Raw genomic sequence first — 288,358 nt, forward strand, 5'->3', positions numbered from 1 at the left:
GTTGGCTAACCAACCTGTGTTCAAACTACACCTCCGCTTTGGACTTGAAACTTGGAAGAGTGACAAAGGTCATGCCGGCAGGTAATGGCTGGTGCGTAATGATCGGAGGTGTGTCAACTTGGGTGATCCACGTGCGCCCACGGGTGATATTTCAGCTGCTGGTGAAATGGTGCATCATAATTGTGGTTATTTGGTGGAAACCAGACCAGGGTCCAGTACTGTCACTGGTGTACTTTCACTTTCAGTTGTTACAGAGTACAGGAGGATCTGGTTCAAAAGGCTCCTCCTTCTGTTTGGAGGCTGTAAATAGCTCCGACATGGCGCTTATTTCACTACAGGCCGGCAACAAGCATTTTAAATATTATGTTACCAAGTGACGTGAAGTTAACCATATGGACTGTACTTTTTTGACTGGGTAATATAACCCCTTGATATTGTAAAAGAAGGCACCATCTTTCCTCGCAATAAACAGATCAATCAACTAATTTAGAGTAAAAGCTATAGTTAGAGTCAGGAGGAATTAGAGTCAAAGGCAATGTCTCACAAAAACCCCCCCTCACAAATTCACATCAGTGTTGGGGAAGTGACCTTTCTTTTTAAATGTGTTGTTACTTCACTTGTCCTGTGTATTTTCCCAGAAATCGAATTTAGAACTAGAATAAAAGATGTTCAGATATAAACAATGAAAAGGTTTTCCTTTATTCACAAACCCTTTTTAAAATAAATAAATAAAAGGGTTTATTAATCTGACAAAAAATGTTACAAAAAAACCCTGGCTTTTGTATTATCTGACCACAACTAAAAGAGTGAAGAAGAAAATAGTGTAATGTTTAAAAAAAAGCCTCTGTGTAATGTGTACTGTTTGTGTACGAATAACATTACACAAAGCTTGACGGTCAGGATGAAAAAAACGGGGTGGGGGCAGTCAAAGGGTGTTCAATTACAATGGTAAAATAATAATAATAATAAACATGGTTTATGGCTCAATTTATAGTTTGTAGTTTCTGTAGTTTAACTACACAAAAATGGCAATAAAGTTATTTAACTACTTGAATCACTTCACAAATATAAATGCAGTTGAACTACCAACAAGCTACTGAAAAATAAAGCCAAACTACTCAGTCAATCACTACTCCCCAACACAAATATATATATATATATATATATATATATATATATATATATATATATATATATATATATATATATATGAATTTTCATGTTATTTAGTTAGGTCTGTCACGATAATAACAACTGTATGATATATGAACATGACCGTGATCATTTTCGCTGATCTTGATATTTTTTGTTTACATGCGGGCTTGTTTACTTAATATCACCATCACTTAGGCCAGCATGGTGCCAGACAAACAGCAGGTTTTACTGATTAAGATCAGACCTGGGTGCAGTGCCTAAGCCAAATGAACAGGAATAAAACATACTGAGACACGTTTTACTGTAATTTCTGCTCTGTTTTGAGAATATTTCAATATTTTGGTATGATTTTGACGAGTGACATTAAGAATTAAAAGTTAATTTCCCTTTGGAAGGGTATACTTGTATTATAATCGTATTGTATTATCATTATGTCAGTGGCATGAATTGCTCTTAAAATTACAATAATATTGTTTATTGCAATCATTTAAGGGACAATATGTAATCTAACAAAAATAATTATTATGGCCTTTGTTTTTCACAATAAAGGTCTATTAAACGGTTGGGTTCTGTTTCTGTACTGCTGGTAAAGGTGTGGGGAAATGAACAGGAGACACATACACATCAGGCATTTATCTGCTGTTTATTTAATTAACTATATGCTTAGGCTGTTTGTAGCAGTCAGTGACAGCACAGAGTTACTCATACTTCACTCATGTCACATTTGATATGCTACAATACCTCACACATACTGCAAAAAGAGCTCAGACTGATCTTAAGTTAATAAATAAATAATAATAATAATAATATTGTTATTATTATTATCATTATTATGCATTTTGTTCAGTAGTGGAAGAAGTATTCAGACCCCTAAAAGTACAAATAATACAGCTTTGAAATGCTCTATTACAAGAAAAAGTCCTGTATTTAAATTGTGCAGTCAGCAAAGTGGGTGTAATAATACATTGTACTATTTCTGTTTACTCGTCACACAACTGCTTTCAAAGTTTTCACATTTCAGCTTCACATCTGGGTCGTACGGGCAGCCTAAACATGTAAACAATGCCACTGTCCCAGATTTACCACTTTGTGTTAAACATGGTGGTTACTTGTTTCATATGATGTTAGAGCAGAATGTTTAAGTCATTTTGAAATCAGAAATCCAAAATATTTGTCAATTTTCAACATTTATCTGTTTTGTATATTTTGGAAATTGGGTTTCTTTAAAAATAAACAAATGTGAATGTCTCTGCTCGGGAAAAATTATAATAATTATGTTTTACAATTTACTCATATTCTACAAAATATACATTCTTCTTAATTAAAGAAATTAATTAAAATTGTGATATTATTGTGATATTATTATTTATATTTTATCACATTCAAAATAATGCAAGTAAGAGTACAAAGTATCAGTATCAAATTGTACTAAAAGTATCAAAAGTTAAAGTTATTGTTATGCAGAATGGCCCCAGATTGTTTTATATATTCTAAATATATCATTGGATTATTATTATTGATGCATTTATGTAAGCAGCGTTTCCATTTTGTAAAGACAGGGCTCATTTTAACTACTTAATATACTGTGATGAGGTTTGATTTATATAAAATGTCAAATCACTTTAAACTGATTGTTTTTTTTAAATGATAAATCTTGATTTGGCGATTTAGAGCCACCAGTTTAATCTAAGCTGCATGTGTTGGGATCGTGGAAACCCAGAGAACCCACACTGACATGGATTCGAACCTGCAACCCTAAATAAAGCGTATTAATCAAAGATGAAAAAAGTTCTTAGTTGCAGCTCTACCTTCATTCAACACTGCTCAAAATTATCTTCTTTGTATTATGCAATGTGTTGCCAAACCAAACAGAAGGATACACCTTGTCCATTTTACTAGAGGCATGGCACACCTGCCCTTTTTGTTCAAGACAAATTTTAGATTAATTTCTAAAGTGAGACACTTGTGTGACCTCGTTCTGTGGTTCAATGTTGTACAATGCAACTCCAGTGCAGCTAAGAGTTTATAGGTTATGAATTCCGAACAGACACGTCACCTGAACAGAAACACAGTGACATTAGAACACACTGATCTGTTCAGTACACACCTCAAACATGTAGCCATTCATTTAATCAAAGGCTACTTAAAAGCATTGTGTTCAGTCTGCTTCACACCCTTCATATGGCTCACACCTGCTGCACACTGATGACTGTCACTGCAGTGAATCACAAATATCAGAATGATCTTTATATCTTTTGGACTTGGTGACATCACGCTAGGCAGAGCCAGGACCTGGTGGCACTAAAATCTAACAGAGTAAGGACCAGAGATTTTGTTTGAAGTCACAGTCACATTTCTTGGCTACAAAGTCAATCAAACAAATAGAAGGACATGAAAACGACCACAAAGAGTTGCAAAAAAAACAGCAGACACGTAACGGCTATAAACAGTCACAAAACAGGAGATGCAAAGCAACAACAGATGCAAAATGGCCGTTAAAAGTCGCAAAAAATGACTACAAAGAGATGCAAAACGAAAACAGAGAAGGAAAATGATCACAAAGAGTTGCAACAAACATCAACAACCACAAGGAGATGCAAAGCAACAGAGAAGCAAAATTACCACAAAGCCTCAAAACCAACACAAAGAGTTGCAAAAACACAACAGAAAAGATGCAAAATTATCACAAATAGTTGCAAAATGACCATAAAAAGTAGTAAAAATGACTACAAAGAGATGCAAAATGAAAACAGAGAAGGAAAAAGATCAGAAAGAGTTACAAAACCACCAAAAAAGAGATAAGAAACAACTACAAACAGTCACAAAACAGCCACACAAAGCAATAGAGAAGCAAAATTACCAGCCTCAAAAACTAACGCAAAAAGTTGCAAAAAACAAAAACAAAAGAAGAGACTCAAAAGTGACCACAATGAGTTGCCAAACGGAAACAGAGATGCAAAAATGATCACAATGCTTGCAAAACCAGAAAGAGTCACAAAAAATAAAGAGTGATCAAACAGCAATGTAATAGAGAAGCAAATTACCATAACGCCTCAAAACCACCACAAAGAGTTGCCATAACCTTAAAAAAAGGACACAAGATGTAGGGAAAGAGTTGGGAAATCATATCATCAATCATAAAGTTGCAAAAAACAACAAAAGAGACATTAAATTGCCCTAAAACAACCACAAGGACACGCAAAGCAACAGATGCAAAATGACCGTAAAAGCATCAAAACAACTACAGAGAGATGTGAATCAAGACCGATGCAAAATTACCACAAAACTTTAAAAAAATGACCACAGAGGGAAGCAAAACAAATGGCACACAAAACCAGAATAGGGCACAAAGTGTAAAGAGGAAAATCCTGTAAATCTGCCTCAAGACAAATTATTTTAAACTATGAGGAAAAGAACAAAAGCCTTGTTCTGTGTGGTGAAGTGCTGCCAAAGCCGGGAAAATATCAGCAGCATTCAAGTAAATCACATGCTTGTTGTTCAGTGTTCAACATTGCATTCAGTCTTATCTGTGTCTGACCTAAAACTTGAATTGTTTTTTGTTTTTATGATAGTGATAACTACACAATTAAAGTGATAGGCACTTGCATTAAGTAACATAAAAGTGAAATTGATCTTGTTTAGAGCCTGAGCAAGATTGGATTTTTGTGTCCAATAGAGTAAAGTAAAAAATGTACCGATTACTGATATGGTGGCTGATTTAGAGAACTTTTGAGCTGGACTGTGCGCAGATTTTGAAATGATTTTGAAACGAATGTGCAAAGGTGCTCAGAAGGCTGCTTCTTAAACAGATAACTCTACTGAAGAATATTATATAATATTTAAAATATGAAATAAATGTCAGCTCTGTATATTAATTGTACATTAAATAAAGACAAAAAATAAATAGCTATATGACACCATTTCATAATCAGCCAAAATATCATTTTCTGCATTATATAATGTGTAAAAAGTAGCAATAGATACCAATAGATATGCCTTTGATATGTTGACTGATAATATTGGCTCTGATGGACGACACACTAACATTTCTTTGTGTTATTTCTAGAAAGGCTTCCAGTTCCAGTTGACCTGTAACCTGTGCAGAGAGAGCCACAAAACTCAGGTCTGGCTTTGTTTCTTAGTTCTGAGGTAGGCATAAGGTGTGTGACTGGTTTTGTCTAAACTTAAATATTGATTGTCGTACTTCTAAGTGACACAGGAAATGTTTGTATCATCATTAATGTAGCTGGAAAAACACTATCTAGATACAACACAAGTCAGAGAGTCTACATTATTACAATATTAATAACAAAGGATCTGTTTTGTATAGTTCTAGCTAAGTTAAATAGAGTTCTTTCATTGGAGCAGTTTGAAATTTAGTCTTTTTTTCCTTCAAAGAATCATCTTGTATAACTTCACACTCCTCACTCATCCATACAAATATTTGGAACCTGGTCTCACAGGAATCCGTGAAATAGCCATGGATTTGCTTAAGTCAAAATCCGTGGAATAGCCACGGAATCACTCAAATTTCCGTGAAACTGACACGGATTTCGCTACAATGCAAGTTAATGACAGTCATATCCCGTGGCTATTCCATGGATATTTTTTCCTATTGGTTTGTTCCAAGTCACGTGACTTTCAAGGTCCCGGCGGTCAAAACAAAAAACATGGCGGACAGTTCTCTCATTTTTAGTGAAAAAATCAATATTTTGACTTAGTTTCTGCATAAAAATGGATTTTGATCACATTTCTAGCGAGAAATATATGTTTTATTTTCTAAATATTCACTCAGTGAATGTACATAATCACTTTGTATGTTGGAATAGCCACGGGATATGATAGGATATTAACTTGCATTGTAGCGAAATCCGTGTCAGTTTCACGGAAATTTGAGTGATTCCGTGGCTATTCCACGGATTTTGGGTTAAGCAAATCCGTGGCTATTTCACGGATTCCTGTGAGACCAGGTTGAATATAAAATATGGTTTTCTTTCTACATATCAAACACTGCAGACGAAATGGAAACTACAAATAAATGAATATCTATCTGCAGGATTCAACTTGTAGCTCAACAAGGAACCGTAAAATGAACACTTGTCTGCTTTAACAGCCATTTTTGCAAGGAACCTAAACATCAAAAAAAGATGTCCAACATTCTCAAAATGAATATGTATTATAATCAGTGTCTCTTTATTCTCTTAAAGCCTCTTGAGCACGTCTACGTGTGCCGTGCCTCTTACAGGACCTCTACATATTTGCTTGGACAAGCTGAAAAGCGCCATTGAGGTGAGAGAAGGTACTCAATGAAATGCATTTTTGGTCATTTGTTTTATACCACATGTAGAAACCATCATATGTTTTTATATTTACTTAACCATGTAGACTTTTTTCTACTGTGCATCATTTTTACACTTTAATGTAGTGGATAGTTTCTTTGTTTTGTTTGATATTTGAAAACGTTATTCCAAACCATAGTTTATCTTCTTTAATATTTTTTATATTTCATACCCATTTTCAGAACTCTGACGCAATGCTGTATGCTCCATCAGCTGACGATACTAAAGTAAGTTGTAGAAGCAAACGCTAAAATTTTTGGTTCAGAAAAAGATGAAAATATTGTTTCTGCACACCAGAATTAATGATATCCTTAAGGATGAGGTTAGCATTGTACAATATACAATTTTCTTATTGTTAACAAAGGACGAACAAGTTAGTCTGTCAAGCTTGGGGGTACTGCAGACCTCCATTGTTGTCAGAAACTATTAAAAACACACCAGGGAGCCACACGAATGATCCTCTGATCTTTCTTCTAGTGCCACCATGAAGTTGAGAAACTTTGATATGCGCTGTACAATTTGGTACACACATTTACTTTCCCCAAAAGGTTTAATTGTAGTCATTTTTTTGCCACGATCTGGTCTAAATTTTAATCTGAGAACTACTTTGGTTTTTGATCACGTACCCGAAAAACAAATGACATTTCATCAGACTCAGCTGTACTTTGTGTTTACCGCTAATTACCAAATGTTAGCAGGCTACATGAAACACGTTAAACTATGGGCGCTTTAACAACCCAAGTCCGTTTGGTGAGTCAGAATCAGAGGGAAATTGATTCTTTTGGTTTGTTTTGTATTTAGTCTGGACCAAATTTAAAAAGGGGAGGGCTGGAAATATACTTGCAGTTTTATTTCTTATTGGTTGGAAAGTTGGCAGTGGAAAAAACATCTCTCAAAATGCCTGCTCAGGTCACCCACAAGCTGTGTTTTGGTCCATTTTCTGTAATTGGAACCTCGGAACGGTTGTGTTATCCCGCACCAGAGTACGATTGGAGTTTCACAAGTGACCAAACAAACCATAACAAGGATTCAGTAGTGGAATGTATGAATGTATCTAAGTACATTTATCAAGTACTGAACTTAAGTAAAATTTTGAGGAAGGCCAAGATTAAACATAAAAACATGATTAATTTAAAGTGATTAGACTTTAAGAAAATAAAAACCCATAACAGTTTATGAAGTAGTTAAATAAGCCCAGTCTTTCTAAAATGAAATGACATAAATACATCAATATTAATAATCAAATAATATATTGACAATAACATTACAAACTAGAAAATTTCCTCTGGGGAAATTCTGAAAGGGCCACGGGGGCTACTGCCGGTGTGTGTGTGTGTGTGTGTGTGTGTGTGTGTAATTAAAATCACATAAAGTTACCTGTGTGTGTGTGTGTGCACGTGTGTGTTTGAAGCATATGTATGCGTGTGTGTGTGTGTGTGTGTGTATCTGTAACTGTAATCACATCAAAGATCAAAGGCAATCAGATCAAAGCAATCAACAGAATTAACTGACCCCTGTTCCGGCAGAGTGACAGCAGAGGTGGACAGACTAGAATTTCTGGCCTCGAACAAAAAGCCTTTTTGGCAAAACCATAATACCTATCATTGATCCGACTTCACTTTGAGCGTCCTGAGTTCTTCCTGAACGTCTACATATGTTTGTTTTTAAGAAAAGTGAAAAAATAGCTTTGTTAGAGCGATGTAAAAAAACTGTTACATTTCCCTTTTTCAGAAATCTTCCTGCGTTTTTAATATGGGAGCCAATGAGGCTGTTGGTGCGTGTTGGTGGCACATCTGTGTGTCCTACGCCCAAACTATAACTCTGACAGCTTTACCAGAGGATTGTGAGTGAGAAGACAAATTTTCCTACGTTTCTATGTATAAATTATTTCTGTAGAGTGGAATTTGCGGCCTGGAGCGCAGTTTTCAAATTCATTTTTTGACAATTTTTTCTCTCCCTCTACACTCTGGTGATGATGTCACACACTGTGACACGAACATTCCATGCAATTCACACCCATTGTAATCTCAGAATTTCTCCAAAAATGATCATGGTCATTGAACAGGGATTGATAAAAAACTATATGACCTACCGAAACGTAGATTAATACACCGATACACAAGACTTGTGTCTACTGTTTAAAGTTTAAATGGAGTCTCTAGGTGAAATTATGCCGGAGAAGTAGACGTTTAAAAATCTCCAATTAGTGTTCTTTTTCGCTCATTTTTTTCGGCCGTCCCATTCACTTCAATGCAAAAATTGGGGCAGTTTTCCGTCGCGAAAAATTCGTATTCTGTAGAGAAAAGTGATAGCACACCGATCCCGATCAAACCGCACGTTTTGATATATAATTTGTCATGCAACTCTTCAAGTTGTAGGACTAGTAGCGGGACGAAATTGCATCCGGAAGAGGAAGAAGAAAAAATCCACAGTATAACAGTAGTGCTCGGGGCAGCTATTGCTGTATGGGACCAGTGCTTGGTGCGATTTCCCCGTGGCCCTAATAATAATCTGAGTGAGGTCATACTGCATTACGAGTACTTTTACTTTTGACACTTTAAGTTCATTATGATGCTGATACTTTTGTACTTTTACTTAAGTTAGGTTTGAATGCAGGACTTTTACTGGTTGTGGAGTAAATTCAGTGTGGTATCTGTACTTTTACTTAAGTAAGACAGCTGAATATTTTTTCACCACTGCAAGGATTTAACCACCAGTTTGATTAAAACTGACTAAACTTTGGGTTGTGAAAGCACCATAAGATGGTGAACATGGTAAACTTGTCAGCATTTGGCTAAAAGCACCACTTTACCTTTGTCCAGCATCACAGAGGTGCCATCAAGATTGTTTACTCTTAATGTTGTTTAAAAATGAAACTATACATTTGTGACCATTTTCAAGCTTTATGTCTGCAGTAGGAATGAAAGGGCTAAGTTCCACACATGGCAGGGAATTGAGAAAGAACGAAGATATAGACTTTGTTAGGCATCGTTAGTTTACATGGAATTTGTTGATAGGAAGAAAAATAAATAAATACATAAAAATATAGAGGCCATCTCACAAAGGGAGCACTCCAGCTGCAAAGCCAAACTGGGCCAGGGGAGTAAAGAAGGAGGGCCAATGTATGTAACTGTTAATGTAATACATCTGTAACTGCATGTGTCCATACTGAGGCATTTCTCTGTCTTGTAGGTAAACTGTAAAATGATGACGCTCAGATGTTACATGTCGGAGTTGATAATGGTCACTGAAGAAGAAAGGGATGTTATGGATAAAGATAAAGTTATTTGCATCCATGATTACAATGACAGACTGCTTGAAGATAACTCGGCGAGTCCTGTAAGTTGGAGAGTCTATACTTTTTTAAAACTACCTGTCTCCCAGGTAACCACTGACAAAGCTGTTTGTATGTAAACATCAGTTATTAATGGTCATGGGTAAAACTGTATGTAAAAAAAATCTGGGCAAATAAAGTTTTTTTTAAATGTTTTTAAAAAAAAATACTTAATAACTTCTTATATATATTAAATTGTAACTAATTAATTTTATTAATGTTTAAAAATATGTTTTATTGTGTCTCTTTGAATTTTAGGTTGGCTGTCCACCATGTGAAGCATATCCACTTGAAAATAGCCGAGTATTCCTGGACAGACTAGAAAGCCTTTTGCAAAGAATTACTGAACAGCAGAATACTAAAAAACACAAAACGTGATGTGATGTAAATACTGTAAGCTACAAATGCCTTTTTGTATATTTGTAAAGAATTGCAGCTCTGTTTTTTTATTTTGTAAATATTACACTGTAACTATGTCAGCCTGTGACAAAGCATGCCGTCCTGTATTTTGTAATATAAAAGTTTAAATCTTTATGATCACAGCACTGCATCCAGGCCACTGATTATTTTTAACTGTACAGATTAAGTCTCCGTCACTGTGCGTCACAATCTGCCTTTCAGTTGTGCAGTTTTAAGGAAAGTAGCTCTTAGTAGCAGCATGTACTGTACATACAGAATGTATAATATTATTAAGCTAAACACTATTGAATGTAACATCTTTTATACAGTATATGCCTCATGAACTTCAGTACCTTTAGAATACATGCTCCCTCCAGTAAAAAATATCACAACCATGTCATTTTTCTGTTTTTTTTGACAGCGTTATCTATCAAGTGTTTGTTAAAAGGTGCTCTTCAGTGTTTGTGGGTGTTCGGACTGAAAACAGCCCGACATTAAAACAATGCAAGGATCAGACACCAAAACACACACGATTTGTTCAGTTATTGCTGTGGCAATAACAGCATATTCTCTCAACACCATCATGAGCTAAACTGTACAAATATAAAGTCACAAATAAATCTTACCAGGAACGTGCAGTTTGTCACATGATGCAGCATTGGGCAACCAATGATTTAACATACTTGTTTTAACCAAGTGGCCTGAAAAGTGAAGCCAATACAGAAGTGCCTTAAACCTGTATTCTATCTAATGGCCAGCAGGGGGCGACTCCATTTGTTGCAAAAAGAAGACCAATTGTATGAAGATCAATAGGAAAATAGCCCTACTTCTGACTTTATGACCTCTGTGAACAATTTTCTAATGAGTCTATGGCCTTGTTTGTTAGTTTCAAGTCTTATCTAAACAATGGCCTAATTTAGAGTAAAATAGACGATAAATAGGGGGCACTTTAGGGTGGGGCAGTCACTACTAAAGTTAAATAACAATTTGGTTGCCTAAAAATTCCTTGTTAAGCGATCGGTCGGACTCAAAGATACTCAAAGGAGTCGGCTGTTAATTTTGGATAACGATTGCCCCTTGCTAACCAAGCTAGCCTGCTAGCACTATTGTTAGCTTACACATAGTTTCAATCTGGTTTTCGATCTGTTCTGTGCATGTAGAGGTTGCACAATATGACAACTGTCATAAACAAAGATGGCAAACAGGAGGCTTCAAAACAAGAGTCCACAAACTCTTCATTATTATCTTGTCTATGGTTTTAACCACAACACTGATCTATCCTTAACCTAACCAAACTGCTTTCATTTCCAGGGCGTGTCCTGCAGTGCTGTGCGCCCGCAGATAGAGCTGTCTATTCTAAAATTGGTTGGAATGTGGCCTTCCTCAAACCAAGGCTTAGTTAGATTAAGACAAGAATACCAAAATGTTCTTGCATGAGGCTCAACATGCCCTACAAAGGATGTTTTACCTTCTTTTAGCAGGAAAAGCCTATTAATGGATGCTAATGATCCTATTTCATGTCCATGCTTATGCTCCTCTGTTCAACAATGAGCTCCCAGAGATAGAGGGCAGCAGAGCAGGAGCCTGTTTTTAAATAGAAACACTGATATACAGTAGTGTTCAAAATAATAGCAGTCCAATGTGTCTAACCAGATTAATCCAGGTTTTTAGTATATTTTTTATTGCTACAGGGCAAACAAGGTGCCAGTAGGTGCAGTAGATTCTCAGAAAACCAACAAGACCCAGCATTCGTGATATGCACACTCTTAAGGCTGTGCAATTGGGCAATTAGTTGAAAGGGGTGTGTTAAAAGAAATAGCAGTGTCTGCCGTTGACTTTATAAACTCAAAACTATTTTGTACAAACTTTTTTGTTTCCAGGATTTAGCAATCCTGTGAATCACTAAACTAATATTTAGTTGTAAGACCACAGTTTCACATCTGTGTGGCATGGAGTCAACCAACTTGTGGCACCTTTCAGCTGTTATTCCACTCCAAGATTCTCTAACAACATTCCACATTTCATTTACATTTCTTGGTTTTGCTTCGTAAACAGCATTTTTGATGTCACCCCACAAGTTCTCAGTTGGATTAAGGTCAACTCTATAACATCAATGTTGTTGGTTTGGAATCAAGATTTTGCTTGTTTACTAGTGTGTTTGGGGTCATTGTCTTGTTGAAACACCCATTTCAAGGGCCTGTCCTCTTCAGCATAAGGCAACATGACCTCTTCAAGTATTCTGACATATGCAAACTGATCCATGATCCCTGGTATGTGATAAATAGGCCCAACACCATAGTAGGAGAAACATGCCCATATCATGATGCTTCACTGTCTTCACTGTGTACTGTGGCTTGAATTCAGAGTCTGGGGCTCGTCTCACAAACTGTCTGCGGCCCTTGGACCCAAAAAGAACAATTTTACTCTCATCAGTCCACAAAATGTTCCTCCATTTCTCTTTAGGCCAGTTGATGTGTTCTTTGGCAAATTGTAACCTCTTATGCACATGCCTTTTTTTAGCAGAGGGACTTTGCGGGGGATTCTTGTAAATAGATTAGCTTCACACAGACGTCTTCTAACTGTCACAGCACTTCCAGGTAACTCTAGACTGTCTTTGATCATCCTGGAGCTGATCATTGGCTGAGCCTTTGCCATTCTGCTTATTCTTCCATCCATTTTGATGGTTGTTTTCCATTTTCTGCCACGTGTCTCTGGTTTTGCTCTCTATTTTAAAGCATTGGAGATCATTTTAGCTGAACAGCCTATAATTGTTTGGCCCTCTTTATAAGTTTTCCCCTCTCCAATCAACTTTTTAATCAAAGTACGCTGTTCTTCTGAACAATGTCTTGAACGACCCATTTTCCTCAGGCTTTCAAAGTAATGCATGTTCAACAAGTGCTAGCTTCATCCTTAAATATGGGCCACCTGATTCACACCTGTTTTTTCACAAAATGTATGACCTCACTGATTGAATGCCACACTGCTATTTTTTTTAACACACCCCTTTCAACTAATTGCCCAATTGCACAGCCTTAAGAGCTGCATATCATGAATGCTGGGTCTTGTTGGTTTTCTGAGAATCTACTGCACCTACTGGTACCTTGTTTGCCATGTAGCAATAAAAAATATACTAAAAACCTGCATTAATCTGGTTAGTCACATTGGACTGCTATTATTTTTGAACACTACTGTAGATGATGTCATTGAATAACACTGATGATGGAGGTTTACGATTTAGGGGAAGACATTTAGGGTACAACTGCTTGATCGCACACCAGACGGAAATTGAATCTGAAAACAATTTGCTGTAATGAGCGTGAAGACGGTTGTGGAAATCTAAGAAATGTTAATCCATGACAGAGAAACAGCACTTTGGCTCTTTATTCTGCTGGCAGACTGCGTCGTGATGGGTAGAGAAAGTATCAGATTTCAGCTTGAGCTCTGTCTGATTTGTTGAGTAAGGTTTGGATAAGGTTCTGGTTATTTTAAAGGTCTGCGTCCATAGGTGGCAATTAGAAAACTACAGTACTGCCCAGTGGAAAGAGGAGAGCAGATCGATAATCGATGCATTGCATTAAACTGTTGAGCAGTCAGTAATCAATGCAGTAAAGAAAAATACAGCTTCTAGTCTTGGGTTAGGCTCGGGTCTCAAGGTTGGCTGTTTTTTGAAGACGATACCTGGCAGGTGTGGATGTAATTTTGGCAATTTGCACCGATACCTGATCAAGGAATTTTTGCAATTATCATCATTCCAGAGGTCCAGAGGCGAGACTGCAAGAATTATCTGAAAGGTAAAATACTGAAGTAAAACTAGCACCAAATGTGTTAAAATACAGATTAAAAAAACACATAATGCTAACCTTTGATCTGTTTATCTTTATTTATCTTTACCACAAGCATCGAATCAAACAACTCCAGCAGCAGAATCCATCTCACTTCTAACTTTGTTCAGTATTTACCAAACATTACTGTTTTTCTGCAACGTGGCTAAATACACCTCCTTCCTCCTCAAAGCTCTGAAACTCTGCCAGAAGTGATGTACTCGGTGGATTATTGTTGGAGGGAGAATTGTATAAGCATCCTGAGCATTCACATGAAGGGCAGAGGATTGAGCTATGCTTCAGGAATAGTTTGAGTTTTGTGCTTTCTTGACCCTGAATCAACATTGGAATCCAGACTTGCTGCTTTGAATTGAAGTTGACTACATCTGCTGCTGAAGGAGCAAGCAACAAACTTTTCAGGCTGTAAGTATTACATTATAGATTTATTTTTTTAAATATTCGGTTAGATGTGTTTTGGACCTAAGGGTTTGAATTCAACATACAAACTGTGAAAGTTGTTTTATATTTTATCAAGACAAAAAACACAATCATCTTATCTTTTTGAATGCGTCACTTGAAGATATCTTGCAAGTTGATGTTTTTAAACTTCCTGTTTCTGTTTTTATATCAAATTTATGGTTGTCTTTTATCTACATCCACAAATTAAAAATGTATAAATTCCAAAAATAAATTAGAAAATAAAATAGAATTTGTGTTGACGGGTCAGAATAAAGTTGGCTGAGATGGTGTAACACAGATTTGAGAAATCATTTTTACTTTCAGCTTTAACCCTTTATAGGGCACTCCTGAAAAATTGAAAATGTCAACCCTGAAGTGTATTACAAGGATACACAAGACTTTTTGCAAAATGTTTCTTTTTTTTCCCCAAACTTCTCTATGTTGGGTTTTTTTTTCTTTCCTTCATATACAAAAATAAAGAAGGTACATGTTAATTTATGCTTGAAATCAACACGAAAGAACAGAAAAGTCAAATCAATAAAAAAAAAACACAAAAAAAACAAAAAATAAATTACAAAAAAAAAAACCTAGGCGGAGTCAAATCAAATATAAAAAAAAAATAAGGTTTATAAATAAAAAAAGATTTAAATAGTAATAATACAACTCGGAGGATGTCAAGTTTTCCAAAATTTACATTTGTTAATTTTTTATGGGGTTATATTTAGTATAATAGTCCATAAATGGCTGCCATATTGTGTAAAAGGTATCTATCTTACCTCTCAGGGTGAATTTGATTTTTTCTAACTGCAAATGTTTCATTATATCATTCATTAAAGTTTGATAGACTGGAGGATTTTTTTGTTTCCAGTTCAGCAGAATTATTCTTCTCGTTAACAGTGTCACAAAACAAATCACATTCTTCTGGTTGTTTGACAAAGAGAGCTCCATGACAGCTGAGCCAACCCCAAACATCGTAAGAACTGGGTCTGGTTAAATATCTTAACTCAATAGGTGGCGATGCTTGGATAAGTCCAAAACATATAATTATTATTATTATTATTATTATTATATATACTGTTGCTGACATTACTATTATTATTACTATATACTGTATTATACTACTATTATTATTATTATACCGGCCTTATTTATTATTATTATTATTATTATTATTATTACTATTACTATTATTATATATTTATATATTATATATCATATTATTTTATTTATAATTATTGTATTTATTTTTATTTTATATTGTTACTATTTATTATTACATATTATATTATGTATTATATACTGTACTATTATTATTATATACTGTCTAGTCACTATAGCATTGTTGCCATCATATCATCAGTATAATTACCTTCATCTTGCCAACCTACCAACTGATCTGCTTTTTTTAACTTCTTAAGTGTCCTTGTTCTATTCTGTGTTTTTTTTTTCTATTGTTGTTTTTATTTATGCTACCTCACTATTTTATTCTATTGTATTTTATTGTTGAATACCGGACTGCTGTGACAATTGAATTTCCCTTCGGGGATGAATAAAGTAATCAATCAATCAATCAATCAATCAATCAATCAATCAATCAATCAATCAATCAATCAATCAATCAATCAATCAATCAATCAATCAATCAATCAATCAATCAATCAATCAATCTATCTATCTATCTATCTATCTATCTATCTATCTATCTATCTATCTATCTATCTATCTATCTATATATCTATCTATCTATACATCTATACATCTATACATCTATACATCTATCATATATGCTAATGATGCGGGTGCCTCGATCACAGAGTGGGTTTACAGCAGGAACATCCTCGAAAGTTCCAACTTGGATAAATGAAGCCTGTGTAAGACCTTGAAGTGCACCAGTCCATGTCTGATACATACAGATGAAGAGTGCACACGGTCCTGAGCCTTAGTCCATTGGTTTTCTGAGATTTCCACTGCAAGGTCCTCCTGCCAAGCTTCTTTTAAATGTTCAAGTGTGGCTGTGCAGTCCATTTGTGACAGAGTGTTATAAATCTTAGATATAGACCCTTTCTTTGATGGATCCAGTAGGAGCACTGAGTTCATTATGCACTCGGGGGGCTGATCAGGGAAGGACGGGAACTTTTCCTTAACAAAACTTCCAACTTGTAAATACTTGAAGAAGTCTCTACTAAGGATGCCGAATTTTACTTGTAGCTGATGGAATGTTGAAAAGATCTTATCTGTAAACAAATCTTGTATGGATTGTATTCCTTTAAGGTACCATTGATTATATGCATAGTCTGACAGTGAAGGAGTGAATGTATGATTGTTACTCAGTGGAGCGTGTACTGAACATTCTTTCCAGTGAAAGTGTTTTCTTATCTGGGTCCAGATTTTTATTGAATGGGAAACAACTGGGTTTTCAAAATGTTTTTATATTGCAAATCGAGACCAATTGAGTCATTATCATCATTATATTTATCATAGTCTCTTTCTCACAGCAACCCTAAATAGACAATAACACATCATTTGCATCCATCACCACTTTATCCTTTACCTTTAAACTATTTATTATCTTTTTAGACTACTTATTACATATGCGTAATGTCTGAATGTCTTTTTAACCCATTGAAGCCTGGAAAGCGGATACGTCGTTTTGTAGCATTTGTATAAGCTCTCAAATACTTTTTGAATTTCATTTCTATCTGCTACAGAGGCTGAAAACTCTATTATTTAGTAGAAGCGTTGACACTTCTGTTGAATTTCCAGACCTGTTATAGATGTCCGCTCAAGTTACCAAATATGGTTCTTTGCCTGATAAAGGGTTAACAACCATCAAACAAAATGACCCAGGAAGACAAAAGTGTGATATTAAATGTAAACAGTATGCAAAACAAAACACACATCATTATGCAATCAGATATCCACATCAATTCAATCCTTTATTTAACATTAAAATAGACGATTATGAATGTCCAATTTATAACATCATACATCTCAAACATGCATTAAAAGTCCAAGGTATCAACCCTCAGAATAAAAAATCATCAGTATTTAGAATACAAAAATAAATAATGGAATTTGTTATATAGCATTGAGACATAATGGTCCAGTATCCTCGTCCTGTTCTATCGTGCACCGGTACTTTATGTGCTTTCACTGGCCTGTACCTTATAAGAGATATAAACATTTTACGTAAAAAGCTCAAGTGCTAAGCATTGAGAGGACGGGATGGGTGAGGATACAGGATTCAAGACATGCTCTAAAATACTGATATGAATGAAAAAACATCTGCAACAGTCAAAAACAGGACAGGCAAAGTTTGGACCTGAATACATGAAGAGAAAAGGACACTTTCAGATCTGAATCTTGCACAACATGCAAACATGGAATGATGATATAAAAATCTGTCCCCAAGTCATTGTGGGGAGCAGTATTTATGCTACAAAAACCACTGTAGCATATATGTTTATTATCAAATTTGGAAAAGCATATTAACAAAAATAGTTTCAACATGAAGATCGATTAACAAGCGCTGCAATACTGCCACTTCCTTTTGACCTTTTGGACAAACCAGTTTTGACTGTTATGGGAAACATCTATTTTATGAGAGTTTTTTTTACTGCTTTGTAGCACATTCTGGTTTTTCCCTTAATTTTAGTAGATCAAACAGAGTGAAATCCCACACTGTTAGCCATGTAAAAAACACAAGGCAATAATAAAAAAAAGTGCTTTAATTGTTTTGCTTGGCAATCCCAGCTTGGGAGCTGATGAACACATATACGTCGACACACAAAACAGAGCAACCAAAAACAAAAAACCCTCAGAGAAATATACAAATTCAGCACTGTTTTGTTTCCAACATTTTACTTAACGTTTATGCTTGGGTAACACATAATGGCTGGAGCACTGTTCACGTCCTCAAGAGTCGACTTTGCCGTAAGTCCCCTCCGGTGGTCTGTAGCACTTGGGAAAGGCCATCAGTTGCAACATGTTGAAGGCATATTTCCTGCATCTAATATTCTTTTGAACGTTTTCAATCCGACATCCTTCTCTGGTGATCAAATAAACAGGGCGAGGAGGAATGAGGGAAGAAAAGAAAGGAAAACAAAAATGTAAACATGGATGAGTTTTTAAAGCATATTTGTAATGAAAGAAAAAAACAAAACAGGATGACTTTCAAAAGCAGTTTAAAGTTTAAAAATGATACACAATGCAACATGGTCTCACAGAAATCCGTGAAATAGCCACGGATCTGCTTAACTCAAAATTCGTGGAATAGCCACGGAATCGCTCAAATTTCCGTGAAACTGACACGGATTTCGCTACAATGCAAGTTAATGACAGTCATATCCCGTGGCTATTCCAACATAAAAAGTCATTATGTACATTCACTGAGTGAATATTTAAAAAATAAAACATATATTTCTTGCTAGAAATGTGATCAAAATCCATTTTTATGCAGAAATAGAAGTCAAAATATAGATTTTTCACTAAAAATGAGAGAACTGTCCGCCATGTTTTTTGTTCTGACCGATGGGACCTTGAAAGTCACGGGACTTGGAACAAACCAATAGCCACTGGATATGACTGTCATTAACTTGCATTGTAGCGAAATCCGTGTCAGTTTCACGGAAATTTGATTGATTTCGTGGCTATTCCACGGATTTTGAGTTAAGCGAAATCCGTGGCTATTTCACGGATTCCTGTGAAACCAGGTTCCACAATGAGACACTTTTCGCATCATTTTATAGTAGAAACACGGCAAATAACAGTTATGTCGCTGTTACCGGTGTTGCTCTATAATAGATGGTGGAAAAATGACTATGGATCAGCTGTAGGTTACATAATCTCTGCTGGGATTTCATAAGACAGCTGCTCACAACTTCTTATAAACTCCTTGCATATTTCACAACTCCTGCATGGTATGCTGAGGTTCAAAGTTCATTTATTAATTTGATTGAGGGTAAACTCAGTCTGCTGATAAAGACTGATACCAGGGGACTCCAGGGCAACAACTGAAAGGGCTTTGTGATGAGATCTCAAATGTTGGTTATGGTTTATGGCTGCTATAACTGTAACACATTTGCTTAAAACCCAAGGTGTGACATGCAGCTAAGACCTTTAGCACATATTTGATGAAAACTCAATTTTGGGGCAGTCCGTGGCCTAGAGATTAGGAATCGGGCTTGTAACTGGAGAGTCGCTGGTTAGAATCCCGGTACTGACAGGTCTAGGACTGAAGTGCCCTTGAGCAAGGCACCTAATCCCCCTGCACAGCTCCCCGGGCGCAGTAATGTGCTGCCCACTGCTCCTTGCATGGTGTGTTCACTTGTGTGTAAAATAAGGATGGGTTAAATGCAGAGGTTGAATTTCCCCATTGTGGGATTAATAAAGTACTCTTCTTCTTCTTCTTCTGAAACAAGCTTAATTTTAAAAAAATATGCCAATTTTCAATATGCATGTCCTATATTTTATTAATAAGGTCTAAGGCAGTCCAAGGATATAAGTAAACACGAACAACTCTCTCCTAAATACAAAAACCAGAGTGCCATCTTTCTAGCAGAGATAATTGTCACACACAGACAAGTTATGTTGTTAAAATGCGTTTTTTTCTGTCCCATACTCTTACGTGCAACACCTCCACATCTGTTTACATTTCTGGTTTTTTTTGGTTTGTTATTCTCTCTGGACCTCTCTCCTCTCTCCTGCAGCTGTCCCTCAGATGTTGCAAGACTACTGGCTTGACCACAGCTGAGCTAACGTCCCTTAAAAAGTCCTATTTCTTTCAGCCCGGGTTCAATTGAAAGTAAACTTGCATAGTTATCACTAAGCACATTTGACATTTGTTTCTTTGGTTGTTGTTGGTGGACGATAAAGAAATAACCAGTATTTTCAGAGGCCATGGTAAGAGATATTTAATGTTCTACAGTCAGAGGCAATTTTGTAGTTATTAATGTTCTCCTTTAGATTCATAAAGAAATTAATCACACAAATGCCCAAAAACTACCCTTTAGCCAAGAAGCAGCTCATTTCTTCAAGTTTTAGTACCTTAAAGTGCTGCGATACTCCATTTACTCGTGTCTGGTAATGCTTCAGATATATATCAAAGATTATTCTTCCGTTTAAAAGCATAATGTAGTGTGGGGCAAGAGCCAGGCGGGAAGATTTCCAGGAACATAACAGACAAGAAGTGTTGCCCTCCAGATTTCAGACGAGTGTAACAGATGTGACCTTGGAAGGAGGTAAATCTAAATCTGTTCTAGGAAATCTGAGTCTGGGTGGCACTTTATTTATCTGCACCCAGTGGCACTTTATTCTAATGCTTCTTTATACATGCTGTATCCAAAAGTTGCATATAATTATATATAATTATATATTACTTATAATTACCGTAAATCAAGGAATAGTACAAAACTTTTAAACTGTAGAAAACACAGTTTTTTTCATGTAAAATTAAAGGAGAAATACCATAATGTCACAAGGATACAATTACCCTAAAAATAAAGGGACTACTCAGTCTAAATGACAGTTTTTGCTGATATTTACATTTAAATTTACAGTAGAAAACCCACTCACTGTATTAATTTTGGGGAAGTTCTAACAACCACAGCTGCTGGTATTTTACAGTAAATTAATCAGATTTTTTTTTACAGTGTAGATAAATGTGGTGGGTAATTAAATGCAATCCAATATAACATCTTCACCACAACTACGACCTACAAACACCCCCGCTCATCTAACATTGTTCTCAACATATAATTAACATTAACAAGCTCCATAGGTTTGGTTTTTGCTGTGGGGCTGTACTGTTTTTATTGGATTTCAATCCTGTATTAAAGCATTAAAACAGCCCGTAAAAGAGCACGGCGTACCATAAAGGTTTGATTAACCCTCCAGTTACATTCGTTTCTCAGGAACAGCAATACTGTTCAGGGGTCAATTTGACACGGCGCATGTTTAATTATCCAAAAGTTAGAAGAAACATTGTTTTTATTTCATGATTAACTCCATTACTAACAATTTCAACCAATATTTAGTGCAATGGTGTTCTTTACCTCTCAAAGAAATACCTATATATAAAATACAAAGGATTTACATGACATTGATTTAAAAAACATTTTTTTTTTACATTTGTAATTTTTTTCTTTTTAGGAAAAAATACTTTAAAAATGGGTCAATTTTACCCACAACATAACAAGAGGGTTAATGTTTTGTGATGTTTTTGCCAATTTGGATCTCCATCAATACAAAACAGGCTTTCTGTGTGCTTCCAAGAGTCAATTCACTCAAATCATTTATCACAATCACAATGTTTCCGGAGAGAAGTGCTACTAATTAATTATTTAAATATAATGTTTTTAAACTCACCAAAGTGGCATTCACACATAAAACACTTTGGGAAGTGGAAGTCTCAGTGGTGGAGATGTCATAACCTCTGAGTGAAAATGAAACTATTTGCACTGCGAGGTATTACAACAGATAAGGGAGAATTGTGGGGTTTTCTGTAATTTGATTTTGTAATGGCTATTTATGCTAACTGTGCATGGTTACATAAGTTGCCAAAACCAACAGTCAAAGGAGTAAAATGTTTCCTTTCCTCTGCAGCCTGGTCAGTGTCAGAGTAGTCAGAGCATGAGCTGCACAACTATTTATGACTTATTATGACGCAAAAGCATCGAGCATAAGGTCAATGTTCTTAATGTGTAACTGCAGGTGCTAAAAGAGATGTCTATTGTTTAAAGATTCTGATTTCATGATTCATTTTGTTAATAATTACTAACATGGCAAATATGTGTTATCATTTGCTCGTGTTTTATTTATCAGAATTAAAAGAAAAGCTTCACATGTGTCACAAAGGGGTGAATCTAGGTTCACTTTGTCCACTGAGCCACTGTAGGCATGTGAAATTCTGCCAAAAACAGTATAGCTTATTGGTTTCACATAAAGCTTCTCTTTCCAGGAAACACATTAGGCTATCTTGTAATGGACAAAGTATGTTAAAGGATATATCTGTTTCAACATTCTGATTGCATGGTTTATTTTGTTATTAATTACTAACTAACTGTTTTTGTCATTTCGTTAGGTCATGTTGTCAGGTTGACAGATTTGTGATATGATTCGCTCGTGTTTTATTTATCAGAATTTAAAAGGAAAGAAGCTTCATATGTGTCACAAAGGGGTGAATCTGGGTTCACTATGTGCACTGACCCACTGTGGGAAAGTGGAAATCTGCCAAGAGCAACACTCACATGGACACACAGACATATTTAGACTTGAATGATAAAATTGAAGAAAGAAAGACCACCAACGGTCTAAAGATCTGCATAAAGATTATTGTTTGGAGTCAAATAAATTATCTCTGGCTTGTTTTAAACTCCCTCAAAGCACATCCATCAGTAAAATAAATGCCACATGTCTAATCCAGATGTGAACATGTGTACCGTTATGTGCAACTGTTTTACCCGCCTCTGCTAAAGGAACTTGACTCATCAGTTTCACATAAAGCTTCTGTTTCCATGAAACACATTAGCTGTTTGATGCGATGTTAGAAGTATAATGCTGGCATTATACTTCTAACATCAATCAACAAATCACATGAAAAGTCCAGAAATAACAACAAATTGATCAGTCCAAGAAGTTTTGTTTGTGTCTGTAAATGAGTATGAATGCAAAAAAGTAGTGATTACTCCATGCCATGAAGCCCCACTGAAACTTTGAACACATTGCACTGGGATGTGTCATTATTTTGTAACTTATTTTAAATCAATCCCACATTCATTGTCTTGCTGCCTTAAATACTTGAACTCACCAGTGCGCCAAATGTGTATTACTCCGCAGCTGAAAGTAGTCCCTAACAAATGCACTTATTATTCCTGTTTAGGTGACGTTTGTAACGTCCAGCTGTATAAGGGAAACTTTAAAGTGTAAATTATTTTTAAAAGTGTCAACACGAGAAATGAAAAAAAAAAAAATTGAAATCTTGACTTTTATACTCAAGATTTGACTTTGAAACTCTACTTACGAGATAAACTTTGAGGCTTATTGAGGCTGTGAAGTGAGCTGCTCACAGCCAGTTCCCAGCTCCGTGCGTAATTTTATGCGCACAGAGACACAGTAGGCTACCAGTCAAAGGTGGTGCACATTAGGTAGGTTTATGCTGCCTGCAGACACCATGACTCCATGATCACAAATCATGAATATTAAGTAGCCATGTGGTACACTAACAGACCTTATATCTACACTGTTTAGCCCACGTCAGCACCAATGAACAGTCCCATTATGTTTTACAGACATTTGTAGTTAACTAATAAGGTAAAACATTTTGTTCATGTTGCATTTTTCTTAACTTTCATTCCCTTTGTATCGTGCGTCAGGCACTTCTCCCAACAGCCTAATTAAGCCTCAAAGTTGATATCATTGATTGATTGATTGATTTTATTTGACCATTCTTGATATAAAAAATATGAAACAGCAACCTGTGTCATACGTAGTATAAATAGATAAAACATAGTCAGGGATGACACAATAAAGCCCTAAGGCTTATTTCCATTGTGGTCCCTATAAGGCAGGAGACAGGGGCAAGTAGCAGCATATCTTACATAAATCAAACAAGTATCATTCTTACATACATACATAGATACATGCATCAATCATTCATAAGCCACATAAAAACATAAATTACAGTTTCAAATATACACGACAGATACAGATTGCCAACATTCTAAGATTGGTGTTTAAACCATTTTCAAGTTTTGTTTAAAACTGCGTTTGCTTCTGATTGAAAGATTGATTGAAGTGGGCCAGGTAACCTGTTCCAAAGAATAGTTCCAGCATAAAGAAATGACTTTTTACCCATGTTTGTCTTAACTCTAGGTGGTACAAAATCTGTTAAGCTTCCCCTAGTGGAATAGCGGTGAACTTCATTTACTCTATTTAAATAATTTTTCAAATAATTGGGTACACCCCATAGGTCGAGAGATCTCGAGTTTCAAAGTCGAGATTTCAAATTTTTTTTTTCTCATGTGGCTCCTCAAAACACTATTATAGCGATAAACAAATATTAGTAATGTAGACATATAGAGTCATGTTGTCCTGGGCAGAGAATGAAGTCCTGCTCCCACTGTGTGTGTTGTAATCGATGCTTTTCTGTTTTATTGTTTTAGTAGTCGTGGGTCGAGATGTTGTTGAAACTTAAATCAGATCGCCACTTTGGTGCTTCTGTCAGCACTGTTGCATTCTTAGTACTAGTAGGGACAACAACTGCTGCTTTTAGAGGGAAAATATAGATTAATGCCAGGCTTCAACCTTAAAATGAAGATTCAACATTAACTTTATGCATTGATATGCAGTTAGCGCAAGCGTTTGTCTCAGGAAAGTTTGTGTTTGTCAGATATTAAAGACTAACTCGAAGTTAATCAGGAAAGACCTACAGAAAATCAAGACAGAGTAAATATTTGATTGCTGGTTATTTCGCTTAACACCATGTGACTGAAATCAATCTGTCACTGCTGCTCAGGGATTAACATCCCACAGCTCGAGGTCGATAATAAATAACTCGCGCTGATACAATAGAGCCAGTCAAATCCCTCAACCACCGCTCATCAAAGTACAACCAGCAAACACAGAGAAAAAAGGAGTGAGTAGAGATGCCATTGTCAGCAATTTATTGATATTTTGCAAGCAGAAAAACAAGACTTAAAATGAGCCACACAACCAGTAAGTGGGAGCTAACGAGCAGCAGGGCAATGGGGTAAAAGTGTCGTGACGCTGGTTTGTTCTCTGTCACGGCGCCAGCCTCAGGGTCCTCCCACTGCCCAATGTCTCCCTGGGTCAGCCGACTGCGGGGCGCCCATCAGAGTGAGACAGAACGAACAGAGAAAGATCAGAACACTGTGGTGTTAGTACAGTCTAGATGCTGCCTAAGTGGGACTTCTGGCACAGATTGATCACTTGAGAGCGCGTGCAGGCTCGTACCAGAAGGCCCACTTAGACACAGAGCCATTAGCACAGACTTTCCCTCAAAGAACCACAGCCACAGACAAGCAGGCAGTGAAGGACGGAGCAGAAATATGAGAAACAGGCTCACAGAAAAGCGGCAGGATGGGAAGAGGAGGCATGCAGTTTGATGCACATTTAATAATAGAAGTTCTATACAGAATGTGTTTTCATTGCACCTGATCCTGCTACATGTTCATCCAAGTCTAGAGCGGAAGAATCATTGTTTACAGTGGCAGTTTAACAGTTTTTTTTGTGAAATGTGACACTTGATTTCATTTCCCCTTTGGATAGCATTTCATTCACACTTCATGACAGACTTAACTCATGGTCAGCAAGACAGATAATATCATTATCAAAGAGAGGGACTGCTTCCTTTTGAGATAATCAGCAGCTTTTGACAAGTGCAGAAGGTCCATGCAAGAAAGTCATGGCAGTTTGTAGGATCTTTAGCCTGTGTGGACAAGCCTGGGGCTTTAAATTGGTTATAGTCTGGAGTGTTAGAAACAGAACACATAAAGCCAAACCGTCAAGGATAGACTACAAGACAAAATGCACTGATTCTGTGTTTGTTGTGGCATGTACAAAGCAGCAGTTTATGTCAAGAAACATTTCATGATATCAGGGACTGGAAAACACAGCTATGATTAAAATGCTGTTATCATTATGTCACAGTTGGGACAAACAAATGCAGCTACAGTATAACAACTGAGTCAACTGGGCCAGAAACTGTCCTATCAACAACATCAAAAAACTTCCCTATTTTTAAACAAAACAAATTCCCTAAAAAGACAAATATGAGACACAAAAGCTCAGCCTCTGCTCATCTAACATTGTTCTCAACATATAATTAACATTAACAAGCTCCATAGGTTTGGTTTTTGCTGTGGGGCTGTACTGTTTTTATTGGATTTCAATCCTGTATTAAAGCATAAAACAGCCCGTAAAAGAGCACGGCGTACCATAAAGGTTTGATTAACCCTCCTGTTATATTTGTTTCTCAGGAACAGCAATACTGTTCAGGGGTCAATTTGACCCGGCGCATGTTTAGTTATCCAAAAGTGAGAAGAAACATTGTTTTTATTTCATGATTAACTCCATTACTAACAATTTCAACCAATATTTAGTGCAATGGTGTTCTTTACCTCTCAAAGAAATACCTACATATAAAATACAAAGGATTTACATGACATTGATTTTTAAAAAATTGTATTTTACATTTTTAATTTTTTTCTTTTTAGGAAAAAATACTTTATTTATATATGTATATTTATACAATTTTATTCACAACATAACAAGAGGGTTAATGTTTTGTGATGTTTTTGCCAATTTGGATCTCCATCAATACAAAACAGGCTTTCTGTGTGCTTCCAAGAGTCAATTCACTCAAATCATTTATCACAATCACAATGTTTCAGGAGAGAAGTGCTACTTATTAATTATTTAAATATAATGTTTTTAAACATTATGTCACAGTTGGGACAAACAAATGCAGCTACAGTATAACAACTGAGTCAACTGGACCAGAAACTGTCCTATCAACAACATCAAAAAACTTCCCTATTTTTATACAAAACAAATTCCCTAATAAAACAAATATGAGACACAAAAGCTCAGATTCCTTCAACTACAACACAGTGACCTCAAACTCCTGCAGAAGCTGTTACATGTTATCAATGCAAAATGTAACTTTCCACCTGTTCAAAGGTTAAAACTAGAGCAAATAAACATCTTTCTGTTGTCACATTTGTGGACTTGTTTCGCCTCATCAATCCTGTGCAGTATAAGTATCAGGCATAGGTATCAGGTAACAGGAAAGCAAATATATCACCTTCTCAAGTGATGTTGTCAGATTGCCATGCATTGTCAACCAGAGAGGCGTGACCTAACAAACACAGCCGACAGTGCCTTTAATCATGATAAATGCACAAATGCAGATAGATGCAGTTGTTTTTTTTAAAAGCATTAAGCCTAAAGGTTTATCAGTGCCTATATATATCAAAGCCATCTGATTCCTGTGAAACACAGCCAATGTTTAGGTTTGACACAAACAAAACTGCTTGGCAAAAAGATAAAATGTTTGATGTAACGGTCATACTTGTCGCTTGAAATGCGGCCAATTTTAAAGAACTGCGTTAAGAGTTTCCTGTAATCCTTTGAGCTAGCAATTAACTTAGTTATCCTCTACGCCTAAACACGAAATTAATGTTAAATTCTTCTTCTTCTTCAGACGAATCGATCTAATTATAGAGCTTTAATTAGAACAACTGCCTTAATAAATTTAGAAGAAAATAGTCACATGTGTGCTGTTATCAGAGGGGAAAGACAACACCGACGGTCAAAGAGGATTACTTCATTCTGCCTGGAGGAACTAACTGCAGATTATTGGTGTACTGTTGCAGCTAAAAATACTCTAGATCTCCACTGGTCTCTCACCATAATGCATTTATAATAATTCCACTGAGAAATCCCAAAGCACGCACCTTCAGAATGAATATAAAGCTACAAATGCAAATACAGTCGTTTCAGGACGATAATGTGTGACTGTAGGTCAGGGGTGTCAAACTCTGGCCCGCGAGGCAATACCAAATTATTATATTATTATTGTACTATAAAAGCTGACCCGCCGGTATTATACGCCGCTAATACTACAAATCACATAATGCCCTGCTGTTGTTTTGGCGCGTCAATCAGGACAGGACCCAGAAACGCGCTCCTCTGTGACAGTCGTCATAGCAACCTCAAGCTAGAGCTGTCTCTGAGCTACCCCTTCCCAAAAATGGCGAAAAGAAAGGCAGAATTTATTAACCTGTTGAAAAAGTTTATTTTGATATTTAAATCAGAAGGATGCAAATAGAAAAGAGGCATACCATTTGTATTTAATTTTTATTTAATAAATTAATGACATTGATGTGTTTTTTATTTGAAATTTGATTTTGCATGTCTGCACTATTTAGTTATATATTGTATGTTTATAAGCGTTGCTGGTTCCATATTTAATGTAAAAGCAAAACATGTTTGGTAAATATTAAAAGGTTTATTTGTTCAATGTTGGCCCGCGATTTTATTCAAGTTTTAAATTTTGGCCCATTGTGTTTTTGAGTTTGACACCCTTGCTGTAGGTGAACTGAACACCTGTTGGAATGTAACACTTCATGTAGACAGAGATCTACTGTTGCACTGTCAAACCAACCCCCTATTGAAGCTGTACAGCATAAGTTCAGGTTATCCAGATTCACAAAGTGATAATAATAATCAGCTACACACACATATTTGTCTAACAATATCCACGTGTACCCAGGGTTAGTTATTTCAATGCATGGATGCAGAAAACATTCTGTGTTGAGAACTCCACTTTTGGACACAAAACCTGTCCTCTACGTCCCCGGCTTGTGTGTGTGTGTGTGTGTGTGTGTGTGTCTGTCCTGCCATTAACCTGGACCCAGTCTACAAACACATCTGATTGCAACTAGCTCATCACCACTCCAGCTCAACACAAACCTGGCTACAATCAGCCAGACTGTACAGTCATGGAAAAAATTATTAGACCATTGTTTTCTTCAATTTCTTGCTTATTTTAATGCCTGCTAAAGGTACATTTGTTTGGACAAATATAATATACTGTATAGATACTGAAACCCTAATTGCTCCCTATGCTGCGTTCATCGGTGTGTGAATTAATTCCCAATGGTGGCAGGTGGCACCAGTGTGCCCTGGTAGCCTTGGCCACCAGTATGAATGTGTGTGTGAATGGGTGAATGAGCGTAGTGTGTAGTGTAAATCGCTTTGGATAAAAGTGATATATAAGTGCACACCATATAGCTCATAAGAGTTTAATTTAAGAGCTGATATCTAGCCATTTTCCATGGTTTTCTTGAAAATAACCAAAATCTTTATTAGGAAAACCGTGGAAAATGGCTAGATATCAGCTCTGAAATTAAACTCTTATGAGCTATTTTTGTTGTTATCATTATATTTGTATAACAGGCATTAAAATGAACAAGAAATTGAATAAAACAAGGGTGGTCTAATAATTTTTTTCCATGACTGTATATCAACTCAGAGTCCCATCCACTCATCCAGTCCAGCCCTTTAATATAAGCTGGAACATGTGACTAATATTTACTTTCATAAATGAACAACTGTCATTTTTTAGCAGCTTTAAGCCCCGTGTAAAGTTGTTTTTTTTAAGGGGACAACCCTGCTTCAGAGCAGGGCCAGCAAGCCGTAGGCTAAAATTGGGGTTAGCTTACTTTGGAACGCTTTCTTCGCCCCAGGCTGACAGCTCTCTTCAGGCCTTTATACACCTGGGGCGTGACGAATGAATGACACGAGAATGTGAAATGCTCAGTGGCGAATATTTTGTGTCAAAACTAGTCCCAATTGTTACCCTTGCAACGTTTCTTCTATAAAAGGTTTGAATAATGATAATAATAATAATAATAATATATATATATATATATATATATATATATATATATATATATATATATATACACATACAGTACAGGCCAAAAGTTTGGACACACACCTTCTCATTCAATGCGTTTTCTTTATTTTCATGACTATTTACATTGTAGATTCTCACTGAAGGCATCAAAACTATGAATGAACACATATGGAATTATGTACTTAACAAAAAAGTGTGAAATAACTGAAAACATGTCTTGTATTTTAGATTCCTCAAAGTAGCCACCCTTTGCTTACTAGAATATAAGACATGTTTTCAGTTATTTCACACTTTTTTGTTAAGTACGTAATTCCACATGTGCTCATTAATAGTTTTGATGAATCTACAATGTAAATAATCATGAAAATAAAGGAAACGCATTGAATGAGAAGGTGTGTCCAAACTTTTGGCCTGTACTGTATATATATATATATATATATATATATATATATATATATATATATATATATATATATATGTATAAATAAAATTATTATGAATATACTGAGTAAACAGTCACACAGTAATTTCTTTGCCGCCTTTGTCGGGCTTAAAAGGAAGAGAAGTTTACCGCCTTGGTTCAGACTACGGAGCCTCTGTTATTGTTTTATAATCCTTATAACACCACGTGATTGATTGCATTTATTTTCACTGCCAAAGCTTAGAAAAAAATTGTCTTTGTTCCCTGTTTTTTTTTTTTATCCACACATAACCAAAACTATATTGTTATTTATGTATGTACATGTGCCAAGGAAAAACACCCAAATCAAGAAGCATATACGCAAATTAGCTCCTGACATTGAGAAAAAAAATCCTTATTTATTAGCTGTATGATTTAAGATCAGTTCATTTGATGACCAAGCCTATTTTATGATCTGATTAGCTGTAGAATGTGTTGAGTGATTGATCGGTGGACGGCTGTTATTTAAGGCTTTGGTCATGCAACGAACCGCCCTGCTATTCTGCCTGTACGGGTCATTAGCACAGGTATTTCAGATGTGCACTTCACTAATGGTCTCGATAAGGTTCCCAAGTTAGAACTTATCAGATTTAGACAGATGCAGATGAAGATGTTTACCCTGCTGGCACACACAAACATTAAAGGCAGCCGTGTCCCTGAAGCACTGATAGGGGCATGCATGGTTGCCTTTGAATGTGTGAGGGAAGGTGGTGATGGTCGAGGGAGCACATGATAATGTTGATACTGGCACATCGAACGGTGATAAGACGGGAGGAGAAGGTGCACACAAAATGTCTTTGATGTGTGCGGTGGACTCAGCATTTACTCACATTAACACATCTTGTGGGTGCAAGTTATTACTTTGACCAGGTGTTTGTAATAAAATGTCTATTTAAGGATCACAGACTGCAAATAATAAACCTTTGGGCAATATTGGCTAAATGGTCAGTTAAAATCTTTATAACTTGCTCATTGTGCTATCTCGCAATGCTGAAAATGTTGTTTTTACAAGCGAACACGTCGCCATATCCTCACTGACAACCCTGCTGACAGCACAATACAGCGGCAGAGATTTTATCTGACTTATGTTTCTGCATGGCTACATACTCTGTCTTTATGTTATTTGGATGACTGACTTTATAAATGCAGCATGTTTAGGCTTGGTTTGAACAATAACTTGCACCCATGACATTCAAACTATTTTTAATCACTGTCTCACCTCCGCATACAGTCCAGAGCACGGATGAAGAAATCCTTGCTGAGCTGGTGTTCATCCCGTAGGAGGGCACACTGCTCTAATGTGACAGACATGGACGTCCGGTCTTTGGCACTTTTACAGCTGGTAAACCTGATGCCATTTAACCTTCGGCAGATCTGGACAGAAGTGGAGAAAATAAACAATGTTAACATGCACTATTAAAGCAAACTTGTTCCCTTTTTGTGAGGATACTGACTCTTCCAACAATGACTTTAAATCAGATTAAGTTCACAATAAACAACCCAGATACTCCAAAGATTCTTAATGATGCCTTTTTAGACGTGTTAGCTGCATGACAATATTCATTAAAGTGATGGTTGATCAGTTCACCATTCTGGTCAGAACTTAAATGCTTTGGCTGAATTGACACAAAACTTTGTAGAGACATTCATAATCCCCAAATACCTTAAAATTTCAATTTGTTTTATATTTCAGTTTATGACCAAAAACACATTTAAGAAATAACATTCTCATATGCATTTGCGCTGAAAATTATGGAAAAATGCAGGGCACTAAGAGTACCAGGATGCTGCACTTATGGTAGTCAAAGGTTGAGTGTGATAAGCAACACTTTGACAAAAAATGACACTTCTCGAGTTCAATGGTCACCATGTTTGCTACATTGTGGAAGGAGTGGGACCACAAAACTTGAACTAAAACTTGAACTAAAATGTGAAACTAGCGGCCAAGGAAGCTGCAGTGGAGACGGTTGCTCCGGTGTACAGCGCAATAGCAAGTAAAAGTAAAATCCTTTTTTTATTCAGTTTAAATACAATTGTCAAGTCAGCAAACAAGCCTGCTGGAGACAAATGCGGTCAAATTTTTGCCATAAAGCTGTCGAATTTAAACTTGCCATTAAAACAAAGAAGAAGAATTGGTCAAATGTTGTGCACAACAGCCGTGTCTAATTTGAGACAACACTAACTGTGTTGAAATTCATGCACTATGTACATAGTGTACAAAATGTACTACATGGAAGTGTATCTAAAGTATCCATATTGAGACACAGTGCTAGTATTTAATGCATATCAGTCAATGCAAGCAGCTAACACACTAAACTGAGATAAGGAACATAGTAAACATTTTCTTTTTCTTTTCTACTAACATCTGAGCTGCTAGCATGGCTGCAGATTCTTGTTTGAACAGGCTTCTGTGAACCACAAGCAAGCACTGTTAGAATATGCAAGGCAATACATTGGCAGATACTGAACATCAGGTGAAAGGTCAGCGTCTTTACAGTATCGTCTTCCGAAGTCAATCCATCATGGTCAACGACTTTTTGTTCGGCTCCCACTAAAACCCATGAAATATCAATTTGTCAAACACTTAATGCAAGACTGCACGTAAGTGTTTACAGATATCAGTTACCTTTGTTATTCAAGAGAGGGAGTTTATCTATATGGTTCAGTGAAAACTGTCTTCCTTCAAAAGGACATAAAGTTAAAATAAAAAAAAAAAAACACTGCTCACCGTTCCAGCAATCCACAGTATCTCCACATTCTTTCTCTTCTTTGTAACTACATTCTGGCCCAGGGTTTCAAGTAATTTCTTTATGTCAGCCTGTGTCTGGAAACATGGTAGACCTGTTTAAAAAGCACAAAACACACATTGCCAGTAAGAGGTTCGGTTTCTTGCTTTGACATTATGCCACTCAGGGCTGAATGCAGGTTCTGCGGGAATAATTTACTAACAAAAAGGAAAAACCTCTATAAAATAACTTAGTTGTAAATGGTAAATGGACTGCACTTATATAGCGCTTTTATCCAAAGCGCTTTACACTCTTAAAGAAGCAATGAATAAGGCCCAGCAAACTTCAAGCTCTCTCATGCAGGACAATAAGTGCATGAAAGAAACATTGTTGGATATTCAGTGCAGAAATATGAAAGATAATCTAATTGTTGCTGGCATTCAAGAGGACAACAGTGAGAGAATTCATGTCCAAACATCTTAAATTTTCTCCTGAGGTTGTGAAGGACATTGCATTTTCCAGAGTTCATAGACTGGGCAAACCAAGTGAGGGTAAGAACCGGCCAATTATAGTTCGTTTTGAACACTACAAGCAGAAAGAAATGGTCAAGAGTGAGATGGAATATCCAGTGCTGAAAGCACCGTCTCTGCGGTCATCCAGAATTCATAGAACCGTAGTTACATACATAACTCTCGAATATATTCCAAGATGTCTGATGAACTGACAATGTATAAATTGTACTATTGTTGTACATTTCACAAGATAGCCAATATTTATAAAAACAGTTTAAACAATGATTTGCCATTATTGTTTTCTCCTCGTTTTTGTTACTGCATGAAATAATCGCTTTGCTGCAGGAGTGGGACTTGGAATACAAGTCCCACTATTTTTCACAGATTTATAAAGAGGGAGATTTGTCTTTGTTTAGTGAAATGAAACATTTGTGCACTTACATTCTTGTGGCACCTTTTCACTTAATGATTTGTAATAGGCTTCTAGCATCTCAAAGTTCTTCTGGTTTATCCTCTCTTGTAGAGAGATATCTCCAAACCTGAGGGGATAACACAGAGAATAAGCAGAGTTATAGCAAAGCATCACCAAGACGCTCAAGAAAACTTGTTTTAAACTTGCTGTGCTCAGATGAAAAATCCTCAACTGGCAGTGTGCAGGCCACATAAAACCCATCATAGTTTCCAATTCAGCCTCCTCATTAATTAATTAAGAAAATATTGTAATAAATATCACAATAAAAACTGAAGTTTCCCGAAACACCAGGTGTTTCTGCTTCAATCTGCTGTTAATAATGGTAGTTACAGGATGTAACCTTAGTTCAATGAGTACAAGAACTTCAGGGCAAGGAGGAGGGAGTGACACGGGTCCTTGACCCGACATTGGACCAGATAAGTTCATAAACATGCAATGCAGTGATGAGAAAGACATTTCATACACCAGATAAAAAGCCTGTGCTTGATTACATCTGACTAATAAACAGGCTGATAAAAATAACATTCATTTCGGAAGAAAGTAAGCATATTAAACTCCTGTGATAAAACAAGAAAATAGTTGCATTATTTATTCAATAAGCCGTGCATGAGTCTTCATGTGGTATTGATTAGTTTGAGACCACACTGGCCTTGGTTAACATGTAGCACACAGAGAGTGCTCATCCTTAAGTGCAACAGATTGGAGTGAACAAAGACCGTGTGCAGTACCTCTCTGCTATTGTTTGCTGCTCATTGATGCCCACGTTAAACAGCACCGGGAATACTCGCAGAGGCTTGCCCTCCTTGATCTCCTCTGGCAAGGTCTGGAAAACCAGTCGTGGTAATGGCACTTCTACGGTGAAGTGGTCTCTGAATGCAGGGAGAGAAAAAAAAGAAAAGAAACGGAAGGTAAAAGAGATAACGTTATTAATCAAACAGAAATTGAAAACGTTTTGCAATGCTGTAGAATCTGACACCAAAGACAGGCCTGAGCAAGCTGTAAACCAGAGAATGATTGTGTGTATGCACGAGAGAAAGAGAGTGTAAGCGTGTGAGACAGATTGCTTTACAGATTGACATGGAGTGGGGCGGGGCAAGAGGAGTGTACCGTCTTATAACACTTGGCACAATGTGCATGACAAAGTGAAGTGGCTTGACCTTATTGTGGCCAATGTCCTCCAAGTTAACTATTATTTTACAGCAGAAGGAAGTTTTACACACGGCAGTTTTGCCAAATGCCAAACTGCTGTGTGTCAGTTGTGACTCAGAGAATTCCTGAACACATTGTTAAATTCACATGTGGCCTAAAGGTTCACAAAGATTCAAAAGTCTGAGCTACGTCCTCATTACTGGCTGTACAGTACAGCTGCTGGGTGTGTTATCACACAGCATTTTTTTTTCATTTTGTGGGTCACTCTGGGCTTTGTTTGGCCCAGACAGCTCATACCATGAAGCCCTTGGGCACTAAACTTTGCTATAATTTTTGTGCACAAACAAACAAGACAATATGTGAATCCCTGCCCTGCAGTCCGGCTCAAGTCACAGGCTGCACGTAGAAAAAACACAAAGCAGACAGCTATTTTTGATCCTCGTAGATTTGTCAATATCACTTCCAGAGCTTTTACAGCAACTGCTGCTTGTGACTGTTCAAAATCCATTTTTATCTTTTATCTTAGTACACCATGTATGGCACACTATAAACATGAACATTTGTAATAATCAAATCATATAAGTCACGTGAAGTCCACTTGAAGACCTCTGTATACTGATAATGGGCTCAATATTTAATCCGGAACCTTTTGTTGCAAAACATTCAGTTACGGGAATAATAGAAGAGGTTTCTATCTGTGTGAAAGTTCAGACATTTAAAAGAGGTTTCAGAGGTCAGGCCAGTAAACAGATCTTTGTCAAAGAGGAATGGCAACAATTTTGTCCTCATTAAATTAGTTAATGTTACACTGAAACCTTTGTACAGTCAAGTCTGAGCGTACAGTGATAGACTGTGTAGAGGACAATCTACTCTGTCATGTTATTCAGCATTGAACGCTCCTTGATGCAAGTTTTTTTGGAAAGAACTGTGGAAGTGGGTTTTAATCCTTGAGAAAATAGTAATAATGTTTATGTGAACATGACATCGCTCATGTATTCAAATGTTCTTGAGCTGGATTGTTTATTTTCCACAGTAGGAAAGAACCAGAAATAGCACCGTAGTAGCAAACTTGGATGTGTTTACAAGCTACAACCCCTATAATTAGCACATAATTACACATTCCTTTTCATTGAGCCGTTCGTTTACAGTTGTTTTTATTACATTTACCAATTTACATACATTTGAAAACCATTTCAACCTCACAACAAACATTCCTGACCCCCTGCTGTCACTGGGTGATGTTTAACTAGCTGTACTTTATAGAGGAATTGATTAAATGATAAGTGTGTATGTCAAAACGTATAGAATGAAAAACCTCAATACAAGGCATTTAATAAGGCCAAGAAAAACTGAGAAATAAAAACGCATCATGTCAGGCCCAAAATTTATTTAAAAAAAAAATCCAGATGTTTTGCCAAATGCCAAACTGCTGTGTGTCAGTTGTGACTCAGAGAATCCCCGAACACATTATTAAATTCACATGTGGCCCAAAGGTTCGATTGTTCGATTGTTCTGAACTGCAACAATGCAGTTCTTATATAACCAAATTGTCAGATGTGATCCGGTTCATTCTTATGTGACAAGGTCAGCTAATGGTGGTCAGATGATGTTACCATGTCCAAAATCAAATGCCTTAAAGAGAACAGTTATTTATCGTGCTATCAGTTATTGGAATAATTGCCCACTGAATATACGTGAACTGAATAGTAAAGTATCTTTTAATTATTACTTGAGAATGCACTATTTAAATTTGTGAGTAGTGAATTAACATATATACTGTATGAAAGTGAGAATTAATGTAATAAATATGAATGTAATAACTTATTCGGAATGATTTCTGATGATGTATATAATAATGTCTACAATGTTTAATTGTTAAGTGATTTTTGTTTTGTCTTGTGGACCCCAGGAAGACCAGCTCATCCCACTTTTGGTGACAGCTAATGGGGATCTTTTTAACAATGAACAATAAACAATAAACAGTTCAGACTAATTGAACGTGTAAAATCCAAGCAAAGAAAGGAAGCCAAGAGAGAAGAAGATGATGTCTCACCGTCGGCCACACACTAAAGGCTGGAGGTCACTGAGGTCATCTGTCTTGGCCTCTGTGATCTGGAACATGACTCTCTGCAGGTCTGAGATTCCTACCTCCATGTCCTCCAGCATCCCGATCTCCTCACCTTTAACAGTTTGACAAAGAAGAAGATTAGCAGTGATTTAATTGGTTTAATTGGCTGTCAAATCCCTTTTCGGTTTAGTCAAAGTGAGGCTTGGATTTAAAATGTCAGAGCGTTCTATGATGAATATAATTCAGAAACTGCCCTCATTTTATATTCCAGAGGCATTTTTCATCATAAAAAAAGATAAAGGCATTAGCTGTCTTTCAGCTATTAAATTTGCTGACCAATCAATTTCACTTCCTTGAGAGCTGCTCTGTGAGCTTCGGCAAACCAGCATGAATATGAACTTTGATCCTGGAGCTGCAGGTAACGAGACTACGTGCACGTATCTCTTTCAAGGAACTCCCTCTGGTTGATTCTCTAGTCTCTGTACTGATCTGATAAGAATCAATCCATGACACACTGTGGTCAGCCTCTACCTGGAACATGCTGTATAAATATAGAGTTATAAAAGTGTCTGTAACAAAGTGTGAAGCCAAAAAACTGCCATGACTCATCAGCTTGCTACATGTTGTGATTTGTTACGGCCTCACATCACGTTACCCAAGCTCACACACACCAAACCACTCTCTGAGGTTTTCCCTTTCTAGAAAACAAAAATAACAAGTCAACAGCTGTGTTTAGTGAAGGTTTTGAGGTTGCCCATTCTAATTTTACTCTTAGAAATGTACTCACTGTAGGTGCTGAGCAGACTCTCAAACTGGGCCACCAGGCCGACCAGGTGTAGCTGCCTCAGGAAGCCTTGGTCCTGCATTCCTGCATACAGCCTCATGACGAAGCCACAGGCTAAGGCTGCCAGCTGTGGGAAAACACATTCACATATTTAAGCCATGTTTCATAGACTGGATCAAACAGTTAAGCAGCCACAAGTTGTAAAATTAAAAAAACTAAAATAAATAAAATTATAAAGAAATCATTCAGCTGCATGGCCATGCAGAGGAGGACAAACAGCACGTAGGCTGCAGTTGCAGCCTCACAGCTGGATTGAACAACATCCATGTTATAATTCCCTAATGACGAATGTCGTCAGGCATTTGGTAGATATTTGTGTTCAGTAGTCAGTGTCGAAGGCTATATTCCATTATATGTTTTAATTCTTAATTGCCACCTGGCGCCTGAGTTTTGTATTCTCATTTTCATCAGATGATACAGAAAAGGTTGAAATTGGTGCATAAAAATTTACCCAAATGAGGGAAAACAAGTGTTTGATGCTCAACATTTTCCTAAGAGAGCACCCTCATTCTCCCCACTTTATATCCCCCCCCCCAATACTGAAGTAAAACCTAAACCCCTGGTCTAAGCTTTGTATTAAATAAATATATTTTAATACATCATTAAAAGTGTTGTAAAAGTAGTCATTCCAGGTATACATTTGTTTTTATATTTGCAAAAATGGCCTTTAATGAATTTGAGCCTCTCTAGATTCCTCTGCACGCCCCTGCATTTAATAATGTGTGGGAAAAAAGTTTTAATTATGTTTGGACATGCTGTGCAAGAGTTAAGACTTTGTGCAAAGAGAAACACATTGCACTTTGTATCACAACTACCTTACAGTTAACTACATCTCTAGTAAACTGCCTATTTCTTATTTCTTTGATATTTCAGGTGAAAAACTAGGTGTGTTTTTGCATATTTTGCAGGGATAATCCTCCCAAGATCCAGTAAGACAGGTTAATTATAATCTCAGTTTTTATTATTTATTATTATTTATTATTTATTTATTATTTATTTATTTTTATTTTTTATTTAGTATTTATTATCTCAGTGTGGCTACTTACTGCCTGACTGAAGACCACATCTCGCCTCTGTTGCAGGAGAAAACCCTGTGGTATGCTGCAGGCTGCCTCCTGCAGGAGCACAAAGGTCATAGCTCTCTTTGCCTTCTCCACCACCTCCATCACACACTCCTTTAACCTGGTCACCAGAGGACGCAGCTGCTCCCTCCAATCACCTGCAGAGAGAGAGAGAGAGAGATGGGACAAAAGAGGTGTGGACAGAAATGGAATGACAGTTATGATGAGGTTGTAGATTTAAATATGTCTTAACGCTTCAGTGCTCAGCCAGAAACAACACACACAGTTTATCTGTGAAGTGAAACCGGTTGAGCCATTAATGTTTCCTGTAAAATGGGGAGGAATTGCGGGAAAGGAAAACAAAACTACAAACGCAAATTCCAAAGTGATAACCTAAGAACACACCCATATTCAAAAATATAAAACATATAAACATGAAATGATTAACTGATAAACGTAGTAAACTCATAAAATTATAAGCAGATAACCCCAGAATGTTATTACTCTTTGACACAGCAAATATTTGATATGCATGCCAATGCATGATATCACTTTTGTATCCTTGATTCAGTAAATGCTCTTATTTCACTGTAAGTGCTGATGTGTTCTTAAGAGGGACAGTTCCCCCCAATATCAAAAATATGTATTTTTCCTGTAGTGCTATTTTTAAATCTAGATTGTTTTGGTGTGAGTTGCAGAGTGTGGGAGATATTGGCTTCAGAGATGGCCGCCTTATCTCAAATATAATGAATAAATAAAGCATTTTGAAGACGATGTCTCTTTCCAGAGACTGCAGAAGGAAGCATCTATTCCTCGCTCACCTCCCACCACTGAGCCAGCTAACATTAAAGGTCAGCTGAGCAGCACGTCATCTTACACATCATACGCTGTCATGAGAATAATCCTCTTGTCCATGAGTAGACTCTCGCTTTTATCTAAGCGGTGATACAGTGTGTAGTTCAGTAGAATGAAAATAGTGCATGAAAACTGCTCACAACAAGGTCTCTGGGTTATCTTGAGTAACCGGATCGGGATTTCTGTTCTGTTGAGTTTTTCAAATGCACTTTTTTATGCTCTGAGTGCCTTCTAGTTTCGGACAACTTCATGGCCGATATCTCCAACACTCTCACTCACACCAAAACTATTTAGATTAATAAATAAACTCTGAAACAGCAACACTCTACGCTGTGGCACGATGAAAACACACAGTGCCAAAAATCTGCAGCCAAAGGCAACCAGCATGGTTTTCCTTAACAGTTCATTAGTACGCCGGCGAAAGAAAGAAATCATTCTTAAAAAATAGTTTGTTGGGGCGTTCCCGGTGGCACACCTGGTAGATCGCGTACCACAGAGGCCCAGTCCTCGTAAGTGGGCGGCCCGGGTTCGAATCTGGCTCGGAGCCCTTTCCTGCATGTCTTCCCCTCTGTCTCCCCCTTTCACTCTCAATATCTCTCTCTCTCAATAAAGCTACAAAATGCCCCAAAAAATATCTTAAAAAAAAAAAAAATAGTTTGTTGAAGCCTCTGCTGTGATCACTTCAATCTGACGCTATTTCAGTCATGATTCTACACAACATTGCTTCCTAAATGATCACATCACATTGTAATTTGCACCAGGATACATCTCAAGAAGAAAACACCAGTTTGTTGTTGTTTGTTTTGTAGAAAAAGTTAGAGAGGAGGCAATGCTGAACAGAATTAATGAACTCCATTAAAAAAACGTTATTACCAACCAGTTTGATGTGTGTACAGATGTGTGTGTGTGTGTGTGTGTGTGTGTGTGTGTGTGTGTGTGTGTGTGTTGGCTTTTTGTGACAGCCTGGTGTCATTTTTTATGTAATTTAATCAAGGTAAACACAGTGAACAGCCGTGTGTAATGGCACCACGCTGTGGCGCAGCACTTCTCAAATAAAGAGTGTGCAGATTTATCAACATATCTGTCCTGACGCCTTCAGATGAATGCAGGGATTTAATGAACCAAAGAAGAAGGGTTTCATACAATATTAGGCAGGTGTTTACCACAGATACTGTAAGAATCACCCATTCGTTTTTGAAAAACATTTAAAAACACATTTTTTATCATGGCATTTTATGAGGCCCTAATGTTATGTGTCTGTAAGAGTATATTTATGTTCATATGTGCATGGGTATATTTATGTGCCTGCATGTGTGTTTGCATTTACAACCCTGATTACCACAAAAAGTTATAGATTTTATAAATATTTATACACATTTATGTTTATGTATGTTTGTTTTTAAAACCTTGTTTTACAACATATTGATATGTTCTGTGAAGTTGTGTTTCAATAATGGTCTTATTATTTTTAATCTGCCTTCATTTATCTGCTTTCATTGTCTTGTAAAGTACTTTGTAGCATGTTTGGAAGTCTTATATAAATAGATATATTATAAGTATTATTATTATTATTATTATTATTATTATTATTATTATTATTATGTCTAGATCAGGGCAGAGTGCTTTAATCACATTAAAAGTTTTTTTTTTAATGCCGATTTGAATGCATCTCCTGGTTGTATTTTCATCATCATACTATTCATCATTACTTGGTTATTGCTGCAAATTTGGCCCAAGTATTAACTTTTCGGTAACGCTTTTTATTAAGGTCCTTGTAATAACCATTAATTAACAAGTAATAAGGCCCTTGTAAGTCCTTACAAGATGCTTATTAACATTATTGTGTGTTTATAAGCTTATATAAGTGTTAATAATGGCATTACAAACACCCATGACCCACCCATTATGTCTTTGCAATGCCTTTATTAATCTTATTTTGTTTGCTTATTGATATTAAAATATACTTTATTGCTCATCTATTATAAGTTAACTATAAGTTAACTATGCTTTTCACAACTACCGGATCTAAAGCGAGAACAATGCCTTATTACTTGTTAATTAATGGTTATTAAGGACCTTATTATAAAGCGTTACCAACTTTTCTTCTAAATACTTTTTGAAAAACACCTTTATTGTCAACACAACATCTAAAAGTCAATGTCGACCAGAATACTGACACCTCCCTTTCAACTGCCTCATCTGAATGAATCTCACCCCTGTTCACCATGAATGCTGCCCCGGACATCAAAACACCACAAAGATAGAAAAAGCTAATTTCAAGGTAAAGAAAATAAACAGCGTGCTATCTGTTCTGGTCGTTGCGCTACGACACTGTACTGCAGGTCCTCAAAGACACGACAAAATTGCCTCTTTACTTCCTTAATGTGGTGTAATTCCTGTTGAAACAGGATGATGGAGTGGAACATAATGCAGAGAAAGACTCCTCTAAAGTGAAATTCAATGGTTGTGTTCCATTTGACAGTGACGGGGTGCCAACTGCTCAGCTGTGGCAAGGCTGCAGCAACTGTAAAGAAATGTTATAGTTAGCTTTTTTAGTGGACAAAGTTTGTTTATTAGTGTTCTCATGTGTTCTCTCATGATTCAGGTTGATGGGCAGCTAAATGTTTCAGCATCAATCCTATTTGCATATTTTCTCACTTAACACAAACATATCTGGATACATCTGATAATCACATGATATGTAGTTAGATTTTATGTTGATTTTATGATTTTACGATTTTTTGTTTTTATTTGTATACATGCATATTTTATTTTGTGCGGGCAGTACATTTTACATTTTATTTTATTTATTTTTATCCCATTTTTAATTTATTTTATCTTATTGCATCTTACTGTTCTATTGTTTACTACATCTCTTTGTATTGTGTTATCTATCTATTGTTTGTGCAGCACTTTGGAAACCTTGTTTTTGCTAAAATTGTGCTATATAAATAAAGTGGATTGGATTGGATTGGATAGTTAGGGGGATAAATGGAAGAAAATGGATGGATGGGTTTGAGGGACTAAATTAGAGCTTTCAGTGTATGCACAAATTCCTGCAGAAGTACCCTCTAAAGTACAAAAACCCCTGGTTGAGAATGCCAAGTATACCCTATGTACTTCTCGTATATATAAATTGTCTCTAATATAATTCACCTAATCATTTTTTGCAGCTGTGATTAACTCCTGTATTTCCTTTGTTTTTTTCCATTGAGACAATACTGTATCAACAGCACACTCAAAGATGAAACAGATTGAAACAGATTCAGTATGCATACAAACTTATTTGAGAATACTTAATTTGTCACACTACACATTTCCAACCTGCTTAGAAACAGAGTGCAGGAAATGGGACACAGCTATCGTGTTATTTCATGGTGTCATCCATGCACTTCCTTCATCCAAATCAAGTGTCTGATGATCTCCACTGCAGCCAACAGGGGGCAGTGTTGGTCAAGCAATGTGCAAGGCTCGTTTTCCCACCATGCATTTGGTTGAACTTCAACATATTGAAAAGTTCTTGTGGGGAAATCACTGTGGACATGCACATTCATGCACACACACAGAGACACACACTCACAAGCACAGTTGGATGCCACCAATAATGTATAGCACATCAACCTTGCCCTTGCCTTGTCAGAAAAATCATGTCTTATCTCATTCTGCAAATACCGCCTCTGCACAGAGAAGGAGGAAACAGAACTCCAGCTGTCATCTCTTCGCCAGCCCACCTGTCCAAACATCAAAACCCCCACAACGCCTTGTCATCAAAAGCCGGGGCTTCACCGGTCTCGCTAGGAGATAAAGCCTCTCTCATTATTCTGTCCATGTTTGTATTTAGACAGGCAGATGACCACTTGCTCTGAGGCTGTTCAGCGTCTCAATAAAGGTGCTCAGGGTGGGGATGGGGGGATGGAGGTGGGGGGTTGAGCTTCTCTTTCAGACTGAACACCAGGCGAATGGCCTTGTTCTTACCTGCCAGCTCATTAGGACAGACAGACACATGCAGAAACACATGCACACACAGGCAAGAAAATATACAAACGCAGCAACACACACATACACACACACAGAGCCTCTCCTTGTCGCCTGGTCAGGCTAATGCCGCCGCTCTGCGTGCCAGTTGGCAGTCGTAACAGGCTGGGCACTTGTCTGGACACAAGCTTGAGGCAGGATTTCATTGGACGTAAGGGAAGACTGGGCAGCTTGCGGTCAACAGTGAATGGCTCTGCATATCAAATATTCCTTTCATCCACTTCTCTGGCAATGATTTAAGTTTCTCTTTTGCTAATGCTTAAACAACAGGGAGCCTCTAAGTTGGACCGGAATCTTTTCTCACTCAGGCTGCAGTGATATTAATATAATTATTTGGAGGCCAAAAAGCTCTTAACAAGCTAAAATTAGCTGCTGTTTCGTGACAATCTAATGCAAATCACGATACAAGACTGAAAGCACACTGTATGTTGCAAATGATGAAAGTTCAACACAAATTTCCATTAAACTACATGCAAAGTTCCCAATACTACTACATAAGAGGGAAAAAATCCTTGAAGACCAGTTTTCACCAGGAATCAATTACAAATTATATTTTTACTATATATAAAAGTTCACACATTTTCTGTTTTTGTGGTTTTGACTTCAACAGAAAAGTGAGATGAAACAGTTGTGTCGGCATGAGCCTTTTTAAGAACAGCATGCTGTCTGCACATATCAAACAGCTTAATTTAATAGCTTTAATCAACACATACAAAGACACTTTAATACAAATTACAAATTTGGTGACCAATCATGCACAAGCACCTTGTTGTGCCACCTGTTATAGAGACATTTTATTCTGCATAATTTAGACGTGAGCTTCAGAAAGGTGTTTGGATTTCTGTCTGCAGGAGTGTTAAAAGTTATATTATGTAGAAAAGGTCTCCATAGAAAAGGCATGTTAAAATTAAGTATCTTTGGATTCATTATGAGCATTAAGTTGGTTAACACCGCCTCCTCTCTATCTCTCTTGCTCGTTGAGCCGAGGAGGAGGAGGGGCCAACTCAAAGCTGTGTGTTTACAAACAGCATTGCTGCATAGTACACCATAACTTGAAATAAATGCAGGAAGAGTGGTCTAGAAAGTAGAGGGAGGGATGGATGGATGTCTATTATACTAAAATAATACATTCACGTTGACTGATGTTTTTCGATTACTGACCTTCAGCAAACATCAGATAACAAGACTAATAATACAACAGGGTTTCCAGTGATGGTCAGTTATGTGCCAGTGCAAAATTACAGCTTACACATACCCACATTTAATAGATGTTTCACTGATTGATGATTGCGCTTCACAAAAACAGTAATTTACCGGGGTTGTGTGAGGTGATGACATCAGCTAGCTGCTGCTCAGGGACCGGCTCCTGCTTGCTGTTGTCCTCCTCCTGGAGTTTATCCACCATGGCGATTACACAGTTGAGGCATTTGGCCACGTTGGCCCACACCCTGTCCTGAAAGAGCCAAATACACAATCAACAGTCAGATCAGACTCGCTGATTAGATCTTTCTCATTCTGTTTGATCTACGAAAATTGAGGGAAAAACCAGAATGTGCTACAAAAACGGTTAGCAATAAGCAATAAAGAAAAAACTCCCATATGTCTTGAAATAGGTGTTCCCCATAGCAGTCTAAACTGGTTTGTGTCCAAAAGGTCAAAAGGAAATAGCTGTCTGGGTATTCTGAGATTACTCTATAAGCCTTTCAATTGTTTCCAGCTTTCTCTTCATTTTCCTGTACTCCAGCTGTTAACGGACGAATACACGCTTTCACTTTTCTGTGTGTGCATACACATATGACAATCTGAGTGTTTGTGTGTGTGTGTATTTTGGTCTTTCGTGCATCAAAAATATGGTTTGAACATGATATAACCGTGAGGAATATTTTGAGCGATAATTAGGCATTGGTGTGCAGAAAATCATGTCAGACTCCTGCTGTCAGCGAGGCAGATGCCGTCCTCACACGCAAACAAACCAGCAGTCACACACACTTCAGTGAAAAGAGGCAGCATGACTTAAGATTCAGTGACAAGGACACCACAAAATGATCTTCTGCAGTGACGTGGTCATGGTAAAATTCTTTGGGTGAAAACTCTCATTAAAAAAAGAGCAATGTTTCAAATGCAATCACATCTTGCAAGTAAGTGAAACTATTAGGCATAAAAATGTAATCATTACAGTGATAGTAAATCTCCCTATGTGTACACTACCCCGAGGACCAGAACTAAAAATGACAGTTTGTCACATTGTACTTAAAGTAAATAGAATTCTAACAAGCACACAGCTTTGAAAGATGTCTTAATCACTAAGAAAAGGAAGCCACACTCACCCATTCCTCCTCGTCGTACTCTTTATGGTGCGGTATGGAGTCTAGGTGCTTCAGCGGCCCACCGTCTCCTCTAGTCGTGGTTTGTGATCCTTCTACATTATTACACACCGCTGTGCTCTCAGTGATTGACGTGGTCGGGCTGTGGCCTGGAAGTCCCTGGACTGGGCTCTGATTCTGCTCGCTACCCTGGTGGATATGGCCTTGATGCTGGCCTCCCTGCACCGGAGTCTGCTTTTGGTTCTTGGAAACGTATCCGGGCCGGGCGGCATGCAGTGCCAATAGTGCACTTTTGACCAATTCATCCTTTAGTGTGTGGACAAATTGCTCTGTCTGCAGCAAAGAGAGAGAAAGAAGGAGAAATTGGAGAAAAGACAGATACTGAAAGTTATTGTGGGGGAGCAAAAACAAATTAAAATTTAAGCGCTGAAAAAAGCAAAAGAGACAGAGTAAGTGAGAGAAATAGAGAGAGACTGTCACATTGCTGGGGTGAGTGGGTGGATGAAAATACAGGTGGAAGTGAGCTTGGAAGTAGGTAACTATTTACAGAGAAAGTGAAGAAAAACAAGGAACATGAACACTCTCCTTCACCATAAAGTAGCTGCTCTCCATTACCGCAGCACAGCCGGTGAGCAACAAAAACAGCAACAAACAACAAACAATTCAATTACTCCTCCTCCAGCCGGCTTCTCCGAGGAGCCCACCTCCTTTGATCTGAAATTCACCAGCTACTGTAAGATGACGATGATTTCGGAACCAAGGAGCCCCGCGCTCGCTGCCGCCACTGTGTAAGAAATGATAAAGGCTCTCAAGAGTAATTGAGTTAGCACTGCAATAAGCAATTTTATTACCACAGCAAAATGCAGTCTAACAAAACAGAAGCCAAGCCCTCCATGAAAAGAAACCTGCAAGGTCATTATGTACATATATTTGCTGCACAAACACCCTTTTCCTGCACCCTACATCCCCAATGTGGACTGAACAGTGAGCTTATTGAAGCTAGTAGGATTGGAGGAGGTGGCTTAGTCAGCAAAGAAGTAGATAACTGGAAAAGGACCTCAAGCCAGTCTGCGTTGACATCATATGAAAGTGATTCTGAACTATTTTCAGCTTGTTATCCCTTAAAGTTAAGCAACGACTTGTGACCCTGTTTAACCGCCTGCATGACCAGTCAGCAGTTTAACAAAGGAGCCATTTCACTTCTCTGATTGTGTCTATTGCATAATTTATCAATCACTCATCCAACTATGCAGTGTAACTTGAGCAAAATTAACAAAAGAAATATTGTTTTTTCCTTCTCTAATCATATCTTGACTCCCGAATTTTATCTTGGAGCCCTTCGGTGGGTCAAAATACCCTGTGATGGAATTTGCTATCAAAAGGGTTTGTACCGCTTAAGATTGGTTAAAATAAAACTTCAACAAGGATGATATTCTCTCACACTTAGTACTTATCCTTCTGTTGGTGTTTTTTTTCTGTTCTAATGTTCTCCGGCTTTTATCCTGCCTTCAAATGCCTGACTTTTGTGTTCACGATCGGAGTCCACATGAATGACCTGGCCTTCTTGTGATATTCACAACCCAAGAACTGGAAATTTTCTGAATGCTCCAAGTTCACAAGTTTTGATGGTTTGCTGATGTTTTGCCCTCTATTGACTCTTTTAAGTTCAAGCTCAAAGCATACTTTCATTCTCTAGCATTTGAGTGTGAATGATTTCTGACTGGTGACTATTATTTCTTCTTTTTGTCTCTTTGTGCTGTGACTGCTATCTATTTTTATTTTACTTGTGAACTTGAACTACCTGGCCTTGTACACCACTTTGCTGCTTTCAGAAATGTGGGAGATGCTAGTTCATTTTTCAGTGGACGGTAAGTTAATAGCATATCATTTTAGTCTGGATTTTTCTTCATAATTTTACAATATGTCTGGGAAAATATCAATATCCAGTTTCTTGCTCAAGGACACCTCAACATGCAGACAGGAGGAGCCAGGGATCAAACCACCAAACTTGTAATTAAAGGACAGCCGCAGCTTCCCCATTTCAGCTGCAATGTTAATGAAAGTGAAGATTATTTGTGTATCCACCCCATGATTCAGATCCAAAATGGTAAAGGGTTCTTGCTTGGCTCATGCTATACCATTCCACCAAGTTTCATGAAAATCAGGCTAGCAGCTTTTCCATAATCCTGCTGATAAACAAAGAAACCAAAGACACAACTTCCTTGCCAAATGTAACAAAAGACCACATCCAAGGCCATACACTGTCTTTCAATGAAAATGCATCCGCCTTCACTGCAAAAAAGCCAACTTGTATTTTTTGGCCTAAAACAGTGATTTAATTTGGTAAAACTTGGAAATATAAATTACTGACATTTAGGGCAATAATGTAAGTTAGCACAACAAAGGAAGCCAGTTGTCTGCTCAAAAACAAGTTTGTGAGTTGCTCTTACTTATATCTTTAAGTTGGGGTTCAAAACAAGGGACAATAGTTCTGCTAACTCTTATTTCTTTGTTCGGTCATTAGCAAAAGCTAGCGGCTAACTGATGCTAGCGGCTAACGGATGCTAGCGGCGTGTTACTAGCTGCTTGTTACAGCTACAAGAGTAGCCATTAGCGTATCAATGCTAACTCAAAATTGTGGTCACAACATTAGCTGACATTCATAGCGGCGTTACAATCGTGCCAGAGAAATTCAGAGTTGAGCAAACTCAAAAACAAAACTTAAAATATTTAGTTTAATTGTCCAACTTAAAATTTTATCAAAGTTTGTTGCCTCGAAATTTTGAGTTCACCCAACTTTTCTTTTTTTGCAGTGTTGTGATTTAATGAGTTTCTTCCTCAGTCTGTGTTTCACCCTTCCACCAAGTTTCATGCCAATCGACCCAGTAGTTTTCCTGTAATCCTGCTGGCAAACAAACAAACCGAACAGAAAACATAACCTCCTTGCTGGACCGTGGAGGTAATAATGAGGATCCTGTATAGTCAGTTAAGTTTGACATTCACTGTTTAAGATTTGTGTCTCCATTTACTGAGCACCTGACCCATCACACACCCGCTGGCTTCACTCCACTACGACCACCTCCTGCACTCTATGGGTTCATGACCTCTCTCCTTTCTACATATTGGCCGACGCTTAATGAAGATGCTTCACAGCAGTGGAGTGCTCTGTCAAACACTTCCAGTTGATCTCCTCCTTATTAAACTGCAAATCCCAACACTGACTCATTGCTTCTGTTACTTTGACAACTTTTCACAAATCGGACTAATTATAGCATGAACTGAGAAGAAAGCGTTGACTTATTCTAACAGTGTACGCTTCACACTGCTCCTCTTGTGTTGCAGCTACGGTCTGTGTCTTTTCCATTTCAAAACACAACATAACTGCTGGTTCATCTGAGTCTGATATAACTGTTCTGCTCTTGATTTAAAAAAATATAAAAGACTGTTATCCACATAGAATGGGCCATTTGATGGATGTTTGAGTAGAGAAAGCAAATGATGGCTACACTTAAAACACCATTGTATTTAATTCATATCCATTTTAATTGCCTCGCATAGATCCAAATGAGTTCCATTACTGTAAGTCAATGATGTGAGAGCTGAAATCTATGGATAAGACAGCGTGTGTAATTGCCTGAGAAAAAGCACTTCTGCTGGAATACTATTCTGTCATGCACACAGTCGTACACAAACTAGTAAACATCATTTTAAAGATAAAAATGTCCAAATTACAAAAAAAAAAAAAAAAAAGAGCCACGCTTGATTCAGTATCCAAAACACTTAACAGGAACTGGAAATTCAAAATGTAAATTCATATTCAAATTGAACTCTGCTTATCTGACCTCAGTGTTAATTTGCAATCTATGAACCCATGTTTTATTCATTAACTTCCCTGAGATGAGTGAACAAAGCCACACACTGTATTTAAAACAATCTGGATCTTATTTGCACTTCTCAACCACAGGGTCACAGAAGTCATGTATTTGACTATGACAATGCTCATATGGTAACTTTTTTTATAAACTTATTTTCTTATTAATGCAATCCCTGCAGTTTTCTTGCAGATAAACGAGAATTGATTTCATTACAACCAACCGATCACTCAATCATACTCCTGAATATTCAGCCAGTCCTAAGGGTTGTATCCTCAGAGATGAGGATCTACAGCGAAGTGCAGACACATTTTAATGATACACTATGCTGCAGGATCCATATAGATACTGTGTTCAAAGTGAAATATCAGAGGTGCGCTCCTTTGGGCAAAGGAGGAAAGCACTGCAGCGTCATTCTCTTATCAAGGCTAAACCAAAGCAACTTTGCTCCTCCCCGAACAAAAACTATTCCACAGTGTAGCTCTTCCACACCTACCTGTTTTAGAGATCTGAAACGTTCTGAAAATCCCTTGGGATGAATACCGTTGCTCGTCTTTCTTCAAAATATCTGCTGATGTGATCTTGACTGTGCAGAAGTGCAAGTCAGAAAGTGCCTCTACGGACTCCTACTGTGAAAAAAATAAGTTACGTTTGATGTAGGAAAAAAAACAAACTGTAGGAATCTATTCACCCCGAATGGTTTTGAATGGTTTTACCCTGAAGGATGAGCGGATTTTGGCTGAGTTAAAAATAGAGCTTTTTCACTCAATGTAGCTTCACTTGAGAAATGAAGGCAGGCTGAATGAAAGCTGGTCGGATTCCAACAGCACTTGGCAATGAGGACACTTGCTCACTATTGCGTATATGACCTCTATATACCATATAATCTAACATAATCATGCATAGACGATCAAACCACAGCTCTTCCCAGGTAACCGTTACAACGGAGACGTATAACTTGTCCTAGGACACAGCTGGAGGGAGGGGAGATGCGTTGCAATTGCCTTTTCACTGTGATTATCATCAGAGTGAAATTAATATTATCATCATCAACAGAATCATCATCATATATAGAGAAGCAACAGCGCATCTGCCATGTCCAACGTTAATCAGAATGAGCCCATGAAAAGTACTCTGGAGTGAAATATTGCATTAGGCCTCCAGTCAGGTAGTCTGAACCAAGAAGGAACAAGTCAGAGCCAGTAGTTCTTGATAGAAAGGGTTCTGACATCCCCCTGATTTTCTCAGAGGTGTCTCATTGGGAGAGGTGTGACTCACTGTGTTTATTGAAGAAACTTCACACACACTGAAGTAACGCCCTCTCAAACGCATCCACCTTTATTTATATATCTGTAATAAGAAGGGTCAACTATCTGTCTCAGTGTGAGTATGGAGGGTTCTCTGGAGAGTTGATTATTCTCATTATCAATTAGTCCACCAGTTGATTTGTCGATTAATTAAATAATATTAAATTAAATAATAATAAATAAATTATAAATAATAATAATATTATTATTATAAATAATAATAATTATAAATTATAATAATATTAAATTAAATAATAATAAATAAAGAATTAATTAAATAATATCAAATTAATTCAATAATATCAAACGCATCCACCTTTATTTATATATCTGTAATAAGAAGGGTGTCAAATATCTGTCTGAGTGTGAGTATGGAGGGTTCTCTGGAGAGTTGATTATTCTCATTATCAATTAGTCCACCAGTTACTTTGTCGATTAATTAAATAATATTTTGACTATAAAATGTCATAAAATTACGAAAAATGCCCATTTCAATTCCCCACAGAGAAATACCAGAAAGACCAACCATTATGTTCTACATGTACAAGTGCTGAACAATAAAAGCAATGGATACCGCTGGTCCCCGAGATGTTTCCTCGCCCTCAAAATCTCACAAACAGAGACTGGGGGGTCCATGTCAGCCTTCCCTTCATCCAGAGCAAGTACTTTACAAGTACTTTACCACATGCTTTGTGGAAACAAACACTAAATAAAGACAAGCTTCAACACATTTGAAAAGATGGGACCAGGAAATATTTGTAAATGTTACTAAAACAATAAATCGATTGTGAATCAAATTAAACATATATTGTCTTTGTAGTTTTCAATTGAGTAAAGGACCAGCAAATTTAATTATGTTTTATTTATGTTTGAGACTATGTCCATACTTTTTTTCAAATCAGTGGTGTATGTTGTACATTTGATTTCTTGCCAATAATTAATAATTAGAAATAATACATTTGACCAAGCATTATGCTTTAAGAAGTTTAGAGGTATGTAGATCCTCTGGATAGAGGCAGGCTACCTGTGTCTATCTGTTTCCAGTATTTATGCTAAACTAAGCTATAGATATAAGTGATTGATCCTCTTATATATACCTCTCAGCAGGAAAGCACACATTTCTCGGATCATCAAACTATTCCTTTAAGTCTTTTGAGGGAAATTTGGCTAAAAATCTATTCTAGGCTATGTGAAAAACACTGACGAGACCTTTGTGTTCACAGGTGTTTGCATGCGTGAACAAGTGTGAACGAGTCTGTGTGCAAACACAGGTATTTGTGAGTCACGGTGAAATTAGCTGTTTAGTGAAAGATTCGCCCAGATGTGGAGGAGGAAATACTGATATAAAACGTGTTATGTTGTTCATAATTGGAGTCTTTGGGGCTTGAAGTGAGTGATGTCGCTGAACATCAGTTTTTTTCAACACACAGAAACAGTTTCTCACCTCCACAGCCCGAAACCACACACACATACACACACACACACACACACATCCACACACACACAAACACAGCTTGAGATTTTAATCAGAGAGCAGCCCTGCTTGTGCTGACCAGGCCAGGGGTTTACTTGGCCAATGTGTGCGTGTCTAATCAAGGATGAGAGGAAGTGGTGACAGAGCGAATGTACCAATTAAGCGGGCTGATTGGGCTCTATTCCACTGTGGCAAAAACAATCTCTCCCACAACAGATTGCAATCTGACAGCACCAGATGTAATTCATTAATTATACTGATAAAAACGCCTCAACTCCATAAACCTCCATGCTGCTATTCACTTTTGTTAGTTTGGCGTTTTTATGATGAGTTATGGATTTTTCTTGAGGTTGTCTTATTAGTGTGTGCATTTGTGTGAAGCAACTGCTGGATTTAAAGTTTTAAAGTTATTTTGAGAATTTATCAATTTTGCAGTTTTGTTTGCAATGAAACTAGCAGAGTTATATTACCAGGTAGTTTCTCTTGTAGGAAAACTCCTCTGAGAATGTTGCAGTTAATTCAGGTCTATATGTCTACCTGCGTAGTCCTCTGATTGCAACTCTACCGGGAGAACTTTTGGTTATAGGCTTAGAAACAGAACCCCTGGGTAATAATGAAGTTGCTTTTGGATGAGTTTGGGTTTAAATTAAGTTATCGCCAGCGTTAAAGATTAATCTAAAAGGGTTTTCAGGCTGAGGTATTACCTGACAATGTTTGGGGAAATGCCCAAGAATAAAACAGTTGGTTGCAGCAGCTTGAGGCCGAGAGGAATGAAGGGATATTTTAGATGGAAGTGAGGGTGGGTGGAGGGTTTGCGGGCTGCCTCACCTTGTCAGAAAGGTTCTTGAGTGCATCCCTCAGACCAGGGGAAGAGTGCTCCTGGGCGGCCTGGAGGAGTTGGTCCGCTAAGCTTGTGATGAGGGGCTGGAGGAGGCTCATGGTGCTGAGTACCTCCTGAGCTTTGGCTGTGTGCTCTGGGGAGTAGTAGATACACTGGTAGGCAGTACTGAAGCTGTGGAAAAAAAACACATCAGGTTAAATCTGACAGTCGCTGCATGGACCAGTCATATGACATAGTAGATATGCACTGTAAAAAAAAAAACTTGTTTAATTTACGGTAAAATACCGGCAGCTTTGGTTTCCAGAACTTCACTGTAAAAAATACAGTGAGCGTATGTAAATGTAAATATCAGCAAAAACTGTAATTTATACTGAATAATCCCATTACTTTTAGGATAATTGTGTCATCATGGTATTTCTCCATTAATTTTACATCAAAATGTTATATTTTTACACTAAAACTGTGTGTTTTCTACAGTTTATGGCAGTTGAATTTAAAGTTTTATGATATTCTTTGATTTACAGTAATTAAAAGTATTCACTACGGTGATGTACAATGTTTAATTTGACAACCTATTTCTGATGCAATTTGACAGTGTTTTACTGTAATTTCTACAAAGTTGTTTTAACAGTGTGGAAGTAGCCCAAATATTGAGTAAAAAAAAAACTGGCTTGTAATGAGATTGTAGACATACATTACTGGACAGAAAGAAATCACATGTTTGTTTAGGTAAGTGCTGCTGGTTTTCATTGTGTCCACTTGAATTTGCCAGAACTAGCAGAGGAGGAAGAGACAGTACTTGATATCAAAGAAGCTACACTGCAGCTTTTACTGGTCGACCTGCTTCAAGATCAACATTGACACAAAAAAGCCAACATGTGAATTAAAGGGTAACATGCAGGATTATCCTTAAAAGAAACAATGTATAGACTCAGACAATAAAAATCATCATCAACAACACCCATGCCCCTCTAGAAGTGTGTGGTGGCCACAGACAGGATGAAGCTCTGCATTCACACAAAATTCAGCAATGCAGCTGTCAAATATTCAGAAAATAACGTATTATTCCTCTGATTCACGGCTTTGTTCTTTTTGATCCTGCCCCTTCTCTTCATTCACTGTCTAGCTCAGGGGTGTCAAACTCTGGCCCGCGGGCCAAATTTGGCCCGATAATAACTGTACTACAAAAGCTGACCCGCCGGTATTATACGGCGCATTTACCGCTAATACTACAAATCCCACAATGCCCTGCTGTTGTTTTGGCACGTCAATCAGGACAGGACCCAGAAATGCGCTCCTCTGTGACAGTCGTCATAGCAACCTCAAGCTAGAGCTGTCTCCGAGCTACCCATTCCCAAAAATGGCGAAAAGAAAGGCAGAAAACAGGAGCTTTTTGGACAGGTGGGAGGCAGAATATCTGTTTACATATGTAAAAGACAGACCGGTTTGTCTTGTATGTGGAGCCAACGTGGCTATAACTACGGAGTACAACATTAGACGACACTTTGAAACAAAACACCACGACAAGTACAAGGACATGGACATAACTGAAAGGAGCAAGAAAGTAGATTGATTGTTGATGTTTTTTATTTGAAATTTGATTTTGCATGTCTGCACTATTTAGTTATATATTGTATGTTTATAAGCGTTGCTGGTTCCATATTTAATGTTAAAGCAAAACATGTTTGGTATATATTAAAAGGTTTATTTGTTCAATGTTGGCCCGCAATTTATTCAAGTTTTAAATTTTGGCCCATTGTGTATTTGAGTTTGACACCCCTGGTCTAGCTCGTACGATCACGGTTTTGGACCATGCCCAGCATCTCTAACAAGGACTCTTCATGTAAAATAGCATTTTTATCATTTTCATAATTCTATTTATAAAGTGCCTACAAAAATAGCAAACAACTAAAATCAAATAGCAAATAGAATACACTGTCTAAAACAAAAAAAAATTAAACAGTGCTATCAACAGTGCTATCATTTGCTAATCCTTTAACATTAATTCAATTCAAAACTTAAGTAGACTATTTACATTCGTAAATTTTGTTTTTGTTTCCATTTTACACAATGGGAATGGGAATCAGGGTTGTATTTGCAATATTGATTGAATGTATTTTAAAATAGCATTGCTGGTATTGTACAGATTAAATATAATTCAATACATTAGTTTACTTGCCCATGGTTGTTGTGGAGTATGTGATGCACCACACATAGTTGTTGTGTTCACTTAGCTGTAGAAGCTCTAACCTGCACCAACGTAAACCTACATTAAGCCTGAGCACCCTGCTGTGAATAACAAGCACAACCTTTCCTAACAGCTATCAATTGCATCTAATTGTATTTACCTTGCATCACAGGTGTAAATCAGCCACTGACTACAGAGAGAAAATTAAACCCAGGATGGCTCTGGAGCTTGAGGACGTGTAACTGTAAGTATAACTCTTGTTGTAATCCAACAACAGTAGAAAAGAAAACACACCAAGTTTATTTTTTCTCATCCGATCAAAAAGAGTGGTTGATCATCACTTTACAATGTCAAATGGCACGTCTTTGTTTTGAGGTCAAGCAATGACAAACATAGAAGGAGTATGTTTTTATTCTCAATAAACACTGTGTTATGGCACACTAATATTCTGAGCTCATTTCATTATTATGAGTCTACTTCTGCTGCCTGGAAAATGTACAGCAGCAACACTTTCCAGGTACTCGGCCTGAACTGTCAAATTGGACCTGCAGTCCAATGTCAACCCATTTTCGCTTTATGAATAATTAATCCCTTCTTCATTTCTAGGGAGCTATTTAATCTCAGACAAAAACACCTTTTTGTCAGTTCCTAGATTCAGGGCAAATCACTCCAATCAAACATTCTCCTCGGGTAAAGTTCCAGTGACTTTCAATGAGTTTCCGCTGACTTCCTGCCATCAGATGTAGCGTGGAGCGAGGCAGTCATTTGCAACCCTCCCAGCTAGTTTAGAGTCAGCTCTGCAAGCCTCTATGTAGGCCAGACCCCAGAGCCAGATCCTAAGGCATAATTGACATAAGAGAGATACAGAGAGAGGGAGAGCAAGGGAGGAAGGGAGGGGCACATACAAAGGGCTGGCATAATACAGTATTCTCTGCAGCGCTCCTAATATTTTCAGCGAGGGAAAGAGTGCTTCTTTAGAAGTCATCCTGTGTGGAACAGCACTACCTGATTTATCAATAAGTGTGAAAATCTGAAGGCCTTAAGAAATTAGGCATAGTAGGTACAAGCCACTAACTACGTCTTTGACTGGCTAACTTTAAAATCGTGGCCTTGTCATTACGGCTAATGAGCTCCCTGGAGGACTACCACCCACAAGCTCAAGGCTAATCAAAGGAATCACTAAGTGAGAGAGAACGAGAGACACACACAGGGCAAACAGTGGGAAACACTCAGCCACACAGAGCACCACCATGTTCGGTTACCCCCACTTCCACAACCTTACCTTCAAATGCTACGATTTCAGCCACAGAGAAGACCGTAATTGAATAATCTACTGCAACAAAGTAAAGTCTATAAACCCTTTTCATCCCCTGCGAGCTTACATTCGTCTTATTACATTATGCAGAACTAAAGAGGAAAAAAAAAAATCCCGAAGGACTGCAACAATACAGATACTCCAGAAAAGAGGCAAAGTAGAAAGTTGTTGGAAGAGGACAATTGCTTCAGCGACTGAGATTCAATAACAGCTCTGTTGACTCATAAGTACAAATCCAATCCCATTAGGGAGCCTATGCAGGCAATAATGAAAGTTGGGACCTGCCACCTGATGCTAGACAACAGAATTGATCCCCTCTAAGGCTGGCTAAGGCAAGGAACTTTAATTGCCTCATCAGCATTGCTGTTCGCTCAAATGTGTCGAACCAAGATGGCAAACCATGAATAGGTAAAACAGCATAAATCTGAGAATGCAAACTTGATGAAAGGCCAAAGGGGATGTTGCACGTGAGGATTTGATTGTCATTTCATGCCTTGGGGTATGCTTTCCAGCCCTGATGTAATTTGTGTGAGCTGTGTGCCAAGTTTTTAAAACATACTGCCAATAAAACAGAGGGTGGGCATTAAAAATGCACAGTCCTGTAAAAAACACTGCCTTTGTGGAACTTATAATAGTTATCTTCTGTTGAATATGTAGGTGGCGATTGAACCCTAGGGTTATGTATGAATCTATAGTTTGTGGTGTCATTGGAGTGCATGCTATTTTAGAAAATAAACACAACAGCAAAAAATCCTCCCACCTGTCTAGGTCTTACCTAGGCGAGACTTAGCCTGGAGCTGACTCACAGCACACTTGAACTCATAAAAGGCCTCCTTCTTCACAAATCCTTTACTTTATTTTAAAGGAGCTCCCAGAAGAACTTGTTATTTACCGTTTGTTTGATGGTAGACCTATTTCATGTTGCAATCTGGAAAAAAATCTTTTAAGTTAGCTGCTATTTTATCAGACTATTTTCTAGCGTTTTCATATCAATTGTATGCTTTTGCCTTGTAGTATTAAATTATCTGTAAAGATCACAAAGAAAGTGGAAACTCCTTTGAAAATAAAAAGTGTCTGTTTGTACTTGGCGTTTACGTTTGCAGATTCTTAACAGTAACAACAAAGCACACATGATTGTTCATTGATATTCATAGTGTGAATGGGAGCCATTTGTCCAGCAACTATGTAAACTTTCAAGTCTGCATGCTATATATGAATATTTATGTGTTGACTACAGGCCTAAGAGACTCATTAAATTCCATACATGCAGTACAGAACAGTTAAAGTGAACTGGTTTTCTTGTTTTCCCCCCTGAAGAGAGTCTTCAGTATAGAGGTTTGTTGTTTGTGATTTTAAACATAATGATGCACAAGATCAATTTTACTGTGCAACAGTGTGACATCAAGATAAGTGAAACTTTCTTGCATGTTAGAAACCCCCTACATGTATGCAGACTTGCAGGATTTTAAAATTGTATTTCAGTTAAATGATCTCACATAGGAGCTACAAATACTGTAGATGAAATAGGCCTATTTGTGCAGACTGTGCAAAATTGAATTACACAGTCCCCATAAATTATTAATCAGGACTTATATATATTATATTAGATCCTTATAGTGACCAACACACTTACAGCCACCTGCCTGCTTGTCATCAACAATGCACTGCACATGGTGCACCTGAGTTTTGTGATATTTTTGTCACACACAAACTCTATTTATTCATGTTTTTCTGGCCTGCAGACACATTTAATTGCAACAGTCATATCCCAATTTCGGAAGTAATTCCAGGATCCAGAGTAAATTTTCATATTAGATTTTTCTCAGTATTTCTCAACCAGAACAGCCTGTTTGTATGTAAGTAATTTGCTCTTAACTGATTAACTCAGTATAAAGCAATCTGAAAGTGGCAGGTTTGCTTTTCCTCTGAAGTCCTTAATTTGTGTGACCCACTTTGTCAAACTTCAATTACATGTGACAGATCAGCACAGCTTACCAATCTATGCAGTGCAGTGCACAGTGGAGACACATGCAGTAAAGGTTGACCTGTGGCTGTGATGAACAGCATGATGTGCAAGTGTTGAGCAGAATCATGACTGGTCGTATAACTGTGCTGGTTAAATGGTATGACAAGAAAAGCGTGGAAGAAAAAAGCTTGAGACTTTGTTATAAAAAACTCCACTAGTACTGTATTTGTGGCTCACATAAAGTTTCATTACAGTCATTCCTGGTTTAAGGCCAATTGTAGTTCTCTTGAATGGCCACTTGAGGCGGGCTCCAATGGACTCAGATGTTAAAATGCTCAAATTTACTGCAGAAATAAATGTTTTACAGCCTGATAGAAAAAATGGTTTTGTGTCTACAGCTAATTTCCTCTTAGTGACAACCGTATGTGGGATGAATGTTTACATAATTTGCCAGTTTAAATTATATGAAGGCTTATTCATAATTAGGCCCATAGTGATTATATCCCCCTTTATAGAGAATTGGGAGTGGGGGGCAGTGAATGTTTAGGGGGAGATAACAGGTCAATAATAGATGGTGTAAAGCTGAGAACCTGTTTATTTCGAGAGGCAGATCAGCACTGTGCATCAAATCATAAATCTGTATAAAAAAGGATGTATTAATCAATTAATACAGAGATCATCACCTCCTGTGAGAGAATATTAGTTTCCTCTTAGGTGAAGCTCCTCCAGACCTCATCGCATGCTGACCGGACGTCATTGTGAGGAGAGCAATCCTTTTAGAAAGAATTGCTGCCGTACCCCTACTCACTCTGTTATAATGTATGATAATGGATTTTTTTTAATCCCACTTCATTTCCATGTGCACCCTGGGTGTGTCATGCGCCTCCAGCCATGAAAATACAGAAGGTGCGCTGCCACTCCCTCTGCACAAAATGCAAAGTGCACTTGACTGCGCTTCGAACCTACACTTTGACTTATGAAAATATCGCCCTTGGTCTTAAGAAATTAATTTATTTTTTACACAGAAAAACAGCTCTGGATCTCCAGGAAAAAGGACCCGATCATGAGTTCACACATTAGTAGTGCAACGCTCCATCAGGTAAACTTTAAGAGGACACTCCGGTCTACTAACAGATTACTAAAACCAGCAGTGTGTCCAGGATGAACTTCCTCCTTGGTTTTCCTAAATGATCAATGGGAATTTGTTATAACAGTAATGAGAGGGAGAAAACCGCTGGGCCCAGCGGCCTAATTAAGCCAGCATCTCCAGCGCATGGCTAATTAATAGTGGAGGGGAAATTAATGAAGAGCTTGTGGCCTGCTGCTGACAGCCAGCAGGAGTAAAATGCAGCTACGTCAGCAGAGCGCCCTGCAGCACTCCAGGTGACTGCCAAAGCCTCCTTCGTCATTTAGACAGCACGCTGTAATCACGGTTCTTACACCAGGACACCACCACACAGTAAAAATATAGTCTGCTATAGATACTTGCTGAAAGATCTGATCTAAAACCAGCTTCTTTTAACTGCCAAACTCCATCTGTTGTTGAATCATCCACTGGGCACTGATTTCACATCGGTTCTCAGAGTAACATCCAAAGCTTTCCTCAGTTCAGACACAAACTAGAAACCCTGATCTGAAACCAGATATGCCTCAAACATACTGCCAGCACCATCACCCACAGAACCTGGAGATGGCTAACTCCAGAGCAGGCAAAGAACTAACAAGCTGCTGTCCATCAGCATGGAGTCCCAGCCTCTGCCAATGTCCTGTCTCTGAAACACACACACACAGTAATCCTAGGAGGAAGTTATTTTGTTGGACAACATGCTGCTAGTCACATTAAATCTGAACATTGGCCCCCAGAGACTGTGAAATGTAGTTTCAACCACTATCTGTGTCCCAGAAATGTGTCATCCAGCAGTTCAGCTTGACCAGGGGGCCTGGCAAAATGACAGTGCTTCCTTCTGTTACAGTGGACAGAAATCAGAGACACATGTAGAGAGGAGCACTTCTGCATGGCTTCTGCACCAACTAAGTACGGGTGACCTCATAAATAGGAGCCTGTCTGACATTATACAAAAAAAGCGGCATATCTCTCACTTCCATACATGTGCAATAAAAACACAGACATCATCAGTGGAGGTTGTTAAAAATTTGGCAATGTTCAGATCCCATAAAACTTGTCTCCAAAAAGAGTGTGTTGCATCGTTATTCAGATTAGCTGAATAATTCAGAGGAGGCTGTTAATGAAAGATTAGACCACCTCAGCAAATCCACAGCTATGTCTATAGGGTTCAATTAAAAACGGATAAAAATCCAGTGACTTTTAAAACAGCCATTTAAGTGGGACTGCATGCATTAATGAAAGATAAATGCTCTTGCCCTGTGTGTACATGTGCAAGGTTTCTGGAGGAATACTAAGTGTAGTTATTGATTAAACTCTTTCCTGGCCCATCCTGAGAGACAAACTACATTGCATACTCTGGTCATTGCCAAGTTTGGCCATTGCAGGTTTTTAATGGATCTGGGAAGAACCCCCCTTCCTCTCTTCTAGTGTCCAGGGAACAAAGACGGATAGCTCTTTTATTGCCCTCCTGGTAACACCTCTTTCCATCTTCTCTTTGATGAATTAATATCACATTGAATAGCCAAGTCTCACATCTTGCCGATTGTTCCCTTTTTAATCAAATGTGATTACAAAAGGCTGGTTCTGAAAGGAGGGCACACATTGGTAGAAGTATAATAAGAGCCTGCATGTGCACGCACACATGTAGCTTTGCTCTGCTCCGATAGGCTGACTTGCAACGTGCAATTAAGTGACTCTCAACTTGACTTGCACACAAGTACAGCACTTCACTTTCACACAAAACTCAAAGAAATACTCATCAGGTGACCCCATGCTAAATATTTGGTCAGGCTTTTAGTGCATGCATAATAAAAGAAAATTAAAGCATGAAATAATGAATGTTTCTCATTTAAAGTAAACACACACCTCTATTACAATGGCCACTGCAAAATCACACAGAAAACTGAGTTTATTCCTATTTCTGACGATGACTGACAAATGACTGCATTCCAGGTCAAACATGGATAAGGCCCAGAGCAGGCCGTAGTCAGTTAGCCAGGCGGAAAATTGGAAAATTTAAGCTACAGTGAGTCATTAGCTAAGTCAAATATGAAACAAAAAGCTCTGTCTCCCCGGAGAATTCTTTCTGAAGTCTAATCTCTCGTTCAAAGAAAATGATTTCACTTCAGTGGATTCACGAAAATATGCTAACCTTATCATAGTTCATGCTAGCAGATAAAACTGACCATCTTCAGCAAATTCACTTGTGCACTTTAGCGTAAAGAAGTCCTTTCATTATTTTTTATTATCAGCACAGCACCCCCAACTATTTTCCCATCAACTTATCCATTTCATACCCACACCTCAGCCCTTCTCCCTCTTCCATTTCTTCCCCTCTTTCTTGAGCTGCAAACCCTGTAACTAATTGGATCTGGCACGGTCTGTAATGACTTTGCGCTCTATGGGGAGCTTTGGGAAAAATCACCCTTCATTTCTTCTGGCATCACTCAAGTGACCACATACTGAACTCCAGTGACATATACCTCCATCCTGCATCTAAAGGGCAGAGACAGCAAAATTTACAGGATACTGCTGATCTCAGGTTTGAGGAAGTCATACGGATATGTTCCCCCCAAGGTGCACTTTCAGTCATTGTATGTGCGTGTACATTTATCTTTGTATCTGTGTATGTATAACACAATCATAGTATCGTGGTCTCATTTTATCCAGTCAACCTTGAGTGTTTGTGGAGCCAGCGGTTTCAGTCAGTAAAAGAAACACACAAGACATATTTTCCCCATCAAGCAATCGAGCAGAGAGCTGGTACACAGCCACAGACTGAATGCAATCTAACATAAAACTCAATCCGAGAGACTCCTTGTGTGAGACCAAATCAGAAATATGTCTGGTTTGAGCAAAGCCAGTATATCACTCAGAGTTTATTCATATTGTTTCAGGTATAGGACTCACTTCTTGTGAAATATTTAGCAGGAATCATGATTGATTTTGACGCTGCTTATTGTAGACTCATCTGGCAGTCATTGATTATGGATTGCTAATCTCTCTGAATAGATATCCACATATGAGTGCAGAATCTGTAGGCAACAGAAAATTAATTTACTGTTGGAAGTGTTCTAGTTTAACCTGTCACATTTGAGCAGGCTTTGGTTGCATGCAGGTAAACAGTCCACGTGAAGAGGAAAAGAGAGAAATATGTTGGCTGAAATCCAATCTCGAAAACCATCAGCTATCGTCTAATGACTATGTCTAAAGACCCTGGGGTCTAAAGACTTAGCATTTTAAAAATTGTATCTGCATTATATGCAAATATCTGTTTATATGGATTAACTTTTTTGTCATCTGGACATGAAACACATAGAAATAGTATCAATGTTTGTGTATTGTGTGAAGAACCATTCGACTTGTGTGATCAAATGTTGGATATTGAAACTGCATTTGAAAAATTCACAGGAGTTGATCAAATATAACCACAGCAATTAAGAAGCCAAAAACAGAATTTGGTGGGCTGAATATCGTCTCTTAACACCATTCTCACATCTCAAGTTGCTAATTGGACTTCAAACGAATGACCAGCAAGTGGAGGAGAAAGTCTCCGGTTACAGCGGAACCCAAGAAATAATAGCTCAGAGGAATAAATCGTCTCCAGACCGATGGCCGATGGGTTCTGAGATTGATGGATTTCTGTTCAATTGCACTCTACACATCTTGTACTTTTTGTAGTAACAATATTAGCACCAGTCATTACCTCAGATGAGAAATTTCCTCATTCGTTAAATAAAAACTTGGTCCCATCATTTGGTTTTTAATTCAAGTGGTTTTTCAGAGCGAGCTCCAGCTGGCAGCTGGGAAGTTGTAGAAAAATGTGTGGCTCTTCAGTGACAAGTTAACATACAACTTCAGGATGGAGAAAAAAAATGCTTGCCAGGGAAAAGAACCAGCACAGAGGAACTTCTGACTCGACAAACCTTTACATCATCTCTGTTGCCTAAAGTCAAATTGAGCTGTCGGAGGCAGTTCCAGTCTAAATTCAGCATGGCTTGGCTGTAAGTAACTGTATGGGGCTTGGAAAATCAAGTCCATAGGCCAGCGACAAATTTGTCTGCCACTATCAATTATTCCCAAGTTAAATTCTTTTGTCAATAAAAGCCTGTTTGTACCACAGCATGTGTCCCGTATTAAATCACCCATGCCCCCTCTAAACACCATGGATGGTGTTCAGGTTTGCAATGTGTTTTCTTTTCTTTCCTACCTCTTTTTCTCTCCTTCATATCTGCTAAGGAGACGCTGCATGCCACCACATTTGAACCCTTGGAAATGGGCTGCAGGAGCACCAACAGTGACAATGTCATAGAACGCATCTGTAAAGAGAGAAAACAGAGTTGATGGGATTTAAAATACTGACATGTATAATACAGCACCTTTGAAACATTAGCACTGAAGGACCTTGAGTTTAGACAAATGAGATTCAAAAGGAATAAATTACCCCGTCAAAGTGTGCTTTCAATTTAACATTTTTCAACTTCATTTTGAGTCAGAATCTTGCAAAAATATCCTCTAAGCAATACCTCTAATAAGTGTTATATCAACGGTTAGTGATGCCAAATGAGGAGGTGTCAGTATTTATGAATATCTAGTACAGTGCCCGTTCAAAACGTGACTGCTTGGAACAATATTGTTTCTTGCAGCTTTCTCAAGAACTGCTCATGCAAACATCTTCACACTCGACACTGCACTTCCCTGAGCAACACACCTGCTATGACAATGTTGTGCCCCCAGCGATGCCAGAGCAATTCTGTTACATCGTTGATGCTTGAAATGTTGAGCTTGCTACAATGTAAACTCTCTGTTCTCTCTTTCTTCATGCATGTACTGTAGAGAGCGAGTGAGAGCGAGCTGTAGCCAGCACTAGGCCTGGGAATCACCAGGCGCCCCAAAATATGATATAATCATGATATTCAACTCACAATAAGATTTATAACATTTCAAGATGTGATGTCATAAATTGTGATTATCTTTTATCGACTGCATATTATGTCCCCAAAGTTCAACATCTATAATAAGTCAAGAATAAAATAAAGTTTTTTAGCCTGTTCATCTCACTTCGACCATTTGGAAAAAAGAAAAGAAAAGCACTATTTGCACTGTCCGTATGCACTGCCTGATAGCACTTACATCCTAATGGACTCCAACTTAACCCATGGCACTTACTCATGTGTTGTCTTTTGACTTCATCTTTGCTTGTGTTGCATTAACTCTCAAATGTACAGTGTTTTGGATAAAAGCATCTGCCAAATTACATTGTAGAACTGAAGAACCAACACTGTCATAGCAACCTGTTATAAGCATGCACCTGAAATGTTTGGAAACACGCGTGGACTACTGATCAGGTACTTTGAACTGAATCAAATACACTTATACATTACACAGTGTGTGTATATAACACTCTATGAACAAATTTGTCTGTAGATCTCAATAACTTAAACTCAACACTGCACTTGATCATCAGCTACCCACTCACCAAGTGTGAATTTGATTGGATTGAGCAGTTGTCAAGAAAATCAAAGGACAGACATACATACATTCATTTTAATTGTAGTTCCCATTAAAATGTCAACGTTAGATGTTGGAGTTCCTTTTCTAATACACACAATATTTTAAAACCTGCAGATACATCATATTTATGCACAAATAAAAGGCACAGCATTATTCTGCACTCTGCCACTATAGTTCCTTTTAGGTGTACATATTTTAAGTTGATTAATATTGTGTCTATATCACTCTATTACTAGCCATTTTTCCCTGGCCATCTTTTGGTCTTAATGTAGCGTTGGTCCCACGTTGAACCAGAAGGACGGCCAATGTCACAGCGCTTTATTCCAATTTGCACACCGCCGTCACAAGTAAATAAACACTTCACAGACGGCTAGGCGGGCACAGAGGTGCTTACAACAGGCCTTGTTTTGAATGAGTAATGGATGAGGCTGACAATTAAATCAGGGGAAAAAAGGGAGGAGGGAGAAGGGGTGGACTGGGGTTTAATGGGGTGAATATTCTGGTGTGGTTTTTTTGCCAGGTCAGTTAATGAACACCTCCGGAAAAGCAACAGTGCACAGCTCCGACCGTAGGATACCACTGCTTGAAAAATCACTGAAAGCAGAAATTAATGACACAGTGTTGCCACAGAGACGTGAATGACAGCGTGGCCAACAGCCTCCCGTGCCCTAACAACAGCACAATAAACCAATAGTGGTTTGATGTGGGGGGCTTCGCCACTACCCACTGCTTCTTCTGTTAATTATCCTGTGCCTGGCCATGAGACTCCCTGTACGCCACGTTTGGCCCCTGGAGTTTTTGGATGTCCAAGTTCCTTTAATTGGTTCCCCCATAGCAGAAGTACACTGAAATACAATGGCAGGATTCAGAACATCAAGCACAATGACCAATTTTTGCTTGATTTTCCTGGTCTTCCAGTCCCTACCATCCTTTTTCTCAATATACCAACAACAGAACAAGCTGTTTAAGGACTGAGAGGACAGTTGCTCTGTAAAGGAGGCAATTGATTGTGGCAGTAAGGATGAGTGGTTATAATTCATACTTAACCCATTCCACAATCCTGTTTAACAATGACAAAAGATCTTTTCTGACCCAAATGAGTGCTGAACAATGCTTTCAGTTCAGCTTTGCCAAGCTGAGCTTTTTGGCTGGAAAATTTTTTGCACTTGTCATTTTGAAGACAGAAGACAGCCGTTCTCAGCAAAACAAATGGAAACTGTTTTGAGCTCAAAGTGTTTTTTTCCCTGCGATTTCCTTTTCTTGCAAGATGATCAATAGACAAAATGAAAATGAATGGTTCAGTGTAGCTGAGTGGATTGCATAGCCAAACTCAAGGAAATGCATCACTTCAGAAAATCAAATGGAACAATAGAACAATTGACTACAGTTGGAAACTGAGACTCAGCTCCATTACGAAGCCGGTTGCATTATTCCCAGTGCCTGACTGATTGCAAGCATTTATTCCATGTCTTTTTCTTTTTCAAATCGAACAAAATTTGCAATTTAATAGCAATTCACTACCAAACAAGGTTTTTGCAGTAAATGAAAACAAGACGAAAGCCTGATATTCACACTGAATGGCAATTTTGTACTTCTTGTGAATGGTTAGTGGAGGCTTTAATTTCTGCCTCACATAAGACAACCACTGAAGTCAAGTTTAGTCCATTTGAATGCTGCATGTGCATTTTGTGGTGTCGTTAAAGATGCATTTTTTGTGTGCATTTTTTACCATTATTGCTTAAATGACAGGGAACATAGATGGAGAGAGACAAACAGGGTAAATGACGTGCAACAAAGATCAAATGGGGATGTTGCACTTTTGCAATGCGTCTTAACCGCGATGCCACCTGGACACCTCCATATTTTCTTCCTTTAACCCCTTATTATTATTAAGCCCATTTTCTTTAAAGAGGGTTGGGGTAGATCTCACATAAAACTGTTATGCATCATGTAAAGACTGCAAAATCTGATTACTTCATTTGAGATGCAGCTGTGTATCAAGTTGTTCTAGTCATTCAAAGCCTTCTCCTACTTTGCCCCATGTTGTTGGAATAATCTGCGGACTGTGTTTCATTTTACAAACCTATTATCCCTGCGAAAATTTAAAGCAATCTAAACGGTCCATGTAACTGAAAGTTGCACTTGTTTTCCCTGAGTTGGATTCACTACCTTCTTGTATGTATAATGTGTGTATTGCCAATTTTTCTTTTCTGCTGTTTTTCTTATATGTTGCCATGCATTGTCACTGTCATTTTAATCTGTAACTGGCAACCAATCTTGGCCAGGTCTCAGTTGAAAAAAGAGATTTCAATCTCAAGGGACTTCCTGGTAAAATGAAGGTAAAATAACTTTGAACATGATGGAGGTATGATGGCCATTCTCAAACAAGCTTATGTCTCATAAATCTCATAACCAATTTATGCAATTCCAAGACAAGAAATATTCAAATGGAGCATTTAAGAATAGGCGCAAATCATGCATTTCTACTGCATGAGAAAACCTGCATGGTTTAGGCCCAAAACTGCATGAAATAGACTAACTTTGGAGCGTTATTTAGCCCCTTCACAACAAGATGTTGTGTTGGCACCATGATACAAGTATTTTCATTGTAGCCCACTACAGCTTGGCAGGGCCTGCCAGTTGGCTGTCAGATTGTAAAGGGGTTAATATAACAACATTTTTTTTAGAAAGATGTCAGTTAAAAAAAACAGCTTTCTGCCACAGCACTGCCTTTCAATACCATTAACCATTTATTTAGATGTGTTTAAAAAGAAGAGACAGTGATAAAAGACAATAATACACTTGCAATCTAATTAGATTAACGCTATCCTATATTTATCAAAATTAAAATGTATTTAAAGTCTGTAATTGTGTTATCTAAAGTAAGATGCATCATAATTCCCTGCAGATAGTTGTGTTATTACATAATCTACATTACAAACAATACTACTTGCATGTTGATGTCATTCTGTTTCTGTTGCTATAAATATACTCAAACGTTATAAGTATGTCTATGGAAAACAGTCATCGTTCAAAAGAAAAATTATCCAGTATGAGAAATGACAGCCACACAGCATGCACGTCAAACTCACATTTGAATGATTTTCTGCACAATGCATGCCAAGTGATGTCTCTGTTCATGAATCCATAGACAGTTATTGTAACTGACTTTGATGTGAGATGATGTGCAGTATGTCTAAGGTGAGAATAAGGGCAGAGGAGACAGCTTAGGCATTAATGCCTATTCAATAAAACATTGCGTGGACGGAGTTTGATGTATTTTTAAAGGGATTTACTTGATTTGCTTGACGCATATCTTCTTTTTTTAATCAAGGTTTTTGCAGTCAGCTATTTTAAATCAATGCTTTAACCCAGATTTCTTAATTAACGACATGAAGCCGCTGGGAGCTGTGTTATCCTGCAGGTAGTCCAGGTCTTACTGTGGTGAGCAGAGTGGAGTTTACACACACACACGCACGCACATCAGCTAAAGCCCCACTGCCTGGAATCGAGTCAAGGTGTGAATTGGCCCCACTGAGGGTAATTATCAGAGTGTCTATCAATCAATTGACAAACTCCTCTAAGGCTCGTTTTATCTTGATTTCCCCCCTTTTCTGCCTCGACAGTACGAGACAGTTTTAGGGTTGTGTGATGATTTTTACTTATTTTATCTGTCATCCCTGATGTCTTCACTGAAAGAACCACAGTTTATGTCAAGGTTTTGTCTGTCTTCAACTTCCCATCAATCATCAAGTGTACAAGCTGAAATGGAGCCCACGCACAGGTAGAGAGGCAGCAGTTAGTCGCCCTAATATGCTGAGACAGTTCCAGGGCAATAACAGGCTCTGCCAGCCAGCGAGCAGCGGTGGAGGAGACAGGCCAGTCTTTTTTTTCAGGAACAACGCAAAGGGCTTAATTAGTGTTTTGTCTGTCTTTCTCGGGCCAAGTTAATTCTAACCTTTCAACCAGGGTGATGACCTAGAACCGCCCTGTCTGAGCCCTCTGAGTATCTCCGACAGATGGAGAAGTCAGGCATAGAAAAACCACAGTTGGTGACGAGCGCAGAACCTTATAATGACCCTGAATGAATCGATCTGAACCGCAACTGTCGAATCAACAGTGTCAGATAGTGTGGTTATGAGTCAAATGATCATTCTATTCAGGTTATATGGGGAGGCTTAATGTCCAGCCTGTCCTCCTGCCACCATCTTGCTGACGTAATAGTGATTGCCAGCCAAGCGTTTTAAAGTTTAAAAGGGCAGTTTTTACACTGTCCCGTGTGAAAGTTTTACGTTTTTTATGTAAATTGCGGCAGTCACGTGACCCTTGTATCTACTTCATTTCTGGCATTTACGTACATTTATTTACTGTTTAAACTGTCTTTTATAACGCCTTACCAGAAGTTTTTTGCCCTAAACCTAGATCAGTGGTTTTGGAGTGGGAGGATCACGTTATTCCCACCGGTTCCTCTCCCTCCCATCAGCCGCCCCGACCAACCAGAGGGAGGCACGATAGCAACCAGGATCATTGTTTTTCATCATGTTTTTGTGGGAGGCCTGTAAGGAGAACCTCGGGGGACAAGGGAGAACATGCAAACTCCACACAGAAGCCTTGCGGGCGCTGGAGACATGGAGGTGGGGACACGCCTCCAACGCCCACTGCGTCCTGGCGGGAATCGAACCCATGACCCTCTAGCTGTGAGGCGAGGGCGCTACCTGCGCCACCGTGCCCCTCGATAATTTGTGGTATTGACGCACATCCTCCTCTGTCGTTTACGTTGGAGAACTTGTTGAAATATCAGATTTTTCAAAGAAGTGCTTGGTTGTTCACAATAAATCATGCTATATAGTCTATTTTGGCTTCTATTATATAATCTATTTATAATACTATTAATACAAATGTAAAAAAAATAATCCATATGCTTTCACTCGATCTCCTTAGTGTGACTGAATAAAACATCATAGCAGACTGTGAATCTACGGCCTCTGAAAGGCTAAATAACAACAGCATAAGGCTACTGTTTCAAAATCAAAGAATACCTTTGTTTAAATCAGAGCACTCGCATTAGAACATAGCAAGCATATCAAAGCATTTAATACTTTTTGAATTTATGAAAAATTCTCTGTTAAAATCATCAGTGGGAGGCACATACAAACAGCTGGCTCAGACGGTGTCTCTCTTTCTTTTTCTCCCTTTAGTCTCTGGATTGCTACAGTTTAGGGAATGAAATTGGGTCCAAAAGTTATTTTTACAACCACAGAAAGCACTAAACTAAGGGACGTGTTCTCTCTATTGATCTCCTCTGCTCCAGTAGAATACTATGGACAGCAGTGCACCTACACAAACACCCACATACACACAACAAATAGTGCTGTTTATTCTGAACCAACAGCTAATGATAGCCACATGCACCTCAGCCAATCATTTTGTTCTATTTCACATTTTTCTATATATACACATCAACATAAATAATGTGAAAGGCACTTGTATTCGATGAACCTTCAGAGAATTATCACATGAATCTGCAGCTCCATTCAGAGTTTTATAACCAGCTCTTTGTTTAACTATTTGGCCAGATATTTTACTGTTATGGTTCACTCTGAAGCTGTTTAAGTTGGCAGCTGTTGGTAAATAATCTCCAAAAAGCCATTGAACACTACCTGCTCAGCACCAAACAGCAGACAGTAAGTGAACTTAACTAAGGCTACGTTTACACGAGGACAGTCTGAACAGAAGACGCAAAAGTGGCGTTGCGTCTTCACTTTTTATTCCGCATTTAGACGAGCATTTTCAGGAGGAAATCTGCGTGCATACGGTGACGCAAAAGTGTGTGAAATTTGATTGTATGCAGCCAGGCGGCATCACTTAAAGCGATAAGAGCATCTTTGGGCTTGCAGAAGTTTTCACGCCACGTATTTTCATCAGCTACTCCTTCCACAAAATAATCCACCATCACTAGATCTCCCAGGTCTCGTTCACAGCCGTCTGGCTCGCCTCCGACGAATTGCTGCATCCAAAATGTGATAGAGGTAATTACAGATCCTTCTCTGTTCACTAATACTATCTGTACATATCCTGTACATTTGGTGGAAAGACTCCTGTAAGTTTATTAGAGCTGCCAGAGCAGCTTGAAGGTCCGACGCATGGAAATAATCCCACGTTTGTTTATTTTCCTGTACTGGAGCATGTATGTGTTGTAAACACATACGTGACGTGAGCAGATCTGAGCAGAGTTTTGCGTCTTGGCAGTGTAGACGGACACGCTACGGCGGAGCGGATTTAACTTTTCCACTTGGAAGGTGGTTTCAGATTTTTGCGTTTTTAAGCCCCCAAAACGCCGTCACCGTCTAAACGAAAGGCACTTCTGCTAAAGTATTTTGTCGTTTTTACCCGCAAGCGTCCTCGTGTAAACGGGGCCTAAGAGCCAGATATTTCCATGAGAAGTTGGTAGGCACCAAAAACAGAGCTAACAGAGAGTGAACATTAGACACACCTCCACCAGGTGTAAGTGTAAGGTGTATAATAATAGGTCTAACAGAAGTCTATATCAGTAGAGTCGTACCTGTTTTTCTGGGGCATGTCACCCTCATCCTCTGGGTGTGCAAGTTTATCGGGATGAACTCCAGAGACTTCTGGGCTTTGCAGCAGCTTGGCTTGAATGAACGACCTAAAAAAAACAAAAAAACAGAGACACGAGCTTATGTCACATTGTTATGAAATATAACTGAGTTGATGGATGTTTCAAAGATAAAAAAACCCATCCCTATGAAAGCTCCTTGTGTTATAAAAAGCCCATAACGCCTGCTACAGCTGTACTACGATCTGTCCAACATGACAGCACCGTCAGAAATAATGTGCTAAATTTGTACCTCAAGGGGTAAAACAGCTTGTCTTGGGGCAGGTGCAGCTGTTGTACCCTTGACAAGGCTTGGGAACAAACTGTACGTACCTTTTTGGCCCTTGAAAAAGTACACATAGTTAGAAGAGGTTTAATAATTACTCCTTGGGGGTACATTAAAGTTAATTATACCTTGGATGACAGAAATTAAATCATACTGTACCCCTAATTCTAATAGGGACAACTATTGGACCACAAGGTAGCTTTTTGAGGGCCAAAAAGCCACACTCAAAAAAAGCAAACTGGGTGTCTGTTACCTTATCCTTAGTCTAACATGTAGCTTCTACTATATACAATTATGTTTTGTGGTTGAACAATTTTAAAACATGTAGTTTAAGCATAAAATGCAACAATTTTAAATTTACTAGAATAATTTATGTTAAAACAACCCAATTTGATTTGTGTTTTTCTTTTCTAAACTTGACACCAGCTGGGGTTATATAGGGTGAATAAATGAATAATTACTATTATGTTCATTTTCATATGATAAAGGTAATCTTTTAGGCTAAACCACTTCAACCTAGCTTTGTTTTGTTGGCTCATCACAATTAATTAATGTACTGGACCAATTTAAAAAGTAGTTGTAACTACCCCATTCAATTAAATATCTCTTAATGATATCATACAAGTTTAAATGGCCCGATAAAATTACGTTAGTATGTTACAATTACCCTTACAAATCTAGTTGGACTGACCCCTGGTAATAAGTAACAGTAACGCAAATGCATCATGTTGACCCAACATATTTACATTTTGTTCACTCAACAAAATTGTTTCTCGTGAAATTTAAGCATTTTATTTAGGTGGAAATTATTTCCATAATTTTATTACGTTCTGGGAACAAGTTTTTTTTTTAGTGCAATGTCAATGGTACAAAAGCTACCTTAGAGGGTATGGCCCCAGTGACACGTCTCAGTACCCTTAAAGGTACAAATTCAGCACATTATTTCAGCCAGTGTGCTTCAGATGGCTTTTCTTTTTATTACCTTGTTTATGTGCTTACAAAGTGAGGCACACAGACACAGAAACAGATGAGCAAACGTTAGATAATAAATTGGACTGATGTTCAAATGTTGTTTGATTTTCCAATGAAAAGAAAACATTTATGTAATTGAATAACTTAAGATCTATTCAATGAACAAATGAGGAACAAAAGGGACTACATAGCACCAATTTAAAATCCATTTAAATTAGAGCTTGTAGAAGTAGCCGCAGTGCAGATTCAATTTAACATTGTGAGAGTGTGGAGATTTTTTACAACCCATGGTCACAATATTCAAAGTAAAATGCATGAAATCTCATGACTATTTTTATTTGTCCTCAGTGAATGGCGTTTAATAGGCATGTTTTTTTCAGAATAGCCAAAAACAAAGAACAGCACAAACAAAGTTTCAAATTAGTATAGCCTAATTTACCGAACCATTTTCCCCAAAGAAGGCATAATTGAATCACAGATTACACACTATTACAACTATTACAACACTATTTAAACAGTCAACAACAAATTATTCTTTGTTTATCATGGCGTCACAATTAAATTATGTTAACCCTCCATCCAAACCATTCCACTTTTAAATGCCAATGCAAGAACAAATGTCTATGTATAATAGATAGAGAATGTATCAATTAGAGATCAACAAGCATCTTAAAAGTAACTCATTCTCAATCAACTGCTTATAATATCCTCTAATGAGCAGTGTAATCCTTTAAGCACAGGATTTCAAGCCCCTTGCCGCCACCACTTCGCTGAAAATTCCAATAAAATTTTTTTGACTAACGATACTCTTTGTTCGTGGCTTATACTTAAGCTCAAAAACACAATCTGACACTCCATGTTGGCTGCTCATATCTCAAATATGTAAATAGGGTTGATGAGCCTCTTTGAGATGAAGGCAAGACTTTCAAGAACAATCCAGGAACAGAGGCAATTAAGAAATGTTGTGATGTTTACCAGCAGAGGTAAGTCAAAGTGAAGGTGTTCCAAACAGGTGCAGAACACCAAAAAGGGGAACAGAGAATACTCATATCAGCAAAGCTTCTTAATCTAGTTTGGCTTCGAAACCTTTAATTAAATCCTCTTTAAAGACAATTTACTTTGAAATTCCGATTCAAAGAATTAAGCTTAAATTCCAAAACCAGTAAAAAAAATGCTGTTGTGCAAGTTACGTGTTTTCCAGCTATTATTAGGTCACTGAAGACACTGATGGTGCCTCAATATCAGTGATTAATCTGAATTATAACACAACAAATACTGTAAATTAGTGTCATGGCAGTGAGTAAATATGCAAAGACATGTGCTTAAGGAGTTCCATCTGTTCATTTTCATTATAAGTGAACTGCTTAAGGCCTATCGGACATGTTTGACTAGCTACAGTATAACATACTGCACACAACTTTGCACTCTCTGCTGCTCATATAGTTTTATAACACCACAGTGGCAATCTTCACTGTTTTCTTTACTTTATTTTACGATATATATAATTAGCTGTCACATAGATAACTCGTGTTTCCACTGGGGTGACATATTTTCCTTGAATTGTCTGATTTTCTGACATAGACTTTGGCTTATCATGACATCCACAGTTTTTCTTGTTTTATTTTCTCTCCTTGATTAAAACAGCAAATGTGTTAATCACAGCAGAATGTGTCACCTTAATATATCTGGCCGTTACTATTGCAGGCTGTACATCTGGAGCTTATGTTTTGGTCTTTTCTATATTTACTCAACAGATTGTACATTTAGTGGTTAGAAATGCCATCTGTTTACATTTGCACTTTGATAAGTAGCAGCAAATCTGTGATCACCTTAGGAAGAAGATATGATTGATTTTTCGGTGCTTGAAAATAATAAGTTGTATCGCTGTCGGCTCCAGCTGAGTCATAAGTGTTATCCATTTCTGAGGTAACACATTTCAGCTTGAGTGGGTCAGCAGTTCAGTATTATATAAAGTAATGGAATTGCACTGGATTTGTTTTCATGTTGCGCCAACCTGTCAAATGATGGTAAAAATCTGTGGCAGGTAACACATTTTCTGATCTAGATTCTGTGTAAACATATTAAAGTGCCTGTATCACTGAAGCCTTGATTGCAGAGTGGTCTGTTGCCCCAAGAGTAATTAATGAACAGGAAAGAAAAAAGTGAGAACAAAGAAGATTGAGGGCAGATGTCAGATAGAAGAGCTGGATAGTGTGGATATTTAGTCTTTGGTATTTTAGCAGAGGACAACACTCTGCTTCACCTTAATACTTGAAACAGTAGCAGAATTTTTAGTCCTTCACTCAAGCCTGTTTAGTGTTGCTACAGATCTCATGGTGGTGATAGGAGTAAAAGTCAATAGGGTTCATCCTCTGGGGACCATGAATGTCTGTAAATAATGATAAATCCCATCCAATATTTCAGTTCACAGACCAATATTGCCATCTAAAACCACGAGCGTGGCTAATAAAAAATCTTGACCTATACACAGTGGCGGTTCTAGACCAGTTTTACTGTGGGGGCCAAGCAGGGGCCAGTGTTTAATCAGAGGGGCACATTTAAAAATGGCAAAGATTATATTTAAGCATTCAAACCCTTTATTTTAGCTTATTTAAAAATCTAATTTAAGTATATTTGGAAGATCCAAATACACTGATTGAAACAATGAGACTTAGCAACAATAATAACTATTTTTGTACGACAATGACATTTCTAATTTTTGTGCACATTTACTTTCTTTTATTTTGAAAGCTTTTATTGCACAATTAAACTATTATACAATAGACACAGTCTGGGTTCATTTAGTGTACAATGAGATATTGTTTGAACAGAAAATAGGTAAGAATTGTTCTGTTGTTCATCGTTATAAATAGATCATTTTAATTTTTAATTTGACACAGGGGTCACAGCAGGGGCCAAGGGCTTCTTCACAGGGGCAGTGGCCCCTGTAGGCCCCTGTGTAGAACCACCACTGCCTATACACTGTTTGTGCAAGCGTCTTCACCCAAAAATAATACCTCTGGTCTCCTCCGCGTACTTCAACACATTTCTGTGAGCTGTTTCCAAAGACTAGCATTCAAGTCAATGGCTGAGCCACCATCCCTGCTCAGTGGGCTCTCACTGTCTGCCGTAGAGCTCTGGGGACCAAGCTAATCGAGCTAGTGACCGTTGTAGGTTAGATGAATTAGCAATATCAGATTCCCATCTGTTTGCCCAGGTGGGCTGGCTATGTGACAGACAGGCTGTATGCCAGCAATGCTGACCAACATCTGGCCTCTATCTCTTCTTTTAATCTTTTCTGTCGTTTCTTTGCTCCTTTACTTCCCTGTAATCATTTGAATCCTTCAGAAGATGAGTCCACTTATATCCTATGCTTTTACTATCTGCCTGGATGCCTGAGGACACGCTGGGAAGAAGAAAAACAAAATCACAGACTACAGCGACAGAGCTTGTAAGTGAGGTCTGTCAGATCAGTGTAGGTCTGGAGCATGTTAAGGGTTTCATCTTCATAGTGCTGTGGCGCTGAGAACACAGCAGGCTTTTTTAATCAATCCACAGTTAGATATGTTGTAGACATAGAGCAGGATTAGACACACGCTGGGTGTTATGAACTATGTTCCACTCAGCTCAACACTCCCAAGAAACTCCAGGACACAGCTTTGTTATCTCCGTGAAGTTTACTTGAGACATTTGTGAAACAATACAGTAAAATGCTTGTATTATTAAACAAACCTCATAAACAATATCAGTGTAGAAAGCACACTTGGCTAATATAACAGCATAGCATATGATATACACCATAGAACTAACAAAGCTAACTGGGCCTCGCACAAGCTAATCAACATCTTAGCTGTCTCAATCAACAACAAAATTCAAAATGAGTAACGACTCAATGTTACACGCTGAAGAAAACCTACAAACGTTGCTTTAGCAAAGAAAGGAAAGAAAGAAAGGCGAAGAAGGCGAAGCTGACAACTGAGAGGTCACACGTCTGTAGCTGATCACTGCATATGGCAGCCACTACCTCCTGATTCCCAGAATGCACTAGCTCTAGGTTGCTATGGTGACAGAGATAAACAAATAAAGCTCAACAGTCAAAAACAAACTAACATTTTAAATATAATATCAAACTATATTTTCAAGTGGCATGACACTGGGTGAGCAGTGGCATTTGCCTGAGAGAAATGTGAATTGGACAAGTGAGTCATGATGGACGATTTTTTTGTCTTTTAACATTTTAATCATTATTCTAAGTTTTTTTTTTTATCATCACTATTTTTTCATGTTGTCTTTAGTAGAAAATTTCTGTGCACTCCACAGCTGAACATCTTTACCTTGAGGCAACAGACTGCAGAGACTACTGTTCTAATACAGATATTAAAGAGAGAAAGTAAGGTATGAGCCTTAATCTACAATACGTAGCTCTGCACCTTAAGCTGAAGTTATCCCATAAGTGGCGTCTAAGAGTGACTGACAGTTTTGTGCGGAGGAGTGAAGGGAATATTGGAGGTCCAACAAACACCAAGTTAACAGGATTATGTCTTCGCCTTTAATTCGCCAACTGGTAAACAATGAAAGTAGGGATGATTCATTTATGAATGGAATACAGTTATTAGAGTATCTAAAGTGTATGCTGCGGTCAGCTCGTCATTAAAAAATGATCAAATTGAACCTGAACATGGGAACTCTACCTCAACCTCCCAGTGAACTGTTTTCTCTTCATCCTCTACCAGCAGTTTCTCCACCTTTGTTTTTACTTTTTTGTTCTTTTTTTTTTTTTTTTTTAAAGGGTTAGAAATAGCAGAAAAATAAGAAAAACCTACATTTGACTCACAAATTGTCCACAGACCACTGAGGGGGCATTCTGTCTTTTGATGTCTCCCTATAATTTGTGATTGTTATTCAAAGGCCGAGGCATTTCCATGAAATATGACAGAAATTTGTGGCTTTAAGCTTGAAAAATTTGCAGACTTCAGTTCACTCTTTTATGGTGGACATTTTTAAATAACCATCATATACTTTTATGGTATGTATCATATTGTTACATCGCTTAAAAGTGTTGATGTGTGTAAATACATACAGGGGTTGAATTGGGATTTGTGGGGGGTTCCTGTGGTTTCCACATTGCCGCTGGGCCATGTGTCTACACATAGACTACAAAATTTGATTGATAGTTTCTGACCTAGTTTTCGAACCTACCTTGCCATGCACCTTTCACTCTCTGCTGTCAGTGCTGTCTGACTGACTGACTGACTGACAAGAGCACCAAGGTTGCTTCTTCTTCTTCTTTTTTTCTGCTTTATGGTGGGTGGTCATTTTGGCAAAAATATTTTTCAAGGTAATGCACCAAAGTTAGAAATTCCAGTATTGTTACAAAGGCTAGCTGGTGGCATCAGGTATAATGGTGGATTACATTTAAATTTTTTACATTTAGTCATTTAGCAGACGCTTTTATCCAAAGCGACTTACAGGAAGAATAAAAACAAACAATCAAGGTATAGTGCAATAAGAGCTATTAGTGAGTGATGTGTTTTGTTTTTGTTTTGTTTTGTGTCATTAGTTTATTTCTTTTCTTAGAGATCCTCATTTGGGGAATACCAGTTTGCCTTGTATATATGTTTGTCTGTTTACCCTATGTTTTTGTTATTTACTTTGTGAATATATACCTTGAAAAAAAGGTGGGAAAAAAATGCAAGGTACAATATTGTAAAGACAACGAAATGACTCATTTTGTTTGTGAAAGTAAGAAGCCTTGCAATAAAGTATTAAAAAAAAAAAAAGAGCTATTAGTGCATCAATAAGTGCTGGTGACAATTCTTTAAGAAGTAGAATTATTGTGTGGTGCTAGGAGGGAAGATGCTCTCTGAAGAGCTGAAGGTCTTCAGGAGTTATTTAAAGGTAGAGAGGGACGCCCCTGCTCTGGTTGGAACTGGTAGTGTGTTCCACCAGCGGGGAACAAGAAATGCAAAGAGTCTGGATTGTCTTGGACCAACGGGGGGCAGAGCCAGGCGCCGTTCATTGGAAGAGCGCAACGGTCGTGAGGTAGCATATGTCTGAATCAGGGCATTCAGGTAGGTAGGAGCAGTACCGGAGACAACTTTGTAGGCCAGCATTAGAGATTTTAACCCATTGACGCCTAAAACGCCAGTAAAACCTCTGGGCGATTTTAAAATAAGCCCCTAAAACCTGAAGTTTCTCTGGAAATTCAACAGAAGTGTCAACCCTTCTACTAAATAATAGATTTTTCAGCCTCTGTAGCAGATAGAAATGAAATTCAAAAAGTATTTGAGAGCTTATACAAATACTACAAAACGACGTATCCGCTTTCCAGGCTTCAATGGGTTAATTTGATGCGGGCTGCAACAGGTAGCCAGTGGAGCTCAATGAGCAGCGGTGTGACATGTGACCTTTTTGGCTGGTTGTAGACCAGGCGCGCCACATTAATGTCATGTAGACTTAGACTGTCGCTGATCTGCCCGGTAGCTTTAAACTGATCGCCAAAAACAGTAAACCTGCGCTGTGAGTCTGTGCCAGTCTGGAGGAGTTGGGCACCTGTGCAAGCCTGAGCCATTATTGGCGAAAGTATTGAAAACATGAAGATTTAGGTAATAAAAAATGCATGTGTTTGTGTTATACTGCACAAGTTGTGTGATAATTTGAAATGGATGTTTTAATATAGTTTTCTGCTGTTAAACCTGTTGTAAAGCCTCCATTTGCTTTGTTTTTGTCTATTCACTGTGCAGGCATGAAAAAACAACAAGTTGTCTACAAGAATTAATGGTAACACATGGTGAGTTACTGATATACAAATGGTCATTTTAACAGTGAAGTATTCCTTTAAGACCAAGAGAAGTGTAAACATATATACAATGTTGAAAATGTTTAGAAGTTAAGTGTCCCCTGATGACAACGTGATGCTTGTTGACACTTTACATCTACATCTTTTGTGACGAACGGCACTCAATGCTTTTATTTAGCACCAAAATGTCATTCCTCATCTCCCTTTTCTTTGCTCACCCACTGGTCGTCTCAAAACCACCTCCGCATTCTGTCTCTTTGTGTCTCTACTCTTTGCCTTTTTTAATGATATATATATATGTTTTTATCAATAATTAATCTGAAGCAGCTTGCCCACACAACCTGTTCAGCAACGTCTGTTAAGTTTTCGCAGGGCTGGTTCAGAGTGGTGAGTTGGGCAGCGTTTCCTTTGTGTATTGCTGCTTCTACGCCACACAAGAGACTTGTCAGGATCTATAATGACCAATGCCACATTATCCGTTCCCCTCGCCCTCAACTCCCTCCTCAGAGCTCAGGCAGGCGGTGCAGAGGCTTAGCCACTATTATCTCTTATCAGCTGGGCAAAGCAAGAGCAGCACAGACAAATATCTCATTATGGGGATGAGAATAAAAATAATCAGTAGCCATAATGTTCCTATGCCCATAGCACACTAAAATATGCATACGAAGAGATTATGGAGAGGGGAATGAAACAAATCCAGAGTGATTGATCAGCCTATGAGCATTTTAATGTCCATTTTGTTATTACTGTTAAGATTTCCATTCATAATAATTTAATGAGTTTAGTTAAGGATAATGCACGAACATCTGTCGTTTTGTACAATAAAATTTATCAGAGTGCTTCTGTATGTTATTTTATATGCAGTGTGTATTTTTATTTGTTGTTAGAGTTATTTAACAAAACGCAGCAAATAAAACTCCTTAATTTTGGTAAATACATTGACACCACACTGGTATTCTGTGGCATAACAACATGTCCAATGTTTCCTTGTTCAGTGTCAGAGGCAAATAAGAAACAGCCTAATTACTTTCTGTACTCACATTAGAGCTAACTGCATGGATTAATTTAATTATGTAAAAGATTTGGAAAAAGTGTGCAAAAAATATTTGCATACTAAGTAGAACACAGAATATTTGTTAATGAGATGCAAGACTCATGTTTTTGTTTGCACATGGCAGAGATTTGCATCAGTTTTTTATGTGCAATGCAAACGTTTACTTTAACAAAACACAGAGGGGCTCATGGACGCACACATTACAATTGCCCATGATGAAACCTGTGTTGCTATGGAAACTCTTTGACAGCAAGTTCACAAACGGAACAACCTCTCAGTAAGCTTTCCAGCGACTCAAATCACCCAGGATTCATCTTTCATCTCAAACTTGTCCTCTCTTTTTGGACTTAACCTCAAAGGTTAGAGTCTGCTGCTGTGTTTTGAACTATGATCGGGTTTAATAACAGAGTCAACACAGAGACAGGTTGGGTAGATTACAGACATTATACAGCTCACTCCTTTAATGATCCATAATGTCTCTAAATTTAAGGACCGAAAATTACAGTAAGAGTACAGAAATACTTTCTCCGCAAAACTAAGAGCTCTACTTCTACTTTTTCACAGTACAACACTGTGTGCAATGTTGTACTTCAAAGTTTTTCTGTACATTCAAGGACAAACCATGACAAGTGAGAACAGAAAACCTGGAAAATCATATCTGAACAAAGGCAGTCGAGAAAACAAAGAAACCAAGGACACGCGCAAGCTAATTTATAGATTCTATATTTTTTTGTCTGATTGTATGATTTTTAGGTAAAACACCTTTGTACGCACATGCATGAATGCATGTGTGGATATAGATATGAGTGTAAGATTCAGCAGCAGGTGCGGTCATACCAGTAATCTTGTCCAGTTCTGCCAAAGTCTCCTGGTACGAGCTGATGATTCCTCCGTATCGGGTCATCACTTCTTTTCTTAGGTTGTCCCAGTGAGGGGAGAGCTCCCCCAGCTCCCTCAGGTCCTGCACCCTGCAGATAAACACAAATCTATGAGAACCTTTGTGTTTTTAATGGATATTGAACAGATCATCAATGGCACACAAATCTTGACTTCCTTGGCTTTTCCTGCTCAACTTCTTTGTGTTTTAACCAAAGACATTAAACAATCAAATTCAAGAGAAAAAAAGAAGAAATGTCCCAATGCCATCTTTTCCTTCCCATTAAAAATCCCAATACCAGAACTTGCATATCAGCCAATACAGAGTATTGTTAATGATTAGAATAGGTTATTTTTTAACAGCTGTATTTTCCTAACCGCGTATGGATGTGAAATGATTGCTATCACTGTTGTATTCCATGGCTCAAGTAAAAACCTTTGGAAAATACAAGTAAACAAATACATCTGGGAACACATAACAAAAATGGTTAAAGTATAGCCACAGTTTATCGTAAAATATATGTAATTTGGTATACCGGTCTGGCCTTGTGTTTGGCTGGCCTGATATCAAACAGGTTTGAAAATATCTTGCTTCTTTCTCATCTCTGTTAAGAGTTTCACATGCACAGTACCGGTCAGGCAATGTGTATGGATTCTGTAGTAGGTGAAACATTTAGCCAGTCCAGATCCAGTGTTTAGGCTGTATCGGAGGCATTTCTGAAACTAGTATCGGTGTCGGAAAAGTATTGATTACTAGTGAAAATGCGACAAACACTATTGGGTCATATCCATGCTTTCCAAACCGCTTTACTGAAGTTTTCTTGTTAGGGTGTAAACAAAAAAAAAAAAAAAAAGCAATTACCAATCCTGGTAAAAGACAGACACAGGCTTGCACAGACTGCCTCAGACACACACATGCACACACAGTAACGTCCCGAAGCGCCCTGTGCTGAGCCAGATAAACACATTTCTGAACCTCAGGCTAGTAAGCTGGTGCCCACTTATCCCCTCTGCCCTATCAAATTCCTCCCCTGCTCCCGCCATTCGTTTACCATTAAAATAAACCCATCCAGTCTTTACTGGTGTCACTGGAGTGATCCGTTGCCGTTGTCTTTCAGCTAGTTGTGCCTGCAGCCTAAGGCCAACATCATCTGTCCCTCCTAAGGAAATAACAGTGGCCTTGTGTGGAGTATGCACATGTGTGTGTGGGTGTGTGTGTGTGTGGCTGATTTCCTATTAGGAAGTAGAGCCTCTTTCATTGGCTCATTATTAGCATCTGAAAGGCGACATCTGATGGACAGATATCATTCAGAAACCAGCCCCCCAGCATCCATTGAAAAGTAAATTGCAGTGATATTACAGAAATTAGAGGTTCAAGGAGGTTCAGCTCTGTATTCAGGATAACAAACACACGTCATATGCGTTGCTTTTATGATAACAAGCCCAATTTTTGGTGATTATACCTCACATTCTGTGTACTGTATGTCTTAAAATGAGAGGCTGCATGTATAAATTGCCATTGGTTCGACTTGTTTAGACCAGGCATAATTGCTTGAATGCATAATGTAGTAGTTATTTCTTTGTTGTAGTTCAACTACTACAACAAAGCGTGAGGCGATGATAGGCTCTCCAGACTATTTCCTGGCTTCCTCCAGGTAAGTAAGTTATTTTTAGATTACTTTGAAGTACTTCAATACACAGAAGAGTGTGATAGAAATAGTGCCAAAGAGAAAGAGACAGTCAAGGTCATATGTATTTTATGTGTGATCAAACCCACAATATTTTAAAGGGGTGGTTTTCAGCCAAATGACACAAATACAAAAAAACAAACAAAAACAAACATATTTCCTTATATATCTCTAGTGGTATCCAGCTATGCTGTCAAGAGTATACTATTTCTTTGTTAGAATGCAGTTCCAATATAAAACTGTTTACAGCAAGGCATGTGAATTATCCAAACAGTCTGTTTCTAAAGACATCTTGTGGTTGCATTTGTGTAAATGTCTTCTTTTTTTTTTAAAACACTGTTAGCACTGCAGCTGGACTGATATATTGGAAGATATAAGCCTAATGAAGCGGAGCATGCGAGCAAGTTCAGGCAGCCAAACTCCAGTCTGCTACTACATTCACATGACATAGTTTCCTCACTGCATCATATATCAAACGCACCCTTTTAATCATGCCGCTTTAAGCCATCAGTGCTCAGCTCAGTCTTTTGCTGCCTGCCTGCCATCACACAGCTCACCTGAAAGCTACGCGCTTACCTGCTGCTCTTGTTGTTAGAATATCAAAAGCGCCACCTCCACCCCAACATCCACCTGAGGGCTCTAAGTTTATCATCCCTGACAGAGGGTGGTATCATCGGTCCCCACTCCCTGCTTCTCTGAGCTTAATGTTTCCTCGTGGGGAGTGTAGTAAGGAGTAATAAAGGCAATACAGAGTGTCAAATTAGCTTTAAGGTAACTCAGGAACAACATTTCCATTACATAGTTGGCTAGCAGAGCACTGACAGGTTGATATATAACTTTAAAGATGTCCTGCTTTCATGTATGTTCGACACAGCTGAAGAAAAAAAAAATTATATCAGATTTTAAACTCCAAGATATTAATATCAGTATTGGCCAGGCTTTAAGCTTTATACCATAAAGAAATTTCATTCACCATCAAGGGGAGAGGCAGAAATTTCAACAATCATCCACCCTTTCATTTGAAAACACTGCATTTCAAATTGAAACAATCTCTGTCTATAAAAGCATTTCAGTACAGTTTCAGAAATGATCTCCGTCCATATTAACACGCCTGAAAACACATACAGATCATTCGTGTTCACTGGGCATGCATGTGTCGGTGTAAACAGGAAGTAAATTGTCTATTCTCTAAAAACAGGAATGTGTAGGATCAAAAATGTCTTTACTTGGACCAACAACAAGGCAGAACTGTTATTGAAAGTAACACGATTATAAAGTGTTAAAGGTGGCAGAAAACACAAAAGTTGAACTGAACTGATCAGGAAGCAAACATAAGTGTCTCATCATCATCGTTTCCAAAGGCAACCCCAGAGTTTCCAACCTGAAACAAATTACAACCTGGTAAATTATAGTAGACCAAGATTATCTAAAAGATTATACAGTACCACTACAGGCAATTAAGAAAATAGGTTTTGTTTATTATATATATATATATATATATATATATATATATATATATATATATATATAAACTTTATTACAGGCTCTAGACCCAATAGCAAGACATACAACATACAAAAAACAACAGATACATAAACACATCCAAACATACTCTTATTCATGAGAGTTTTAAAAGGCACCCATACCAATGTTTCCACAGATATGATTGTTATCTGACCGAGCTGCACCTGGGACTTATGAGCATCATTATAATACAGTTTTGTGACTCATCAAGTCGAGACATAAATTTAAACATCAGGTTCCTCAAGAGAGCCTGTAAAGTGCTGAGCCCTGAGTCACAAAAGAGCTTACTAGCACTGCTACTCCTGGGCTTTTTCAGCAGTATCCTCAGACAGTCATTGTATGCTACCTGAAGTTAGCGCAGGGTCTCCTTTTTGTAGCTGCCCCATAATGGGGCTGCATACATAGGGGTGCAGTAAGCACGAAACAAGTTTACTTTTACATCATCAGAACAGTAGTGGAATTTCCTGACTAACATGTTTGCTTGGACATACAACATTCTTCTCTGCCTGTACATGTCAGCATCATCTTCCATCTTGTTAGTGATGATGTGCCCAAGATATTTCGTACAGTTAGATACACAAAGGGATTGCCCTGACAGGTAAAACATTGGAAAGTGCAACTTCTGATCTTCCTTGGTCCTACATATCAATACAACACTCTTTTTTGCATTGTACTGTAAGTCAGACTCAACCCCATACTTGGAGCATATATCCAACAGCTTCTGGAACCCAACAGTGCTGGGGGACATAATAACCAAATCGTCTGCGTACATCAGATGGTTTTCCCTATAATTTGAGAAAAATGTCTTATTTAATACACACCCGAGCACAGCATGCAATCAGCCAGCTATATAAACATACAGCTAACATTTGTAAATTACACTCTGGCTAAAGACAACTGAACCAGCTGTAAAACTAATGGTAGATCACATATAAGACATTTTCCTCATCCCTTGCCTCAGTCTGGTTCTAAACAAACCTGCAGCTGGAAACAACCTCTAGGCAGAGAGACACCACATGCTGGGCGACTCTGCCAACACGCTCTGCAGGTGGTTGTAAGTAAGTTATGCTTATGGCATAGGAAGATAGACAGGAGGCTTCCTCACAAAGGAAGTACATTCCAGATTACCATGAGCGAAGGAAGCTTACAATACCACGGGCAGCAGCACGGGATGCATGCGATTTTAGGTTATTCAAGAAAGCACAATTTTTCGCTTCTGGCATATAAATAGTGCCTTATTATAAATGGGATTTTAAAAAAGACCAATGACGAATATACATGTTTATTCAAAAGCTGCTGTGCATTAGTCCCAGAAATTAGTTTTGCATATAAGTAAATGAGAGTAGTTTCAAACTAAACGGTGGGGGGAAAAATAAAAAGATCACAGCTTTTTTGTTGTTGCATGCTAATGGATGTCAGCATTGAGGTAGGTTTCTTGGCTAGTGAAGAATATGTTGTTTTCAGCATACCCACTTGGGTTGAAGTGACCCCTGATACCATAAATGATCCATTTTAACCAATCAAGGGTCAGTGTTCTGGTGTATATGCTGTAGCAAATGTTTCATGGTAATGGATTGTTACAATGCTCTTCAAGAGATTGCAACTATTCACAATTATCTATATACTCTTAGTATGCCTATCATAAACTGTGCATCACGGTGTTAAAGTGGGCAATTGTCATCTGAGATGTCTGATATTTTGTGTTGTGAAGTCTGGAGTGGAGGTCTGGCTGGATTATCCTGGTCTAAGTACTAGGTTAGATAATGAATAAAATAACCTAGAAACATATCTGCTTTATAAATGAGGTGATAAGGCAGTGGGCTGGTGGGTAGAGCGATATGGTATTACCTACTTAATCAGAGGGCTATTGTCTCGAAAGAGTAAAGGTGTGATTGAGGAAAGGCACGATAAGAGCAAGTGTGGGCTGATTAACAATATGGATGTAAAAAAGAGTCACAACCGGTCACAACGTCAATCAGGTCCTAAGGTGTTCTTATCTAACAGCGGGCAATTGAAAAACAAATGCTCCAATTAGCAGTATATACATAAAAATGCATATTCTACAATAGGATGTTGGATGCAAGTTTAAAGTACAAATAATAAGTAGTTAATTGACTCACCCTGTTACAGGCATGGATACTGTACACTGGAAATTATAATTGGTTGAATTTCCTAGTGTTAAGATAATGTATTCATTGTGTTATAGCGTAATACTGTATTAAAAATAACTTGAAATAAACTGCATTTTAAATTATGTTTTTTCTCCTGCATTTCGTTTGTTCTTGACGTATCACAAAAATATTTTCTAATCAAAGTCTAAGGATGAGGTCGGTATGGATGCATGGCTGAAACAGACACAGGACTTTTCCAGCGTGAAACCTAATGAGTGGAGTTATTTACATAAATAAAAATATTAAGTTTAGTTAAATCATGATCTTTTACTTAACTAAACCAAGTAGTTTTGTTGCCTAAACCTAATAAAATTGCGACTGTGTTTCAAAACATTATCAACATGTTTAAAATGTTAATCATGCATATAAAACTCTCATAACATAACTGAGAATGCAGTTTTGTTGTCTGGGTACATACTTTTTTTCAGGAGGCAGGGTTGCATAGCAAGAATTAATATAATATAATAATTATTTCCTTGTTGACAGGTTATTATTCGTTTTATATATCTTTTTTTCAGTTGAAATGTTATATTGTTTGTTGATGATGTTTTGTTACTGTTGGAGTTTCTTGACATTACTCATAAAGTTAATCTAATTATTAATGAATATGTTACTGTTGATTTATCCAAGGGAGACTTAAAATAGTCTTTCTTCTCTCTTTATGGATGGTTGATTTATTAGCCCTTGGATTATTTTTCACACTCACAGGCACAGGGACATACACACAAACACATGGACACACACAGCAGGTTGTTTGTTAAATAAAATGCCTGGCGGAGGTTGCTTGACCAAACCAAAGCTAAGTGTCAACAGTGTGGGAGCTGATTTTTTGTGTCTAAGGCTAAAAAACACTTTTCCAAAACCAAAGTCAATAACTAAAAATATTATTAGAATTAGAATATTGCAGTACATTATGTAGCTAATTTTACTTTTCAAACAGTTACAGGCTGCATTCAACTTGTTCCACTAGATAACGAGATAACAGATACGTGGATAAAAACAGTAAACAATAGAAATAGAAAACAAAAAAGTATCCTACAAGAGAGGAGAAGAAGAGAATGCAGAAATGGAGGGTCATCACTAAAGGATTTGCCTTTTCCACTGCTGCCCCAACCCTCTGGAACTCCCTCCCTACTCATATCCGCAATTCAGACTCACTACACGCCTTCAAAAATCAACTCAAAACCCACCGTTTCAAGATAGCTTACAAGACCTGGTGTGGGGGGTGTGCCATCAGCGTGGATTAAGGAAAAGCCTGGCTTTCTAGGATAAGTCTCGCTAATTTAAGTGAAAGATGCGTTCCATCAAAGTGGCTTGTGCGACTCCACGCTCAGTAACCATGGTAACTTACACCACTGAACTAGCCTGCTCTGGGGCAGGCTAACTGACAAGCTAACTTTAGCTGAGCTGTGTGCCAAATGATCCTTGACGGGCGGAAACAATATCCCAAAAAGTCAGTTCCGCGACGTTTCTGTTCACGCGCGCATCACTTTTGTCATGTCTGTGCGGAAAGTTTAGATTTAGTTTTTAATGTATATCCCAGATGACGTATGTAGAGCGACAGAAATTCAATGAAGCATCGAGCATGAACATAACTGATGTTTACATAGCCAGACTAGCCCATCTCTACTTTGGGACTAAAATGCTCAGTTGTGCTTCTGCAATGTTTTTCTGCAGCATGTTGTGACTCTGGCTGCTCTGTAGTTTCAGCTCACAGTCTACCGGCTGTGTTGGTGTGTGTGTGTCTGTGAGAGAGTGTTGCTTGCTGCTTTGCTTCTCCAGTTCTCGCTTTCTGCAAGATTATTTATTTTTACGCCTTATTCCCCTCTCATGTTATTCAGCCACACACATCCACTGATTTTATGGTCAATAGAATAGCGGCTCCGCTGTCCCCCGGCTCGCTGCGAGATCACCGGCATTACAGCAGTGAGCGGTAGCTGGGCTAGGTAGTAGATTAGGCTTTGGCCAAGTCAAACGTTGTTCTTCTTTTAAAATAAATCTAAACTATTTGAAACGCCGTCTACAGCTAGATCCAAAGAGAGCTTCGCGTCTGCTGCAGCCATGTTGGATCCAAAAGAAAACTACAAAAACTACAAGAACAGGGCTAAGAATCGTCCATAGTTGCCAGACTAGCTGTATCCCAAAGTCAAGGATCCTTCCTTGGTAGGATCCTTCCTTCGGAGTCGGGTCCTCCGGAGGCGAGGCAAGAGTCCTTCCTTTCACTGGTGTAACGCACAAACGGGACGACCTTCGGAGTGTGCAGCTGTGCGTCATTGTGTAATTGGACATCCTGCTTAAATTCAGCGACGCAATTTCAAAATCAGTTCATAACATTATGTGTCTTTGGCATCAGCACTTTGCCACATATTTGTGGAAATGGAAGAAGATGCTTTAAGGTTGAATCTCCACGATTTAGCAAGTAAAAGCCACAAAGTGGATTAAACCTGAATATTTAACTGATCCTGGCTGAATTTGGCCGCTAATTAGTTTCATAAAAGCAGCGGCGCATAATTCACCATGGAAATATGTTCTGTGATTTTTTATTTTTTATTTTACAGTACAGTACAAAAACAGTTTTTGCTGCGTTAGTGGAGCGGCTTTAGCCTCAAGTGAAAGTTGGTGTTAATTGTAACCAGGCTTTCTCAATGAAGCCACGGTTTGTTTAGCCACGTTGATGGAACACCCCCCTGAACTCATAATTCTCTCATCTCTGTTTTGTTTTTGTTTGTTTTTTCTGCATTTTGTGCGCGTCTCAACTTTGTTATGTTAAGCAACTATGAGTACCTTTTAAAAATGCTATAAAAATCAAATGTATTATTATTGTTATAATTATCATTATTATTATTATTAGGAATTTATTTTAACTTAAACATTATACAAGTGTATGAAAATATAAAGATGGGAAAGAAACCCAACTCAAGTAGAACAATGTGTTCAAATTGACTTGGACAGACGACTCGGATAACAGAATACATTTCCCAAAGAGCACAGACCTGTTATGTGGGGCACCTTTATTTCATGGTGCGTTATAGTGCCTGTTCAATTTAATCACAGAGGGCTTTGTGTGTGGGGTCAATAAAAACTGCATGAGAGGACTGAAAAGCAAACCCTTCGTTAACAACACTGCAGGCCCATTCAACAAGCACAGTCATTAATACTGATCCTGGATGTACAGAACAATTGAAGACAGTGAAGCCGGATGTCAGAATGTCACCTATATAATCTTGATACACAATCACAGCACTTATTTATTAACAGGGAAAAGGGGGGTGGGGGGGGGTTACATTAATGAGAAACAAGACAGCTCTTAATGAATGGGGTTTAATCGACACCCACACACTGACACTTTACTACACATGCATTAATTATCTTAACACACACACACACACACAAGAGGAGTCACAGCGTCTTCACTGGAGGAAAGAAGAGAAACCAGCCACCTTTGTGTTCGCAGAGTTAGATTAAAACATGACTGCAGACATCAAAGCGAACAAACAGAAGGAAGAAACATCCAAGATTATCACAGAGTGGTGAAGCAAACTAAGCCACCCACCATCCGCCGCTGCACTCACAACTTTTGCAGCACTAACTGAATCATTAAAAATACAGAGCTAGCACCAGTGTGAGGCTCTGGCTGACAGAATCGGCTAAATGGAGAAGCACCGTGGAGAAAGACGACGTTTAAAGAGGATTATAGGAGAGGTGCTTAACCGACCAAGCTGGAGATACGGTACGCATGCCTGTTAATAAACAAACACAGTATATGGCAGTCATGGTTCGGAGCCTACTGCATGCTCATGAGCTGTATTTTACAGATAAGACATTTAATAAATATTCTATAATTGTCTTCTAAATTTAGTTGTGATTTAAATGATCAGTTTGCAGAGCAGATCATCTTCTATTCAAACAGAAAGAGATGCTGAGAGAGGACGTGTGGGAGCCATGGTCTGGGAATGTGAATTGACTGGTTGGTGGACAGGTAAACTGATGACGAGGCTTGTCGGGTCAATTAGTCAATAATGGCTGTTTCTATAGCCTCTTTCACACATGCACTGCGACCCTGAACTTATCTGGACATGACCAGAACGAACACCTGGTGACAAAGCAAATGCGAAAATCAGTCAGATCAGACATTAACGCCTCGTTTTGTGTCCGTATATAGAATAGAAACTCCACAGAAAGTAACAATAGACTCTTACAGGTGAGGACAATATATCTTAGCCAAGATAACATTACTCAAATTCACAATATGATAAACCAGCTGAACTAGTTTCTTTTTAATTGTACAATCACACAATTTGACGATCAACACAGTCAAGCAGTCAAATTCAAGAACTAAATGAAATGGCCTGTTAGCCGATTGGCTAATACCACAGTAGGGGCATTTAATGCATACAGTCTGTTGATGAAAGGAGTTTCAAACACAATGGAGATCACGTAGGTTCCCATTGGAATGAAAGGACTTCCCATTGACTCGCAATCACACACAGGAAACAAGGTGTAAACTGACTTTACCCTGCCAGCTTCTAAGTACCTCAATCTGTGTAATGTCCATTTAAATCCATATGGAAATAAAGCCAGGCATTGGCTGGAAATTTCAAAGCAAGAGAGTGGATTGTTGATGATGCTTCTTTCATGGCACTGGTGGAAAACCAGAAGAATACAAACATCTGAGGGTGAAAAAAATTGTCCTCTCCACAAAAATGCCCACAAAATTCCTGATTAGAGAGACAACGCAATTCAGTAACTTTAGTCAGCGAGGCCTGACACTGGAATCAACAGACAAAAATTTAAGAAAGAACCAAAGAATCTGATGTTTATGATCCAGTAACAAATCGGCTATGTGACCGTTGTGTTTTTTCACCATTTCCTGCCTCCTGCACGATCTACCCGGGCGTTACCCCTTGCCTAGACTAAAGTGAGTATTTCCATTAGGTGACTAAACTCTGAAACAGGCAATCTACTGTTTTGTGCTACACATGTGAAAGGGCATATCGTATATATTGCTCCAATCGACAGTGCCTGGAGAATCCGATCTTAACATTGTCCAGAGTTCATATGAGTCAATGGCTTATGCGTATCCATTCAGTGGTGCTTATAATTACACCTATGTGCATGTATTTGCATGTAAATGTGTGGTTGAACTCTGCTTGATCCTTTAGATGCACACTGTGATTACAAATCAACCGTAAGCAACTTCATCAAAATCTCTGATTGGACTTTTGTGCCAATTCTCGGAATTAAAGTGAGTACAAAGAAATCATCCGAGTTTGTGCATGCCTTTGTGTGTTATGTATGAGAAGGGGTTGCCAGGGACACCAAGCCAGTTGAGGAATGATCTGCCTTGACAAACACTGGTCGAGCCTAAGGGAAGGGACAACGGGATCTAATTACGGGTGCACACTCAGACGCTGGTGAAGCATCACCTCCCTCTGTCCTTGTCTTAACCTGTCCTCATTCCCACAGAGTATTGACTCGACTGGACAGAGCTGTGTTTTGAGTTCTAGCGTCTCCTGCATTCAAATTTTAGAGTTGAGCTATAACCCATGAAGAAAAACAATTACTTTGGCATATTTTGTTTGGCAGTGGATCGGTTTTAAACAGTGGAAGGAGTAATGGAACAAGGAGGTGCCGCAGTGAGCTGTTAGATAAAGAGTTGCAGACTCCTCAGCAACTTAACCAACTTTATTGTGACCTGCCATTGTGTGGAAAACTGCTGGCGCTGTGCAAAACAGGAAGTCACACCATAATTGCTCACGGCACGAAGGAAGAAAGGCCAATTACTAACTTGACTCCATCAGTTTCTTTAGCTGTGCTGTTCACTCACAAGCTGCTTCTCTGTTGTATCTCTGACAAGATTGCTGCTCCGGGAATGTTTGCTGCCCCCAGAATTCAGGGACCTGTAGTATTAACTAGAGCCAAAACAGACCAATATATTGGTCCATACGTGCTGGATCGGCCTATCAAAGACATATTGTAGCTGGTATTGGCGTATATGTTTTTCTGATGCACGCAAATATGGAAAAATACAAACCCGATACTAAAAAACCAACCACCTTATTGGTAAACTTGGTAAATGGTAATTGGTAAATTTTCCATCTCCAAAAACTAACTGACCAGACTAAAATCTTAAAGGGGACATATAATGCTCATTTTCAGGTTTACACTTGTGTTTTGGGCTTCTATTATACAATTTTTTACATGCTTTATGTTCAAATAGCACATTATTTTTCTCATACTGTCTGTCTTTTAAAGCCCCCCCCCTTGAAAAAGCCCAGTCTGCTCTGATTGGTCAGCATTTACGATTTTACTGGGGAAAGACTGTAACAACAATGCAGCGGTACTTTCTACCAAATATAGTATACAGTCATGGAAACAATTATTAGACCATTGTTTTCTTCCATTTCTTGTTCATTTCAATGCCTGGTACAACTAAAGAGTTTAATTTAACAGCTCTAGCCATGTTGCATGGTTTTCTTGATAATAACCAAAATCAAGAAAACCATGGAAAATGGCTATATATCAGCTCTTTAATTAAACTCTTATGAGCTATTTTTGTTGATATCATTATATTTGTCCAAACAAATGTACCTTTAGTTGGACCAGACATTAAAATGAACAGGAAATTGAAGAAAACAAGGGTGGTATAATAATTTTTTCCATGACTGTAGTTGTGACATCACAATGTTACAGAATTCCTTAGGGCATGTTTAAAGACACAGTTTTTGAATGTGGACTAAACTTTCTGATTCCTTTACAGCACCTAGATCTTCTTTATAATAATTAAAATAAAACATTTTACAATATAAGACCTTAAGTATGACTATGTTTTTTCCCTGATTCAGCACCATTGTGATAGGATGTTGCAGGAGCCTTTCTACAACGCTTCATCAGAGGACTGGGAGGAGGTGTGTCTGAAACAGGCAATGTTTGTCATGTTCTTGATACATGGGCATAGGAGCCTCTTTTGAAGTGTTAAGCAGATCTGAATAATTCACCCCCTCTCCAAATATAGGCGGATCTTTTAAACAATCATTTACATCGTTGAACTGGGTCGGGAACGACGGTCTAGAAGCTGCACACACCTACTGTACACATAAAGAAGTAACCAAGGTTATTATAGTTAACGAAAACTAACAAAATAACGAAAACTAAAATTGAAAAAACATTTTCGTTAACTGAAATAAAAATAAAAACAAGAGTTTTTAAAAAAACGATAACTAATTGAAACTGTATTGTGTGGTTACAAAACTAACTAAAACTAACTGAAATTATCGTGAAAATGTCCTTAGTTTTCGTCTTTGTCAACTTTTTTCATACATAATTCAGTGTTTCTATTTCAACATGCAGGAACACATGGTAAATATGTTTACTGAGACTGGGATGTCTACACTCCAACCCAAATACAAAACACCCGGAACTGTAAGAGTTAATAACCTTATTGGGGCTGAGATGGATAAACCAAAGGAAATGAAGGCACATACCCATTACAAAAAACAAAAACTAACACTAAAACTAATAAAAACTAAACTAAAACTAAGCATTTTCAAAAACTAAAAACTAAACTAAAACTAGCAAACTCACTCTAAAAACTAATTAAAGCTAACTGAATTTGAAAACAAAAATTCACAACGAAATTAAAACTAAAACTAATGAAAAATCCAAAACTATTATAACCTTGGAAGTAACCCATGGTTGGAGTTTTACTTTTAACTTTTAAATGTTCTCCATTGGCTGGTTAGTTGATGCTTTCACAAAAAGGGAAATGAGCTATCTGATGCAATGAGAAAGCTGGCAGTGACATCCACAGTATCAACATTATGTTTTTAGAGTGACTTACCTGCCCATGTCCTCCTGAATATACAGTGAGAGCAGCTGTTTGGGGATGCTAAAAGACAACGTGCACTCCTCCATTTGTTCCCGCACAAGCATCCACTTGCTGTCCATCGTCTGAAATCTGTACACCTTGCATATTGGGTTCTTGAACACTGAAAGAGGGAGACAAAGGGAAGGGAAGGAAGGTATATTGAGCCATCTGACACAGCAGAAAATACACCACATTCTCACCAAAGACAATTCAAACTTTTTACATTTTTCAAAGGAAAAAATCTGAAGATCTGAACCAACGTTGACAGCTGCCCCCCTCAAGGACGCTACAGACAGAAACTCTTCAAAAGTCACATGAGGTATGAAGCACAAATTAAATTCTATAATCAATAACTGTGTCTGCCATAGATAAGGTGTTCATCATCCAAGGCCTCCTCTTTCTCTTTTTCTCCTTCAGTGGCAACACAGCAGACATGAATACAGACTGAAATACTGAGACCTTGTTCTGTTAATCTTTGCCTTATTATGTCTTCCATTTCCATTTTAATTGCTTGTTTATTCTACAACAGTCGGTCAGACGGAGTTAACTTATTCTGAAACTTTCCTTGCTAAACCCACGAACCAGCTCTCCCATTAAAACCTATTCAGATTCAGCCACATCTTTTTCGTTTTTTGCAGAGAGTGGCTAATAGCAGCAATCGAAGACTGGAAACGAAAAACAGCTCTAATGCTCTTATCTGCATGCTGGCAGCAGAGGGCAAGAAAGCTGTCTGCCTTGAACACTGTTTACCACTCCTTTTCGTTTCCAGAGCTGCAGTCATAAAGGAAGTCACTCAATAAGTCGGAGCTGAAGCACCCGGGGTGAGACGTTGACAATCTCGCTCTAGGCAGTCGAACATGTATGGCAGCAGTAAAATGTTTTCGCTTGAATTCAAAAGCGGGTGCCACGCTTCTGCTCCTGCTGACGGCACAGAGAATGTCACCCTACCAAACCCTTCATACTGCACTGTACCCTGATCTGGCCCCACATTGTCCTTTTTTCAAAGTCATCCGTCTGAGTGCCCGAGTCATTAATCCTGGTGGTGCGACGTCATTTGTCCTCGAGTGTTTAAGTTCAGCGATGCCCTTCGATGCAGATGTGTTCAAGAAGGAGCACTACAGTGAGAGTCCTTATGTCGTTAGAGGATGCCATGTTATGATGAAGTGTGCAAAAAAAAAAAATCTAAATTTGGATTAGATTTGCAATGCTCTTCTTGCCTCCGTTTTTTGTGCAATATTAAGTATTTTTTCTTGGTTTAAATTCCAATGAAACATCTGAAACAAACAATGAATTAATCTTGCTAACAAATATTGTCAGTGCAGCCAAAGCCTGGTGTACAGCAGCTTATTCCTCTGTGCCTCAGATTTCCACACATCCATGGGTGACATGTTTATGCATTAATGTGAACATGGGCACTGTAGTTCATTTTGCACCAATCTAATGTAAACAGTTTTGGTGCAAACACTAATCTGCTGTTTTAAAATAGTCATGAAATATTGCATTATTTACTCCAGTTTAAGTGGTGTTTCCTAAAAAGTATAGCATGCATCTGTCTTTGAGAGACAAACTAATGGGTTGTTGATGTGGTAATTTTGTGGGATTTGTTCACAAGACTTTTAAACTAACTAACTTACAGACATATACATTAACCATGATGAACATGGCAGAAATGAGGCACCATTTGACATTTCTCAAAAACATTGTGGCAAAATTATTGACCATCTAAAGACATTTATACAGTATGCAAAAATATTGTGTGGTTAAACTTTAAACCCAGGTATATATAGATAATGAGCTCGTCTTAAGGACAATAACTGCCAAACAGAGTATAGAGAAGCCAATTATTAGTATTTTTCTACGCTGCTGAAGTTGATGTTGAAATTAATTATGATTAAGGATAAGCCTGGTCCTGGAGTCGCCCCGGAAATGATTCATAATTGCGACTAAATAAAATGGGATACTCAGAGATTTTTGGCATGGGGATTAGAGAAAGTGAAATGGATGACAAAAATAAATGGGGAGCAAGGGACACATGGAGAGAAGGGGGTGAAGACACAAACCTTAATCGGAAGAGCGACAGTTGCTGACTTCCACCTCCGTTAGAGAAGCAGATTAACCCCTGAACTCCCCCCGCCACCCCACTAATCTGACCACCAATCAGGCACCTCTGTTTCCCTTCCCGACACCTCTTAAGAAAATGACTTCCCGAGACGTGCTGCGCGTGGGCGCCCCTCTCTCCCTGCACTCTGCATGCTCATTTCGAAAAGGTAATAAAAGTGGAAGACTAAATTGCATTACTCAATCTGGCGGGGTCTGCAGGGAGGGTATTGTTTTGACGGGCTGCAGATGTGCACCTGCAAACGCGGCTGCAGTTCACCAGCTAATCACAGTAGAAACAGTAAGCGACAACGACACCATGACAACAGGCGCGGGGAGCTGCTGGGGAGCTGCTGGGAATCAGGATAAAAGGGAAAATGAATGTGTGGAACAAATGAATGCATGGGATGAAAAAAGGAAACTAGTTCTCCGAGTGTCCTCTGAACAAGGGCTGTGAAGTTTCAACACAGCAGGAGCTGTGACCTCTTCAAGTACAACCCTTCGCCGTCTACATGTCTTTCATTTTCTTTCTACAATTTTCTCCGTCTCTGGCAGCGAGAGAGATAGTTTTCTGTGTTGCTATAAATTAATGTCACACAGCTAGAATGGCATCTTTTCCTTGTCTACTTAATCCTTAAAGAACTGAGAGGGTTTACCTCGTTGTCTCCCACTACTCTTCCAACACTTAAGACTCCTTGTGGAAAAATAAGAAATATTTAATCAAGTAGGATACCCAAGAGATCTTGTTAATGAAAAAAGGGCAGTTCAAGGTCAATTACTAATCAACATTAAGGGACTTGTGGATAAACGAAGATGCTTCGCACAGATCTGCATTAAAATGATACACAAGTGAATAAGTTCCTTTGAGATCTTTACAGGGTGTTTTTGCCATTTCCTTTAAAATAAAGAAATACAATATAAAGGAGTAGGGCAAAAGGGAAATTACAGAAAATTGTATTTTTTTCCTTTCTTTTCTTTGATTTTTACTTCATTCAGCAATGAAGGGTGAAATTACAGGTGTTCAGGGTGCGTATCATACCTGGTCCTGTAAGTGGGTTATTTTCTCTGTCGATGCAGGCATGGGACGCAGACTCACAAACCAAGGGACACTGCAAAGAAAAGAACAGAAGGAGATAAGCTGAGAGGGAATATCAATGTAATAACAATATTTTACTGAGGACCAGAAAGGCTTTGACCATGACTATTCCTTATGAGGTATAATGGAGATAACCACACCCATATGCAGTTATTGCCCATGACCAATAATTCATCTCACAGTTTAGTGGCACTTTTGCTTTGTCAGTATTCAGTTTATTTGATCCAAGTTGGCTAAATAACAACAAAATTCAGTGGTTGACAGATTTCAAACAAATAGGTTATTTAACTGAAATGAAAATGAAACTCTTAAAAATGCACACATTTGTACATTATACATTAATTATGAAAATAACTATGGATACAATGCGTGAATGATTTCATGTGTGAATTAGTATTTTCTTGGCTACGCTACATTTAAAAACTAGACCTATGGAACCAAACAGAGCAAACAGCTGCTCCCCTTTTAGTTCAACATTTTCAAGGATGTTGCACTTCTGCCTTCACTGCAATCAGTCATGTCACAGCAGGTGACAGCTGACGGAAAACACACTGCTGTGACTTCGCTGACTGGGGTTGTGGGTTGGGAATTTATTACCTTCATTGCCGTGTCAGTCTTTATGAACTATCAACTATAAACCAAATACTAGTTTCATCCTGTGGTAGTACATTTCAAATGACTGTGTATTAACATACAGTACAGAGAGCAGCACATCATCAAAGAGACAGAGAAAGAATAGTATTCTGTTTGTAGAGAATAACCACATACAGTACAGGCCAAAAGTTTGGACACACCCATCTCATTCAATGCGTTTTTCTTTATTTTCATGACTATTTACATTGTAGATTCTCACTGAAGGCATCAAAACTATGAATAAACACATATGGAATTATGTACTGAACAAAAAAGTGTGAAATAACTGAAAACATGTCTTGTATTTTAGATTCCTCAAAGTAGCCACCCTTTGCTTACTAGAATATAAGACATGTTTTCAGTTATTTCACACTTTGTTAAGTACATAATTCCACATGTGTTCATTAATAGTTTTGATGAATTTACAATGTCAATAGTCATGAAAATAAAGAAAAAACATTGAATGAGAAGGTGTGTCCAAACTTTTGGCCTGTACTGTATGTAGCCATTGCATTAGCTGCACAAAAGATCCATACAATCACCTTAGGTTAAATGTGAACACCTATGATTATTGACACCAATCTCCCTTTCAGTTTCTGTGTTAATGGGCAGAAAAGTATTTATGATGTAGAGTTGGGTGATATGAAAATATTGTCAAAGTGTTTCGATTGCAATGTTGAAGAACCTGCAGCTGAACGGCGTTATGACAATTTTTACATCATTTGGACGATGCTTTACGTTCTGATCTTGTGGGAGTGAAGCTGGAGCGAACTATATAGGTGCAGTTTTGTTAACTTTAAAAATGATTGGAAGGCATGCTATATTGTGACATATATATTGTTATCAAGGTATGAAATTACAGATACTGGTATATAAGCCCATATTGCCCTGATTAATATGATGTCACAGTGAATTTGACCTTTCACCTTTTGTACAAAGAATGTCATCATTTTATCCTATTAAATATTTGTTTAATTTTATGATTAATTATTTATTAATTCAGGTGTTCTGGCCAAAAACATACATTGTGAAGTCTTAGTGACCTTTATCTTTGACCTCTAAAATTCTGAGTTGAAGAGACTATTTGGACCAAATTTAAATAATTCCCTCTTGGCGTTTCTGAGACATCACGTTCATGAGACTGGGACAGACGGGCAACCCGAGGCATAATGCCTTTGGCACAGCCATCGCCGGTGTTGAGGCATTAAAAAAACACAACAACAGAAAATTGTTTTCTGTGGCCTGAATTTACCTCATCTCACCTTCTACTGATAGGGAACCACATAGTTTTAATATTTCAAACAGAATGTGTTACTGGGTAACAGACCAATTATCTTTAATGTGCTTCTCCCAGTGAACTGAGCAGCAAACTGTGAAATAAAATAGAATATCCACCTTTAAAGCATATACTGCTCTATTTTAGTCTGGGGGGATTTGTTAACCCAAGTTTACAATCTTTTCCCATTGATTAATGAAACACAATAGATGCTAACAACAACAACAACAACAACAACAACAACAACAACAACATCAACAACAACAGTCACTTCTGCATAGACAAACAGTTCATTTACATTGTGGAGATATGTGAATTTGTTTATTTCTATTGTCATTTTCAGCCTTAACTGTAACAGTTAAAGATATGAACATGTCTGTCCTGTCATTTCTTCTGTGCTTATTGTATGTACTGTGCTGCTTTGCTAGTGTCTTTGAAACTGTCATTTTCTTTAGTCTGTAACTAAACAGTTAAATTAGGTCTCCAACGTAACACTGGTGAAAGTGTTCTTATTATTGAGATATGAACGCATTAATCTGGCATTTTAGATTCGAGCCTGACCGATATGGGATTTAAGGCACAAATCGTAGAGCAAATACACTGATACTGATATGCCTTTGTTAGGCCAATATCCGCCGATATTATCTGTCAACCGATATATATGTGTGGCTCTTTTTTAGATTTATGAGATCTGTACAGTCTGAAATATTGACTGTTTGCAGCCCCGTAGTAGTTGTTACAGTGACTGCCAAGCTTTCCATTCTGGCACATGGTACATTTTACAATGATAAAAGTGACACATGTTTTACTCAAATTCTTCCACAGTTTGAAAAATTAACAGTGACAAAAGCAGCTTCTCAATTCTGGCAAACAACATTGTGTTGTTTTATTTTGTGCAAGCTGTCTCTGGCAGGTATTTTTTAGCTGTAGTTAGCTAATTAGGCAAATGTTAGCTTGATGGCATTGACAGTAGTTGTCTCTTATTGCCTGTTCAATGTTTCCAGTTGACTTGTTTTAAAAAGGAGCTTGTTAAGACCCTTGTTAAGGGTCTTAACGTGAACTAGATGGCTATATATATATATATATATATATATATATATATATATATATATATATATATATATATATATATTGTACTATACTGCAAAGATGGTAATGCTTCATGTTTTGGGCCTAAACTCAGCATTTTTTTTTGTTCTTGTATTTAAATCTAGATCCTGTCAGGTAAGACTAAAAACACCGTGGTTTTGTTCACCAAAGTCCAAACAGCATGTTTTCACCTGTACTGTTAATGGAGAAAGGGTTTTAGGAGGGGGGCTAACTTAAGTGTTAGCCAAACGCAATGCTAGACACAACTCCAAACGCAGTAAGTGAATGGTGTGCTATTGACTGTGGAAGTGATATTAAAGGAGTTAGCTGGATATGCTAACGATTGCACTTTATGCTAGAGCAGATAAATGGTCAACCGACTCCTTAAACAAATTATCATGGCTTTACGCTGTATGTTATTGTTACGCCCGTGGTTAATGTAGCAAATAGTTTGTGCTATACAATATGAAACTGCCAAGTTCATGTGGTTTAATACATAGAATCAGACTATACCTTTCTATCTCTACACTGTGCTCTTTCCTAAGACTCAAATATGTCAATGTTACACACCGACGCCTCCGCTGGGCCTTTGATACTGAAAACCTTCACTGCCTCTTGATGAATTAAGTCTGGGACTTCTCATCAAAGCAACACTGACAACTAACAATTTTTTTGCTCGCTGTATGTCAGCTCTGCCCTGTCTGATGAACCATTTAACACAGCTAGACAGCCAAACCTGTCCCCAGAAAAGGACTTTAATGACTCCTCGGAACAATCCATCACCCCTCCTAGCATAGAAACTGATCCTGAATAAAATAGACGCCCAACACAACACCCATCCTCACACCTCCACGGAAACTCTAAAATAAAATGTGTCCACTGAACAAAACAGACAGAAACAATTTGGAAATTTCAGTGACCATACAAGTAAGGTCTTGGATAATGAAAAAGTATTAACAATGATCCAAGGGCCACAGCTGTGAAAGGAGTCCCATTGTAATAGTCGTCAGCGGACAGCATGTGTTCGATGGCTCTTTGATGACTAAAATATGTAAAGAGATCAGATCAAAGGTGACTGGAGTCTCTTTCTTGTTTCAGCTGACTGATTTTGAGGGGTCAGCGGGATATTCATGAGTAGCAGCCACTCAAGCAATGACGGGGAATGATCAAACAAGTGCCTCAGACACACACACACACACACACACACACACACCAGGCAGCAAGATACACACCCCAGGATGGTAAATTGAACAAGAACTTCCCACAAGTGAGTCTTGAGTCTCAAGTGAGCCCTCCCTAATATTTGTCATATCCCTTCACTCTTTTCTCCCCTCATCTTCTGCGAAAAAAAGAGAAAAAAAAAAGTGCTGTGACAACACACACACACACACACACACACACACACACACACACACATACACACACACATACACACACACACACACACACAGGGCAACACATTCATCAAGTCGACATGGGCAGATTGTCAGTGACACTCTGGAGCCTAGCAGGGAACCTCCCTGCACCAGCAACAGGGGCGGGCGGAACCGAAAGTCAGTCAGCCATGTAGAAGCCCTTGGTCAATTATATAAGACAGTGATTCATATATATATATATAAACACACAAACACAAAACACATACCAATACACACACACTCTCACGACAGCGAATCAAAAGCAGGCAAGGACTACACAGCGTCTCGGTGCTGCCTTGCAGAGCTGTGCTGTTGTGAGAGAGGAAAACTGAACGTTCCCACTTTACAGATCAGAAACATCATTAAAGCTCCTTCTTTACTTTTTAATACCCAACTCAGGCTCTACAGCACACACTCACTTGACGAATGTTCAACAAATCTGGCTCCATTAGGAACGTACAGAAAAACTAAGTGAAATCAGAGTACATACAACTTCATTTCTGGTGAGGTGGCAGCCCATTCAGATGACACAATCTTCTTCTAGTCTTTACTGTCTGCAGGAGAACACTCTTTCTTCCTCTTTCTCTCTTATGTGAGTCACTTCGGAGCCGAGTTAAGCGGTATGTATTGTACGAGATTAGGGTGAAGACGGGGGTGGTGGCGGCAAGAAAGCCACATTTAAGAAGCATCTGCCACTTGGTCAGATGAAGGAAGGCTGCAGGACTTGCTGCACAATCCCTCACAAACAGGGTCAAGTGTATGAATGTCAGCATGCTAATTTGGTCAGTCTCCCTTTAATCTTGTCTGTATATGACAGAGAGACAACACAAATGTACTCACAGACGCAGACATTACACGCACACACATTCCCTAAATCCCCATAAGGGTTTACTGAAGTTTATTTAATCTCATTGGAGGACTTGAGCAGTGCCAGTCTAATCCCAGCATTAGCGCTCGGCAGCTGGAGCGTGCAGGCTCCCGCTTTGTGTCTTCCTCCTGCTATTTTACCTTGTGTGATGGTATGTCGGTGGTGATGTGGTCTACGTCGACCTCCTCCATCTCCCCCATCTTCAGACGACTCACCACCACTGTTCCTGCTGTGCATACACCATCAGATGACCTGGAGGGAGACAAGAAGAGAGAGGGAGAAGTGTTAGCCTCTTCATTTAATCTGTTGAATAAAAGTCTGTTCTGTTAAATGATCTTTTCCTCTAGCTACAACCCCTCCACAGGCTTGAAAAATATTAATTCTCCATGTTGGGCTCCCAAAACTCTCCAAATCTAATGAGCTTATTTGGAGCCTCGATCAGGTTATGAAGTTATAAAGCTGGAATCAGGACATGGATGCTTGTACTGCAGCAATTTCTTTTTCTGACAGATTTTGCCAAACGAGTATGCAAGCAGAATAAAGTTGAGGCTGCTCCAGCGGGATGTTGATGCTGCTGAAGGAAGAAACATTTCTTATAACTGTTCAAATGGCTGTCTAATAACCCAGACTCTGCCCTGACAGACACGAAATTGATACTAGAGTTTTCATATCAGGGAGCCCGACCAATCACGTTCCCAATCATGGAGCCATGATTAAGGAGCTGATAGAAAATCTATAGTATTGGCAGCAAGACAGATGCTCTCAAATGAAGAAAAATGGTCCCTGGGCATCGCACAAGCAAGTCTGATCACCTGAGCAGACCCATCCCTAATGTGCTCAGTTCCACTCCAGCTGGAGAAAATATTGGATGTTGTGTGCCAGCCAGTGGTCTTCTGGGGGGAGACAGTGGGATGGAGGTGGGGGGGTGGGGGATGACACACGCCTAACTGAGAAGGAGAAAACAGAAAGAGGGTGATGGAAGCAGCTTTCAAGGCTGATCCATCTATCCATCTTGGACGTGCATGAGGGAGAAAATCTAATTGTGCCCACGGGAAAAGAGAAAAGGAAGAGAAATACAGGAGAGGAAGATTGGGATTCCAAGGAGGGAAATGGAGGGACAAGTGTCTCTGCAGTGGGACACTGGGAGCCTCAGTTAGCGCTTAATGCCTTACAGCAGTCCCCGAGCAGAGAAAATAACATTGCTTGGTTTATAAATCTAATCATTGTCCCTTGCCAGACACCTGTCTCAATGTTTACCCCTCTGCTCATCTTTCTGCCCCCCCCCACCACCATTCCTCATCATCATCTCTCTCTCTTTGTTTCTCTGTGAACAGAGGACTGAAGCACGGTAACAGAAAGTCACCCTGACTTTGAACAAACAGTATGTACTGACGGTAGACCACACATAATCGAGGAAATGGAGATTAACATGCGCCACACTCAGTGATATTCGTCCCTATCCAAACCTTAGGGGTTACAATGGGCCTCTACTCTTTAGATTGCTCTGCCTCTATCCACTAATGAAACTATTCATTTAAACAGACAGCAGAGACTTTGTTACAGTTGCTTTAAGATAATTGATATATGCCTTTGAGAGATGTATTGTGATTGTTTTGATTTGCGGCCAACCATAAACTCAGCACCTGTTCAAATACAATCTTTCAGACATTATTGTCTGTGAGGAAAAGTCCTCTTCGGCAGCTCATTCGAGTGATTTGATTTGGCTCCATTGCAGCATTGCTTATTTTATTTCAAACATTCTGGTAAAATCAAGCACAGAAAAGGGCAGAGACGTCAAGTTCCTGACAGAATGTCTGGTTTGCAGTGACACAAACTTTATTTTTTTGCAAACTAAAGTCTTTTAGCATGCACACTACTGAATCTGAATGAATGTTGAAGGTTCTGAGAAGAGCTGTAGATGAAAAAGAAGCCCTCACCCTCCCACATTCCCTCCTCCTCTACCCATCTCTTTCCGTCTGTTAGAGCTGGCAAAGAAACAAATCTGCAGATTGTACTTTGCCTGCGAGCCCATCTTTAAAAAAAAAAAAAAAAAAAATCTAATTGGCCCAGGATCTCTTTTATGACAACACTTAATCAGACAGCTTTGTTAAAGTGACAAAAATAATGTGCTTAAAATGGGTGCTAAGATTTTGGCACAATTCAAAAAATAATTAGTTATCAGGGAAGTGCCTTAGATTTAACAGTTATTTTCTTTTGAAAGCCTCCCTTGCAATTTACAAACACATTTTCCAGTGTAGGAACATGCAGTGTAATTTGTTTTAAATAACCAATCTGTACCCTGCCGGTCTAAGAGGCTCCTGATGTGTGAACCATAGGCGTTAAGTGCATATACATGGTATGGCAACAGCTCAAATGAGTTTCAATGAATCATCTGTATAAAGTAAAAGCCTTCGACTCTGGAAAAACGACATTCTATCTTTACAGAAAACTTTATAGAAAATTCACAGAAAATAATGCACAAAGGATCTTCAAAATAAACTCCTGATTTAGTTAAGTGATGTTAATAATAAGAATAAAGAATAACAATTTTCACTGATTAAAACTATCAGTTAACCCTCCTGTTATGTTCGTTTCTCAGGAACAGCATAAATTTTAGTGGGTCAATTTGACCCGGGGCATGTTTAATTATCCAAAAGTGTAAGAAACCAAATAATCCCAAAAAACATTGTTCATATTTCATCATTCACTCCATTACTAACCATTTAAATCAATATTTAGTGCAACGGTGTGCTTTCCCTCTCACAGGTCATGGTTCAGTGAGGATAATTCACTCCTTTTTCATAAAAAAAATGCATATTAAAACTTTTTTAATGTACATTGGAAAGACCTACATATACAATACAATAGTTTACATGACATTGATATGTGAAATGATCCATTTTCATTTTATATGTTGATTACACTTATTAGGCCAAGCAGAAGAAGTTTCATCCCCCCAAAAAATACTTTTTAAAATACATTTTTTTAAATATTTAAACTTTGAAATGGGCCAATTTGACCCGCAACATAACAGGAGAGTTAAAAGGTTATAAAAACTTTTATTAAAAAAGAAAAGTGTGTTGCATGTTGCAACTTATTGGGCCGGCTGGTGCTGCTGCAGGAGAGACAGCGAGGGCTGGAGTCGTAGGATGCCGTCAGACAGTGGCGGTTCTACACAGGGGCCAACAGGGGCCACTGCCCCTGTGAAAAACCCCTCGGCCCCTGCTGTGGCCCCTGTGTCAAATTAATAATACATAATAATTAATTTATAACGAAGAATGACTGAACAATTCTTTCCTATTTTTTGTTATTGTACACAAAAAGAACCAATAATGTGTAAATTGTATAATAGTTTAATTGAAAGTAATGTTATTGTTGGTAAGTCTCATTGTTTCAATCAATTAATTTATAACTTCCAAATAAACTTAAGAGATTTTTAAATACGCTAAAATAAGGGTTTTGAATGCTTTAATATCATCTTTACCGTTTTTTTTATGTGCCCCTCTGATAAAACACTGGCCCCTGCTTAGCCCCCACAGGAAAATTAGTCTAAAACCGCCACTGCCGTCAGAGCAGAGCCCTCACTGAGCTAATGGCCCAGAGGTCTGAACAATCTAGTCAGACTGTGCAGTCGCAAGACTCTATGGTTTATTTTAATCTTGTCACAGCCAATGATCGGTCAACGAGGGTCAGCTATCAGTGAGAAATTCAAAATTAGCATCCCACCACATTCCCTCCTTCCCATCACGGTTCAATAAGTTGTCAACCTGTATGTAAGAAACACAAGCTAGAATACTTAATTTGCCCAATAAATAAAGATGGCACAAAAACATGACAAGTGAAGTGAAAGTTTGTCAATTAATATCTGCATGAGTGTATGGGTATTAAAATAATTAAATACGTAAGAAAGTAAAAGATGCAACTCTATGTTACTTTATTTTCATGAATAATAATGAGATGGGTGACCTTTTTTTTTTGCTCCTGCCACCCAAAATGTCAGATACAGATGTGACAGTTAGCCTTGCATGACAATATAGTAGAGATGTGATAGATAATATTAAGTAGTTGTCTTTCCTTATTTTGTTAACACAACATGATGCTTGTTTTTGCTCCACCTGTTTTTGCTCTAAGCAGAGTGAAAGTAGTAAAATAATAATGATGATTATTATGTGCAGGCTGTGGGAAGTTGAGGACGGTCAACAGACAAAGACAGACAACTAGAAGAGTAAAAGGACCCCAAGCAAGTGTCCTCTTTTTTCTGTCTTGAAAGCCTAAAGGAGGGAAGGTTCACACTATGACGCCAAGGGAAGAACAATTGTACTTGTAGTTTTCAAAGGTCTGAATTAAACAGCCTGTGGGCGGGGAAAGTTCATCAAAAACCTTCAAAGCAGCAATACTTATGTGGCCGTCAGGCGGTGTTCTCTGTGGGAAGCCTCACAGAGGAGACACCTGACAGACACAGAAATGAACCAAAACACTGTTGCCTTTCTGCCTCTTAAGGGCTTTTCTCCAAGTGTAGGAAACTAAAAATATACAGCAGGGCCTGTAAAAATCTATTTTGCCTTTTGCTCCTGGATTTTGTTTAGTAAGACTTCAGCACACCTTCAAGCATTTTTTTAATTAAGCAATCGATGCTTTGATTTCTGTGATGTGTTATTCTGATACATGATGTGGGATTCTCTGCGTTTAGGTTGTAAGTAGGGACGGGCGTTTGGAAGAAACCTGCCAACTCGATTATCTATAACATTAACGATTAATTAATCAACCAAGGACTAACAGACTCAAACACAGCTTTTATCCAACTGCAATAACAACCCTCAATACTGGAAAAAAACGATAATATTGCACTGCATTCACATTGATGGCTCAACACACTTGAGATATGTTCTGTACTGTTGTTTGTCTCGACTGTGTGTTCAAGCTGTTTGTTTGTTGTTGTTTTTTCCTGTGCGACTATGCATGTATGTCTGGGTGTGTTTATGTGTTTGTCTAAACTGGGTATTTTGAATTGTACATATTTTTCTTTTTATATTTATATTTTTATAGACTTAAATGTTGCACTTACTGGAGAGCACTTTGAATTTCGTTGTACATGTGACAATGACAAATAAAGACCTATTCTATTCTAATCAATTAATCGCTGCATGCATACATGGGCAAAATAAAAGGTATATATACAGTACTTTGCAAAAGCCTGTTTTGACAATGGACGCTTTTATTTTGAAAGGACAAAAAGAGACATGATCCTGTCAATCGCAAAACTAAATAAACTGAGATTATACTGTAAAGATAAGGTCAAGAAGTTCAATGTTTTATGTTTTAGCCCCCAAAGAGGCATAGTTTTCGCAGTTACCTTGCATATTTGAATGTGTTTTTTGTTTAAATAAGTTTTGGATCAAATTAAACCTAGTAATTCATTCTAGCAAGGTTTATTACAGTAAGCGAGTTTTGCTCAAATAAGACACGTGATGACCATAGAATGATAGTAACTGTTGTTTGTGTTTATCTTATGGTATATAAGACTATTCAGGGAACAACCACGCTGTGACCTTCTCTCTATTCTACCTGCATTGAAGGATATGACTCATCACAGCCAGTCTGTAGTTTTTCAGAGAGTGAGCAACTCTCAATATTTAAAAAGCATTCTCTCACAGTGGTAAGAGAATTTGATTTGCCAGAATCCTTCACAGGCTACAAGAATGCTACAGCCTTGAAATGTAGCAGTGGAAGTGTAGATGGGATTCTTGACCTATATAAAGCTGGACGGCTGGGCTAAATATAGCGCTGGCTAGTTTTCACTGAGGACAGATGTTGGGACACGGGTCTGTAATAATGGAAAACGAATGACATTATCATGTGACTCAGCAGTACTTGCACATTTTGCAACCGGAGGACTGACTCAATCAATAAGAGACTACAGTGGAGGCATTGTTCATAGAGTTTGACAGAATCACCATGGGAGCCTAAACTGAGCACACACTCTCTGGCTTTTCTGGACCACTTGAAGTATATCTCCAAAGAAAGTGCCCTGGTTTCCTTTTGATGAAAGAGTTTTCCACAAAATATATATTCAGTCTGAATCTAAAATTAAGGCAACACAAGCTGTGTATCTTGTATCAAAGTTTCTTAAAAATCTGTCTGGTAGTGAAATTAAGTACACTTTCTTAGCAGCGGTATGCTCGTGAGTTTTTATGCTTACAAGGATCAACAAGAATCATATTTAAAATCATAAACAAGACGATTTTTCCCAGTGAGATCGATTTTTATCAACATGCAAATTTATGCAAAGTAAAAAAATCAGTTTGTCTGCTGCAATACATCTGTAATAGGCAGAATAGGAGTTGTGTCAGGGCAAGATGCATACTTGCACAAGATTTGTGAGTATTAACGCATCCTATTTGTTCCAGTCCCATCACACACACTTATGTATTCTTGCATGACGAGAAGTGTCTTCACACTACATTTACTTTTATGTTGGTGCTTAACCAGTGTCAGAAGCTGTCTTGGATACGCTGTTTTCACAGAAGAAGCAAGGTGGAAAAAACTATCCAGAAAGGATTTCTTTAACCAATCACATCAATCCAGGAAAGTCAGGCAGGGGAGATGATGAGAAAGCTCTTGGTGTAGGAAAAGAACACAGAAAATTCAATGAGAAAATCCCTTTTGCTACATTAATATACAAGCTACTATGGCAGACACATCTTCAAAAATAGAATATTTCTGGATAGTAGAAAAATAAATGTATACTGTAAGCATAGTGCATGCTTCCATTACACTGCAGTTGTGAGCAGAAGCAACTGCGTGTCAAAATCTTTCAATCTCAATGTTAAAAATAAATAACCATTATTGGCACCAGTGATGGAAAAAAGGAGATCTAAAAATGATGGTCTAAATTCAACACCGCAGAACATGTCTGTAGTGTCGGGATGTGGTTTAGGTGAGAATAGGTCAAGAATGTGTTCTCACCTCCACCGCCTTTTGTGTTTACCACAGGCCTACAGAGACCTTTAAAAAAAAAAATCTAACTTAGGAAAAGCTGAGCTGAATTTCATGCTGAGGCTCATGGCTACATAATGTTCCCCAGATCAGTGTTCACGGCGGTATGAGCTGGCTGTGTGCATTGGTGATGCTAATGAGACTGGAAAGGTGGTGCTCCTTCAAAGTATTAAAGCTGCATTGGTTTGTCCCCTGGCAGCTATCGAGGCAACTTATATTATCAATATTGTTTGAATTAAATTTAAAAAAAGATAAACGTTTTAATTTGTGTGAGTATTTCGTAAAAAGCACCAATAATCGACCCAATACCATCAAAACATGGATATAAATAATATAGCCAAAATATTCTGTATATACAGTACCAGTCAAAACTTTGGACACACTCATTGTCATTCAATATTTTTTAAAATATTTTATTATTTTCAACATTGTAGCTTGATATTAGTAATATATTAATACGACCTCAAAACTATGAAAGAACATATATGGAATTAGGTAGTAAAAAATACATTGTATATTTTAGATTTTTCTACGAAGCCACGTCTTGTTTTGATGACAGCTTTGCAAACCTCTGTTATCCATCAGTCAGAATCATGAGTTGCTCACCTGAAATAGTTTTCAATTAACAGGTAATGAGAGTAAGAGAGAATTTGTGGAATTTTTTGTCTCCTGAATTTGTTTGAGACCATCGAATCAAAAGGTGGCTACTTTGAATAATCTAAAATCTAAAACATATTCTGGTTAGAATAAAACTTTTAACTTTGTGTTTATTATTCCGTTTGTGTTCCTTCATAGTTTTGATGTCTGTAATATTAATTTACAATGTAGGAAAAAAAATAAAATAAAGAAAAAACATTGAATGAGATGGTCTGCCCAAACTACATACTACATATATATATACACACACACACACACACACACACACGCATATATATATATATATATATATATATATATATATATATATATATATATATACATATATACATATATACACACATATATACAAATACATATATATATACATACATATACATATATATATATACACACATATATATATATATATATATACACACATATACATATATATATATACACACATATATATATATATATATATACACACATATATATATATATATATATATATATATATATATATATATATATAAAAGCCTTTGATGAACTAATGACTGGCCGAACTTCTGCTGGTTAAAAACTTGTTACGGTCCAATAATAGAGTACAAGTAAAAACACACATACTTTGAGACACAAAGTCCCGTGGTATGTGTTGGTGGGAAAAAGCCAGAACACACACTGATGTGGCATTATAGGCCACGAAGAGCCTTTAACAATAATATTCATGATAGTCGCTGTGTGCCAAATGATTAGGGTTGGATTTAGGCCAGATATGCTGTATGAATTGGATAAGGGAGAGCACTAAGTGTCAATCACAAGTAGAAATGTAATTACAGTCTCTTAATTCCTCACCTCACTTCAACACACACACATATTATCCTTTGACTGCTTTCAATACTTTTCACTGTAACAATGAGAACTGTTGCATGAAGCTCAATGATTCCTTGTACTGATTCCTCTTTGGATATACATTACGGTGTCACTGTTCAGAGGATAAAAAGTTGCTTGTTGAAGATGAAGATGGCTGGCCTTCATTCAGTGTGAAGTCATTGAGAAGCTAAGTGCAGATCAATGAGAATTGAATGAGAGTGGGTGGAATCGGCGTCTGAGTGGGAGAGGGCAGGTGACGCAGTCGCACACAGCGTACTGACTCCCCCGCTGGCGACCATCATCACCACTCACTCAGTGTGTACAACCTTGTCAACACTGAAGTCTGAAGGGAGGGTCAAACTAACTAGCTGCATAGAAGAAAACCCTAAAAATGGTTCTCACACATGCATCAGATTGTGAAAAACTGAAGCGAAAGTCACAGTCTGTTTCAAGTGTAATGACTCAGTTACAGAGAGTGAGGGAGTAGATGCCCCCACAGAGAGCCACTGAGGCTTTGTAATTATTTCTCAACAAACTGTAAAAGAGCAGACAAAAACCTCGTCTCTTTTTATCTCTGTCAAACTGATGGTTTTATTCTGTAATTGCTCCTGAATAGGAAGCCAGCCAACAGTATCTAGACAGCCACTGATTGTGACAAGCATGCACTTACTGGAGGATGGGAGGTAAGTCTTCGTGTTTGTATGAATTGTGCGCTCAATTATGTTGTGTTTTCTCAGGTACGGGGAGTAAACGTCGGCTTGATCGGCTTCAAATTTTTTGGGAAATACTCTTATTTGCTTTCTTGGAGAGAGTTAGATGAGAAGATTGACTTCACTCTTACATGGGTTAGAATAAAGACGGGAAACAGGAGAAACAGCTAGGTTGGCTCCGTCCAAAGGCAACATAATCCACATACCAGCACCTCAAAGCACCTCCGGCTGCCTGTGGTGGGTTCATATTTAGCATAAAGATGTGAGAACCACAGATGTGGCATGTGATTGTTATGTGACTGGTACCTGGAAAGCTGCAACAGGATTGTGTCAGGAAGATCTACAGTATGTCAAGTTCCTGGCAGACCTAACAAACCCCAAGCCATAAGGAATACCTCAGGGGAGGAAGCACTAACAAGCCTCTGACTGTGTTCCCATACAGATTTCACTGGGGGATTGAAAGGGATGCTGCATGCAAACAACACCATGTGTATGTATCTGTGTGTTAAGAAGAAAGGATGTGTGTGTGTGTGTGTGTGTGTGTGTGTGTTCTTGTATTTCCTACATAGTGAGGACCGGAACATGTTTTTAACCAACATAGTGAAGACATTTTTGCAAAGTGAGGACATTTCGGCCGGTCCTCACTTCGTTAAAGGCTTTTTTGAGATTTCAGACTTTGTTTTAAGGGTTAAAGGTTACATCGTAATGATAATTAACTGAAACTGTCTTGTGTGGTTACAAAACTAACTAAAATTATAGTGAAAATGTCCTTAGTTTTTGTCTTTGTCAACAAAGGAAATAAAGACAAAATTTACTGTGACCTCTTTTAATCTCCAACCCAACAAATACGCCATTACAAAAAACTAAAACTAATAAAAACTAAACTAAAGCATTTCAAAAAAATAAAAAAAATAAACTAAAACTAGCACACTCACTCTAAAAACTCATTGAAACTAACTGAATTTGAAAACAAAAATTCACAACAAAATTAAAACTAAAACTAATGAAAAATCCAAAACTATTATAACCTGACAAGGGAATTCACTGTTCCAATGAGGGTCCTCACAAAGATAGAAGTACAAGAATGTGTGTGTGTGTGTGTGTGTGTGTGTGTGTGTGTGTGTGTGTGTGTGTGTGCAGATGAAAACAGAGACTTACTGCTGCTGGTGGTTGTTATAGCAGTAGGGTGCCTCACACCCTCAGAGCAGGACTATTGGTTTTCTAAGGGCTGATTATGATTGTGCCACTGAAATCTCGGCTGCACAACTTTAGTAAAAGCCTTTAACAAAATCTCAGAGCAGCCAATCAGTCCAGACTTTTCCAGAGTATCTGAAAGTGCACTTACAATGTCCTCAAATTAAAGGTACAATATGTAAGAAACAGACAGAAAGAAGCGGTGGTCAAGCGAGCTAGATATTTATTGAAGAGAGGGATTGGTGTTACTGAGAACAAAGTCCTGAATCAAATAAATCAAATTTAAAAAATCAGATTTTCAGTTACAGCCTAACGCACGAGACAGATCTGACATAACTGGATTTTGTGTCATCCTGTCCACCTCGCCCCTCTGATCTGTGTGTTTGACTCACCCACCCTCGGTCAAACTGACACCAATAGCTGCGCACAGTGATGTAACAACCCGTTTGTCCCATGTCATCAAATTCTGCCGCTTTGAATCATACAGACGCTAAAGGGGGCCCTGTGTCTTGGTCTCAGATGCTGAGGAGCGTGACAAAGCGGCAGTATTTGACCACCAGAGAATGGGCAGCACACCCTGCGCGCTATTATTGGCTGAGGGTTACACACCAATGTGGGGCCCAAAGATTCTTTGCTGACACCCATACACCTCCTGCACAGAAAATAAGAATAAAAGAGAAAATACAGGTAGCCACACACTTAAAACTAAAATATTACATATTATGTCTTTAACCCTTTATCGGGCGAAGAACCGTATTTGGTAACTTCAGTGGATATCCAAAATGGGATCCCCATGTCTCTCTGTGAGGCCATAGAATCACATGGTCTGTTTTGACCAATCAGTATGATAATAATATAATAATATTAACTTTATTGACCTTGACCTCAAATGTAAAAATGAAAACTTTTGGAAAAAATCTGCAAGAAACAGTCGTACAAACAGAGTTATTCTTCTGTGACTTGTATGAGGAGAATTTGACTATGACGGGATATTGGGGCCAAGTATGAATAAAAATAAAAATACAAACCCGGGGGTGGGGAGGTAATATTTTGAGAAATAAGTTGCAAATTTACTAGATTAAAGTGGCAAATTTACAAGAAAAAATGTTGCAGATTTATGAGATTTTACAGTGGTGATTCAGCGCAAAAAAGTTGCAGATTACGAGAAAAAAGATACTTTTTTTCTCCTAGATTTGCCACTTTAATCTTGTAAATTTATTTCTCAAAATATTACCCCCCTCCCCCATTCCACAGTGCACATTCTGGCAGTATGTAATATTCTCTAGGGTTGAAATTTGGAATTTGCAAGTATTTCAATGAGTGCCCCATTAAGGGTTAAAGAGAAATAATAAAAAATACATTCTTAGAGAAATCAGTCATAACTTAAGGTCCCCTTTTACAACTTTCAACCACATCACATGATTTTCAACCTTAATCTTAAAGCAGAATGAGTAGGATTTTCCCGAAAAACAATGTACTATATAGATTCAAAGACAAAAATAATTCCTATCAGTCTTCACTTATGACCCACTAGAAGTGTGTGGTTGTGTCTGTATGTGCAGAGACCATGCCCTCTACCTGTGTTTTCAATTTTCATTTTCATTTTGCTATGTCTGGCTGAGACGTTGTGATCAGTGTTGTCTGAGTCGAAGCTCCACTAAATTCTTCTGTTTTGACACCATGCCTATTAGCAAGCTACACTGAGGAGGGGCCAAATTTGAATGCTGTGTTTACAAACCAAAAAGAACAAATCCTAATCATTGCGTCTTTAATCATTGAAAATAAAAAACGAAAAGCTCTACTCCAAGCCAACAGGGACAATAAATAATTTAACAATGGATGAGATCATAACCACAAGAACTCCATCAACTTAATTGGAAGCTCTGGAACAAGCTAATAACTGAACCTTGTGTTGGGATTGTTCTGTTAAACTTATATTTCCCAGTTCAAGGATTAACTTTATTCTTAATATTTCTTTTTTGTCTCTTTGTAGCAGCAAGCAAGCAAGCCAAAAAAAAAAAAGATGCAGTGTGCCATGAGTCAGATTATTATTTTATCCAGGTTCCAGTACAGAGAAAAAGCTCAGCTGGCATTCTTGTTGTTTCTCCTCATCTCTCACTCTCTGCAGAGTTTATAGTCCCTCTCTGACCATTTAATTCAATTCAGTCTTCCCTCAGTTTCTTTGACTTTCTTTGCAGCATAATCGATCTTTACCAATATACGTCTATCTCTGTTTTGGTACAGGATATATGTTAATTCATATTCTTGCAGGATTTGTGGTGTTGCTTAGCGACACAACACTAATTGCGGTCTACCATTTCCTCTGTGTATCGTCTGTGTGTCGTCTCCGTTATTTGATATGTGCTCCTTTCAGACCATCAAGAATAAGAAGCCGATGTCAGTAGAAATGAGTCTGTATAGAGACACAGTGGCATTAAGTCCAGACCACAGCAGAGGACCAAACACTTAATCACTCTTCACTGACTTTGCGAGGAGACAGAATTGACAAAGAGGCACCTTCACGCAATACAAACAACAGAAAAATGCCTAAAAACTGCTGTTTGGTAAGATGCAATACCAACAGGGTAAAGAACCCATAACTTAGTTTGTATAAGCTCCCAAACCGAAGAACAGAGCCTTTAAAAGGACGAAGATGGACACATAATAAGACATTAGACATCAGCAGGAAGAATGGAAAACCTGACAGTATATACTGTAACGAATTTCACTGTAAAATAACAGTTAAATACTGGCAGCAGGGACACCAGTATTTAACTGTTTTTTTACAGTCCATAGTACTATAATTTATTTTAACAGTATATTATCGTATTTTGGATTACAGTATATGACCGTAGGGTAATGGTGGGTGTTGGGGTTATTTTACAGGGCATTTATCGTAATTTATCAAACAGTATAATAAAGTTTAATGCTGTTAAATTACAGTTATCTATTGTTAATTGACCGATTTAACTGTTAATTTACATGTGAGGGATGAATATTTAACAGTATTTTACAATTATCTTAAAATACAGTAGGATTCTGTTGTAAATACACCGCAATTTGTTACAGTGTATGTCTAATGTCCTGTGTGCAGGAAGTGTTTTGTCACTTAGTCAAATATGTCAGTTTTAGGCCAACTATAATTTTGTAAATTCAAATTAAGCATATCGACTTATGTTATAGTGGAATGTAGATCAACTAGAAAGCTATGCAGAATTGGGTTAAAGAGATTTTTTTTAAAGTGAGGCTGTATGAGGTAATTATCCACAGTCAATGTATTCTGTGTAGTAGATGATTGTCTGCACATTACCAGTTTGGAGAACCAGGCTCCATGCAGGGAACAGACTGCAGAGGGGGACCATCACAAAATGGATTTTAACAACCTAAACAAAGTCCCACCCTAAAAATGTTATACCCGTGTATGTGTACGCTATATTAACAATATGTCCACTGATTTTTGTTGCTTTCCACAGCCATTTCATTTGGCACTACTTTTTCTCAACCGTAGAACTTCCATGTTCCTACACATAAGGGCCAGCTGTGTTGGTCCAAATCCAACAGAATCAGCCTGTTCAGCCTCCATCTGTAAAAGTTCTTCTTCTGTATATTCCGGTTCATGAAGATATCCTTTCGTCTCCATATTGAATGACATTTCATTGTCACTGTCATAATCACTTTTTTTTGTCTCTTTACGAAAACTGGCGACTGGATTCTGATGAAAACAGCTAATCAGCGCAAGAAGCATATTATTGCGCCTATGTGTTTGTTTAGGTGGTTAAAAAACGTTTTTGTGACAGGCCCGGTCCACTGTCTATGTTCTGCTTAGAGCGCGTCTGGTTCTCCAAACTGGGAATGCACAGCCCATTGTCTACTGCAGCTAATAGACTGACTGTGGGTAAGTACCTGATACAACCTCACTTAAAAAAATCCCAACTATCCCTTTAAGTGCCTTAACTTGCTTAACTGCCCTCTCTAATTGACACAGAGTGTTAAAATGATCCTTTGACATGCTTAAATCTGATATTTTTAGCTATCTAAAGTCCTTTTTATTAGTGTTTCAGCCCTTGGTTGCATATTGTGGCGTGTTGTGCTCCGTCTCTCTGTGTTTTAATTTTTCTCAGTTTCAACAGTCTTTGGCTCTCTTCCCTACTTTACTGACTTATTTACATATAAATGCTCGACAGTGATATTTCCACAGTCACCATTTCCGTATGTAGAAAGAGAGAAAGAGACGGCAGGACTGTAGAAAATTGTTCACAACACAGAGTATAAAAGAAAAAGCTCTACTGTCTTCAAAGTAACACATAACATAAAAGACTTCAAAAGATGTGCCAAGGACAAGTTGGTACCTGCTAGTTCAAAATGAATAATCATTTCGTTATTAGACTTTGTGTATTTGTGTGTGTGTGGGTGACTGAATACAATCACATGAAACATTTATGTGTACTGAAAAGCTCACAACTAGATCAAATTTGTAAAGAGCTTTACATGTGGGAAATATAGAAAATGTCTCCATCTAATAATATTGTGAATGCTAGAAGAGTCTGTGTGCCAAAAATAGTTTACACAAAAAACTGACCAGCCAGCACGGCCTCCTAAAAATTCCATTCTCTAACTAAACTGTATTGTCAATTATGTTTCAAGGGTAACACATTTTCTACCTTTGTTCTTGACTTCACAGATACGTTTCTAATCAGTTTGCGAGTGGCAGCACATAGAGGACTTTGGGTTGGATGGATGGGTCAAACTAATAGGACTTTCACCCAGCTAAGTGTTATGAAACAATGTGCATGTGAAACCAACATTTAGTCATTCACGTAACAAACCAAACAAATTAATTGCAGCCATTTCACAATGCTAACCACATGTTTAAACTGTAGTTTTGTTAGTTTAGTTTAATTTCACATCCAAATAATATAAAACTCAGAAATGATAACACATAAAAGTACATGTGTGGGTGCAGCAGAAACCTGTAAAGGCTTATATGAAACCCACACCCAAAAAACATTCAAATAAGAAAAATCCAACACAAAAAATTTAACAACAAAAACAAAAATAATCATGAAAACAAATGAAAAACAATCAAATACACATGTTTAAATATATTACAATCTATGTGTAGGGCGTATAAATTGGGTCAAAAGTAAATAGCAAATAGCAGAGTCATCCTGAACATATAAACAAGAACACTTTTAGTTTGAACTAATTGCTTTTGACAGCAGAGCTTTTCGTAGTATCTTTTTGTACACAAACAATGAGACCGAAGAGTCTGGTGAACTAATGTTTGCATTCCATAAGAGAATTCCATGATATTTAATAAAAAACTGACTGTGGGAAGATTTCTACAGAGGGAGATGAAGATTTTCAGCCTGTGTAGTACTATAATTATGTAATTTTGAACAAAATAACATCTAAAACTGTAAGGTAAATCTGTAATCTTATATCTCACTAAAAACAGATGTGCAGATTTGGAGAATATTAATATCGATATGTTACTAATCACAACTTTAACCAGGTGTTTAACACTGCAGCTGTAATCTGACAGAAACCATTTTTCCCTCGTAATTTAAAGTCGTAATGTCATTCTTCAGAGGATTGGACCAGCAGGTGTGTATTACCAGTAAAAGATGAAATAAGCAATCACCATATGGATGTACAGATCCTTGTCACTAGTGGAATGTTTTCTCTGAGGAATGGGCAGGACTAAAGGCCAGGATATTACATTCATAAAGCTAGATTATGCCCTGTACAGTGGCCATTTGAGGACGTTGCCATATGTTCTTCAGTCTCAGCTGTGCTCTGTCCATTCATGTACTCAGGCCGACATGTTCAAGCTGCAGAGCAAGGGGAAATTTAAATAACACTAGGGCTACGTTTACATGATGACGGTCTGAACAGAAGACGCAAAAGTGGCGTTGCGTCTTCACTTTTTATTCCTCGTTTAGACGAGCGTTTTCGGGAGGAAATCTGTTGCATACGGTGACACAAAAGTGTGTGGAATTGGATTGTATGCAGCCAGGCAGCATCACTTAAAGCCATAAGAGCATCTTTGGGCATGTGGATGTTTTCACACCACGTATTTTCATCAGCTTCTCCTTCCACAACGTTATCAACCATCCACTAGATCTTTCAGGTCTCGTCCAAAGCCGTCTGGCTCGCCTCCGACCAATCGGTGCATCCAAAATGTGATAGAGGTAATTACAGATCCTTCTCTGTTCACTAATACTATCTGTACATATCTGTACATTTGGTGGAAAGACTCCTGTAAGTTTATTAGAGCTGCCAGAGCAGCTTGAAGGTCCCACGCATGGAAATAATCCCACGTTTGTTTATTTTCCTGTACTGGAGCATGTATGTGACGTAAACACGTACGTGACGTGAGCAGATCTGAGCAGAGTTTTGTGTCTTGTCAGTGTAGACGGACACGCTACGGCGGAGCGGATTTAACTTTTCCACTTTGGAAGGTGGTTTCAGATTTTTGTGTTTTTAAGCCCCCAAAACGCCGTCATCGTCTAAACGAAAGGCACTTCCGATAAAATACTTTGTCGTTTTTACCCGCAAGGGTCCTCGTGTAAACGGGGCCTGGATAAGAAGTCAGGAGACCACCAACATACATAAAAAAAATCAAACTTGGATATATTTTACTAAGATCAAGGTATGACATGATATTAAACTTTAATGTCATGATTATCCAAACATGATGGTGATTCATGATATTATCCCCATAATCAATGCTTAAAAACTAAAAAAGACCTAAAACATACATCAAATGAGAAGATAGATTTTCTGCATTATAAAACTAATTCTACTTGATTTGAACTGTTAATTAGGGCTGATGTTACTGTGAGAGGAAAAACTGCAATAAAATTCACCAGAACCGCTGTGGAGTAATGGTCTTGGGCTGAAATCAACCAGGCATAGCATAGGAAGAGAATAATCACACTGCACAATGCTAAGATTATAACATTTGGGGCAATTCAAAATAAATCTGGAATTCAATATACGACTGTACATTAGCAAGCTAGACCGCATTTTCATGTCACTCATGAAGATATAAAAGATTATCCCAATAATAGAAATTCATCACAATCAACTTTTTGGGAGAATACGGTCATGCCTTTAATGCAAAAATAATTTCAATTTTACCTTTTTATTTCAGACAGTTAAATGGTGACTGGTGTTCTCAGGCTTCAGCCTCACAAAAGTCATACATTTAAGTCCTATGAAAGCTATTTTTACAGTCAGACACAAACATGACATAAACTGAAGCACAATATGTGCAGACTGAGATCATAACAACCAGGTGAGTCTAAGGCTAAGTCTCCCTAAGGGAGACAGTCACTTTTAAAAAACACAATAAGAAAGGTCAGCCATAACTCCTGCTATGAAAACCAGCCTTTCAAAATCAGGTTATGGCAGGCAGCACACAATTCTCTTCTTCTCCTTTGTGAATGAAAGGGATTTAAGAGCTATGCTGATACAGGTCACTGGTACAGACAAGGCAGTAGTTAGCATTCTGCTCCCTCTCAGGGCGTTAAAAAGACAGCAATGGGGTTCTGCAAAGTTATGTGTCCTACTGAATAATATAACTTTAGAATATTATGAGAATAAAGGAGCATATGTACACTGTAATAATAATAATAGAAATGCTGTGCTTCTTCCTTTCCCGGACACAGAAAGAGAATTGCAAAGAAGCCAAAATTTTTCAGTATTTATCTCTCTCCATCTCTTCCTCTTTTTCTAACGAAAAAAAACAAAAACGTCTAGGCGCATAAATAAGACACAATTCCACGGTGCAGTGAGGCAACAAGATAAATATTTGACCTTCACCTGAAGAATAAATGTCTCAAGTATGGACTTTGCGAAGACACAGTCAGCCTTCATTACAAAAACATGAAGGCTTTTTAATGGAGGATTTAGGCCACACATCAACCAGCCCCTGTGGTGTGTGTGTTTGTGCTGTGTGTGTATGTTCATGTTATGAAATACACATTTATGCACACATACTGACTCCTTTTGCACATGCACACACACTCACTCACACACACCCACACACACACAAACACACACACATTCTTGCACTTCTATCTTTGTGAGGACCTCACTACCAAGGTTATAATAGTTTTGGATTTTTCATTAGTTTTAGTTTTAATTTTGTTGTGAATTTTTTTTTGTTAGTTTTAGTTTTTTTGTAATGGGGTATTTGTTGGGTGGGAGATTAAAAGAGTTCACAGTAAATTTTGCCTTTATTTCCTTTGCCTTATCCATCTTCATTATGTATGAAAAAAGTTGACAAAGATGAAAACGAAGGATAATTATCATCATCATGTAACCTTAACCCTTAAAACAAAGTCTGAAATCTCAAAAAAGCCTTTAACCGGCCTAAATGTCCTCACTCCGTTGGTTAAAAATTCCGGTCCCCACTATGTAGGAATTACAAGAACACACACACACACACACACACTGAGTGACCAGAACCTGAGTGACCGTTTATGTAAATGCAGGTGAGCAGCATGCCCCAGCAGCCTAACTCTTAGTTTATTGCAAATAGTATCAACATTATGAGTCAACATGAGCTTGTTGTTATGCTAATAGAGGACGCATGTCACAGTGGATATGTAGCACGCATGATTGTACAAACAAGTCCAAGGAGCAAGTTATTCTTGTTGAGATGCTCAAAACAGCAATGAGCTGGTGACTCTACAGATTCCCCAAGGTTAGTGGAATCAGACACCAAAACAAATACGGTGACAAAATGAGAATTAACCTTCTGTTAGTGGCAACACAAGTCTTTCAACCCAAACGCAGTTTCACAGAAATGCATTGCAGATGTGTGGAATGAAGCTTGTGCTAAAAATGGGTTTAAATAGATTAATAGATTGGCTACATCTCCTTCTTATTTAAAGTTCCCAACATAAACGTAGAATTAATTTCAAAAGTTCAACAAAAAAGGCGGCATTTAATTAAAACTAGACGTATAAAAACCTTACCTAAGGTGGGTTCACCCACACAGTTGGTATTATGTAGTATCTATATTTTTATCCTCATGCTTCTTTTAAGCATCGTAATGCTTCTCAAGCTTCTTTTCTTATTATTGGTAGGCAGCAATATAATGTCCAACCCCAAAGAGAAAAGACATAAAAAATTAAAATGATCTGCAGATCTAAACTTCACAGGGATGAGATAAATTGATGATTGTGATGTGCAACATCACAGGGAGAGAGCTTGTGTTTATGTACAGGCAGCTGCGTGCACAGTAGGATGTCTGGTTTTCAGATTTTTTTTTAAACTGATGAAATGTGTGCAATGTGTGTGATTTTATATTGTGAGTGTCCTGCAGTTTATACCACCTAATTAATTAGGTTTAGAAGGAAATAAAGAAGCAGCAGCACATCGCTGCACAATGCACCCTGGAAGAAACACAGCCATTAGACTATTTAAAGCCATTATGTGCCTACAAATGGACACTGCATTGCATTATTGAGGTTGATATTAAACAGCAAGGCACACAGGATATTATGCATGACCTCACCTTCTCTGGTGCACATATTAGAGCTGGAGCAAAAGGAAAGATTGCTTTGCTCTCTGTTACATCGTCCCAGCGGGGCACTTGAATGATGGCACACAACAATTTAATCTCAGAGCAAAAATAGAGGATGGCATAAAAAAACAAACAGAAACCTGTGAGATGGGAATTTATACACCTACTCTCTTTTCCCTCTTCCTCCCTCCATTTTGTCCTCATTATCATCCTCTCATCACTTAGACAAGGACTTGGCATGAGCCATGCCCCTAGCATGCCTCAGCTCCACGTCTGGCCAGATTTATTAAATCTCTCTCCCTCATCTTTGGCTCCTAACACATCTCATTTTCCCATCCCTTCGACCTATATGTGTTATGTTGCAAAGAGAGCTATAGGAAGCACCTGATGAATGATTGACCCGGACCAATACATCTTACCTTGTTTAATATGGACGTTAGGTTAACGGCACTATACAATGCTTGGGGTTCACTGTAATTGTAATTAGTCATGGCAGGTAATTAATGCAGCTTGTCAATGTAATATTGCTTTTTTCCTCCCGTTTTGATGCCATGGTGCAGCACTGGCCGAGTTATTTTCATATTCTGCCCATGAGCCCCGATGCCTGGGGGATCTCACAGATTATGCAGAAGAACTGTGCGGAAAAGAAGCATTTTTAGTATTGAAGGAGGAAAAATGAGGAGGCCATATGTGCATTTATTTCAACCCACCTGAGAGCCTTTTCCCCCTCTTTTACATGCATATGTGGCGTGTGTGGTTGTGTGTGTTAGAATTACCATATATACTGCATGCAAAGCAACTCTGTAATATGTGTATGCGTTTGTGTGTGTGTGTGTGTGTGTGTGTGTGCGTGCATGGGCTATCCTTGTGTGGGTGCTTGTGTACATGCAAGGTGGTGTGAGTCTAAACCCATTTCACCTGCATTAAATGCATTTTATTCGATGATTCCTCTCACACACATACACAAGAACTAGCTTCCGAGAGGTCTCTCAATGTGCAAACTACAGATAAAACATTTCCCAGCAGCCATACACTAAAATGCTATGGCCTTAAGTGTCCTTTAGTCTCCTCTAAGTGCTCCAGTACATATGTTGCTCTATTCACTGCTACGTACATGGATAAATGGAACGTATTTATATGTTTAATAATTATCCTCCTCATTTCATTTCAATTCATTTTTCCCAGACAACATATCCCCACGCTTTAAACTGAGCAGCTAATGAAAACACAGTGAAAAATGGTGACATATGTGTGTGTGTGTGTGACCGTCACAAGGGAGGAAAGAAGAATCACTCCACAGAGAAGTGTAATTAGCAAGACCGCTTTGGCACACATGCGGACATATACACACAAAAGTTATTTAATTACTGCTTGGCATTTTTGTGTCATGCCGTTTACATTATGGAGATCATTAACGGAGAATTCTCCTGAAGGATTTCCCAATCAAATGCACATAAATGCTGTTGTTGTGACTGTTGCCATAACCACCACATGCCTAACCCCTTTACCCTAACCTCAACCGAAAAAAAAAAATTACCATGTAGGGACTAGTTAATTATCCCCAAAAAGGGGAGAAGTCCCCATAATGTGACTGAGCATAGACTGTATAAAAGTTATGGACGTTGTGTTTGTTAGGTCACTTTGTTTGAGGACTCCTGTTTGGAAGTCTTGAGTTGGGCACTTTGGACGTCGCCATATTGTTTTTTTTGCAATCAGTGCATGCGTAGAACAAATCAGAAGCCGAAAGGACGCAAATAATCAGGTATACTTAGTGCTGGCTAGCTTGTTTAGCAAGGGGCATTTGTTATTTGTTTTACACTGAATATTAAATGGACCTAAAATGGTAAATGGACCTGCACTTATATATCGATTTTCTAGTCGCTTTGCGACCACTCAAAGCACTCATTCACCAACTACAGACTGCGCTCATTCACCCATTCACACACACATTCAAACTGGTGGCAGAGGCTACCCTAAACGGTCCCACCTGCCACCATTGGGAATTCATTCACACACCGATGAACGCAGCATCGGGAGAAATTTGGGGTTCAGTATCTTGCTCAAGGATACTTCGACATGTAGGCTGCGACGGTCAGGGATCGAACCACCAACCCTTCGGTTGGGGGCCAACCAACTCTACCAACTGAGCTGGTATAGTCAAACCATAAACTGAACAAAACTTTTTCAATGGACTAAAAACCTACAGTTAACTTTAATGAACTGAAAACACACTGAATTGGTCAAAGTTTGAAGACCAAAACACAGTGTGACGTGGTAGCAACCTGTCGATCACCAGGTAGACCTCCCTAATCATACCCTGCTTTATCGTCTGTTAATAAAGTGTTATAATAAAAATAAACATCATGCTGTTTTGAATCATTATTATTCATTATAAAATAATGTTTACTGATGTAATAAATCAAAAGTTGGATGATTTTCTTATTGACTTTAATACAATCTGTCTTCTTTTTGCAACCAGTGAAGTCGCCCCCTGCTGGCCATTAGAAAGAATGCAGGTTTAAGGCACTTCAGCATTGGCTTCACTTTTCAGGCCCGGAGGTTGCTGCTTGATGAAAAGATATTCCCACAATATGACAAATACTTTAAAGGCACTTGGAGAGCTGGACTGTTTTTTAATCCTGTTTTTTTATACATCTGTGGCTCTGACCTGCACCAAAGTTAAAACCATGGAAAATGTATTGTCCCGCGGGATCCCAATCCCAATGCAGTCCTCTATGTCCTATCTTGCAATGTTAATGAAAAGGAAAAATAATCTGTTTAGCAGCCCAATGATTTGGATCTGCTCCAAAATTTAATGGATTCTTCCCTGGCCCGTGTTTCACTCTTCCAAACAGTTTCATATAAATCGGGCCAGAATTTTTCTCTGTAATCCTGATGACAGACAAACAAACACACAAACAACCCACACTGAAAAAATGTCTCCCTTGGCAGAGTTTAGAAGTACACACAAACCCACAAACCCACACACACACACACACACACACACACACACACGCCACTTTTTTTGAGTATAACTGTATCAGATAGTTGATCTTTAGGCTTTTAGGTCAGGTGCAGATAAGAATCAGTCACAGGGGATACAGTGTAAGGGAGAGTGGGCTTTCTCTGGGTAAGTGTGAGAATTGGGACAGGGCGATAGTGAGGGCTCTGGGGTGGTAAAATGGTATTATCATGATAGCAGGCTAAACTGTTACTGGTGGGACAGCAAAGAGAAGCTCTATCCAATGGGAATGGATGAATAAGCCATGAAGCCAGAAAGCAGAGCCACTGGTCTGAGATAATGCAGTCTTGCCTTGGTAAACCTCTGATGCACACACGTGCATGCACGCACACTAACACAAGCATACAAATTCATATCAAAATCAAATCTCAAACTGTGCTGTAGAACTGGGTCATGGAGTGCCTCTCCTACTGAGTGTATAAAGTTTTAGAGATAACAAGAAGAGCAAAAGGGAACTACAGCTTGAGAGACTGAGAGGGCAAGAGAATGAACGCAAAGCTTTCAGCAGGGCTGAAATAGCAATATGAAAACTGGAGAGTGTGTTACTAATTTAGCAATCACATGCTTATACTGCTTATTCTTTATGTGAACCTGTGTACGCCTCTGTATAAACTGTATGCACATTTCACATTGTCCCATTTAGACAACACTATTTTCTTCTGTGGTGGGGTGAAGGAGGCTCACCCCCTTTTTGGAGATAATAATCTTTCCTCCCGTGTGTATACATAACATGCATTATTGAGAGACCTCTGCAGCGCTGACATCCTTCCAGCTCGTGTAGCACAGTGGTTGTGTTGCTCGTCCCGGGTCCCCATTTAAACCATGCTAGATTTAGAAATGTGCGTGCCTGCAAAGCAAGCCAAACTCTACACCGGAGGTGGAAGCAGGTACAGCTCTTCTCAAGTTATTCAGTAAAAAGAAAAATGTCTACAGAGCTTGCACAGAGGCAGGATGAAAACTTGCAAATGTATGCAAATGGTTTCTCGCTCGAGTTTGAAAGAAAATGCAACAAAATCAAGAACAAATGACAATTCATGAATAAACCAAAGATAAACAGCAAGCCATTTAAATCACTTGTTACTTTGCTATCAATGAATATATTCTCAAATACAAATACAACCATTATTCAGAATGAAGCTACAGTAAATAGGACAGATTATGTACTGAATGCATCTATATTTGTGATCAGAAGACAATTAAGAAACCAATTATGATCATGATTAGTTATTGCGTTGTAAATAAACACTTCTGACTTAGTATGGCTGTGTGATAGATCACTCAGGCAAGATATAGGAGCATTTTTGAGGGACAGTAGCTCCTTCATTCTGTGTGAGTAATGGCCACAAGGGAATAAGGCAAGGAGTCCAAGTCTATATAACACACAACCATAGAGAGATTTACTGCAAGCTCTGTGCAGGTACCAGGGCAAAGGCAGCATGCTGCAGCATGTGACGGCACATTGGGTGTAGAAGAGGGTTAACCATGATTACAGATATAAAGACTTTGTATTTATTTATCAAAACACCATCACAGGGCTGAGGTTAAAGAAATGATATAAGGAAATGCTTCGTGAATATTAAGTTAACTGGTTCTTATTTCTATCTTATTACTTAAACGGGGCAGATGCATGTGTATGTATAGGGCTTTATATACTGTATGTGTGTAAATGTTTATATGTTTATGTACATCTGTTTAATGGTGCCTATGTGAGTATGTGTATGAATATGTATATGCATCCAGCCTACGCTGTTGTAGTCTATGTTGTTTATTTTTTTTTGGTTCGAAAAGAAGAATTAATAAAATGAAAAAAAGAAAAAAAAAAATCTAATCATTTTTCTTTTAATTTATCCTAGGTAAGATGATAATGTGTGTTGTAGTGGCAGCCTCACATATTATATCACACCCTCTCAGCTATGCTTTACATTTTAGCAACTTTAAGTTCATTGCTTTGGTTTTGTAACTATATACTGATTCTGTTCATTACCACCGTTTTCATTTTCATTTCAATCTTGTTCCCAGCAGCAAAAAGGTCACAAGGACACAGATACTGTAGCGACGAGCTGGTGAAAAAAGTGGAGCATTTAGTAGCTAAAGACACAAATATTTTTCCCAGGTGTCAGTGGTTCCCACATCAGAGCAAAAAAAAATGAGGCATGGTATGGATTTTGTTCAACAGATACGGATAACTAGTCTGGGTAGTAGTGATCAGAGTGGAGCCAAAGTATTGAGGTCCCACCCATACAACTGCTCAACCAATCATGAGTCAATCACAGATATCCCTCCCCCTTTTTTGTTTAATCAAATAACTACATGAAAAAATAAACACCTGAACATACAACCCTGGTGCCAAGAAACAGATATTGCTCAAAATGCAAACAAAAACAGAATGCATCATATTCAAAATTCAGGGACTATATTTTGAAAAAGAAAAGAAATGTACAGGTGCATCTCAATAAATTAGAATATCATGGAAAAGTCAATTTCCAGTAGTTCAAGTCAAATAGCCCCAACCAAGTATTGAGTGCACATAGATGGACATACTTTTCAGAGGCCAACATTTCCATATTAAACATAGTTTTTTAAAATTGGTCTTTTGTAATATAATTTTTTTTTGAGACACTGCATTTTAGGTCTTCATTAAATGTAAACCAAAATCATTATAATTCAAATAAATAAATTAAGACATGAAATGTTTCAATCTGTGTGTAATAGATCTATATAATGTGCTATTCCACTTCTTAAATTGAATTGAATAACTGATATAAATAAACTTTTCCATGATATTATAATTTATTGAGATGCAGCTGTATCAGATGGGACATTAAATATCTTGTCTCTGCACTATATTCAATTGGATATGCATATAAAATAAACTGGCAAAACATTGTATTTTGTTTTTATACGTTCAGCACAACATTGTGTTTTTAGAGACCGGTATAGAATGCTTAACATGATGCCGCTCTCATGTTACAACCAGTTCACAACCACACTTCTAAAAGTTCTCAGAGACCTACCTAGAGGCAAGAAAACTCTGAGATTGTGTATCTTTAAAGATAAATGAATAAATCTAAAACCGGACCTCAGATGACACAATGACCTTGCTGCTAAATAATTTTGTTTGATCACTTCAGTGTTGAGTATTTATCTTCTCTTCAGACTTTCAATTTTGTTTAAATTCATCCCCATCTTCACTAAGAAATTCAAAGAGACTTCGGCATGTAAATAAGACATTCAACATGCAGCTTTAGTGATTTTGCAGGTGGACTACTGAATTATTATCAGGCCAACCTGAGCTGACTCTGTGTGCTGACCAAACAAAGCATCAATAATTCCCTTTAAATCAGTTTTCTGCTCTTTGATTAATATAAGGTCCAGACTTCAAAGAAACAACTCAATTCTCCAGCTAGCCTGTAGTTTGTGTGTGTGTGTGTGTGTGTGTGTGTGTGTGTGTGTGTTGTATATAGATGTGTGTGTGTGCTGCCTCTGTTTGTATGCCGGGGAGAGTGAGCGCCTTGGTGTTCTTTTTGGTCGTGTGAGAGCTGCAGGAAGGAAAGATTTTCTCATCATTGCTTCAGTGGCTTATGGTGCCAACAAAAGAGACAGATCTTCACAAGCACTCACAAGGGTCCATGAATCCACCACTCCCACTCACTCAACGCGACACTGTCAGAAAAAAAAGTGACCCAAATCAAACCGGTCGTGCCTTACAGGAAACAAAAACAATCCGTGACTAACATGCCAACCAGCCGCACATGAAAGTGAGCGTGAGACCTGAGAGAGGAGCTGAAATGCAGAAAGGATTCATGGGAATAAGGAATGAGCTTTGAGGTGGACAGCCCTGTAGCAGGCTGATTTTTTACTGAAGGGCCAAACTAAAAGCAAAAGTCACATACACACACTGGCGCTGGTCAAATACCAATTTCCTCTCTACATATGCTCAGCAGCAATGTAAATCTAGAGCTTGTGAAGAGTTGAAGTTAGTCAAAGTCATATTGGTTTTGAGATTCACTGAAGGGAATCAATCCTTGACTTGTGCAGATAAAAGAAGTCCCACTTTCCCTCTGCTGAGCGGAGTAAACTCAAATTAACTGTCTTTCTGCAACAACTAACTGGGTGGGGATTAGAACATTGTATTAAGAGAAGGCATCTGTTCCTTAACGGGCAGAATAAATTGCATTCCTGTCCATGTCAGCGCCGCAGCATCGGAGCGGTTTGGCCAGCAGAACTAATTTGAACTGTGAATCACAGGCTCATCTACAGGTCAAACACACCACAATGAATCATACATGCTCATGAAAAGATGCTCATCTTTGACATTTTTTCTCACGAGTGAACCAACAAGTAAACAGCATAACGGATCAACAACAGTTTCCTTAGTGTGTCTGTATGTGTTACGAATGCATCACTGACACTGCAGTGTAACACATTGGAGCTCCGGCGCCGCACCAGCAGCAGCTCTTCAGGCCATGATAATATTGTTTGTTTGTGTAGAGAAGATTTTAAATATGGCACCTGGCATTATTTAGCACAGTACGGGTTTTAAACGATCATGCTTGAATAACCTTGTGTTGTTAAACAGTATCAGATCATTGTACTACAAAGTAATGTGCTTTTGTTATGTTCTTACATGTTTTTTTTATTTTTAATAACCCCTAGGGCAGGGGTCCCCAACCTTTTTTTAAGATTATGACCCTCAAAAACTTGCTCATCACTGGCTGCCTGAAGATGTTGTTTTCCCCATTGTTTTAGTTGAATAATTCACAGGCCTGAAGAGTTCAAATGAACCATTTATTAACAATGAAAAAAGCAAAGAGTGAAGCAAAGTTTGAAAAAAATCAATATGCTTTTTGTGGAAGAAATTGTTTTTTTTTTCTATTTTCCTACAGTCTGTTGTTCCGCAACCTTCCGATTTCTGTGAGATCCCCTTTGGGAAGTTGAGACCCCCACATTGGGAATAACTAAAAGAATGTTACAGAACATGTAGCCTTTAGTATGTGTAGGTGGAGAGAGCTGTAGTAATAGTGATGAAGATAGCATTGTAACCTCTGTTGACATTTAAAAAAAAATCTGTTTCTTCTCCCTGTTATTAAAAAGCATTGTGCAGCAGCGTTGTAAGTATCATGGGAGAACTTCATGTTATCCTCAGGAATAAATAAAATACTACAAAACAACAAAATGAGGCAGAAACACAACAGTAGTGGGACTACAGGCGAGTAAAATGACAGGTCTCTGCTGTTCAGCGGCAAAAGACTAACACCTGCATGAAAGCGTGCATGCAAACACATGACTGTACAAACACACAGAGCAGCTCATACAGTCAATCGTGCGAGATACAATTATACCTAGTGAAATGGAATCACCTACAGGAAATGAAAAGCCCCACGGAAGGGAATAGGAAAAAAGGGAGGGGGAAAAAAGATTGCCAAAGGGGAATATTTTCAGACACAAGAAGGAAAAAAGAGAATTCTGTTTGATACAAACAGAAGAGACCGAGACTATTTATACCTGCACTCTGATGAAATATATGTTAGATTGCAGTGTTGAGTGACACTTAATTGAGAAATACTTTATGAGTCAGCTTAAAATGCAGCAGACCAGTGAACAGCAGCTGAATTAATAGCAACAAGTTCTCCAAATCATTCAACCACATGTTGTTTGTTCCTACCCTCTAATAGAGGGGTGTCAAAGAGATCCATGAAATTGCCATGTGGCCTGCACACCTGACTCAACTCATTCAATCACCTGAACTGCCTTCACAACAAATCAGCTGAGTGAAGGTGATTGAATGAGCTGAGTCAGGTGTGTTCTTGCTTGGCTGGAACAAAAACCTGCAGCCACACCAGATCTATTGGGCTGCGTTCAGACTGCAGGCAAATCTGATTCAAATCGGATTCCTACTCAAATCCGACCTCTAGGGCTGACTGTCCACACTGTTTTTAGCAAGTGTCCAAATCGGATATGGCTCTGTTCAGACTGGGCCACATTATTGACTGATCTGACAGGTTGCCATAGTAACGGCGTCAGACGTCATATAATTGCGACGGCGACAAGAACAACAACAACAAACATGATGGAGGCAGGTCACCTCAGTATATTGGCCTTATCACTGTCCAGTAGAGGTGCAGAACATCTCAGATGCACCAGGGGAGAAACCGGGCGGATGGACGCCCCCGTCGGGTCGGCATGAGTCGGACGCGGCTGCTGGTGGACACCTCGTCTCCGCGCTGCCGGCGCTACGCGTGCCGCGTAGAGTGACGTCACGGACAGTCAAAACCGATCGGAGCGGTTCAGACTTAGACGCATCTGTCCAAATGAGATTTGAAACTACCTCCCGAAGGTGGTTTCGATCCGGTTTGCAAAAATCGGATTTCATGTGATTTATGACTGTTCAGACTTCAAAAGAGCCATCCAGTTCCAATCTGGATGGGATAAAAATCGGATTTTGGCTGGCAGTTTGAACGCAGCCTTGGAGACCCGTGCTCTAGTATGACCCCCGCAGCGTTACTTTAATCAGAGCACATCCTCATACCCAATTGTTTGCCGTAGGTTTAGGCAACATAACTACTTGGTTAAGGAAAAACAACCACATGGTTAGGCTTAGGATAAGAAAGTTTGTCTTAAAATAAATACTGCCAGACATACGCAAGTTAAAATAACAACTTTTGGTTTAAGTGGGGACACACTGGTTTCCTGCTTCAGAGCTGGAAATTTGCTTCAAATCAAATTAAAAATCTAATAGTCTTTATTGTCATTATATAATCAACTATACAACAAAATTAAGAGTGCCACTGCATAAGGTGCATAGTTAAAAGAACCATAACACAAACAAACATGAGTAAAACATTTAAAAATGTTAGAACACTGAGCTGAAAATGAATAAATTACCACTGAAAAGGCTACAAAGTTATTGACTTGAGTTCATTGAACCTTGCACTACTTCCCAGACACGAAATGACTTCACATTCTCACCCAAACCAACACTTTTAGCTCAATTTACAGTGAAAATGCACACAAAGAACCCACAATTTACACACGAAAGGACAGAGTAGTCTCCTCTTTTTCCAAAGTGGCGCTAATAAAAGTAATGATCACAAAACAATTTTCAACCAATGCATGTATCGCACTTGGCATCGTGTTGACAGTCAGTCCTCTCACCAACCCTACCAGCAACACACCATTTCACGCTTGTCAAGCCTTGGTAGCCATTTATTTATAGAACTGAATCATACTTCTTAGCAATCACGTCAAGCACCTCATAAGACGAACACACCATTAATCATTTTCAGGAGCTAGGCTTATCTGTTGTTTGGGACTATGTGTACTCTGGAAGACAAACAGCCCCTATATTTCTGTCTTTGTCTTAACTTTACCTTCTTTTTTTCTTCATACTAAAGCTTGAATGACTAAGAGCAGAGGGCACCTTTATACAGCATATGGCCATGCAGACATTCAAAATGTTTATTTATTTATCACTCTATGATCAGTCTATGACTTAATTTGAATGCCAAAATGATTAAAATGTCCTTGAAAAATAAAATTAAATGTTTCGCCCACCTTTCATCACACACATGCATTCATTTTCCTTTCATTCATTTTTAACACCACTCAGAAATCACACTTGCTCCCTCCTCCATTTACCACAAAAAACACCCAAAAAAAGCAGATCAGAGTAGTGTATTCCCGCACGCTAACACAACATCTCTGATACAAACAACTTTGGCAGCTACTGCAACATTCCTGAAGCTGCTGTTGCAACATCTGTGAGCAGATTTTCTTCCTCCAACTCATCACAGTTTGATGTTTAAGCTGGTCTGTCAGTTCTTGTGTGAAGAAGCATAATCTTTGGACTCCGAAGTCTGAGTTTTATTTAGCCTGGAGGAGCACAGAGAGCGATGAACAGAGTATGACAGAAGCATGCACTTACCTGAGACTCAAGGTCAGTCGTTCATCTTTAGCCCTCAGCAGATCACCTACTGAAAATGTGGCGCTGCCCAGGAAGCTGCTCTGTAGAACCAGACAGAGAAGAAAAGAAAAATAGACCGTTAACACGAGGCAAAGTATTGCAGCTATCAAATAAAATAAAAATAGACAACTGAATACATCTTTCCTTCTCATTGTATTGTGGGTGTGTTAGAAACAGGTAGGTGTCAGACAGTGTCAGAGTTTACTTTGACCCCTGTGATCTAGCCAAAAAAATAAGAGATCTTGTTGATATGTGGTGCAGGAACACACAATCTACTCTCCTTTTCTGTCTCTCTTTCACCCTTTTTCTCCCCTTTTTCACTGTTCTGACAACACATGTTTGCTGCAGGCGTGATGTGAACAGGGGGTGTCAGCAAGCGAGAACTGGGTCATGGGGAGAGAGGTAGGGGACGGGCCCATCAATAACGAAGAGAGATGATCTACATTCGTAGAAAACACACACGCACACACACACCCTCACAGGAATGCCCAGATGCATGCACATACCTCACACACACATACAGAAAAGTCCTGCAAATGTAAGTAACACCATTAACATGCTAGCTTATGCTGCAGGAAGGGAGGGCTAAGACTGCGCCAAGGACATGGGCCGCTCCGAACACAGCTAAAACACAGAGTAGGTAATTAACAACAGGTACAGAGGTGACTCCACATATTACATCATACGGGGGGAGATGTTAATTAAAAATATTCACAGTCTGTTCACACTCTTCTCTCTGAGGTACTGAGATGTTACACTATCATTTATAGACTTTTCATCCACTAATTTCAAGTTTTTTTTTATTTATTTTTACGCTTTAACAATAGTGTCAGCGGCGGTTCTGCGAACACTGAAGTGACAATACAAAACAAGCCAATTTGTGTCTTGCCCCTGTCTGTTGCTTTAGATAGCTGTCAAAGGCTGCACCTCGCCTCTGAAGATGAAAACAGGATTGTGTCTGTTGTTGAAATGCATGCAAATTAGTTTTAGTCATTGTAAGCAAGCACCAGAAAGCTTCCACATACTCGATACATTTTTGCTCTCCTCATACAGAACGGAGTGCAAAATATGCACCGATTTGATGTGTCGGATCAGTATCTGACCCAACAGTCTGGACTCGGGCTGCAGCACAGCAATAATTTTTCATTACTGTTACTTAATTGATCCAAAGTTTTGTCTATAAAATGTCTGAAAATAGCAAACATTTCAATTGTAACTTCCCAGAACTCAACAAGGTGTCTTTAAGAAATATTTCAACCAAAACCAATATAAATTGGATATCATGCTCGCGCCCCAAGGCCCTCTATGAGAAAGAAAACATTATCTATTGAATAGCTCTTTGGAGAGCAGAGTTCATGAATGGCAGCATTTATACAAACCAAATAAAGTAAAAAGAAGTTATAAAACTTTCTAAAAATTTGTGTGCAGCAACATCCCCAGTCTTGTAATAATTGGTAGGCTCATAGAAAATGAAATAACTATTTTTGCTAGGTTATTGCTAAACAAAGCACTGTCTGGATTATTGTTTTCATTTCAGCTTCCGTTGAAGTCTGTATGCACTGATATGCTTTAATTTTTCCTGTAGAAAACTTTATGTGAGACCATAGAGAGCCTAGAGACGTGAGCATAGAGTATAGTTAGCAGAGTATCAGTCCAAACCCAAATATATTCAGCTTGCTATCATACATGACCAAAATTAAAAGGTGAAATCTTATTTGATAAGCTTAAGTCTGAGAAAGTTTAGAACATTTACTTAAATGACTTATTATTATTTGATTGTAAAAATTGTTAACAGTTCACTAACAGCCTATCGAGTAATCGGCTAATCCTTTCAGGTCTAATGATTACGAGACAAATTCACATGAAATACAGTTTGTCATTATACAATTCAGTGACTCTTCAGTATCAGTTACATTTATTAAGTAGCAGAAGGAACCACATTTTACAGTGACACAGCAGTCCCTGACCTCATGTCACCTTACATAAAAATGACTTTAATGACTTCTTTTGAGAGCACTATTGAGATATAAGGAGCAGGGAAAAATGATCAGTCCATCTTGACCTTGAAATACTGTAAAATAAAATAAAAAGCCCCACAGAGGACATATAACAGTGTGATATCACGGAAGACCAGTAGGGTTATATGGCAACTGTGGTAAAGAGGGCATGACTGATGAGAGTAGGCCTGAACACAGCAAAGCTCACAGGTCACATGACTGTTGCATTATAAGGTCATCCCAGGCATGACTCACTGATTTTTGTATTTATGAGATTAGCTACTGTTTCAGAGTGAAAATATTATGAGCTGGTGTTTTGAGTAAGTTAGCCTCACGTGCTCTTTCTTCTATTGTTTGGCTTCACATTCACTCTCTTCCTTCCACTGCCATTTTCTTGGTCTCCCCGCAGTCCCCAGTATCAGAGTTTTAAAAAAAAGGGCATCCTGTCTACTGACCTTTTCTCTCAATCATTTCCTCTGTGAGCATTTTCCTGCTACCCCGCATGAATCCCCATATGCATAAAGCAAAACACTGCCCCGAACACATTCTCCTGCCCTGGCCCACTCACAAGTAGGCAAACACAGAGACTTTGCACGCATGCGTGCACACACAGAAAGAGGAAGAGACCAAAAAACAAGGTCAGTCAACAGTGCTAAGCAAAAAAAACCCAACAATACACAATGTGAAAAGACAGTGAAAGGTTTAAAAAGCAGTTAAGATTTACCAAGAAAGACACACAGCTCAAATTCATCATATTCAGTTTCAGGTTTCTGAAGCATAGTGCCATGTTCTTATTGAATTAAACAGAGCTAGGATCCCCAGTGGGTATTACTTGATATGCACAACGTCACATTTTTCAGCAATGACGTATCATAGCCAATCCCAGTTTGCCCTGATAACCCAGAGCACAAGGCACAGAAGGCCATTATACACCGTGGAGGAACATTATATCCCTATGTAGCCATTACTCGCAAGCCGGTACAGAACGTCTGGTAAATGGTCTTAGAAATCCATTCCTTAGCATCTTTTTATGGCCCCTCACGATGAAGGCTTTAAAAGTAATGAAGCTCTGGAGACCGTCCTCTTACGCGAGATCAAAGTGGCTGTACCACAGAAAATGAGAGAAAGATAGGGGCAAGAGGAGGAGTGGAGTGAGAAAAGAAGACAAATGATGCTCTTCCAGGATCATGGAGGATTGATTATGATGGTCTTGCTCTGGTCCCTTCTCACATGCTCCGGCTCTCTCTTTTTTCTATATATCTTTTTTCGCCTGCTCTTGCTCATTCCTTTGACTGCTTCTATTGGCCATGCCGGTTGCAAGCTTGAAACTTTTGATCTATGGTCTCCTTCACTTGTTATCAAAAAAAACCTCCAGCAAAGACATTTCACACGAGCTCAGAGATAAATATCTAAAATGCTCTTGAGAACACGTACACACACAAAAAAGATCAACGATACACTGAAAAATGAAAGACACTTGTGCAGGAGCATGTAAGAGCTGACATAGTGCACGTCTACAGGCAGTCCAAGCACTTGTCTGAGGACCTGTGAAGACCATAGCCTGTCCATCCCTTGACAGAGGTAAACGGTCCAACTCAAGCTGTAGATCTATTGATTTTCCCCACGCCTTGGGTGACAGAGTGACACACACACATACACACACACTAACTCTCTCTCAATCATTCCCTCTCTCCCTATCAGTCTCTCACACATACACACACTGACTGCAGAGAATACCTGGAGGAGAGGACATTCATTCACATGCTACACCAACAAATGACATTTTATATAAATGGCAGCGGTGACAGTTTTGGCACTCGCTGAATAAAACACATCTGGCAAACATTTATGAATATGAACAGATTTATACCATGGAGGTCAGTAGTGTCTACATGAATACACTGCTCCTTCACTGCAAATAGAGCTCTACAAATTGGCCTAATTAAGTCATTAGAGATGTCATGACATGCCATTTATACTTGCATGCAAATGTGTGCACTCGGGCACAAATTATGACCACAGCGAGTTAAAATTGACACAGAGTGAGAGCACACACACACACACACACACACACACACACACACACACAATCAACACACACACACACACACACACACGGAAGTCCACTTACAGTTATGTTGCATACAATCCTAGCAGCAGCGAACCAGTGAGACAGTGAAAGAAGAGCTATAGAAATGAGGAGAGCCCGACAGAAAGAGAGAGAGAGACTGAAATAAAGAATCGAGAGAGAGGAAAAGAGATGTTATGTCTTCTTTCTTCCTCTTAATGAGCTCCAGGACGGTTTCTTCCTACATGTCTTCCTCCAGACGTCAGTTAGAGTAACTCCATGTGTTATATTCGCTCTCTAAAGGGCAGCAGGCACACTGGCTGATACACACACTGTAAACATGCAAACACGTAAAACATACACACACACATTTGAAACACACACTCTGCAGCCTCCGCTGTGACTGAGAACTGGCTAGAGAGAGCTACTGGCGTTACCGCTGTTGCTGCTGTGGCGGGCTTGACAGTAAGAGAGACCAGCGAGGGAGAGAGAGAGAGCGAAGGGGGAGAGAGAGAGAGAAAGGAGGAGGAGGAGGAGGAGGAGGAGGAGGAGGAGGAGGAGGAGGAGGGAGCCACAAGAGGGGAGGGAGTCGACAAATACAAGAAGCCGAGTTGGAGAGGGGGGAAGAGGGAGGAGGAGGGTGGAACAACACAGAAGAGGAAGAGACGGAAAGGAAGGAAGACAGACAGTTAAGGGGTAGAGAACCCAGATAGCAACACAGAAAAAGGAGTGAGATGTAGAAAAATATATAAGAAAGGAATATATATAAGAGAGAGAGTGAGAGGCAAGACAGAGAGAGAAAAAAAACAGAGAGAGAGAGAGACGGAAAAAGAGAGAGACAGAGAGAGGAAGACAGAGACAGAGTTGTGTGTCACACCTCAGTTGCAGCCTGTGACTCAGACGGCCAACAGGAAAAGAAACACTTGTTATGGCTACTTGAATTAACATGAATTCCGACCACACGGTGCAAGGTATATGTGTAGGAGAGCATGTTTGCGTTCAATACAGACAAACACTTCAAAACACACATTGACATACTTGAGGATCACACAAGAGGGTTGTTGAAACACTCTGTACACATTCAGAGAAACGCAGCTGCCACAGAGAGGAAAAAAAAAATCAAGCCACCCATTTCGAGACATGGAGACAATGACGAACAAACCCACACAGCATCACCAGTGACACCAAGCTTAGGTTTTAACTATCTGGGCTCGAACCTCGGATTAAGCGGGGTTTAATTTACCCATGCTGACACAGGGGGATGAATAATTCTGGCAGAACAAAGGACACACTCTAACACTGGCCCTTATCACCCCGAGCAGGTACACAAGCAAAACACAATGAGGCACGTGCAAATATTTAAGCACACATGCACGCGCACACCCACCCTAGACACTTAACATTTGTAAGAACACACAATCTGTAATGTAGGAATAAGTGAACAAGGGGAGCCAAAAGATACAGGCGAGACCATTTGCAAGAAATGCTACAGAGGAGCGCTAATAAAAGGTGATAAAAGAATAAATTAAGCAAATTAAGTACCTGAAGTGTGGGATAGTGGGATACAAAGTTATTGAATATAGATATTTTCAGTTTAATGTCAAAACTACCATGAAAACTGATTACCTTACTGTCCTTTGACCTTTTTTTGTGTGTGCTTGCAATCTAAAAATCTGCTTGCAATTTGCTTGAATCTCACAAGATCTGAAATTAATGTTGAATAACATGGAAAAACCTGAGATCAAAGCTTGTTCAAAATATGAATCATGCACACTGAAGAAGGGCATTTGTGAATGCCCTACTTTGAAGTTCAAAATGTTTGACATATTTTAGAGCATTCAAACTGTGAGTTCCTGAAAAGCACACTAATAAGAGACTGGATTGGTCTTACATTCATCATGGGAAGCACGAGCTCCCTACCGCGGAGAAAATGTGTGAGGCTCTTGGCTGTAAAAGGGAAAGGAGTACTTCTTAATTCCTACTTTGTAGCATTTCTAAGCCAGCACTCACAGCTAGTTGAACACTATTGCCACTGCATGAGCATACACACATTATCCATGGACCTTATAAAGGCTGTGGATGTGTTAGTGCATGTAAAGATCATAGAACAAATGCCACTGACAGCTGAGATTTTCACACAGCTGGCAACAGGGGATCTTAGACAACCAGTCACCCCCCAAACCCAGACAAGCACAGACAAAAGCAGGCGGCTGTGTTTTCCCCGGGTGAGCTGATGTTCTCATTCTTAGCTGTCTACCCTCGACATTGTCCTCCTATTCTTCCCTGACTCATTCGTTTCATGGTTCTCTACCTTGACCTCATTCCCCTGCTCTTGATCTGTTAAAAAGAGAAAAAAAAAGGAAAGTCTGCAGACAGACGGACATGCAGTCAGACCTGAGCTCACCCCCTTTTTGCCCTTCCCCATCTATTTCTTCAATGCATTACCAATGGCTTACATGAAAGGGACACCCAAACAGCACTGATGTGCTCTCTCTCACAAAGAATTTCACTGCATCGGCTTCAATAGAAGACTATATACTTTTTTTGTTATGAGCCTTAATGTTGCTAGGATAGCAATTTTCAGGTTGATGATAGTATTTTGGTTTCTACAAGAACATGTTTGCAATCTTAAATGAAAACTCTTTAATTTTTTTTTTAATTTCTTATATGCAGCACCCATATTTACCCTTTGTCTGAGTCACACAACCAAAACAACAGAATAGTTTGTTTGTCAGTACCACTCATCACAACCCATATGAGTGTTTTGAGGTTTGCGGTACAGAGTGGAGAGGTGAATCTAAAAATAGTGCACCACGTCATTAGACATACACATACCTGTCATGGTTGTAAATAAAAACATGTTCCATTGAATTTATGCTAACCACTGATCTAGGTTAAAGGCAAAAAACATCCTGGTAAGGCAGTTTAAAAAGTAAATAAAGGTACGTAAATGCTGGAAGTGAAGTAGTTACAAGGGTAACATGACGTGACAGTCACATAATAACGTGATGCATGGAAGTTCCCATTGTTTTTTACATGGGACATGAACCCCCTTCTCTTGAGTGAAAGTCTTGAACGTTTTGTTCAACCCATCCACCACCACTTCCTCCAGCCAAGAGTGCAATTTCTGCCAATTAAACTCCGTCATTCATTCTTAGTAGAGCTGCTAGAGGGCAGCGGAGGACAATCAAGGACATCCAAGGGTCATTTTCGAGGGGAGACCAGTCCGAAAAAGCCCACTCTGCTCTGATTGTTCTGCACTTTCTGGTCTTACGTATCTTTGCTTTGGCCATCTCTACACCACCATCACTGCAGCCAGAGAGGCTAGAGGATTTACTTATATACGGGTGCATCTCAATAGATTAAAATATCATGGAAAAGTCAATTTCCAGTAGTTCAAGTCAAATAGTCCCAACCAAGTATTGAGCGCATATAGATGGACATACTTTTCAGAGGCCAATATTCACATATTAAACATACTTTTTAAATTGGTCTTTTGTAATATTCAAATTTTTTGAGACACTGAATTTTAGGTCTTCATTAAATGTAAGCCATAATCATTATAATTAGAAGAAATTAAATAAATGAAGACATGTTTCATTCTGTGTGTAATGTATCTATATAATGTGTTATTCCCACTTTTAGAATTGAATTACTGACATAAATGAACTTTTCTACGATATTGTAATTTATTGAGATGCACCTGTAGCTGTACTTTTTACAGTAAAAAATCCCCAATGAAAGATTCAAAACTAAAAGCTACACAGTCGAAGATGTTCCAGCAGTATGCCTTGTTTTTGAGGAAAATGTTGCATATTATACCTTTAGAAATGAAGGCTATGTATCTTCTACTTGGACTAATAGCTTATAGTTCCGCTTAAGAGTCTCTATGTAATGGTCTATTGAATATAATCGGTTGATAAGAGATTTTTAATTGTTCCAGTCTGAGTGTGCAGGGAAAGCATTGCAGACTCTATGCTGTGTACTTCCTGTTATGGTACTCATGCTGTGCCCGAGGCGGCGTGTTTGTGCACTCAAAGTAATGTGAGGCAGACTTATCTGAGTGTAATAATACTGATTTCTACTGAGATACAAAATACTTTGAGGTGTTCTTCTAGTGTTTTTGTGCCATTACATGCCTTATTAATCGTCTGTACTATTTTTGTCTGTTTCATGAATAACTTTTGAAATGTATCAAAGACGCCGAACGCACCTACTGCAAAACAAAAAGTGTGACTGGTTGTGCAAACATGAAACTGAAACTGGGAGAGATGAATACCTTCTGGGTCTGAGTTTGATGAAAAAGAAAGTTAAACTTTAATCTGTTTCAACACAAGAAAGATTATTGAGTGTAAAATCGTGGAAGTGGGCTCTTAATTGGCGTAGCTTTCCATGACTTAACTTCTATGCTCACATAATTCAGTGGTAGTTCTTATCTCACTTTGGAGTCAGACAAGTGCAAATTACCATGAGGACACATGGAGGGTTTAAGAAAAATCCATATCTAAAGTATATTATGAAGTGGACTGCAAGGAACAACAACAAGGGATACATTACTGTGCATTATGATTAAAAACTGAATCAATATTTTAATATTATGTTCCAATTGGAGTGGTTTTGTCAGTACTTAATGCATTTAGTAGTTTGATTAGTCGGCTGTTTGAGTAATACAGCTCCCTGTGCTGAAATATGGGCTACAATGACAAACAAAGTCAATCATTATCCCCGCCTATCATGCCATCTTTTTTTTATAGTGTTGCACTGAATATCAAGTCTCCATATTTTGAGGGGCTGGAGACTTTCCACTGAATGAATTTACCAGTCTCTCTAGTGTGCTATTTTTACCACAGTGTATCCGCAGTATGCCAGAGCATGATATTTTCTGGGACTCTGAATGTTGCTTTTTAATCAGATAATGTCACAATTCATGTGCACAGACAACTCAACAAAATCACACATCATCCAAACACTGTGAACTGAATGAGGTAGAGGGAAATTGTAGAAGCAGCTTTCTGTCAGTGGCTGTCATTACACTTTCTGTACTAAAACTAAAGGAAATAAGAAGATATTTTTTCATCTGACTTAGACTTCATAAGCACTCAAAGGAGACTGGACTGAAAAGTAAATACTCACTGAAAGCTGACTGCTGAGAGACAGGGGGAAACTCCTTTTAGCATTCCTTCACCTGCAGTTATGGTACGTGCAAAGAGATCTATAGAGCCATGTAACGTTGCAGAGTGGCAGACAATTTAATATTCCTCTTTCTCACAAAATGGTTTAAGGTTCCTGAGTATCTATGATTCTCTGTCACAGAAAGAGAGGCAAGAAAAACAGTGTTTCAGGCTAAGTGTTCATACCTGCACTCACATACATTCTTCAGCTTGTCAATGCTTGCCCCCAAACTAAAAGCCCTTCCTGCATCTCTATTAGTTTTCTCCTTCCCTCTTTCCCTGCTCTGGCTTACTTAATCACATTTTTGGCTGAGTCCTTTTGGTTCCTGGCCAACAATCAAGAAACAGATGGTTTTTTTTGACAGAAGCCTCAAAGTACTACAACAGGACACCGGACAAAATAGTGTGCTTGAGTGACATTACACAGAATTGCATAGAAATTCAGACAGACGAAGCAGCAGGTAGAAGAAAGAGAAACTGAAGTTGTGGTGAATGCAGCCTGCCCTTGGTACACTGGAAGCACACTACTGATTCCTTCCCCCACACTCTCAGCTTTGGTCCATAAACTTTAACGGCTAACCCCACTGCAGACTAGGTGATAAAAATCAAGGCTCTTTCGCTCACAGTCTGTAAACATGACTTGGTAGCAGGTCCAAAGCCTGTACAGCCCCATTCGAATCCCATCTATTGACTTGACTACTATATTTAAATTGCAGCACCGCAAAAGTTGTTATGATAGAGCTGCATTTTAATAGACCCTTTCCATCTCTGTCAGCATTTGATCCAAATCATAATAGGCTTACAATGTGTGTTTATTATCAGCTACTTATTACCAGCCGCGACAGCACAGAGATGGTACTGTTTTTCTCTTGTGAGTCTGTGTGTATTTTCATTATCAATTATTATCATTAATCACTTCAATCAAAATCATTCATTTAGTATTGGGTCTATAGTGGGTGTGGTGGGTGGGATAAGGCTTTTATGCCTTATCCCACCCACGGTCGGTTAAAAAAGGGGGATAAAATGGAAATTTCAATATATGAACACAATTACTGTGTTCTATATTCACTAAGATTTCTAAATAAAAATAATTAAAAAAAAAAAAGGTTTATTGGGTCTACAAAAAAAGTCTTGAAAAAGTGAAAAATGTTCATCTTAGCTTCTCAAAGTCCAAGGTGATGTCTTTTTAAATGCCTATAGTTTTGACATAATCAGTCCTAAAAAAATAATCCAACAACGTTTAGTTTAATATGATATAAAAACATTGAAAACAGGATATCTATATATTTTAGATGGTGCAAACAGCAATTTCTGCATGAAAAAGTACTCACTAAATGTGAGTACCCTAAACTCACTTGATTATCAAAATAGTTGGTGGTTAATTATCTGATTAACGACAAATTGATTAGTCACGTAATCATTGCAGCACTAGTGACCTTTACGAAATGTGGTATTGGAAAATAGTACCAAAGAGGTAATAAAAACATGCCCGAACACAGATGAATGCATGCTGTCTGTCTCTGTCAAATTCACCCGCTAACCCGTCTCACAGGATCTAATTTTTAATGGTCAGAAAGTTACCAACATACAAGAGATGTAAACCAGAGAACATTCCAGCAAATTACATACAAATGTCAATGCTAATAAAGGTTAAAAGTTGACCCTGTAAGGCTGTTAGGCATGTGGAATAAATTTGACACTGATCAACTATTTTGCCAAACTCACTTCTCTCATGTGTCATGTGTCCCTTTGCACCAAATACACCAATTTTGCATACACTAGTGGGTGTCATCCCACTGGGAGATGGCTTCAACTTGTGAGCTAGTATCAGCTAGACACTGGTGAGAGCTGTGGTCAGAAGCTTCCCCTTCTCTCACTCTGTGGTTTAAGTAGAGAGATACAACGGAACAGCAACGGAAACAAGTTGCACACAGAGGAGAAAGGATGCTTTATCACTTATCACCCACAAAACGTGTCGCTAAGCTCAACATCCTGTTTGTCACATCATCTCTGTTATCTTGGTTGGAGCATTAGTTTGAAGCTTTTGGTGCCTGACATTAGGGCAACATTTCTGAGACAAACAATAGCTGAGTGAAACGTGTAATTTTCTGCACAGCAGACAACATAGCGTTGTGTGAAGTAAGTTCTCTTCCATACCCGTGGATAAATAACAGGGAACGTGCAGGTTGCAATTCCCTGCCCTTATGTAACAGCAAGAAGCTGCTAGCTCACCCCCAGGCCTGTAAGGCTACAGGCTATGCTGGATCCTTTTCTTTACTTGGCTTTCTTCTCTCTCTCTCTCTCTCTCTCTCTCTCTCTCTCTCTCTTGCTCTCTCTCTCTCTCTCTCTCTCTCTGTCTCTCTCTCTCTCTCTCTCTCTCTCTCCGCCTCTCTCTCTCTGTCTCTCTGTCTCTCTCTCGCTCTCTCTGTCACTCTCTCTCTCTCTCTCTCTCTCTCTCTCTCTCTCACACACACACACACACTCTCACACACACAACCAAACACAAACACACGCACAGTAATAGTACTATAATATGCTAGCTCATGCCTGAAGTAGTTGATAGCTCTCTTCTTCAGAGAGCAGGGCTATAGGGGCTGTGAAAGTAAACAGCTCGGATCAAACCAACTCTCAGCTCCCTTTGAAGAGTGGGAGACAATTACGGAGATCAATGGTGCAGCCCAGAGGTGGTTAACAGCCTAGACAGGCAGACAGACAGGGATTGATGTCCCGTAATATCTAGAGAGTCTGCTCCTCAATGACTTCACTGTACAGTCAAATCCTAAGGTGCACTGCATTCTCGCTGAACATATACGTCGAAACCCACTGAGCTCTGCCCCGAGGACACACCCACTGTACCTGGGAGCATTTATACCTCGGAGTCAAACACTGAAGTGTGGATTTTTACTGCAATACATTTTGAGTTAAAGCAGACAGGGGTCAAAGCTCTGTGGGGGTGGAAAGTTCTTCCTGCGATTTTTTTCCAATAGACTGATAGCTCTTTAGCACTAGCCTCATTATGGATGAATACTACATTGCATAAACGTTTATTAGAAAATAATGAGTATTCTGTGTGTTTTATGTGAGGCTGTGTGAATGCTTTGAGCTATCTTTGATATCATCGGTGCAGTGATAAAGACTGAAAAACCACAGTGTGAGTTGTGAGTGTGCATGTCATTCATAGTGCAAGAGGTGAGCCTCAAACTGTAGCTTAAAAGCTCCGGCAGTACACTCACGCTGACTGTGTAGGAGTTTCCGAACCAGCTCTCCTGCCCGCTTCTGCTCCTCTGGGATAACGTAAAGTCCATATAGAACCTGAAATTTTGGATGGCTCACATCACCTTGACTTAGTAAACATCAAAATGCAGGAAACAGTAGGAGAAGTGCAACAGCCGCTAGCTATTTTTGTTCCTCAGCTCACCACAGCCATATTAGTTGCCTAAATGACATATTTGCCAGTTGATGTGGAACAACATCAACAAAAGAGGCGCCTGAACTAAATATACTGCTGATGTGAAAGAAGAATTTGTCCTTGGTGGCTATGATAGCAGATGAATAGATTTTTTGTTGTGGTTGTATACACTCATGAATAGCACATAAGATTCTTCAAAAAAGAGAGAGATAAGATCAAAACAAATATATTTGTAATTTCTGGGGAGGGAAAAATGCCTCTTTGAGATGTTTAAAGGTGTCCCACCCTCTTTGGGTGTGCAGAGACAATGTTGGCTGATTTCTGATTATCATATAATTCCATCTGCGCTAACAGAACGGAACAACAAAGCAGCGACAAGAGCCCTTCTGCCCCACACTCATTTACTCTTCCGTCCTCCTGGGTGAGGAGGAGAGGAGGAGAAAAGCAATGTGTCATTATCTAGATCAACAAAGTTACAAGGCAGACTGGTGCACAAGAGGTGATGCACTTTAATGTTTGCACGCAGCGATGCTCAAACTGAAAATTTACTGTCATAAAATGCTGTATTACATCTGTTTCAATTGACCAACTGTAGGGTTTTAATTGCACCCAGCATGACTATACAGTGCGCTGGCATCCACACACAGGATTACGAATGCTGTTTGCCTGCAGGCTTACACATGCATGTGTAGACACACAAAAAGCTCAAACACTGTACAAGACCCTGGCCTGACTGGCAAGCTCATCAGTGGCTCAGTTAGCCATGGAAAATAGCTGTCCACACACACACACACACACACACACACACACACACACACACACACACACACAGCCAACAAGCATCAGCACTTTCCACCAGTGCCTCTCAAAGGAAACCATTACACTGCAGAAACCCGCGGGAAGCCAGGCAGAAAGGGGATTTTCTCAAGCACTTTTTCTCTCTTCCTCTCTTTTGCAAAAAAAAAAAAACTTACACTAAACTACTTTTCCCTGAGAAAAAAAAAAGATTACAGTCAGCCAAGCGTTTAATTCACCTGTGACCCAGTAATTCATTTGGCTGATAATCTGCTATTGCAGGTGACACTAACAATCACTGATATGATGGGTAGAGAGGCGAGGGAGGGTTAGGAGAGGTATGGGTTGGGCTGATTGGTGGAGGAGATATTTGATTAAATTCTCAAATGAATAATGCATTATGAAATTGATCCAGACAAATCCCACCTTGAGGAGATTGGAGTGGGATTATAGAGGGAAGGGTTTGGGAAAGGTGATGACAAAGAGGAGGTTTTCCTGGGAAGGTGCACTTCAGCATCAAGTGGTTACCTGGTGCTTGATAAGACAATTTGCAATTCCCTATTTAAATGCATGTCAGCTCCATGCAGACAGAACATACTGTGAGTTACATGCACAGTGGTAGAGTATCTGAGATATAGCCCCAATAGTGTACCACAAATGTCCATAACCTTTATTATTGAATGGCCTTGAGAAAAAAACAAGCACAAGCAGTTTCTCTTTCCTCTTGAGTTTTTTCCGTTTGGAAGGCTTTTACAATTAATTACATCCTGATGTATTGCTGACTTTTAGAGAAAGTCAGTTTTTCCTACTGAAAAAACAAAAACAAGTTATAAACAATAAACTATACAAATGTAGTTTTGCCTTTAAAGAAGTAGTTGACATTTTTGGGAATACATTTATTCACTTTCTTGCAGAGAGTTGCATGAGAAGATTGATATCACTCTCTGTGTCTGCAGGGTAAATATGAAGCTGGAGCCAGCAGCCTGTAAGCTTAGCTAGGCCTAGAAAAAACACAGACTGTATAAAAGAAGTGGATGTAGCCACCATGACATCACCCATTGGTTTGTGGTCTACTGTTTTAAAGCCATGAGTCTTGCAGTTTAGCTGTCACCATCTTGGTTTTAGGAGACAACATAGAACACCCTGCTTTATCATCTATTTTACTCTAAGTGGGGCCATAATTCACTAAATGAATAACATGGTGTATTGAAGAAGATTTGAAACTAGCGATTGAGACCATAAACTCATTAAGAAAATGTCTACTGAAGTAATAAATCAAGTAAGGAGCGACTTTTTTTTGCTACCAGTACAGTGTCCCCCAGTTGGCCAGTAGGAAGAATGCAGATTATGACACTTCTTTTTTTATAGCCTATTAGAAAACAGTCTATTTTGCATTGTTTAAGCAGATAATACATAATATTTTGCTATCTTTGGATGGAGCCAGGCTGGTCATTTTTTTTATGTATTTAGTCTGTATGCTAAACTAAGCAAATGGCTGCTGGTTCCAGATTTATACTGAACAGACAAATACCAGATTGGTATCGATCTTCTCATCTACCTCTCGGCAAGGCTGTGACTAAATACATTTCCCGGAATGTTGAAGCATTTTGTCAATTATTTGGTTCTTTGTTCACTCCATCTTTCAACATTTTCTTCATGCTTTTATATTTACTCTACTGTAGACAAATATTGAAAGTACTTTATTATTCACATCCTTCTTTTAAAGTTTTCTTATACCCACGTGTTTGTGAGCATTTCCAAGTCACTCAAGTTTTCTGTTAATGTCTTGCAGTGCTACAAAATGCACCTCTGTAAACACTTAATTCATTGGCCATGAACCAACATCTCCAGTTAGGCTTCCTTGTGATCCATGTGTATAAATAGACTCTTTACTGGTGTACTTGTGTTAACTTGTGGCTTTACCCTGGGAAGAAAGGGCGTCTCCTTATGGCAACAGCACCAGACATCTGCTCAGCAGTTTTTATAAGTAATTAGCTTCTCTGCTTAGATTTACTTGGTTGCTTTTAATGAGCGTGCACTATTCCAACAACTATTTTATCGAATAACTGCTTACACCCTCACAACAAAAACCTAGAGTGCACTTAATTTTCAACAATTGTAAATATTCATTGGCGCAATGAGTCACTTTATTGAAGTGCATGTCAACACAGTGGGGGGAAACAATGTGGGAAAACAAAGTAATTATCTGGTGCCTTCCTAAATACAGTAAACAGGAGTTTGAAGTATTGCAAGCCACTGAAAATTGTATCATGACTGTGAGAAAGCACTTCATAAGCTCAGGCTTCGGAAAGAGCCTGAAATGGTTTTCCAACACTTCACTCCAGCGTGACACGTTACCCTGCTAACAGTCCATGGGGCTTTTCTGATGCCATGTGAGACATGTAGTGTTAACCTGACATGGCAGAGTGGGTGCTCAGTTGTTTAAACTTTCTATTGTCTGGGGCCAGGAACCATTTATTCCCGCCTCAATTGTCATCTGTCTGGCTCCAACACTTTTACAAGTGTGCTAAAGTTAACAGGATTTTCTGTTTAATAAGAAACAGCAGACAGTGCAGTGCTCTCAAAGCTTTGAGGCCAATCTCACCCTATCTGTGCATTACTTCACGTTGAAGAAGCACTTTAATTCATTACTATGTCAAATTTATCTGTCTTATGAAAGACAAATCCCATTCAGGTTTTGGAGGCCTGCCATAAAGTATATATTCTGAATCCATAATATTAAAAGCTGCCACGGTGTCTTTAATGATGAGCTTGATTTGCAGGCTGTGTTCACAAACAAGACAGACTTTACCCCTCTAATATTGGCCTGTCATCCATATTTTCCATGCAACTGGCCCTGGCTAACCCATGAACACGACTTTCCAGTTGCTTTAATGTAGCACTTAAAGCAAAACCCTCATCCAGGGGTGTTTTACTTCTTCCAAAGAGGAAGTTTTACCATTAACCACACAAGGTTGCTCTCTCCTTTCTCGCCTGATGTTTTATGCTCCCACTTTTGCTTGTAATGGGGCATGAAACGCTGAGGCCATTGGCGACATCAATCGGAGCAGTGTTAAAAACAAAATTAGAGGCTCAGTAATCAAGTGAATAATTAGTGAAGGCTGTCAAAGCGCTGAAACTTAAAGTAAGAAACAGAACTTGAAATCAAGGAGAATTTATGAAAGAGGACTTCCAAAAGAAACTGTGATGCCTGATGAGTATGGGGCAGATAACAGGGAGGCACTTCTCGGATTTGAAGAAGCAACTGGAGATTCACAGAAGTGTAATTGTATAATCCATCAAATACACTCTTTGTTGCCTGCCTGGGTGGAATGTGAAATTAAATGCACATAAATGAGCATAATTTATGATCAGTTGGAATGGGTGAGAGCAGCAAAACTTCTGAACTTCTGTGTACAGTATATCATATCGTGATCACTGAGACTGCAGCCCTTTTCCCTGACCAAAGAGAGGGAGTTTCTTCACATCATACCGTAGCTGCATGTTTAAAGACTTTCCCACACACCCACACACACACACACATACACAGATGTCCGCAGGCCACCCATCAAGTTCCCACTGTTATGATTTGCCCCCATCCGGGTGGCTCACTTGCCATCGTCATGATTGACAAATGTCAAAACCTGTCATCGACTATGGAGCTCATTCATCTCTGCTGTGATTGGCAGCAGTCCCACCTCTGCAAGCTCTTCACAAATTATTTCACAAGTGTGTGAAGGTCAGGCAACTCAGCCAGCTTGCTGATGAAGGCCTCGGTAGAATCTGTTATCATGTACACACAGTTGCATCTTTCACTTAAAGCTAAATTTGACTCGCTTATTCCTAGGAATATTTTTGGACTGGAGGAACATATGTCAGACAACGCACCTTTTCATTGTGTCTGCAGCACAAGAACTAGGAATGATTGTAGTTCTTAGAACGCCATTTTAAGGGACTTTTTTAGTTCCTATTTCAAGAGTACCTCCTCTCACAAGCACAAGAGGAACCATAAGGGAACCAAAGTGCATGTTGATTGATCCAGAGACATAAGTGTACCTTCATTGGTCTAATACAGACATGACCGCATCAACACTCGATGCAAAACACAAACAACATAGCATAATTTAAAGAAATGGAAAAAAGAGAAACAGGCTTTACTGACCATATATGAAAGATAACATGATTTGGACTTGAAAGCCGGCTGCCCTACACCACTTCAATATTCTTATTAGCAGTTCAAATGCAAAAAAAAAAAGAAGAAAGAAGAAAAGAAGAAGAGCCCTTGAAGGTATGCAGTTCTTGAAGGAGCTCCCCAGTGGGCAGGTCATCAGAGAGAGTCCCCAGAGCCATTTGGTCTGAAAACCCTTATTGTAAGGTTGAATCCAAATGTCCTGGGTTTCCATTTTGCCGTAATTGCCAGTGAAAATCTGTTGAAGTCTGGTATTTAAATCTCTCTGGACATCATCTCCGATTTCCCTTAGCTGCACGCTTCACTATTCCAAGCGTTACCAAGTCTGTTTAAATATAGTAATTGTTTCGAACATCCATAATAAGTGTTTCATTTTTGTAGTTGGCATTTGGAAAAACTACAGTATCTTGCAAGTACAGTCATAAATTGAAGTTTGGTGAACTCTGCACCCCAAGCAGACGCTCTGGACGTCTGCAGAAAGCTCGGGGTCCCTTGTGCACTGGATGAATCATGGATCAACACTCAAAGACTTCTCTGGAACACGCCTTCAGAGTCCGGGAGTCTCCAAGTGCGGCAAAGTCCAAACATTTGGATTCAGCCTTAGTCTACAGGTGGCTGCTGATTGAATCCCTGAACCCAGCCGGCTGAATCTGCTGGAAAGGTTAAAGAGCAGTGCTTCACCTCTTCCTCATTTTTACCACTGCGGTGCTTTTGGGTATGACCCATAACCCCAAACCTTTAACCCTTAAGTACACCAGTGGAGGCTCTCCGTGGCCAACAGATCTAACTATCAGACTTATGCAACAGGTGTCTGTATGAGGAGGTCGAGTGGGTCGTTCATTAATCGCAGGGTTGTGTTTCGATCCCCATCAGCAACACAGTGAACCCCAAGTTGCTCCCAATGGTCAGTACGGGTGAATGAGTGGCAAATTGAAAAGCACTCTGTCTGGTAAAGTAGTAAAGCACTTTAAAAGTGCAGTCCTTTTACTGTGGCTGGTTACAGGTGTGTAACTCTGAGACAGTAAGTCTCAAGAGTTAGTGGTTCTAAAAGTGGTTCTCAAGGAAAGCACTACTTTCAGTGTGTACCCTTAGTAAATAATAGTCAAAACATGCTTTTGCGTTCAATGATAATTTTCATTAAACAGTATTTTGAATTAAGGAAGGTGTCAAACAATGTTACAAGAAACAACATTGCTCTGAGATTAGAAAGACAATGACATAATTCTTTCTGTGTGTGGTTATACCAATTATAACATGAGTCATACACATTTTGGGCCTGAAAGTATGGAGGTTGGTGTGAATTTGGATAAAAATGTACCATAGCAAGCCAGTAAAACATAATCCATCTTAGATGTGCCAACTGCTAATTTGTTAAGACATTCTTTAATGGTTTAAATTATTTTGTAGTTACTGCACTGTGCCGTTGTAGGGGCTCTTAATATACTTGTATTTTGCAGAAAAGAACGACAACTAATTTAATAAAGCAGGACACACCTATGTATTGATTGGCTTTGTGACATTTTAATATACTGTGTTGACAGAACACTAATTGGACAAGAAAGAATGTGTCCATTAGCATGGCATGCATCCATTACAGCCGTGGACCTGATATTAAAATAGAGGGAAATGGTTTTATAGTGCTCATAGCCAAAGTAAAAGTACCATTAAACTATCTGACATTTTCTGCCTGGCAAGACCGCCAGCGAGCAAAAACAGAGAGAGGACACTAGTTTGGCTAATTTTAGTATTGCGGACTTGAACGGCAGTACTTTTCAGCACTTGTGACATTGGCTGACATTGCCACAGTGATGGTGAGGGAAGCAAAGTGGCCATCAGACAAGAGACAGTCCTTATCTGAGGACTCTTACTCTCGTAGGTTATCACTGCTCGGCTGTCCACCCAATCACTACCAAGACCTTTCTTGGATATCTCTGAGATTGGTTCTTGTAAAAGTGTGTTTTTGTGTTTCTTGGTGTGTGTGTGTGTGTGTGTGTGTGTGTGTGTGTGTGTGTGTTTCCTTCTAGCCCCTCTCTCACTGTCTGCTTGGTTTCCCTGTCCGCTTCCATTTCTCTCCCCCCTCTCTCTTTCTGGCAGTAAACTCGTGCACTTACAGAAAATTCCCACCACACTGACACTCATCCAGCTAAAAGCAAGTGGCTATGCCAAAAATATGTCAAGTCACCGCCTTTTACACATCATGATTATTGACAGGGCAGGATTAACTGAGGCCGGGATTCTCCATACTTCAGCAGTTCATAATTGGAGCGACAATTCACCATGGAACAGTGGCTGCTCAAACTGCCTCCTGAGATGTAGCTAATATCTGCCAGTCAAACAGTTCCCGAAACAGGTAGGTGGCAGATTAAGAGAATGTGCAACAATCACAACAGTACATATGGTATGGAGTGACTGAAAAGCTAACACAATGTCAAATCAGTTTATATCTATACAGGAGTTACATTTATATGGAATTTGAATTCAATTCAAAACAGAAAATTTAAAATATTTCTGTTCAGTCAACGGTAATGATGTCTAACAGAAGGAGACAATAGTAAATCATGTATTTGTGCAGTCTGCCTGAAAAGCATTTTTCTCAAGCAAATTCATCCACAGACTTGTAAGACAACAGTTGGTGATGCAAAAAATTTGAACGTTGGCTTCTGCCAGGATCTTGTCTGTCTAAATATTTTACTTAAAAATATATATATATATAAACTGAGCTAACCGAGCAGTTTCTTGTGGAGTAGGGTGGAAGTGATTGGGATCATTTTTTTATGTGTAAGACATGAGACTTAGAGGCTCAAAAATATTGCTTTCTTAGCTTTGTACAACAAAATGTTACAAATACATACAGTATATATACATTTACTGAATTGTTATTTATTATTAAAATAATAAATCGGCACTGGCAACTTGGTAAAAAATCTTCAAAATGATCAGGAACTACAATTCAAGTGTAAACTTTTATGCACCTACCCTCTCCTCAATTAAGTTGATTCTGTTATATGTTGCAGTGCTACTGATACCTTGAAATGATACTGATACCTTTGTAGATATTACAGGATGAGTAGAATTTTTTGTGTGTAGCGAATGTGAAATACCTTTGTTGTTAGCTCCCTCAGCTCGGTTGTCAACTTGGGTGTCCTCATTGCCACTGATACCCGATCCAGCTACTGAGTTAGTATCTGCCTAAGATCGGGTATCAGTATCGGATTGGTGCATCCCTTATGTCAAGTAATCAAATTCAAAAGTGTCTGTATCAAAGTGTGTAATTTAGCTGTAACTTTAAGTTTTCCTGAATAAGTGAGAAGAGATAAATTGTGTTGTTAATCAGTGAGTAAAATTATATTTTAGTGTCACTTTTCAGGATTTCATCTGTAAGCTCATTGAGCCAACACAGCATATGGTTTACAAATATGGAATTACATTACACTGGGCAAATGTGATGGGTTTTCAGATTAGTACAGGGCTGTGATATCTTGTTACGCATCATATTGAATTTTGTTCAATGTTTGTTCACTGATAATAACAATAATATGCTTCCGGGCTGTAAACAACTGGACTCATCTTGTGAGCCAAAACTTTAACTTCACAGAAACACAGACATTAATTATTCCTCTGACTTCAATGTTTTTAAAAACATAATTCTACAAGTAAAGCTCAAGACATCGCAATGTACAATGCATTGAAAAGCAAGATTTTAATAACTGTCAGATTGTTACAGTGATAACTCAATATAGTCATCATTTATATATGCTGAAAGTCAACTGAGGATGGTCTAATTGAATTTAACAAAACAGCATTGACAAATATTTAATGAAAAATGTTTTGTTTTGTTTTTTACCACCAGGGAAATGTTCTCAAAATCACATTTGAACTGGTATGAGAAGTTCAAGAAAAAGATTCAACAATATCCTAGCCTCCTCTCATACGACCTCTATCCAATTTTCTCAGTGTGTCTCTGTATGTGTGTGTGTGTGTGTGTGTGTGTGTGTGTGTTTATCAGGCTTGTGGCGGCCAGAGGAGAGGAAGAAATGGCCATTATAGTAACACAGTAAAATCCCCTCAGCTTGTGTTTTATTTGATTGAATACATTTTATGGCGGCTTTATGGAAATGACCGGACATGCACCACTTTCCTGTTTTACTCAGATGAGGTCTTTTGTTTGTCACACTACGGTGCGCATCACAGAAACCAATCAAATTTTCTCACTATGGCCCGTAACAGGGATGCAAACTGAAAAGTGCATTACACGTTCATTCCAGATTGTAGTGAGCAAAGGCAGGATAAATGAGGCTGTGATTAGAGAGAAGAGCTCTTCCAGAGGCAGCTGTCCTGTCCCTTTATGCCACCACAACACTCTGTAACAGGTTTGTACTGACAACAGACCACAGGTCTGTCATTAGCAAGGTGTCCTCGAGCCTCTTCACAGAGGCAAGTGAGCACAAACGTAATGCACCAAACACTAACAAATAATCATTTTTTTTCCCTTTTTCATGCTTTTAACTGAGATTTTTTTCTATCTCTTACCTGTCTCAGATGAGTCTTGCTCTGATTGCTGATGAACTTTCAAGATAATGACTGGCTACTGAGATTTAATCCAAGAGCCCTAAATGGCTCATCTGACCACATCTTCAACTCTCATCTCCAAAGCAGGTAAAAGCTTTTTTTCGTACTTGAAAACGCAACTAAAAAAGAAATCTATGTGCTTTTCTCTCGCCTGTATTTAAAACGTAATTATAATTCCCTGCTTTCTACCCTGACAGGCAGAGATGGATTTCTCTCATTCCTCATTTATACAATCTTTGAGACAAGATGCAGCAAATTAGTTAGACTTTGAATCATCTTTGTTTAAGTAATTATGCTCAAAGATTTGGCTAAGCTCATGTAAAATTGAGTGTGAACTGTGAAGTATACCTCTTCTCAGCCAGAGTGAATATTTCTTGATTCAGTGATCAGAATGCGAGCTGAAAGGGAATGTATTGCCCCTGGGAGCCATTCAAAGTGCAGTTGCAGGTAAGACATCAGTGACAAAGTAAGGCTAGCCTGTCATCCTTTGACAACTAGGGCTTGAGGGGGGGATCACTTACACCTGAGAGATATCTAACCCGGTATTACTCCTTCTCACACCTCCACTCCCTCACTTATCGTTCTCTCAGCCCTGTGCGTGTTCTCAAATATTCATGACCATGCAGCCAGTGTCATCTTAGAATATCTAAATGGGAAGCCCAAGGCAGAAGGAAATCATCCTACTATGAAATTCTTCGGTCCTCGACGAATGTTAAAGCAGCCATCTATAAACCTCGCTCCATCAGTTCCCTCCCCCTCAACGTTACGATTTCTCCCTTTCTTATTTCCACTCCAAAACTCTCGTGGTGAATAGACATGGCATATAACGTAAAATGGCAAATTTGCAAAGTCTTTCTTTTAATAAATATTCAGCGCTTGCCATATGTGCTATTTGCTTTCCATTGCAGTGAATCAGCTCGTGGCACAACATCTGCTACGGGAGCTGAAAGTTATATGTAAAACTTTTGACAGCTGATTTGTAAAACACATATACACACACGCAAATACAGCAATTTGCCCCAATGCTCTTTCTCTCTCCCTTTCTCTCTCTTAAAAAAAAAAAAAGCAACATTAAATGACTGAGCCCTGGCTGAGCGATTCCTGATCTGCCACTTAAGCGGCTGGGGGCTGACGCATTGTGCCAGCTCATGTTCAGGGTCATGCCTGTGTCACTTAAAGACTCTCTAATGAGACCCAGACAAGCACACTGTGCCCAGCCGAGCGGAGCCGAAAAATCTAAAAGCCAACCACAGCACGAGAGCACTGGTGTCTGAAGGGAAAAAAGTATTGCTACAACTACATGAGGTCTACTAAGACAAAGGGAAAGTGCTTTGTTCTTCTTCTTTTTGCTACAAAAGGTTGTGATACTTTTTTTTTTTTAATGGCCAGAGAAAGTTTTGATGCAGTTTGTAATTCAAAACTGTGGAGATGAGTGAAGAGTTTGAAAGGCTCAACAGCACCTGTCCTGTAAGGCTGCTGGTTCAGCCTTAAGCTCTCAAAGCCAAGCTTGAGTGAAATGCTGTGTTGTGTATCTGTGATATTCTTGACAGACTGACAGGAGCTACTGAGAAATATCACTCAAAGAAAGACAGGATGGAAGACAGAGAGACATTCAAAATCCCAAATTCTCAAGCAGTTAATAAAATAAACAATTTTATCCAGTACCTGTCGTTATAGTACCCTTAGAGAGCACCTACATAGGAAAACTGCCTGTTTTTTAATATAGCTCTTCTTATAAACTTGAATCTAGGTGGTAAATATTTTACCAGGCATCAGTAAAATATCTTTATATCCAGCCATTAGCTTCCTTGGCCACATTTTTGTTTAGTAAAACCTCTGGTTTCAATGCACTGAAATGCCCCGAGGAAGAAGGCGAGGAATGAATGGGGAGTTTATACGGTGTTCAGTTCACATGGGTGTTGTAAAACATGAATATTCAATACATACCTTAGATTAAACTATTGTTTCTCCCCATTTCAAACAAATTCCATTTGGGATTAGGTTTCACAGCTGAATTCAAATGGATAAATGAATATATAGCAAGATACACAAATTAAGGCCATTCCACAAACATACAAGCAAGTAGTGTGCCATAAAAATTCATATAAAAATAAGTACATATTGTAAAATACTACATAACTTTTGTCTACATTTTTATTTCATTTTATGGCTGATTGCAACCAACTAAATACCCTGAATACTTAAGTTTGTAGAAGTCAAGTAAAGTTTATTTATATAGCACATTTCATACGACAGTTGTGACTCAATGTGCTAAGAACCTAGCCTTGCTAACACCAGACTAATCTCAAATGAGATCTGGTCTGGGAACCAGCCTTTCATTTCTCCGTAGAGGAGGTGTGGTTTACGATCCTCCGGAGCTGTTTATTGGGCGCTTAGAATGTCTATCAAAGCGTCTGTAGGTAGCTCTTAGCCAATCGAATCAGTTATACCAGATGACGTAGTAGAGCAACAGAAATTGATGTTTGTTGTGTGTGTGTCTGTGAGAGAGTGTTGCTTGCTGCGTTGCTTCTCCAGTTCTCGCTTTCTGCAAGATTATTTATTTTCACGCTTTATTCCCCCTCATGTCATTCAGCCACACACATCCACTGATTTTATGGGCAATAAACAAGCTGCTGCGGGTCTCTTGGTGGCTCCGCTGTCCCCCGGCTCGTAGCAAGATCACCGGCGTAACAATAGCGGGGCTAATAGCTACCGCTAACGCCGTAGCGTAGCGCTACCGCCATTAGCACAGCTACCGAAACGCTGGTGATCTCGCTACGAGCCGGGGGACAGCGGAGCCGCCGAGAGACCTTTCGCCTTTCAGCTTTCGCTCTAAACTATTTAAAACACCATCTACAGCTAAAGAGAGTTTTGCGTCTGCTGCAGCCATGTTGGATCCGTAAGAAAACTACAAGCTTCCGTCTGCCGGGTAGTACGCGTCATGGTCTTGCCGTCCCTCCCCGCTCTGTGATTGGATCCCTAAAACAGGGCTAAGAAACGGCCCTGGTTTCCAGACCCCTTGGCAGTTCGAAATGAAATCGAGCGCGCAAGGAAGTCTGGGTATACCCAGGCTACTAAGAACCTATGGTGGCCTTCAGGTGACGTAAAAATGAAAAAGGTCAGTGTTTTGTTTGTTTATTCTGGGCTCCTGTAGAATCATGGCAAACTCTCCCTATACAGGTATTAAGGGCTTGTTCTAAGGTAATGAAAACACATTGATTCTTAGTTACAGGTGATAATACACTAATAAAAACATACTTATGAATATTATTTTCAATTTCTTACAGTAGGTTCACTCAAATCCTTCACACTGGTCACATTAGTGTTACCAATCACTTTCAAAGAACTGGTGAATTGAAACACTTTGTCTGCTGAAACTTGATTCAAGCTCAGCAGCAAACTCAGGGAACATGCTCAAAACCAATTTTTGCAACAGTTTTCTGGCACAGCAAGGTGCAATCTGGAAAAGAAGCTGCAGCAGGATGAATACATTACTAGCTGGACGGATATATTATCAGCAGGTGGAGTTTGTATTAGCCTCATATCAGCTCCCCTCTTTCCTTTTATTACCGGGAAACAGGAGTCCAGCCCCACTTCTCCGAGGAGAACACTGTCTCCAGGAGATGCAGAGTTGCACGGCACACATATACATTGTCCCACATACTAACATATGGTGCACCAAATATGCATGCAAGACCAAATTATATCCCCTTTACAGCAGAATGTATGTCTCAGGATTCAGAATTGCATGCAGTTAGTTTATATGTCAGATCTTGTGCAGTTAGGAAACTAAATATTCTATTGCTATTAAAAATATACATCTTTTACCTGAGCTTTTATTAAGTCATATGGGCATGTTCTGTAGGAAAAATCTGGGCGTTAATGTGACTGCTTGAACTGAAATTTCCCCATAATAATCCAATTGATGGAAATTAAGATATTATTACAATTATGCAGACGAAATAGTGTTTTGAGTTGCTTCAAGGAAAAAAAATTCCCTTGATGTTTGAAGCAGCTCAGGACGCATCTTGAAGATGCTTCCTGTATTCCAGATGATTTTCCTGTATAAACAGATGGGCTAACTAATCTGGTGTTTTTAAAAACACAAAAGCCAATTGTCCTTTTTTGGTACAGCTTGGCGTTATATCTGAAGATTAAAGCATAAATAAAGATAGATGTTTGACGTGTGCATAACTATAACCTCCTTGTTGAATTTGTGTGGAAACAACAAAATATATAATCATCTAGACAGGAGGGGAACAATACAGATTCAGGCTGAAACAAACAACAAATTGCACAATCCACCCATCTTGATTTGTTTCAAGCTATGAAACAACTTAACATTCATTCTGCAAGTGCAAAAAAACTGACAGCAAACAAAAATGACTTTGAAACAGAGTTTGTGCAACTGCTGGTGCAAAATCAGAGGCCTAAATGTGATTTATTTGCATATACTAACCACTGCAATGACGGAGTCCTTACTCATCATAAAGTTCATGAATGTTTCATAGTAAGTGATGCCAAATTAAGATCTTGGCACCCGGGGTTGAGTGGGGTGCTTGATTATGATCATGCCTACACCCACAGTGGAGAGCCTGTTATAAAGTCTGTTTAAAATGTCTGAATCAGAGGGCCCGGCCCATTCAGGATTCTATGCCTGGCTCTCTTTCCTATTCCCACTGATGTGCCGGCTGGTTTTCCCACAGGACTAGCGCCAAAGGACGGGCTGCCATGCTCAGATGCTCATCGAAGGCTGCACACCCTTTTCCTTCAAAACTCAAGGCTAAGGTCTGAGCCTGCTGAAATGAATGATTACTAAGATGGTACCATAATTTACTGCCTGCTATAAATCAGCACATAATTCTTCGCACCTCAGAATGTGTGGGACAAATATAAACATAATGAGATTCTGCTGCAGGTTTCTCGCGGCTTTTCATGTTCATCCTCTGTAAAGTTTAAAGCTTGGCGCTGCACAACCAAAACACATGAAGGATGACTGCTTCACGGATGGCTTTGAACATTTTCTCATTATCATCTCCGTCTCACACAAACGCTAGATTCTCAACATGCGAACATACACCAAACACACAGAAACACAACAACAGTTTACTCACAGATTCCTGGCTCTTGTCCTTTGCATCATACACAGTTAGCTTGACTAGTGTCTCCGGGCTAGCAGGATACTCTGAAGGGAAGGTCACCCCCGTCAGAAACAGCGGGTCTTTGTTCGCCTGTCAGAAAGAGGGACAACACAGAAACAGGGTAAGACACTTTATGTGTGTGTGAATGAGTGGTGGTGTGTACCCTTATATGCACATTTGCACTGCAGCACACATGTTGCAAAAAAAAAAAAAGGCAAGAAGCCGAAGGGATTGAAGGAGGGAGACTTTGGTGGGTAAATGAGCCAACAGCTGGGCTTAGTCGGTCCTCCTCCTCTTTCTTCCTCCTCCCGGCGTTTCTCCCCACTCTCGCCTCCCCTGCTGCCTCTTCTGCGCGCAAAAAGGGAGAAGATAGAGCCCTCCCTGGTGGGTCTACCTGGAGCTCTGGCGTAACTACAGTCTCCCAACTGGGACTGCAGGCTATGAGCAACAAATGTTGACAGGTATGTTGGCAAAGTGGCAGGGTGGCAACAGGATTAATCCAGTATCCACAGCAGCCAGTGTTGGGTTTTTAAACATACCACATAATATTCACTCACAACCTTTCTGTGAATCACAATACCCAGTCATCACCTGTAACTTGCATGCCTTTTGAACTGCAGGGCTGCTTTTTTTCTGTGGCCTGCAGAGACCTTTCACTACACCATAAAAATGTCTTAACGAGGTTGTTACTGGTATTTACTCATTTCAAAGCCTTTCAAATACCACTGCAGTGCCACCAATGTGAAGACTTGTATTTCACTTGTTTCGCCTGTTAAGCTTCACCTTTTGAGATGGATTTTATGCAAGGAGAATCACAAAATAAGGACGGTTTCTCTGCCAGTATCTAGGTTATGTCCATTGTTTCAGGAATGTCCTAAAAAAATATTCATGACAGTGGCTAATTAAGAAATTCTTATTCTAAGAAACCTTTTTTGCTGAGTATGAAACAGTCTCAATGAAATACTGATGCCTCTACATGACCAACAAAAGCAAACAAGAGCATCAGCAAAAATATCGGCTATTTCTGTCATTGTTTCTGTAACAGTAACCGGGTCTGATGCCAATTCAATCCGACGAAAATCATTCAGGTTCACCAACAGCTCTTTCAGCTTGGACCTTAGTAAGGCCTCCGCCTGTTGATGGACCCAGATCTGTCCTTATGCTGCCTTCAACCTGCAGTTGGAGCTCCGCTGGGAACGGATTCTCCCTCGGGCCAGGAGCAAAGCTGCTCCACCTACTTCCTGAGAGTCAACATCACACTGCTGAAGGCCCACGCCGTATTCCTTGGCCCACTGGAGGGAAGAGAGGCACGAAACAACTGGAACTAAGAATGAGCAAGGCAGACGGTCTGGCCCGGCCGTAGTAAAAAAAAGTTTCCTATCGGGAGTCTGGTACTCATGGTTTCTTGTACTTGCTCTACGCAAAAATCTAGTTTTCGATGTTACTTGCCAAGTAACTGCTGCGTCTGCTGGATTTGTAAAGATTTGTTATGATCTTTAGTAGTTAGAGTTTCAGCTGGCTCAGATGGATACCTTAGCATTGTGTACATTGTTTTTGAGCGATGTACACAATATGCTATAAATCTTAATATAAGTGAATTGTAATGCACCGGAAGCTGAGGGGCTTTTCTGGGAAGACTCAAGGATTGTTTAGCCATTTGGTGTTGACTACTTGAACCAATTCAAAGCACTTTGTGTTTACACTGGGGGCTTCCTCTTCCTCTGCTCTGCTCTGATGGGCGTCTCTACAACGCAGCCCTCTGGGACCGTGTGGGGACAGGCTGGGGAGTGGTAATGAGACTGACACAGACAACCTGGCAGACATGAATAAATGTATGGACACACCCTTAAGTTAAAAAACAAAAAGCAAAGACCAAAGAAAGGAAGACTGGTTTAAGTTTAAGGTTTCAGTCAATATTAATTATAATGGTCAATATTTTTGCATATACTGATATTAGTGAAATACTTTTACTAGTGTACAGAGTGATATATTATGTTCCATTGAACTTGTAAAACAAATAGCTAATTGGTATTACCCCATTGTTAGTTATTAGCTGAATTTGCTAGGAATGATTAATTTGGACAGCAAATAAATCAAATGTTTATCTAAAATTATATCTCAAATGTGATTTCTCTCAAAGTCAATAAACAATAATAATGAATATAGTTATACGCACATCACTTAAACCAACTAATTTTCAAATCACAAATGTTATTAAACAGATATTTCTATCCCAGTCAGGTCTGATGTCAGAATGTTTAAAAATGGATAAAACACCCTCTGTTACTCCACTTAAATTCATCTGTAGATGAGAGTCAGTGCACAGGTGTTAGGCTTGCCTGCACAATGGCTGATTGTTGCATTAAAAAGCTGTTTGTTATTCATAGACTAGACAAATACTAAATTAATCTATCAGTATAATGGTAGCCAGGGTCCAAAATTAGCAAAGGCCACCCCTGAAATTAAAGTAGGCAGCCTTGGCAGATCAAATAAATAAGGTCAGCCGCCATTGTTGGGAAGCTGAAATAAGTCTGTTTCACAATAAACTCTCAGTACTACAACTCAGGAATTGATTAGGGTTTTATATTACAGCACCCACTAGTGGCAGGAGCATTTTCACTCTAACTTCAAAGAGAGTCCGCAAGTATCCTACGTGGAGTAGATCGTCCTACAAGAACAAAAATTAAGAGTGCAATGGAATGCTAAAGAAAAAATTCACAAATAAGAAGGTGAGGAGAAAGTGGCTTTTTTATGACAGCAACACCAACACAATGAGTTGCAGGGACAGTTTGTCGACAAATAGGAGCTGCTTGTTTTGTTTTTTGTTCCTTTTAATCATATGCAGTTTAACGGCCTGCCGGTTGAAAAATATTTTGACTGGTGACTTTTTTCTCAGTTTACCAGCCACTGGCAAATAGACTAAAATGCTAATTTTGGACCCTGACTGCAGCTCAGGTAAGACTGACACCAACAAGCCTGGAGTCATTGGCTACAATATGGGGTGTCAGGAGGATTGGGAGCCAAAGCATGAAGCGCCCTAAAAACAGCAGTGTACTTAACACACACACACACAAAGACAGAATTATGTGTTCAACCAAGCGCACACACACACAGAGGGAATACACCTCCTCGCCGCACCACTAACCCCGCTGATCCTTTCCGAAATCTTCCATGCGCTGACAGAGGGGAAATAAAACAAGTGTATCGCTCCTTGTTTCAGTCTCTCTAGACATGGTAATACCAGTCTTGATGCCCGGTGCCATTTTGCAGCCCAGGCATGAAGCTTTGTGGTTTGTGTTACTAACATCCTAAACACACAGTCTGATTCAGCACAGCGGGTTCAGACACAGTGGAACCAGTGCGCCGCTTTGAGCTCAGTGCAAAGCTGGATATATATCGGTACTGTACACTAACAAAAAGACAGACAGACCCATTATATTCAAGAATGTGCAGGTACACACACACACACACACACACACACACATAAGCCCTTACGCCTCCCTCACTGGCACGCTGAATAGGCCTCATTCAGACTTACCAGCATGGTTGGCAGCCTCAGCTGCGGCTGAATCTTCTTAGCGCTACTGATGGGCTGAGATGAGCTAAAGAGTTAAGCCTGTCTCCATTTACACTGAGAAGTAAGCCAGTCTGTCATACAAGTGGTCAACATATGCTATGGGAGACAGCTGCCCCTCTCTTGTCTTTTTGTCCGTTTGGGTTGCAAACCTCAGTGGAATGGCCAATTGAGGCCATTAGAGGGTGTGTATGTGTGTGTGTTTGTGTGCGATTAGGTTGGAGGGGAAGTACGAGTATTCTGGCATGAGTCTCGCTACACTGGAGGTTTTTCTCCCTCCCTTGACCACTCATAATTACACACACACACTAGACTTTTTGGACTCGCTCCAGGCAAGGGGCTCTTCGCTTGACTAGCATGACATCAAAGGCTGTTTCATCCCCTGGCTTGGCGTGACGTCAAATCCCCTGGAGTACCACCACCCCTGGACCCACTGCCCATGTTTTAGGAAAGGGATTTTCCTACAAGATACTAGATAGCATTCTTGTGTCTCCAGCTTCAAATACAATTTGCTGAAGACGTTTGCTATTGCACTTTAAAGAGATTTAGAGGGCTTTAGATTTTCTACTTAAGTTGTCACTGGTCCTTTCTGTTTCAGCAACAGTAGATTAAGATACAGTACCCACATTGAGACATACACTCGCTCTGTGGAGATAAAAAGGGTCTGCTTTTTGTGGAAATATGGCACTGTGCCCCAGTTACATAGCATACAGTGTATTTTTAACATCTACGTATGTTAACGATGTACTATTTGAGAAATCAGAATACAAGAAATTAAAGTACTTTACTGTGTTTGTACTTATAATAATGAAACAAGGCATCAATCAGTGTTGCCAGATTAGAAAAATCAAACCTGCCCAACTGACAAAAAATGTGTCCCTTTTCTTATTTCAATGCATAAACATAAAACATAGTCTTCCCTTACTGCATGTGAACATTAAAGGCACAATGAGTGGGATTTTTCTACAATTTTTTTAAAAATATAAAAATAGATTTATACAAAAATAATCCCTTTCAATCATTACTCACAACCCACTAGAAGTGTGTGATTGCGTATGTAACTGGAGAGTAGCTGCCCTTCACCTCTATTTCCTCTTTCCTTTTTATTTTGCTGTTAGGGAATCAGCCTTTGGGCACTGGGTGTAGAGCCCCTAGCCACAGCGCAAAAGTGTGAGGGCTAGACTATAAAATGTAACAACAAGTAACCAGATAGTAAGAATGCAACAAAGTGGATGCTACAAAAATGGCGGGCACAGCGTAGAAAAAAAACAACTATGGCAAGGCGAGATGCACCGTTGGTGTTGTTGAGCTGGAGAGGAGGAGCCAACTTTACTGTTGTGTTTTCAAACTGTAATGGATAAATCCTACTCATTCTGTCTCTTAGCTTTACCATGTCTTTTTGTTACAAGTCATTACGCACCAAACATACTGAATTCAGTGCTCTGTCAGAAGAAGAGGGTCAAGTCATTAGCCTGACTTTTCCTCAGGGGAAAAACAAATGGTGCAAAATGTAACCTAAATTACTCCGAGCTGCCCAAAACTATTTTTACCCTCCCAGTTGGGCAACACTGGCACCAAAAGACTTCTAGTACTTCTAGAAGGTCTTTTTGTTTGTTTCAACCTTATGATGCCTCTGTCAGTTGTGAATGAATTACTCAGATATTAAGTAAGTAAAGTAAAAGAAATGTAGCCATACCACAATGCACCAAAAGTAAAAGTACTTAATAATCTATAGTAATAATCTATATCTAAGATCTATTACTGTTGGTTCTTGTTTTCTGTAAGGACCAGAGGTTTACGGTCTACAGTCAACTGTCACCATATATTAAAAACCAAAAAATGTTAATTAATATTCATACTGACCTATTTAACCCTTAATAGGTCACTCATTGAAAACAAATTTCAACTCTAAAGAATATTGGAGGATATTACATACAGCCAGAATGTGTAAAGAAACATACGGACCCAGGTGAGGGGGGTAATATTTAGTGAAATTAATTTACGAGATTAAAGTGGCAAATCTACCAGGAAAAAAATGTGCAGATTTATGAGATTTAAAGTGGTGAATCTGCGAGAAAAAAGTAGCTTTTTCCCCCCACTTTTTTCTCGCAGATTTGCCACTTTATATCTAGTTAATTTGAAGCTACCAAATATGGTTCTTCGCCCGATAAAGGGTTAAGCATACTTTATTTGTCACATTTCTAATCTGATCACACTACATACTTTTAACACAGGGTAACACACTGTGTTATGCTTTGGTTCTGTGGCAGTTAAGATATATTTAGAGGCAGTCTCTTCTATAAAATTGACTTTTTCAATAAATAACACCTGGAGAGGTCATTTATTTAAACTACAGAGAAGTAAAGTCCAGATCCAACATGATTAAATGCTATCCTGTTCTTTTTATTTGACCCCTGTCTTGTGATTCATGAGTAAGACTAGAGAGGGCTTTGTAGCAGCTGGCTTGTTCCATCATTTATCTTCTAAATTAAACCCTTATATCATATACCGTGAATTCCTGATCGCACACCTACTACACCAGGCGGATAATGCCGAACCTTTCATATGACCAAGACTCCAATCAGTGTCCAGCAAAGCCGGCCGCAGCTGTCAGGAGCTGGCATCCCGGGAATGTGACAAACAGGAGAAACACAAGTGGCAGTTGAGCAGTCTTCACATTCATTACACACACACAGCGGGGCTCCCCAGCACACACACATGCACATATATACACACACACACAGATCCACCTTTGGCTACACAGGTTAATGAACATCTGCTGCTGTGCATGTTGGAAGGCAATGTATGAATGGAAAACCCTTCTGGTTAACACTGTCCTAACAAGTGACCTCTGTTCTGCCTAACAACACAGTTGCACTTCATTCGAAGAGGATTTCAAAGTCACGCTGCATTTTGTCAATGCTGTGCTGCCTGCAAGTCAAAATAACTAAATATTACCGGTCGGTTTAATCTGATTTCCGTGTGAAGTGTTATAGCAGATATCTTCAGTTATATTACACTATCCGGACTAATAAAATGAATATATGGCAGAGAAAACTCCTCATACTATCTTAAAACAGCTCTTATGAGGCTGCAAACCTCTCTTTTAAAACAGACTTGTAAAATCACACAGAATGCACACATACCCGGTTTTTGTGGAGACGAAAGCAGTCCATATCCTCTGATCCTACTTCAAATCCTGAACATTACAGCCATGAAATCAGAACTCCAGCCGCACTCACAGTGTCTGCAGAGCCGGCTGAGCCAGCATACAGTATCCTACCACATCCTGTGTTTCTACACACACATGCTCAAACACACACACAGTGCTGTTTCCCTGACAGGGCCGAGGGGAAAAAGCAGTTGAAGTGCAGTCTTTGAAAGAGACGATTATGCCCATTTAGCTTTACTGGATTAGGAGGAAAAAATATGCGTCAGGAAACTTTGCCCTCATATGAGGAGAGAAAAAAAATGTGTGTGCGCGTGTGTATATGTGTGTGTAAGTGGGTGTGTCGTAGTGGGACGGGGGGCAGCTGTTGCTTCCCAAAAACACTTGTGTGACTATTGCCTTGGCAACACTACTGTCACACTGGAGGTAATAAAAGAAGCATTTAAAGAGGTTAAAAGACCACAAAAACACTCTCACTGTACGGAACTCCCACGGTTTAAACCCCCCCCCCCCCCCCCCCCCCCCCCCACACACACACACACACACACACACACACACACTGTACATACTGAGAGATGTTACTGACTCACACTTTTATCAGGGCTTGTCAGTAACAAAGTACATCTACTTGAGTACTTTATTTAAGTACATTTTTACAGAGTATCTGTTCTTTATTGAGAACTATGTTTTGTTGTTACATTTAAAAGACAAATATTCTACTTTTGACTACTACATTTTGTGAATGGGAGAAAAAAAACAGTCACAGTAAACTAGTCTTCCTACGCCTATCAGTCAAGTTTTTTTAACAGTGTAATTTTAACATAATGGTACTAATGATGCCTATGTCAGATAAAGATGAAAATTCCTCTGCACCAGAGCAACCATGGCCATATCTGAAATGAAGAAAGATTCCTAACCTTTTAAATGTTTTCACAGTAGAAACTCCGACCCTGACTGACTGAAATTGCTGTCAAGCCTGAGATAGCATGTTAAGGTAGGTAAACCTTGTGAAGTCATCTGTGATTATAGTAGTTGTAGTTTTTTCTTCTATGGTGGATTAAATTACTTTTGACATGCAGGATTTGCCCGCTAGGTTGTCGTATTGGGATCAGAGCATGTGTGAATCCACTGCTGACTAATAATTAGCAAGCAAAAATGCCTATTTACTGATTAAAGCCCATTTCAGAAATATATGTTTTAATTTTGTCAAATAAACGCAGTATTATTAGTAGAGATTGATACCAAAACCCAGTATTAAACAGCCCCAGACCTTTTGTCAATTCAATGTTTCTTAATATTTAATCAATTGATTTAATTATGCGCATTTAGTAAGCTACCCTGCCATTAAAAATAAAGTGTACTTTTGAACACTTTTAAAAGCAATTATTCAAGAACTTTAAGACGAGTCAAAATTTGACTCGAAATCCTTCGCTTGTATTGGAGTAATATTTGTCAAGGAGCATCAACACTTTGACTCAAGTAATGGAGTTGTGGAGCACCACTGACTGACACAGTAAAAAGAAAGTTAACGTTCATTGTCTGTTCAAGGGGAAAGATGAGGGGAAAAAAGTTGAGAAAAAGGAGGGCAGACCGAGAGAACACCATCCAAGACCCAGTGACCCAGAGACACAGTGAAAAAAACAAACATCAAAGGTCGGAGAGAGGCAGAGAGAGGGTGGTGCATGTGTGTGTGTGTGTGTGTGTTTCCTTACCTCCACTATCTCTGTGCAGGCATGAGAGACCAGGTTCTGCTTGTGGGGATCTATGACAGCCACCTGGACCAAAGCATTGGGCTTCCTGTCCCTGCCGGAGGTCACCAGATCATTACAGGCTGCAGAGAACGGGGAGGGAGGGGGGGGGGGGGGGGGGGGGGGGGGGTGATGTAGGGTGATGTAGGGAGGAAGGACAAATCAAGATCAGATGGTGAGATTTTTCTTTATGATAACACACATGAGTGACACAAATCACATGACACTGAGTCACAGACTCAGACAGCAAGTAAACAGGAGAATAACGAGGAGAAAACCGCTAAGTTCAAGGAGCAGGGTTTCCCCCAGTGCTTTATAGGCCTAAAACCGTATTTCAAGACTTGCCAAGATTGTGCCTTTTTGTAAGACTCTATATTTAGGTATTTTGGTACCGCTTTATATTAAGGTCCTTGTAATAACCATTAATTAAAAAGTAATAAGGCCCTTGTAAGTCCGTACAAGAGGCTTATTAACATTATTGTGTGTTTATAAGCTTATATAAGTGTTAATAATGGCATTACAAACACCCATGACCCACCCATTATGTCTTTGCCATGCCTTTATTAATCTTATTTTGTTTGCTTATTGATATTAAAATATACTTTATTGCTCATCTATTATAAGTTAACTATAAGTTAACCATGCTTTTTGCAACTACCGGATCTAAAGCGAGAACAATGCCTTATTACTTGTTAATTAATGGTTATTAAGGACCTTATTATAAAGCGTTACCAGTATTTTTAATAAATGGCTTATAATAACACTTAACAGTCATAATTTCAAAATTCCTGTCAACTTTTAACATTTTTTTTTTTTTTTTTTTACAAAAACCTGGTGGACCGCCGGTGGGCTCCTCTACCACCAGGCTTAGCAAGTTTTCTGGGGGAAACCCTGAGGAGGATTTAAATATATCTCCTGTCAGATTAGAGGTCACGTGCCAAAGCATCACCACAATTGTGTACAATAAAGGGATGCACTGATATATCGTCCTAACATCAGGAATTGGTCGATATTCGCCTTGTTGACCGACATCGTCCAATTGGCAAATAAGATGACATTCACCATTTGGTTGATCTATCTGATGTGTTAAATCAATTTTGCACTGGTTTAATGTTGTGTTGGTTATTCGCAGTCAGACTGAACAAACAGAAACAGTACTTTGAAACAGTTCAGTGTTTTTTAAATAACTTTCTTTGTTTTCATGGGATAAAAGTGGTTATAAATGACAAAAACACTAAAACAATAAAAACAACCAAAATAATCATAGATTCACATTTTTTAAACATCAGTATCTGCCCAGAATGTTACAATCAGTGCCTCCATAGTTAAATCTACCATCTCCACTTCTCTGAGGCCTCTCTTCAAAACTCAATAAAAGTTTAAGGAAATAAATAAAATACATTAACATTGAGATATAAAATTGTTGCCTCGGTAGCTGATTAAATGGCATTAGAATTTCCCTCTGGTAGTGATATATCACTTTTATTAGGGCTTTTTATTTCCGACAACAAAAGCAGCCTGTCACTCAGCCCTGCTGGCTTCCAAGGACAGGAAAGACTTTGCATCCCACAATTCATTTATAGGAAACCAACACTTCCTGGTTACGAATAGAGACTCCACCTAAAAATATAAAACTTGCTGATCCTATGACAGCTGCATCTGACTGTACTAGAACATCCTTGTTGTGTCTTAAAAGTCACATATACAGTAGTAAAGCTGCACTTTTGATGAACAGCTTGAATGAAACTCGCCGAAAGAATAAAAGGTGACACCGTATAAAGAGCGACAAAGTCCGCCAAGTAAGGAGGTCAAGTCCTGGGTCAAACAAACACAGGACTTTGACCCAGGAGACAGCTGTTTGTATCCTGCGTGATACCCAAAGTCTAAGTTTTAAGTCAAGGGAAATTACCTCCAATCATTTTAACCCTATTTAAACCCAAACCAGGATGTTTTCCTGAACATAACCAAGTGCTTTTGGTGCCTAAACCTAGCCAAACTGCAATAATTTCACGTTAACCATGTTTAAAACTGTGACCATCACATTTAACAATGAGGACATGGTCGCCTGCCATTGATAGGAAGCAATAATTCTTCCTGTGGGTCATATCAAAGAGTAAAAACCAATAACCTATGTGGCTGTATGGGTTAGAGGACTTGTTGGATTGATTGTTTATGATCCTTTCACAGGAAAAATGCTCATTTCTGTTTTTCAGATGCAACTCTTCTCTTCACTTCTGCTTCAAATGGAAGCCCTATAAAAACATCCAGCGTGACACCCTGTAAATTACAACAAATGGATCTGAATTTATGTATTAATGAATACTTCTACAAGTAGTATACTACAAATTTGTGTTCAGTAACCTCCTTGGATCCTTTCCAAAAGCAGCATTTTATCTACCCTGCACAATTCTGGCATGTAAACAGCAATTGATCTACTCGCAATGCCTGGTCAGTTTCACGCATTAGTCTGCAAAAAAAATAAAAAAATAAATCTGGATAATATCATTCAGTGGGTGAAATCCCATTAAAAAAACAGCAAGGGCAGAAGATTACTTCTTTGTGTGCAACTCCATCTTCATGGGCTTGATTTTAATGTTTAAGCAACTGAACAGCAACTGGTGATGAAAAGGGCCCTTGTGGGAGGCATTTTAAAAGACTGTGAAGAGGAAGAAAAAAAGTTGCAGAAAGAAATGAAGGGTTATGTACTGTAGCAAGGCATCAAATGAGTTTAGACCTCTCTTTTCTCAGATTTAAAGGTTGTTTACCAGCCTCTTTCTGAAGTTTGGTAAAGAGTTGAGGAAAAACTACACTACAGTTTTTATTTTCCAATGTGCACCTAAGGAAACTGATCATTTCAAATTGCACATTTGTTGCAAGATAGACAGAGCCACATTACGTACACATCATGTCTTCCTTTGTACACACACTTGCAGTGATATTAAACGAAGATTTTAGATCTTAGATAGATAAAAGATAAAAGATATTAAACTTTTCCAAAATCTCTGCTATTCCGATTGTAGTGTCAAGGTGACTGTCCTTGGTTTTGGTTTTTTTAAACAGCAACACAAACAAAGCAAAGATTTTAATGAGCATTTGTCACACACTTGTCTGCAAGATAGCAGATGCATAAAAGAGGACGTTCCCAGCATACAAATTCAAAGCGTTTTGTAATCTGTGACTTAACCATTCCATTTCAACTCGTCTTATGTGAGACTGAACACACTTCATCAAAAACATTGGAGAAATTTTTGGTTGAAGGTTGGCTGATGGTGTAAAATATTCAAAGGGTTCAATTAAAGAGAGTGTTTGTATAGTCATTCATAAAACATATTGACAGCCGTGTGAAACCGTGTTGCATTTTACAGAGATCAAGTATCGAAAAAGAATATCAGAGGAACTGAGACTTTTGTTTTGAAACCGAACAAAAACAAGTCATAAAGCCACCTGAGGGTATGAAATAGACCTTGAAAGTGACTTAGACACTGATAAAACTTCCAATTTATTACATTCAAACATTGTGATATCATTTCTAAAGTAGGCTTTGGCCAGTAGTCTTTTGAATTGACAATCGACCATGGTTTGAATCAAGTGGCAATGCCTATCTACCTGCTAAAGCTTTGATGATCTGCTTTATGTACATATACCCCTGTTTGACCAAGGCAGTTCAAGGGCTGGTTGAGAACCAATTCTTTGAGTTTTGACTAGGGATGGGAATAGTTAATCAATGATTAGATTAGATTAGATTAGATTAGATTCAACTTTATTGTCATGGCGCATGTCACAAGTACAAAGCAACGAAATGCAGATAGCATCTAACTAGAAGTGCATTAAGCAGTAATTGTGAATCATATTGCAATATATACAGGAATTAATTGTATAAAAATGCAGTATACAGTATATAGGTATAGATTATATAATAAATAAAATGAATAATAAATGCAGATTTAACTGTACATTAATGCAAGTATATATATATATATATATATATATACATATACATATATATATATATACATACATATACACACATATATACATACACACACACACACATATACATACATACACACATATATACACACATATATATATAAATATATACATAGTAGTGCAAATGGAGGATACATCATGTTTGATTAATGGTCGTTAAGAATTTGGTCGATCACATGGAATTTTTAATCAATCTGTGTATTTTTTAATTTGATCTATGACTGCGTATCAGTACTCACTGAAATGAAACATGGCTGAGTGTTCAGTTCTGCGGCCATACAGGAATAAGCCAGTGAGCTGAGAATTAAGTTGGATAAAGCTACAGTTTGCAAACTGCAAGTTTTAATCTGTTTTATTCTGCCCATGTATGCAATCAATCGATTAATTGGTCGTTAACGTTACAGATGCTCTAGTTGGCAGGTTTCTTCCAAACGCCCATCCCTAGTTTTGACAGTCAAAGAACCGGCTTTCAGACAGGAAAACTTGCCTTTGGCCGCATTAGACTAAACCACATTTGTTAATTCCTCTAATTTAGTATACTTAAGTATATTCAAAATACAACATCTCATTTTGCGATAATAAATTGAAAATGAAATTGAACAACAAGCTATTACCAACTCTTTCCTCTACATTTTTGAGCTGCCACACTTAGTCTAAGTTTTGTCTGAGAATTGGTTAGAGTCTGGGAGTAAGGAGCACATAGCACAGCAGGGGAGCATAGAGTGAATCATGAAGGGAATAACTTGGTTTAAATGGACTTCAGTGCATGCAGCCATTACCAGGCAAACCCAGAAACAGGTATTACTGATGCTGTTCTGCTACTGATATAAAAGGGAAGTGCTGTTGGAAAAAAATCTATAGTAAAGGTATTGTAGGTTTGTACATTTAATGGATTTATTGCCTGTATAAGCAGTTTTTAAAGAAAAAATAAAAGTACTTAGAGGCAATTTTTCACACTGTAAAGATTATGATCCATTAGATTTGACATCCAGGGTTTTTTTTGTGACGAGACTGAAAAGCCTTGGATAATTTGAATAGTGGCCATGTAATCTGTATGAAGATTCCCCAGGCTATAATACAGCATGACTGCACCTTGTAAGATGTAAAACCACTCAGAGTCCTCAGAAGTTGGATTAAGACGCATTGATCCACATCTCATGTTTTCCCACAAAACCAGAGGAGGTAATGAAAGAGAATAAATGAAACGTGGAAAAGGTTGACGTGATCAGGGATCTCAATTGTGTGTGTGGTAGTATGTGTATATACATGGTACTGCACGTTTAACCACTCAGTGGGGATACTTTAGTGAACCCACTGATAGATTTACTTATTTAGATGTCCCAAGGACCCAAGATCTGCCAGCAGTGTGTGCACACATGTGGATGGAAACACATCAAGTGATGCATTCTGTATGACTACTTTCAAACATGTTATGCACATTTTTAATTTGCACATTAAATGCGCTAAGTGGGAATGCAGTTATTCCGGAAATGTCTTGAATTATCGCAAAAATATTGTTTTTCGGCTTGGCTTAGGTGGAAAAGCTGATGTTTTTTGATAGAGGCAAAATGAGACAATATGCAATGGAAACACATTCACCAAATAAATTATGATTTACATGAATGAATGTGCTGTGTCACATAATGAAACTGGGGCTGGGACACAGAGCCCAGTGCTAATGGGCTAATTATTGTCTCATTTGAGGTCAAAAAAATAATGGAGGATATGGAGGATGAAACAGAAATAACAGAACTTAAATATCCCATTTCCATCCAATTTTGACACTGTAATTGCGGCATCTTCTTGCTTATCTTGATTAAATAACTTTTAATGTCCGCAGTAGCATAACAATAGTGGATGGGAAAAAAATGTTTCAATGTATTATTAATAAAGACCAATTACATTAATCATTAAACACCTAAAAAATAAATCTCTTGTCTGTTCATTCTGTGTAATGTTTTTATTGTTTAGAATTTTTGTTTTATTTCAGTTTATTTGTATTTCCTGTGTTTCCTGTATTTCATATATATATATATATATATATACATATATATATATATATATATATATATATATATATATATATATATATATATATATAACTTCAGTTCCTTTGAGTTCTCCACGTCAGCAGTGTTTGCATTTCTGCTGGAAAACATGTTTATATGGCTGGATCAATACAGATATTCGCATATTGCAGCTGTCAAACTTTGCAATACATTTGGATGGAAATCTGGTAACTGAGCATTGAGTGTGCATTAAGCTGGGCAGACACTGTACGTCACTTCTGCATTCACAATTTAAAGATTGAACATCCAATTATACCCTGGTTGCTTACTCAAATCAAGTTTTTCTCCAAATAATGGAGAATTTAAATTAAATTATTACATATTTATATAACCCATTAGGTAGAAGTTTGTAGCAAGACAAAAGGGAGAATATTGGGTCGGAGGTGCAATATTCAGGCAAGTAAGAAACATGTAAAACACTGTCCCATTAAAAATAATCCTGCTACAGTTTCAATGGATCTTTTGACAGCAGTCATGTGGGAAAAGCTGATCTTCAAACTACTCAAACTGTAAGCCGACCAAAATTTCTCAAATGCCAGAAATCCTTCCAATTGTCCGAGGGCCAAATCGTTGATCATTCGTGCAATAAATCAGGCATCATGACCGCCTTCAAACACAAACAGATTTTCTGGAAATTTAGCTCAATTCTGAAATAAATCAGGGCTGACCAAATAGGGGTTAAAATCAGGCTTTATCCATGTAGTATCTGCCGAGTTTGAAAGACTGACTTAAGGGGAAAAAAGCAAACATGTTTACCAGTGGTAATAGTACGGACGACAGTATGATTTAGAGCCTCTGATTTTCTTAGCAGCTGTTGTTGGGAAAAGGCTACAAGAGAGAGTTGAATATCTTGCAGTGCAGCAGGGCTCGTGCATGTATTATCTCTTAGGGGCTATTCTGATTCCACATTCCCTTTCTCTCTCCAAGATCTTGGTGCCAGGTCTTTTGGACTCACATTAAAGGAGGTCTCACATTTGCTTATGCAGGAGGAAGGCTGAAGCAGAGGAGTTTGTGTGCAGGCATAAACCGAAACTAAGTCATGAAAAAATTACATTCATTGGCACTGATATTTATGCAAAAAAAAAAAAAAGAGTAAATACAAAAAAGCATTTGTGCCGATCGGTGGTCTGTTGTGTCATCACTGTAGCTGCAAAGGTGTTTAAATGTTTACGATGCTGCACTAAACTATTTGCAGAAGACACGAATAATCGCTCAAGGCCACAAAGGTTTCTAAAGAGCTTGATCTTTTTTCTTTCAGTGTGTTTCATCATATTTTCACCTCATCCAATTTGTTGCTTTCACTTTCTCTAAATTACACTGGCTCCCTTTTCCTGATATGATTCTATCATTATTTTCCTTTTTTTTTGACACATAAGACCGACTGTAAGATGGGATACTGCTGGTGACCGTCCCCATCAGTCACTTCAGGGGACATATATTTGACTGGCCTGAGGGATCTCCCCTACCCCGCTGCACAGTTAACCACAGCCAGACTGGTGATTGAAATAGGACTGGGTGCCCATCCATGCATCACTGGACTGGCTCTCTTACAGGGATATGACACTTGGAGTGACCCTCTAAGGTCAGATCCATTATGATGCTGGGTGGGGGCGGCAGGAAAGGGAAATAAAGAGGACGACAGAGGGAAAGGATAAGCAAGTCCCTTAGAGAGGAGTTTTGAGTTTGAGGAAGGAAGCTTGAGTGAGAGGGGAGATAATGAGGGAGTGACATGGAAAGGAAGAAAGAAGAGTATGGTCTATTAAAATGAAATAAATTCAAATAATGGATTCATCGTAGGAGTGCCTTGAAGAACATTTGTAGATTTTTGTCATTTATTAGTGAATTACCTGCCTTAGCTTAGGTAAGAATTAATTCAACAATGATGTAACTTGCAATTTGATTCAAGCGACCCAACTATCAAAGTATACTGACACTGATTCTTAAATTACCATAACAATTGAGCAATTGGAGTAATAATGTTTGCCCATCCTTGGAGGCTTCAATTACTCTGCTGTATTTATTTTGTGTGATTGGACTATGCTGAGCTCTTTCAAGATGAATTTGCTGGAAATGAGTTTAATGCAGTGGGCCTCTGAGACCCCACAATGAATCTAAATTCCATTTAATCGTGAGGGGAGCCCTGGGAATTGCCACAGGAGACGGGAATATATGCTCATCTCCACAAGACGTTTATTCATCACGATAATTATTTCAGCGCTTCAATTAATTTGACAACATTATTTGCATGTGCCGCCATTTGCACACCTGTTTGCCAGTGGGTTTGGGGAAACTGAGAAAATAGGGGCTGTCATGTTGTGATAAATATGCCCTTCACCTGCTGCAAAGCACTGCTCATCACTCGTGTAAATTTCAAAGATATTGACAAGCATGTGATGTACTTTAATATAATGGATGTAATTTGTCGTTTCATGTGCGAATGGGGCCTTAAATTTGAAATGGGTTGTGTATAATTTAAAGGGCATTTGTCAAGCAGACATTCACAGGAAAATTTGCTGCTGTTGCTTCTGGATATGCAAGCAAAAAATACAATTTACGTGCGAAGGTTTTTTTGATGTAATATCGACAATGTAACTCTTCAGCTCAAACACTGTTGAAGAGTATTATAAATCACTTTGGAAACAAACAGATTTTTGAAATTCCACTGTGTCACTGTGTACTAAGACTATTACTTGAAAAAGAACAAAAGACTTCTGCAAGAGTCTTTGTAGAAATGAAAAGTCGGCTTTTGTCTTGACAGTTTTTTTGTTGTTGTTTTTTACAGTGGTAAGGAATCCATGTCCATCATTTTCACTGCCTCTGATAAAAGAACAAAAAACATTTAAAATGAGTTAACCAAGGAAGTTATGAGATATTTAAAATTAAGATATGATTCTGTTAAATTCATGTCTGTGTAGGCATTGGTGCACATATCTTTATATACACTGTCAACAAACTTTCATGAGACATTATTTACTCTGAGTTCCCGACACGGCTGCATCTAATTCTGTGTTTAAAGAGGCTGTATACAAAACTCAGAACATTAATATCGCAGTAAACAACTATATTCTATGCAAGGATATATTTGAGTATTAGTGTCCTGATCAGAGATTGAAGTCTTGCTCCCTGTGTTTCTTTTAATCCAAGCTTCTCTGTTTTTAGTTTACAACAAACAACAATAATTTGTTGTTTTAGCCACTCTGGCCACGCACGGATGTGAGTGCATGTTATTTTTCCGTGTGTGTTCCACTCGCCACCAATCTGCACTACTCTCATACAGCAGGCTGGTCACTAATGAAGCGATAATGAAGCTTTGTGAATCATTTTCTTTATTTTCTGAGCCCACTAGATGGCGCTCTTTGACACACTCAATTACCATTGCTAGAGACTTTTTTTTTAAGCAAGACCGCCATCTAGTAGTGTCAAAAAATAAACAAATTGTTCACGAAGCGTCCTTGTCACTTCACTACTGATCACGCTTTTCAGACCCACACTGTTGGCGGCTGTGGCTCAGTTGGTAGGCCCCCAACCGAAGGGTTGGTGGTTCGATCCCGGACCGTCGCAGCCTAACTGTCGAAGTATCCTTGAGCAAGATACTGAACCCCAAATTGCTCCTGATGCTGCGTTCATCGGTGTGTGAATTAATTCCCAATGGTGGCAGGTGGGACCGTTTAGGGTAGCCTCTGCCACCAGTATGAATGTGTGTGTGAAAGGGTGAATGAGCGCAGTCTGTAGTGTAAAGCGCTTTGAGTGGTCGCAAAGCGACTACAAAAGCGCTATATAAGTGCAGGTCCATTTACCATTTACCATTACTGTTGTCGTAGACGCATAACGCTACCTCAGGTTACACTTACACTGACAAGCTGGTAATTGATAAAACCTCTCTGGACAGAGAGGTTTTATCAATACTTTATCTTGATCTAAGACATCTGAATGGAATATTTTTGCTTTCGAATCTCCACTGAAGCACAAGAGTCAAATTTTAAATTGGTTGGCATTTTAAGTAAAAGAAAGTTGGACAACATTTACATTTCAACAGTGAGCTTGTTTGTTTGAATCTTACATTTTGGGTAGAGAAGATACTTCACATTAGGTTTTTATGACACAGTGTCAAAACAAAAGCAGACACCAACATGGACAAATCTCATTATTTTTGGTGTGAAAAGTAAGTCAGCTGCAGTAGTAAAATAAAGCAACTGATGAGCCTGACTTCTGTCCATAAGCTAGTAGTTTGTTTGCCATTTCATTAACAGGTGATACTATTAAAATGTAATCGATGACTTTGACTGGCTAGTTGACTGCAGCAATCACCAGCATCAGCAATGATGTTGGCCCGGAGGTGATTGTCATCATTAGCACAACAACTGGCGGTTAATTTGACATGCAGATTTATGTGAAATCAGCTAATTTTATATCATTCATCATTTTCAGGAGTAACATTTAAGATTGAAGATATAGTTAAACATGGTGTTTGGTATTTTTCTGTATGTGCTGTGTTGCTTTGATAGCATCTTCAATAAACCAAATCTACACACCAGCATCACCTCACTGCAGGTCAGACTAGTTTTGAGTAATCTTTAGTCTGTGGCTCCCCAGGTCAAATAGTTTGCAAACCTAATATATGTGTATTTCGTGAGATATGACAGGGTTATTTTTTTCCACAGAAACTGATGATGTCATCAGGGTTATCTCAGGTTGGGTTTGAGACTTGAAGTATGAGCTTACAGAGGTGAACAACAACTGGATATACTCTCATCTGATTCATCTAAAATGCATATTTGATGCTGTCATATCTCAGATGGGAATATATCTAGTTGTTCTTCACCTCTGTAAGCTCAACACTGTTAAATTGTATGTACGTGACGCAGGGATATTTAACCTGGATTGTGAACAAACATTGTTTCTATAAGTGCATGTGTTCGTGAATTTTGTTTTCAAGAGGGACTCCTCTTGCACTTTCAAATAATTGGGCAACTCTTAAGACAAACTGATAAAAGCTGAGTGATGATAGTTTGTGACTCAAAAATCTTACATTTCCCCAAGTTCAACTATAGCATCATTTTTACTTACGCCCTTCTTACCTCCTTAATAGTAAAAGTCTTGTATGCAAACTCCACACCTTCAGTTTGTAACACAAACTTTCTGTTAAATACTTCAAGTCTCAAACCCAACCTGGGTTATTTTTCCTCCACAAAAAAAAATTAACGAATGCTTTTTTCAGTCCTAGCAGCACCAACTTGTGACAGTAAATGGAACTTGTGTAAAAACGGTAGACTGCCCCTTTAATCATTACTATGTAGAAGCAGCCTTATCCCTTCATGGCATGTTTATCTACAGGGATGTAATTAAATAGTAATTAGCTCCAAAGTTAATAGAGGAAGTTGGGAACACCACTCCCATACGCTCACAAACACAGGGACATGTGCACACAATTAACAATCAATAATTACTCTTTATCCCCAGTTCCCTGCTGTTGGGATCACTGCATTGGCTTCAAGCATGCAGTATGCAAGTATTCTAACTATATTCAAACTATTACAATTGTTATTAGTAGTATTATTATAGGTATGTTTTGTTATAATTACTTTCACTACTTTTTAAAGTTATCTTGCTTATATACACTGAATAACCCTTCTACAGTGCGTGTTCAACTTGCTCCAAAGCCAAAAAAATCACCCAAACCTTTCAGGTCATATGGCACCAGACGATACTGAGGTTCAACTGAAAGTGAACCTTTCTTTGATTTTTGAGCTCTGAGTTGCTCAAATAACCTTGCTGGGAACTTTGGATTTGCTCTGACTGCTTCTCTCAAAAGCAGTTTTAAAAAATAGGTTGCTTTTTCTCTGTTGCTTTTCAATAGTTATTATTGTATCTATCTGAATAGTTTGTGTGGGCTGTTAGATTTGGGTTCAGATTCTTTCCTGTCTGCCTGTGAAAGGTTCTTTTTTTTCTCAGTCTTTTATATTTTTCACAGTGAGCTTACTCTTACTAATGAAATGTTTAAAGTTTGACTTACCTTTCTCCAGATCTACTTTCCCTTGCTTTTTTGAGTGTATATGTGCGTTTACACAAAGTATAACAAAATGCAGTGTACTTTGAGCACAAAAGTGTGAGCAAGGAGCTGCTGAGTCCTCAGAGAGGCTGGGGGGATCATGACTGACTGTAAGATGAATGCTTGGTTACAACTCCTAATCTTATTAGTGACTTTTGCACCATTTCATTTTTCACACATTTAAACATGTCAGGCATTTAGACATGTAACATTATTTGAGAGCTGAAAATGTAATTCAACTTCAACATTTCTTTTATGGAATATGCGAGCACACATTTAAATAGGGCAATTAAAAGACTGACATAGTATTCCTTTGTGCCAGCTGCCAGCTGTATTTTTCACCATGAAAGAAAATTTACATTCAAATAGTTTTTTTTTTTATTCAAGTGCAAATCCTCAGTATACTGTTATATTTTGGTAAAATAAAATCAACATTTAGAAACCAGCAAACAAGCATTACAATTGCTTTATTTCATGTTTTGCAGGGTGTATTGGCATGGTTGTATCTGCTGTGTGTGCACATACAGTCATGGAAAAAAAATGGTAACACTTTACAATAACCAACTAAATAATGTTTATAGATGGTTTATAAACCAATTATTAACAATTTTCAAAGTGCTATACATATTTAATCTTGAAATGTTTTCAACCAATTTCTTAAAGGTTTATGAATCATTTAAAAATCATTAACATACTTAATATGGTGTTAAAAATGTTAAAATGAGTGCAACTAAAACTATTAATGAACTATTAATTATAATTCAATTGTTTGTTAATGGTAAAATAACTATAAACTTACATTAATATACCATCTATTAGCCATTTATAAATGATGCAGTTAGTTAAACATTAATAAATTATGTATTTACCATTCTAAATGGCCTACATACGGTTTATAAATGATGATTAAACATTAATAAACTATCTGTTTACCATTTATAAATGATGGTTATTGTAAAGTGTTACCAAAAAAATTATTAGACCACCCTTGTTTTCTTAAATGTCTTTCATTTTATTGTCTGGTACAATTAAAGGTTCATCTGATATCTAGCGATTTTCCATGGTTTTCTTGATAATCACCAAAATCATAATCAAGAAAAACATGGAAAATGTCTAAATATCAGCTCTTAAATGAAACTCTTATGAGCTGTTTTTTGATGTTATCATTATATTTGTCCACACAAATGTACCTTTAGTTGTAATAGTCATTAAATGAACAAGAAACTGAAGAAAACAAGGGTGGTGTAATATTCTTTTCCATGACTGCACATACACCCAGTTGCACTTGTGAGAGTGCATGTTTTCATCATAATGGCTCTCCCATTGAGCCCAACACTCTCTATATAAATGAACTCAGATTACATGTCTTTATGGCTCACTGTAATTTTGCCCTCTATGTAATGGCAATGGGACTATAAGGACTGCTCATGAGGCATAAACATGCGGTAGCAGTTTAAACACATTAAAAAACGTTTTAATGGACATACACTGAGCACTGCCCAGCCATGGAGGTCATCAGCATGAGGGAGGATGAGGGAGGGTAATACTACTGAGATGAAATAGAAATTGTAGTCACATTTCTGGGATATATCTGTATTCAGTTATTCTTTGTTTATTGTGAACGCAACAGTGGGAAGCCTTTGTTGCAGTCTCCTCAAAAGATAGAAACAGGGGAGCAAAGACAGCAGTCTTTGATGCTGTCAATCTCTTTTGTCAAAGACCATAGGAATAATATTTGTGTTTAGATTTTCACTTTCAGAAAACTTGACCCGAACCACAATGAATTGTCTAGAAATAGAATTCTAACATCTCAGCGGCATAAAAAATGAATGAGGCCATCTCCATGAAAAGTTGAAAAAAAAGGACCCCCTCGCCATTCTGTCTAATGTTTTCTCTGTGTCTTTTTTTGTGCTGTCCCTTCTAACCATACTCGGGGTGTGTGTGTGTGTGTGTGTGTGTGTGTGTGTGTGTGTGTCAGAATGGAGAAAAGATTAAGGATGTCTGCAGATATGCCACTAATTCTGACTGACTTCTGCATTAGTGTAACTGTCAAAATGTGACTGTTTGTTGGTGTCTGTTTACAACCGTTACATTTGGATTTATTTTAGCCAAGGGGGCTGATGGGCCATAAACCTTTGCTGTGTTTCTGGACCAGAGAAGATGGATTTGACACTACTAGAAGTGTGCAACCATGCAAGCCAGTCTATGTGTCTTTTATCTAATGTGCTTACAAGGATGTCAGGAAAGTGTGGGATATTCTCAAAATGACCCTTGATTCACAGAATAAACAGGACTTACCAAGGCTGAACTCCACCTGAGGCAGCTTGGGTGTTAGAAAAACACCTGAGAGACAGAGAAAGAGAGAGAGATAGAGTGGAGTTGAGATAAAAGCAGAGGGAGTGGGAGATAAAAGTAAACATTAGAACAATAGAAGAAACAAAGAGAGAACACAAGCTGAAAGTAAATCAGAACGTTGACTTTTTTGCACTTTTACTTCTCTGAGATTTTTGAGATGTATTGTTTTTTAACCGGCTGTATCCTGAACAGTCTTGTTCATATACTCGTCTATATACATTGTGTGGATTCCCCTAAAGGGCACACCAGTAATCCACATAGCAGCACAGGATTTGCATGATGTAAACAACAGAGACGGAGACACTCTAGAAGATTACTATATTGTCAATTCTAAGACCCAGCTGAAAAAGTATCAGCAGCTCCATCTTTGATATTATGAAAGGCCCTTAAATAAAGCACGTCACGACAATGGTGAGTATCCTCTACAGTTCATGTGAGAATGCTTCTTGTTAACACGTAGCCTTTATTTCTGAGGAGGTGCAAAAATACTACTTCAAATTGATGCAGGATACATAAGGCAGTTAAAAGTATATATATACATATATACATACATATATACAGTTGAAACCAGAAGTTTACATACACTATATAAAAAGACACATATGCTTTTTTTCTCACTGTCTGACATGAAATCAGAGAATCACTTTTCCTGTTTTAGGTCCGTTAGGATTACCAAAATTATTTCTATTTGCTAAATGCCAGAATAATGAGAGAAGTTCTAAAAAATTTTTTTAGACACTTTTTATTACTTTCTTCAAAGTCAGAAGTTTACATACACTAACATTATTATGCCTTTAAACAATTTGGGAAAGCCCAGATGATGCTGTCATGTCTTTGGAAGCTTCTGATAGGTTCATTGACAACATTTGAGTTAATTCGAGACACACCTGTGGATGTATTTTAAGGCACACCTGAAACACACTGCTTCTTTGTGTAACATCATGGGAAAGTCAAAAGAAATCAACCAAGATATCAGGAAGAGAATTGTGGACTTGCACAAGTCTGCTTCATCCTTGGGTGCAATTTCCAGATGTCTGAAGTTCCACATTCATCTGTTCAAATAATTATAGCCAAGTATGAACACCATGGGAATGTCCAGCCATCATAGCGCTCAGGAAGGAGACGGGCTCTGTGTCCCAGAGATGAACGTGCTTTGGTCCAAAATGTGCATATCAACCCAAGAACAAAAGCAAAAGACCTTGTGAAGAGTGTGTCATTATCCACAGTGAAACAATAACTGTACCGACATGGACTGAAAGCCATTACTCCAAAAGAAACATAAAAAAGCCAGATAACAGTTTGTAAATGCACACAGGGACAACGACCTTAATTTTTGGAGAAATGTCCTGGTCTGACAAAACTGTTATCTGGCTTTTTTATGTTTCTTTTGGAGTAATGGCTTCTTCCTGGCAGAGTGTCCTTTCAGGCCATGTCTCAGGACTCGTTTCACTGTTATATAGTGTATGTAAACTTCTGGTTTCAACTGTATATATACATATATATACATATATATAGACATACAAATATACATATATACATGTGTATATGTATATATGTATATATATATATATATATATATATATATATATACATAACAACAATCCTGTTCTGTTTTCCCTAAACATAATCACGTGGCTTTAATGCCTAAAGTTAAAAGTGCGGCGTGAACACAAAATTTTGTTTTGAAAAATCCACTGTGCACGTAACTAGTGGAAACTGACACCCCATCCAAAACTGACACAAAAGGGTGCCTCCTGTGTCAGCATCAGACGCCTGGGGCTGTGACAAAGCATCAGTATCTGATGAGTTGGGACTGGGAATGTGTTGGGCAGTGATAGGAGCAGGGACCGCAGCAGCCTAAACACACTGCCCCCACTTAAATGAATGGGAGGACTGGCGTTTTTTGCCACAGTGCCTGATTGGGTGTGAATGCAGCCTCAGGGGTTGGAATCTGATTCATTTTCTCCAATGTGGCACTACTGTGGAGACAGCAAACTGTCTCAAAAGATTTGTTTTTGCGCTCATTAAAATAGTTTCGAACATGCTGGGAGCATGACAGGATCCCAAAATGCCACAGTGATAGATGTAACTGTTCATTTTGGATTATGCAAACACATTGCATTCTTTGTGAGTGTCAGAACAAGAGAACCTAGGTTTCCATTGTCCTTGAGGGCTTATGCCATCATGATGAGTAGAGGACTGTCTGCTTGTATCATCTGTCACCAAAGCCGTCTCTAATTCATCACTCTCCCAGTCCGACACACAACCATTCAAATACCAAACAGATGAAACACCTGCATGATGGTGCAACACTTAGACAAGCCCTAAACCACTTAACCGCTTTCCTCTTCCTGGGGTGCTTGGACACAATTGGCCTCTTTAAGGCTCATCAACCTCACTAATGGGCCATGGATACTCGATGCTTACTGATGTATGGGAGCCTCACAACTTTAGGTAATACTCATTTTATATAATGAGGATCATTCGCTAAAAATGATTTACTTGTGTTTTTTAATTACTGCACTCACCACTCTTTTTTTGGCCAGTTTATTTGTAAAGCCTTTCATCAAACTCCAAGGTCTTTGCAGAGAACACATTTACTTGCATCTTACAAAACAACAAAATGATGCAATATTAAGGTAAGACATGATTTCATGTTGGAAAGACATAAAACCTGTCTATCCTAAGATAACACCAGCAACCACTGACCCTCTGTGAACAGAACACCTGCCAAGAAAACATTGAGGGGAACTTGTAGGTGGGCAAATAAAATAGTCAAATCATCTGTATAATCAGCAGGTGTTAAATGGTTGTCCTCCTGGGATCCTCCAATGACAAAGACAGGAAGATTTTTGCACTCTAAGAAAATAAAGTTTCATATCCATAGGAGTTTTTGACTGAACCACAGGTATGCTAATAGATAAGACCTAGAAAATATATGCTTGTGACTGACAATGCCTATGGGTAATGTCACAGTATCGGGGAAAGTTAGTTTCCCTCAACTGTCAGTGAAAGTTCAAAGGTGTTTCCGTACAACATTACAGATTTACTGCACGTCTCCATGCTGTTGTTTCCATCTGGGGAGGATAAATGTGGAGCTGTTCAAGATCACAGCAATGTGGTGGAATATGTTTCGAGTTACGCAGAACACTGAAATGCAGAAGTTGAAATTGGCCTTGAGTTTAGCAAACCAAGTTGTTTTTTAATTATTAAAAATCCCTTTAGGATAATAAATGGCTTTTATCTGTGCTTCTTCCTGCTTCTACACAGTAACTGGCTGATTTTACTTTTACGTGTCATTTCAATAATAATTGTATTGCTTCCATCTCATAAATCTGAAAGCCCCTCCTCTCTCTGTTCCAGCTAAAGGGCCTTCATTTACTAAACACCATGATGCCAATTCCAATGACGAACTGTCTATATCCAGAGAAGCCTTGTTTCAACAGCTTTTTATAAATATCCTCATTCCCATATTTGATAACAGAAACTTCAAATTTTGACATAAGTTAGTTTTGTAATGATTGATATACAACTAGATTTACCGCCTTGCAGGCGTATGCCTCTGCCAGCCAGCCAGGATGAAGTTGAGACTTATGTAGCCATGACAGAAGACAATCCTTTAAATTTCAAATTGTGAAGAATTGGATGCTTTTTGGAACTTAATAAAATCATTTAACTGATTAAAAACAAGCTTCTCTTAAATTTTGCTTAAACATGGCAAGTTTCACACTGGTCTGTAATTACTAATAACTGAGGAATCTAGATTGTTTCTCTTCAGCAGAGGCTTGACTAAAAACCTTACCAAGCATTTCAGCATCAACCAGAACAAATTTCTCCAATGTTTCCTCATATAAAAGCAAAGGATCTTGGGAGTTTTTATTCGAAGACTGGAACTGACCTAGATCCAACCTAATCGTATCTATTTTGTTTGTGAAGTGGACTGCAAATTCTTCACAACTGATGTTTGTAGACAAGGTGCTCAGCTTCATAAAAACAGGATTGGTTAAACGTTCAATGGTTGAAAAAAGGAATTTGGGGTTATTGTAGTTGTCGGATATCAATTTTGAAAAGTGTGCTCGTCTTGTGTGTTTCATTTCCCTGTTATAGATTGACAATTGTTCACGTAATATTTCATAGTTTATCATAAGTTTGTTCTTTCTCCAATTTCTTTCTGCTTTGCGGCAGTTTCTCTTTAGTTGTTTAATTCTCTCATTGTTCCATGGAGGTATTGGTTTGGAGTTTACCTTTCTTAATCTTAGGGGAGCCACCTTGTCAATTGCAAGCCTTAGTTTACTGTTAAAACTTTCTACAATAAAATCACAAGATGAAGGTAAAATATCTGGAGTGGTTTTGCTTAAAACATCAATAAAATTTGCAGCCACTTCAGAGTTAAGATGGCACTTCCTCACAGTTTGCTCTGAAAAGTCCTGCTGAATAAAACCAGTGACAGTAAAAAAGACATAGAAATGGTCAGATATCCCGACATCGACAACAGAGGTCACACTTGCAGAAAGTCCATATGTTATGACAAGATCTAAAGTGTGAGCTCTGTTGTGAGTTGGCTGGTTAATGTATTGGTTAAAATTCATACAATGCAGCATGTTCATAAATTGAAACGTAAAAGAGCAACGTTTGGGTGGCCTGTAAACTGTCATGCATAATATCTGAGGGCAGAAAGATGGAATGATATTCAAAAGTTGTGTCGTCACCAAATGATATGTCTTAATGAGATAATGATTGTGGCAAAATAGACGCTGTACCAGCACCTCTTCTGTTTTTCCTGTATGAATATGTGAAATTGTAGCTGGGTGGAGATGCTTCAATCAATGTTGCTGGTCCATTGGTGCTAAGCCATGTCTCAGTCAAAAACATACAGGTCATTAATTAAAAACGTCTTGTTCTGAAGAGATCTAACATTTAAAAGTGCCATGTTCAAAGACACCGGTGGAGTGGATGTAGGTGACGGGGTAGTGGATGAAGGTTTATGTGTGTGCAGAGATATGAGATTGTGAGAGTTTACACCATGAGTGGGTTAATGATTTTGCCTGGCAGTGATTATGAGCGGGATCGATGTGTAGGGGGAGCTAGTCGTGGAGAGTGTACCTGATTCAAGAGGGGTCACTCAGTCTCGTGAGGAAGTGTATCAACAATACAGTATCATTAAAACATTGTGATGTCACAGTGAAATTACCTTCGACCTTGGATACAAAATTGCATCACTTCGTGGTTTCATTCTACTAGGAATTTTATTTAAATTTTGTCATGATAAAAAAAATGAATTCTTGAGGTCCCAGTGACCTTGACCCTTTGACCTTCAAAATTATGTTAATCAGTGAGCCATGTGGACATTTGTGCAAACTTTGAAGAAGTTCCCTCCAGATGTTCCAGAGATACAAGGTCACGTATTGTTCACATAAGTTCAAGTGTATGTTCTAGTGGATATTTGTGCCACACTACATAATGCCTCCGTCCCTGGATGTCACTGGCATAGAGGTGTAAAAATGATAAGTTAAGAGAGATGGTGTGTTAAAAATCTCACCAACTCTAAAGCTTCCATTTCCCCCCTACAGTACCAAAGAGTAGTTTCAAATTCTGACCACACTAATATGATTACCAACACAGTATACAGCTTGAATTCTTTTACATGTGCTCTTTAAAATGTTTCATTTAAATCCATTCAAAACAAACTGACATAAGGATTGCTAATTATTAACAAGCATTCTCTTGCGTCCTCTTGACAGTCACTTGCCTACTGAGGCTGAGAAAGCCCAATTCATGGCAACTTGTAGTGCATATCTAAATTCAGTGAATTTGTTAGCAAAACTGAAAATAAAAGCTCTATTTGCCATTGTTTCCTCAAGTGTCAGTGAATTTAGCTCGTCTGTTGCTGTCAGGATAGGCTACATTTGAATAAACAGGCTTATGCAAACTTAGAGCAATATCTGTTATGCATACAACTACAGTAGCCATCTAATTAATCAAGTGCACAGAGAGTTTAAGTATGTGGGCAAGTTCACACAAACACACACACAAACTGGGCAATTATGTATGTAAATACACTTTCTGTGTTGCCATCTCATTTTCACATTACTCTCATCATCATCCCATTCCTCAGGGGTCATGTCTCCTCATGTTGTCACCACTAAGGCTTTCTGATGAAACTTTAATAAGCCTGGATGACATGTTGTGTAGTGGCAACAGAGAGCCCTTTAGCTAGGTGGGCTGAGACGTTGCCAGCTGTTGGGTCTCGTCTCTGGAGCCATCATAAGGGACTGTCACTTGAACAGCCCAGCTACTTTAGAGGACTCCATCTGTGCTAGACACCAACTTATCTACAGTGGTAGAAAGCAGTGGTAAAATATCTGCCACTGCAGGACTAATTGAATACAGATAAGAAGTAAAGCTGAGTCTGGGTCTGATATGGTTAGGGGGAAACTGATCATGAGACATACACACATGGTGAAGCAACGAGATATGCTTGATAGTGAAGCAGGCAGAGGATTGGAGTTAAAAGATGTCTGAATTTCAGAGCACAGCTTGCGAGTGTGTCAAGTATTTATAGAAAGATCACACCAGATGCTTTTATTATAAGGCATGCAACACAGGTTGTGTTGAATCTTTTTAAAAACGAATACATGACATGAAATAGTGGAGCTCTGGAAACTGTTGTTCACTCAATATATCAGCACTTATTAAAATCATAGACAAATTATGCTCACACAACCTGCGGACAGAACACCTGTTATGTACTCTGTGACACCATTCTTGTCTTTGAGCAATGAACACACCACATGTCATTAACCTCTTAGTGAGAATCAGGCTGACCAATATAAATACACAAAGTCTAATTACAATAATTATCCATCACACAGGGAAAGGTCAACCACCTGTACTGTCTGTCTCAATTGCATCTCCTTTAGCACGTGAAGCTCACAGGTGATCCGGCGCCAATATGTGAAGAAAAGTGGAACAGGTGTGGTATTTAAAATCGATATCCGCTGGCATTATGAATATGGTAATAAGCACAGCAAGGCGGCAGGCAGGCAGGCAGGCAGGCAAGCAGGCAGGCGGCACATGCAGATGTAACTCCCAGAGGGGCCCAAAGCAAATGAGGTGTGCCCGCCCGCTATAATGCAGTTTCATCTGGCTCTAGAAATAACAGCACAGCCCCACTGTACCTCCAATCTATCACCCCCCTGTCTGCGGGTGGTATCAGTGGGGAAAAAGGCACGCTGAAGGCAGAAGAGAGGGTAATCTATTAGGATGTGAACAGACTAGGTGATTTTTCTGGAATGACAAAGTTAATTAATGTACAGGGACTTAAATTGTCCGTCTTGCAGATGATCATTTAACCCTCTTCCCTTCTCATTGCCCTGTTTCCTCACCCACTGCATCGTGTGATAACCACTCACTGGCTTCTAGAAGATACTCTGCAAGGAGGAATAAAAGTAGGAACTGTGGGGGAGTGTGCACAGATTTCACATGGGATTGCTCCTTATTCCTGACTCCACAAAAAATAATTGTGGAAAAGCTCCAAAATACTGCCTGTCGCTGCTCCGATCCCCATCATGTGCTTCCAGCTCAACTAAGAAAATCAAGCAATCTCCAAAAGGAGCTTTGATAAACCCCCTTGCAGTGGGTACAGCACACATTCTTAATCACTCCTGCTTATCATCTTCATGAATAGATATTACATGTAAGAGCCTGTGCCTAAGAACAAATCCTGTTTATATTTTGAATATGATTTACTTTGGATTTTGAGATGATATTAATAATTCACTTATGTGGCTAGCTCACCATGGGATCTTATATTTCGGAGATAGAACTGGCCGTCTCTCAATAAACCGTTCCACCACAAACACCACAGGCTTGGGCTGGATCACAGTATTATGGTTTTACCAGAGTATTTAGGAAGAAAGCCTAGAGGGACTAGAAAAAAAGTAAAATAACTCTACGCTTGTTTGGCAGCATTTTGGGTTTAATCCTACTGATACAGGTGAGCCAGCCAACACAGAACAAGCTGTTTTGGGGCGATTTTTTGTCACTTTATTTAGCTAATTTAGTGGTTTGCCTCCGAAGAACGAGGGAGCCTCTACAGCGCTATTTAGCTAATCAGCTGGCATCCCCAATGCAGCAGGGGGACACAGCTGGTAAAAACACTATGTACAGGTAGCATATTTTCACGTCACACTTTGGGAAAAATTAATTTTGACCAAGCAAAAGTCGTGTTTTTTGTAACAGTTGAACGATAAACCAAGACAGGTTTGGATGAGTCAGCAATGCAATTCAACAAGTCTTAGTTTGGTGGAAGAGCCAAACTTGAATTTAGAAGGTGTACGGTTGCATTTTTCTTTTTCATAAGGAAAATAGGTGTAACAATATTTCCTTCCATGACAAGAGCTTTGGGAACGTAGCAAACTCAAACTTCAAACTGACACTACAGCTGTGTTGGGGAGGGGTTTAAACACAAATAAAAAGGTTAAAATAAAGAGGTCATCTGTGATCTTAATCCCATGCAAATCTGCCATGCCCATAATTGGACAAGTAAAAATTCCAATGCAAATTGCCCGCTTTATTTCACCAAACACCGGTCATCTGATAATATTAGTCCTGTGTGAAACAGCATCTCGGTTATTCAGCTTGGAAGAGTTGACAAATTTTTGTCATAGTGCTGAGGTTTTTCTTATTTTGTCCAATATTCATATTATTTTCGGGCTGAAGGACATTTTTTCAACAAACCCAGCGACTTGAGCAGGCTGGTTAACCACTAGAAGCTGCCTGCCAGCCTCAAGCTGCTCAGAATTATTTATACACTAGATATAAGTTTCCATACCACAAAGTCATTGATAGATGATAAAATACTTTGACAGTTGTACAGGGCACAACAATAGGGACTGCTCCCGATTGCATAAGGCAAAAATGCTGCATTGGGCTGGTAAAGCTAGCAACTCACCGGCCCAATTAGGCAAGAGGTAGAATTAAACACGTTGTTTTTTTTATCCAGAGCTGATGTTGGGACAGGACGGGGGTGGATTTCTAAATCACAATGTCTCCGGTAATATGTGAATAGGGGAACCTGGTCTCACAGGAATCCGTGAAATAGCCACGGATTCGCTTAACTAAAAATCCGTGGAATAGCCACGGAATAACTCAAATTTCCGTGAAACTGACACGGATTTCGCTACAATGCAAGTTAATGACAGTCATATCCCGTGGCTATTCCATGGATATTTTTTCCTATTGGTTTGTTCCAAGTCATGTGACTTTCAAGGTCCCGGCAGTCAGAACAAAAAACATGGCGGACAGTTCTCTCATTTTTAGTGAAAAAAAATCAATATTTTGACTTAGTTTCTGCATAAAAATGGATTTAGATCACATTTTTAGCGAGATATATATGTTTTATTTTCTAAATATTCACTCAGTGAATGTACATAATCACTTTGTATGTTGGAATAGCCACGGGATATGACTGTCATTAACTTGCATTGTAGCGAAATCCGTGTCAGTTTCACGGAAATTTGAGTGTTTCCGTGGATATTCCATGGATTTTGAGTTAAGCGAATCCGTGGCTATTTCACGGATTTCTGTGAGACCATGTTGGAATAGGGCTATATACGGTTAACCTCAGTGAAATATCAGGAAGGTATGATGGTATGAAAAAGATAACACCAGCAAAGCCTAATTACCCACCAATCTTTCTTTCTTTTCTTTCCCCCCTTGTCTTTACCATCTGCTCTCCTTCTCTCTCTTCTTTCTTCTCTGTTCTGTAGTTTGAATTACCTAAACAACACCTGCACATCCTTTCTGATGATTCAGTCATCACCCAGGCTAACATACCGCTAACACGATTGATGTTTGCACAAACAGGCATCCTATTAGGACAAGTGGTGCTGAATGGGAGAGTGAGTTATCGTCACATTACTGCCCTGGGAGATTGAGAGGGGACAGATGGTTTTGTTGCCAGCGTTTAATGAAGTGTTGTGAATCAGTTGGGTGTGCTGTGGAGGTCTTGACTGTCGCGTCGATGGGAGATGGAGTGTGGAGGGTTAACAAGGCCACGGAGCGGGACATTTTGCTCCACAATAGTTTAGTGATGTCAAGCATTGGGCAATGAAATCTCCATAAATTGCATTGCAGCTTTCAGTGAAAAGTCACATGGTCAAATGCTAATTCTGTTAATAGTTGAAATAATATAATTTTACCTTTTGTGGTGGGGAGTTTGTAAAATGCCAATTCAATCCCGCCTAATAAGTACTGAGCAGCACCCACTTTTCTCTTCTGTCAAGAAGGAGGAGATAAACTATTTCACCTTGCGACTGATAATGCAGGGTTGTCAACTTGTCTTTCGTGCCAAACATGGTAATTATGTGCTTTGCTCTTCCCTTTTGTCTCCCAAGATGCTTGGGGAAAACAAAACAGAGGTACAGTGAGGTGTTTGTCATTACTGTTATACTCCCACACCTGTCAGATGTCATTTTCAAACTGTGACTGTGTGATTTTATAGTAGCGCTTATCAAGGGTTCGCGATCAGGTCATAACTGTTAGAGTATGAGCATGTGTGTCGCTCAACACGCTTGAATCTGTTCAAGTGTGTATTTATGTAAGGATGTACTGATGTGTACATATTTATTTCCTTGTGTGTGTGCGTGTTTACATGTGTGTAATTCTGCTTGTAATCTGGTTCAGTGTGTATCTGTGTGGTTCGAGGCAAAGGAGACAAGGCATCATGAATTGCGCTTTCATTCCTCTTTGTACGCCTCCATTTACTTATCCCCATGGGGAAGATGATGGTGTTGAGCTTGCATGCCAATGCAAATGCTTAGCGGCGCTGCATGCAGTGTCTGTCCTTTTGGTGTGCAAAGGTATTAAACTTGGAGAGCAGGCTTTGTGGCATCACTGATATGGCTAATCTCTTTAGCATTCTCCTGTTGTGATGGGCACTGAGACATCTAGTTTGCCTCTGCCAGTGCTCATTAGTGACAACACATTCAGACTGTATGGAATATGACTGCAGTGAGAAGGCAAAGCACATACACACACACACACACACATGTACACACACACACACAGACAGACACATGCTTGCACCCACAAGCAGACACACGTATGTTCAAACAGACATGAGAATTTGTAGACATGTCAACAAACGGTGTTTTTCTAACTTCAAACTCTGCAGAGCCACAATACAACGTTGCCCCAAAATTAGCCAAGGCAGGCTTCTCTGACATAATCGATCACATTCTGAGACAAACAATTTGTGATTTTAATTCAACCACCAAGCAAGAGCCTAACACTTAATTGGAAACCTGTCTTGAGGCTGCCACCAAGTTTTAAAATGAATTCTGTGGAATAATTTGTAGATGCACTTGACTATTAAGTTATCAACATGACATGGCTCTAAATAATCAGAAGTACTCAACTGGCTGGAGTGCAGGCTCATTTTGATTTTCAAATCATTTTTGGGAATCACCTGGAAGCACTTAATGTTAATGGCATGTATAATTAATGTTCTTTTGTCATAATTGCAACAATGTGACCCTAAGGCACGAGTCCTCCAAAACAATGATGCTCCACTGTATCCAGCCATTCACTGATTATTGATCATCGTGCATTTAAAACAGTTTCCCTCTTTTACTTTCACTGGTACCACCACCCTTCTCTCTCTCTCTCTCTCTCTCTCTCTCTCTCTGTGTGCCTCTCTCTGTGTCTCTCTCTCTCTCTCTCTCTCTCTCTCTCTCTCTCTCTCTCTCTCTCTCTCTCTCTCTCCCTCTCTCTCTCTCCCTCTCTGTATATGTGTTTGACTGAGAGAACCACTGCAAACACAAACAGAGGGAAATTATGCAAAAACTAGGCATCACTGGGAAACACATTTATATAGAAACAGTAGGACACTGCACAGCAGACAGAATCATTTCTAATAAGAGACAAGGTGTTTGAGAGTTTTCCAGTGTGAGGAAGGACAGAGCTAGAGGAGACAGACAGACAACACAGTGCAGTCAGCTCACCGGCAGCGGTCAGTCCTTCAGGGTTGGCACTCAGCTCCTTCATGTCAACCATGCAGTGTCCCAGTTGTTGGGTGCCGTCCTCCATCTGTCCAGCTTGCCCCTCAGTTCTCCCTCCTCCACCTCCTCTCCCACCTCCTCCACGAAACACCACAGTCCAGTCCAGGTCCCCGGCTCACACGCAGCCTGCCAAGCGGAAAAGCTGTCACAAAGATAGCAATCCGCTCGCCTCGCTTTCTTGCTGCCTCACAGCGCGCTCTCTGGCAGCATTAAAGATGCCTTTTGGAAACTAATACGGAAGAGAGGGACCAGCGAGGGACCTGGAGCAGCCGCGGGAGGGAGAGAGGGAGGCAGAGAGAGAGAGAGAGAGAGAGAGAGAGAGAAAGCAGGAGAGAGAGGGGAAGGGAGGAGTGATGAGGGAGTAAGACTCAGAATGAAAGAGAAAGCAGGACAGAATTGATGTTATGTGCGATACACAGCTCTATCCATCAATCTTTGGGCTGTCAGTAGGGCACCTCGACCAGACTGCACAGCGCAACACAGCCAGAAAGACACAACTCTGCCTGTCCCTCTGTCCTTTTCTCTCCTCACTGCGCAGCCAATGCTGCATCCAGACATGGCAGCAGGGGTCCCTATGATTTCTGACATCCGTCTCCCTCCCCCTCTCCAGCCTCCTCTCGCCACTCCACCGCCCCTTCTTTTCCTTTTCTAGCAGAAAAACAATTAACAAGCAACTGACTACAGAGCTCCATACAGTGAAACCAGCCTCATGCAGCATGTGATTTTGGAAGTTACATATGGTCGACATGGAGCGGAGGGAAAGAGGAGAAGAGACGAGAAATAATTCACAGTACGCGTGACAGTTTTTAGTGCAGTGTAATGTAATTGCAGAGCATTATTTAAAATGGCAAGTTCCCTTCAGGATTAAATCAACAGGTTCAACAGAGAAAGTGACAGAGATGATAGATTTTTTTTGTGTTTGTTGAAAAAGTGTATCTGCAGCTCAGTACACAGCTGAGGAAAATTATTGAGGAAAAAAAGGCAACAAAAGAATTTAATTAAATCTGCAATTATTTGTAATGAAGAACAGAATAATGCGGCGCTCTTCCTCTCTTCCTGTGTCTTTATTTGTTTCCATCGCCGCCTCTCCACCCACTCATACTGTGAAGGTTATTGTTAGTTATTTGGCCACCAAGGCCATGATGCTACAGTAAGACCGTATCTAAAATCAATGTTAATTTATACCCCGCTGAATGGAGACGGTGTTGTGGTCTGAACTAAAGCTCAATAAAGACACAGAGGGCAGCAGCCTCAAACTCCTAAAGGAGGTAAACACCTAGAAAATGCATTATGGATCACGCAGCATCAACCTGAACTTTAAACACTGAAATATCTGACTTTTTATTACTCATTATTATATTATTAACGTATTAACAAAAGGTGATGACTTTTGGCTTTTAATCTGTTAAAAACAAAAGGTTAAAAGCATACATTTCCATTCTGCTGTCATATCTGCAGTGGTAATCTTTTGATGAGTTCCCTGTGTATATGAGCAATAAAGTAACTTGAATAGCTGTGACTCATCAACTTATCGGCATGAGCCATGCGAGAATACAAACATTTAATTTCCAAGGAGAGGAATTTTTGAAAGGATTTTCTACGTTGTAAAAAAAAATGTTCTTTCCATTTTAATTGTTTAGTATGTCAATAATAATAAACCAACATTTGTTAGTTTTATTTTCTACATTTTGGGCAGCTGCTGGTCTCCAAAAACCAAGAAAAATTGGCACGGACCTGAAAACCGCATACCGATAGTAGTACAAAGTACAAAGAACCCTTCAAAAATACAGACGCCACCAGAGGTCAGTCTCTACTGGTGGAACACAAAGAGTGTCGGGGAAACGTTACAAGACTCGTAAAAAAGTGAATTCCACTGCCCCCCGTTAGTCCTAATGATAAATGTGAGGCCAGCCAGAGAGGACAAAGCATTTTTGGGGCATTTTTTGTAATTTTATTTTGCAAACTTAATGGTCTACCTTCGAAAATGAGAGGAAGCAGCAGCTCAGGCAGCCAGCACAGCAGAGAGAGACAGCGGGGGAAAACAGCGTGTCGATGCAGCATATTTTCACATCATACTCTGTGAATTAAGGGTTTATTTTGACCAAACCAGAGTTGGTGATTGTTGGAACAGTAGAAAGACTAACCAGGATGGGTTTGTCAGTTTTATTTTCTTTCTTTGAAGTTTCAATGAAGTTGCATTAACAACGCAATTAAGCTAGTTGTTAGTTCGGCTTTCGGGGTGTTCAATGCATATCCGAGTAAAATGTCAGGAGGCTATGATGCTATAAAAAAACTGCCCAATCTTACAACATGGTATTTAGTGAACCAAAGGGGTGTTAAGTCTTTGCAGGCAAAGTAAATGTTGTCATGTATAATTACTTGTATGTTGTCTTGTGTCTGGCCTATGATACACTGTAATAAATTATTCTGTAGTCATTTAATTTTACTTAATATATTTGATAAAATGTATAAAATGTAAATACGTCCTTGATTTTGAGGCAGTTGTTTAAGTAACTTTAATATAAAAATGTTTGCGATAGAATCTACTTATTTTGATCACATTAAATATAATCTTTATGTGTCTGTAATTCTAAATCAGGAGAATTTTGAATGAATCCAACACAATAGAATTAGTCCGTTTTTAATCGACAGGCACTTCCTGTTAAGTTGTTAAGAGTTTTTATTAACTCAACTTGTAACGTAATTAGATTGAATTAATAATAATTTAAACTTTCACTCAATGTAAAATAAAGATGAAAAATTGCCCAAAATAGAACTTTTAAAAAAAGAAAAGGGGTTGTGGAAAATAGATGAATTAATGAATAATTTGTATGCATCATAAACAATTATTACTGACTGCATTGACAAAAGCATCAACAAAAAAGTATTTAAAATATCTATGAAATTTTGCGTACTTAATGATTAAACAGAATGCAAAACCTTTAATAGAGTAGTTGTTGTTCAATGGTACCAAGCCTGCCAGCTGATATTATTTATGTGGGTTTTATTAGGTTATTTAATTTGATATAAACCAACAAGTAAAGCTTTGTTCACCTGTTTACAAATTGAAGTTGTTTTTTCTTTCTTTGATATGTTTTAGACTGTCAGAAACCTCAAACAATATAATCAGCCTTTAAAAAGCAGTACTGGTCAAGCCCTAGATGCAAACCACATGGGGCAAAGAGCCACGTTGAGCTCCTGTGCTTTCTTGAGACGGCTGGTCCGGATTGGGGTTGGTGCCAAAAACCTAAATGAAGATAAATTGGTCCCTGCAGGAGCAATAAGACAGAAGATGAATCCACTTTGCACGAGGAGGTTTCTTCCTCACTTTCTACTACTCTCCCCATCCTTATCCCTTCATCCCTCTAGTGCCACATTCTCCTTGTTTTCCACCCCCTTCACTCCCTAAAACCATCAAGATGAATGTTGTCTTCTTCTGTTTTAATGAAAATGTGGCGGCACACACGAACACAGGAACACAATTGTGCGCGACACACACACACACATGCACACAATCTCTCTCTCTCTCTCACACACACACACACACACACACACACACCACAAGTGCAGCAGAGAGGCAAGCAGGTCTAAGGAGTGATCCATTAACATTCTAATACGTTTCTTTTAAAGGCGACATGTGTTGTCTTATTAAAGCCTGACTGATAGAGGGGGCTGGAGAAAATCAATAGACAATGCACTACAGATGGAGAATAGTACAAGTACACTGAGAGGAAAATAAACATGCCCTTTTTAGCTATTCGGCCTCAAAGCCTGCAGAATAGATCCTCACATTTACCCATTCCAATAGCACTTGAGGCCCATTAGAATTTGTGATACACTACTTCACAGTATTAACTGAAGAGAGCCAATAGCTTGATTCATGGTTCAGTCTGGGGTGCATCTTGCCATCGCCAGCCGAATGGAAGTAAAAGCCGCAGCAAGAGACATCCCATGGTGTAAATACACACCGTGGCCAAAGATGAGCAGGGCAGAAAATTTGCTCGTTTCACTCTGTGGCCTCACTCAAAGCAATGTCTTAAAACCCTGCACATGAAATTATACATATATTGATTTACAAGTGCACTACAACACGGACTAGCAAGCTTGTTTTGTTGTATATTTAACATCCGTTGTGCATTCATGTTTTATTCGCAGTTACAAAAAACAGTGTGCTGTATGTGGCAACCACGAGAACAATAACGATCAACAGCATCAAAGTTTTCACCTTCTAGACAGCTTCCCCTGCTGGGTGCCCTTTCTTTGATTTTAACTTGTTTGTGCCATAAATTTCTGAAACGTCAAGGAAAGAAGCCACTGCACACTTCGGGTGACAGCACAAGCAACAAAACAATGAGAATGTGGTGTGTAAAAACTGTAGACTGAAAAAATCTAAGATTTCAATGATTATAATGTTTAGTAGAGATTTTGGTTTTAATGTGGATACAAATCATTGAATAAAACCAGCAGTGTCAACAAACAGTGTAATGGAGTGCTTCGAGTTGTTTCTACTGGTGAATGGCTGCTAAATAATGAAACAATCCTGCTCTTGCTGATATATTGCACACACATATTATAACACACACATTTAACTGAAGATATAGCCTGTTCAGTAACGATTTTAACCCATTTTAAATAGACTGCAAACGTGAGAGTAACTTGGAGTTCAATGTGTTGCTCTATGGACAGGGGAAGCCGGGGATAGAACCACTAAATATGCAACTACACTGTAATAAATTATTCTGTAGTCATTTCATTTTACTTAATATATTTGATAAAATGTATTAAATATAAATGCGTCCTTTATTTTGAGGCAGTTGTTTAAGTAACTTTAATATAAAAATGTTTGAGATAGAATCTACTTATTTTGATCACATTAAATATAATCTTTATGTGGATGTAATTCTAAATCAAGAGAATTTTGAATGAATCCAACAAAATAGAATTAGTCCGTTTTTAATTGACAGACACTTCCTGTTAAGTTGTTATTAACTTAACTTGTAACGTAGTTGTAAAATACTTGTAAAATAGCTCATATCTAGCCATTTTCAATGGTTTCCTTGATAATAACAAAAATTATTATAAAGAAAACCATGGAAAATGGCTAGATATCTGCTCTTAAATTGAACTCTTATGAGCTATTTTTCGTGCCTACTGGGGGAATCCTGGTTATGGTGAATGGTCAGTGTCCGCAAACTGACTCCTATTTGCACCTACGCATTGTGAATGGGAAATGAGTTACTTGGTGACATGGGACATGAACCAAGCTAACCAAGGAAGGGCAGGGCAAGTAGGTCGTGTACAGTGGGGATGCACAGTTAGTTGCTTTTCCACTGCTTCCTAATATAGTTGCATGACATTATGGAGATGCATGCAGGTGTGAAGATAATGTTGTTGGTATTCTACCAGTTACAAAATAAGCTCATAGGTAGTGAATGACACGAATGCGCTTTGGGATTCAGTTTTTTTTTATGCTATGCTAACAGAGTTAGACTATAGAATATTTGGTTCGTACAGATCGGTGATGCTGTTTTGGCCTTTGGCTGTTTTTGGATCAGTAGGGGAAAAAGTAGGTTAACTCTTAATAGGGCACTCGTTGAAATACTTGCAAATTCCACATTTCAACCCTAGAGAATATTGGAGAATATTACATACTGTCAGAATGTGTAAAAAAAAACATACAGAAGGGGGGAGGGGGTAATATTTTGAGAAAAAAGTTTACGAGATTAAATTGGCAAATCTACGAGAAAAAAATGTGCAAATTTATGGGATTTAAAGTGGTGAAACTGTGAGAAAAAAGTTCCTTTTTTTCTCGCAAATCTGCGACTTTTTTTCGCACTGATTTGCCACTTTAACATAGTAAATTTGCAACTTTTTTATCGAAACCCATGTGGTTCTACAACCAAACAGAGAGACATGGGGACCCCATTTTAATATCCACTAAAGTTACCAAATATAGTTCTTCACCCGATAAAGGGTTAAGACCAAAAATACGGTATATATACATATATCGCAGTGTTTCTGGCCATGCATTATCTGTATTCTGCTGTGTCATCTGGTTCAACGGGACTAACAATCAATGTCTGTCAAGGTCCACATGAATCCTCTTCACATTAAAAATGAACTGACACCCACCTTCCCCCCTCCTCACCCCTTTCCTTTTCAATCCTTTTCCTTTCAGAGAATGTGGAGAGATGAGGTTATTGATTTCTCATCATGTGTTGTCATGTCGGGTTACAACATCCTCTTTTACTGCACCACTACTGACAACCCAGTTGTTGACTTCCAATGTCTTGTAAAAGGGATTTACTTGCTTGTTTGGGGAAGGAACTTTTTGTGTTGAGGGAGGTAGATCTGACAGGCTTCCTTTCAGCATCCCTCACACCAACCCGCTGACCAAAAAGAAAACATTTCTCTTGAAGCAAATGCACTTCAAGGTACTCAAAGTGTCTGCATTCTTATACGGATATGTATTGAGTATTTGTTCACATTTTTTCTAGTGTATCTTAAAGTAATACTCAAAGGCCCTTGAGGTACAGTACATGATAAGAGCTTTTGGTGGCTGTCATCATTTCTCCTGTGCATATTGACCATGAAGGCCTTGTGCACTTCCAGTGTAAGTGATGGGAAATAGATTCACAGCCATTATTCTGTACAAAAACTGCTTCCTAAAATTCCGCTGCAACTAGCATCAAGTTCTAGCAGTCTGAGTTGACTTAATCAAGTACGTACATGCCAAAGACTTGTTTTTTAGCACCAAATTCTCTCTTTGTGTCTCTTCAGACATTGTTCCTTGCTGAGCCGCAGCAAAGAGAAAACAAAGAGAAGCTTTTCTCAACAGGGGGAATAAATACAGCAACCAATAGCTCTTTCATTGTACTGAACATGCAGACATGCCAGTGTTGCTCTTATGGATCTGATGCTTATGTTGCTGCCATCTTTTGTCTCTCCAGTGTAGAAGAAGCTTCAGTGGACGATAAAGTCACATGCTTCATGTATGCAAGGATTTATGCTCAAACGTCTGATTCTGTGGCACTTTGATGTTTTAATTTTCATGAAGATCTGTGCCGTTTGCCAAACTCTTACACTACATAAGCTAGAGAATATAAATCAGCGAGATGAAAAGTTGTTTGCCACTACTTTTTTCAAACAGCAGATGGCACTATCAATTTTTTATTTCACTTGTTCGAAGTATGACGTCACTCACTGTAGCTAAACATGGTGGTTTCACATGAAGGTTTCAGAACTGAGGATGCATCATTTTCAAATGAATGAATGAACCCTTTATTGTCATTGCACAGAGTAACAAGTACAAGTACAACGAAATTGAGCCATCAACCCGTCCAGAATTGGAGTTGTGGTAACATTTTGGCTTCATTATTACTGGAGCAGAGCGGAGAGCCATTTTTGAGCCATGCTGCGTCTAGTGGCATTGTCATCCGCAACATGCCGCCTGTTACGGCCCTAGCCGTATAGTTTGTTGTTGTGCGTGTGTCTGGGTGAGTCTGTGCGCATGCATGCGTGTGTGTGTTTGTTCCCTCCCCTCAGGCTGCTGGTGAAGGACGATTGGGTAACGCTTTATATTAAGGTCCTTGTAATAACCATTAATGAACAAGTAAGTTATTGTGTGTTTATAAGCTTATATAAGTGTTAATAATGGCATTACAAACACCCATGACCCACCCATTATGTCTTTGCCATGCCTTTATTAATCTTATTTTGTTTGCTTATTGATATTAAAATATACTTTATTGCTCATCTATTATAAGTTGACTATAAGTTAACTATGCTTTTTGCAACTACCGGATCTAAAGCGAGAACAATGACCTTATACTACTTGTTAATACTACCCTACCCTACTTGTTAATTAATGGTTATTAAGGACCTTATTATAAAGCGTTACCGACGATTGGAGCTTCCGATGACCACGGGAGCCAATCAGATTCTGCAATAAGTTTGAAAAGACTGGCTGGAGCTGTCAGTCAAGGCGACTGGATTTGATGTGAACCGTCTACCAAACCTTTGTCTGTGCTCGGCTTCGTTGTATTGTATATTGTGATTATTTGTGGTTGTTCTTCTGACTCTGTGCAGCAGTTAAATTGACCCTATAAACTGTATTATTTTATTTTGTTAAACCTTTAGCCTGAAGGGTCCTTTGTTTGTAGATATATCTTGCTATTATTTTATTTCTTATTAAAAACACCTCTGTTTAATCCATTATATCTCTTTCATGTTACCTCCTTTTACCCCTTTAAGAGCCGGTGGACATAACACCGCTGATATGTCCAGTGTAATCAAAGGGCAAGATAAAAATCAGTTTATTATAAATGTACAGACATCACAGCTACTGCCTGAAAATGTTGATATGCTGATATTCCATAAAAATGTAAATTCCAAGCTAGCAACACAAGACAAGCCTTAACATGTCTGTTTAAAGATATTTTCCTTAGTTGTGTATTATTTATTTGATTGGTTTGGGATTTAATTAAAACATTAAATTTAGTTTTTTGTTAAACTTTTTTTTTCCTGTTTTACTCTTACAAAAAAGACATATACATTGCTTTGCATTATACATTACCTCAGAAATTGAAAAATAATTCTTTCATTCAATAAGAATAAGATAAGTATAAAATAAAATCCACTCAGTAGATTTTTGTATGAGAAAATTCATCATTTGCCCTCAGTCTAATTCTTCAATTGTGAGAAAAGGGTATTGTGTCAGTTTCCTGAATTGTTTTTTTCGTGAGTTGAGTTGAGTTTTGACTTTCATCCTTACATTCCTCGTCCAGACTATCACTGTGAAACTCTCTGGAGGAAAGGTTGTACAATGAAACTTTTTCTTTTCTTGCAATAGTCTCTGTGACAAAGAAGAAAGAGAAGGACTCCAGCTATGCTAGTAGTGGCTCTGACACAGTAGAAACTAAATGGCTTTGGGCACTCAATCTCCCCGGGAGGACCAGCAATGTTGAAAGTACAGGATAGATATGGATTAGCTGTTTCTACTATGTTTCTGAATTACTTTGCTGTCAGAGACACACACACCACTGTGCCAACATCCATGTATCAGTCTTACTGAAGCTGCAGGAGTTTTTTCATTACCTGAGGCTGATTCTCTGGATGTTTCTTTACTATCAGGATTGTTCCTCTATAAGTAACATTATGTCCACCAGGAAAGGTCAATACTGATCTAACCCCCAACTGTTACACAACTGTCTGTAAAATTCAGGTGTTCTGGGTGCTTGAATTCCCTATATTCTATCCTCCTATTGACTTATAAGACAACAAAAATGCAATCCATTAACACAGAAAGCCAACAAACAACTGTGAGTTGTGTTGCCTGATTCTCTAATATAACCAGCAAAGTAATGAAGCTCTAAATCACTTGTTGTGTGGGCAGATCCTCTTTAAGACAACGCTATTAGTGATGGGCTGAGATATCAACTGTGAGAAAATATTCAATTTTAACTTTAAATTTAATGGCTTTAGAGCCGAGACACTGGCGAGCCAAGCCAGGCCTAAATTGAACACAAACCACATGTGAGATGCATAATAATGCTTTTAAATGACTCCTCTTTGTTTCCCACTTCACAGGTCTATCTAAGGAGGCAATAACGCTGAGGACGGTTGGCAAGCTGTTGGTGTTAACAACAACATTGCCCTTTACTCTGCCAGCTTCAGACACAGAAATTAGAATGAATTTCAAAAGTGTGCTGTGTTTCAGTAATTACGTTAAATGCCTTGCTTATTGTTGAGCCTATTAATGGCTATGAGAGGACAGGTTGAGAATTACCAGCACTGCTGTCTACACTTTCACACTCTTCAGCCTCAAGTCTTGTTGCTGGACATGTGAAAATAAGTGCAAATTCGACCACATACGTGCAGGCTTCCTCACATTCATACATTCACACACAGCCTCTCAAACACTTGACCTCCATGTCAAATTTCTGCCTCCTCAGGGCAAAAACAGAAGCTTCCTATTAAAGGGTGAATAATGACTGATCTTTAAAGCTGCTGGTTGCGGCCTTTGACTATAAAAGATGGACAAATGGTAAATGGAGAGCACTTATATCACGGTTTTATCCAAATCGCTTTACACTACACACTACGCTCATTCACCCGTTAACACACACATTCATACTGGTGGCCGAGGCTACCAGGGCATTACATCACATTACATTACATTACATGTCATTTAGCAGACGCTTTTGTCCAAAGCGACTTACAATAAGTGCATTCAACCTGAAGGTACTAGACATAGACCACAGGAATCAAGTAAGTACATAACTTTAAGAGTCAATTGTCATCGCTAAAGGAGTGCTATATGTTAAAGAAGAAAAGAAGAGAAAAGAAGAAGAGCGTTTTTTTTTTATATATATAAATGTTAGGTGACCATGACTTAACCGAGGTATTGTTGGAAGAGATAGGTCTTGAGCCTGCGGCATAAGATGTCCAGGCTGTCTGAGGTCCTGATGTCGGTGGGGAGCTCGTTCCACCATTTGGGATCCAGGACAGAGAAAAGTCTGGAGGTGGTTTTGTGTCGAGTTGACCCATGCAGGGTGGGAGTCGCCAGCTGTTTGGCTGATGCAGAGCGGAGAGGACGGGCAGGGGTGTAGAGTTTGACAAGGTCCTGGATGTAAGTAGGACCTGAACCATTGGCAGCGGAGTACGCCAGAGCTAGAGTCTTGAAGCTAATCCGTGCAGCCACCGGTAGCCAGTGGAGGGAGCGGAGGAGGGGTGTTGTGTGTGAAAAAGGGCACACTGGTGCCACCTGCCACCATTGGGAATTCATTCACACACCGATGAATGCAGCTTTGGGAGCTATTTGGGGTTCAGCATCTTGCTCAAGGATACTTCGACACCAGCCTCTCCTCCTCTGTAGTGCAACGGTGGTGGAACGAACTTCCAAACTCCATCCATTCTGCTGAGTCCTTCTCAGGTCGCGTTCAGACTGCAGGCGAATCTGATTCAAATCAGATTCCTACTCAAATCCGATTTTTAGGGCTGACTGTCCACACTGTTTTTAGCAAGTGTCCAAATCAGATATGGCTCTGTTCAGACCGGGCCACATTATTGACTGATCTGACAGGTTGCTGTAGTAACGGCGTCAGATCGTCTGACGTCATATAATTGCGACAGCGACTAGAACAACAACAACAAACATGATGGAGGCAGGTCACCTCAGTATATTAATAGACAGTATATTGGCCTTTTCACTGTCCAGTAGAGGTGCAGAACATCTCAGACGCACCAGGGGAGAAACCGGGCGGATGGACGCCCCCGTCGGGCCGCATGAGTCGGGCGCGGCTGCCGGCGGTCTCTGCACTGTCCGTGCCGCGTAGAGTGACGTCAGGAGTGTTTGGAGCAGTTCAGACTGAGACGCATCTGTGCAAATGCGATTTGAAACTACCTCCCGAAGGTGGTTTCGATCCGGTCTGCGGATTTCATGTGATTTGTGACCGTTCAGACTTCAAAAGAGCCATCCAGTTCCAATCTGGATGGGCTAAAAATCAGATTTTGGCTGGCAGTCTGAACGAGGCCTCAATCTTTAAGAAGACCCTATTCACTCCTGAAGACTACGACAAGTATCACACTGATCGCTCTTGCGACCTATAAAGCACTTGTGTCCTAATGGACTTGAACTTAACCCACGGCACTTACTCTTGCTATGTTGCTTGACTTCATCCTTGCTTGTGTAGTATTGCTCTCATTTGTACGTCGCTTTGGATAAAAGCGTCTGCTAAATGACATTGTAGAATTGTAGAATTGTATAACAACCCACATAATATTATAACTTTGCAAACAATATATACATGTTGTTCTTGTTGTGCCCCTTAGTTACTTATGTAGTTCAGATGGCCAGGGAAAGGATTCAAGACTAAGAATCAAGAGGATTAAATCTTACGAGTAATGTATTTAAATTTCCCATTGGACCTGATGAAGTATAAATCTTATGTTACACAAAATATACACTGCCACCTGGTAATGTGCAGAGTATTAAGTCAGCCACAAACCATAAATCTCACCCCTGCTCCCTGAAATCTCCTGCCCGCTGTCATTCTACAAACCACTGGCTCACACGTCAATCGGCTCGCAGAAGCCACTGTTTGTTCAAACCAACAATCCTTAGTTTGAGGCTTTCAAACAGCCTCTTGGAGCATTCTTCAATAGCCGTGTCGGACTAAAAAGCCAAGCAGATTAAAGGATTGATCCATCAGCAACAGCATATTTCGATGCAGACAAACAGAGATAACAGATTAAAAACAGCTAGAGTCATACCATTGTGTGTCAAAGGACCACGAGACACTGGGACATGTAAGAGCTCTGCGAGAAGGGATCAGCAGAGGGATGAGTTTTATTTGGAAAGGTCAGGCCACCTGCAGGACAGGAAAGGGAGGTGAGGATGAGGGAGGGAAGGAGGATATTGTAGGTAGAAACATGGGTTGGTTCTAGTTCATCGCTGTCATTCTCAATCTGAGGCACAGTGGTGATGCTGCAATGTGAGAGCCTTATACCAGGCCAGCAGGATGTCTTCCAAACATACACAAATAAAAATACACACACAAAAAAAACCACAAGCGTAGTGTCGATGGATTCTATTTTCATTGCATTCCCTTACAAATGTTTAGGAAACGCATGGCACCAATTAACATTGGGACGTGCCAATTCTGAGCTGGTGCCAGCCCGGTGCTGAGGGTAGGGCACAGAGACAGCTGAGAGGAGTAGCCCCCTGATCCCACACTCCTGTCAGCTGTGTATGCCTGCTGTCATTCTCTGACAGCAGGCATACACAGCTCCATGTGTTCCTGTTGTTTGTCTGGCCAATTCGTAGGGTAGGGCATGTCGCTCACTGCAGCTAGCTCACAGAAGCATTACACAATGCAATCCAGATTAGTTAGGCCACTGACGGGTGATTACAGACTGGCAGCGTGTAGGTTTACCCCTGCTAGGCTACATGAGGATAAAACTGTTAATTCATTGTGCAGCAGTCCCTCATTCTGTATGGATGGACTGATCTGTGACTGCTAATGGTAGTGATGGCAGATGGGTTGCTGATGCTCAGCAGTGTTTTGGATCCTCTTGATGGCGGGTGAAAAGAGCACCAACATGCAGACAAACAAACCCAGAAGTATCACTCTGTGATCCAAATGGATTTTGCAGTACATAGTGTGCCTATGTAATTATTAAGCAATCACTTGTTAATTTGGTCTTTAATTTCTGGTTTCTATGGTCAACTAGCCCATTATGATAAAGGAGCTGGAAATGAAAGAAAATAAATTCTACTTATGTACAGTATGAGATGCCTTAATAACCTTAAAGGCCCTTTGCGAATCTGTCCATGATGTGAGTTTGCACTGTTCCTTTTATTCAATTTGTGCTCATAATCTGCGTGTAATTAGTATCTGATTTACCAAGGCCGCAGCTAATTATGCTATCAGTGACTATGACAGCGTTGTGGGATTTGTCCAAAATTAACTACATCAGAAAAATAAATCAAACTGAAGACAGTTATGCAGAAATAGATATACTCATTAAATTAAATAACACAATTTTAAAACATTTGCTACAGTAAGGCTGTAATTAAACTGTAATTGAGAAAATAATTTATGGCAGTCTATAACTTACATAATTAAAATTATTTATAGAATGATTTGTGAAATTAATCCAGTGAGTAATTAAACTTCCAAGGAAATGGAAACGATACGGAATGACCAAGAGATGCAAAATAAAAGATTGCTTCTACACAAATCATTCCGCAGTTAATAAAAACGTTGAAAAACTGTCATCATTCAATTCATCAGAAAGATGAATAATTGCATTCTCCGCTTCATCTATGGTTTTACTTGACTGTCGGTTATTGCATCATTTTTCTTACCATTTTCCTTTTCAAAAGGAACTTTTTATTTGTGAACTAATTCAGAAAGGTAAGGTTAAGTGTTATATGGGTATTCATGGATAAAATGAATACATAAATAAAATGTTTTTAAATGTCAAGGTAAAGCAGTGATTTAGTGAGCAATTGCTTGCTCTTTAATCAACTTCTCAATTGTTTTAGGGTCTACTTTATACTTCTTTGTGTAAGTATGTTTGATAGCTTGCTTAGTAATGCTTTGTGTGAGCTTTATTATTCACTGTCTAACCGTATGAATGCCGTATCCGGGTTTCAGAAATCTGGTGAAACAAGCTGGAGTACTGTATGATGTTAAATGATTCAGGTTGCTGATGATTCCCTTTAATGTGGATACAGTAGGTGCATCCTCAGCAGGAGTGAATTAAAAGTTAGTCAATAAGATAAAAAAGTAAGATAAATTATGTTATGATGGCCTACATGCTGAGATGACAGTGATAATGCGACACTGGTAATGTAGAGGACAAATCTAATTGTAACCACTGTCTTCCATTACTGGTAATCAGATAGAGAAGCGACATCCAGCAGAGTGGTGAATGATGGTGTCTAAGCAATGGGAGGCAAAATGAAAATTGAGCGTTTTTTCGTTCCTCATCGTGTCCGTTAAACATGATTTGATACCATGCGAATTATCGTACCAAAAAGTTAAATTTCAAACAATAAACCCCCCTAGCTTTAAACAGACAAGTGTGGGGGTAAAATACAATTAAAATGTCCAGGATAACATAGATTATTTCCACAATATCGGGTCATTTTTAACATTTCCTGAACTGGACTGGAAAATGTGTCTCTTAAGCGTGGGATCCCTGTCAGTGACATGTGGTCATCTCCGGCTTTTTTTATATGAAAAGTCATCCCTCCCAGCATGCATGACTTTCCATCATATCCAGCAGGAGGGAGAGATGAGAAGATTAGAAGAGGTCTGGGCTGCTGTGCCTCTGCGGGAGATCTGTGATATTGCTCACATATTCAGGCTAGCAGTCAGCCATTACATTTCACACTTAGATGTCAAAGAAATGTTGAAACTTAAGTATAAACACATTAAATTACTGCTTTTTAAGAAGGTGCCCCAATGCCTTGCTTGGGTACTCAAAAGGGCGACCAGGTTCAAAGTGAAGTTTTTCCTTCGATCATCCTCAACTACGTAATTGAAAAAAATATGCTTCCCCAAAGGCACTTTTTATGAGTCTGCAGAGAATAAAATGTAAGAGGAAATTTTCTTTACATAAGATTCTAAAGGCTGAGCAGGAAATGAGTTTGGTTGACTCCCTATGATTTGCATATAACTATGAATTTCTTTAATGGCCATTAAACCTTTCATGCCATTTACCACAGGCTAGAGTGGGCACACAGTAGTTAATCACCATCTCTTTATATCACCCCCAACACCAGAAAGCACAGACAAGGTGTGCTAGTCGAACCTTGGTGATTACTCGCTTACACTGAAGTGTGTCCTCTGCTCAGTTTATTCCTCGTGGGGCAACATGTTCAGCACAGCATATATCTTCACACGTTTTAAACTGCATCTATGCGGCTTCACATTACTCTTAATCAGGTTTAAGGGTAACACAGAGCTTCAGACGCTGGAGCTTAGTAAATGAGGCACTCAGGGTATACGGCCAGGGTGGGTGTGCCATGGTGTTTTTTTTTCTTCCTGAAAAAGTGAATCTAACCCAGGTACCAACATTGTAGCTTGTTCTTCTGCAGAAAATGTAATAAATCATATTCATCTATATGTATATAAACTCAAACATTAGTTCACTATTTTGCAATCTCTTAAGTGTTGTATTTTAACATTGTTTCGTGTTGTGTCTTAATACTGTGACTTTATAGTCAGGTGGCTTAGCGAAAAAAAGGGGACACGCTGGACAAAAGCACCAAATTTTTTCCACATGCTCTCTATCACCATAGGTTTCAATTTTGGTAGGAGCCACTTCATCAAGATTCCAGAACGGATATGGCACCCATATAAAGTCTATGAGAACCAGTATATCTTCCAAGCCACTTAAAATGTCAATCTTGGTGTCAAAAAATACATTTTCTGGGTCAAGGAATCATTTAAAGCTCTTGAGAATATCCCTAGATGATTATTTGATCAAATAGATATGTTCATTTTGGCCATGTATTGATGTAATTTCCAACTCAGTTCCTAAGCAGTCGAAAATATATGAATATAGGTCATATACAGTGCATGTATTCTGAAAAATGGATAACGTGCATACATTTAATTGATGAAGCTTAACTTTAATTATCTATTACATTTGCAACTACAAAGATCTGTGCAATTATTACTAAATATTACTTTTGCTGTTGTTCAGTTCTGCTGTTGTTCTGTGTTGTATTCTGTTTTAAGAGTGTGAAACTTTGTTGTTGCTGTTTGAAAGGCTTGTTTGTTTGTGTTAGATTTATGTTATTTGTTCCTGCCCAGGGACTACAGATGAAATTTAGCTCGTAGCTAATTCTGGTACGGCTGAGAGCCATGCACTGTCCCTGTTAAATAAACGAATGAATAAATAAATAAATAAATCTATGCTGCATAAATGTAGGGTGAGTTTTGGTAGCGGACGATGCTTCCACTCTCGAAGTGAAGCAATTACTTAACACAAAAGAATACTAGTGTGCATGTTGTTTGATTAAATGAGACTAAATGAGTCCCTAACAAAGCTTTAGAACATTGACACTGTACATTAATGCTCTGTAAGCAAAAAAAGTCCCCATTTATAACCCTTTGTGCAAAATTTGGAGAGCATTACAAGTATCCAATTAATTATTTTATACCTTAAAGATGACATTGGTTGCATCTCACATTTATTTTTAAACCCCAAAAATAATTTCGACTGGTAACAAATGTATTATGAACATGGCCTGCTGTGACATTCCCTTTGTGTATAAGGAGATAATTAATTTAACGTTTATGTCTCTGATGTTGCTGTGCACAATGTTGTCTCAGGGTGCAGATGTCTCATTCTTCAAATCTTCTGCTGAGCAGGAAGTGTAGTAATTACGACTACTCTGCTTTACCACTGTCAATTAAGCTTGTACATGAAACAGCTATCATAATGATGCGTCATATTCAGACATAATGACACGCAGTGACTCCTGTGGTCCTGATATGAGCCATAGAGAGACTCAGAAAGATTTTGAAGACAGAAGAGAGACAATCCTTCCTGCAAAGTCATATTCCAGCATGAATATTTTAAAGACACCGTAGTCTTAAAAGTATTTTTGTTTTAAGTTGATGGACATTTTGTGACTTTCTAGTACAGTTTGCAAATACAAAAAATGCAAAATTCAAAAAGGCAGACAAGTGCAAAACTCTTAAAACGATCTCTGAATGAGGCTTGCTGCAGACTACATGATAGGAGATTCAGCTCTTCAGATATGAGAGGACATGGGTTAAAACACAGAATGTTTCAGGTTTCCATCTATGCTCCACATCAAATTGACATTAAATGAGCTGCTCTTCAACACTTACATCTGCTGTAAGTTAAGAAATTACGATTAATAATTGACACTATAATAGCAACTTTTCTCTCTTTAAGACTGTAAAAACCTACATGACCCTTCTCCTTTTGATGGGCTAAGTGGTATAATTAACTCGAGAAGAACATGACAGGGCTCATTTTTTTAAATTTAATTTAAAATGATGTTCTTTAAAAAGAAAAGTGTTCATTTTGAGGCTCAGGATATGAATCATTTAAAAAATTATGTCTTCGTACAGCTATTATTGTACAAAATTATCAAAAAGTTTCTGGTGCACATAAATGCATCAGAAAAGATTGTATTATAAATTACACTGGACTAACAAAAAATGGCATCATAGTCTTACAAATTATCCTCAACACTTTAAATAACCAAATGTGATAAGAAATGCCTTTCTTTTAACTGCCAGTTAATTATACTCAACCGTCTCTGTTTTTTTTGTTTCTTTTTTCTGTTTTATTGGATAAAAAGGAGCAGACAACATTTTCCTGAAACACCTGAAAGAGAGTCAGTTTACATTTATATTCAAAGCTACTGACAGAAGAAGCAAGCACAAATCCCGTGGAACTATTATCGATGTACTTTTGTCAATCCAAAGATATCTAAGCTGATCCTTGAAAATATGACACAATAACATGTAATTAGACACGTTTACTTTCAAACAAGGGCTTGTTAAGTTTGCCATAATGGTTAGTAACTAGTTATTGTAGCAATGCAGAGGTATTGCTTCCTTGGGAAAATATATGTGACACCATACAATGATATTGTGATATATTAAATTTAACCCTTTATCAGGCAAAGAACTATATTTGGTAACTTCAGGTAATATTTCGAGAAAAAAGTTGCAAATTTACTAGATTAAAGTGGCAAATCTACAAGAAAAAAAGTCGCAGATTTATGAGAAAAAAGTGGGGAAAAAGCAACTTTTTTTTTCACAGATTCACCACTTTAAATCTCATAAATCTGCGCATTTTTTTGTCGTAGATTTGCCCCTTTAATCTCTTAACATTTTTTTCAAAATATTATTTTCGTATGTTCTTCTGAAATTTGGAATTTGCAAGTATTTCAATGAGTGCCCTATTAAGGGTTAAAGTGGTGAATCTGGGAGAAAAAAGTTGCTTTTTTTCCCACTTTTTTCTCGTAAATCTGCGACTTTTTTTGCACAGATTTGCCAATTTAAATCTCTTAAATCTGTGACTTTTTTTTCTTGTAGATTTGCCACTTTTATCTAGTAAATTTGCAACTTTTTTCTCAAAATATTACCTGAAGTTACCAAATATAGTTCTTTGCCTGATAAAGGGTTAACAGTGTTAAAGTGTAACTGAATTAATTAATTTTGGGGGGATTTATAGTTTGCATTTCTGCTTGTGGTTGGAACTAAGCCGACATGCAGAAATACATTTCATATTTCGTGGCAAGTTCTCAGCCATGAAAGGAAGCTATTTTCTTTTTAGTCTTGCCTCAGTGTGATGCCTTATTATAACACATCTTATTAATTCCTTGTTGATCTTTAATTGCAGTACAAGAAGTAGGATAGAGCCATGGGCACTGCTTGTAAATGTCAGTGCAGTCCAGGCTCAAAGTTCAACACATTTGAACTTTTGGTAAAGTGCGGCTCGCGCAGTGCACTGCATACAGAAGTGCAGGACTGATGCCAGAGGACAAATAATAGAGGAGGTGCATGCAAATTATGATTGCACACCAGTTGGGTAAATTGGGCTTTGGGGTCATACCAACAGCAATACCACTCACAGATATAAATTGGCGAACATACATTATTCCATATTGTTAAATTTGGTGGCTGAAAGTGAGTCTAGATAAATGAGTTAATTGTTTATATGTACTAATGTAAAAGTTGCATTGTCATTGGTCTCGTTAGACATGTTGTGTTTGTTTAAGCTTCTGTAATTTAGGTAATTAGCTTTGTATTGAATGTGTCATTAGGGGTTTCACAACTTCAATTCTGAATCTTAAATTGATCGAAATGAACTTTCAATTCACCTATGGCTAAGCCCCGCCCCCTCCACTCACTCGGACAAACTGTCAACATTCGGTGACGGGCGCTATGGCAGCTGTGACAGTCGGAGAAATTTCACATGAGGCAATTAATCATGTTTGGAGACAGAAAAATGAAATATCATCTTGAAGTCACCAAAAGGGCCTTCATTAACAGGTTAGAGGTTTTCACTCGTCTTTTCACCCCACTGACACCGCTCACTCTGGTGCTTGTTGTAAACAAACAGAGATCGCTAAGTGAACACCTCCTGCAGCAGCACATACACACTGTACTGCTACAGAGCTAACTGTAGCTAACTGCCGCTAACGAGGACCTCGTTAGCGCTCGTTAAGACGGAGTCGCTGGATTTGTCTCCAGTCATTAATGAGGAGATATTGATTTTGATATTGATAGATTTCTTACGGCACACTTGTGTGCCGCGGAACAGCGGTTGGGAATTACTGCCATAGGGAACCGGGTTACTACTCCCATATTATTGGGCTATACATTGTGTCAGGGTTGCATGTACCCCATGCACACCGTTTAACCATTTTAAACTTAAAATCTCAAGAAAAAACACATAAAAACTTAGTTAGCTATGCGCACTGTGATTGGCTCATCGCGTTTGGAGGTGTGGCTTAGCCATAGGTGAATTTAAATTATAATCAAAAGTAGGATCGAAAAAGATGAGAATTTGACCATATGACCTCAGTGTGGTCCATTCCAGAAAATATGGTACAACACATTGGATAGCATGTTTTTACAGAAGGATTTATGTAAATGACAGTTGTCAGGACATAAAACCAATGATCTGTTAATCTTTCAGTGTCATGGCACGAAAAAACTCAGAAAATGAGTTTCCCATATCTATTATTCACAAATTCTCACTAACATAAGGTGATGGGCTGTCAGTCTGGAGAGAAGCAATCCTACTGTCTTTTTGCCACTCAACCTGAATTTGCATTGAAATGTGTGATGGCTTATTGCCTTTTGAAGAGAATCCTGGTTTCATTAAGGCCCTTCCTTTCAGTCTACAGTGTACCAATTCATTCAGAAGTTGGAAAGCTGCACTGATCGACCGTTCACTTTGATAAATGAGGCCAATATGATTCAATTTTTAATTACAGCAAAGATGAGGGCTGGTGACACAATGTTCTACTGCAGTGAATGGGAAACTGGACATTCAAATGTGGAAAATGTGCCTTTCATTTAATGTATTATAACATAATTGTGTAAATGTATATGAATGCCATTAAAATAACAGACACAGTAGAAAACAGAGGCTTAAAATGACAAATAAGGAAGATTATTTGTCATTTTGACAAACAAAGCACTAAAACAGATTTTAAATAAAATATGTTGCAAATGGTTCAAGTCCCATAATCCCAACACACTGCTGCTGCTGGCTTGGATTGCTGTAAGGAGTCTAATGGTGATGTCTGGAAAACTGCACACTCCACTCTATGATTTAAAACCATACTAAAAGTGGATGCATCAGTATTCACATCACCGCCATCACAGAACAGGGAAACATTTGATCAACGTAGAAGTGGTTTCTGCTCTTTACAAATCTTGTGTCAGCTGTTGTAATTTATACATGCTAATCCTGTTTTATGGAAATTAAACCATATTTCCCAAAGAAACTCAAGTTATTGTGTGTGCATGTGGTTGTTCAAAATATAGAGCGCTGATATTTTATTTTTTTTGCGCTATTTATAGCATTTCTGCATTGACTAAAGACAACGGCACTGATCTACCCAACAAGGGAATTTGCCACATAACAAAAAGTATTCTAACTCATCTAATGCCGAGTTAGCAACCTACAATAGAGTGGCAACATTAGGTAACCTTGCCTGCAGCTATTATTATTAGATTTAAATGACAAAACGATGATGATTGTGACTAAATGTAACATGAAAATATCTCTAAGGCTACATTTACACTGCAGGTTTTTGATACTCATTGTGGATTTTTTTTCTCAGATCAGATTTTTCTTTGTTTAGCTGTTAACATAAAAATAAAAAATGTGGCCTATATCAGGCTCACGGCCCTGAACTGACTTTCATGCGCAGAAGAACAATAACAAAGACGTCACTCACAGCAAGCTGCGTACGGACTCTGTGCCCGCGCTCAGCTGTTTCTCACAACATGATTTCGAACACAGACTGGTTACTATTCGACCCCTCAAGGTTAGCTCGCACATTAGTGTAGCCCCAAATACCTATGAAGTCTAAAACTTCACTGTCCTCCACTGACTACCTCCATCACAGCTGTCTTTCATGTTTGTTATCATTGCGTAGCGTGGAATTTAGGGGTGCACCGATTGCAATTTTCTGGCCGATCACCGATTTTTAAAAAGCCTGACCTGCCGATTCTGATTTTGGCCAATACCGATTTTTTTTATAACCGACAGCATACACCTTCAAAGTTTGAATCTTATTTTATTGAAAAATAATAAAACAGCAGTATTTTTCTTTAACAAATAAAGGAAATCAAAATATCTGAGGTTATTAATAAAATATTGAACTTAAATAAATAGCAACAATTTACAGGACAAACTAACAAAAGAACTGCAACCATAAATAAAGTGTTTTTTGGAAAATCGCCGATCGATCGGTGCACCCCTAGTAAAATTGTGACAATTGTCGCTCTAGAGTGACATAGAAGTCGCATGAATTGCGACACGACTGTTCAGGACCTGTATCTGATTTGGGACCACATATAAAAGTGGCCCAAGTCTGATATGAAAAAATCGGATTATATGTGATTTGTGTTGTTCACACTGTTATAAATAAAATCTGATTTGAGTCACGTATGTACGACGGCGTATTAGGGTATGAAAAAAAATAAAACTATGGACATGGGTGAGGGGGGAAATATTTCAAGAAAAAAGTTGCAGATTTATGGGATTAAAGTGGCAAATCTGCGAGAAAAATAGTTGCAGATTTAAAAGATAAAAAGTGGCAAATCTGCAAGAAAAAAGTCACACTTTTAATCTTGTAAATCTGCAACTTTTTTATTCTCGCAGATTTGTCACTTTGATCTCATAAATGTGCAACTATTTTCTTGAAATATTACCCCCCTTCCCCAGGTCTGTATTGATCATCATTTTCATACTTGGCCCTATGAGCAAAAAAACAAACAAAAAAAAATAAGTGTTGGGCCACTTTTGCCTGCAATCTGAACTTTGAATACTGGCCATTTTGTTGAGTTGCTCTTTGCAAAAATGCTCAGTTCAGGAATTAAAGTTCCCTCTGGTAAGGATTGATGCAGTGTATATATCTTTGGCTTCTATAGTAAAACATAAGGGGAAAAGTGAAGCTGAAATGGGCTGCCACTAAAGAGTTTGCCATCTTGTTCAAACAATGGAGCAGCTGTGTTATTGTTTTATTACCTTAATAAGCATAGGCGAAACTCATGACCCTCAGCCACACTACACTGCCTGAGTCACATCAACTGGGCGTTTATTGGCTGTTTGGCTTTTTTGCAAGTACCTACTGGAGAGCTCTATAATAATTCAATAAAAGTTCCTTGAATATGGAAATTACCTAAGTATGCAACTAGGTACAGTGACATTAACACATTCTCCTTACCTCATAAGAGAAATGTATTGCAATACTTGGTTTGTCACACAAAAGCACATCTGGCCATTGTCTCCCTCATAGCATTTTGCAGCTTTTTTCTGAAGTGAGCAACATTTGGCCCATTGTTAGACCAGAGTGCTGAGATGCACGGTGAACCTCTCCACTATCATTCCTTCCTCTACATTGCCAGCTCCAGCTCTGAACCTTTGGCTCTCCCTGATAAAATATTTAAGATCTGCCATGATTAAAGTGCATCCTCCTCACCTTGGCAGCAAAATCCATTAACCCCGGGAGAATCAATTCCATTGATTTCAATGATAGAGGCTGGAAATGTTCGTGTGGAGGGATGAGCATGAGGTGAAGGTAGAGGGTGTGGGGAGGTGAAACATACAGTATGGTAGTGAAGAGGTGGGAGGGAAAAAACTTTTTACTCATTGCTCACACAGTCAAGCTCCTGTATGAAAAATGCATGGGACATCAGTCAGGAACACAATTATTTGTATGGCTCAGAGGATTCAAGCAATGCGTGCAAGCCTCCTTGACACAAGCACTCAGGATGCTCCAGCAGTACAATACAGCTTAACACAGCATAGTTTAGTGCACAAGGAACACAGTCAGACAAGGAGGGGGTTAGAAAAATAAGGGACACACACACACACACACACACACACACACACTCTTGTATTTTTTCTTTGTGAGGACCCTCATTGGAACAGTGAATTCCCTTGCCAGGTTATAATAGTTTTGTATTTTTCATTAGTTTTAGTTTTAGTTTTGTTGTGAATTTTTGTTTTCAAATTCAGTTAGTTTCAATTAGTTTTTAGAGTGAGTGTGCTAGTTTTAGTTCATTTTTATTATTTTTTTGAAATGCTTTAGTTTAGTTTTTATTAGTTGTAGTTTTTTTGTAATGGGGTATTTGTTGGGTGGGAGATTAAAAGAGGTCACAGTAAATTTTGTCTTTATTTCCTTTGTTGACAAAGACGAAAACTACGGACATTTTCACTATAATTTTAGTTAGTTTTGTAACCACACAAGACAGTTTCAGTTAATTATCATTATCATGTAACCTTTAACCCTTAACCCCTTAACGCCTGCTGTCGCAAATATGCGACAAACCGTTTGACTCAGTCAACCAGCCGAGATAGCGTCTGCATTCCCCCAATGCCGGTTGAATACCTGCTGTTGTAGGTTTATATAAATAAACGAGGGTGAATAAATAAAACATTGTTTTTTCACTGTTATATTACTGTGTTATTGTTATCCTATTATTGACCATTATGCCTGTTGTCGCAAATTTGCAACATACCAAAATTTCTATTTATTTTTTGTGCAAAAGTGAAATTAATAATCTCAACATTATTTACAATCTACTTAAAGGCAAAAACACACATAAAACATTTTTTTATATACAGCTATATAAATTCAGGCGTTAAGGGGTTAAAACAAAGTCTGAAATCTCAAAAAAGCCTTTAACGAAGTGAGGACCGGCCGAAATGTCCTCATTTTGCAAAAATGTCCTCACAATGTTGGTTAAAAACATGTTCCGGTCCTCACTATGTAGGAAATACAAGAACACACACACACACACACACACACACGCACAACAAGCTCCAAGAAAGGGCATCTGGGAGTATGTGAATAATCTGGGTCATAGTAATCTTCGCCATCATCGCAATCATCACATTAATGTGTAACGCGGACCACATCACTTGCACGCACACATTGTGCGGCAGAAAACTGTGTAACCGTAAGCATCCTCTGGTTCACCTGCAGAGCTGATAATTTTCTATCACAGTCAATCATTTTTCTTTTAATGTACTTGATAACATGCAGGAAAGCATTTCCGACTGCAGTGGTGAATGGAGATAATTACACTGATGGAGTCACTGATTGTTTTGCACAATGACAGTTCTGTGTACTGTGAACATTAATAGAGATAAAACAGCCTGGGCGTGCTGCTAAATTGCCTTGCCCCTACTCCGAGGCAGGGGGTCGAAACTTTGGAAATGTGTTTTAATCCAGAGCTGTCAAACAGAATAATGAAAGCCAAGTCCATGCAGGCTTTCACTGCTCCTTTTTAATTAGCCCAGACGAAGCAGAGGGCAGATCATCAAGTTAAATTCAGTTTTACAGACACCTGACTCGCACACAGTTACAAGACTGAACCATTCCACTGCACGGATGTACCAAATCTATCATTCCACTCAAGACAACATGGTGTGTGTGTCCATCTGTTGTGCCAATAAAGGAAAGTCATGGAATTATCATTGTGGTAGCGCAGCACACAAGTAGTGCAGACGAAGAATGGAATAAGTCCATAACAGATGTCTTACATCCCTTTTCTTTTGTTTCCTTGCGTGATTTCCTTTGATGCATATTTGATGAGCATTGTTAGAGGGAGGCTGAGAGACTTTCATTGCCAATGTTCTTCGTAATTGTTATGACATTTAAGAACACGAATTTGAAGATTACATTTAGCATGAATCAGACTAAATAATGTGTCACCGTGCTTTTTTGCCTACCAGAAATGACCTTCAGCTGGAGGTTATGTGTGAGGTTAATGTGAACTCCTCTTTGCACCAAATCCAACAAGTAGGACTTGCTAATGCAGCAGCAAGGACAAGAACATTCACTGGCTTCCCACCACCATAAACTCAGATATATTCATCTTTGTGCTGTATTTTTATAATACTAGTTTTGGTGGTGGTAAAACATGACAACCAGTTAGTGGGATTGACAAAAAGAGAAAAAAAACCATTAGTGGTGCTATTTCTGTATTCTAAGGTAGTGCTATGAGTGCATTTTCTGTTCAATGACTTACTTAATTAAATGTAATTATTAATTAGTCAGCAGTGTTTAGGTTACAACACTGCATTTGTCACAAGTCAAATATAAAGGCGTTTATCTTCAAAAGACAGATATGAACATTTTAAACACTGTGAAAATGAACACTATCTGCTGTGTGCAGTTGTGGAAGGGAATACTCACACACGCAAGAAAACAGGCAAGCATACACACACACACACCATTTTCAGGGACATATTCACTATAATTACATTAATACAAGACCTGAGAAGCTAATAGAGACCTGCAGCTACATAATTTTGAGTGGCAGTTGATCTTGTCATTAATTAATCTGGAGAAAATTTTAAGTTTACAGGATAGAAAAACTGTTTATTGTTGTTAACAGCAGTCCATGGTGACCACTTCTATTTGTTCACATTGCTTGAGGGACATGAAAACAACCCCATTTTTTAAATTAACAACATAAGGATATACAATGGAAAAAGGCAACATCATCTCACTTTTGAAACCAGCAGCGATCAAAACTGTCATGCTACATTATCCGCTACACAAAACCTTTATGGACCAAAAAAACAGCAAAAACCTCTCTCTCCGTTGCAGGACGGAGAGATTCAAAAGATCCTTCTCTCCTACAGCAATCAGCTGTCTCATTCTTCAAGAGATTCTACCAGACTAATTGAATTTCCACTCGGGGATAAATAAAATAATTTTGATTTTGATTTAATAGTCTCAGTACTAGTCATATACATGGAATTTAAAGAGTGATTATCTAAGTTCCATGTATACATATGTCTTAACAGCAGCAATATTGCTTTAAGATGACACCCTATCTACTAATAACTGCACATATCATCTGTTCATCTGTAGGACAATAAGCTAATAACATAAATGTGCACACACATGTGCAAGCACACAGGGCAACGGAAAACCGACAAAACAGCTGGAGTTTTATTTAGCCTCTGAAGCAGAAGAAGCTTATTATTCAACTCAAACACCAAAAAGAAATAGATTTTAGTAACTGCATCATTTCACTTCATGGGTTTTTTATATATATGGATAGATAAATAGTATTTCTGGTACACCTTTGTCTCTCCCTATACTACCCGCTTTACCCAACACCTGCATTGCTACACAGAAGAATCCAGGCAGATAGAGTCAATCACCATTTCAGAACAAAATCTTTTTCCATGACTGAGCCACAGTGGGCAGTTAGCCACAGTAGGGTTTATTTTCCAAGCTGCAAACCCTCGTCAATTTGTTGACTGGCTGTTCTAATGAAGGACGGCCACAGGGTTTCCCCAGCTAACCAGAGAATGAGGTCCTTGGTCCATGAAGGAGCTTAGCTGTGGCTTACCAGACCTCAATCAAAGCCCTAACGGGAGAACTCTTGTGAAGTGCAAAGCAAAAAAGACAAAGGTTGATTAAGGTCAACCCTCTCTCTTGCCACCTAACCTTTAAATCTATTTTTATATTAAATTATCTCCTAACAAATCTTAAATGTGTGTGTTTATGGTGAAAAATGACAAGACTATCCATGTATGGCAAAAAGGAAGACTCATATATTATCTAAAATGCCAGTCCTCACAGGGAGCATGGTGAGTAAAGAAACAACTGTTTCACAGTGTAAACTCTAGCCTGATGGTGTTGCTTGAATTAAAGTCAGAAGTAAATTTACTATTTTACCATTACGGTTTGTCTGGGCTTTGGGCTTTAAAAGGGTGGGTCCATTGTCCTTTTTTTAAAAATCATTATTCATTTAAATGGTTTTATATCATTCTGTAGCTTTGCAGTACTGTTTATGTATTTGAATGGCCAAATCAGTTTGGATCTGAGACCATAAGTGACAAAATACCACAAACAGACTAACAGATCAATGCAGCAGTGGACCAACAACTCCTGTGTTCTGTGACGTAAAAAATGACTGTTAAATGACTTAATGATATGTACTGCTATACATAGGAACTGCAGCAAGATGTAGTTTTGCCAACCGAACAAAGGAACAGCTGTTGCCATCAAACAGTCCTTTACGACAGGCAATTACAGGAACTTAAGTAGTTACCTTTGCTTTTTTCAGAGCACCGAATCCATTTACACAAACATCATTCTTACTTCTAAGAACACAGGAGTGGCAAAATGTTACAAAAATGTAACCAAGGAGTAAAAACAAGAATTTGACACTGTTGAGCATTGTACTGCTGTCAGACTGACAAAACATAACAAGTTGTGTTAGACAATCGATGTTATATTGTCAGATGCACCAGAGGAGCACCAGAAAACTTTCCCAATGACTGAACTGTATTAGTCACCGTGATTAAATGTTCCAATAAAAAAATTATATTTAAACTTGTGTTTTTTGCGAGGAGCGGAAAGGCAGTAATGTACAGACAAGACATCTAAACACAACATCACTGCAGGTCTGGACCACTCGAGACTCTTTCATAGCTAAGAGAAAATGCCATAAAACTCTTTCTGATGTGCCACTTAAGATACGATCTGTTCCTGAAAGTGCTTCTTGCATGAGGCCCAACGTTTCACATATTCTCAACTGCATTTATTTTCTCTTTGATATAACACAGAACATCCACACCGTCTCTAAAAACTTAAGAAGCATATCTCTACTGTCGCTTTAATTTGGCATCGATCAAATCAAGCTCTTCAGAACATGCTGAACTGTGAGCTGACAAACTGTAATTTCTTAGATAGCACGGCACTAGCACACTTCATACAAGCAACTGCTGTGGTATCCACAGATCAAGCATATCAAAGTCAATTAGCATCTGTCAGGTCATGATTAGTACATAGCATGCCAATTAAGCTGCCAACACTTCTTAATAAGGTCTATGATTAGTTAAGAAACTTTGTTCCACACAAGCTATTTTCAATACCTATTTGGTCATTCATTAGAGCTTCTAAGTAAATTAAAGAAAAAACACACTAACATGTAAACACACTGCTACCATCCTTTCATCGATACTGCCAATTTATTCAATGAGCCGTCCCTGTTTAGTGGTTACTTTAAGAAAAACTAGAGAGAGTAATGAAGATCTGAATAGAGATACATGTTGAGGATTTTCGAACTGATCACACTTTTACTCATTTTTCGCTTGCACAGCAAAGCAGTAAATTTATTGTGGACTGAATGGGCACAAAATTGTAATTATGATTTAATCAATCATCCTTGTTTCCATTGCCTGAAACTAAATGCTTTTTCTTTTTACTGTGCTTGGTTCAAACAACAACTTTTGGATGCCTCTATTAAGTCAATTTAAAGTTAAATATGTTTCACTCGCCTAATCAGATTTTCACTTCTTACTTCAACACCATAATATCCCTTACATACAGCACTAAGGTGCAGTGGCATAAAAAAAGCATACACACTTTTTAAAAAACAACTAAGGCACTGATTTCCCTCATTTACAGTATGTTTACAGACTGCTCTGATAGAGCCTTACATGGATTTAACAAAGGTTTAAAATATTTTTTTAACCCTCCTTGCCATCCATCCATCATCCATCCATCATCCATCCATCATCCATCCATCCATCCATCCATCATCCATCCATCCATCCCATTCTATTCTCATGGACACAATATCTCAAGAATGCTTGAAGTAAATTCTTCAAATATGGCACAAATATGCACTTGGACTCAAAGATGACCTGATTAAATTGTGATCTTCAGAGGTCAATGGTAAAGATTACTGTTACCTCATGTCTGTCCAAAATTTGTGAATGTGATATCTCAGAAACACCTGGAGATAATTCCTTCAAATTTAGCACAAATCCACTTGGACTCAAGGATGAACTGATCGGGTTGTGGTGGTCAAAGGTCAAGGTCACGGGATCTCACAAAGCATGTTTTTGGCCGTCATTCATAGGCTAATTACAACTAAATATCACACTAATGTCTAAAAGGATAAACGATGAAGAGATTGCATTTCATATCCAGAAGGTGGTGGATGGTCAGTTTCACTGTAATGTCATAATGTTCTGCAAAAATGTAACTTGTAAAAAAGATTCACTACCAGTGAGGGAAAGGATGTGCCCAGGAGTGTTTTCCTAAATCCCTGGATTCATAAATGCACTTAAGTAAGAAAAGTTGGTAACACTTTCTATGAAGACTACATCTATAGTGCATTATGAGCGCATTCATAGTGAATTATAATGCTCATTATAATCAATCATAATGCATTATGACTGCACTCATAAACACATATAAAGCTTCATGATGCACTATATCAACAGTTATAAATATAGCTTATAATGACTTATAAATCCAAGTGTCTTATGAGTGCTCTTGACTGGTTATAAACTACAGGCTGACTGATGAGGCTTATAATACATTACAACTACTCATACCCCTCTATACACACACCTCAACAATCAATTGTTATAAGGACTCATAGGATGCCATAAGTATAAAAAATGACTTATGATGCAGCATAGCTTCTTTTAAATGCATGAAAATGTGTTACACTTTACTTAATGGCAACAATGAAACATCATGATTAGCTATACTGCATTATAGATGCGTCTACATGAACCTCACTTTACTTAAAGCATACATTGATCATTTATTTATACTTATGGCATCCTATGAGTCCTTATAACAATTGATTGTTGAGGTGTGTGTATAGAGGGGTATGAGTAGTTGTAATGTATTATAAGCCTCATCAGTCAGCCTGTAGTTTATAACCAGTCAAGAGCACTCATAAGACACTTGGATTTATAAGTCATCATAAGCTATATTTATAACTGTTGATATAGTGCATCATGAAGCTTTATATGTGTTTATGAATGCAGTCATAATGCATTATGATTGATTATAATGAGCATTATAATTCACTATGAATGCGCTCATAATGCACTATAGATGTAGTCTTCATAGAAAGTGTTACCGAAAAGTTTTCATGACTATCATACAAAACATTTAAAACAAGACAAGAACTATCATAAATATAGCAGGTTCCTTAAGTTACACTTTGTACTTTCACTCTGTGTTTTTTTAATCAGGGCTACAGCTCAGCAGTGTACTTTAAAAAAAAACACTCACAGAAATCCATCACCAATAAGGCCTTTACCCCTTAATTGTCTGCTAAGCAACAACAATGAGGAATCAAAGCCTTTGAAGATAAAGAGAAGCCATTAAGCTTACACTGCTGCACCAATCATTATCAGCCAAATCCCAGCGACAAGGCTCATCACAGGGGTAAAATAAAGAGTAGATAAGGCGGGGAGCTAATGATGATTTTTCTCCCAGCATCCAGAATGAAAAGCAACAAATGGGCGATAAAAAGCCCAAAGAGGTGTCACAGAAAGACTTGAGGGAGCTGACAGAGGCTAATCACCGGGGTTAAAAGCTTTCTGAAAAGACAAGACTGAGACGGCACAATCACTTTTATGACTTGCTCAGAATGCTGGTAAGTGGGATTATGTTTTTCCCATGGTCAAAAATGTGAGCGAAAATATCTTGTATCTTCTGCTTTGTGGTGAAAAAACATTTTAAATATGCTTTCTTAAAGAGGTGATGCAAATGAAAAACAAGCTCCCTGCAATCATTGTTGCTTTCCATAACATCATAATAACTACAGAGCAATAGCTTTAAAGGGCTTGTCTCATTCCAATTTAATGACATAAGTCTTATAACTTTGATTTAATTCGCCACATTGATTTGAGAAGCTGTCAGACTTAACCACAACAGACGTATTTCTGTGATATACAACATAGCTCTCATTTATCAGTCCTATTTAGAGCCTTTTCTTAATGAGTTTTCTCTTCCTATTGCCTTTATTTGTGTTAAATTCAATCTGCTAGCTCAAAGTGAATTCAATATAAAGCTCTGGGACTCCCTTAACAGGGCCAACATGCACAAGACATAATTACGCTCTAACAAAAGATCTATCATCAAAGATTTACAATGGAATCAGGCAAGTCGAGAGACTAGCAACTCACTAATATTTGCCAATAAGCTTGTGAAGTGAAGCTACTGATGTCCTGTAACATGTCATAAAACGCACATATCTATACACAAAAATACCTTAAGGTTCAAACATTCATATGCACATAAACATATTTATGTACTGTATGTGTGTGTTTATAAATCATATAACAATATGTTTTCTTCTTGGAGAAGAGTTAAGACCATAATGTTATTTCACATTTTCAGTCTTGTTATAGTTGTGGAGAGAGGATCTGGCCCTGCTGTGTTGAGCCTTTTTCTGCTGAAGCTTTGATCAGGAGGTTCACACAGGCGACAGACTATACCACCTAACAGGGGAAGTACTGCAGTGTTCGCACAGCAGGTGGGGGTTGATGCAGGGACTTTCCATGGCAAGAAAACTCGGCAACTCAAGAAAACAGCTTTATATCTTATGCGTTTGCCTTGTGAATTTTTGTGTAGCCCAACGTGTCTCTGATAATTTCTTAATAGTCCGAATACTATAATTTCACACAAGTTAAAAGACTTCTATTTAGAGTCAAATCAAATTTCATCATTCATGATCCCAATCCCACCTGACACTGGTTGAGAGGCAGGATACATCCTGGACAGGTCGCCAGGCTACCACGGAGCTGACAAAAAAAACAAATAAAGGTTTTTAGATTTTTCCAGAGAAGAAGGATAAATCCACCTTAAGGTTGTAAGGACTTTGTTTGAGAGGGCATAAGGCGGGTTTTTATTTTATGTTTGGTAAAATGATTTAAATGAATTACAAAATGTTCTGAATAAATAACCTAGAGAATGTAGCCCCTTTCATAGTGCTGTTTCATGCCGGGACATTTGTGGCTCTGTAATATGCCTCCACTATGAACGTGCCTGAAGCGGGATGCCGGGATCACAGAGGCGGAAAACTGGTGGGACTGTTGGAAGCGGGACCACTATCAACAGGCCATCAGGGCGAAGCGAGATATTTGACGTCACATGTGACGTCTAACACACACCTCCCACTTGGTCCGACAGTCATCCAATCACTGTTCACTGCGGCTGCTGTTGCTATCTTGGCACGGCATCCGTCACTTATTGTAAACAAACTGGCATGCTAACTGTGCACAGATTGTCTGGTGCTTGTTGTTAACAAACGGAGGTCACTAAGTGAACACATACTGCTGCAGCACACACACACTGTACTGCTACAGTGCTAGCTGTGTAGCCTATTAGCACTGTGCTACTGCGCAGCACTGCTGCTGCTCTGTCGTACGTCACTATCGTCTCCTCCCACTGTCGTCTCCTCCCACTATCGTCTCCTCCCACTATCGCCTCCTCTCACTCTCGTCTCCTCCCACTCTCGTCTCCTCCCACTGTCGTCTCCTCTCACTGTCGTCTCCTCCCACTGTCGTCTCCTCTCACTGTCGTCTCCTCTCACTGTCGTCTCCTCTCACTGTCGTCTCCTCCCACTGTCGTCTCCTCTCACTGTCGTCTCCTCCCACTATCGTCTCCTCTCACTATCGTCTCCTCCCACTGTCGTCTCCTCTCACTGTCGTCTCCTCCCACTGTCGTCTCCTCTCACTGTCGTCTCCTCCCACTGTCGTCTCCTCTCACTGTCGTCTCCTCCCACTATCGTCTCCTCCCACTATCGTCTCCCCCCACTATCCTCCCACCTTGTTCCGCGACGCCAGACTACAATATGAAAGGGTACGTATATCAAGCCTTTGCGGGATCACTATGGACGCCCTAAGGGGTAAATTCGGCACAGATCTATCCCGCAATACAGTAGCACTATGAAAGTGTTGGGTACCAGTACTGATTTCCAGGTTCTGGTACTCCTCATCAGTGCAATTGATGTATGGTTCCTAACCCTACGTAACAAATTCAATTTTTTTATAATATGTTAAGACACAGCTCATTTCTACTGCCACCAAGTGGCCAAAAAAAATATCTGCCATTGCATATCGAAATAAAAACCTGGATTTCATTAGTTTGAAATGTACCATAATCACAACCAGTTCACAAAAAAACCCCACTGCCCTTTCAAATAATCGGCGCAAGTTATTCTTACATATTACATGGAGTTAAAATGTATCTTAATGTAGCGGCTCAATACCTTTGTCCCCACTGGGTTACGTCCTTGAATGAATAAAACATTGAAATCTTTGAAATGCTGAAGACTAATGCACCTAGACAACGGCGCACGGGAACACTCGCTCACTGACTTGCTGCTCTTAACACCAAATGTAATTGATTCTCAATAATATCCTTTAACAATGTTAAACAAACATTAGCCATCAGCAGTGTCACAGTAGACCGCATTTATTGAATAATAATGGCTTCTGCTGTTGTTTTGGTGTTGTTAACCTTCATGGCTTCAGATAATGGGAGCAGTGGGTTGTGGGACGGTGGGAAATCTGTCTCCTATTGCTATTGCTGCTTCACTGCATGCTGTACCTCAATCTGCACCAGCTACCTCCATTATTGATGAAGCACTTGGGAGAGGAGGGGGGGCTGCTCTCGAAGATATTTCTAAGTTCATTTCCAATCTTATTTTTTACTGTGGACATTTCCTCCAACATAAAAGTCAATATATAGATGATCAATGGCAGTTTGTGTGTGTTGTCTGGCCTTAAACAAAAACAGCTGTTTGAATAAGGCTGTTTCAAGATTAACTTCACTCTGTGTCGACGAGACCGACGCTTAAGTGAGCTGATATCATTCAACACAAAAACATAAACGTTAACATGGGCAAGCATAACATTTACACAAGAGGGCTGTTGACATTTTGGTACTGTTGAAAAGGTACAAAGCGGCTTTAATGTGAAATCTCTATACTCTCAGTTCCTTCCTTGATGTTCCAACCAACGAATCCTGCTGTAATTGACTCTGCTTCTGACTTTATATCTGGAGGCAATGATAACGTGTGCGTTCGCAAATGCATGTAGATTATATCTGCATGACTATTGAGTCTATACAATACACGCTGTGAGCTGTGGTGGCTTTTGGAGCTGTCTTATTATCATTACTTGCCAACCTTGCAGAAGAGAAGAGTAGATGAAAGCGGATGGGGGAGGGAATAGCTGCCTGAAGGCATCAAATCATTTTAAAGGAACCTCAGGTCCAAGTGGAGAACAAGCAGCTCGACAACAATAATAAATACTGGGATAATAACTAGTGGGTCACATTACTCAAAACACTGAGTTTTAGCGGATGTTAATGTTAACTCAAATAACTTGCAACTACTAAGTTTAGAACAGAAGGTTTTCAAAGAACTAGTTTATACAATATTATAACATTATTACAATAATTATAACAATCACTGGTACTTTAGTACATGATACAGGCCCTTTATATTGTAGCTATCCTTTATTTTTTGCTGTTTCACATAATTTCCCCCAGACTCCTAGCCTGGCTAACACCAGACTAATCTCAAATGAGATTTAGTCTGGAAACCACCCGTTCATTTCTCCGTAGAGGAGGTGTGGTTTACGATCCTCCGGAGCCGTTTATTGGCCGCTTAGAAAGTCTATCAAAATCGTCTGTAGGTAGCTCTTAGCCAATCAGATCAGTTATACCAGATGATGTAGTAGAGCAACAGAGATGGATGTTTGTTGTGTGTGTGTCTGTGAGAGTGTTGTTTGCTGCTTTGCTTCTCCAGTTCTCGCTTTCTGCAAGATTATTTATTTTCACGCTTTATTCCCCCTCATGTCATTCAGCCACACACGTCTCTGAGCGGCTCCGCTGTCCCCCGGCTCGTAGCCAGATCACCGGCGTTGCGGTAGCGCAGGTGATTAGCTAATAGCCCCACTACCGGTGATCTCGATACGAGCCGGGGGACAGCGGAGCCGGAAAGAGACCTTTCGCCTTTCAACTTTCGCTCTAAACTATTTAAAACGCCGTCTACAGCTAAAGAGAGTTTCACGTCTGCTGCAGCCATGTTGGATCAGTAAGAAAACTACAAGCTTCCAAGTGCCGAGTAGTACGCGTCATCGTCTTGCCCTCCCCACTCTGTGATTGGATCCCTAAAACAGGGCTAAGAAACGGCCCTGGTTGCCAGACTGGATGGAGGTTCGAAATTAAATTTGAGCGCGCAAGGCTGTATGGGTATACCCAGGCTACCAGACTCCACTGTTTGAAGCTATATTTACAATTCAACTATATATCTAACTGTCTGCAGAGAATCTCTATTTACAGGGAATGGAGCCCCCTTTCTACAATGTTTCAAGCAAAAAAAAGTCACAGTGGTTAATCTATCCATCCATCTATTTATCCATCCATCTAATGTAATCACAGCTAATTTCACACTCAAAATGTCACATAATCTCAATTTATTACGCTGGCATATGAAAAGGATAAGGCCATATTCTAGATATTTCTTATTGTCAAAAAAATGACACACCAAAAACGACAAAAACGCACTTTAAAATGGTCCTACCAATAAGTTCTGTTTGTGTGGTCTAAGCCAGACATACTGTGGTGTATTCCTCTGTGCCACAGACTACTATTGTTGTCCAATATTCACTCTTCTGACACCCAGGCGCCCTAAATTTCCCATATGCTGCATTTTTAATCGATTGTACATTTGTATCAAGAAAAAATATTTTATGGTTAATAATTTACATCTGTAATTTTCCAGAAATGGTGTTTATGAGCAAACTCCCCATTCCTTTACTTTAAAACTAATATTTGGTCTTACTGATTCAACACTTGCTTACTAAAATCAAGGGATATCATCCTCAAACTGTAGCCTCTTTAAAATTCATAAAATATTTTACTGATCACCTACAAAGCACTAACTTGTTTTGATCCTTGTACTTTAACAGCCCAACAGTTTTTTACTTAAATCAAAGGAAGAAACAGCATGCCTGGTCAAAGCCACACAGCTGTAAAATAACTCTAAAGTTGTTGAATCATCTTTTAAGTCTTTTTCAAGGGCCTTGTAAAAGACTGGATGAGTGCTGGAGGGAGGACACATGGATGAAGTAATCTTCACTTGGTTTATGTTTTATTTGCAGTTTACAGCAGTTCAGGCCTGTTTTGATGAGGTTGTGAAAAAACTAAAAACCAAAACAGAAATGTTTTCTCAAAAGAACATAAGGAAATACTTATGTAAACAAAAAGAAAGCCAAAGCTAGACCCGTGGATATTTGGCAGCTGGCAGAAAGCTTCTAGGACGTCTGAACCATATTAAGATGGATAACACATCTTCACTTCCTACAACAGTACAAATTAAGACAAAATATCACAGTTACAAGTGCTGCCATTTTGCTGTGATGACATCAATCAGAGTCAGAGTCTGCGCAGTAGTGATCAGGGATCATAACCTCAATATCAAGATTCTACCGATGCACACGCCCAGTTCAATCGCAACTTAACCCATAAGAACCCAGACCCAGTTATCCTTAAAGGATGTGTTCTATAAGTGGACCACATAGAACACATTTCTGACGTTTAAAAAAAAAAATACTACCCCTAAATGTCAAATGATCTGTGATGTGCCATATACGTTACAATGGGCGTTTATGGTATTTATGTTTATGATATTTCTTATTTTAAAACAGAAAAAAACTAGACACATTTTCTGCTTACAGAGACACAGATTTGCCTTTTTCTTTTGCATCTCCATAATATATATCAACATTTTGACTTTAATTTGTTCAAGAAATATGGTCAGAACAAGTTAAATGCAATACAGGACAAACTATTAACGGAACAGAACTGCTAAATGGGTTTAAACTTAGCCTCGTAACAAGAAATAAGCTTTTTGAAAATTTTCACAATTCTGTTTCCAGTCACAGCCACATTTTGGAGAAGTCACTTCTTGTCAAAGTCACATGACCACCACACCAGGGTGTTGAGTATGTGTCACTTAGGGATTTAATGAGTTAAGGTGAAGCATAAAGCTGAATATGGGAGATTCTAGAAGATTTAAAGTGTTTGTTACACAGGTGTCACCATGGGTTCTTATGGGTTAACCTTAACTTAATAGATGCACGACAATAGTAGTAATAATAGTACAGTAAGTGAAACTACAACAATGAATAATATTAATGGGAGCTCATTTGAACAAACATTTGGTTAGTTAAAGTTAAAGGTAATTAATAATAGAGGTACACAAACTAGAATGAGTATGGCCAGTGGGCAACCTATTCTTATAGGACACTGGTTTGCACCCTGACTGGCCTTTCTATGAACTAATAAACCTCTTTATTTACATTTTAATTTGCTTGTTCTAATTTAGTTGTATTGCATTTCATTGTTTTTGCAGGAGCTTTATATTGCCACCTCCAAAGTTTTATTATTATATACAGTTGTTTTATTGTTCCTTTTCTGTAACTGTTCTTAGATGGTTTTCACAGTTCTCTGTCCGCCTGCTGCTTTTACTGTTTTACTTTTAAGTGCTTACCGGCTATAAAACACTTTGTTGAGTATTTTTAGAAACTGCAATAAAACCAAAATGTATTTTCATTAGATGCAAGCAGCATGCAATGTATCACAATCAGTCAACATCTATGAACATCAGTCTCCACGTAAAGACCTAACTGAGAACAACTACAGGCTGTCTGCAATATACCAAATAAGTTTATTTTTACCTCCACGCTGCTGTTGGTAAGTGGGTTATGCTACAGTGTTGTTACTAGTCTCTTGGTTTCAAAACTCATTATCCAGGTTCTTTCAAAACTCAAAAGTGTATCTAGCACCAGTCATATCACTGCTGTGTTTTTGAGTTAGGGTAAGTGGCTGCAGCAGGACATTTTTTATTGATCTTCACAAAATGTATGCACACAGAATATGAACACTGGACGATGTTTGACTTCTGTTTTATCTTCCTACACCTCTACAGTAAAGGGTGCATGTCACACACATGCCCTCAGATTTGTTGTATGCTAATTACTGCAGAGACTGAGCAGACGATGCCTCGCATTTGTGTTAATGAGCTTTCCAAACAGTGGTCAGAACTACTTTAACACATAGTTAAAATGATGTAGTTATTTAATTCTTCATCTTAAAAGATACCTTGTCTACTTCATTCCTCATACTTGCTTTTCCCATAAATTAGGTGACTAATCACCTGATTTTCAACAAAATAACCAGCAGTATGTGACAACCATTGATAGTGGGGTCCTAATATCCTACTACATTTTTTTTATATACATACTAAACCATCTATTTACTATTTATCCAGATATCATACATTTTTCCAACGGTTTTGTAACATTCTCCCCTGACACAATGATAGATCCTACCAGACATACTGTATGTTCACTTGTAAGTCGTACTTGTTAGCTACATTTAAAAAGTTTAGTATACAGTATTAGTGATCTGAATTTTAATTGAGGAAGCAAATGTGTTAAGTTAGGAGGGATTGAACTCCAATTGAAAGCTTTAAGGCATTGGCTTAGGCTTCATTAAGAATGGCTGGCTCTTCAAAAACGGCCGTTAAAATCAGCATGTAATTATCAGGCAAGTGAGACGAATTCCTAATCTGAGAAGCTGCAGGGCTTCCAGCGCCTATGGTCAAAACTGCACAGCAGTCTACATGTACAGTAGTTAAATATGATCAGAAAGTCTGCTCAAGAGGGTACACGCTGCACACACAACCAGCGGTGCTCTGCAGGTGTTGCTCACCGTACACCCAGTACAAAAAAAGTAAAAATGGAATATGGTAGACTAAGGATGGTTGTCCTCGGGTACTGATAGTAGAACCTGACCGATAAGGAATTTCTGAGGCCGATAAGCAATTTACGACGAATGAAAATAAACTTTTTCTATGTTGCATCAATATGACTATGCAAGGTACTCACATAACCTTATTTAATAATATTTAATATAATTATACAGTAAAGGCCAAAAGTTTGGACACACCTTCTCATTCAATGTGTTTCCTTTATTTTCATGACTATTTACATTGTAGATTCATCAAAACTATTAATGAACACATGTGGAATTATGTACTTAACAAAAAAGTGTGAAATAACTGAAAACATGTCTTATATTCTAGTAAGCAAAGGGTGGTTACTTTGAGGAATCTAAAATACAAGACATGTTTTCAGTTATTTCACACTTTTTTGTTAAGTACATAATTCCATATGTGTTCATTCATAGTTTTGATGCCTTCAGTGAGAATCTACAATGTAAATCGTCATGAAAATAAAGAAAACGCATTGAATGAGAAGGTGTGTGTCCAAACTTTTGGCCTGTACTGTACATTATGCATACAATGTATTACATTGTCAAACAATTGCAATTAACTGCTTTAAAAATAAGCTAAATAAGCATCAGGAAAAAATGTTCAGTATCAGTCAATGACTTACCATTTAAATAAGAATACAAGATAAAATGAAATAAACAGCCATATGACACCAAGCATCCTCTTTTTTCCAAGTTCTATAAAAATGGTTTTCATATCAGAAAATATACGTTAAAACCGTTATGTATGGGACAGGCTTGATAAAAAAAAAATGTCAGACTGATAAATTAGTAGGGCTCAAACTGGTAGTGTTACACTTTGACACAAATCAATGTAAAAATAATAACACATTAAGTAATTTCTTTGCAGACTTTGCATCTCCACTCTCCCTGCTGGTGTCTCTAAGCACAGTGTCCTCAGCACACCCTTATCAAATAAACCATAAATATACAACATTCATCAAAGTCTGTCTTCACTTAAATTGGCAGAACACTTAAATTGTCATCATACGGCAAACTAAGCACCGATATATACTATGTAGATATACACACAATACAATTTTTCAAACCACACTGGCAAGGAGAAATTAAGATGGCTGGCTTCCCGCCAGGCAGACAAGCACAGTCGAGTGAAGGATGTGTTTGTCAAAGCAGAGATCTACAGTCAGTCCATGTTCACTCAGATGTCAAATATTCTATGTTTAAAGCTCAAACTGGCATCCTCTCTCCACCTCCCAATCCTCATGCTTAATGCATTATTCATAAAACTTCCATAGAGGCATGGGAAAAAAGGTCTTCAGCTTTTCCTGTTTCCAACAGCAGCAGAGGTTTTCATCCTGGTGTTGCATAATGCCAGTTGTTTGGATTTATATTCAAATGAAGTAGAGGCACAAGGTCAGAACAAATATCACAAAACAGCCTGACCATAATCTGCATACATCAGGTTTATGAATCATCAGCGCTCATTGTAGCATTTTTTTTTAAACAAAGGATGTGGTGCTGTCGGTTCAGCATGCCATAGCCTTAATTCAGGGTGATACTTTACTGTGAACAAGAAGCACTGGATTCTAACAGACAAATCTGGGTTCAAGTCGACAAAAAAAAGACACTTTTAAACACTGCTTCACTACCTTTGTTGAGGAACAAATCCGGGAGATTTTTTTTTAATATAGCTATCAAGTTGAAACTAAAATAATGGTTATTATCCAAAACACAAATACTTCAACAACAATGCCCAGTTGTAGACAGCTACATTTTTTCACCTGCATATCACCTACATTACATGTAATGGGCTGGGTTGTTATCAGCAAAGGCAAACCACCCAATATCCAGCTCAATTAAATCACTTTCCTTTAACTGTTGAAATTCCATTTTGACAATTGTGTCTCAGCTTTTTTATTTAACAATGTATTTCATCTGATTACGAGGAAAAAAATGATGGATTCCAAATTTGTTGATTTTTAATCATAAAGTTGCAAGTGATGCCGGCTGGATCTGATTACAAAACTGTAATGATTATTTTTTAGACTGAGCTACTTCCATATTTATACTGGCTAATTTCATCTGTCAGAGAGAGTAATTGCTGGCCTTCATTAACCCAAATACTTGTGCTCTCAACGTCAGTGAAAATGGTTTCTGTTTGATTCTGCAACTGCACTGATGGTGGTCGCTAGGGACAACAACAAATGCATCAGCCGACGGATAGTCCACAGATCAAAACCACTATATCAAATAACCCAAAACTTCATGATGGAAGCTCATTCATCTTACCTATGGTTTCATTTAATATGCTGTATTATGAAGTGTGACCCACATTCACTAACTTAGTAGGAGAACTTGCATTATATCTCCAAAATTACCAAATCAAAATGCCAGATGCACAATGTTCAAAGAGTGTTGTCGGTATGTCAGTGTGGAAATGTCACAGCTGTCATATAAAAAACGTCATAACATGAGCTTTTTCACTTATTCAAGGAGCTTAACTTTAAGGCTGCTTTTTTTAGCTCCTAAAAAATTGACATTTTAGACATGCATTTTCTCACCTAACATCAACACTATGGAAATTAGATGCAAATCACATTTTTTTTCTCCTAATAATATATGGGTGCAGGGAGGGCCAAAATTGCACAACCTTGGAACAAAACAAAAAGCATTGCAAAACACAAACTCAACATTACTGCAACGCATATGACAACTTCTCTGCAAGTGTTGGCCATTCAGAGGGGCGGCATTCACGGCTGAAAAGGGCCCACACTGACAACAAATGGCATGCAAGTGAGAGATTGTTATTGGTTTACAATAATCTCGAATTGGAAAATAATTATTGAATTGAAATGAACAATATGGTGCCTCCCTCTCCAGCGTGTCTCTGCCTCAAAATCACCACCACCAGCTCTCCAAACTTGCTTCCAGGTTTTCACATCTGCTTCTGCACCTTAGCCGTAGCTATTCTGGGCTGTCAGTGCCTCTCAACTGATTTTGAATTTACCCAAACCAACCATGTTTAGAGACTACTAATGAACTAGAGAAAGATAAAAGGGAGAACAGTGAGATGGTAGAGATGTGTCAGCTTCTACTCTCTCTCCCTCATTTACTAAACCCCTCTCTCGGACTAGGTGGTTGTGGATTAAATGGAGATGTTATCAGGGCTCAGGGCAAGTCAATATTGCACTTGCACGTGTGTGAGGCTGATAGGGGCCATAAACGGATAGCCAGAGGTCCCAAAAGAAACCCAGCTGGAGCAGCACTTAGAGAATATCCCCCTTGATGAAGGGCAACCGCGGTGTATGTGGCATCTTTAGATGAAGAAGAGCACAATAGAAAAATCTGCCAGTGGTTGTAGAAAAAGAGGTTTGTCAAGAATCCTACTTTAATCAAAAATGCAGAAGGCCACTCTGATTTGGACAAGACCAGGGCCATCCTCCTATTCTCTGAATAAATGTCATGTGTTCAAGATTTCAGCAATTCCCATCATGAACACAAACAACAATAAAACAGTAGAATGAATACCGACAGGGTGTTGTCTTGTCAAGAGAGAATCTAGTAAACTACAGGAGCCATTAGTTTCCCATTTCCATGTTTTAATTATTTAAAAGACCTTGTTATATTGTCAATACACACTTGCAGAAGCACAAAAAATGCATAGTCACACACATTATACCATCGTCTGTTTATAGGCTATAACAGACAGCCAGGGGGCTCCTGAAATATCTCCCCTTGCCTTTGAAGAAGATTGACTCCAATACCGGGCAGACATTTTTATTTCCTTTACACAGATGGCTGTTGCTTTCAGTGCAAAGCAATTTAGAATGGAAATATGTCTGGCATCTTCGTGCAGCAACTCAGTATGTCGTCTGCCGCATCAAACAAGATTCAAAGTCATAAGTCAAGAGAAAAAAAGGTGAATGTTGTTAAACGCTGTAAATGAGTTCAATGAAGACAATGCGTTTGCACTATTTATAATTTAAATTAAAAAACTGTACCATTAACTCCAACAGTTCTTTCCCCCCTTTGTGCATTGATTTTATTTCATAGCGGACACTTTGCTCTGAGTAATTTTACTCAAGGATTTAGTGCATGTTACACTGTAGCTCAAATAAATGTTATTTAATCAATAGGGAAGTATAGTGCCATAATAAAAATCTTGAGGTCCTCACTTATATAGGGCCCTAAGTCATTTTTCTATTTGCTGCCAATAGAAAAAAGCATGACTGATTCAAGTTTTGAAAAAAATCTGCTCGGACTCAAGTAGCTTTTCTGGGAACTTGACTATCAAAGCAACACAAGTTCCAGGATCAGAATGTAAAGCAAGATCCAAATGACTTGGCTCTATTGATATGGAACTTTATGAAGCTGAAACTGATAATGATTTTTAGAAGGGGAAAATTATCTGATTACCGATATGGTGGCAGGTATAATGAATTTTTGAGCTGGAATCAAATGGCCCTTTTCTGTGTTGATTGTTAAGTGTAATGTTTAAATAATGAATGGGACTTGATTTAACATCACATTTAAATGCCTTTATTAAGATTAAGGTGCATTAAAAAATGTCTCATGTGACGTGTGAGTGTCCAAATTTGAACTATGGTGCTGATTTTAACCAGTTTAAAAAAAAAAGTAATCTCTTATGCCTGGTTTTTAAAATGATTAAAGATTTTGTTCAAGGTTGTAATTTCACAAAGGTTTGCGTTTCATTTTTAACTACATTTTGAGACACAGAGTCTAAACACAAAAAGTTTCCACAATCAAAATGTACCTGCAGTGAAGAATTCAGTTGTTTATTCCCTGCACACATTTGCATTATAATAGAAGCCAATACTTTTCCCTATTGGTGGTACCACGAGCAGGCTGCTTAGTCACACCACAGTGCAGATTGTGTTGATTGTTAGGGGTGGGCGATATGGGCAAAAAAAAATTCTCAATTATTTTTATATTTTTTCCGATAACGATAATCCGACGATATACTTTGAAATGTGATTTCTTTACGACAGAGAAAGCTGTTAAAATTCTTCTTGCTTACCAGGACATCTATGGATGGAAACAATGTTTCAGAACAACAGCTCTTGTTTATTTTCTTAAAACTTAAGCACTCAGGAGTTAAAGTTCAATGTAGAGACATTAAATGGGTAAACATTCAGGTTCTCTCTCCTGAGGAAAATTGTGCAGCATACAAGCAAATAAGTGGCACATTATCATTTGTTAATATTGTTAACAAAGGGACTTTCATGCATCTCTGCTCTACGTCTATGCACCGTTCGTTTGTTTTCTTTGAGATATTATAAATACTCGATAATGTAAAATTGCACATCGTCAAAACAACGTAAACAATATTATCATACATTATATATGTCTCTCACTTCTACTTGATTGTTGACCAATTTTGCACCAATATGACTGCAGGGGTACTCGGAGGGATGCTTTCTTAAACAACTTAAATAATGAATATTTAACATTAGTATACATTATCCATACAATGTATTACTAGTCAACCAATTACAGAAAGAAACACTGACAATTAAATAAAATAACATTGCAAATTAGACCATTTGTTCACCCCAAGCATTTTTTCGTTCGGTAAAAGATAAAACAAGATGGCCGATAAATCAGTGAAGCTCCAATAAATATTGTCAAGTCATCCAGCCCTATGTTCTATTAGTCCATCCTTAAATGCGCATGTATAATACATGGTGAACATTTGACTGATTCAACAGTTGACATTATACCACAGGACAGACCAAGTATGAGCAGGAAGGTGTGTGTGTGTAAGAGTCAGTGAGAGAAAGATTGTCTCCAGTGCCTTCCCTGCAGGAGAGACAATGATTGATGGCCAACTTTGACTTTTTAAAAGATATGATTCCAACCTGACTATCAATCACTTAGCTCATTCTCAACCTGCAAATTGCAGCCGTGCATAGAGGGATTTGTTGCCAAAGAGGAGAGAAATCAGGATCTTTGGGAAGAACCATACGTATGCTGCTGCTAAGCTTGCCCCATCTATGACCTTCCCTGCAGATTTGTTCAATACAACCAGTTTGATATTGCCCCACCATGCCCTTCTCTGCTCCACATGATGACCTACACATACTCTATAGGAGGGAGAATCTTTAGTGACTTGAGTTATTAGGTTTATTGAAAAACAGTATCCTGGGACACAGTTGCCAAAAAGCATTCGCATTATTTCTCATCATGCCACAGCAGGAAGACAACATACATTCTCACTGTGCAGCTTTGCAGCCACAAAGTGAACAGATTCCCTATGAGGAGCGGTGCCTGCTGGCAACAATCTCACTTGTTATTATCCCTCTCCAACCTGAAGATAGACAAGACCAGCTGCAACCAAGTCACCTGACCATGCATCATTTTCATCGCTTTCCTTTTTTCCTCTGACAGGAATTGTGCAGTCCAGTACCAAATGTGAAGCATCCCTATATAAAGACAGGCGAGGGATTATCCTTGTGCCGTCTGTGTACCTCTGCAGCCTGCCACCCTCTCTACTCGTCCTTTTCAAGCCAAGTTTGAAGATGACACATTTTGCCTCCTGGTGTCTCCAAAAGCATAAAAATGTGTTTGCAAGAATGATAATAGAGTTCTAAATGTTGTAATCAGATTATAGTAATGTATAAATGAAGACCATATAATGCATAGCTGGAGGGATTTAGTAGGGAATTCATTGCCAGAAAAGATTGATAAGAGACATTTCATAATCAAACCAATATTTATCAAGTTAAAAATAACACAAATTTACCTATACACCAACACATATTCTTACCACATAAGAATTTGTGGCTTTAACTATTTAAGAAATATAAATTCTGTAGTTTCTATCTTTTCCTCTGAGCCTTTAATTCTCAATGCAGCTCTGATCATGTATAAAAAGTGTAATGTTTAAATAATGAATGGGACTTGATTTAACATCACATTTAATTGCCTTTATTAAGATTAAGGTGCATTAAAAAATATTTCATGGGACGTGTGAGTGTCCAAATTTGAACTATGGTGCTGATTTTAACCAGTTAAAAAAAAAAAGTAATCTCTTATGCCTGGTTTTTAAAATGATTAAAGATTTTGTTCAAGGTTGTAATTTCACAAAGGTTTGCGTTTCATTTTTAACTACATTTTGAGACACAGAGTCTAAACGCAAAAAGTTTCCACAATCAAAATGTACCTGCCGTGAAGAATTCAGTTGTTTATTCCCTCCACACATTTGCATTATAATAGAAGCCAATACTTTTCCCTATTGGTGGTACCACAAGCAGGCTGCTTAGTCACACCACAGTGATGTCACAGCTCTTCCAGGAAACTCTTCAAACATTTATGTTCATCCTAAGAGATGTTTCAGCAATTCCTGCTGCACTTTTAAAGTTAACAGTGTAAATGCAATTAGACAAATCCCAACTGGGCCAAATTAATAATGCCAGCTTTTAAATTATAAAACTGTAAGTGCTTTTCCCAAATAAATTTCTTCTATGATACACTTCAACAAAATAAGAAAAACATATTAATCTTTGAAGAAGACTTGGAGAATCAATGAGATTCGTCACTCTGACAGAAAGAGGCGGATTACCTCATTGAGGGTTGTCGGTTTGTTGCTCTGATTGGCAGGAGAAGTCTTAGTGGGGAACCTTAAAAAGCACTGTTGTTCCTCCTGCATTACCACCATTGAGGTGTCCTAGATATGCAACATTACCCAGAGAAGCTGGATGTGAGAACACAAATAGTCAAATCAGTTGCACTGGACATTAAACAGATTTTACCATGCCAACTCCTGAGTATAAATCCTGTGTCATGTCTTTTTTTTTTTTTTTTAAGATATTTTTTGGGCCATTTTTTGGGCTTTATTGATAGGACAGAGTGAAGGGGGAGACAGAGGGGAAGACATGCGGAAAAGGGCTCCGAGTACTGAACCCAGGCCGCCCGCTTACGAGGACAATGCCTCTATGGTACGTGCTATAACAGGTGTGCCATCGGGAACGCCCCCTGTGTCATCTGATTGAGCCCACATGTCAATATGGCAGGTCAGAATTCAAAGCAAGCTAGTTGTGTGTTGATGACAAGGCAGAAAAAAAAATCCAAGGGTGAAGAAGAAGGGTTATTTACACAAAAACACCAACAAAAATCTCAAGTTAGAGAGGATGAGTTGAAGCGACAGATGCCAATATCATCAGACAAATTCAGCAACCTCCAGGGCTGGAAAGTCTGGAAACTCCACTGGCTGCAAAAAGAAGTCTGTTTGGATGTAAGTCAATAGGAAGGACCCTACTTCTCACTTATTTTATGACCTCAGTAAACATTTTCATAATGAATTTATGGTCTCAATCATCAATTTTTAGCTGACAATGTAGCATTATGCTGTCTCCTGATACATTTTGCCGAAGCACTGGTGGCAAAAATACCAATATGGCGACAGCCATAAAACAAGATGGCAACAGCTAAAAAGCCAGACTCTGCAAAACCTGAGTCTGCAAACCAATGGATGATGTCACAGCGATTCACAGCGTCCACTATTCTATTCCACTAGTCAATGGACAAACTTTAATCAAATCAAAATCAAAATTACTTTATTTACCCAAGAGGGAAAATTCAGTTAGTCTGGTAGAATCTCTGGAAGACTGAGACAGCCTGATGGCTGTAGGAGCGAAGGATCTTTTGTATCTCTCTGTTCTGCAACAGAGAGAGAGGAGCCGTCCACTGCTGTTTTTATTTTTTGGGGTTTAAACAGCTAACAAAACAAAACGCTGCAGTTTGCACACCATACCTAAATCAGTAAGTAAGACATATCTGACATGGACAATCTCTCTTGTATGAAAGGCAAATCTGGGGTATAAGGACATTTAGTGGAGTTCATTTGGGAAAACAGTTAATACACTGCCCTCCTGCCATTTTCAGTGCGGTAAGATCGTGACTTTACCCAAACAGTCAAATGCTAGGTCAGGCGTCTGGTTCCACCAATCACCTGTCATTTTCAGTCATCAATGAGAGACTGTAGCCTGATTACAGTAACTATAATTTAACAAAGAGCAGCATTAAAAATGAAAGAAAAAATAACGTTTTTGAGAAAGTTGGTTATAGCCTTATATGAGAGAAAAATGGCAGAATGGAACGTACTCTGCTTGTGTTAAAAGGCTACAGGGCTGTTGGAGGCCAGAGGAGACCGTGTTTAGACTTCAATGAGGGTTAAAGAGCCAACACAGGCCAGAGGAGATATTTTATCCCTTGAGTTAAAACTAAAAAGGTGGAAATAAGAGGCTCATGAAAAGAAAGAGGCAAAAAGACACCACTAGCTATATGCACTTGAGGGATTTTTCAGCAGAGAGAGCAGAGAGGCAGAAGAAATAGGTTGAATATTTGGAATATGTTGAGAATGACCAGCGGCCTCGCTGCTTCGGAGACAAAGTTGAAAATCACTACATGGCTGCAGAACTTACAGCACCTATCCTTAATAGGAGGCCTAAGTACTGATGAGGAAAAAGTTACAGTTGAGAAGAGATTTAATGGGACATAAAAGGGGAACAAGGACTAGCATTAATGGACCAAACCAAAAGCCAAATCTTGGAGCTAAAATGCATCTAGGCCAAGAGTTTGATTTATATTTTTGCAATGATAGATGCTGCAACCTGGAGAATGTGCCATAGATGATAGGGTTGGCAATGGGACAAATATATTGGCTAGCGATGATTGTGCGAGTACATCTGCTTTTTTGTCCTTTTATTTTGCTAATTTAATGGTTTGCTTCTAAAAGGACAGGCAGCCAAGTCACATCCGAAGGCCGTCTATGGTGGATTCCAGTGTGAGCCACTGCTCAGTGCCAGCAATGGCAGAGACAGACATCAGGAGACAATGGAGCGCACACCTGTGTGAATTTGTCTGCAATTGCCGGTTGCTTGGCTGACGATGGCTGGTTGAAAAGTTAGTTTTTTCTTTGGTCAAATTTTTACTTTACAGTTAGAGACACAAAGTGAAAGGGGGAGACAGAGGGGAAGACACGCAAGAAAGGGCTCCGAATGGAACCAGGGCCGCCTGCTTATGAGGACTAAAGCCAGGAACACACCAGCCCGACTGTCGGGCGTAGGGGACAGTTGGACGACGTAGGGTACGCGTCTGTTTGGTGTGTTCATCTGCATCGGGGAAGCACGGCAGCTGTCGGCCTCGTCGGGCCCGATTCGACATGCTCAGTCAAGGAGCGTCGGCCGTCGGGAGAGTAAACTCGTCGGGTCCTCTGATTGGCTGTGTGCTAGCTATGGGCGGATCTGATTGGCGGTGCTCTAGCGAATCAGCACGTGTGTGAGAGGAGTTAATTGCTATCTTCGGGCAAGAACGAGTCCGAGAGCAGACAACACGACCATCAGCTCAGCCGGAGCGACCGTTTTGAAGCTTTGTTTTCCAAAACGTCCAAAACGTCTTCTCAAAATTAATAACAAGCTTAATGCTGTGTGCGCTTTGTTTTTAATCTCCATGGTTACTTCTATGGTTTCTCCGTTACGTCATTCCTGTTTTCATGTTTTGGAAACCAGACTACAGTCACCAGACTAGTGCCACCTGTTGGTGGGGAGAATTATTGCATCTCACGTAATCGCAGAACATACAGGCTGCTGCGTAGTCGGCAGTCGTCGTGGCGATGTGTTTCACTGCTTTTTTTCACCCGACTGTGTCCGATGAGAGGCGACAGAATTGTCGGAAAAGAGCTCGTCGGAGCGGTGTTTGGGGGCCTTAAGCCTCTGTGGCAAGCGTTCTACCATTGTGCCGGAAAATCTCTACATAATGTTCAATCCTAATAGATAATCTCTAGGATCCTTGTCCATGATCTGCTCATCATCAATTACAGTATGCAGTATGGCAAAAGAAAGTATAACATTTGAAATGAGAGCAGAATGACAGAGTCAAATAATATAAATATTAGCATAGAACAGCTAGTGGGTTAATAGCATGCAGGAAGAGAGCTGATTGCTGAGAACTGGTGACATGAAAGTAAGGGCTGTCAAAAGCATGTGAAAACAGAAATGGTTGAAAAGGCTGAAAATGTATGAGCCTGGAAATTTATGAATGAAAATGAGGGGGCAAAGACATACTAAGAATTCACCATGAAGGGGAGACATGTCAGAAAAACTAACTCTTAAAAGGCTCACATTCAGCTTTCCACAGTCGGGTGAAAGGTGTAAATGAAGAGCAACATGGCAGGTGCATGCTTGGGGTCAAGTATTCCAAGTCCACAGTGCTAATGTGGCAGAGATCACAACATGCAGACACACACACACACAAAACACACATACGCACACATTCAAGGGTGATTTATGAGGGTCCAAAGAACAATTGAAAATGAGGCACTGAACCATGTACGACAGGTCTATGGGGATGAGTCTGTGGCTGCTCCGGAAGGCACAGTGTAGCTACCATAACTCTGAGTGATGGAGAGCATGGCTGAAGGGACGGTGCAGTGTGTGTGTGTGTGTGTGTGTGTGTGTGTGTACTTTGTCTTTAAAGTCTAGCTGTGAACGTGCAGTATTTGTTTTAGCATCAGAGGGAGAATTTAAAATGGCTTAAAGCCATTATTTATATGATTTTTTAGCTTTTAACTTTGGTGGCCCTTTAAGTATCACAAAAGTCACACACATTCTGGCCTATTGTAAGGATTTTATTGTAAAGAAGCTAAAAGCTGTAGCCCAGATTACCAAAATAAGAAATTGTGAGCTGCTTGGTGCATTATGTAGGTCCAAGTATAGATTGAGAATTTTATTTTGTCAGCAGATTTAAGCCTTTTTTAAGGAGTAATTGCCAACTTACAATGTGCCAGCTATTAATCATGAGCATAACTTTATTCAAAGGAGGACTGCTGAAATCTCCTGCTATTGTGTTGGACTAGGAAAAAAAATCCTTCATGCTTTCTGTGACCGGGTTGATGTGAAGCTAGTCTAGGTTACAAGGTAACTACATTTATTTATATGACTCACACTGTAAAACTTTTTACTGTAAAATTACAGTAAATTACTGGCAGCAGTTTCGCCAGTAAGTTACTGTAAAACCTACAGTACCTCTACTGTATTATAGAAATACAGGTCTGTTTACTGACAAACTGTCTCGTAACGCAGAAAAAAAATAGCATTTAAACATTTAAATGTTTAACTCTAAATTATGTTACAACTAATCCATTTAAACTCTATAGTAGGACTGCTGGAAAAACAACACATTGTGATTATTTCAGCCCAGACAAAAAAGAAATAAAATAAAAATTGTCTTTTTTTCGAAAATAATGACTTTATTTTCCTGACATGCTCAGCTGAAAACAGTAAATTCCTAAAAAAAAATATATAATTTTGATCGTTGGAATGCCTGAGCAATCATGATAACTCCCACAATGCATTGTTTTCACAGCAATATACTGTACAATCATACAGCAAGTACTGTTAGAATTTGACTGTAAATTTACAACAAAATCTTACAGTGCACATTCAGACATGACTCCTGCAATTAACGGCTGTATAGAGCAAACAGTAAAATTAGAGTTTCCATTTAAATATGGAACAACTGGGTTGATTTGGTTGAGCTGAGGATTGTCAGACTTGCAGCCCTGTTCCCTCACAAATAGATGACATGCAGAATCAGCAGACAGAGAGAGCGAGCCTGTTTGTTTATGACTTTAGGCTCTCACATGCTCAGGTTTAAGGGAATCAGAGTCCTTGACATGGCTGTTGTCCACAGATTGTGTCTTATCTGTCCTGTTGCCCAACCAACCAGACAGTAGGGCTAGCTTACTAATAAGCAAAAGTACCATATAAAAACCACAGAAGCAGCAACAGAAGAGTATCCCTGGAGTTGTTAATGTTTTAGTGTCAGAGACATTTCACAGGTGTTCGCCGACAAGCTCATTCTCTATCCACTCATTACGTCTCCAGGCAGCAACATCCCCTTTGCCCTATTCCCAACAAGAGACAAGGTTGCAACTGTGATGTAAAATATGCAAAACAAATTTTGTGACAAAATATAGCAGAATACAGCCAGGGATACAAGGTAGCGTAAGGAAGCTTCTAATTAGCCAAAAATCAGGGTGTCAGCAACAGAATAGCACCAGAGTATGTAGGGAGCATCCGGCAATCAGGATTTTATTTACATAACTGGCACGCTGCACAGAGCAAGTGTGAGTGATACACAATGCAGGTGCACAGGTTAAAGAACCTGACCACTGGCAATTTTATGGCCAGAGGCTGTGGAGCAGTTGGAGACATGGTGGGATTAAAAAGAGTACATTTTGTTTTTGTCATGGCCCATCAAATCATCCACTGTCCTTCCCTTTCAAAGCAGCAACAATTTTGTGATATGGAGCCCTGAGTCGATCCACTACAAAAGCTTCTCCCCAGAGGACACCAACGTCTTTTTGCCGAAGTTGCAGAATCAAGGTGAATGTATGGCACCTTAGATTAAATTAGCTTGGGAGGGAACACCTACACTTAAGGTGCTTTACAGCAGTCCTGGGAGATCCATTGTCCCATGTAAGAAATGTTTCAGTGATATTAGGAGAAGAGCCTAACACAACTGGTATAGTGGACCAGTGGGACAATTTGGCAGCCAGTCCCTGACATCTATAAAAGATGTGGCTTGCGTTCACAGTTTTTGCTCTGCACATTGCAGCGCATACTGATGGTTCTGTGTTGGCTGGCAATCATTCACACCACTGCCACATGTGTATATAGCTACAATGAAATGCAGTAATACAGTAAGTTATTTTTCCTATTTGAAGTATTTATATGAAATTGGACTGACTAAAACAGCATTCACAAAAGGGTGTAAAAGCCTCAGAGGGTGGTGAAATGAGCATACCATAGTAATATCAAAACGGCACTCTGTGCTGCTTGAATGTTGACACAACTGAACCTCTTTCTTTCACTTCGGTGCAGTTCAGTTTATTGCAATTCACCAAAACTTTTAAAGAAAAGGAACCAAGCAAGCCAAAAAAGAAGCCTTTACTCTTATGTGGACCTGCAGCCTTACACACCATCACCACAAAAAAGAGAACAATGGGCCTCATTCAAGAACCGTTCTCAAGAACAAATTTGTTCTTCAGTCCTACTTACGAAGATTTTACGAGGATTGTGGCATTCATTAATTTTTTTTTTATCCAGGATTTTTCTTAGGTAAGAACAAATCCTACGAACACTCAGGAGTACTCTTAAGCACATTTCAGTGCTGACATGTTGGCATGGTTGTGTTGTCTTCTTTTGTTAAGTTCAATAAAATACATTACAGTGAAATTTCCGTCATATTTATGTATTTATTCATTTAATGTTTTTTGTCATTTTTCAGATTTTGAGCTTACACACTATGGTAAACAGGGCACATGTTGTTGTTTATATATATATATATAAAAGGTATTATTCCAGAAAATAAATTGTTTGTGTTGTTGCAACCTGCACTCAGGCTGCTAAATTTAATTTTCTTCCTCCAATTGATCTCCTGCAACAGAACTTCTAGTTCTGAACTGCTATAGTTTTTTTTTCTTTGTACCTGTGCTCCAAGGGATTTACGCTTTGCTTTAGGCATTCTGTTGCCGTTTCCTCTGTATGGCGTCTACACATGGCCCTGCAGTCCTTTTTATGGGCATTAATGGGCGGTTACCTGCTAATTAGACTCACCTGGCACGCCCGCTCAAGTTACGAGGAGATGGCATTCATCAATTTAAGAACACGGCTGAGAACAATTCAGCGGCTTAAGAACACATTGATGAATCTGACGTAGGGTCTTCTTAGAAATGGAAATGCTTTAAGTGGAATACTTTAGAAGCATTTAAGTGTTATCTACCTAGCTATCTTGCTTATTTAACATGGAGCATGCATCATGAAATAGAGACAATGCCCTGAAAAGTTCAAGGTTTGGGGCAGTATGAGGAGAGGCCAAGAGAAAACCTCATCCACATGTTTTGGAACCAATGTCTGTATTTCATTGGAATCTAAAGGTCAAAAACAGCAAAATAATCATCTCAAATTTTCTGCTTTGTTGTGCAAATTCAGTTGCAGGCTACCAGCCTTGACTGTTTTGTTACACTGTTTTTAAGGCAGAGAGCTGAAACTGAATGTAGTTTCTTAGAATAAATTGGAAGCTTCATGGTGAACACTGCAGCGTTCAAAATAAAAAAAAATTCTGTGTGAATGCAACTGGTGCATTTAACTACATAAATAAAAATGTTTTCACCTGAACCAAAAAACATTTGTATTGTGTATTGAAAAAAAAGGGTTTTGGTCATACATTTCTTTATAAAAAGAATATATACATAAAAAGCCCTAAAACAGAATATGTGTATTGATACATTGTGATATTAAATTTGTGGCGCAAGGACACATCATATGGAAGTTATTAAGAAATGCATCATGAAGTTTTAATAAAAATGTTACCAGAAAAACTGCCATTATTTTAATACTGTAGATATCAATGTTTATCATCCTTTTCAAAAGACATCAGTTTGTGTTATTTAAAAATAAATTGATGATGATCCCTAAGCAAGCCCCCAGCAGTTAAATGCGAGGGATGGGCGTTGAGCCAACTGTTCCCCTACTGCTTAAACTGGATGAAACTGAGTGAAGACGCTGTTGGGTCTGAGTGAATGTCACATGTTGAATATTCAACTTCAAACCTAACTCACTGTGGTGCAGCGGCCACAGCTGGCTCGACATCAGTCATACACAGTACCACTGTTGTGCTATGCTGCTCTGATCTCTACAATGTTTTGTGCATGTAGAGCTGAGAATTATATACACAGCTCAATATTTTTGTGCACTCACTTGCATATGCACGTAGTATTTTCAAGCCCTGCATTGTTTAACCCTTTATCAGGCAAAAAACTATATTTGGTAACTTCAGGTAATATTTTGGGAAAAAAGTTGCAAATTTACTAGATTAAAGTGGCAAATCTACAAGAAAAAAGTTACAGATTTAAGAGATTTAAAGTGGCAAATCTGTGCGAAAAAAGTCGCAGATTTACGAAAAAAAAGTGGGAAAAAAGCAACCTGATAAAGGGTTAACTGGAAAACCTGCAGTTAGTTAGCTACAACAGCAACAGAAAGAGAGTTGTGTACAAGAATGATGGTGCGTCTGCATTACTTTCAGTTTTATAGCATAAAAGTTGCTCCTTTGTTTTATAGCCTAATGTGACCTATTGTATTTTGGGAAAGTGTTTGTTCAATGATCTTGCAGTGGAATACACAAGTGTCTGAAATGTTCCATATGTACAGTATGTCATAAAAAATAGTTTGCAAAGTTGCCAGTGGGAAAAAACTAGCTCAGGCAAAAGGATTTTTTTGTTTGTAGTTATTGAAGTTTTTATTGAGTTTTTTTTAATATGGCACCAAACCGTGACCTGTGAATAAACCAAACTGTGTGTTTTGTGTACTGCTACACCCCATCCTGTGTCATTTCAAACATTTTTCATTTTGTTGCTACACTTCCTATAAACATATTTTATTCAAAGTGAAATCATGTGAACTCCACCAGGTGAGGAGCTTCATATTTTGACTGCCAACCTAAATTTCATTTTGAACAAAGTTGCTTTTCTTAGTCCTACAACTGTGTATAATTTCTGTGTTTACATTCATGAATACTTTAATGGTGAAAATTTTCAAGTCATCCTTTTTGTGCTGCCATCTCAGTCTGATTTTTTTTCTCCATTTGACAGAGGGGAACACCACTTCAGGGATACACAATGCACTTAAAAGGCCCCAGCATGTGTTGTGCTGTCTGTTTGTTTATTTACCTGGGTGTGCGTGTGTTTTTATTGCTGGTAACACACAGATCCTGCTGTCTTCCTCTTTTTTCATGAACAAATTAAAATTTCAAGACCAAATATCTCTAGGATCCAGATGATCAATAGGTTGTAAATGTAACCCAGGCTTGATGAAGAGGGGTCATCACACTGTATGCACCTGTGGGACTACAAGCACTTTGCAGACCCAGTTCCTGCACTTGTGCCTGTCGGATCAGTAAGTGCTTTGTATGTTATGGGAGGCCTTGCCCTCCCCTGTGGACGTATTTATGTCAAGTACACAGTATTCCCTTATTTCTGCTCTGTATTTTACAAAAACCTCTTAAGAGCTATGAACTAGGCCAGCTATTGTTGTTCCCCTCACCTCCTTTTAGGGAACTGCAGTTATATTTATAACCTATTGTTTCCATTGAATCTGTGCAGAAGCTACAGTACTACATATCATGCTGTGGAGCATAAAATAATTCTCCTTCCGGATTTCATTACCTGTGATCCTCAGGAGGACCTGGAAATCAGATCTATGAGACAAAGTGTAAGAGTTTTGACACAGGGGATAGCTTATGTATTCCTGTATTCCAGGGCCTTTGGTAAACATATTGAGAGCAATTATAGAGACAAATGTCCACGTTTCTGCTTGAAAGTTACCTCCCATTGAATCTGAAACCCAAAATACTCAAGAGATTTTCAAATATTCCACCAGCACTAACAGAAAGGTTTTCTTTCTGGAGCTTTAACTAAAGAAAACCAAAAGCACAGTGGCAGGTTATACATGGAGCCATAATGTATTGAGGTGACTTTTGTATGAAAATGCTGTTGTATTCTTAAACATACTGTATCGTGTACACTGCAAAAAAAGAGAAATTGGGTGAACTCAAAATTTCAAGGCAACAAACTTCGATAAAATTTTAAGTTGGACAATTAAACCAAATATTTTAAGTTTTGTTTTTGCTCAACTCTATGTCAGCTAATGTTGCGACCACAATTTTGAGTTAGCATTGATACGCTAATGGCTACTCTTGTAGCTGTAACAAGCAGGGCCTTAGTATCCGTTAGCCGCTAGCATCCGTTTGCCGCTAGCATCAGTTAGCCGCTAGCTTTCGCTAATGACCGAATTTCACAACAAAGAAATAAGAGTTAGCAGAACTATTGTCCCTTGTTTTGAACCCCAACTTAAAGATATAAGTAACAACTCACCAACTTGTTTTTGAGCAGACAACTGGCTTCCTTTGTTGTGCTAACTTACATTATTGCCCTAAATGTCTGTAATTTATATTTCCAAGTTTTACCAAATTAAATCACTGTTTTAGGCCAAAAAATACAAGTTGGCTTTTTGGCAGTGTAATGAATTAGAGCTGAATGCTTCACAAATTAGTTTTTTGAACCAGTTTATGCTTTAAGCTTTATTTTATGTATGCCAATATCCTGCCTACAAAAGCTTGCTTATCAGCATGCATGCAACACAGAAAAGAGAGTGAATTTCCTAATAACAGTGTCTCTTTTGCTTTCTCCTTCTGCCTCCACTTATAAATGACTGCGATGAAACATATCAGGTTAGAGATTCCACTGACTGTAATTAATGTAAATTGACTCCCCAACAGTGGAAACACGGTGTACAGAGAGGAAGACTCATTTCCGTGTAGGACATGTGGGATTACATGAGCAACAGTCATCAAATTTCGCAATCCACTTATTCATTATTGCTTTTCAGGGAACAGGTGGGCTATGAATCCAAGACAGTCGTAGAGTGCACTCAGAAAAATAACACTGGGCCAAAAAGGTGATTGTGATGCCTGCAGGTCGGGCTTTCCTAATGGAGCGTGAATCTGCTGAAGCGTGAGTGAGTTACTAGGAGCTGTTGTGATCAGAACACCATGGAGACCATTCAGGCTTGTGGTGGCCATGGGGGAACCTCGAAGGAGGATGATCACATTTAAGATTTTGCCGCATTTTGTGTGTCATGGCAATTGACCTCAAGGATGAGAGTCTGTCACCTGGACTGACACCTGGATAAATTTACAAAATGAGACTATCTACTAGAAATGAAATGAATGAATATAAACATGAATTCAGGACGAAAAAAGTAAATGGTTTGTTTGTCTTGTCCTCTTTCGCGGCTTCACCTCCTGACACCTCTCCTGTTATACCTGCTGTGCATCCAAGCAGAAAATGGAGAGGAACTCTCTGAAGAGAGCAACGGTCAGCACTCTTCGGTTCACCATAATGCTGCGGCAGAACCTGACAAGTCTATAATTAGGTGCAAGATTTGTGTCCATCCATCTCTCCCTTAATATTATGTTACTTACCAAGTTCAGAGTGGGGCAATTCTAGGGTGTTTTCATGAGTGAGAAGAAAATGGAGCATGAGATGGTTTGGTGTCATGTCAGCAGTGATACAGGCATTGCACCAGACTGTTGTGGAAAAAAGCAGCTGAGCCAGAATGCAAAGCTCTCGATTTACCTACATTCCGACCTTCACTGATGACCATTACCTTTGGGTAGTGATTGAAATAATGAGACTGTGGATACAAGCTGCTGAAACGAGATTCCTCCATCTGGGGGCTGGGCTCAGCCGAGGAGATAGGGTGAGGAGCTCAGTCCTCCAGAGGGAGCCTGGAGTGAAGCAGCTGCTCCTTTGTGTCCAAAGGGGCCAGTTGAGGTAGTTCAGGCATCTGATCAGGATATCTCCTGGGCGCCTCTCATTGGAGGTTTTCCGGGCATGTCCAACTGGTACGAGGCCCCGAGGTAAACCCAGAACACGCTGGAGAGATTATATATCTCCTCTGGCCTGGAAGCACCTCGGGGTCCCCAAGGAAAAGCTGGAAATTGTTGCTAGGAACAGGGATGTCTGGAATAGCTTGCTCAGGCTGCCGCCCCTGCAACCCGGCCCCGGATAAGTGGAAGGAAATAGATGGATGGAATAATGAAAACCGCATTACCATATTTACAGAGCCCAAGGTGATGTCTTAAAATTGCCTGTTTCTCTGATCAAAAGTTGAAACCCCAAGGATATTACATTTAAATTGACATAAAAGCAGCCAATACTGAAATTAAAGTAACTGGGGAAGAAATGGGGGGGGGTTTAATGGTTTCAATTGACCATTAAAATAATTCAGTATTTGTTTCACCACTGTCTTACATGCTGGTGAATTAAAACACTCACACTACAAAATACAGCATATAAGACCCATTTCCATCCACTACAATAAGGTTGACTGAAATAGAGTGCATGTCAGACTATTACTGAGCATTATTAATGCTGCAGGTATGCATTTTTGGATCTTTTGGTTTGGAGCTTTGAATAGCAGGACAGGTGGGAGCTGCTGAGATCCACAGTTCAATGAGTGGGAACATACTTTGAGAACAGACTGAGCCTTTTATAGAAACAGAGATCTGTAAAAATGTAGCTGAGCAAAGTAGCAGCTCCCTTATAACCCCCATAATCTGATTTAGAGCATTTCTGTATTGCTGGACAAATTTTCCATCCAAAAAGCAAGAGTAAGAAACATATCTGGGCTGCTCTGCTTGGCCCCTCTTCCCTACAGCTTTTCTCCAAATTAGAATCCCAAGACGCTCCAGCATGTCACGGGTTTACCTCAAAGTACACCTCTAAATGGCCGTCCTCTCTAAGTGTCTCCCTCAACTCAACTGGCTCCTGGTGATGCAGAAGCAGCCGTTTGACTCTGAGTTTTAGATCTAAGTTCAGGATCAATGAGCTGCTTCACAGAGAGTGAGTTCCACAACCCTGGGGACACCGATGTGATCCTTACACATACCGCTACATTTCACCAGCAGTCAATCAACCCTGTTCAAACATTCAGCGACACACATGACCAATTCATGACCCTTTCTGGAGGCAATGCTAACCGGCACTGCATTCACGTCCAGAGATCCCCAGGATATTACAGTGGATGCACACCATCTTGTCTGAGATAAAGCCTCCATGCTAACATCAGAGAAAATGATTACACTTCGATGGAAACTAGCATTATTCTTTAGAAGAAAAAGATGTGCTATACAGAAAAGATCATGCATTAAAAAGTGATCCTTATTTTTAGGCCAACATGGTCTCACAGGAATCTGTGAAATAGCCACGGATTTGCATAACTCAAAATCCGTGGAATAGCCACGGAATCACTCAAATTTCCGTGAAACTGACACAGATTTCGCTACAATGCAAGTTAATGACAGTCATATCCCGTGGCTATTCCAACGTACAAAGTCATTATGTACATTCACTGAGTGAAAATTTAGAAAATAAAACATATATTTCTCGCTAGAAATGTGATCAAAATCCATTTTTATGCAGAAACTAAGTCAAAATATTGATTTTTTCACTAAAAATGAGAGAACTGTCCGCCATGTTTTTTGTTCTGACCGCCGGGACCTTGAAAGTCACGTGACTTGGAACAAACCAATAGGAAAAAATATTAACTTACCTGCTCAGGCTTGGAGGAGAAACAGATAGCAGGACAGCCCAGCAAGCAAAAAGACAATAAGAGTAACTTTTAATCCACGCAAAAAATGTACAGCTTTAAAAAGAAACCCACTGTGGAATAAAGTGTATCCAGGCAACTCTACCTAAGCCACAAACACTGGAGGACAGCAAAGAGGTTTTGCTATCTTATACATTGTTATTGTGCAACAAAAAAAGAATGATTGAATTAGGATGACATTAAGGAACAGCTTGGATGCAGATAATTGTTTGTTGATGCAAAGCAGAATTGTCGAACCGCAGATTCAGGAGGAACAATGCGGCTTTCGTCCTGGCTGTGGAACAGCGGACCAGCTCTTTACCCTTGCGAGGCTTCTGGAGGGGGCATGGGAGTTTGCCCATCCAGTCTACATGTGTTTTGTGGATTTGGAGAAGGCTTATGACCGTGTCCCTCGGGGAGTCTTGTGGGGGGTACTGCGGGAGTATGGGGTACCGGGCTCGTTGCTACGAGCTATCCGGTCCCTATATAACCAAAGTGAGAGCAGTGTCCGCATACTCGGCACAACGTCAAACACGTTCCCGGTGGGTGTTGGCCTCCGCCAGGGTTGCCCCTTGTCTCCGATTCTGTTCGTGGTCTTCATGGACAGGATCTCAAGGCGCAGCCGGGGGGAGGAAGGGATCCGGTTTGGTGACCTCAGAATTGCATCTCTGCTTTTTGCAGATGATGTGGTTCTTTTGGCCTCATCAAGCCGGGACCTCCAGCACTCACTGGGGCGGTTTGCAGCCGAGTGTGAAGCGGTTGGGATGAGAGTCAGCACCTCCAAGTCTGAGGCCATGGTTCTCTGCCGGAAAACGGTGGACTGCCCCCTCTGGGTGGGGAGAGAGGTACTGCCTCAAGCGAAGGAGTTCAAGTATCTCGGGGTCTTGTTCACGAGTGAGGGTAGAATGGAGCGCGAGATGGACAGGCGGTTTGGTGCAGCGTCAGCAGTGATGCGGGCGTTGTACCGGACCGTCGTGGTGAAGAAGGAGCTGAGCCTGAAGGCAAAGCTCTCGATTTACCGGTCCATCTACGTTCCAACCCTCACCTATGGTCATGAGCTCTGGGTAGTGACCGAAAGAATGAGATCGCGGGTACAAGCGGCCGAAATGAGCTTCCTCCGTAGGGTGGCTGGGCTCAGCCTTAGAGATAGGGTGAGGAGCTCAGACATCCGGAGGGAGCTCGGAGTAGAGCCGCTGCTCCTTCGCGTCGAAAGGAGCCAGTTGAGGTGGTTTGGGCATCTGGTAAGGATGCCTCCCGGGCGCCTCCCGTTAGAGGTGTTCCGGGCACGTCCAACTGGTAGGAGGCCCCGGGGAAGACCCAGAACACGGTGGAGGGATTATATCTCTCGCCTGGCCTGGGAACGCCTCGGGGTCCCCCAGGAGGAGCTGGACGTTGTGGCTGGGGAGAGGGGCGCCTGGAATGCCCTGCTTAGCCTGCTGCCCCCGCGACCCGGCCCCGGATAAGCGGACGAGAATGGATGGATGGATTGATGGATGCAAAGCAGAGCCATTAAATTGTCAATCATATATATTGGATTCATTTAATGATCTAATGACTTGTGAGCAGTACAGCTGTATTATCTAGGGGGAAACTATGGGATTGGGACTATCGGCAGATACTTGCTATTAAATGACTCGGCTCTGGATTGGGGGGCGTAAAAACTTGATCGGAACATCATTAACTAGAGCAGCACAACACAAGATTGGTTAAAAAACGTATTTTTTACAAGTTAAAAAAGAAGCAAACAACTCAACCAGTAATGATCATGTGGGGGCGTATGCAATGCTTACTACATCTGTTAAGATATTTTCTGGGTAAATGTTATAATACTTTTGTATAATACAGTTGTAAATCCCTTCATATAATATTACTATATTGTAAACTGTCAGATAAAGAGTAACAAGCCTTTTTTCAACAAAGAATTTGTGCATTTATGGGAATAATACTTTTCCTTTTGTCAAACTCCCACACTTGCAAATTGCATATTGATTGTATAAAACTTACACTATAACTTTCACACCATCCAAAGACTAAAACTGCACCAAAGTTCTAAGATGCTCTCACTAAACTGAAAACAAATTTTAAAAGCATTATAGTTCATTCATCTCTGAGATACTATATATGACTGTGTAATGCCATATAATTCAAGGCTATTTGTTTTAATTTACAATTCTCTCTAATGGTGCAAAGGAAGGATCCTTTGCTGAAAAGGGAGCATTGCACAAGGTTCTGAGCCTTTAGGATGTAGTCCTAGAGTGGCAATTATAATGCTTAATAAAACACACTTTTACTCTCAGCATGCAGGTCCACCACTACATCTACCACTGTGATGTCCATGCTTGTTTCTATTATATGCCAGACTGATGTTTTGTAGAAAGCAAGCTCTCAATTGAGCTGTAATTTTTCAATAGATGTCAGTTAGGCTTTAATTATGCAATATAGTGTTAATAAACTGCATTCTCCTGAAGCATGGTCATTCAATATATATGTCGTGTTAGCCGAGAGCTTGTTAATCAGTGTGTGTGTGTGTGTGTGTGTGTGTGTGTGTGTGTGTGTGCGCGTGTGTGTGTGTGCGTATGAGGGGTATTTTATGCCAGCACACTATACTTAAACGCCTAAAACACGTCGCCTGTGCCAGCATAAAGTCTGATTAATAGGCGTGCTTACAGACACGCGTATTGCGAGTACACCAGATGACATGGGTGACGGGTGAAAAGTGCCACGAGCGAACGTAGTGGACGCCTGTGTGTGTGTGTGTAACGCGTGTACGTTAACAGTGTGTTACTCTGTGTAACAGTTCAGCTGTTACACAGAGTCTCAGCTTCATATGGTATTGTTTATAAGAAAGCACAACTTACAGATGAACTCCAAGCCCCCACAGAGCTGTCAGGATATTTCTATTATTTTCAGGCCAGTTTTTATTTTCTTGTTAACGAAATCTCTCTCTCTCTCTCTCTCTCTCTCTCTCTCTCTCTCTCTCTCTCTCTAGGTTTGAATGATATCGAATTGATATTTAATGATAGCAAGGGTGAAAGGGATAATCAAAATAATTTCAGCTACTTAAAAATAGTAGGCTAATAGTAAAGTGCAACGCTCACAGCCAGTTCCCAGCTTCGCGCGCGGACATACAGTTCATTACGCACCAGCTGTAATTAGGTAGGTTTACCTGCCTGCAGAAGCCGTAATCGCTGTCACCCCTGAATATTAAGTAGCCATGCGGACCTATCTAATGAATATTCAGTAGCCATGTGGACAGCAGTCCGTTCACAATATGATTCCATCGGACCTTATATCTACACTGTTTAACCCAATTCGGCACTTATGCACAGTCCCATTATGTTTTACAGACATTCGTAGTTAACTAATGAGGTAAAACATTTTGTTTAAGCTGCATTTTGCTGACTTTCACTCCTAAAACAGGCTAATTAAGCCTCCGGTTTTGGCCGGAAAAACGTTAAGTTTATCTGGTACGTACGAGATAGTCTTTCTCTTCATCTATAAGTTGTGCTTTCTTATAAACAATACCATATGAAGATGAGACTCTGTGTAACAGCTGAACTGTTATAGGCTTACACGCGTTACACACACACACAGGCATCCACTACGTTCGCTCGTGGCACTTTTCACCCGTCACCCATGTTATCTGGTGTACTCGCAATACGCGTGTCTGTACGCCTATGTAGAATTGTACTTAACAGTCACGCGGGTCTTCATGTCACGTATTTGAGGCGTAGTTCACCCGTCACGCAGCCGTCACGTAGGCGTATGTGCAACAACGCGTGTACAGCGTCTGCGTGACGCCTGCGTGACGCCTGTCTGTCCATTGAAAGTGAATGGAATTTACACGCGCACGTTAGACGTTTGATGTCATCGCATAGGCGCTGTACACACGTTTTAGTATAGTGTGCTGGCATAAAATGCCCCTCATAGTGTGCGTGTGTGCGTGTGTGTGTGTGTGTGTATGTGTGTGTGTGTGTGTACTTGTTTATAATGGATACAGAAGCTGAAACAATGTTAAGAAGTCCTTTAGTGGTATAGTTGTGCACAAATTAATTAGGAGAATGACAAGAAAGAGACACAGCCGCGGTAGCACCTGTTATGCACTTGATCTTGCTCTCGTAAAACCTCTTATCAATACAACAAAGAATGTCAGCAAGTAAAAAAATTAGGTTGAAACAGAAAAAAAAATGTTTCTACCTGAGGGGAAACAATGAGTTTGTTTTCAATCAGAAAAGCGCCACATTGTCCCTGACTTCCTGTCCTTATGCCTCTCTATTCCTCTTGGTCAAACCCACACAGAAGGACTAGTCTGTTTCTGGAGGGCAAGAAATCCTATTACTTTTGAAACCACCTCGGTGGCACCAAATGATAGTCCAGCTGGGTGCTTGATTGCTCTGACAACTGGCACTGATACAGAGGCAGCCAGTCATTCTACTGTATATGCTGTTGAAACTTTTCCTTTGGGGCTGCAAACCGTGTTTCTGCACTACCTCATGCCGTTCCTATCATGCATTTATGGTTTCTTTCAAAGCGCTGATACTCAAAATTCGCTTTCAAAATAGCAGGAATTGGGAAATATCAATCACTAACATTTGCAATCTGTATGCAAAGCAAGCCTGGTTTTAAAATATATAGAGAATATATGCTGCAACTCAGTTTAAACGTAAATATGTTAAAATGTGTGATAAAATGTTGCTGTGATCTAATTAAAAAACACAAGAGGTCTAATAAAGAAAGAAAAAAATGTTTTAATTAATCTTTGACAGCAAAGTAAAGCACATTTGTTTTAATTCAATTTCTCTAATGCATAACAACATCTAAGATAACAAGAGCGGGATAATTACTTTTGAATAAAGGCAAAGGTTATCTGTGGCTAACTTTTTAATAATGAATCCAAACTCAAGCTGCTCTCCACAAATTATGGACCAGGCAAACCAAAAAAGCACCACACAAGAGTAATAGTTTGGACTGCATAAATATATCCCTCTATGTCCTTTGCATTTTTTTCTCATTACCAATGTCCCCTACCACTGATATCTATTTCTCTCCTTCCACTTTTCCTTCCCTGTCTCCCTCCCTTTCACCTTGTTTCATCCTTTGTTCTGCCTGTGCTTTCTTGTCAGAACAACACTGTGCAGGTCCGGCTCAGCCAGACTCAGCCTGAAGGCCAGGGGACTGTGTGGCCCCCTTGACAAAGTACAGTGCCCACTTCCTAATGACTCCTCTACCACAGGGAGACTCGAGGGGAGAAAAGATGAGAAGGGAAGAGGAAGTGGAGAGGAAGCACCTGTAACTTTGTTAATCTGGACAGCGAATTTGAGAAAGTATGCAGCCGTTTCTTCCAAAGTCAGTATGAGTCGCCTGGGCAAATATATTGAAAATCAAAATGGTGCAGGAGGCCCTTTGAGGGCCTCTATATATCCAATCTAAAGATACTGTTAGATAATGCAACTTTTTCCTGACTTTTTAAGGTGTTCTTGTAGTGGATTTCTTTCCCAATTTCTTTCCTATGAACTCTCCCTTCAACCTGGTCTCACAGAAATCCGTGGAATAGCCACGGAATCGCTCAAATTTCCGTGAAACTGACACAGATTTCGCTACAATGCAAGTTAAAGACCCGTAGGCTATCCCGTGGCTATTGGTTTGTTCCAAGTCACGTGACTTTCAAGGTTCCGGCGGTCAGAACAAAAAACATGGCGGACAGTTCTCTCATTTTTAGTGAAAAAATTAATATTTTGACTTTGTTTCTACATAAAAATGGATTTTGATCACATTTCTAGCGAGAAATATATGTTTTATTTTCTAAATATTCACTCAGTGAATGTTCATAATCACTTTGTGGTGAAGATCTCGCCAGAAAACAGAAAAAAGTCATTAACTTGCATTGTAGCGAGATCCGTGTCAGTTTCACGGAAATTTGATCGATTCCGTGGCTATTCCACGGATTTTGAGTTAAGCGAAATCCGTGGCTATTTCACGGATTTCTGTGAGACCATGTTGCTCCCTTCTGTCTCTGGCACACAAACTCAACCACAATAAGCATTAAGGTTGTAAAGTATGTAACTGAAAGGTCCCAATCAATAGCATTTGCCCATTAGTGCTTTTACCTACACAGTTTACTACTCTAAATATGGAGCAGAGAAGTCAAACCTACACCTTCTCATGAAATGAGGCAGATAGGAAGCTTCAGGCTGCATCACATCCATTCCATACAGTAACATAACATTGATCTGGAAGATTTCCCCTAAGGAAGCCTTTCCTGTTCAATAGCATGTGTACTTCCATCTGAGTTTCCACAACATTTTGTCAATACTTCTCCAGTTCCAGCGCTTTGTGAGAAGCTTTCTCTGCAGGCAATCTCCATGAGGATCAATTAGGCATCAGGACACCGAATGGCAACTGTCACATGCAGTGAATGCTGACAGGTCTGTTAAAGAGGCTGTGTGGTTGGTGGTCTTATCGTGAAGGAGCCCAGTAACAAGCTAGGTCCATTAATTTCCCCTTGGCTGGTTTTAATTATTTAGGCGACTTGTACTGAATACTGTAAATGCACACATACACACACTGCCTGCAAATCCTCAGCAGCTGGAAAATTATTTTCCCAATTAAACTGTTGTTTGCTGAGTAAACACATCCCAGTGCACCAAAGCCAAAGAGTTCCTCCTCAGCTTCGTTTGATATGCAAACCGGCCACCAATCTCCAATTTGCTACCACTGTAATTGTAAACATTAGCTGAGAGGAGTTTACATATGGTAACACTCCTGATCATTTCCAGCTGCCATACGTCTTGTCAAGCTCATATTAAATCTATTTCCCTGCTTGGCTGTCTAGAATTTCTGTCATCATATTTTATGACATCGTCAAAAAAATTAAAGCATTAGCTAGCAGCTAGCTCAACCTGAGATCCCCGTTGTTAGGAGCCTTGATCTGCAGCAGCTCCCGAGATCAACAGACAATTAAAATTCAGCCACTACTAACCGCAGTCTAAAAAAGTAAAAGAAAGTTTGTGTGGATGTTTGGGTGGTCCAGGATAAGACCACTAGCATCTGATTTTGAGGTGCTAGTGCAGCTAAATTAAGTCTCTGTCTCTCTCTCCAAGTCTATTACCAACAGCTCACATAAGAAAATAATCTCACACAGTCAAATCTGGAATCTATTTCTTATCTAATTTTAGTGTAGCCTGACCTTATGCAGATTTTTAATAAAATGTGCAGAAATACTAGGTTTGAACAGAGTGAGATACCAAAACAAACAAAGAAAGGAAAGCTGCTCAGCATTCAGATGTTGATTTAGAATTGAAATGTCAATGTTATAAATTAAGCTTTAAACTATCCTGTACAGCCATAGATGTCTATACTAGACCCTGAAATACATTTCAATGATTTTGCACTTTTGTCTTTCACTTATTTTACATTTTTTCAGGACAGGGGGGTTTTCTCTCTTTGACCTCTTTTGCAACCAGCAAGCTTTTTTATATGTAAGTCCTTGTACCCACTTCATTCAACAAAAGGTACTCTGTGATATCCACCAAACATGCAGGTTGCCACACTATCACAAGTAGGTTTTACAGAGGCTCAGGAAGTTCCCTGATCATCAAAGAGACCTTGGCTGCAAGGTATTAAGCCCCTGATCAATGTGAGGGGGTCCTGCTTCTCTTTGTCTAGTTCCTGTCGACAAACTTTGATTTCTATTTAAATGTATTCACTTCAATGCAGCCGATGAGCTGTACCTAACGGACATGGATCAAAGAGTAACACACAGCTGATGCAGGAAGACCTTATTCACAGTTGAGGATTAATAACTTCAGAGATAGAGTGGTCCTATGTAAACTGTAAAGACAGCATATTATTGCATATTATTAACATTCAGCCTTATTTTAGGGTATTAGTTGGAAGGTTGCCACTCTGGTTTCTCTGATTTACTGTAATTCTGCCATTCATTAGCATATTCTGACATCAATAGTGTTAAAATAATTGATTATTTTCTATATTTGTAAATGATTTTATGCTTGATTTCTGCTTCTCTGTTGTTTGACTTCCTGGTGTCTGTCCCTGTGTCTGTCTCTGTTTTCTGACTCTGTCTGTCTCTGTGCGTGACTATCAGGTCAGCCTTGGTAAATATCTCTATGCATTTATATAAAATCAGGCAATATGATTTTGATACAATGATTTAGTTTGTGTGTTAATGTTATAACATATATTTCATTGTCTGTTTCATATTTTTTAGACTTTTAGAATCCATGTTAGACAGTGAAAATCCTTTGACTCTGTAAAACATACTATCTTTGTAAGACATAACAAGGCAGGAGGTTTTTGTTGAATGTTCTGGAGCAGAGGCCAGGTCAGGATGGCCTTGTCCGGGGCAGCAAGCAACCAGGTGGCATGACGTGCCATTGTATTGATTAAAACTGGCAAATCAGCGATCAAGAAGGCGGGACTTCCTGGAGGAAATCGACCAGCATGTTTTGTAAACAAATGTTGGTATTTTAATGGGTTAAGGGAGAGAGACTTGGTTCAGACTTCACGAACTGAAACACGTCTGTTTGTATTCAGGGACATGAGTTTTTGAACCCGGAGAATCTCTGTAAAGTGTAAATTTTTTGACGTATTGTAATAAAACTATGTTAAACTGAGAACTCGGACGTCTCCAGCTCTTAATTTCCCCATCAACGATCTGCGCAGAAAAATGGTGAGGTTTTTTCTGTTGGTGACAGATTATCAATTTTCAAGGTTTCCTCATGCAATTTTTCTAACAATAGACAGTAGAACAACCACAACAGCAGATTAGCCAAAACAAGTTTCATTTCCTCCTGACCACCTCAAGGAAACCAGTGACACCTCTGGTTAATGGTGTTGAGATACACTTTTTAATCAACCAAAATGTCTTCCCAAAGTGTCACTGGAGAATAGCATTGTCAAGTCAAAATGAGTTTACATAAGCTACCACTGACAAAAGACAACAAAATGAGGCAATAGCTGAGGCTGCTGCTGCTTTCTTTGAGCGGCAGTGTTTGCCAGCTGAGACAACAGAGGACTGAGCCACTGAGAGTTAACAGTCGTAGACATCAGCAAGTCAAAGTAAAGTAAGTAAGTAAAAAATAAGTAAAGTAAGTAAAGTACTAAAATGACAGGTTATGTTTTGCTGGATTCAAAGCACCTGTGCAGACGGAATCAAACAATTGGCATCTTCAGGAACACAGGGGCAGCTGACTGCTGAGAAATGTGAAACCAGTCATACAGTTTGAATAGGCAACGATGTGAAAACGTGGTTAAAATGTTTAGCGTTAGTCCCTGATAAGGTGTTAAGCCAAGGTAATATGAAGATGAATCCTCTTCCATTCATGTTCATTTATACACTATGCAGTAATGTGGGAGGTGGTGTTTATGTGAAGGGAATATAAAAAAAAAATGATATTGGCAAGAGCACTGGTACTGTTTTGGGTTTTCATGTAAGTATTCTTCATGCTAGGCTGGGCTGTTAATCGGTGCCTGAAACTGTTACACAGTAGAAACACCAAGCAGCGGCCAAGGTTGGCTGATGGCGTGCTGCCATGCAACGTCTATGGGAAGCAACAGCGGCTGCTTGATTCTACAGCAAATATCAGCCAAAAGTTTTACTATAAGTTTATAATAGCTGAATAGCCACTTTTGGTGGCGACCAGAGAATATTGGCACTGTGACTCCTGTTGATATACACTACTGGTCAAAAGTTTTAGAACACCCCAATTTTTCCAATTTTTTTATTGAAATTCAAGCAGTTCAAGTCAAATGAACAGCTTGAAAGGGTACAAAGGTAAGTGGTGAACTGCCAGAGGTAAATAAAAAAAGGTAAGGTTAACCAAAACTAAAAAAGAATGTACATTTCAGAATTATACAAGTAGGCATTTTTTCAGGGAACAAGAAGTGGGTTAACAACTTAACTCTATGGAGTCTTGGGCTATTTTGTCAATTTTTTAATTCTTTTCATGTCTTTGTAAGTCATTTTGTGTCTTTTTGTGTCTTTTTTGTCATTTTGTGTCTTTTTTTAGTCCTTTAGTCCAACATAAAATGTGATTTTGAATCTTTTTTTTTACTTTCAAAACACTATCATGCTCAATAAAGAATTTTAAATGTTGCAAATGTGCATTCATTTCAGAGTACACTGAGACATTAAACTTCATCATTTTCAATTAAATTCTGGAAAAGTTGGTGTGTTCTAAAACTTTTGACCAGTAGTGTATGCTACAACAAATTTCTCCCTCTGTCAAACACATGATCCCTCCTCTATGCCATATAAAAATGCAATTATTGCAGCGAGCTGCACTTCTGCTTGGTGGGTTTTCGGCGTTTAAGAGGACAAAAGAGAAAATACTGTAAACACTCACACCTTTGCAAAAACATCATGTGTCATCAGATGCAGGGCAACATCATTCAAAAACGTCTAAATGAAATATTTGCTAACTTCAAGTATATCAATCACACTGGTACCCCTGTGGATCTGAAGGTTTGTTTTATTGTTTTAGCCGTATCATTTTTCAAAACATACCCGTCCACTACGCTCTGAAACAGCAAAACCCATTGTTGGTCATTGACAGAGATAATGTATCGAGACTTTTTTCACTCAAAAGAAAGTGATGAGCTTGAGCTTCATTCAGGGTGCCTTAGGGACCCCTTTAAAGCAGAGAGGGGGTCTCAGTCATCTTAATGGGGCTCAGGTCTGTGAAAAGTATGAATAATGGGACAAAAGATGAGGAACTATAGAGAGGTCAGGGAAAACCGTATATCATATGTCATCTAATTAACCTTAGCTGTCTGATTGTAGTTGTACAGCATTTCAATCATGGGTCAGCACCAGGTTTGACTTCACACAACGTACAGCACATAACCTATTTGCGGGGAAACATTCACCAGGCCTTACAGAAAAATGTTTCCATTTACTGTATCATGTATGGATTTCACAAACTTTACATGCATATAACATGCTATATAACCCATGAGCTGTTCATTCAGCCCTCACTGTGAGTGTCACACTGCAGCAGTAGTATTGAGATAATGCTTTGTTCGCACACAGCAGCTGGATCAGGGTCTTCCACCACACGCTGTGGGAGTGAGTTATTGTTCTCCGGGGAAATAAAGTCTAATTGATAATTACAAGGAGACAGGACTCGGAATCGGCCCACACATTTTTACTACACTACATAAAATGTGCACAGCATGCTAAATACTATACCAATATTCATGCATATTGCAAAAGAAATGTCTGGCTGTGTATGTACCCAAATTACACTTCAATCCATGGCAGATGGAAAACAATATTGGCAACATTTGCAAAACTATCATTGTGAGAGCACTTGAAGATATGAATGCTGTACGGTAATAAGGAGTTATTGTACTGTGTACTAAGAATAATGGGCTTTTCGCACAGAGGGGGACAGAGTTTCCAGGTTCACTGATTTTTTCCCCCTCATGAAGTGGCTAGCTAGTTCCTTGTGGTAACATCTTTTCATTGATTACTTGCAAACAACCAGCTGCTTCACTTAAATGTGGCTGGCAGGCTGCAGTGGTGGCACTCAAGCAACATTCAAGTATTATCAGGATTTATGCCAAACATTCACCTGCTGCACACTGAGGTGTGATGTTTCTAAAACACAATGCTGCTTTCAAACTACAATTTCAAAGGAAGCTTTAACAAAAGTAGTGCTTGATGTCAAACCAGCCGCTTGACAGTTTCTGAGAAATGGCTGTGAATAATGATTCATTTAATTTGCCACATCATAAGACTGTTATTAAAGATAGATAGACATTGATATTACTTTTAAATTGTCCCTGTGGAGAAACTGGTGTGATCTCAAAGGCATTTCGACATCACAGATTACAAACATACAAACATACTCAACACTAACCCATATCATAAAGGTCACCAATAGAAATCCAAAACTCATCAAGAAAACATATGGTAACGCTTTTTATTAAGGTCCTTGTAATAACCATTAATTAACAAGTAATAAGTCCCTTGTAAGTCCTTACAAGATGCTTATTAACATTATTGTGTGTTTATAAGCTTATATAAGTGTTAATAATGGCATTACAAACACCCATGACCCACCCATTATGTCTTTGCAACTATGGCGTTTTCTTTATAATAACCTGCACAAGGGCACACAACTTAAGCCACACAATAAACATAACTCCAGTACAAAGCTACTGGTCAGTACTGCTGATGGATTATTTTTTCCTTTCCAAGAAATAAAAAAAACAAAACAGAAATCAGATCTTGTTTTTCTATTCCTTTGTCTGATATTATGGGCACTACTGAATATAACAGTTATGGATATTCCTGTGTGTATGAAAGGTGACACAAAGTTTAAAAAACAAGTAAGAGGGGAAGACAGAGAGGTAGGAATGGACAGAGAAAGAGAAATTGTGACGCAAGTCTGCATGCTATATTTGTCACAAATGAAACCCTAATTTGTTTGTCATATATTTCACAATATACAAGCCCAGCTACTGGATCGGGCCTGACTAGTGAGGAAATATACTGCAAGGAAAGGTGGAAGGATCACACTGAGTAAATGTTCCACAAGCCACTCTGCAAGAGACAACTAACAGAAGCTCCACAGCATCAGTTTATCAAGGACATATGGTTAACACTTGGTAAACAACTTCTTTATAATACAGCAGACACGGAGCAACGTCCCATTGACAACCCATGTATACATTCAGTACCTCTGAAAGAAAGAAATACTGTAGGCCTGTATATGTGTCTTCAACTTGTTCACCATAATGTAACAACCAACCTGTTTACTTGGCTCATGTGCTGGGGCAGGTCAAGTGGCATTGTGTGCATGTTTATGTGGGAGGTTTGTGACAGACGTTCGTTTTTTTTGTGCATGGACCAACAATCCAATCCAATCCACTTTATTTATATAGCACAATATTAGCAAACACATGTTTCCAAAGTGCTGCACAACAATAAATAGACAACACAATACAAAGATATGTAGAAAACAATAGAACAGTAAAATACAATAAGATACAATAAATTAAAAATAGGATCATATAAAATAAAATAAATAAAATGTACAGATAAAAAAAGGCTGAAATGGGCTAAAAAAGCTGTCTTTTGTAAGTTAGTTCCATGGTATTATGGTATTTCTGGACTTATTTGATTTCATTTTCATTCAAAAATACCTCAATTAGTAGAACTTTAAGGAGTAGGCCAAAGTCTTCTATGCATTTTGAGGTAAATTATATTCACGAAAAGGTTAAAAAAACAGAAATTACTCAATGTCAAGAAAGCTTCCTATCGGAATCCATGAATGGTTTATGCTACCAGTGGGGCAGTGCTGTTTGATAACATCTTAACCTATAAAATATTTAAATATTGCAGGTGGTCTCACTGCTCCGCATTCTCCTGGCTACTTTGTACTCAAACAGCACATTGGGACTGCAGTATGCACGATTCACCGACAGATGGTCAATACAGTTAGAAGCAGTGAAAGACTGGTCCCACCTAGGGTTTCCTTGAGGGCTTTGCAGGGAGTCTTAAGCTATAGGATTAATTGTATTATTTGCATTTCTTAGGAATCTTAGTGGAATTTTGGTGGGCTGTTCTTTTTTTTATTTAGTACAGGGTGACTTGTGGCTTTACAAATGTATTAGTAAAGCTAAAGAGCAGCTTTAGTCACAGACTCATCCAACCCCGCTGCTCCAAGGAACGATACAGAAAGTCGTTCCTTCCTTCTGCAATAAGACTATACAATACATCTACCTCTGCCAGAACCAACATTACTGAAATGCACTAAATCTATGCACTTAATCTACGCACTAAATCTACGCACGGCACTTTGCTATGTTATTAATATTATTACTATTATTATTATTATATATATACTGTTGCTGCCATTACTATTATTATTATACCGGCCTCATTTATTATTATTATTATTATTACAATTATTATAATATATTATATATCATATTATTTTACTTGTAATTACTTTATATTTTTCACTTTATTTTTATATTGTTTATTATCTATTATTACATATTATATTATACATATTATATTATATATTATATATATTATATACTGTACTATTATTATTATTATATACCGTCTAGTCACTATAGCATTGTTGCCATCATATCACCAGTTTAATTATTACCATCATCTTGCCAACCATCCTACCAACTGATGTTCTTTTTTTTTACTTCTTAAGTGTCTGTTTTTCTATTGTTGTTTTTTATTTATGCTACCTCAGTATTTTATTCTATTATGTTTTATTGTACTTGAATACCGGACTGCTGTGACAACCGAATTTCCCTTCGGGGATGAATAAAGTAATCTATCTATCTATCTATCTATCTATCTATCTATTAGTTCCTGGATACCAATGTTTTATAGACAGAATTAAGTTTAAGGAGTCAGAGAAGAAGAAGTGGTCTGAATATGTGGAGAGGAGTGATGGGATAAATTGATGCTTATCAGGTGGATAACAGGGAAGTGAATTGTGAGGGGAATGATTGTATATTTACAGTCAGTTGCTAGTTTTTGTTGAATGTTTTTATGGAGCTATTGGTTCAACGTTATGGTCATTTTGGAGGCTGTAGTTTGTGGTGCTTTTGAACTGTATTGCATTATGCTCACATGTGTTTATATTACTATCTGGTCAATCAATGAGGAGAGGCTAAATAACAGAAATAGCAATATGAAAACATATTTTCAACACATTTTATTAGCCAATTGTTTGTTGTATGTAGCAATAAGTCTAGGTTGAAGATGAATGCAGAGAGGTTATGTTTCACTGAAATGTACCAAAAACCGAGTCTCAAAAAATAACATTTCCTAAGTAAAGTATGAGTACTTCAAAACTGTGCTTAGGTAAAGTACATCAGTAAATATATGTAGGTTTTTTATAGATCAAGGAAAAGGAAGGGAGAAAGTGAAAGCGAGATACAGAGAGAAAAAGGAATTGCGTGCAAAGCCCACAGAATTGTTCAAAAACTCTTCTTCTTTTCAACTCAACTATCTAAAAATAAGAATAGAGCGCCTTAGACTTCTTCTGATTTCCTTGTCCTTTTTCTTTCCCTAACATCAACGAAGATCAACATTTGTGATGAAAACCAATGTAACCAAATAAATACTGTGATTTTGTGCTTGAATAAATTTGCTTTTTAATGCTGAAATAGGGGAAATAAGTTTAAGAAAACTAATCTAGGTGCTTCCTTTCAAGTCTGTGTGGTCAGTATAGTTTTCAAACTTTTTCCTTTGAAGGCAACCGCTCTCTGTTTCAAACCTTAGTGCTCCTTTGCTCTCTGACTGACTGTCTGTGACACTGACAGGAGGATTTCTCATGAAAGAAAATGGCTTCATCTCTAAGGGCCTTCGCAGCCCTTGAAGAGTCATTTCCACTGAGTTAGACATGTCAGTGCTGCAGACCACCTAGCGAGTTGAAAAGGAGGGTAAAAGCCCATTGGGTGCCATGCATCAAGGTGAGGACAGGGATAGGGATGTAGAGAGCCAACTACAACAAACTATCCCATATTCCCCTGGAAACAGGTCTCTAACGTATGTGCCCCGAGGCTGCTGTGGGAAACAGCGACTTAACATCGGGACTACAAAAGGGCCCATGAAGCCTCCGCTGTGGCCAGGAGGAGAGCAAGAGGGAGGCCTGCAGCAGTCTCAAGGGACAAAATTAATTAATCCTTGCTGGCAAAATCAGACACAGGAGCTGCTATGGAAAAACAACATGTTTCAAATGCCTGGCTGTGATGACAGGTGGGCAAGTGTGTGTAGGAGTCTGCAGTGTGTGTCCCAGGCATCAAAGAGAAAGAGCTACTGCAGAATGACATGGAGAGAAAAAAGAGGGAGCCACAGAAACATATGGTGGGACTCTATTAGAAATCTATTAATGTAGTGTTTTACCTTCATAGGATGTTGATTAAACTGAGAGTACCTATTCGGGATATACTTGAATCGTAATATGTCATTCGGGGAAGCACAAATAATTATTAGGGCCGGGACTTTAACGCAATAATTAAGATTAATTACTCGATCATGTGTTGCACCCTTGCAATGATGACTCAAAGTCTTCTCTCTTGGCAACTATATTTAACTATTTATTTTAGTAATATCCTCCACAAAATAGGTTCTAAAAATGGAGCATGTCATTATACATACACATTTGGTTCATTGTTGGAAAAAAAAGAGGGGAAAAAGGGCTGCAATTTCGTTGAATTTACGCTACAAAACCGCTGATCTAGGTTTAGGGCAAAAACCTTCCTAGTATAGTTCTATAAATGACAGTTTAAACAGTAAATACATTAAAGTGAATGTAGGAAGTGAAGTAGAAGTCGTCACTACCGGAAGTGACACACAAAACGTGAGGTGCAGAGGTTCAGTGGTGTTTAAATCACATCGTTTACTTTTGTTTTCACATGGGACACAACCCCTGTTCTCCTGGGTGAAAGCTGGACGTTGTTTAACCCGTCCACTAACCCTCCCAACCTCCCTGAGTTCAACTTCCCTGTTTATACTATGCCTTGCTGTCATTCATAATTATTACGGCCGCTGAAGGGTGGCGGAGGACAGTCTAAACAGTAAATATGGGTTGTTTTTTGCTGCCTGTACAAAAGACCTATGGGGTCGTTTCTGATGGGGGACCAATCTGGATTGTTATTTTCTTAAGTCGCAACCAGCAGTCCAAACACAGCAGGCAGCAGGCTGAGAGCTGACTGTTCCTGGTATTAATGCAACACCAAATGTGCAAAAACATCAACCATGCAAACCCAACTGGCAAACCACCAACTTGCATTACAGTAGCACAATTTTCAGGAGTAAGGACAAAAACAGAGTTTGTGCATGCGTGTGTTTGTGAAAGAAAGCGATTGACAGACTGAGGGAAAGAGAAGGCGGAAGGTGGACTTTTGCACACAGTGTTGCTGTCATGCTGCTCACTGCTTTGTCACATTTTGATCCGCCCGCCCAAACCTGTGATATTTTCTAGATTTCCTTACGCAAACCCGCCCACAGGTCGCCCCATGCATCAATAGTTCCCAGCTATGATTCGGAAGAAACTTTGCCCAAAGAGGAAGAGGAGGCACCGAGTGTGGGAGAAGCAAGACAAAAGGCTGGGGTGGCAGCTGGATTTATTTTAAACCCCCACAACCTTTACATCAAAACAAAGCTTGAATCTGTAGTTTTTAGCTTTAGCTTTGTCCATGTCATTTGTCAATTAAAAAAAAAAAAAAAAAACACAGGCAAAATAAAAACACAAACACAGCCTCATTTGAATTTGAGATTATTCCCTTCAACAGAAGGATATTTATTGCCATATCTTTACTGTAAATAGTTTTTATTTTCAATGCAAAACAATTTTTTTGATTCACAAAATATATATACACATATATTAATTATATGTCAATATCAAATCAATTTGATTCTTTGAAGGCACAGAAACTGTATTGCCACTGACTACTAGGTTAGAAAATACAATATTTGCCCAATTTAACATGACTTTCTGTATAAGCCACATCCACTTTTGGTCTTCTATCCAACCCGGAGACAGAATTGTGTTGGGTAAACAAATACCGTTACAAATAATGACATCCATATACACCTGCAATACCTATCATGTCTCTTTCTCCCAAAACCTCATGTTCCAGGTTGCATTTGTAGAAGTAGATTTGACGTGTGCCAAAGTCTGAAATGTGTACACAGACTAGAAAAACTTAAGAATTTAAGAATTGATCCAAAACAGACCTGTATACTAATCCTTTTAACAAGTCAAACCACAACTTACTCAGACCTGATATGTATTTTTTTTCTTTAAACAGAGACTCAACCAGACAGGGAGCTTCAGACATTTAGCCTCAGTCCAAATAGACTCAATCCAAAATGCAGTCAACCCAAACAGACCCAAATAAAGACAGAAAATCAACACTGGCATGATGCAACTCCAATCAACAGGCAGAGAGAAATGAAAGGAGGATAACTAAATTCAGCACTTCACAGATCACAAACGCACAGTAGGCCCGCTTTGACCAACTGAGGTATTAGACATATTGACAAATAGACCTCAAGAACCACAGAATTACAAAGGGACCCTACCCATTAAAGGTTATACTAAGTGTGATTAACACGGTCTCGGGTGGGGTTTCAACAACCTTGAAAGTCACGTGACTTGGACACAAACCAATAGGAAAAAATACCAGGTGGGATATGACTGTCATTAACTTGCATTGTAGCGAAATCCGTGTCAATTTCACGGAAATTTGAGTGATTCTGTGGCTATTTCACAGATTTCTGTGAGACCAGGTTGGGTTTCAATTACCAGGATCCAGTTCCAATAAAGACCTCCCCACCAGACTCAACCCTGACCTCTCACAATAAAACAGGACATATGGCTATCCCTCACAGTTCTAGTGAGCAGCAAAACATCAGGTCAAGCCATTTATGTACTATAAAGACACCCCCCTGAACCATTTATTCCTATTAATTTTTATCAATTTCATCCAAACAAACTATACTGTCTTGTAAGTCTGCTGCATTGCCACATTTCTTTCCACTGACTCAATGCCCATTCAATATAGGACAGCATCTGACATTATGGAGGTTAAGGCAATGATACTAAGATTTCCAGCCTTGGGTTTGTTTTTTTCCAGCAAGCCTATTGTCAAGCCCCAAACTGATTTTGTGTGGGTGGCAACTGCAATGTACTGGTAGATGGCCTGTAGTTTTCTTTCACACTTCAAGGGCCCACATCAAGACAAGCATCCCTTGGGAGACTATCACAGACAACAAAATCGTAAGTATATGGCTCGGAGCACAAGTAGCGAGCAGTAGGGGTTTCTGTTGAAGTTTGAAATTTGGTAAATATACACATTTCTTTAATTACTTTTTCTACAGTTTACAATTGAGGGCAGAACGATCCTGCCCAGTTTTTTTTCGCAGCCTAAGCTCTTGAAACCTTGCATAAAACATGCAAAAGAGACCTTGTCATCATTCTTGTTATGAACTATTGGTTTTGTGATTTGCTTAGTAATTTTTAGGTTATAAAAGCAACGCTCTGTCACTGCTTTTAAAACCCTCAATAAAAAAGCCCCAATAAAAGTTTTGATGTGCACTTTCAGTTCATAGAACCCAGGCTGCAGCTACAAAAACCTCTAAATGTGAAAATTTACGATGTTGAATGAGTGTAAAGCTACATGAAACCAGTGTGAAATGTGCTGTACAGTATGGGAGACGTGTGCTCTGTGTCTCATGCGTGTCTGTAAAAAGCTCCACAAATCATAAGTGACAGGTGAAGTGGCAGATACTTAATGGAATAATTTGACAGCACACTAACTTTATACATGTGATTCCATCACAGCACAGACATGCGATGAGTTACCCTTCCATGTCGAGGCTATGAATGTTAAGCCCTCACGGCTGTAGTGATTCTCTGCAGAGGCTTATATTAAACACAAAGCATTACAGAGATATTACAGAAAGATGTAGCAACAAAGCAGTGGCATCAATAGAAAACAGCGTACATTTGGGAGTGTTTGTTATAAACTCTCTAGTATATTAAGTGTTAACATAAAAATCAGGAGTTTGCTTCTGTGCATGTGAGCATACACTCCAAAGATGCCAACTGTGAGTGCAAAAAATAATTCAAAAGTTGACAGGTTGAAACAAGAACAGGCTCACATATTGCAGGTATTTGAATACAGTGACACCACTGTGCAGCAGGATAACATGCACAAAACCCATCAAGGCCCACACGTTTCCATGCATGCCAACTTTATGGCTTTGTGGCACAACACAGCTAAATAGCAGAGCTGGGCAACACGGCTAAAAAATAACATCTCAATGCAAAAGCCTGGATTAAAACACTTCCCTCAAGGATTCTTCTAATCAGAACAATAATTCAAACTAATAAATCTTTAATAAATGTCTTTAAATTTACACAAACCAGTAAAACTCATCCCACTTTTTACCATTAAGTATAACAAAATTTGAGAAATCCACAAAAAGATAAATGAAATGGAATTTCTGAATTTAAACACGTAGTGCTGGTCAGATCTTGACACTATTTAGAAAAATATTTCATATTTTTTGTTTAGTACAGTCAGATCTTGACACGATTTAGAAAAATATTTCATATTTTTTGTTTAGTACAGTCAGATCTTGACACTATTTAGAAAAATATTTCATATTTTTTTGTTTAGTAGAGTCAGATCTTGACACTATTTAGAAAAATATTTCATATTTTTTTGTTTAGTAGAGTCAGATCTTGACACTATTTAGAAAAATATTTCATATTTTTTGTTTAGTGCAGTCAGAAAAACACTGGGAGATCAACTAACTAGCTCCTTAGTGAGTTAAGCCAACTCTCCTGCCTTTTTAATATTACTTGATTTAAAAGGGAGACACAAAACATAATTCCCTTGCAAGTACTGCAGTACATTTGAGGTGACTCAGTCTGCAAGCTCACGTATATATCATTGCAATTAAAGTCAAATCACTAGAGCCCAGAATATTGCCTGTATTGTACTTACTTGGTTTGGTTGAAGTTTTAAGAGTAGCGTCTGGTAGTCCCCTGCTGCCTGCCTGTTTTTTTTTAAGTATTGTTGCGATGTTTTTCAATGACCTGTCTTCTACATCTCAGACACTTTACACTATTACAATGTCTCTGTCTCTCTCACTTCCCCTTTATTTCTCTCTTCAGCATGAGCTTTTTTCATTACCTCAGTATCCTAGTGGTATTGCACTATATTGAGGGGTTGTTTTAGCTTAAAAAAAAACAATGAAGTGAGCTGCTGTGAGCAAACTATGAATCATATGAAATATCTGACAAATCGATTGCAGTAATTTCAAAGACCTCTTTGTAGACACAGACTATGTTCTGTGTCTAGTTGCTGTCTTTTTTTTTCTTTTCTTTTTTTTTTACAGTATTTGCTGTTGATGCAGAATCAGAGTAGTTTCAATGTAATAATCAGGAAGTGCCCATTATTATTATTATTTTTATTATTATTATTATTATATTTTATTATTATTATTATTTAAAGATTCTATCTGGATTTTTTTTTCCATCAAAATGATGGACAGTAGAAACATCTAACGTATCCTGTGGGTAAATCAAATACATTTGAGGATTGCAGAATTTTAAGGCTGCTTGCAAATATTTTAAGTTTTAGTTTTGTAATGAACATCCTAAAGCATCATAACATACTGAAGCCACTTACAGAAACACTCAAACATGATGCATGTACATGTTTGTGAACACACATGGCCGGAAAATACATAGTAATTACTTTGACAACTCAGCCGAATTGTGACAAAGCAATAGCCATATAGTGTGTAATAGCACTTTGATGCATCATCTCCCCAGTTAATAATGTCTGCCGTTTTGAAGTGGGTTGGTTCATACAAGGTTATACGCTATATTTACACTAAATGCTCATTACTGAAAAAAATGCCCTGGGTTTGAAAGCAAATTTCCACCAGTGAAATGCATCATTTTTGCTCCATTCTTCTACCACATGTTTAATATAGTGTGAGTGAAACAAGATAACGAGTTGACATTTTAATTTCAGCCTATCACTCCCATCTTCAATTTTGTGCAATACCGCATAATTACAAAGAAGAACCAAGCTGCCATGACAATGTCTTGTTTTTAAAATTCCATTAAAATAGAGCCATTGTATTCAGTATTCTATAAATCAAAGCCAGAAGCCAATATTCTACTGATAATGAGCCTCATGTTTTGATTGCCATGTCATACAGAAGCAACATCTCAATAAAGCTGATTTTAAAAAAATGTATATTTATTTTAAAGTCCAAATGCAATCTTGCAGTGAAGTTACCGGAATCAAAACAGATCTTATCCTCTATATAGTAGACATTTCAGGACATCTCAGACTCTGCATGAATCAGCTCCACAACGTCAAGTTAAGTTAAGCTCTCAACCTCCGTCAGCTAAATGGTGAATATACCATAACATGACGTGTAATGTTATATAACATAACAAAACTTTCTTCTCCTATACACCGTAAAGAAGGTTTGTAGAAATTACAGTAAAACACTGTCAAATTAAATCAGAAATAGGGTGTAAAATAAAAAAAATTGTATATCAGCATAGTAGACACTTTTAATTACCGTAAATCAAAGAATAGCACAAAACTTTAACTTTTACTGTCATAAACTGTAGGAAATGACACAATTACCCTAAAAATAACGGGAATATTCAGTCTATATTACAGTTTTTGCTGATATTTACATTTAAATTTACAGTAGAAAACCCATTGACTGTATTTTTTACGGTGAAGTTCTGGCAACCACAGCTGCCGGTATTTTACCGTAAATTAAACCGATTATTTTTTACAGTGTAGCTACTTGGGATTGACTTGAAGGAAATATATTTCTTTAACTATTTCCTTCCCAGTGAATCTCGATTACCCCTTCAATTGAAAAAATCTAACAGAATCATGTTCCTCTTTACATACATTTTGGCCAAGCTCAAAAAGTCCCTATAGATGTTTTACGCCTTTGTATTATTTGTTTTTGTTTATATTTTGTATGTATTTTTTGTTTTAATCTAGCTATGTAATTTAAGTAAAGTATAGTTATTCATAGGTTTAAGAGGGAGGGTCGCGTATGAGCCCTTTGGGCTTTTTGATCTTTCCTGCATTTTCTTTGACTGTTTCTTGTACTGTTCTTTCTTCATGATTGTATGTTCTTTAAGTGCAAACAACAATAAAAAAAAATAATAATAATTGTTACAAGCCTTGATGTATTGTCGATTACTTTTGTTCATTTTTTTAAATACTTTTAGACTTTTTTTGAGACAATCCGACCCCAAAAAGCAACTCTTTGGGTCTTTTGTAGTTAGCCGTTCCCTCCAGAGACATAGTAAGTATGAAGGACGCCAAGTCATAAGTGACGCAACAGAGTGTAGTAGGCAGTTAGGGATGGATGATATTGAATTTTTTTGGGCCGATTACCAATACCGTTTTTTTCCCCCACCTAATTGCAGAGATCATCAGGTCTCTTCTGTAGTGGAATTAACATACAGTATTATTGTGCATATTCTTATAGTGAAAAAGCAAATGCAGACACAAAATATGAGGCTTAAAGTTATGTAATATTCATTCAATGTGCTGGTGACATGGCATTAAAGTAGGGCGTTTAAACAAGGAAGCAGGAGCCTATGATCTTATCCGTTTATTATATCGGTGGATATGGGCAGATATGGGCAGATATCGGCGCGTTGGCCGATGTCCGATAGTTCATTTTAAAGCTAGTATCAGCTCAAACACATAATGTGCCGATAATATCGTGCATCCCTTCTGGCGGTTACATGCATTTCTTTTACTTGAACTTCTTAGCCCTAACTTTAGGGAAGTAGTTGCCTAAAATTGGCATAACTGCGACTGCTTCACAACATGGACCTTTTGATCTTCTACCAAAGGTAAAGGCTTTTATTTTGGAAATGCTGCTGTGGGTTGTATTTGGGGGTAGAAACAATGGTTGATGGTTTGAAAGAGATGGATTTTTGCCAATTACAGCGCCCATTGCAACCCTCACCATTCAAAAATTGGGGATATCCCTTTGATATTTCCACTCTCAAGATTATTCTATTTCCCCCTATGTGTCCTCAGGTTTTTGGCAGTTTTTGGGGGTTTATAAAATATCTTTCTTTGATCTGTTTGCAGTTTATTTACTGCATCTTTTATTGCTCTCATGAGACATCCATGCATGTCTATTTCTTTCAGATATGTACCCCCCCCCCCCCCAGCTACCTAGATTACCTTTAATGCATCAGCTCATTTTGCCTGGTTTTCTTTCTGCATGTGTTTTTTTCCTCTTGTATGTTGTTCTGTCTTTAATGTCTCTTCTCTTCCAGCACATTTCCATTGTCACAACTGTATTTTCCTTCTGCATGTGTTTTGATATTTGCAGCAACTCTGGATTTTGAGGCAGTTTTCTTCCTGTTTGTGCTTCTTGCTCCTGTGTGTGTTTTGATAATTGCACAGTTTATGGATTTGGAGTGCATTTGCCTGAATATTTGTTTGTTCTTGAAGTATAGTTGTCCTAGGGGGCCATTATAAGATGCTGACATGCTGCTGGCTGTCACCTCGATTAAAGGCATTAGTTCATCATGTTTTCACACAGGCTAAGTTGGTTTAGTGGAGCAGAGAATTTGCCAATAAATAAATGCTTCAATTAAAATGCAGCTGATCACACTGTTTATATCTGCTTCAGATAAAACTAGGCTCATCAGTCAACTGGGCTTTCGACTGTAGCATGATTGTTGCTGTATCTGTCAGGCAGACTTAGTGTTTATTTTTTCTTAATATCTACATTCTGCTTCATAATTTTTCCTAATTTTCATCAGGGGATAACATTGCAAAGAGGCTTGATGACTTTATGCCTCAAATAAAAAGAGCCCTACAGCATTGTGGAGCTTTCTCGATACATTTCTCGATACATTTAATGTGACAGGAAAATCCTGGGGTATACGACAAAGATGTTACAATATTTATTCAGAAAATGTGGCCAGCAAGCTGTCTGTGTGAACTATTTAGATCTTGAGGACGTGTTTATTTCTTCACATAAGCTGGGTACATGTACACTACCAATATAGCAGTCTTGTGATTTGTTCTATTGTGTGGGGATTTTATCCTACTGTATTTGCCCAGTGCTTATTTAGGACTTCAGATTATTTTTTTTATTCTTTTGAAGATTTTTTTGCACTCCTCACAGAATCTTTTCCATGCTTTCTTAATGTATTTGGAAAGCTTCCTCACTAACAGTTTCTTCTGCCAAATTCTACAAGCATTTATTGTTATGAATGATCCAGTGACCCAATTTCTTTTTTATCTGAAATGAAGCTATGCATCAAATTCAGGCATGTTTCCATTTAAAACTGAATATTTAGCTACTGTTCCCATGATATGACGTATTGGCAATTTAGATTAAAGTGTTGAATTGTAGTCAAACTAGTAACATGGTTCTAGAGATGGCAATGACTATTGATTGGTTGGTCAGTCGGTCAATCACTTTGGTCCAGACTGAAACATCTCGACAAATAGTAGATGGATATTCATCTATTTTGATAACTATAGGATGGATTGGCATGAAATTTGGAATTGATTTTCATGATGCTCAGTGGAGGAATCAACCCTCTTTTTTAATGGTGTAAGATCTCTTATTACAGCATTTTAGACAGTATACAATATAACACTCCTTTTGATCCCTTAACACGAAGACCTCTTTAAAAGTCTAAAAGTTTTCGGTAACGCTTTATAATAAGGTCCTTAATAACCATTAATTAACAAGCAATAAGGCATTGTTCTCGCTTTAGATCCGGTAGTTGCAATAAGCATAGTTAACTTATAGTTAACTTAAAATAGATGAGCAATAAAGTATATTTTAATATCAATAAGCAAACAAAATAAGATTAATAAAGGCATGGTAAAGACATAATGGGTGGGTCATGGGTGTTTGTAATGCCATTATTAACACTTATATAAGCTTATAAACACACAATAATGTTAATAAGCATCTTGTAAGACTTACAAGGGCCTTATTACTTGTTAATTAATGGTTATTACAAAGACCTTAATATAAAGCGTTACCAAGTTTTCTTTAAGAATTGGGGAATATCATTGTCATTATTATTGTCACTGTTTACTGCTTAAAAGATAATGATAAACTGTCTCTCAGGCAACTAATTGACTACAGGGCAAAATGAAAGCAGCCCCTCCTCTCAAGCACTGTTAAAGGAGATGTGTTAATCATTCCTGTTTAAAGGGAGCTGATGAAGAGTGTGTCCCCCACAAGGCTAATGCATCTCATTTAGCAAAATGGCATTTTTATGGGAGCCTGACAATATTGTGGCGAAAGGAGAGACCCGTAGCATCAGAAACAACAATCACTGCAGGCAGACCAGTCGTGTGTGATCTCAGAAGGCTGCAAGCCTGAGTTCACGGTCTTGATCGTTTCCCCGACTCGATTCAAGCTCACATAAAAGGTTTTTTTGTTGAGCTAAAAAATAAGGTATACAGAAGTCTCCCCAAATAGTTGTGTCAGTCTCTGTGATTGGAGTACTGCAAATAGCTCCGCTTTTATCAAAAAGGTAAAAATCTATGTGAGACTCTCAGATGATGAAAGCAAGTTCAAGGGTTTGATGCAGGTGTCAGATGATTGATTTACTTAGATGGAAAAATGAAATTTTAACAGAAAAGGAGATGAGGTTAAGGCCATAGTAAGGTTGGCTGTGTTGGCCATTTTTCTCATTTGCTCTTTGTCTTTCTGAGAGGTGAAAAGGGAGAGGAGCCCTTCATATCACTGCCAATCAAACACTTGCCCAAAAGTATTTGATACAAATGTGTCATTGTTTTGGCATTAACAAAGATGCAATGGATGCATACATTTAAAAATACATAGTTTAGCTTTCACATCCTTACTTGCAAGACTCTGCTAAATCTCCTTCTATTTCCCGTTGGCTTAAAGACATCATGTTTTTTATAAAGCCTGAAAAAATTAAATATACATTAAGAGGAAGTACAGTCAAATTTTTTCACAAATGGCAACCTTTTATTTCCTATTTCACTAATTTAGATGTACTACCTGATTGAATTTCTGCCTATTACTGTTGTTGTGCATTTTATATTGCATAATTGATCAATAGTATGTTTGTTGGTTGTGATGTGCCGAGGTGGGGCGTGGGTGGGGGTTTACACTGCACTCTGTAATCTAATTTAATCATTTTTCTTCTACAATTCTATCAGTGTTTTTGTTCATTTTCGTTTGTGTATGTGTATATGTGACTGTTTACATGTACATATATGTATAAAAAATAAGAAAAGGATAATTGTATTCCTGTAATTTGAATTTTTTTTTATTGTATTTTTCAATAAAAATATTTTGAAAAAAAAAAAAAATACATAGTTTGTTTCAGCCCTGGGAAAACATAAACACACTAAGATCTAATGGCTACAGTTTATTTGCATTTTATGTACAATGTGTAGGATTTGCAATCGTACAGCTCTTACATTACTTCCTGTCTTCATGACACATCTATTTTTTATTTACTACCATGTGGCTTGGTTTTGATTAAGAGCTAAAGGTAATGAAAATGCCACCTGATGGTCCCATGACCATCCAACATGCCAGTTTAACATTTATGCCATTAAAATAAGATTGCAGAAACAGGAAAGTGTATTAGAAGTGCTGCTCCTGCTGCGAGCAATGATTCAAGAGAAATCCGAGGCAAGTAATTGATACTATCACTGAAAACAAAATAATAAATCCAGCATTATTAAATAGCCCAGAGGTACTTAGGCTCTTTCAACAACCAATATGACTAATAAGGAAACAAGTACACAGGGGAAACACCAGCTCAGACTTCACTGTAGAAATGCATGTTATCTATGTATGATTTATAGTTAAGTAGTTGAATGTTTATAGTATTTGAGCTGAAACGACAAAGTACTTTACATGAATTTCTTAATCATTAATGCTACTGAGAGCATGGTGGTATTGAGCTCTTGATGGTATTAAAATCGAAAAATGAAAGATCTATTTTTTTTTTTTTTTAACTAACAGATGCCTTGTTGCTTTCAATCCATTCAATTTCCTCCAGGGCAACAAAATCTACATTATGTGATAATACTGCTTTTTATAAAGCTCAACAGAGAAAAACAAAGCACTAAAGCACAGCAAACAAGAGTGTCATCATAAAAGCTCATAAAATATCAGCAGTTAATCCAGAACAAAGCCTCCATTCATTTTCTTTATTTTATTCCAGTGTCCAAAATTAACTTTTTGACTCATGAGCCAAGGGGACTGGTAGATGAAAAAATTCAATCAAATAAGCATATTCCCTTACCGGGAAAAATATACTGCATTTTTGTGTCACATATGCATTAGTTTAAGTAAATTGCATAGGTATTAAGATATCATGTTGAATACAAAAACTAAAGAAGAGGCAGCAGCAAATTTTGAAGCATAAGTATTTTAATGCATTGATATACACTACTGGTCAAAAGTTTTAGAACACAGCAACTTTTCCAGAATTTAATTGAAAATTATGTAGTTTAATGTCTCAGTGTACTCTGAAATTAATGCACATTTGCAACATTTAAAATTCTTTATTGAGCATGATAGTGTTTTGAAAGTAAAAAAAAGATTCAAAATCACATTTTATGTTGGACTAAAGGACTAAAAAAAGACACAAAATGACCAAAAAAAGACACCAAAAGACACGAAATGACTAAAAAAAGACACCAAAAGACACAAAATGACTAAAAAAAGACACAAAATAACAAAAAAAGACACAAAATGACTTACAAAGACATGAAAAGAATTCAAAAATGGACAAAATAGCCCAAGACTCCATAGAGTTAAGTTGTTAACCCATTTCTTGTTCCCTGAAAAAGGCCTACTTGTATAATTCTGAAATGTACATTATTTTTCAGTTTTGGTTAAGCTTACCTTTTTTTATTGTACCCTTTCAAGCTGTTCATTTGACTTGAACTGCTTGCATTTCAATAAAAAACTGGAAAAATTGGGGTGTTCTAAAACTTTTGACCAATAGTGTATGTTTATTAATTTAAGCCCAACTACAAAGTATTTGCTATTAAATGTACATATGGATCAGAAACACTCCTGGCTTTGTTTTTTTGTAAATATATATAATTCTGAATTTTGATGCATTCCATTTTTATTTGTTTTACTCAAAGTACCAAAATCTTTGCAATCAGGGTTGTAAGATACATTTGGCCAGGTTGCAATTCAAAATTGTACATTCCTGTAGTTTGTCTAAAAAACAAAAATGACCATATACCTAGCAAAGATTGATCAGAATGCATTAAAAAAAATTATCGTTGCATTAACCTTGAAGGAGATACAGCATTTCTGATTCTTCAGGATTTGCAAACAAAGCTTCGCAGAGAGGCTGAAATCCCCCGTTCAACCTCAAACTTCATGCGGTAGTTGGAAAAGCTGAGTGTATGCTAATCAAGCCATCTTCATTTGAAGAGCATCCTGACTCTTGCAAAGCTTTAATCCATGACGGCTTGCTCTGAACATTATCTAATAATTGGCACATTCCCCTGGTGAGAATGGGGCTGCAATCTCTTCCCCCACCATGACAGTGTAATGGATTGCTATGCACATTCCATGTGGCTTTGAACTTATCTTCACCCCCACACCCCCCACCACCCAACTAAATTCTTAGTTGCCTCCCACCTCTCTCTGTATGGAAATGTGGTACATCACATTATTTCACCCCCATTGCTTATTGCTTCAGGGTATGTACAGTAATGTTAAAGATTAATTTCATGGTCTGCTATTTACACGATGTTTACCCTGAAATAACACCGCAAAAGAGGGATGATTATAACATAAATTCCAGCATAAGTCGAAGTAAGTATGTGTCTCGTTTCAATTAAAAAAAAATCTGTTGTTTTTCACTTGATTATGTTGCACATTTGCACTCATGAGCTTCATGGCAAATTATCACACACTTTCACAGTGACCTAATACACTCAAGATACACACATAACCTTAGCTCATGGGCAGAGTGAGGAAGTACATGCGCTCCTTGATCTCCTAATCTCACATACTGGGCAGCTCTACACGCCAGCAGACCAGCAGATGGGCAATTCTGCACACTGGTTTTTTTTTTCTCAGGTCAGTGGGGAAACAGTAGACACAGCAGGTTACACATAGCAGTGTTTGGGGGCAGTAAGAGGTAAACATCAGCCTTTTTCCCTGCTTAGTAAACTAACAGCTCCAAGCATCAACACTGCCTCAATAGCCTATGTTTGAGACCTGCTGATTGCAGGCACCACCACAGGCCTTTTTCACTGGGTATTTTTTTCTTCTTAATTATTTTTGCTTTCAGTAGTTTTTTTAAGCATCACACACTGTAAATGAAATCCTAGAGCTGGAAATCCATCCTAAAATATAATCGTATTATGCAGAAAGTATACAAAAGAAAGAGAAACAATTTCTCCTGAAAGTGTTGCGCGTATACAACTATTTTGCATTAGCAATTTTAATGGAAATATTGACCAAAATGCCAACATTTAAACTGCTCTAATCAATA

The 288,358-nt window shown here is 38.6% G+C and overlaps 1 protein-coding gene across 3 annotated transcripts; it reads right to left on the reverse strand.

Moving 5' to 3' along the window:
* Positions 1–17,430: 17,430 nt before the first annotated feature.
* inpp4b (inositol polyphosphate-4-phosphatase type II B) lies at positions 17,431–197,987 on the reverse strand. Of its 3 annotated transcripts, none has more exons than XM_059342057.1 (22): positions 197,622–197,983; positions 185,560–185,604; positions 171,118–171,236; positions 162,636–162,752; positions 135,285–135,364; positions 104,526–104,637; positions 99,048–99,117; positions 95,885–96,032; positions 82,623–82,753; positions 72,621–72,725; positions 64,755–64,863; positions 53,937–54,120; positions 46,459–46,788; positions 45,446–45,584; positions 39,227–39,399; positions 38,124–38,247; positions 37,322–37,448; positions 34,848–34,988; positions 34,089–34,186; positions 33,138–33,250; positions 31,629–31,783; positions 17,431–18,555 (listed from the first exon to the last, which is right to left on the reverse strand). In XM_059342057.1, the coding sequence occupies exons 1-22, from the start codon at positions 197,704–197,706 to the stop codon at positions 18,423–18,425; spliced, it is 2,838 nt and encodes a 945-aa protein (XP_059198040.1). In that variant the 5' UTR covers positions 197,707–197,983; the 3' UTR covers positions 17,431–18,422. The 3 variants fall into 3 exon arrangements, with proteins under 3 accessions (XP_059198040.1, XP_059198030.1, XP_059198049.1); XM_059342047.1 differs by lacking the exon at positions 17,431–18,555 and adding an exon at positions 23,993–25,342 and having other exon boundaries at positions 197,622–197,987; XM_059342066.1 differs by lacking the exons at positions 17,431–18,555; positions 162,636–162,752; positions 171,118–171,236; positions 185,560–185,604; positions 197,622–197,983 and adding exons at positions 23,995–25,342; positions 139,452–139,767.
* Between the last annotated feature and the right edge of the window lie 90,371 nt (positions 197,988–288,358).

Source organism: Centropristis striata, chromosome 1 (assembly GCF_030273125.1).
Source record: "Centropristis striata isolate RG_2023a ecotype Rhode Island chromosome 1, C.striata_1.0, whole genome shotgun sequence".
NCBI lineage: Eukaryota > Metazoa > Chordata > Actinopteri > Perciformes > Serranidae > Centropristis > Centropristis striata.

What these genes read in the sequence shown, in the direction of transcription:
- inpp4b (XM_059342047.1), bottom strand. Translation starts at nt 197,706, where the DNA reads ATGGAGGACGGCACCCAACAACTGGGACACTGCATGGTTGACATGAAG. An exon ending in CCGACATACCATCACACAAG is followed by an intron (nt 99,118 to 104,525) that starts GTAAAATAGCAG and finishes TTTTCTTTGCAG; the next exon opens with TGTCCCTTGGTTTGTGAGTC. An exon ending in ATGTGGTCTTCAGTCAGGCA is followed by an intron (nt 38,248 to 39,226) that starts GTAAGTAGCCAC and finishes GTTTTCCCACAG; the next exon opens with CTGGCAGCCTTAGCCTGTGG.